The sequence below is a fragment of the Petromyzon marinus genome, chromosome 31 (genome assembly GCF_048934315.1).
Source record: "Petromyzon marinus isolate PM22_M1 ecotype Great Lakes invasive population chromosome 31, UKy_Petmar_22M1.pri1.0, whole genome shotgun sequence".
Taxonomy (NCBI): Eukaryota; Metazoa; Chordata; class Hyperoartia; order Petromyzontiformes; family Petromyzontidae; genus Petromyzon; species Petromyzon marinus.
This window is the reverse complement of record NC_133697.1, coordinates 13,721,031-13,951,533: the sequence shown is the minus strand read 5'-3', so window position 1 is coordinate 13,951,533 and position 230,503 is coordinate 13,721,031. Positions and strand designations below refer to the sequence as shown.

Here is a 230,503-nt window from a genome sequence, read left to right as displayed (position 1 = left end):
CGTGACTCACTCACTCACTCGGTCCCAATCCCATCCAGTGCACGCTGCGTAACTACGCAACAATCGCATCGCTCCTCTCCCCTACACGATTGCCGAATGCTCGCCGACGATCGAGCACACACACACACATCACGGTGACTCCCGTGATAGGTGTGATGTCGCTCCATTGTGGAGGGTCTCGGCACCAGCTGTGTGTGAGGAACCTCCGCATCCTGGGAAGCTCTGTCTAAGTGCAGTCACGGATTGCAGATTAGACATTCCTTTTGTGGGAGAAAACAACAAACTTAGTGGCTTTCCCCGAACTGGGTTGAAACAAATAAATTAAAGGTGTGTGGGGGGTGGAGGGAGTGTGGGGGGGTAAAGGTGCGGCCCCTGAAATTTGTCGCTCGTGACACTGCTGGAGAAAGAGCCTTTGCGAGCCGAACGTCTAGAGAGAGCCCCTCTAGAGGGTATGCTGGCCTACTCTTCCATGCTTGCCAGATGTCTCGGAAGGGATGGAAGTACCCACACTTTACCCCACCACACACGACTTGCCAGTCGACCGCGATGTATTGTTATCCGATCATGATGGGATGAAGGGCTGATAAATTCTACCCCCCCCCCCCGAGCCGGGATTTCAACTGTGAGAGACGGACGCGCCAACTCCACTGCACAGACTCCCCCACTGGATATTAGCGCAACTCGGTGGAGACAATGAGTGAGAGTGATACTAACAGAGTAATGATGATGGATTGGACAATGACTCATTCGTCCCTTTGCACAGCAGTGACGGAATACACTCTACAAAGCATACAAACAGAACTACAGCGTGTAAGGGAAACAAATGAGCTTTAGTCCATCAAGTTATTCATGGGCTCGCCAGATCAATATTATCAACACACGTGTGTTTAAGCGATCGAATTCTTAACTTCTTGCTATCTTCTGGGCGTCATCAGTAGAGTCAAGCTTGTTCAACAAATGTTGCTGGGTTTCCAGATGTCATTGGCCAAGATCACTCCATCGAAGCGATACTGGGCCCTGTTCGACGGAAACCGCAATATCGAATACAAACTCAATATGCGTTCACAATACAGGTTTTTTTGGGGGGTTAGATTGCGTAAATATAAATGTGCCGTTTAACCCGCCACCACCCGACACAGCCAATTTTGTAAGGTTTGTCACGTTACTAATACAGCATACCAGTGAGATGGCGAGCAAATCCATATTTACAATGAATTTGCTCTCCAACACACCGGTGTGCTGTACTCGTAACGAATTGGCATTGCTGTTTACGCGACAAACCTTACTAATTGGATGTCGGGTGGTGGCGGGTTTAATGACTGATTTAAATTTACGCGATCTAACCCCAAAAAAACAACTGTATTATGAATAATAATGGTCGCGAAAGCCGCCTACTGGGACTACCACCACGTGTTAAACTCTATGCGTTCTTGTGGAGCATTCTAGGTAAAATCCAGTGGTAGAAACGTGACGGTGCACGACTCTGCCTTACCGGCAACCCATTCGGAACGGTTCCTACGGCTCGTCCACGATGTTTAAACGGCAGTTCGCCCTGGGGCTGCAGGACGAAGACGATTCATATCGGGAATGCCGTATTTACATTTGGACCACTGGTAAAAAAAAAAATTGCTTTTTTATGAACAGAACTCTGCTTTTGTTTCTCTACGTAAGTAAAACATTTATTTGTGGAGGCATAATGCTCCAAAGCAATGTTTATAAGTTTGAAGTCAGTGCAAAGTAATGATCAACATAATAGCTTGTTTGAGCTCTCTTTGTTTTCAGCGTGTCCATTGAATCTCAAACATCCTAAATATTGATCAGTTTAAAGAGCAAGCCAAATACCCTCCTAGAGTCCGGACTCTACTGGAGTCCCTTCTGTTGGCCGTGGCGGCGTGAGCAAGCAGTTGCAGGCCTGCGCCTTTACCTTTAGGTGATTTATTTTGTTTGTTTTTTGCGGGTCACATCGCGAGTCATGAGCTGTTATTTTTGTTTCGTTGTCAATTGTTCAACTGAAGTTATTATGGGAGGCAATAAAGACATACGCTGCTCATGGCGTACAAATACTGCCCGATCTTTTGGTGAAATGGCTTCCCATAAAAGCTTTACGGAGTTTGTGTTATTGGGAACAAGTGGGTGTGTTGCCCCTTGGATGCCGGCCCGCCAGCATGGCAAGATACAAACTCCCCTTTACCGGGGCTAAATAAAATGTTTGTCGCCTCCAAAGTTACAGCAACACAATTACGGCATGTTTAATCCTCATCCCCCTCTGAGAATAATGTCATAAATAATGTGTATGTAAAATCGGAGCGCTTGCTGGCTTTACGAGTATGGCTCAGTGGTTTGGCCAACGGGTGTACGTAACAATGGGCCGATGCATGACGTGTAAATATTACAATGTAAATGATTTACAGCCCCCCTTTTCAATCTGCTGCTGGAACAAATAAATCCTCTCCAGCCCGTGTCGATAGTGGGGGTTATTTGACCATACTTCACTACGATGGTCAGCGTAGGTTGGCGAATGGGAGTGTTCCAGGGCCCTTTCTGATGCCGCTTGCCGATGGTATTTTGCTTTTCGTGTTTAGTTTGTTCTCTTCCCCCCCCCCGCACCTCCAATTAGCGCGGCTGGCTACGTACGTTGCAAAATAATTCCTACATACATGTTAGCCGTGGTCTGGAATCGAACTCAGGTGGATGGCGTCATTGTGCTTGTCTCGGCCTCGCTGCGCATTGAGTTGCACCGCTATCCGAGTAGATAACCTCGCATTCAGGGTGAACATCCGATTCCAAACGTATTTAATGAATTGAACGAGGTAAAACTGATGGAAAAACACAGCACAAATACAGCATCTGTTAATACTTGGAAATATCAATACAATGAATGAACACTACAGCATCATAACATTGTCTTAGATAACATGAAATTCAACATTCCTGGATGGACCAGGCACCTACATTAGTACTTAACAGCTATACAAGAGAGTAAGCTACTGTGCTAAGGGCACATCGTGTAATCACCATACTGCAGCCCAAATGTACAGCACCACACATAACACTGAACTGTGGATGAGATATTTCGTCATCCTTGCTTTCAAGATCGCAATAAGGTTACATGGGTACGAGTCTGACTCGACTTATACAATTAAAGTAACATTCACAATAAGGCAAGTGGCAGGCTTCGTTGTTAACTAGGCCTCATATTTATAACAATTTAACAGCGTTATAAAGGCATTTACAGCATTATAACGGCCATTATAACATTATAACAGCATTTCCAGTATTATAAGAACATCAACGAACTTAAAGACAATGCTTCTTAAAGTCCCACAATGAACAGATGCACCTGTCTTCACTGGGAGGCTATCTGTGCCACCATTTTGTACTCTGTGTAATGGCTGATACCCTGCCGCATGGCTCAGAGGATGTCAAATCGTAACTCCCTGGTCACGTGAACAAACTCAACATCCAGACAGCAAATTCCTGTGCACACACACACCCCGACACCTGCCGTGAGGCAGAACAGTGCTGCAACACGCTAACCACTGTGCCACCGCTCCACCGCTGTTATGCATGCTCGGCGTGGCAGAATATCGCTGCAGCTACCAAAAACTTCGTTCGGTGTGGTGTCGAGACGTCTGCTCTGTGTCTGTGAGACACAGGGGAGACATCTCCTGAGACACCGCTACAGAGGAGACGTCTCCTCTATGTCTGTCTGTGTGTGTCTCCAATCACCGGTGTGGTGTCGAGACGTCTCCTGAGACACCGCTACAGAGGAGACGTCTCCTCTGTGTCTGTCTGTGTGTGTCTCCAATCACCGGTGTGGTGTCGAGACGTCTCCCCTGTGTCTCACAGACACAGGGGAGACGTCTCCTGAGACACCGCTACAGAGGAGACGTCTCCTCTGTGTCTGTCTGTGTGTGTCTCCAATCACTGGTGTGGTGTCGAGACGTCTCCCCTGTGTCTGTGAGACACAGGGGAGACGTCTCCTGAGACACCGCTACAGAGGAGACGTCTCCTCTGTGTCTGTCTGTGTGTGTCTCCAATCACTGGTGTGGTGTCGAGACGTCTCCCCTGTGTCTGTGAGACACAGGGGAGACATCTCCTGAGACACCGCTACAGAGGAGACGTCTCCTCTATATCTGTCTGTGTTTGTCTCCAATCACTGGTGTGGTGTCGAGACGTCTCCCCTGTGTCTGTGAGACACAGGGGAGACATCTCCTGAGACACCGCTACAGAGGAGACGTCTCCTCTGTGTCTGTCTGTGTGTGTCTCCAATCACTGGTGTGGTGTCGAGACGTCTCCCCTGTGTCTGTGAGACACAGGGGAGACATCTCCTGAGACACCGCTACAGAGGAGACGTCTCCTCTATATCTGTCTGTGTTTGTCTCCAATCACTGGTGTGGTGTCGAGACGTCTCCCCTGTGTCTGTGAGACACAGGGGAGACATCTCCTGAGACACCGCTACAGAGGAGACGTCTCCTCTGTGTCTGTCTGTGTGTGTCTCCAATCACTGGTGTGGTGTCGAGACGTCTCCCCTGTGTCTGTGAGACACAGGGGAGACATCTCCTGAGACACCGCTACAGAGGAGACGTCTCCTCTATATCTGTCTGTGTGTGTCTCCAATCACCGGTGTGGGGTCGAGACGTCTCCCCTGTGTCTGTGAGACACAGGGGAGACATCTCCTGAGACACCGCTACAGAGGAGACATCTCTATATCTGTGTTTGTCTCCAATCACTGGTGTGGTGTCGAGACGTCTCCCCTGTGTCTGTGAGACACAGGGGAGACATCTCCTGAGACACCGCTACAGAGGAGACGTCTCCTCTGTGTCTGTCTGTGTGTGTCTCCAATCACCGGTGTGGTGTCGAGACGTCTCCCCTGTGTCTGTGAGACACAGGGGAGACGTCTCCTGAGACACCGCTACAGAGGAGACGTCTCCTCTGTGTCTGTCTGTGTCTCCAATCACCGGTGTGGTGTCGAGACGTCACCCCTGTGTCTCACAGACACAGGGGAGACATCTCCTGAGACACCGCTACAGAGGAGACGTCTCCTCTATATCTGTGAGACACAGCTACAGAGGAGATGTCTCCTCTGTGTCTGTCTGTGTGTGTGGCCAATCACCGGTGTGGTGTCAAGACGTCACCTCTGTGTCTGTGAGATAGAGACACACAAAGAACATTGCTTCAGCTGGAGTAGAAGATGGAGGAGGTTGGGGTGAGGCAGGCGCCAGTGGTCGGCGCACTGCTCCAAATGAGTACCTGGTGCGGTGTGTAAACATCGCCACTGGGGAGACAAAGGCGGCCGGGCGTGGTGCTGGCCACCCACCCCCTTCGTGTGCCGTGCCGGCCTTCATAGGTGCTTGCTAACAGCACTTGCCCCGAAAGTCTGTTACAGGCTAAATGGGGGATCTTTCTCTTTGTGCGGGGTGTGTGTGTGTGGTTGGTGGTGTGTGTATACGTGTGTGTGTGTACGTGTCTCCGTGTGTCTGTGTGTGGTGTGGGGGGTGGCTGCCCAGACAGACGCGCCAGAGAGAACAAGGACAGTGCGGATAGAGCAAAGCCGATTAGAGAGCCAGAACCACGCAAAGCCCTCCCGCCTGGACCCTCCTCCTCCCCTCCTGTTGCCCCCCTCCTCCTCCTCCTGCTCCCAGCTCCCAGCTTGGCCTCCACTCCCACAAAAACCCACCACCACCTCCCATCTACCTCCTCCCCCCCCACATCTCCTGGACGTCTCGGATAATCCTCCCTCGCAGTTACGGAAAGAAAGAAAAAAACACGGAGTGGGGAGAGAGACCGGGGAGGTGGGGACACCGGCTCGCTTTGAAGATTTCCCATCAATTTTGTTTCTTTTACCCCCCCCCTCCCGCCAACCTCCCCCGTAAAGGCAAAATATGAAGGGGGCCCTCAAACCCCCCCAAAAAAACACTGGGAGGAAGCCCACTTGGAGTGACGTGGCAGAATCAAGTGAAAGGTGATCACTTGACTCAACGTTCGAACAACTTTGGCAATGCAATTGGAGCATTCGATTCGCCTTTGAATTGATTGTTGTTGTGGGCGGGTTGGTCGTTGCTGCGTCTCGAGCCTGCGATTGAATGCCCTCTCTGTATTGAGGTGAAGGCACCACGTTGATTGAGGTTACCTCCTTGACAAGGGATGGGGGGAGACACGGTAATATTACTGTACGGATCTTTAGTTCGCATTGCTATTTAATTGTGGACAACTTTAACGTCAGATCCGTGCTCGGGAGGACAAATTGCGTGCACCACTTTGATATCAGATAGGCTATACCAGTCCTAAACAATGTTATTGTTTATACCACTCTGTACTTGCTGGATGTTGTGGTTCTTCAACCCATGATTGGCCTACACCAGAGGTAGGCTTCTTAATGGCCTTGTCTTACCAGGATGGGTAAAGACGATTCTTTTTTTTGTCATCATTTTGATACTGCCAAAAAAGATCCCGTAGATATACAACTGCTGAAGCCGAGCTATTAATACTTTGATACTTGCATTGCCTTTGTACTGTTCGCCTTTTGGAGTTCCCTGATGTAACGCCGGTGAGACAAGGCCATCAAGAAGGCTGTCACTGGTGCAGGCCAGTTTCGAATCAAATGCATCGTTTATCAGAGCGTGTTTGTTTGCATGTTTTGCCATAAGTATGTGTGGCCAATGCAGACTTGAAGCCTTGCAATAGGTATCTATTTTTTGTGTTTTAATATTCTTAATACCTCCTGTTTTATTGCCAGGACGGGTGAAGCCTATTCCTTCATCACTTTATAACTGGCAAAAAGGTCCTATAGATAATCTCTCCCCCCCCCCACAACCTCCCTTTCTGCTGTGTCCACCCAGCAGCAGCCCTATACACGGCGAGTCAGTCGATCTGCAGGTCGCGTTCCGCGGGGATGAACCGCGGGTGATCCCACTCCTTCCAAGACGTTTGTCCAGCCCCCCCCCCCCAGAACAAGAGGGGGGGGGGCTGCCTTTCTCTAGAGCTCCCTCGAACGGGGACGGCCAATCCGCAAGGCGTCGAGCGCGAGCGAGCAAATAAATTGCAGGGCTGCGCCTTTAGCCCGCGGGTTCTCAACGGTGCACGGCGAACGCGATCCCCTTGGGGGGTGTTTGCTGAGCCTCTGCGGAGGTGCGCGGTTGCCGTAGCCTGGGCGTAAGGGGATGGGGGGTGGCTAAGAGAGCACGGGGACATTGCAACACCTCTCACAGCAAGAGGCTTCGCGAACAATAGTGTATCCATAATAAAGGAGGGGTGGTTTTTGTTGGGGAGTTGTGGTGGTGGTGGGGAGTTGGATCGCGTAAATGTGAATGTGTCGTTATTCTGTGTGACCGCCTGGCGATGCTGGTTGTTGTAATTAGCCCGGCGAAACGGCACGGTACCCGGTGCGCTGAAGCAGTAACTAATTGGCACGTGACAAACCTTACTTAAATTTCGATTTAAAGCTTTCGTGACTGCAGGGATTCATCTTCTTGGTTCTTTCGGTAAAGTCACCACGTAGAATGGAAATAAAATAATTAAAATAAAATTATAAGAATATTATTTTATTTGTGTAAAATAATAAAATATTATTTTATTTGTGTAAAATAATAAAAATATTATTTTATTTGTGTTGTGGCCGGAACGTCGTGAGAATTTTATTACGTTTTATTTTTATTATTTTATTTCCATTCTACGTGACTTTACCGAAACAACCAAGAAGGTAAACCTTACTTAATCGGCTGTGTCGGGTGGTGGGCGAGTTTAACGACACATTTATATCTACGCGATCTAACTGCGAAACCCCCCCCCCCCTATTAAGCTACAGTGCACCTTGTGTTATATAAGAGTTATTAACAAATTAAAGGGTCAGGGTTGCGCAAACGGCCTAGCCACATGAGGTGAAGCCTCTGGAGAAGCTGGTTGTTGATGCATCGGAAACGGATGACAACCACGCATGGCCCAGGCAATGCGTCGGGAGATAAAGGCGCAGCCCTGCAACTGCTTCCCCACGTCACTGTTGGGTGAAGAGTCTCCACTAAGCGGGAGCTACAGTGGAGGGTATCTTTTGTTTGTTTGTAGCCTTCTTCCACACTCACTGGTCACAACATCCCCAGGGTGTACGTGCATCCCAGGTGAAGAAAGAGAACAACACGGGGCCCTATCCGATTCGGGTGACGTCAGGGGGGGGGGGGGGGAGCATCTTTATCTTCGAGAGTAAAGCAGACGGTACGTAATCACGGTTAATACACCCAGAGTAATAACCAGGGCAGCCCGCCCGATTCGAATCGCAACCGCTCGATGCCGAGGCGCGTCACCGAGCCAGCGAATGATGATTCGATGCGTATATATATTTTATTTTCTGCTTGTGTGTTAATCTCTGTTTACCCCGGATATTTTAGAGATGGCAATTCTCCTGCTGTGTATCCTACTGCTGTCCCTCCCGGCGATATCTAGTGCCACACTCAACTCTACAAACAGCTACCCTCGTTACTTTGCGTCCATACTTGTTGCTCGATTTGCCACTACACCTGCTAATGCAACAGCTCATAGACACTTCTACACTCCATCATTGTATCCTTTTAAACCCTATCTTTGTCCCATTACTTCACCAGCACTCCTTCCAAACTTCATTCTGCTCTTAAAAATAACACCATCTGCGAGCTACTGCTATTCGTCCAAGGTTCGCCGCTCTTCATCCTTCCACAGAAAATACTTGTGCAAACTATTAATTCTACTTTTCTTATTTCTGGGTGGTATTGAGCTTCATCCTGGCCCAAATGAAAAGAACTCGTATAATTCTGTAGATTTTTCTGGCAGGAAAGGTGTTGGTGTTCTACATGTCAACATCAGAGGGCTTGTGATCAAATTAAGTCAACTAAAACTAGAAGTGACAAATCTTGACCCGGACATTTTTTGCCTAACAGAAACATTTCTCACTCCTGCCGTCAATGACTTGCAGATTGCGATTGACAACTACAACCTTTTTCGGCTTGACCGAGGATCTAAAGGATGTGGAATTGCCATTTATGTTCGTAATACTATTGCATGTTCACTAGCTCACTTCTTGTTTAAAAAATGTTGCTTTGAAGGCCTGGCTCTCAAAATAACTCTCCCAAATAATCAACAGATATTGGTAGTGTGCTGCTATCGACCGCCTAGTGGGAAGGATGTTGAAGCTGCATCTGCACTGAGAGAGCTTTTTAGGGGCCCCCCTAAAGGTGAAATAGTTTTATTGGGTGATCTAAATTGGAATTGGCTAAATCCGCCAGCCGTGGCCACAAATTTTGCAGATTAATTTAATCTGTTTCAATTAATAAATGTTCCCACAAGACCCAACCTAAAAAATCCGGGACAGTCATCTCTGCTTGATGTCCTATTGACAAATGCCCCTCACAATTCACACTGACTGGTGTTCTGGGTAATAACCTTAGTGATCACTCCTTCATTTTTGGGGTGAGATCATCAGCCAGACCCAAAGCCCCCCCTAAATTGGTTGAGAAGCACTCTATGAGACACTTCAGCACTCAGGCGTTTACTAATGATGTGCTTCACTCGGATATTGACAAGGTCTGTGATATCCCCAACCTGACTACGGCTTGGAAGACCTTCAGGTACACGTTTCTCCAAATTCTTAACAAACATGCTCCGTTGGTTAGATTTAAAACTAAAGGCAACCGCCCACCATGGTTTGATCCTTTGATTACAAAGCTCATGAAAACTAGGGACAAGGCTTGGGCATGTGCTCAGAAAAGTAATTTGGCCAATGACTGGCTAGAATACAGGATTTAAGGAATAGATGCGTCAAAAAAATACGGCATGCAAAAAATGCCTACTTTTCCTCCACTCTCCTGGAATCACATGGAAATGCCAGGATTTTCTGGAAAACAATAAAATGTATCGAAAAGGCATCCAAAACAGACAATCTGCCCGTTGAGCTTAACCGAAATGGGGAATATTTTTCAGATCCCCAAAAAATAGTTGACAATTTTAACCTTCATTTTTCTGAAGCTAGTAATCTTTTTGATAATGTATTGGGAGTCACCCCTGCTCATGCAAATTCCTACACCCCTGTCCAAACATTAAACGAATTTAATTTCCATCCAATCCACGAAAGTAATGTTCTGAAACAACTGTCCTACCTCAAAGGGTCCTCCTCTACCAGAGCAGATAGTATTCCCGTCTTTGCTGTACTAACTGTTGGTCACCTAATATACAAACCTATAGCCCATATTTTCAACCTGTCCATCAAAGAAGCATCAGTTCCTCTAGAATGGAAACATTCCTATGTCCGTCCACTTCACAAAGGGGGCCCTAAAGATGATCCAAATAACTACCGACCTATCTCAATTTTGTCCCCGTTGATGAAAATTTTTGAAAAATTATTGACCTACCAAATTAGCAGTTTCCTGTCCACCAACAATCTACTACATCTAAAACAATCTGGGTTCCTAAAAAAATACAGCACCACATCTGCAGCATTAGACTCTCTGAATCACATTTACAGTAGCCTTGATAATAAGCAGTACTGTGCCTGTCTTTTTCTAGACCTGTCCAAAGCTTTTGATACAGTAGACCACAACACCCTGCTTAGTAAACTAAGTTGCCTCGGTTTTTCCGAAAACGCAGTAAAATGGTTACAAAATTCCCTCTTTTCTCGCACCCAAACTGCATTCACAGATGGTTGGAGGTCAAACAGTGTTAAGATAACAAAAGGGGTTCCACAGGGTTCCATCCTCGGCCTCCTTTTGTTTTCTCTTTATGTCAATGACTTGGGCACTGACCTGGATCACTCCAGGGTAAATCTTTTTGCAGATGATACTGATTACTGCTGGCTGCTCTCCGGATGACGTGATTGCTAAGCTACAGGGTGATTTCAACAAACTACAACATCAGCTAATTGCTCTTAAACTAGTCCTGAATACCTCCAAAACCAAGGTGCTCTGCTTCTCACCAGGACTAAAGCAGGAAGTTATTTTTCCCCAATTACATTTCTTAAATAATTATAAAATAGAGCAAGTCAAGATCTATAAGTATTTTGGGGTCATCCTGGATTCAAAACTGAATTTTGAAGATCACATTGATTATATTGGTAAAAAGACAGAAATTTTAATTGTTTTTCTGTATCGACACAAGCACTGCTTCCCCCCAATGTTCCGTTTGGAATTGATAAAAGCTACCATACTGCCTCTACTTGACTACTGTGACATCGTGTATAAATAAGCCCCAAGTACTGTACTGAAGAATCTTGATTCCATCTATCACTCGGCCTTAAGATTCACATTGAACTGCCCATATAGGACTCACCACTGTGATCTCTACATTGGGTCAAACTTAACATCTCTTAATGTTCGACGGCTTGTGCACCAGATCTTATTTATTCACGATGTAGTTACAAAAAAATCCGCAGACTACCTGCTGGATCTCCTCTCTGTTTCAAAGAACAAATTTGACCTCAGGTCTTCGCTCATTTACTAGCTTCACATTTCCTATTGCCGTACAAAAACGGGAGGAAGGGCCTTTGCTATTGATGCCCCCAGGGTCTGGAATGCTATTGCCAATAAACTGCAACTTGAATCGCTACCAATGAGATATTCTCAAAACTGCTCTAGAGGAGTTGTACACCCGTAGCTGCCACTGCTATTCATTGGCGTAAAATAAAATAAAATGTTTCGCTCCGGATGATGCTGCAAAGTATTATCTGTATTTTGATTTAGCGTGCTGATCTTAAAGGTGCATTGAAAAAAATGATACTCCGACTGATGCTTCTGTTGTTGTGGAGTAACTCATGCAGCCAGCTATGGCTCTAGGATTTGGTGTTACATGTTATTTATGTAGTTTATTGTAAAAATTCGGTCACAGTCCCTGTGATCACTGTTACGTTGCAATTATGGCTTTATTTTTTGGTGATTTCGAAAAGTTTTTTGGTTTGGACATGTTTGTTTTGTTGTAGTACGGAGTTAGACTGATGGCCTTAATCTAAGTTTTCTTGTGGTTGTTGTTGTTTGACTTGCATCCCACTGGGATTTTTTGCACACAGCGTTGGTGTACGGTGCTTTTTTCAGGAATTTTTTGCTGGTTTTTTTCATTGATTTTCTGTTTGCACAGTCACACAGTCACTTTAAGATGTTTTTCTTGTTCGTGTTTTTTTGTTTGTTGTGGTTGCACCCGATTCAAGACCCGAATGGCTCACAGGACTATACCAGAATAAATCAACTGAAACTCTTATTGATTTCACCGTTAATCCTTCAAATTGGACGGGCTACGATGATGCACTGTACAGCTTTCTCTTTAGCATACGGAATTGGTGGGGCTGAATTTAAATTAAAAGTGCAGCCCTTGAAGTCTTTGCTCACGACACTAGAGGGAGCTCGAGAGAGCCCCCTCTAGGCTATACGAATGCAATATGTTGAACTTCTTTCGCACCGTACGTAGTAAACCGTGCTACTCTCCCATGCTGACCAGAAGTCTGTGATTGTGGGTGGGAGTACCCACGCTTTAGCTCACCACAGGCGACTTGCCTGCCCATCGACTGCGGTGAACCGCATTTATACCACTGGGTGGACAGAATCGGTGGGATTTTAAGAGCGCTGGCCCCCATTGCTTTGACTGCCGCGCCCGGAGATCGACCCGACGACCTCTTGGACTGCAAGTCCTGGGGTTGCTGACCATCACACGCCACGACAGCCACCACCCTGGTGGTTCTCATCCCGTAGGTCGCACTCCCCGAAGGCGGGTGGGAAGGGGGTCGTGAAAGAAAACCTCTACATGGGAGGTGCAGGCTACGGCGTTGGACACCGTGCGGGTGAAAAGTGTCGAACGTGGTGGGGGGGTGGCTGTCTGGTTTAAACTCCAGCCCACATACAGCCTCGAGTCGTCGCTGCCCTGGGCTCCGGCACGGCCCCCCGGATTCCTCACCCGGCGCGGTTAACTGCACAAACAGCCTCAATTTTCAGCCTATGAGTAAGCCTTGGGCCTCCCTGTTAATGGCTTTAATCGCCGGGTCCCAAGGGTTTGACGCAGACGAGGGCAGCAGGCACGCGGGGTCACCCAGGTATTTCCAGGCGTCGGGTTTCGCGCCGGACTCGTGGCTCGAAAGGTCGGCCAGCAAAAAAAAAGAAAAACCCAGAGTTTATAGAGATAATCACGTTTTTAATTATTTTCACCCGGTGAGACTGTTGAGATTCATTATCGGGGGTGTGGGAGGGGGGTGTGTCTGTCTTTTTCAACGGAGCCCGAATTAACCACGTCTGTGTAGGAACGTGGTTACTATTATTGTCATTTAGTTGTAGTTAATTTCGCAATTTTGTTCCGGCCTGTGACATCGGCACGCGATGACACACGCTTGTGAATGAAGTCACGTGTTCTACAGTAAGGCTCACTTAACACCAGACAGAGCGCTTTGATCATTTCGCCAAACTAATTGCCAGGTGATTGTTGAAATCAAAACAGACTCCACGGAAACTGGCTCAATGGAAAGCCAAATTAGCCAGCAAACTGAATATGCACGCTCATTTTTACAATCTAAACAGGATAACTGAAGCGTTGAATATATTACTGAAACAGGACGGCGGAAACAATTGTATGGTCTTTTCCTTCTCTAAAAAAAAGGAACATTAACTTCATATTTTTTCCCAACGTGTATCGGAACACTGCTGCCTGCATCAACAGTGAGCTAAACACGTGACCACCTCGTCGCAAAGGACAATACAAAATTAGCTGATAAGTTACAAAAGACGATTTAAAATATATATAATTAATCCCAACTACGGTAGTTGAGTGGGAAGTACAGTATCGTTCCATATGCCTAAACAATAGAGATAGAGAAACAATAGAGAGAGAAACAATAGAGAAACAATAGAGACAGAGAAACAATAGAGGAACAATAGAGACAGATAAACAATAGAGATAATCACTGCAGTAGTTTTCAACCAGTCGGGGTCCGCACGGCCATGGGCAGTGGTCTGATACCACAAGATTCACACATGCCCCTTGAGAATCAGAAAACACCTTTAAAATGTAACTCTATGTACGCGTGTTGAACTTCTTTCGCACCGTACAAAGCCGACCGTGCGAATCGGCGGTACTGCTGAAGGAAAAACTAAACGTAAAAAGCAGCTCTAAAGAAATGAGTTTTATTCACGAGTGTGAGTTGTTGATATTGTTAACTCTGTTTGCTCGCCAACACAGCAGCCAAAGCGTCACAAAACATTCGCAAATACGACGATTTATTTTTCTCTCCACGAAACACCGGATTTAATTTCCTGACCATTGCAACAACTATTTAGATTCGTGAATTTTTTTAAAAAAGCAAGTTAATAACATCGAGGGCTTTAAAAAAAAGTGCTTACAGCGCTTGTAGTGGTAGTTTTAATTTAGAAAACTATGTTATTGGAGCATGGTGGCTCACGGGAACTGGGCCCATGTACGCCGGTGATTTTTGTACCATGTTTGAGAATGTCTACAAAACGCAGTGGCGTTGTTTTCACAAACCCCATGCCTCGATTTCCACCTCGGTACATCTTTCCGAGTTTAACCATTTTAATAGATCGCCGAGTTCATAGCCGATGCGCTAACCAGCAACGCTGCTGCGTCACTGCTGAAAAACAACGGTATGTGTATCGTCCTGCAATTCGCGAAGTTCAAATGTAAAAATATATTCCGGACCTGAGGATGAAAAAATATGGTTTATAAAATTACTGCGAGAGCTTTCTTGTCCACTGTCACGACTTGACCTTCTGTTCTCTGTGCTAATCATAGCCGTTAATGCGCAGAGGATTAACCCGGCTACTGAGATAGGCAGATGGGGTCCTGAAACATCCACATCATTGAAGAGACATATGCCTTGACATTTTAATAGATTGGTTTATAAATGCATTTATTTATTACTGAAATTGTTGCCATATTCTTTGGGTCTTTCGGTAAAGTCACGTAGATAGGTTATTTCTTTGAACCTATCTACGTGACTTTACCGAAAGACCCAAAGAATATGAATTCCTGCAGTCACGAAAGCTTCAAGTCAAGGTTTGAAATTGTTACCATTTACATTTCATATATTAATAAGAATAATAACAATAATGTACGGCCCTTTGTAAATCTACTCGCGGATTTAATGCCTCCCTCTCAACCATGTGGAGGTTGTTTGGACATACCAAATGTTTTATTGCGGGTTGGTGAGGTGGTGGTGGTGGTAGTGGTGGAGGGTCAAGGAGGGCAAAACCAATTCAGATATCCCTGGCTAGCAATTGAATGTTGGTTGCTGGGTACAGAGCGCGTGGTGTAATGTTAACCACTGCGCCACCACTCTCCTCTTCGTCTCCCCATTTGTGTTCGAGGGGCCACACTGTGGCCTGGCAGGTGGTACAGCAACAAAACGTAAATCTCCACCTCTTTCCATCTGAGTGGGATAAAGTGTTTCCCCCCCCCCCGCACGCGTTGGTTACCTTTTTCCAGGTTGCTCCGGTTTCCTCCAATATGTAAACACTCGTTAATTGGCTGACGACAACTTAATATCTGGAGGAGAGGATCGCAGATCTTGGCGAGGTGGGGTGGTGGTGGAAATTTTACACTTGCTCACTGCCTGGCTGAAATTATGATTAAGACAAGACTGGGGGTGTGGGCGGGGTGGGACATTACAACACAATGTCGCGTAACCACGCGGACACCCAGTGCAGTGATTATTGTACCCGGTGTGACCGTCATCTGCTAGAGATGTTCACGTGCTCGACCTTTCCACAAATCCCCTTACACCTCAGTGCCCCCAGTGCTTGGGATATGCGACGTTGGTTCTGTAAAATCCCCAAACTCGTGTGGTTTGTTTTGTTGTTGTTCCTCCTCAGCCGCGGAATATTGCGTGTCCACGTGGGCTGATAGCAAACAAAGACAAAGATCCCCCGTATAGCCTTGATAGAATGTTGGGGCAAGTGCTGTTGGCGAACACCTATAGGAGATGTTAACTACCTCGTCTGGTACGCAGGAGGTCGCGGGTTCGATCCCGACCCTGACGCCTGCTGCTGTATATTTGGAGGTTGCATGTTTCCCCCACGGTCGTGTGGATTTTCCTGCGGGTGGATGTTCCTGCGGGTGGATTTTCCTGCGGGTGGGTCCTCCGCTCTTTCCCTCCACGTGATAAGCCCCACTTCGTCGAGCTATCATTTGTGGACAGGTCGCTGCTGAAAAAGAGCTGTATAGCTCAGTGGGGCTTGCGTGCTAAAATAAAAAAAAACGTTTATAGTTTATTTGTTTTTTAACTGGAAGAAAGCTCCGATAAGCAACTGTGGGGGAACACATCCAAGGCATGGAAGGAAGAGGGAGTAAGATTATACGACTGTGCAGAACACTCCGTGAACTGCGTGCTGCCCTCTCGAGATTCTTCTCTGGGCAAAGAAGCGCACGGACGCAGTCTCTGCCCCCCCGGAGACCGCAGAGTGGGATGATCTACTTGGATCGGACGCCCCCGTCAGAACATGTTCACAATACGCGCACAACCGCACACACACACACAACCCGCAGGCTCAGCAGCTCGATTGGCCGGTCAACTCACGAGGCAGGTGCCGTGAGCGCAGCGGCTGATTCTATCACTATGTAACACAATTTTTGTTGCACAGTGAATTATAATCGCCGCTGTACACCGACCACATTGCCATAGCGCGCGTGGCGGAGTGCTGCTCGCGTGCAGAGGTTTGATCAATGACGCCCCCTGGCGTGAACGCAGCCGGGTCGCACGTTAACAGCGATGCTAAATGCCAACCAATGTCGATGTCTGTGCTTTATAGCGGAGCTGTCAACCCGTACGGTTTACCCCGCATCCTTGTGCAGGGAAATTTAGTTTTCAGGTCCATACGGCGTGCAGCCGTTTTCAATACGGGAACAACAACAAATCCACTTTTTGTGTTTCTCCCTTGTGTTGGGACTTTGTAGGATGAACGTTGAGATGTATAAAGGGCACGGGGTGACCAATAAGGTCTGAATTGGTCTGTAATAAAGTAGGGCACAGATAATGAAGGGGTTGACAGGTTTGTTATCGCCACGAGAGGAGGGCTTTGTGTAGTTTTGCTCTTCCCCCAGAGGTTGGTTGGGTTGCATGGCCAACAGTCGCACGGCAGTGGCTCTTCTGTAATGTATCTACGTATCTACGTATCTGTCTCTCTACGAGTGTCTACGGACCTCTCCGTTTATCTTTGGGTCTCGATGTATAAACTGTGAGTGTGTCGCTGTGCGTTTACTCGATGGTCCATAGTTTGTGTCGCACTATCCCGTGGCTTGTCTTGAAGATGTGTGCATCGGCCCGTTGATGTTCTGATGCGGACGATTGCTCCACCAGTGTCTGCGAGGAGGAGGAACGTCAAACGCAGAAGGCGAGCGAGTGTGTTTGGTATTCATCCCGGACGCACAACCGATGGGGCGAGTCCTTGCCACCGTGTCGAGTTGCAATTCACACAATTGGGATTAATTGGTTAAAGTTCACGATCGTGATACTGATCCCAAGTGTTTACTCTAAGCAACTTGCTTCAAGTGCAAACGCTTAAGCTGAAATTAACCCATTGAACACGTGTGTGTGTGTGTGCAGTGCAGGGGTTCTCAATTGCAGCCCCAAGCAAATTCCCAGTTGGGCCCCTTTAATCAGAAGCTATGCATGAACTGCAGGTAACAGACCTCTATTCTTGCACGTGGAAATGTTCAAATATATTGTTTGTCAGCCCGTATGAGGGAATCATTTCAGCAGCATTGATTCAGTACAAGCTTTCAGCGTATGTCTCATCAGCAGTCAGGCCTGCTTTAAACGTAACAAGTCCAGTTTTCTTGGACCTAATCAATGCTGCGGAGACTATTCCCTCCCACAAGGCCATGAGGCCGACGGGCTGTGTAACACGGGACTTTTATCCTTTGTGGAAAGACAACATATTCGGAGAAATTGATCGTCTATTTTAATTTATATTCTCCACAATGCTACCGAATTACTTTGAGCACCCTGGGGAATATTGTTGCCACGATATTGGCGACGCTACAATAAATCTTATGATACAAGCTCAAAATAAATCGTACCCATATAGGAAAATATCGTTATACAATCTCCCTGCGCGCCAAGATAAAATTGGCCAAGTTTCTTGAATACTCCCTGTCCACCCAGCGGTATGAGTACACCACAGCCGGCAATCGTGTGGTGGGGTAAAGTGTGGGTACTCTCACCTCTCCCAAGACGTCCTGGCCAGCGTGGCAGGGCTGCAGCGGCCAAACACCGCAGAGAGAGGGCGGCTCTATGTGGAGGCCGAGGCGAGATGTTAATGCCCTCGCCTCGTATACAGGTTGTGGGTTCAATCCCAACCCTGACACATGGTGTATATTTGGAATTTGCATGTTCTCCCGGTGGTCACGTGGATTTTTCTTCAGGCCCTCCGGTTTTTCCCCTCCACATTTAGAATCAACATCACGTGTTTTTGAGTAATTTGGCTGCTATAAATTACCACGTGATAAGCCACTTCGTTGAGCTATCATTTGTGATGGCCAGGTCACGTCTGACAAAGAGCTATGTAGCTCAGTGGGCCTCACTTGGTAAAACAAAAGTTTATAAAGTTAGTTTATAGTATATAGGCAAGCAATTGCAGGGCTGCATCTTTACTTTTAAATAACCACAGAGGCGGTGGTGGAGTGGCGGTGGGGGGGTGGAGGTTGCAGCGAGTCGTGAAATGGAAGGAGACCCCCGGGTTCACCGCGTCGTGACACGGAACACTCCTGGCCGACCGTGGCTGCAACGCCGCCTTAACGGAGCCGCTTGCCGATGGAATATTCATCGCCGTGTGGTCCTGGTGGGGGATTCTTGAGGACACGCCGCAGGGGGGGGGGGGGGGGGGTTGTCAGCGCCCCGGCCCAGGTGCCCGGCTAAAGCCCGGATTGACTCCTATCTCGTTCAAAGTCCGTTTAGCCAATCTGCCGTCAAAAGTGATCACCGTATCGCGACAGACGAATGGTGTGGATTTTTCTTTCTGTTTTTAATAGGATGATCATATTTGGGGCGACAGTAATCCACAACAATGTGATAATAATATAATCTATATTTACAGCAAATGATGTGTTTGATAAGACTGCATGAGTTAAAAAGCTGTTTTAACAATATTGATATAAGCGGCATGGGTGTTCTTCTTGCATGTGTCGATGGTCACAAAGCTCATTGAACAATTTGCTCAATCGTCCTACTCTCAAACGAAACTTGATGGACAACGAAGTCTTGTGGGTTATCAAGTGGTTATATATTATTTTATTTGACACCCTCCCCTCCCCCCCCCCTTACTTTAACTAACAATTTGAAGTAAACATTTCCACACAATAAGGGCATTGTGCACCGAGCATTGGTAACGCCGCTCGCTTTTACCAACGCGTCACCAACCAACGAAGCCATGCCGTTACAAACTAATCCCTCTCGGGCGAGGGGGGGGGGAACTAAACAGAATTCCCGCTCGCTTGGAGCGCGACGCTTTAGACGAGGCAACGGAGAGGGGCGGGTGGGGCGGACACGGGAAACGCCGTGGAGAAGCCCCCACACTCCCAGACTTGTAGGGCCACCGACGAGCTGATGGCGGTCAGGTCCCTGTCAGGATTTGCCGCCTTGATTCTCTTGGTATGGCTGAAAGCCCTCCGTCTCCAGCTTCTCCTTGAATTTCAGGTAATCCCTCCTGCGGTCAAAATACTTGGTCTGTGACAGAAGGGAATCGGGGGGGGGCGGGGGGGGCAAGGGAGCGGGAGCAGATGCGTTATTACACAGGTGCACTTTGCCAGGGTTTAATTCTTAGGGGTATTTTTTTTCTCTCTCTCTCTCTCTCTCGTGTTTTTTGTTTTTGGGCCCCGCAGCGAGTTCCCTCGCAGAAATTGTTTTGCCGAGGTTTTTGAAAAGCTCAACAAAGGGTGAACTCGGCATGACTCTGTGACGGGGGGGGGGGGGGGGGGCGGGGGGACGAGATGTCCGGGTGGCACACGGCTCGGGCTCGCGAGCGGCAGCTTCGTGTCGACAAGGACGAGGCCGCAACGTCACCAGAGTGCCTTTGCTTTCGTATCGCCGCCATCCGCAGCGAAGCATCGGAAAAAAACCATCACCGTAAATAACAAAAAAACTATCGACACAAATTATGAATGGACCGTGTCGGTAGTTGTAGGGGGCACTGCTGGGTGTTGGTCGAGTGGTGGTGAGTACCGCCACGGTAAGCGAGTTTTGTAGTGCGGGCGAGCGTTGGCGAGTGTCAATTTGAGTCCTGGGTGTTGAGTGTTGCTGAGTGTGCTCCCACACTCAGCAACACTCGACAGCAATTGGTTGAAATACTGCACCCAAGTGAAAAGCTACTTCGCGATTATACTAACGAATACCCACAGCTGTCGATATCTGCAGTGTACGTCCGACATCACGCAACGGCCTTAATACAATACACGTTCGCCTCTGCCATGCGGAAGATCGCAGTTGGCTCTCGGCTGGATCTGAACAAAGAATTCACTCGTTTGTTTTCCCCAATCAAAACAACGCTCCGCACGGAGTGCGCACGTGCGCTTTGAGCGCCCGCCGCTCACTCCGTGCCTCCTCTTGCGTGCCGTCACAATATTGCCTTTGTTAACTTGCTACATAGGAACAATGAAATTTCGCTTCAAACAAAAAAAAGATCCTGTGCTTCGTCTTGCACAAGGCCTCCGTATGAACTCGGGGGAGTAAACAGGTGTAGCTTTACCGGCGGAGGTGAGACACTGAACCAGCTGGAATGCCAGCGGGCCGAGTTCAAAAGACGTTCGCTAAGGCGGCTGTTGTTGAGTATGGCCTGGGTTAATCCTGGCCCTCGGGCAAACTGCAGAGCGCTACAATTAGTTCACGATAAGAACCCCAAAAAATCATTAGTAACACTACTATAAAGATAAAGGGACATTCCCTGCTATTGCTTGCTCACTGCAACACTGCTGGTGGAAGGTCCGCCACTAGAGGGAGCTCTAAAGCCCCTCTAGTGGGTATTTTGGCCTACTCTTCCACTCTGGCTAGACGTCTTGAAAGAGTTGGGAGTAACCCACGCCATGCGACCTGCCGATGGACTAACTGTGGTGTATTCATTTATCATGCTGGGGTGGACAGAGACGTGGGAATTTAAATACCGGGAAAGTAATGCTACCATAACTACTTAAGAACGACACAGGAACCGTGAAATTACAAAACATCCCAATGTGGGACACTCCTGTAGGGCGGAAATGCTTTCCGGGGCAAGTAAATTACACGATCATTATTTTACGTTTATCGACAAGCTGTGTTTACAATCAACATCAGTTCACATCAGATGTGAAGTGAATTGACCTGATCTGAACTGGATCTATGTCAAGAAGAGTCATGCTCATTGACACAAACAGAAAATATGGAATCCCCCCCTACCCCCCCATTTCAAAAACAAACACGGATTCCTCATTTCGAAAATCCCCATTTAGCCTCCCATAGGTCGACGCAGCCTGAACTGATTTACCAAGTAAAGGTGCGATGAGTAAACATCGCCACTCGGGAGACAAAGGTGGCCGGGCGTGGCGCTGGCCACCCACGCACTTCGTGTGCCCGTGCCGGCCTTAACAGGTGCCACTCCTTGCTAACAGCACTTGCCCCAACAGTCTGTTAAGGCTCCACGGGGGGTGTTCGTCTTTGTGTGTGTGCGCGCGAAGGCAGAGAGCAGCACACACACACACCCACTGCCGAGGGCAGGCCTCCACGAACTCCTTGCGCAGGGCGGCACATTCGGACTCGGGGTTGCGCCCGGCCACTTCGCTCGCGTCCGCGCACTTCCAGAAGGCGTCGCGGCCCGACCAGCAGCGGCGCCGCTCCTCGCCCGACGGGGCCGTCATCCCCGGCTCCCTGCAGCCTGTCCCACGCCTGCAGCACGCAGCGCGCAGAGGCAGGAAGCATTGCTCGCAAGGAAACGGCACACTGACCCAGCACCTCCGATTAGCAAGGTTGGCGCTCCGTTTCTTCTCACACAGCTTAAAGGTCGCGGTCTGAGCTTGGCTGTGTTCGCTCCGGCGCTGTCCTCCAGACAGTCTCGTCCCTTCACCTGATGAAGGCCGCTTGTGTTGTGGCCGAAACGTCGAGAGAATTTTATTGTGTTATTTTATTTTATTAATTTATTATTTTATTCTCATTCTACGTGACTTTAGCGAAAGAACCAAAGAAGGTGCGAAAGAGGTTCAACGTGCATAAAACCGCGAGACGCTGACCAATGGAGATTATAAGCAGAGCACTGACCACAAGAGAACACTACCAGTCAATACAAGACACTGACCCCACAAGGGAACGGCACACTGACCAACACAGTAGAGAGCATTTTTTTCCCCCTCCTGATGACGACCGCTTGCGTTGCGATCGAAACGTCGTAGTTTTTTTGTTATTTTCTTTGAACCTATCTACGTGACTTTACCGAAAGACCCAAATAATATAACAGTGGAGGGCATATGTGCACTGCATCAACTATAACATCACAGCCATTGGATCACTGACCATCAAATGAGCACTAAAATCCAGAGCAAATGCACGAGCACGGGAGTGACCAACATCCACAGCACTGAGTGTATATATAAGCGTCGCGCTGACCACGAGAGAATGGTGTTGACACAGCACGAACGATGTGTACATGGCACCAACCCTAACCTCACAGCAGTGGACAACAAAATGAGCACTGGCAAACATACCGAGAGCAGTGACCATTGACAAGTAACCACAGCATTGGCCATACAAGCAAGTCACTGACCACAAGAGAACGGGATTGGCCAACACAGGACAGACTGGACATATGTGAAAAAGAGCTTTATAGCTCACTGGATTCCTCCAGTATAAATATTCTGATTCTGACAGACTATATCAGCACGGCCTGCGAAATGGCGTGGTTGGCACGGGCCCTGATGCAAGCGAGCTTGATCAGAAAGAGAATGAATGCTTCTCCATTCAGTTCCTGAGGAAGCACACCAGAAAGTGGAGCGAAACGTCGGACATTGCGCGGAACAACACCGCGGGCACGGACCTGAAACCACATCGGCGAGCTCCACATCTCAACCGTCGTGACCTCTGGTTAAGCATACCGCGAATTAGCTTCAGGACTTTATGTGAGGATGTACTTAACAGGTGTGACTAGAAGACCGTGTACTCGTCTCTGATTATACATATGCGCGATACGTTTTGCACATACGGCAATTTCATGCAGATTAGCACCCGCTCTCTAGTCTAGGGGATGTCAACTGCTTCCTGATTATAATTCACCCTGACCTGTCTCTCACCGAGCGGGTGTGTTCACATTGCGCATGGGGACGTGAGGATTAGCTGTGCCCATATTCTAGCAGTCTGCACAGGTGGGTAACACGCATGTCACCGCCGCCCCCCCCCCCACCATTCACCTACTGTGCAAGTGTATTGTTGACTTTAACAGCCCTGATTAAACTGCCACGACCTGCTGAAAACATTAAAATGTTAACGTCCCCAATACACAACGGACCACACTCCCCCCTCTCACCGAGAGCCTCCACGAGTAACACCCCCTCATTAGCATAGTGTTTCAACAGAATCAGATTTCAGCAAACGCATGGATTGTTATACTTTCCAGCATGTGCTTGTCTTTGCAAGTATTTACTGATGACTATGGAAGCAAAATGCACTTGATTGTTTGTTTTCAAATAGTCCTTTTTGGCTCTGGTTTGTCCCATATCTGGCCAGGTGACCGAGTGATAAGCCCATCATCCCACCAGGGTCGATAAATCAGGCACCACTTTGTGGTTGTCCAATGGATAGACCCACCCCCACCATAGGAAAATGTGGAATGACCACCAATGGCTCTGTAGGGCTGTAAGCAGGAGATTAACACCACCACAGTGCCGATTCGAGCAGGATATCACTCTATATCCTTACGTTTTTGGCAACCCATTGATCAATTTAGCTAGATCTCAGGAGGGTAAGTCCCCCCCCCAAAAAAAATGGTGGACATTTCAATGACACAATATAAAAATTCTGCACCATAATTGTCCATTATTAATCCACCGCTGAATGAATGTCTCTCCAAGACATAGCCACCGTGGTTCTGCAATACAACAATCCAGCCTGCACGAGTGTACCTCTGGGAGAGTGATATGGGAGTGTAACCTCACCATGCCCGCTCAATGTGTGTCGAAGATACAGTACTCGTCGGACATGGGGAACACGCAAAACGTACAATTACACAAAATTATCGTTGGCTTCGTTCTGTAGAATACATAAAGCAACACGATATACAAGCGGACAATGTCTCCTTAATGTATGTCTCTCGACGTACAAAATACAATTCGAAGATTTGTTTTGTTACAGAACCACGGCCTTCTGGGGGTGTGTTATTTCAGCAGAATTGATTAAATACAAGCAAACTCACATTCAGGTCACCACAAGCCACTTGCGAGTTTGCAAGACAAAATACTGTATTCCATGTTTAAAGTTTAAAATACGTTTTAGCTTTGGTATGAAAACCCTGAGTATTACTCTACATCTCCTCAACTTCCAATCCCTCTCTCTGTGCCATCATGTCCATGATAGTCGACGGATGTTATTGTTCATCAAGTCATCTGCCATCGTGGGATGACAACAGGATATACTGGACTACCATTGTCATAAACACAATGCCTTGAAATTAAAAAAACATACATTTAAGAGAAAAAAAACCCTTTTCAGAGCCTGTGAAGTGAAGATGGATGATTGTGAAAATAGAATAAGTATTTTAGAATATTATGTCTTGAAGGGGTCTAAACAATGGTGACATTGTGACCACATTTTCATCAAATCGTCGACCAAATGTTCGTCAAATCACGCGGCTGCCTTGGGCTCCGCTTACCCGTTAGAGGTCCTATTCACTTTTAGCTTTTGAAATATAAAGGGCCGCTCTTTGTTTAGCTTTGGTATAGGTTAAGGGTTTGGGCTTAAGATTTAGGGCTTCATGGTTACGGGACAATTGTACCAAATGTTACTACTTCACCCACCATGCATGTGCAGGGCCATTAGTTTAACATGTAGGCTTTCGCGACCAATATAATCCATAATACAGGTTGTTTGGGGAGTAGATCGCGTAAATATAAATGAAAAAAAATGATTCTCCACAAATCTGGCTGTCTGCCCGAAAATGTTAGTTGTAATTACTGGCGAAACGTCGTACTCAGATTGTATATGTTGTGGATTTGCTCTCCAACACACCAGTGTGCTGTACTAGTGACGAATTGGCATGTTCTGTTACGTGACAAAACCTTAATAATTGGCTGTCGGGTGGTGGCGGGTTTAAAGACACATTTATATTTACACGATCTAACCCAAAAACAACCTTTATGAGGGGCCATTAGTCTCGGCGTACTGTAAAAGTTTAATGGAATACAACATTTGGGGTAAAACTCTTAATATAACCATCGCATCCTCCAATCCGCGCAAGTGTGGGAAAATCTCGTTTGTCTAAATTACGTCTGCCGGCTTTATTAATTAAAATCAGCAAATTCTAAAATAGGAAAAGCTGATCCACGGAATAATTGGATTAATCACGGAATCGGCTCGATCCTGCTGCGGATAAGAGGGATAAGATAACGGTGGATAAGAGGGAGTTCTTACTTCACACGGGTCTTATGGGCACCACCGTTTAACATGGGAGGTTTTTTTCCTTTACGAATTCTACTCTACAAAATAACCACTTGTAGAAAAAAGTTTGAACTGTGACGATTTCGTGTGGTGCACAACCTCCCCTTTGTGAATCCACCACCCCACTGCTGGATGAAGGCCTCCCCACTCCTTTCGGTTATGGGGGAGGTGTGACCATACTTCACCCACACTGCTCAGTACGGATTAGTGAAGGGGGGGGGAGGGTGCCCAGAACCACTTATGATATCTTTCACGTCGGTAAAATAGATTTCGACGACCGCTTACATATCCCCTGTCCACCCGCGGCATAGCCACTGGCAAAACCTCTGTAGTAACCACCAAACGCGCATCTCCTTCATGGATGGACAATTAAAGCCAATCCACAGTGGTGAGATTGTGGTCACACGACCCAAACTATCGGACATATCGTAAACCCACAGAGACGCATACAGATACACGGAAATGCATATTCTTGGTTCTTTCGGTAAAGTCACGGAGAAGGGAAACGATTAAACAATAAAAAATATATAAAAAAGTATATAAAACAATAAAATTCTCACGACGTTTCGACTGCAACACAAGCAATCATCATAAGGTGTGAAAACCACGGCAAGAAAATTTTAAAAAAGTGGTGTTTTTTTTAACGTTAGCACCACGGAGAGCGATTTGGCAGTTATTCAGATGGACGAGTTCATCTATGTTCGGGAAAGAGGAGGGGGGTGACGAAAATAATGGATGCGGCTTGAAAGCCACCGTAAGCGTGAACAATCAATTAAGACCCGAAATGGTTTATCAAATCCTTCCAATGATTGCCAAGCCAGAATCAATCTTCTCGGTTGAAATTGTCTCTGTGTTTGTATATGTGGATAGCCTCATGAACGAATCTCTCATGGTAGCCAGATGGCTTGCAGAGAACCTCTGTCTTGGAGAAGTCAATCTCATGTGAGCCTACTGAATTATAACAATGATCTGCCACGGCCGAGGTGTTGGTCCTACCATGTTTTAGGTCTGCTTTGTGTTCACGGATGCGGTCCGAGACATGTCGTTTGGTTTCTCCAATGTAACTACTACCACAGAGGCAAATTAGTTTGTAGACGCCAGGGTACTGTATGTCCGGAATCACATCTTTTACAGACGGAACTAGATCACGGATTTTATGTAATGTGTTCAATCGGACCTGGATCTTGTGTTTATTCAAGATTTTGGAGATTTTTTGTGATCCCCGAAATGTAGGGTAAAGTGATGGTTTTGAATGGCTCCTCAAGAGGGTCCTTCTTCATGGTTGGAGTGATAGCTTTGCGGATTGTGGTTCATCAAGGACTAAACACTGAGGTACCCCCCCTGGTGAGACACTGCTTAAATAGTTTTATTGTTTCCCTTATACGTGATTTTACCGAAAGAACCAAGAATATGAATCTCTGCAGTCACGAAAGCTTTAAATTAAAACAGAAATACACGTTAAAGACGATTGTGGTCATGATATGCAAACTACGGACACACAAATTAAACCCCTGTATAACACGTAGGCTTTCGCGACCGATATTATCCTTAAGGTGTTTTAAGTTAGATCGCGTAAATATAAATGCGTCGTTAAACCCGCCGCTACCCGACACACCGGTATGCTATACTAATAACCAATTGGCATGTTCTGTTCACGTGACAAACCTTACTAAATTGGCTGTGTCGGGTGGTGACGGGTTTAACGACACATTTATATTTACGCGATGTAACCCAAAAAACTTCGATTATGGATAAATCTCACTGAAGTCTGCACTCCTCGAACGCAGGCACAGCGGAACGACGCAAATGTCTGTCTGCTGAAGGACTCTCGTCTCGGCCAGCGTCAGACCTCGACATGATTGGCATCTGCCTCCTGAACATTTATTTTGTGCTACCATCGCACGCAAGAAGAGAAGTTGTATCTGGTGACATGGACGTTCGTGATTTGGTAGCTGAAGGTTTACCCATTTAGCAACAAGTCGCCGGCCTACCACGGGTTCATCCGATAAATGTGCGGTGTGTGGTGAAGGTGGAGCGGTGGCGCAATGGTTAACGCACTGCGTGCCCGCTCCCCCACCCCCCGGCAAACCCGGCCTGGAATATCGGCTCTACTGATACAACACCACCATTGGCGAGGGACATCTAAACTGCTCCTGTGCGCATCCCTTAAATCTGTGAAAAAGAGCGCTGCAGCTCATAGGATTCCTCCAGTATAAATATTCTGATTCATCACCAACCCGCACTCTATGTACCAGCATGGCGAAGTATGGTCACCACCCCCCCCCCCCAGCCTTCCCCAAAATGACCGACAGCGCCGGGTGGCCTTCATCCAGCAGTGGATTTACAACGAGGCTGTCAACCGACCGGTATATGCTCTACTTTGCCTATAGCAGCAGCAGCAGCTGCGGCATTATTACGTTCACAGAAGGCGGATGCCGATGATGTCTCCCGCTGCTGGCCACGGACGAGGCGGGCTTTACGAGAGAGAGACAGAGAGAGACAGAGTGAGAGTGACAAAGTTCGCGATCGTGAGTTTGGTGTCGTGTCTCTGTCCCTGCGAAGCTCCCTCGGCCGCAGGTAGCGAGGACGGAAAGTGACTCGATCGTGACCACGGAATCGCGAGGGGAGTCGCCTTACCAACACAAACCCTTCCCGGCAGCTCGCAGCGTCGCGCCTCAGAAATCCGTCGGGTTGTTGTTGTCGTTGTTTTTTTAAAAAAACGTAGTGAAGTTGAAACTTTTTAAACCGGCGATAATTAAACTGTACAGTGTGTTAGCGTACAGTGCGTTACGCGGCGCACGTGCCGTTGTTGTGACCTTGCCAATCGCGCCGACGGCAGCCGTAAAGCGTGTCCAACACACCGACTCCCGGAGTCGTAAAGTGTCGCGAAACGCCACGTGCGGGGCGTGCGGTGGCAGGCCGAGCACGTTGCTCGTGCGCCCTCTGCCGTGATGAGCCAACTCTGCCGGGCAGAGTTGGCTCATCACCACCACCACCACCAACCACCACGCTCATTCAATTTATTTATCACCACCACCAACCACCACGCTCATTCAATTTATTTATCACCACCACCACTACCACCAACCACCACGCTCATTCAATTTAATTCTCAGGGGGCTGATGTTTGGCGCCAGAGCGACGACTACAATTTCACATTCAGGTTGTCAAGCCCAGACAACCGCGTCCAGGAGCAGCGGGGTGTATAATCGCTGCGATGGCTCGTTCGTGTTTGTGGATCGGGGGCATTGCGTTGCGTCGTTATGCGTTGTTACGGTCTGGTTTTTCATTTTCCGTTTGTGTTTCAGGTATCCGCATCTACCATGGTTTGTGCAGTGAATGCGGTTTAGGGTGGACCATGAGCTTCGTGGAAGAACAAACGCATTGATGTTAAGCTACGAAACTACTTTTACTTTAAAAATACTTTAATTTTACCAGGTAAGGGCCACTTGAGCTACATACACTTTTTTCAGCGAGGGTGGGAGGGCCCATGGGTTACATCATAAGATTATTCCAGGGTAAAGCCCCATTATCTAAGAATCGTGTTTAACAAGTAGGCTTTCACGACCAATAGTATCCATCATAAAGGTGTGTTGTTTGGGTTAGGTCGTCTATATATATGCATGTGTCGTTAAACCCGCCACCACCTGAAACAGCCAAATTAGTAAGGTTCGTCACGTAAATATAAAACGTGCCAATTAGTTACTAGTTCATCTCGCCGGTGTGTTGGAGAGTAACTCTTTGGCAGGTTTTGTTTTACGTGACAACACGTGACAATTAGTTATTACTTAAGCACAGCAGCATTAGTGTCAGAAACGTGTTTGTATGTTGAACTGCACTACTTCAGTGCAGAATTAAGTACAGTACATGTCTTAAAATACTCGGTATACCAAACTTATCTAAAAAAAAATAACTACAGCATTTCCACACTGATCGCTCCAGGGCTTCACGGCCTTGAATGTTAAAAAAGTTAATGACTTGGGAAGAATGTTGGACCGAAAAAATAAACTGCCTGCAGCCATTAATGAATACAATCAAAACATCTCCTGCCTGAAATTTCGAAGAGAGAAAAAATATCAGTCCAATTTCATGTTCAGCTGTCAGAGAAACTTGTATTTTCACTGAGATACCACAGCTCACCCACGGATTTCCAATGAAATCAACTGCGTATCGTTGCTTAAAATGCTTTCCATGCCCTCTGCGTGCGATGTCGGGTTACAGAGCTCAAGCTGTGTGGGCTCATAGTCTAGACTTCTATAAACGTTATACCCACTGTAACGTGTTTAAATTCGCGCTTGCTGTGACAAACAAAAACACCACAAGGTTATTATTACTGGTGTCACGGTGCATCAATTGACATTGAGTCTTAAGTTCACGATACACGCACCGAATCGCGTCTGTAAGAAGCTTATTTCATATTCTTGGTTCTTTCGATAAAGCCACGTAGAAGGGAAACAATAAAATTATCACGACGTTTCGACTGCAACACAAGCAATCATCATCAGGTGTGAAAACCACCGCAAGAAAATTTGAAAAAAGTGGCGGTTATTTTTAACGTTAGTACCACGGAGAGCGATTTGACAGTTTGTTCAGATGGACGAGTCCATCTATGTTCGGAAAAGAGGAGGGGGGAGACGAAAAATAATGGATGCGGTCTGAAAGCCACCTTTAGCGTGATGAATTAAGACACGAAATGGTTTATAAAATCCTTCCAATGATTGCTAAGCCAGAATCAATTTTCTCGGTTGAATTTGTCTCTGTGTTTGTATATGTGGATAGCCTCATGAACGAATCTCTCATGGTAGCCAGATGGCTTGCAAAGAACCTCTGTCTTTGAGAAGTCAATGTCATGTGAGCCTACTGAATTATAACAGTGATCTGCCACGGCAGAGGTGTTGGTCCTACCGTGTTTCAGGTCTGCTTTGTGATCACGAATGCGGTCCGAGGCATGTCGTTTGGTTTCTCCCATGTAACTCCTACCACAGAGGCAACTTAGTTTGTAGACGCCAGGGTACTGTGGTAGTAGTTACATTGGAGAAACCAAACGACATGTCTCGGACCGCATTCGTGAACACAAAGCAGACCTGAAACACGGTAGGACCAACACCTCTGCCGTGGCAGATCACTATTATAATTCAGTAGGCTCACATGACATTGACTTTTCCAAGACAGAGGTTATTTGCAAGCCATCTGGCTACCATGAGAGATTCGTTCATGAGGCTATCCACATATACAAACACAGACAATTTCAACCGAGAAGATGGATTCTGGCTTAGCAATCATTGGAATGATTTGATAAGCCATGTCGTGTCTTAATTGATTGATCACGCTTAAGGTGGCTTTCAGACCGCATCCATTATTTTTCGTCTCCCCCCTCCTCTTTTCCGAACATAGATGGACTCGTCCATCTGAACAAACTGTCAAATCGCTATCCGTGGTGCTAACGTTAAAAATAACCGCCACTTTTTTCAAATTTTCTTTTTGTGGTTTTCACACCTAATGATGATTGCTTGTGTTGCAGTCGAAACGTGAGAATTTTATTGTTTTATATTTTTATTATTTTATTGTTTCCTTTCTACGTGACTTTACCGAAAGAACCAAGAATATGAATACCTGGAGTCACGAAAGCTTGAAATCAAAATTTAAGCTTATTTCAATTCGTGCGATGAATGAGTTCGAGTGATCCCTGCAGCCACCAGTCGCCGCTCCTTCACAATGTAAAGAATAATAATCGATTCTTGTGTCGAATTGCGACGATTATGTTGGGGGTGGGGAGGGGGAGAAGAACGGTGAATCGTGAAACCCGTTGTGCGCTCTCAGAGGTAGCTCTGAGATATCTGCTTCCGTGAAGCAATCTCTAACACACCGGGACTCGAGATACACGTGGTGAAAGATCGAGAAGAATGTAAAAACAATCGCCCTCCAGTAATTATATTCCTGCAACAATACTTAGCCTCTTCGCCACGACCTAATATAAGTGCGAGTTGGAGTTTGACTCGGTTAAACACCGCCTCCCCTTCCTTGCCTTCGAGTCTTACTCACCACAGACAGCAGCAGCAGGTGAAGAAGCGCAGTGAATTGTTAATCGCCAAGTTGGGTTGTTACGCTGGCACACAGTGGCGGTGGCTTCATATACAGACGCAGAGCTGCCGAAGCCTCTGCGTTGTTATTCCACACGCGCACAAATTAACGAGCAATGACACTGAGCTAAGGTGTGGATTTGACCCCTGGCTGGGGTCTTCATTAGCAGTGTGCAGGTGTCGTGGTGGTGGTAATGAATTCCATGAAATTATCCTGCCATTATGACCATGTACGGTATGTCAATATATATTTTCTTGAGCTGCGAAATTGTGTATGTTGAAAGACGCAGCAGCACTTGAATTACGCGAATGTATAAAAACAAAGTCCGTATGTTAAAATGTTAAAATATCACTGCAGTGGGTACAGGAGAACTTCGCGGTGAGAGTGGGGACGAACAGGATTTGCGTGAATTTCTGCCACTCATTTGCGGAAAAAGAATTGTGGATGAGTGCAGATAATGCGATGAATTTGCCACGTGACTCCACTTGTGTGCAAAAAAAAGTCAGACAATAGAAAGCTGGCCTGCAATGTGTGATGAGAAAATCACACGGATAATAACAGGAAGACGAGTGTTGCAGGAAGAAAAGAGTTAAAACCTGTAATACTGCAATGTTAGCGATACATTTAAGTTTACCATGCAAAACCTTACCTGCATTCAGGTTGATTTTCATTGCATAATATGCCTCATCCATGTCTTTGTGAGTGTGTGGGATATTTACTCCTCTAGACACCACCTCCATTCTCTATGTGATCCATCAACCACTGCCGTCCAATTCGTGATGACATATCAACATTCGAGACAGCCAAAGGCATCGTCGCCGGTAAGAAAAAAAATCCAGAGGCCACGATGTCCAATTAACACAGGTCCGTACGTTTAAACATTCATAGATGTATTTAAATGTATTTTAAAGCGAGTAAATTATTTACTTAATAACCCATCCTCGTAGCTTAAATAATGCATATTGCACTAGGAAGTCCGCACATTCCTGAATTAAGTACCCCAGCATTCGCTATTCAACACACGAGTACAGACGACTCTGTAATTATAATGCAGCCTATATCCTCCTGTACAGAGGACAACGCAAGTGATGTGTGAATAGCCTTGTTCATGCAGTACATTTACATAGGACTGCATGGAGTGTAAGTCATATAGCACGGCTTTGCAAATTCATACATCCAATTGCAGTGACATATATAGAAAAAAATACTGATTATACAATCAAATACGTGTAACAATATGAATAATAATGTGAAGGTCTGTCAATCCACTGCTGGGGGTTATTTGACCATACTTCACCACACTCGTCGCCGTGGATTGGTGAATGGGGCGGACTTGAAACTGATGCAGATGTCACTCACCGTGAAATTAAGTTAACTGTGGCCTGGAATGTAAATGGGGGTCACGAGGTTCATAGCGCAGTACACTAACCACTGTGCCACTGCTCCAATACCGTTTTAACCTTGTTTACAGCATTTGTGTATATTAAATATTTATAATGGAGGAATCTGATTAGCTGTAAAGCTCTTTTTCACAGATGTCCAGTAGGAGCGGGTCAAAACGTCACAATAATAAACAATTTTTAAACACGATAGGGGTGTGAAGTATAGGAAATAAGCAAATCACAAAAAATAAATAAAAATAAACTATTTTTTATTTTCCTTGCTAAAGCCCACTGAGCTTTATAGCTCTTTTTCAGAAGCGACCTGGCCACAAATGATAGCTCAACGAAGCGGCTGATTTTGTGTAAATGTATAGCAGCCAAAATAATCTAAACGCGTGATGTTGATTCTCAACGCAGAGGGAAAACCCAGAGGACCCGGAGAAAAATAAAAATCAGCGTGACCACGGGGAGAACGTGCAAACTCTAACTATACAGGCTTGAGGGTCGGTATCGAACCCACGACTTCCTGCATTATAGGCGCAGCCCTGAAATTACTTGCGCACGCCGCTGCTGGCTGAAACGACTGCACCAAGGGGACAACTCAAATCGGCCACCTCGAGAAGATATTTGAGGCTACTCTCTTCCACAATGGCCAGACAATCTTGCGAGAGGAGGGAGCATTGTAACCTCACGTTTAACCCAACTCACGCGACCCTGCCGATCAGCGGGCTGTGGGTGAGGGGCCGTCCATGAATGACGATGTGTGACGAGGGTGGGGGGGGGTGAGAAATGTGACGTCACGTCAAAATGCGCAACTTTAAATGAATATAGAATTGTTATAACAACACTCCTACAACATCAGAGTGCAGCGCCACATTAAATACGCACTATAATGACAATAGTTTAAAGCGATTTGAAACATGTTTTATTTTAAAAATGGAAATATGTTTTTGGGGGAGGGGGGAGGCAGAGCTTTGTGACGCCATATTTGAGGGGGGGGGGGGGTCTGACTTTTTGTGACGCCGTGTGACGAGGGGGGGGGGGGTAAAAAATCGTCCAAAATCGCGTGACGTCATTTATGGACGGCCCCTGAACCCATGTATACCGCTCGGTAGACAAAGGCGATGTTGTAGGGGCGGGCGAGGGGGGGGGTATTGAAAGCATTTGCCAATCGTCTCCAACGAACTGGCGACCTCAGCAATGCAAATCCGGTGAGCAAGCCTTTAACGCACCATCACTATACATCTTTAATTCATACCGCAACTTTAACTCAGGACACACATGGTATCGTGCCTCATATGTACACTGTCCAGGGGAGTGTTCAACAATCCACACGCTGGGCATGTGCGAGCGCTGTTCATATATATATTTTTTTGTAAATGCATGATGGAAAATGCAATATTAATGGCATTGTGTTTTTCCTTTGACAGCATCAATGGAAATCTTTTCGATTGGCCATAATCGTGTCCTGCGGATGCATTCACTGACAGAGAATCACCCCTATCTTTGCGCAGGATCGTCAATGTCAGTTTCCTGAAATTAGGTTGTTGGGTTTTTTTTCAAAAACTGCAATTAGGGCTCCATAATGTTTTTGGCTTTGCAGAAGAATTTTAATAATAAAAAATAGTTCACTTACGTTGAAATTTTCATCAGTTAAAGGAAAGGAGTCGTAACATTTGAAATTACTTTGTGGTACGCCCGTTAAAAAAAGTTATAGAGATACAGCATTTAAAATATGCCTCCATATGCAGCATTCACTGTGCTTATTAAACAGCCTTTGCATAACACATAGCGTGGTGAACAAATGCTCGTTTTTTTTTACCTCCAGATACGCACTCCACTGTGTTGTCAATAACTTGATTGCGTGGTCGCATTCAGACTACAAACAAATGGAATTGTGCTTGTGCGTCTGAGAGTGGCCAGAAGCTCGGATTGACCGTGGCTGATGATGTTGACGATGTGTGCGCGAGGAAAGATCTCACAACATTTTTGGTTGAAATTGCCTAAAGGGGCCGCTTCTGCCTGAACCCGCGGCTGGGACTTCCAAAAGCGTCCTCTCAGTGTGCCTGGCAAGATCACACTGAGTAATCTTCGCCGTGATCTTTCTCCCTAAACATGAAGTAAAGTGCTGCCGTCATCGCTGTTAGTACTACCAATCAGCGACGTCTCGAGAGGGTTACGGAGGCCCGGGGATAATCATAACCGACGCCTTCAAATTAACGCCGAAGTGTTGCATCGTCTGACACCGCGACGTCGAAGCACAGGGGGGGGGGGGGGGGCCCAAAGCACGGGGCCCGGGGCGGTCGCCCAATTCGCCGTGCCCTAGGGAGCGCCTCTGCTACAGGCTGGATAAATCGGGACTTGTATAATTAAGGAATGTATTATTTAAAAGGTAATTACTTGCTTACCTTTTTGCTCTTATTTTCCACTCCTATCCTGTGCTTGTATTGTTCTCTATCGTAACTCGATGACCTGCCCACAATGGACTTTTTTTTTTAAAGAGCTTCATAGCTAATGGGATTCCTCCTGCAGTCGAAATAAAGATTCTGATGCTGACTCTTCTTCACCATCAGTCTCCCTCAACTCCTTCTGCCTTGCACTCCGTGACATCTCTTAAAGCCATTGTAATGACATCATTATTTTGTCTCTTAACACCAAAATCATTGAAGTCTAACCACCCCTTACTTAGCCTCCATATAGCAATGGACTCACTATGGCTGATGATGATTAAATGTTTGACCTGGGGGTTTGTCTACTCCCACAGAGGATAGATTGCCCCCTTCCATGGGCAGTCTGTCTTGCAGATGGTTTGTGGACAGATCCACCCAATGGTAGGGTGGCCTTAAGTCAAAGAAATGGGCATGCAGTTGCTGTTTAGCCATAACATTGTCCAGCTCACTTTTGTGCCGAGATCTGCCATGAGCCCATGATGCTGCATGGATGTTCTAGTGACTCGACAGCCTGTTGATAATTACGAGCCCATAGGCTGCACACACAAAAAACAGCCATCAGCCTCCTCCTACCGTTATCACTGAGCTGATACGAGCCTTCCAACCGCTCAATTGCGAGGAAAGTGCACTACGCCTACAAAAACCAATGACTCGCACAGAACTCCTTGGGCCCCCCTTCATTCCTAGATGTAAGAGCCACTCGGTATTGTAAGGATTATTGGGAACAAAAAAGTTATATTTGGTGATACCGCGTTGGACACGAGCACAAATAACAATAAACGCAGACGGCTTTTCTTAGAGCCTCGGGTGTGGACCAATCAAATTCAAGGACAGTGAATATTATTATCAGAGTTGTCTCTTTTGTTTGCATTTTGACTGCTTGTGTTGTGGTTATTGCAAACATGATGCCTTGAATAAAGGTGTCAGTTTTTGTGCCAGTTAAAAGGGTAAAACCTATTACTATATCTTGTTACTGGCAAAGGAGGTCTCATAATATATTTGTCTTGTTAAGGCAGTGTTATTGATGACACGTGTTGAGTTTTTGTTTTTGTTATTACTCTCGTCTGAGATTATCCAGCCACCTAGCGTGGCACGTGCGGTCTTCCCCGGCCACACAGCACTTGCCCCTACAATCTATGGAGCGCAATGGTGGGGGGAAGGGCGGGGATGGTTGGCTCTTTTATTGTGCGAGTTGCTGTGCGTTTGTAAGTGCACGCGTGGCTGTGTTACATAAGGGTGGAGTGGTAACGTAGCTCTTGGCACACCTCGCTATCGGGGGTTTTATTTCTCGGCAGCGGTTGACATCAGTGGGGCATAGCTGACGCAGTCTTTGGCCTCCGCCTAAATGAAACAAATTATTTCGCGCGTACTGCTGTGTTGACAACGGTGCACAAGCAACAGATAGCAACAACTTCAGCGCATTCGTCAGTAACATTTTGGTCTTAAAAGGGAAACAAGCATACAATCGGTGGCATTTTTGTGCAATGGCCAACGCTGTTCAAACGGTTTCAACAATATTCCCAACTTTGGCATGTTTACCGGGATGGGGCCTTATGACAATATATTTTTAAAAATTTTCCCTGATGACCTTGACTTCCCCGAGGTCGATTCAGCGGCGTGAAGTAAAACATCGGCACTGTCGCAGACAAATTCGTGTAGTAAAACATCGGCACTGTCGGAGACAAATTCGGCCTGGACGTGGCGCTGGCTTCACCACTCCATTGTGCGCCGTGCCGACCTTAATAAGTGCTCGCGAACAGCACTTGGCCAACAGCCCATTTAGGCGATACGGGTGATATTTGCGTGTATCGAATTGGTGAGTGTCTGTGTGTGTGTGCAGACTGGTGATTTGTATTCAGTGTGGCACAGATCAATAACAGATTTAAATCTCTTGAGTACTCACTAAAGCCACTGAGATGGCTTCAATGCAGGATATAGAATAACAAAATATATAGTGCTCTACAGTAACAACAGTATATGTCGGGAAATGGTGGGTGAAGTGGGATACTTAAGGCTTGGATATTTCTCGAGGTCAGCCTAGAACACCAATTATTTTGCAATTGCTCAGAAAACGCAAGAGGAATATTGTGCTACCTTAAGAAAATTGCTAAATAAAATAGGATTAAGTGGGCAAAAAAAACACCCCACTGTTTTCCAAACGGTTGCAATTTCCAATTTTACCCACACAATGTTGGTAATATGGAATACGCCATTGAAGCAACATTTGATACATGTCACTGATGTTTGCAGATTACGCACAACAACACATCACCTTTTATCGAAGTTGTAGAGAGAGGGGAAAGGAAGTGACAACAAATGAAAATTAAACGAATGTTGAAGGCTTAAGGCCGTTCTAGGCTTTGTCTACAAGCGCCGCTAACAAGTGGATTAATCGTCGTCACTGTCCACGCGATCAGCACGTGTGCCGTGCCCCTCCCCTCCCCCTGTGACGTCACAGACAATCCACCCTTCGGGCGCTTCTATTCGTCGAAAACAGGGCGCGGCAGGAGACACGCGTGCCATGAGTGTCTCCGTCTGATTCGCTGTCGTCACCCATTGTTGTTTTTGGACTGGGCTTGTTCGTGCGTTTTTTGTTTATTGTTGCTGTACCCAAGTTGCTATGGTGCGACTAGGTCTCCGTCGAAAATAAGCAATGTATTGCCCAATGGGTTTTACCTGTGCCAAGATAAAATCTAAACCTAAATCCCGTTTTACCCATTGCCATGCCGCCATATTGCAAAAAAACACGACGACAGTTTTGTGTAAGCGTAAGCCCGATTCACCTCCATAGGGCGATGTATTCACTTGTTTGTAAACCCTCGGGGGGAGGGGGGGGGGGATACTTATCAATTGTTCTCGCTATATTTAGGCACAGATAATGTTTCCAGACTCATATTTTAAAGGGTGCCATGGTGGTGAGATGTTAACTACCTCGCCTGCTATACAGGAGGTCGTGGGTTCGATCCTGACCCTGACGCCTGCTGTATATTGGGATTTTGCATTTAGAAACAACGTGCATTTAGATGATTTGGCTGATACACATTTCCACATGATAAGCCACATAATTGGGCTGTCACTTGTGGCCAGGTCGCTTCTGAAAAAGAGCTATGTAGCTTAATGGGCCTTATATGGTAAAATAAAAAAAATTAAAGTTGAATGTTTTTTGTTTAAATTAGAGTCTGCAAATTCAAACACAAACTAGTTTGCCCGTGATGTGTTTCATAAGCAGGGCGCCATGAAGGGACTTTGGGATAGCTCTTTACTTACTGCCTGCAGATGGCTGCATATTGCAGTGGAGAAAGACGCTGGTATCCTGTTTTACCCGCTTGTTGGTAACTTTCACTGTTCTGTATTGTGCACAGATTAATACCGGTGCTCTGCGTTAGAAGATGTAAAAGACCACGCACCGTAGGCACATTCTACACTGCAGCCTACAATAGTCACATAATTTATGTGCAGGCAAACCTCACGTTCAGGTTATTACATCAATTCACATACACATCTGTAACCTTTTTTCCCACTTTACAGTAGTGTGTTATTTGGGTAAAAATATTAAATGTAGATAAATACAGTATTTTTTTCTTTAAAACCCAGGGAATTGTGTCCCCCCCCCTTGGATGTGCAACTTATAATTTTTTGGCAAAAGTCCGTTGCCATTCTGTACTTCTATGCTCCCATATGTACGGAGCTCCCCCCCCCTCGCCTACAAACAACCCACACTGACAAGAGTGGTGAAATATGGTCAAATAAGCCCCCCGCCCCGCCCACCACTACCTGACTTTCATTTGCACGCGGCTGTCACTCATCCACCCAGCAACACTCCGGGGGTGAGTCCCGGCAATAATCCACGCTAGGCCGTGGTGACTGTATGGTCAAACAATCCCCACGAATGACAATGGCGAAGGGATAGAGGCTTTCATCAAAAAGTGGATTGACATCGGGCTGAACATTATTATTATTACAACTGCACAGTACAGATGAAACATGTTTTTTTATATTTATATAAATAGTTGGCACTTGTATCTTAGACGTGTTGATTGAACACAATAATTATACGGCATACGCAGTATTTTTTTGGCTATGTGTAAACATTTTTTTTCAGACGGTGCCTAGTACAGAACTGTAAAATGTACTCGTACACACACAGTACACACATTAATAGTGGTATATATTTTTTAAAATTGCACGTGATGAGTAAATATGTTTATGTCTGTGGCTGACATCATCATCATCTCTCGCTCCTAAATTGACTCTTGTTCTGTTCCATGTGGCGGTGCCAGCTAACACGTGCCCAAACACACACACAGATTGGGGGTCGTGCTACGATCCCCCTTTGGGGGACCCTAAAAATGTTGTTGGGATCTCCCGCTCCACCCTTAGCCGCATTCAATTCATTAAATTCGAGTGAGATGATCCAAGAGATATGGGACAAGAGCTTTAGTGAGGTAAAGGAAGCAGAGACTCATTTGGAGATGCATATCTGTTTTGAAGACAATATAGATCTATACTGCAGACAATATAGATATGGCAAGTTAATTAGATTTTATGTTATTAATTTGCTATGCTAATTAGAATTCGAGCTGATATTTTAATGCACCTCCTAAATATATTATTGTCGATAAATCCGGTGGGGGGGGGGAAGGGGGGCTCCCTTCAGCTACTTGGGGGCCTTAGTATTCCGCTTCGCGTGCTAATACCTAGCGCCACCGCTGCACACACGCACACACACACACGATTCAGATCACACACTCTCACACACACACGATTCGGATCACACACACACCGACACACACAGCACTCGCATAGCGCAGCACATAGCAGAGCAGACAATGAGAGAGGGCCACGCTGCTGATGATGCGCGTAGGAGGAGGGCTTCGGTAAGAGGGAAGCGTTTGTGAGGGCTGCAGCAGCAGCAGCGAGTAGTTTTACGCGCAGACCGAGGCAGAGATGCGCGTGGCGCGTAGGGGCTGTTTACATCTGTTGTTGTTGTGTTGTCGTGTCTGTGCTCTTGGCACTGTGTTGTGTTGTACGTGAGCAGTTGTTGCCGCTGCTGTTGTTGTTGTTGTGGCTACTGCTGCTGCTGTTGCTGCTGTTGTTGCAGTGGCTACTGCTGCTGCGGTTGCTGTTGTTGCAGTGGCTACTGCTGCTGATTTTGCTGCTGCTGTTACTGCTGCTGATGATGATGATGTCTGCGTGTCTGCGTTAGCTCGCCGCCGAGCAGCGCTCATCACTGCAACGCTGCAGGAATGCGCGGAGCTGAATTTTTCATCAAGAGCCCGAGGACAAACGTCCCGTAGCAGACAAGTCTGAGCTCAGGTCGCCTCCACTCTCCTCTATTCCGGAATCCTCATCAGCAGGCATCATCATTTAATCATTGCAGTATATTATCATCATCATCAGAATAACGTCGTCAACAAGCAGCATCATTAAAATCACGATCATCATCATTGCGCAACGTTGTTAATAACCATCGTCATTAGATGTTTTATTGTCATCATCAACAAGCGCCGTCATTGATCACCGCTATCAGCGTCTTAATCATCAAGCAGCGTCGTCATTAACCATCATCAGCTGCATCGTAATAATCATCGTTACAATATCGATTATCATCACGCAACCATTACCACCATCATTGTTAAAATATCCTAATTGACCCAGTCAATAACAGCCATCGTCAGCAGTAGTAGCCATCACAGCGACCACTCTCTGATCTGCAGGGGTATAAATCATCACCACAGTTACGATCATCAGTCGGAGCATCAGCGGTACCACTAACACAAAATCGTCAACACATTCGCCCTTACCACGAATAGCTCGTAGAATCCACCCACAACAGTCTGCAGCTACTAACAGAGCCCAACACAACGGCTGAGCTGGGGCTGCACACAAACAATCATCTTTGGCTGTGCAACGACAAAGAAGCAGCAGCATCTTAAGGAGCAGCAGCAGCATCGGCTCCATCAACAACATCAGCAGCATCAACACCGGCTCCATCAACAACATCAGCAGCATCAACACCGGCTCCATCAACAACATCAGCAGCATCAACACCGGCTCCATCAACAACATCAACAGCATCAACATCGGCTCCATCAACAACATCACAGCATCAACGCCGGCTCCATCAACAACATCACAGCAGCATCAACATCGGCTACATCAACAACATCAACAGCATCGCCACAACCATGATCGAGACCATCACACACAAGTTGCGAGCCTGCTCTCTGAATGAGGTTCGCCCGTTTGTGTTGAAGGTACATTGTAATTGTGAGCGGGGGGGAGGGCAGTAATACGTGCAATGGATTAATACGTAATGTAACGCTGGTTTGATTCAACATATCTCTTCGATTTCACAACATGATATGTGTAATCTTGATTTTGAAGCTTTCGTGACTGCAGGAATAATGACGGACGCTTGTGTTGCGCCCGAAACGTCGTGATTTGTTTTATAGTATACCTACGTGACTTTACCGAAATAACCACAGAGTATGGATATGTGTAATGTTAGAATGTCCAGCCTCTTGGCGTCACGTTGCCCGGATGAAGGCGGCTTCCTTGGGAACGTTTTCGTCGCGGGGAGCGCTTTTAGCCATACTTCACCACGATGGTCACCGCACATGGGTCGGGTGATGCTGTGGGCCTGGTGGCTGAGTCCTTGTCAGGCACCACGTGCCACCCAGATGTGTCTCCACCCAACCACTCAAGAGTGCCAATGTTGTCAAGATTAAAGATCACGTTCGTCGTTCGTGTGCGCGTTTCGGCTTCGTAGGTGAGCGCTCCCTCTGTCGGCGCAGATCGCAGTAACGCAATGTTTACCCCGAATATGCCTGACAATTAATAACGCAATCGTTAGCGCTACACACTTTGCGTGCAGACCGCATTACGTCGTGATAGACGTTTGCAATGCTGTTGTTGGGGCTCATGTGTTTTGTTTTGCCGCTGCTATAATGTAACGTAATAATTGGCATAAATTATGACAGTATTAGTACACCTGTTATCATTTGCAGTTGTGAAACGTTGCGCTGCGTTGAAACGAATGTCCATTTAATCGGCATTACTGCAGTTACCCCCCTTACCATAGCTCCCTATTTTGTTTTAACATTACAGTGCAGTCCTGCGGTGGGTTATATCACTCATCTGTCGCGATCAGTGTTAAAATGCACGACGAAAATTTTTTTTTTGCCATCACCATCCCCCAGCACTGATGTCATCAGCAGAAAAGGAAACATCAGCTGTTTGATCGTAGTTCCAATTTTGATGGTAGTCATGATGTCATTTCGTCAGCTGTGGGAATATCTTACGTAACGTAAGCAATCAAAGTGTGCATATTATCACCGTTAACATTGCATTGCATGTCATCGCCACCGCCAATCATCATCATCATTTAATCACCTCGTAATTATCTGTAATCATCTCATTCACACGGGCACATTTCATAACATTGTCAATGCCACGCAAGCTCAGGGTTTAGGCTGGATTGTTTCCGTTCGGTCACGACGTCTGATTACAATATCTGAGTGTGCGTGTGTGGTTTATTTTTTATTTTTTTGGAGCGATGGCACAAAATGTTTACGATATAGGGCCCTGATGTATAACAATGGCTTACATGTAATTTGGCATTAGGTTATATAGGAACACAATTGTATTTATTGTCGTATGTCTACACAATGGCTGTGATGGTCACATGCTCCGGCAGGGCTGAATGAGAGAGAGAGAGGCTTGTATAACCATTCTGTGAAGTGTTGACGTGGTATTGATATGCAGGCATCTTTTTTTTATTAACATAGATGCCTGCAAAACTATAGGATCTACACCAGTTTCACAGTAAACACAATGCCCCCCCCCTACCCCCGCAGTGCTCTCTCCCACACAAACAAAAAAACATTTCCCCTTTTCTCATTCCAGTCATTGATGCTGTGACATCATCACCTCAGTGCACAGTGAAAGCTGAACCGCAGAGCGCGCGCTCCATATTGATCAGACTCCCTTCCTTCGGGTAACCCGGCCATGGTTGGCGGCTGGGTCTCTCGGAATGTTGCGAGTTCACATCCTGATGGGGGGGCGGGGTGAGGGGGAATGATTCAGACCATCATCCCCTGCAGGGTCCATAAAATATGTGGCACTTTCAGGGTGGGTGGGTGAAGGCAAAAGTGGCTGTCCTGTGGATAGACTTAGCCCCCCTCCCCGTATGAATGTGGAATTTCCACCACTGGCTCAGGGTTATAAACAGGATATGAGCACCGAAGCCTTAATGCTCGTCTGAGCAGGAAATCACTCTTTGGTGAGATACTGTTGTAGCTCCAGTCGTGTGTCGTAGTTAATCGTGTAACATGGTTCATCACGATCAGCCATGATCAACCCACTGCTGCATGAAGGCCAGTGGCTTTGCTGGCCATTTTGTGGGTCCGAAGCAGACCCCCATCCCTTTCCACGAATGACGTTCCTCGTGAGATGACTGAAGCGGTGTCGACAAGAGATAGAAACGTAGCGAGATGAGATTGCAGATCTGCAGATGAGACACAGATGCAGCGAAATGAGAGATTGCGTTGACAAGAGGCAACAATGCCTTTAGATGAGAGACAAGATGGAGATGAGATCGTTTAGGGCTATTTAAGTTAATTGGTTTATTTATGTTTATTATGATTTTAATTGGAGCTGATATTTTGTTCAGCTGTATATTTTTTTTGTTTATGTACCCGGGACCCCTTGATCCCTTTGAGGCTTAGTTTATAATCAGAATATTTATTTATTCTGGAGGAATCCGATGATCTGCAAAGCTTTTTTTCACAGTTGCTTTGCTTATGCCTCACGCCACCCGTTATGAAACCCCTCCCCAAGCCGTCCACCGCCTCTCACGATCCCGCAATGCAACAATCCACCCGGCAGAGGTCACTTAACTCGCTCCATCTCCTCGGTGCACGCCCTCTTGGAAGCGGTCAATCCCCTTGGCTGCCACGACATCATCATTCCTGGGCATGAGCCACCATCCTATTTATTCACGACGTGCACTGTCCAAACCCACACTCATCGTTAATCCTCGAATATTATTTGAAGTGATCACATTTTTTTCGTGACTGTCACTGGGAAATGTCCATTGTTTATTCACCTCGCCCCTCATCTACGGCGTTGACCGCAAACTCCGAGCGTGTGTGCTTTTCTCTCTTAAGACAAGAAGAAGGATACAAAAAACAAATTAGCGTCGCATTTTATTCGTCCAATTAATTATATTTACTTCTTTTTTTGTATACAAGTGACATTCCTCGCTTGTGCAGCATCTCATTCACAGCTTTTTGCTGGCGCCGAGCACACTTGGACATCTGTGAAACAAGAGCTTTATAGCTGACCCCGCTCACACTTGGACGTCTGTGAAACAAGAGCTTCATAGCTCATCGGATTCCTTCTGCAGTTTAAATCATCATTCTGATTCTATTACGGATTGGAATGACCGCGTGTGCGTTGAAGACGTGCGTGGTGGAGCTGTAATGCTGGCACTGTGAACCCTGAGACCCAGTGACCCGAGTTCGATTCCTGGCTGACATAATTAGTGAGTGATATTTGAATCGGTCCTGGGCATCTCCCTGGACCAATCCGCTCTGGCCAACGTGGTGAAAGTATGGTCGAACTATCCCCATGGTCGACAGATCATGGGTGAGGCCTTCATCCAGCAGTGGATTGACAAAGGGCCGTAGGTTAACATTGCTGAAGATGAATGCGTGAAGTCGTCGGTGTCTTGGGAATTCCGCTCGTTTGGGTGCTCTACAAACCTCAGATTGCGTTTAATTCCAAGATGCAGCACACATATTTGCTCCGCGTGCAGTATATTTCAGCTTTAAAGGAGGGGGGAGGGGGTGATAAAAGTGTTTTCCATGACAGTACGGCACGGTGGTCATCACAGATAGCTGCTTTTCCGCGTGACAAGCTGAGGATGACTTGAACGCCGAACGTGAAGCGGTGTATGACCCGCGCGTGCCGGCACGGCTCGATTGTGTCAGAGGGGGGTGCGGCTGGACACCCGTGGATATAAAAGTGATTGTTCTTCAGACGTGATGGTTACATTCCCTCGCCTGACGACAAGGTAGCAGTCTCGCTTTTAAATGTGTGAATTTGCGTTGTGATTTATTTCCAGGGAGCCTCACGGCGAGCCTGTTTAACACTGCACTAGTTTTACCCACTCCCTGCTATTATAGTCATCATTATTAGTACCAGCCGTGGTCAATCCACTGCTGGATGAAGTCCCCTCCAAGCATCTGTCATTTCTCACAATTCCGCGATCCATAATATCGGTTTTTTTTGTTAGATCGCGTAAATATCTGTCGTCAAACCCGCCACCACCCGACACAGCCAATAAGTGAGGTTTGTCACGTACTGTAAACAGAAAACACGCCATTTGGTTACTAGTACAGCACACTGGTGTGTTGGAGAGCAAATACACAATTATAAATGTACAACATTCCGCTCTGTAAATATTTACTCTAGAGCCAGCGTACGAGCCGATTTCGTCGTGCTCTGGGATGCGTCCTTCCTGCTATTACCTGTAGGGATTTACAAATATGTGTGTGCCATCTTCATTCTCAAGAGCAAGCCACTGGGAGGGGACTGGTGGCTGAGGGGGAGGTGATGACCGCATCATAACACTGATCGTTAACAATGCTGAGATCCTGGGTTCAAAACATCTGCATCCACCCTTTGATTAAACGTAATTCTCACGTGTAGCCGCGTTAATGGTCTCAAGCGGAGCGCCGGTGAGTGTCATGATAATGTAAAACAAAAAATAAAATCTACGCCTAATTCCCCCCCCCCCTCGCTCAGCACTGAGGGCCAGAACTTGTCAACATTTCCTGACTGTCGACAAACCCCGTGGGTCGCTTCTTGTCGAGCTTGGGGCAGGAGGGACCCTGCGTTGTCGGGCGATAGAAGGACAGGAGTTGTAGTTTTGATAGAAGGACAGGAGTTGTAGTTTTGAAATTATATCTTTTTGGGGGGGGGGGCGCGGGGGGCATTCCCTGGACACGATGTGATGCTCTTCTCTGCTGGCCGTGAGCGTTCCCGAAGGATGCCGTTTTATGGTCCCTGTCACCACTCCAGTGAATGGGATATACTGTGCTATAATTAGTGGTTAAATGATCTGCGGCTAAATTAATAAAATGCCAAGTTGTGCAGTACATCATCAAGATGTCCCTTGCATAATGGCAATGGCCTGTCAGCAGGTGAATTGGACATTGAGTTTGAATTGAATGAGGGATGATGCCGCTGCTGTTCTTGCCGTGATGCAATGGTTTGCAAACTGGACTTGAAGTCCGGAGGTCGCCGGTTAAATCTCGCGTCGCGGCATCTGTGCATCTGTGAAAGAGAGCTTTGTAGCTCATCGGATTCCTCCATACTCCAGGCTCAAAACTTTGACACGCGTTTCTAAAATCAGTATGCGCCTTTCGTCACCCTGCATTGGAAATGGGTACACAGCGGCCAGTCGATCGGTAGGTCCCGTGTGGTGGGATAAAGTGTGGGGACTCCACCACTCGCCCTCCCCCCCCGTCTTCCAAGACATCTGGTCAGCATGGAACAGGAGGGCGAAATACCCCCTGGAGGTGCTCTCTCTTGGGGCTGCCCCCCCTCCTTCTCTGTCTCTCCTCCCTGCCCCCCCCCCTTCACTCTTGCCTATATAGCCTCGTGTTACGGCAGTCCTGCCCACTTCAGCAGTTGTTTCCTGCTGTGGTTGTCCCACCTGATGACGGACGCTTGTGTTGCGCCCGAAACGTCGTAATTTAATTTATTTTGTTTTATACCCACGTGACTTTACCGAAAGAACCAAAGAGTATGGATCCCTGCAGTCACGAATACTTCAAATCTAGATCAAATCTAGATTTCCCAGAGCTCCCTCTGGTGGATGAACTTCCGCCAGCAGTGGCGTGAGCTGTCCAAAGGAGGTCAGCACCTTTACCGTTTTACCATTTAAATTGCATTGCTTGTTTGGATGTAGGTGTGTGTGTACTCAGTTCCTGTTGTGGCTGTTAGTACACTGCACTACGAACCCAGTGACCTGAATTTGATTCCCTCTCATGGCCAACACCAATATCTGAACCAGTCCTGGGCCTCCCCGAGGTTAACTCAGACTCAAATGAATACTCGGTGCGATGTGTAAGACAAAGGTGGCCGGGCTTGGTGCATGCCACCCACCCCATCTGTCGTGTACCGTGCCGGCCTTCATAGGTGCTTGCTAACAGCACTTGCTCCAACAGTCCGTTAAGGCTATACGGGGGATCTTTGCATTTTGTCAATTCCCGTTCAGGATCAAAGGCCCTTCCAGAGTCTTCGGCTCTTTTGAAATATGGGGACACATTGTAGAAGCATTTCTAGACATGTTTGGGTGATATCTTACATTAAGTGGTTACTTCTAACAAAATAATAAATATTTGAGGCCACTCTTGCCTGGGGCAAATTATGGTTGTGGCTGAAGTTCTTTTTTTTTACATTTAACTTTCGCGCTCGATTTAGCCACTGTTATATTTATTGTGTGTGCTCATGTTTATACATAAATACGCGTACAGCCCAGATTAAAATATTTAGAAATGCTGGTACGGTAGGGGCAAGGGGCACGTTGGCGCACGGATCAATTGTGAAGAGCAAAAATCGCCTCGCGCGACGCGCACACCGCTCGCATTCTCTGACTGGCATGACCCAAATATAATTGGGCGAGCACATTTTTACTTTGTTTGTGGCCATGTGTGTGTGTCTTGAACCTGTAACGGCCCCTGGGCGAACATGGGGAGGGGGCTGAAAAAATGTGATGTTTCTTACACCGTCCCGTGAGCGCTGACCTATTTTCCTAATCTCCGGCAGTCCCACTGGGTTGTTTTTGTTCTAAACGAAGGCACGTATAGCAGCCACCTCTCTTGAACAGTGGCGTGTGTTTCTCATCCGCATGTACCGTTACGTGTGTGTAATGTGTATACACTGTGTTTGTTTACGCTCGTTGCGAGACGACTACGTGAGGCAGCTCGTGAGGAGGATACTCTAAAGATTATTATATCCTGGGACGGTGAGGGATGACGATGGCTTGGGGATTGATCGTGACTGATTGCGATGATGGTGTGGGGCAGGAGTAATGACTGTGTTACTGTACAGGTCGGAGAGCTGGATTCGACAAAAATGTATCAGAATTAGAATCTGTATTGATACTGGAGGAATCCGATGAGCTATAAAGCTCTTTTTCACATATGTCCAGTAAGGGCACGGGGTCAGAGCGTTACAACAACAAACAAAACACAACAGGAGTACAAAGTATAGGAGAGGTAAACAAATGACTTAAAAATAAAAAAATAAACTTTTTTTTGGTATCTTACCAGGTGAGGCCTACTGAGCTATTAGCAACTTTTTCAAAAGCGACCTGGCCACAAATGAAAACTCAACGAAGTGGCTTTATCGTTAGGGAAATAATATAATAATAGAAGCGTCTACGCCTTTGAATACAGGTCCGTACAGAGTGAATTCTGGGAATTCCATGGCAGGATAGCGACCTGGCAAGAGAGCATTGTTGGCGCAATCATGAGTGGACGGAGTGATGGATGTGACGCGTATGCACGATGGGCGGTGGTGGCAGGCGACCACGACAGGAATTGGAGTGGCGTCCAGAGGATGGCGAGAAGATCGAAAGCCACTCGCAGTGGCAGATCCAAGTGGGGAGGGGAGGGGAGGGGGGCAATTGTCCCTCCCCCCCCCCCCCCCCCCCAATTGATTGACATATTTTTTGTTAGATATCTTTCAGCAAATTTTGTTTTAAGACGTTAAGGCTGCCCCTCTATGGCTAGTTTCGATATCCGCTTCTGGCCAGTGGTGGCTGATGGCTCGAGTCTTAAGAGTATTTGGCTGCTACAAATGTCCACGTGATAAACCACTCCGTTGGGCTATCATATGTGGCCAGACAAAGAGCGATGTCGCTCGGTGGGCCTTAACCTGCTAAAATAGTTTAAAGTTCGTAGTTGTCGCTGAGCCAGCGTCGTGTCAGCCGGAGTTGGGTGGGGGGGGAAAGGGGGGTCACTGTTAATTAAATTCAATTAATCAGTAGCCCGGCAGTGTGCTCTAGTTAAATGCACGGATGGTGCAGTGTGGTGTGCGGTAACCCAATGTTATTGTGCTGAACCCCCGCGGGTTACTCGATGCAGAAGTCCGCATTGTCGAAAAACTAAAGACGGCATTGAGGATGATGACTAGCATTGACCCTTCGTCATAGCAAGGCCCATTGCAAGAAACGTCGCATGTTATGTATTATTCCTGTGAAGGCCACAGGGGTATGGACGGATGTCTTAAGTTTGCTCGTTCGTTGCGCTTGAGCGCCACTGCCAAATGCAGTAACACAAACATCATTTGTTGTTTTCTCTATACACCATATGGTCAATGAAACAACAAATTGATCATTTAAGTAATGAAATACTTACTCACCATCACCTTGGGAGGGTCTGCAATTAATGCTGGAGATTTGCTCATCATGCTCTAACACACGGTGAGTATGCCCTGCCTATGACTGAATCACGCTAAGCCGCTCCCTTTGCTGTCTGACCTTAGAAGTGAAGCCGAGTCTGGGTTAGTACGCCAATGGGAAACCACCGAGGATTGCCAGCTGCTGTAGGCACGGGGCAGGAGATGGCAGTACTAAGTATAACTCCTTTGTGTGCATGACTTTTACCGAGTGAAATGAAGTCATGTGACTCCGGTAGTCCGTTTTCTTCCCACATGCTCACGGTTAACGGTACAACATTGGCCAAACATTCCACGACAGGGCCGCCCTGGAGACTCAGCGAGGCTCTCCTGGGTAGATAATTTGCTTTACTGTACTGTATTCTTAAAATACATTTTTTTTTCAGTTTGCACACGTGTCTCAAAATAAATTTTAATTATTGTTTTCTTGAAGATATTTTGATGCCGGTTAAAAAAAATGTTGATACGTGCGTATTTATTGCAGGGTAGAAATCAAAGTTCCTGGAAGAAGAAGAGTAATAATTTTTTTTTAAACCCATTCGTGCGTACATACATGCACCCAAGCATTCAAAACTCTGCATAGACAGTCGTGCCAGCGTTGTTGTTATGCCTCCTAGAGACAGCTAATTCCACTCACCGCTAAACTCCTCACGCAGACTGCTCCACGCCGCTGCTTCATAACCCCCCCCCCCACCGATTTAATGTCATACGGCTCGAAACGACGTGTAGCCTATGTACATATGTTGAACTTCTTTCGCACCGTGCGTAGCCATAATTAATGCAGAACTTTTTTTTTACACCCACTGTTGGATGAAAGCCGGGCGTGGTGCTGGCCATCCACCCCCTCGTGCACCGTACAGGCCCTCATAGGTGCTAGGCTAACAGCACTTGCCCCAACAGTCTGTTTAAGCTACACCGGGGATCTTTGTCTTTGTCACCTGCCACAGGCGACTGAGCTGAGCTGTGAGTTCACGCGCGGCTGCCGGTAGAAGGTTTTTGAAAGCCCGATTCGTCCCTCAGCTCGGAGCAGGACCCCTTCTTCTGTGGAGGCGACAGCTGTTGGTGACGCAGATTTGTGAAACTTCCAAATGTGCTGGAATAAGATGATGTGTACACGCAACGGCAGCAGAGTAAAATGGGTTCGTACATTTTTGTTGTCTGTGGACCAGTTAAGTATAGGTTGTGGGGATTTTTAGTTTTTGAATAACAGCAAAACGCTCTTTGTTAAAAACAAATTTTGATAATTTCCCGATTTAAGTCCCTTCAGAAAGAATGTAGAGAATTAATGAGGCTTTCCTAATTGAATGATTTTTTTACTGTTAATACAAATAACATCAACAATACTAATGAATGTACATCGCTTTTTTTAAACCCACTGTTGAATGAAAGCCTCTCAAAACACTACGTTGGTCATGGGGATTGTTTTTGACCATACTTCACCACACTTGTCAGTGCTTGTTGGTGAAGTGGGTGGTGCACAGGGGAGCGGTGGTGTCGCGGTTAGCGCCACGCTGCGCTACAACCCGGCGATCCGAGTTCGATTCCTGCTCACGGTCAAAACCAGTGACGATTTTCTGAAACGGTCCTGGGCATCCCCTAGCTAGGCTCAGCCTCCGATGAGCACGGTTGGCTGCGTACGGTGGGAAAGAAGTTCAACATACATACAAATGAGTACCTGATGCAGTGTGTAAATATTTCCACTGGGGAGACAAAGGTGGCCGGGCGTGGTTCTGGTCACATCACCCCCTCGTGTGCCGTGCCGGCCTTCGTAGGTGCTCGCTAACAGCACTTGCCCCAACAGTCTGTACGTAAGTATGTTGAACTTCTTTCGCAGCGTACGTAGCCAACCGTGCTAATCGGAGGTTATACGGGGGTGTGGGGGAGGGTCTTTGTCTTTGCAGAGGGCTTAGAACCAGTTCAAGTATCCCTTACGATTGTCACCTGCGGGCGGGTATCAAATTCAGGTCACTGCATTCAGAGTGCATTGTGTTGTGTGAGCCCCTGGGCCAACGCACATCGTCGACGTATTATACGTCGTGGAATCAAATATTTGGCGCAAATTCACACATTTATTCGATTAACTCGTGGGGGGGGGGGGGGTTGTTGTTGTTGTTCGTGCGTTCGTAGTCATTTTGGTTTCATTTCAGGATCATCTCACGTGACGGGATGGTAATCCAGGGTCACCGAGGTCTTGGTAGGGTGCCATTGCCGCAAACGTGATTCACGCGCAGCCCCATTGCGCTCGCAACGGGTAAAACCGCGCGCTCCGTTCCGCAGTGCCGACTCATCAGCCATCATCAGCCATCGCCATCAGCCATCATCAGCCATCGCCATCGGCCATCATCAGCCATCGCCGCCAGCAGACGGTGGCGGTGTAATCCTTACCAGGCACGCGCTCGCGATAAAACAAACGCAGCTTTGCACTCTGAATCGGTGGGAGACTCCTGCGCCAAATCCATCTGCAGCGTTCGTCCGTGCTACAATACTCATCCACCTTCGTCTTGCATTATAATCAGAGTGTGTCCACGCGTGCGCGTCGCACTCGACGGCCAGTGTAGGTGGGTTGTACGCGAGCCTTACGCTCGGAGTTGGGAACCTATCGCTTCCTCGTTTGTATGAAGATGCCATTTCGGCGAGCAGCACGGGAATTGACGCGAAACTTTTGACTGTGCGCTCGGAAATATTTGAAGCGGGTGGCTTGCTCGTTAATATCAGAAACGCAGTGGTGCTAGGTTCGAACTACTTACTGGCTGTATACCCCGACGGTCCCAGATAATACATGTTGGTGGTCTAGTCACCCTATTACTGTTGATTGTTAATGATTCTGTTGCTTGATTTTGTAATTTGCGCTGCGTGCAATCCGGAGGAAATCTTCCAGAGCCGATTTGTGCTGCAGGGAATTATTGTTTGCAGTTTTTTCAATTCGTCATGTGATAGCAGTTTTTGTTTTATTTTTGTTCTGATTTATTTTATTTATATGGCTTTGGTCATTTCGATGACCCCCCCCCCCCCAATTAACTCTTGCAAATGAGGCTCCTATCCCTGGTCACTTGAATTCCCATCTGGTCATAGGAAGTCAACTTGAAACTCGATTAGTGCAGCGAAAATGCTTGTAGCTACGGATAAAGATCGTCTGCAGGCCGGTGCGAAGCGGTAGGCCTCACGTGGCCACCTCCGCTAATTAGCACGGTTGGCTACGTACGGTGCGAAAGAAGATCAAGATGCGTACGTACATACGGGGGCAGTCTTGAAAGGAATGAGCGCGTGACGGCTCACAGCCCGTGGGCCTGAGGGTTCTCCAGCCCTTGCCTCGTACGTTGCCTTGCACGTCCCCTTCTTTCATTGAGGAATCCGTACAATGATGATGATAATCATTATCGATGGATCTGTAAAGCCGAGAGGGTGAGCTGTTCAATTCAGTTCCTGAAGAAGCTCCCGACGTGAGATCATCTCGCCCGAACAGCCCGAAGACGCAGCGGAGAAGCCGTTGCGTCCTTGAGTAGATCGTTCCAGTGTTTGTGTTCACGATAACCGAACATCATTCGAGCACTTATCGTACGATCCGTAGAACTGCATTATCTCCTGCCACGCGCTGTAGAAGAGAGCAATTTTCATTTCTCTCAGCGGTCTGCTCAAACATAGTATGCATGAGCGAAACCAATTTTGATTTAATTTTGAGTGCAGTTATTGGTGGTGGTGGTGGTTGCGGTGTCAAGACCGTTAAAACGCACCGCTCCTGAAACTCGGCTTACATCATCCTGGGAGGTTATGCAAGTTCACTGGCTATTAGGGGACACTCCTGCAATTTATGGTCAAATCTACATTGACCAGCATGGTGAAATATGCTCAAATAACTCCCACGACCTGCTCGGCGTAGAGATAGCCTCATTCAGCAGCGGATTTACAAAAGGGCCGTGCCCATACAAGAGTCGCAATAATCTTACGGGGAGCCCCTCTAAACACTCTTTATATCCTCTAAACACCCTTTATATCCTTTAGAGGGCATTTGGCCTTCTCTTCCATGCTGGCCACACACGTCGGAAGTCACGAGAGTACCCACACTTTACCCCACCACCTACCTATCAACTACCGATGATGAACCCATTTTAGTTTATTATTTATGGATGTGTGGGGTTTTTTTTTTACACACCTGTCAATTGGGACCATTCAATGTCACAGGGTGTTTAACTTCTGCAATATGACAGTTGGCCCGCATTGGCAATGCCCGGCAGCATTACCGAGTGACAGCGGTTAATTCAAGCGTCAAATCTATGCAAATGTTGTCATGCGGCAGGCAGGGGCACTCGCCATCGCGTGAATGCAGCGAACACTCACGGAGTGCAAACAACGGTTTCCACTGAAATATTAACGTTCGCTCGGTGGAAGATAAAAAAAAAACCCACGGCCTTGATTCTCAGAGGGAATGGATCTTGGAGAGAGGTGTCGCATGGCCGGTCGACAGTCTCGGGCCGCCGAGATTTGCCGATTCCGAGAGGTCCCGCTCGCTCGACGTTCCGCTGCAAACGCGGCGCTCATTTCGCGCAATTCCCGTCTCGTGGTAACGATCGTCGCGAATTTTTTTTTCGCAATATATATAAAAAAATGTGGCTTTCGGTTTCATTTCCTTGGCTGACTATTTCCGATGCAAATTAATGAATTTGCGCAAAATCCACCGTACAGTGAATATCTTTTTGAAATATCAACGGCAATTAACGTTCCGAACAGATGGGGATAAACTCGTGCTCTGCTGAACGTTTTTTTTTTCCCGAGTGACTGATGGCGTGGCGGCTAACGCGGCGCCATGCCGTTCGGACGGCATGTGTGCGACGTGAGCGCTTTAGATCGTAACGTTGCAACGATTATAGAGAGACCACGTGGGACACTTATGCGGAGAGAACTGCGGTTGGAAAACTTTTAAAAGTAACCTCCATTACTTGAGTAAACACGACTTCTCTTGTTCACTGAAGCGATGAAGGTCACTACGGCGGCGAGATGTTAACTACCTCGCCTGGTTTACAGGAGGATCGTGGGTTAGATCCCGACCCCGACGCCTGCTGCTGTGTATTTGGAGGTTGCGTGTCTCTCTCTCTCTCATCATCATCACGGTGGCTAGGAGATGTTAACTACTTCGCCAAGTGTACAGGAGGTCGTGGGTTCGATCCTGACCCTGACGCCTGCTGCTGTGTATTTGGAGTTTGCGGTGTTTCTCTCTCTCCCCGCGGTCGCATTGATTTTTCTCCGGGTCCTCCGGTTTCCCCCTTCCATATTTAGAAGCATGCGTATTTGGCTGATATAAGCCACTTCGTTGAGCTATCATTTGTAGCAGGGTCGCTTCTGAAAAAGAGCTATATAGCTCAGTGGACCTTACCTGGTAGAATAAAATAGTAAGCTTAGTTTTTAGTTTAGAAGTACAGCAAAGCACAACAACTAAACAATACAAATGTGAAGTGTAATTACAGAAGCAACGGGATACTGATATCGCGGTAATTTTACCTTCGTGAATTTTTCTTATATTGTGATATTATATATAAAAGAAAATTGTCGCAACTTGGAATCACGACTTGTTTCCTCTTTGCCTCGTTATTATCACCTCGTTTAGATGTTTTTTTTTTCCCCATCACTTTTGTACAGTTTTGTTTACTTGGCCATCATGAAAAATCTACCTATCATGTGTATGAGTTGTACACGATGAATTCTTACATGGGCTATTCGATATTGTGAGCGCAAGAATCAGATTGGTTGATTTTTTGACCTTCGTTAGAGATCATCAGCTCTCTGTACCCAGCTACCAAATGGCAATGAATAACCCCAGAGCCTCTCAGATAACACGACCACAGCTAATCCACAGTGCCCCGAAATGTGCGGCGAGAGAATGTTTAATAACTTTCACTGTGACACCATCGAGATGTCTCATTCAATCCAGCCTCCTTAACGTGACAATAACTCCTTAATCTTCATAAATTATTCGTCGTGCGATGCCTCGGGGGAGTTATTTCTCTTGCTTCATTTGTCTTAATAAAACAACGGGACAGTTCCATGAATGACCCGCAGGACGCCTTCCTTGTTCCGCAACACAAATACATGGGCACTGACTCGACACAATCCCGAATGTTAGAAGCGTTACTTCGTGTCCTGATTGTTCCTCTGTGTTGGCGCTCGAATCCAAGGGTGGGGAAGTTCGAAACGAGGTCCGCGCTAATCGGAGGCGCGCACTGCGAGCATCTTAGCTGTACTAATCGGGTACTGGAGGGCAATGTTATCGACCTCGTAACAACACGGCGTTTTGCTTGGTTGGAGCGTGATCCGTCACTTCGGTCACTTCAGTGCAATGGCCTCTAACAGTTACAGAAGTGACTGGGATCTCTGTGTGTGTGTGTTAATGTGTGGCCTACTGCCAAAGGTACTAGAAAGTCCCATTCGGCCCTCCGTAATGATATGTTTACCCACCCCTGTTCTAAATGCACCTCTTTATACAGCAATTATAAGTTTGACATTTTGCCATACATCCACCTATGCGTGTGTTTCCTTAGCTCTGCGATCGGTTGACGTGAGATCATGTGGATGGGATAATTGTCAACACAACCGTAAACAGTTATGGCCATTCACTGAAAGCGTGGCGGTTATAACTGTGCACAAGAGTGCTTGGGGAAGCATTACATTTGAATGGATTGCTTCGGTCCTCCAGCCAAGATGTCATACGCGTGTTTGGGCAAATCGGAATTGGACCACGAGGTTTGCCAAGAAGAGAGGTAGAGAATCGTAGAGGAGGGCAGGCCACGAGGCGATTGCACGGCAGTAGCGTTATACACGTGTACGCTTCGGAAACCGTTTGTTGTGTTTGCTCGGAAGCGTTGAGAGGCAGCGAAGGCGGCGTCTTTGCTCGTGACAGGGCGGTGGTGACATTTCTCAGGCACGGTTTGGGGTGTAATGAGCACGTTGAGGTAAAGGCGCAGCCCTGCAATTGCTTGCCCACGCCACTGCTGGCGGAAGGGCTTCCGATTCTAGGTGAGGTTTTTTTTAAAAAAAAAAAACTACGTTTGCACCATACGTAAACAACCGTGATGATCGGATGTGCGGAGGAAGAACAACAACAAACAATGTGTCCTCGATAACATACATTGTCGTAATCAATTACACATACGCTGTTCATTATCCGTGCCTTAGTGTTATCTGGGCCATCTGTCCCCCTTGATACCCAAATGTAGATTCTCCTTCACCGCACCCCGCCTAAGCGCTCTCACACCGCTCGGCGGATTGTTACAGGCGACCCCGATTTGTGCAGCGAACACTCAAGACTCCCTGTTTTAGCTTCAGCCAGCCTTGCCGCACGTCATGGAGAGCTCCCTCGTGTTCACGTCGTCACATCTCAGCCTGCTTCACCCTGAACTCTCATGCCAATGTTTTTGGTTCCCCCACCCCCCCCAGGTGACGCGATTGTGCAGCGGAGACTCGGACTCTGAGGAGGAGAACCAGGAACTGGCACAGATCGACCGAGGTGGAGTTAAATGCCTCTTCTCCCGATCGCCACCTCGCATCAGCCGGGGAATTATCATACATAACCACCTGCATATGTTTTGCCGTTATTCACACTTAAGTTGCGCGCTTCCGACCAAAATTTTTTGTTTAACTCTTAATCGAGCTTGTTTTTCATATATTGTTTGCTAATGTGTATCTTTAGCCTAGTTGTCCTTGTTAAGATATTCAGTAATTTCCCGTAGGTCATTTCCATTAGTAAATCGTCGGTGGTTACGACATTCTCCATCTACCTTTGTGATTCTCTCTTTCTTCAATCGATGTTTTTGGAACGCACAACCCTTGTGCTGTAAAATGAACAGAGGAACATATTTGTTGGAGGGACACAATTGGAAAATACAACAGAAGATGAATGATGCAGCGCAGTTTTTAAAGGCTGGCTGGGATACTTTTTATTATTATTAAATAAAGAGGTAAGCGAAAGCATGGTTGGAGTGCTTTTGCAAAATTGAATTTCGTAATAGAAACTCACCAGTGCGCATAAAGAGAACTTATTCTATCCGTGCAGATTAACTGCAATGATATTTGGAGTGGAAACTGCAATTTTCAGCCTTTGTTCCAAAGAAGCGTGGAGAGATGCATGCTGGGAATTAACACTGACACACAGAAAAAGGAGCGTGCGGATCCTGGGGGGGAAATACGAATTAGAAACATCACGTTGACCAGTTTAACACGTACGTTTTCGCGACTAACATCATCCATAATGCAGGTTTTTGGGGCTAGATTGCGTAAATATAAATGTGTCGTCAAACCCTCCACCACCCCACACAACCAATTAGTAATGTTTGTCACATAAACAGAACGTGCCAATTCGTTACTAGTACAGCACACCGGTGTATTGGAGAGCAAAGCCACACCATTTACAATCCGAGTACCACGTTTCGCCAGTAATTAACAACTAGCTTCATCAGGCGACAAAACTGTCTGTCGCCTTATTGGCTGTGTCGGGTGGTGGCGGGTTTAACTACACATTTATATGTTTACGTGATCTAACGCCAAAAAAAACCTGTATTATGGATCACGTTGACCGTTAAGAAAAGAAAGTGGGTTTGCGCATGAGGACGCGTCGCTAGAAGGCACGCGGTGGCCGATTGGAAGAGACTGGTGACGGAACGGCAGGCGACAGAGGACATTGCCAGAGAGGATGACCGCTGTGGATGTGGAGCGATGAAATTAGCCCGGGTGCAAGGAGAGAGATGGATCATATAGCATCGTGTGTGCGGCCTTCCTGCAGCAGTGGATGAATCGTTGGCTGCTGTTGATGACGAGGGTGAATTTAATTTCTACCGCATGGAATGCGATACAACTTTTATTTTTACACACACACACACACACAAATTAGTCATAGGTCAGACACGATGGAAATTATTCTTATAGATCGGCGCTGCACGGGATGCTTTTGAGAAGCAGTGTCAGCTGCTGCGGTCGTTGATTCAATTTCTGAAATGCGCCAGACCCGGTATTAATAATGGAGTATGTATTATGCTCAGGTAGTGGAATTTTAGCACAGATTCTTCAAAAGGTTGCATTCTATTTTGGCATGTTTGTAGAGGCTTGCGGTTTGTAGAGGTTTGATTGCTGTATATCGCTGCTCATCATATCCGTGTGGGTAAGCCATCATCTAAGCAAGTGGATTTGCAAATGAGCTTTATATACGTGTCCAAGATATCTAAATAATTACTGCACCGTGAGCAAGCTTTTACGCTTTCCTTGCGTGGAAGAAAATGTGCGCGATTGATTCGTGAAATTAGTTGGGGAAAAATCGTGCTTACGGACGCATTGCGTGACACTCTCCAACGTGCCTCTATCTCCAGATGTGTTTTAATTTTAGTGCTCTGAAAGCCAATGAGCAGCTCCTAACGTAAAAAAAAAATATTTTGAATATTTGCAAGTAGCCCTTTTACTCAGGTTCGCAGCTCCGAGTTTCGGGCAACCCTTGAAGGTGATCTGCGAAACTGTTTCAGATGCTAGGATTTGTTTTTCTTCACAAAAAAAAGCACGTACGATTTTAATTCCCTTCGCACAGCTCCTTACGACATGAAGAGCACAATAATACCTCGTACCTCGCAACTCCTATTAGCGTGGTTGGCTATGTACGGCGCGAAAGAAGTTCAACGTACATACGCGTGCGGATCACAAATTCACCATATTTATGGCTTTTTAATCAACATTTTGCGGAAGCGTTTAGAGTATTAATTTCGATAGGGAGTGATGCGCGGGTCAAGCGTGGCGGGGTAAAGCGCGGGTACTTCTACCTCCCAGTAGACGCCGTTCAGCCAGCAGTGCAGTGATTGAGACATTGCAGGGCTGCTCCTGTACCTTTTACTTTCTTCACGGAGCCTGTGCTCTGACAGCAACATCTTGGGTGCGTTGACTGGGAGCTTGGCAGCAGACACGACCGGTGGTTAAACCCCGTGCACACAATTCCACTGACCCAGGTTCAAAAATCATTGTCATGCACACGGTTTATATATCTGAGCGCATGGGCCTGCCATGGGCCATCCGGAGGTCTTTTCAGCGCCGCCGGGGAGACACAGATACTGGAGAGACAAAGGTGGCCATTCGTATTTGTACGGGTCGCACTCCTTATTGTAAGTCTGCCAATGTTTGATGTACGCTTGCAAGCAGCACTCCTTTATAGCTGTATGGGGAATGTTTTGTTTTTGAAATGGGAATTCGTACCTCGAGCCTTCTTGGGAGTTTGACGAATTTTTTCAACCCAAAATCGTTGGCGAGCCCATTGCCTGCGATGTGCTTTGAGCGGCAGCGAAGGTTTACGCGCTGTTCGCTTTAGTTTGAATTCGTCCGTCCGGGTTGCATTGCTGCCGATCGCGTTTTGTTTCGTGCTCTGGATGCTTCATTTCCACGCCTCGCTTTCGTTTGTCTCGGCGTGGTGAAGTATGGCCAAATAGCCTGCCCCCCCCCGCCCCCCGCGAACAGCACTGGATTGTGGGAAGTCGACAACCGAGCAGTGGATTGATCATGGGCTGTAGATCTGCTTGCTCGCTCACGCCACGTTTGGCTGGGCGGGGGGGGGGGGAACCCATACGGTTTAAATTGGGATTTTCGCTTCGCCGTTAATAAAGGATGCTAATGAATTAACTAATTAATGTTCCCTTCTGAAGGACAGCGAGTTTGTCTTGCCGGGCTGCCTGACTGAGTTGCTATTTATCGTCTTCACTCAGCCTTGCCTCGCCTATCGTTAATAAATAAACATGCTTTCCATTGTACTGCTCTATTTGTGAATTCACTTAACATATTTTATTCATTTTATTAACGCTTTCTGACTAATCTTGAAAGCTTTCACGCATTATCTCTGTCTGTCCGTCTGTCTATAAGATGAGGTCATAATCAGCCTCGGGAAAAATATTATCCAACATGAACACAACTTCAGTGTAAAGTTGCGTTGCTATTCGGGACTTGTTCTTGAGAAAACCAGCCAAAATCATTAAACTTGGTAGGCATCAAACAGGGCAAAACGAACTTCAGTATTTCCAAATATTCATACACGTTTTGCCCTGACCTCTACCCATCGACTTCTAGAACTAACTATTGTAAAATTTAGAGGGCAAACGCCTTAATGGAAAATGTTACATAATCCATCCGTGTACGTGATTTTTTATCTCTTATTATTTGCAGAGAGAAGGAAATTACGCTGCCTTCCATGCAGACCGACGGGAGCTGATTTGAGCCAAAGGACAACCCATTACAAGGAGGTAGGCCGGCCTTCCTGTCATTCGTCACGTTTAATTGTGCATCACTTGCTACGGCCACGCACTGAATTAAAGTGCTTCTGAGACGCACGTGTAAGGATTTAAACGTTGCCCAGGGTTTAAAAAAAAAAATACAAGCTCAGCGGATGTTTATCCAAACGGCCGTGTGTGCGCGCGCGCGCGTGCGTATTTCGACACTTCACGTGGTAGCCTCACGGTGCACGTAGCCTGGCACAAGCGTCGTGGCGGTTTGTTGTTGCGTGCGTGTTTGTGAAAGCGCAGGGACGTTTTGCAAAGTGTGTCTCAACGATTTTACAGCGCGCGTCTGAAAGCCGTTTTTAAACGGCGTCGGTTGCCACCACGGCACTTTCGATCGCGAGGTCGCCGATGAGACCTCTCCCCGCCGAGCCAGTCGACGCATTGGTCAAGTTTCGGTCGATGTCTTCCCCCTCTGCCCCTTCCCGCCCAGCGGTGTCAATGGGTAGGCCACAGTTAGACGACTCGGAAACAAAAAAACGTAAAACGTAAAAGCTCTCCAGTCGTCGTGTGCCGTGGCTGTCATCGTTCGGGAGAGACCGTGCAGCGTGTGATGACGAAATGCCCCGAACCACAAATACGAAGGAGACATCGCGGCGATACACGACTCCGCGACCGCTCCTTGACGCGGTTATCTGGCTTGACCGTCTGCATGTGGAATTGAAGTCGTTGCATCTACATCATCGGCCCCATGACAAGAAGAAGACGTTAGTCGGTCGCGTGCGGTGGGGTAAAGTGTGGGTACTTCTATCTCTTTCAAGACGCGTGACGCGTATGGAAGAGTAGGCCAAATACCCGCTAGAGTTCCCTCTGGAGGAGGCCGTTCCACCAGCAGTGGCATGAGCGAGTAATTGCAGGGGTGCAAATTTACGTTTTGTAAAATCTAAATGTTAAACAAGACTCATGCAGTGCTTCAATGAGGGTATCATGCCAACAACCTGTTAGAAGGAGGGGGCAATGATTTGACCAGTTGGCCAACGTTTCACATGGGATTATAAGTCCCCGATAAGAACACGGCTTTTTACTTCAGGTTTCATTCTCGCATCGCTTCATCTTTACGGGAATTTCCTTGGCCACTCCGTCCGTCTAGACAGACGGAGCTAATGCCTTGAAGCTTTAAACCTTTCTTTTGAATTCATGAAAACAAAAGACATCATGAAAGAAAACAGCCGGTTGTCTTTGTGGGCTGTGTCCCACCTTGAAGCAAACGAGCTGGGTGTCGACTATAAACGGTCCATCAATCACGAGGGTAAACCTTACGGCCCTGCACGCACTTGTACGTACGCTGAACTTCTTTCGCGTCGTACGTAGCCAACCGTGCTGTTCGGTGGTGCTCGCCCCACTACCAGAGTACGCTCTACGTGAGGAACGGGGCTCTCGAGGGATACTTTCAATCGCATTTCGGCCTACTCTTCCCCGCCAACCAGACGTGCCGGAAGCAAACTATAATCTTTAAAAAAAAAATTACCATTGTAAGGCCCACTTGAGCTATACAGCTCTTTTTCAGAAGCGGCCTGGCCACAATTGATAGTTTTTTACGAAGCGGCTCATCACGTGGAAATTCATAGCAGCCGAATACCCCCAACGCACGATTGTAAATGTGGAAAGAAAAACCGGAGAACCTGGAGAAAAATCCACACGATCACGGAGAGAGAGAGAGAGAGAGGGAGAGACACGCAAACTCCAAATATACAACAGCAGCAGGCATCCGGGTCGGTATCGAACCCACGACCTCCTGTACACCAGGCGAGGTAGTTAACATCACAACAAACCCACCGCCGCCCCCGCAGCTGCTGCAGCCAAGCGCCGAGTGCCAGAACCGGCTGGGGCTGCTGGAGGACCGGGCGGTGCCGGCGGTGCCGGCGGCGTGCGGCTGGCAGGAGAGGAGGGCTCCTCGCTGCTACCACACGTGGCCCCAGGCCGGCGGGCGACCCGGCGGCCGCTGCTCCCTGGTGGCCGCCAGGGCGTGGGCTGGCTGGGACCCGCACCGCGGCGTCCCCGCCGCCTTCCAGCCGCTGCGACAGCAGCACCCTTGTCGCGCGGCGGCGGCGGCGGCGGCTGCGGCGCGGACGTTGGCGACCGCCCCCGACCCACCGCTCGCCGCGTTCCTCCAGCCGGAGGCGCGCGGCGGCAGCGGCGGCAATGCCGGTGGCGGAGACGGTGGTGCGGTGGTCGTGGTGCGCAGACCCCACGCCACGCTGGCCGACCCGGCCCGCAGGCCCAGCCTCAACTTTGAGAAGATGCAGCAGGTGAGCGCATGCTGGCGCGCTGCGCTACCAATCCGGAATCTTTGTGTGTGTGTGTGTGTGCGTGTGTGTTTGTGTGCGCACGCCTTCATATGTGTATGTATGTTGAACTTCTTTCACACCGTACATAGCCAACCTCGCTCATCGGAGGTGCTCGCTAACGCCACTTTCTCCAGCAGCCTTGTACGGCCCTACGGGGGGGGGGGGGTAGTTGTGTATTTGCGTTCAGCGCGGGGTCGTGGGGCGCGATGACCCAGCACTTCATCGGCCGTGCTGTCAAACCCGGGGGTCAATTGCTGGCCCGCGGATAATGTGAATGGCAATGCGGTAACTGAGCTCATCCCTAGAGTGGGATTGGGTGGGTGGGTGGGGGGGGTCCCGCTCGGTCGACACGGCCCTTTAAATGATTCCGTGCTGCTGTGCCATCGGCTTTGGCACTCGCGAGGCAAAGGGCCCCGCTCGCACCTCGCGCACCGTGCCATCCCTAACGGGTGCCCAACGTCGTCATTTGCCGCGGCAATCCACAGCGGTTCATCGGTTAATTCTCTACTTTTTTTGTGCGCACATTTAAATATTTAGCCTCATTGCTTTCGATTCGAATTCCTTATTTCGAATTTAAACGGAACCATCTGGAATTCATAATTAAAAAAAAAAATCTAAACCAGTGGCGCAACAGCTACTGAGCTGCTCTGTGAGGTCGTTCCCAAGCCGTGGCTACTAACATCAGCCACGAATGATAACAGAACCGGTCCTCCCCCACTGCCTCCGCTTTAGCAACACACACTGACCAGCGTGGTGAAGTATGGTAACAAAAAAAAAACAAGACCCCTATGGCTTGGGGAAGTCTTCATCCTCTGATGGATTGAGAATGGCTGGAATTAAAAGTTACTGTGTAGCATACAGCGTGCTATACCAAGAAGACATAACATCCGAATTAGAGGTTTCCCAGCTGTCAGCATGAAACAAATTGGGTAAGGGAAGTTTTTCGTCTCCGCCTCTTAGAGGAGAAGTTTGGTCTCGTTGAGTCGTGGGCTTTGTAAAGTAAAATAAACTCCCAAGGAGCTAAACTTTTCCGGGCTGCCTTTTGACTGAAACCACCGATCCGCACAGTGCAACAACAATCATCTTGCCTCTATTAGTAACCTGCTTCCATTCCTCCCTCAAAACCCATCTCTTCTCCCTCACCCATCCTGCTGCTACTCCCTGCTCTCACCCCCCCAGCTACAACCAGGCCTACCCCAACACAAATCCCTATAACTACCCCAACCCCTATCACTATCCCTGCTCGACTGAGGCTTGCCAGGTGTTGTAGGTTTGGGTCGCGAGGTGCCCAGGAGATAGATGGCCGTGATGAGATGGACGCACCCTCATACGCTGGATTTTCTCTGGAATCTCCGGTTTCCTCCCGTATGCCGAACGCTCGTAAATTATTTAATAGGAAATATCCCAACTCAGTACCCTCCTGAAAGAGTTTTGGCACTCGGCGAGGCTTAATGGAAAATGTCATATTGTTCTTCTTCTTGGTTCTTTCGGTAAAGTCACGTAGAATGGAAATAAAATAATAAAAATAAAACATAATAGAATAAAATTCTCACGACGTTTCGGCCACAACACAAGTAGCCTTCTTCAGGTGAAGGAACAGAACTGTCGGGACGACAGCGCTTCAATGAACACTGCTAAGCTTGGCAGCGTCTTTTAAGCTGTGTGGGAGGAGCAGAGCGCCTTGACAAAGGAGTTTACATATCAACAGTAATAATTTAGCATTGAAGTAGCTGTGTTAATGTGTTGGATTCGCAGGGTGTTAAAGTCAGAAATTAGCATGTATTAACATAAAGTAACTGGGTATACACTACACTATATAGTGAATACCATATAGTAAACTGATAAAAAACTAAAATATAAACTACATCAATGTTATCAATAAACTCAATATACTCTCCAATCAGCTGAGCTACTAACAATAAGTCGTTTTACATTACAATTCTATGTCGAAAAAAATGGCGGTTTCTTTTTTGCTTTTCAACGTTAGCACCACGGATAGCGACGAGCTTTGTTCAGACGGACGAGTCCATCTGTGCTCGGAACGGAGGAGGGGGGAGAAACAACCACGATGCGCTGCTCTGTCCTGTGTTGCGTTACAACTATGCTATAAATTAGACTACTATGCATTACAATGTTATACCTTCCAATCTAAACTACATTGCATAATATCGTATACACAGCCCAATGTAAGCTCTAACATTATGCATTATATTGATATGTCTCCAACTCAACTTTTTTCTACATTACACGACTATACACCATAATACACGCTGCCATAGACAAACCCCACCCTTGAATTATACAATGCGTTACTATACACTACCCTATACTTTAGACTATACAATATTAGACTTGTAATATTACGCTATGTATTAATCTACCAACCCTACTGTATACCACACTGCTGTATATTCACTATACAATTACGATACTATATATTGCCTTATGAATTATGTTAAACATTACACTGTTATACTATTTATTATTATACAACATGCTATAAACAATACCATTGACCGTCGTGTGAAAGGTATTAAGAGGCAGTGCCAGCGAATGGACTGCGGTCTGAAAGTCACCATAAAATACAATCAATCAAGAACCGAAATGGTTTATAACGTCTTTCCAATGGTTACTAAGCCAGAATCCATGTTCTCGGTTGAAATTGTCTCTGTGTTTGTATATGTGGATGGCCTCATGAACGAATCTCTCATGGTAGCCGGATGGCTTGCAGAGAACCTCCGTCATGGAGAAGTCAATGTCATGTGAGCCTACTGAATTATAACAGTGATCTGCCACGGCTGAGGTGTTCGTCCTACCGTGTTTCAGGTCTGCTTTGTGTTCACGAATGTGGTCCGAGATATGTCGTTTGGTTTCTCCAATGTAGCTGCTACCACAGAGGCAATTTAGTTTGTAGATGCCCGGGTACTGTATGTCTGGAACCACATCTTTTACAGACGGAACCAGATCACGGATTTTATGTCATATTGTTGTTACACACGATGCATAATCAGTACCCTCCCCGTCATAGGAATGTGGAATGTCGAGCACTGGCTCAGAGCTGTAAAGGCGACATTGAGCTCTGCCTCAGTAGTCATTTGAGAAGGAAATCGCTCTAACTTGAAGGGAAAACATTATCCTAAAACGCCATAAATAGGGGGCTCGCTAGCTGCATAACTTGGCAGCGTTTCTGGGTAATTTGTGTGAATTGTAGATAACTTACACTGACAGTACCATTACATTTAAGCCATAATAATTTATTAACAATCCTGAACTGCGCTAATTATTCCTCGTCATTTTGTTGTTGTTGCTGCGAACTTTGTTGGGAGACTCTCACGATGCGTCATTTATCCCGCAAGTTTATTCACGAACGTGACTTTTTTTAATTTTCAAGTCGTTTGGTCCTGGCAATTGATGTCAACTCCCACCATGGAGTGATTCACATCCACAGCGATTCGATGGCCTGTCATGATTCCGAGTCGCGACTCTGCTACCTTGCTGCTATTTCATCATGGGACCTCCTTTGCCAGTACCAAAATATGATAATAGGTTTTTCCATTTTTTTCTGGCAACAATACCAGGTGTTAAGATGTTAAAACACCAAACTGAAACCTTTTACAAGGAATCATGTCTACATTAACCACAATGCTTGTGGTCAGAATGGAAACAAAAAAAACATACTCTGATAATATATGTGCATTGTCATTGAAACTGATTGGTCCACACCAGAGACAACACCTGTTTTGCTGCTATTGTTAGTAAGTTTTTTTTGCCGATTCTAACATCCACGATTCAGTGCGTATGTCGTAAGCTGAAGCATCGATATTCAGCTGTAAATCGATGCATCGTCACAAGACGACTATCTGGCCTCCCCCAGCACAAGCCACTTTTCGTCTCTGTAGATGATCTAACGTTAATAAATGTTAACGGGCTGTACGAATAATAAAAAGGCAACGCTCAGCACTGCATGAGATCAATTGAATAATGATTAAGGAGGATCTGCAGCTTTCTTTTTGCCAGCGAGAGACATTGGGTTTGGTATGCAGTTAAATCAGACGTTGCATTGGCGTTTGAATTATTGAGGAAAACGAAATGGGAAAATCCTGAATTACGACGTTGCTTCCTGAAGTGGTAAGCGCGCCTACAAGCTCGTGCCGTACACATTCAGCATCGCACCGCGGCTTCGGTAAATCCCCAGAACTACAGCGCGTTGGGAGCAACGTGCGCCGTACGTCTTTACACAAACGACGGTCATGCTTGGGGGGGGGGGGACACAGTGAGTGAGAGTTTGCGATAGCTATGCCTCTAAGGGGATGCACGCTGGGCACTCTGCGTCCGTGGTGAGTGTCAGATTTAATTATCTGGAATATCGCATTTTCAGACTCTTTAAGGTCAAATTTCCGATTGATTTAGAATTTTGTATTTTCGGATTTTAATTTGCTGAGTTCGAATATTTCGCACTGCTTATGCACCGCATGTCACCATGATGATCAATGGTGGAGCCAGGATTTTCAGGTAGGGGGGGGGGCAACCCCTCCAGCAATGAAAAATGATAGGAGTTGTTAGTAAGTAAGCAATGAAAAATGATAGGAGTTGTTAGCAAGTAAGGACTTGTCCCTTGCTTTTTATTCAACGCGTGTGCGGCGATGGCGCAGCCATCGATCGAGGGTCGAATTCGAACCGCGTTGTGTGATCGGCATCGTGCTCGCTGAAGGTGAATGCCTTCAGGGAAGTCGTGTACTGTATACGCAACTGCGCACAATTCTGAGTCACTTCTAACTACTTTGCCGTTACGTATTGCCAATTATGGACTCAGACTATTGTCCTATCATCTCATAGAGTTCCTGACACGTAATAATATGCTACACAGTGGCAGTGGGGGTCGCAAAATGCCGATTTATTACTAATAAACCCCAATGATCCGATCGAAATTAGGGATTTCTATCGGATTATTGGGGGGGGCACATGCCACTAAAACAGTAATCTTCATCTAAATATGTTGACATTTGATTAATGCAACACAAAAACTGGCGTCACATGACTGCACTCTTGGTGGGATGAGCACGGAAGTGATCTGACTAAAGTGAAGTCATTTCCCACGATGGAACATTTTTGCATAATCAGAAATTTCACAGCCAGGCCCCATCTTCAGATTTTTGGGGATTAATAAACCTGGGAACACATCCCTAGCATGCACCCACACATTATTCTTCATGTTTGGAAAACACAAGAAACTACGGCTGGGTTTGGCTATAGGGGAGACCCGAATAGAATCATGCGCAGGTGTGAGAACACCCAAAGATACAAAGCAATCTTCGTTTTGAGGCTGGAAGTCTGTTTCCCACTTCGTGCAGCAACGCAGCGTGTACATGTAGGTGCAAGTTACGCGAGAGCCGAAGACTTTCACCGCAGACTGGATGGTGAAGTGGCTCAGCTGCATTGTGAGAGTTGGGTGAAGAATATCCACAGAACAAAACAGATTAATCGGAACAAGCGTTGCTTTCGGAAGGCTTTTCTATCGTGAGAGCAATCATGTGACAATGAGAGCAGCCTATCACGAGTCTCTCGTATATCTACAATTATTATTTTCTTCCAAATGATTGGAATCATGAAAAAAATTGGTATTTGAGCTCCAAATTGTACGCCTAAAGATGAAATCAAATGTCTTTCAATGCTTACTTACAAATTGATTTGTATCTCAAATGTGAATGGGGGAAAGTCTGATTTCAGAATGGGTCACAATTCAAGCGAAGAAAAATTCACATTTAAAATTTTGTTGTTGCTTTCTCACTTGTTGTGTATCTCGTTTTGTCTTAACTGTAGCCTCGCTCACTCGATTAGCGCAAAATATATCATTGGCATAAATTGACGCAAATCATTAATAATCAGCTGATAGACACGATGGCTGAATCACATGCGTAGTAGTAGATTTTAATCAACAAATCTTTGCATGCTTGGTACAGTATCTTCACAGATGGTATGTCGTAATCAGCACTAAGTTGAGCCAGAACCGACTCCCTAACGCTCTTCCATAAAATGATGTTGGCATGCCACAGCCAACTTGCTTCATCTTGTCACAATCATATAAAGATGTTCATAGGATTATAGGACTATGGAGTATAATAATATCGGAGTATTAATGGACAGGTTTGCCCTGTATTCTAGTCGTAGTGTCTTTCGCCAATCCTCACTACTCCGTCGCAGCCAGCGCAGCATTCTGTAAAATATCAAGTGAGCATCCAAGCCCTGGCCATAATAAACACAGTTTTGCCGGGACAACTTGACGTGCGCTGTTGGTCTGCCAGCTTGGATCGGACGGAGCTCGAGCCGCGTCATCAGTCACCCGCTCGTCTGCGCTAGAACCGCTCTGTACGGCAAATCTACAGGGGCAGCTGCACACGCTTCGAAAAGAAGAAAAAAACAAAGTCTGCCTGTGGGCACCTGCAGTCCATACCTCCTGTGCATACTATTTATTGAGCGAACGTGTTTGCCTGTGACCTTTACACAGTTAGAGCACCAGATACACAATGTTTTAAAAAAAATAATCTACTTATTTAACGCACGGACTATGTCGATGTTGTATTTGCGAACGGGCGTCAGCCCACGTGGACAGAGAGCCACGTGACAGCCTCCTCCTCCTCCTCCTCCTGCACGTGCAGGGCAACCAGTTGACCCGGCACGGCCCGACGGACTTCACGGCTTGGGGACGATGTCCAAGCCGCGGTCTCTCACCCGGCTCCCCGCATTCAGACAGCGCCGGCCGTCGCGTCGTGGTTACGCCCCGTCGATGTTCGGAAGCGGCACGCGCGCCCCCTGGTCACGCGAATGACGTCTCACCCATTGGCCTTTGGAAGAGCGAAAAGTCGTGGTGCTGCCAAGCCCAGCGTATCTCCCACATCACCCTGCTCACGTCAAATCAAGGCAATCGATGAGCGCGTTTGGTAATTGCGGCCACTCTTATAGCGCGGAGGCTATCGCCGTGTCTCAGAGATGTGTAGGAGTCTGCAGCGGTGTCGTTGTGTCAGAATATGTATTTAGACTGGAGTCGTTTATTAGACAAGATTCTTATGCTCACGATACTCGCGTAGAATCGCGAGCGTGAGAATCGATTTTATATATATTTGATGCACCGTGCACATCTGAGTGCGTCCACTGTCAAGACGCAGCGATGCCGTCGGCTCCCTGGTGCGGTTGCTCGATGGATGTTTGGCATCGCACAACCGCGAGCGGTGGCGGCGATAGCTTAAGAAGGCCGTCATTCAGCAGTGGATGGATCACGACCGTTCACGATGATGATCCCTTTGACGTGACAGGCTCTCGTGACCCCTGCTTGCCAAGAGAGGCCACTGTTGTACATTCACAACATTAAAAAGGATTGGTCCTTGATTCAGATGGCGACCCTGAGTCGTGATGATTCGTCAAATTGCGAGGGGGAAGAATCGTTACCAGCCTAATGATCAATGGCCATGGCAGTAAGCCATCGTATTTTTGTGCTTAGTTGTACTGTATCTATTTGATTTCATCTCCTACCTTTAGGCACGCAGTTTAATGCGGCTGCAATCAGGACCTAACCTTTCAATGTTGTTTTATTCCTTCCTCCTTCCCAATTATATTCGAGCTGTATTATCGGCATCCTGTCAGCGAGAGGAAAGGATTCCGTTGGGAACTCTTGGACGGCGCTAGCATTTGTGTCGCCTTGTGTCAGCTGTCTCAAAAGATACCGTCGCAGAGGAGCTTTTGAAATCCCTGCAGTAGGCCACGTTCTAGGCCTGATTTTCCACACTAGCGGGTGGGAAAAAATGTATAAGCCCACAGCTGTCAACCCGTACGGTTTAACCCGTATTCTTGTACAGGAAAAATGAGTTTTCAAGTCAATACCACGTTACAGGCGTTTCAATCCTGGCAATTTTGTCTCTTTGTGTTACTCCCTTGTGATGGGACATTGTAGGATGGACGTTGAGATTTGTAAGGGCACGGGGTGACCAATAAGGTCTGAATTGGTCTGTAATAAGGTAGGGCACTGATAAGGGGTTGACAGGTTTGTAAGCCCTGTATAACATGTTTATCGCATGGTTATACGGCACTTATTTTTTTGTCACAGAACTCTTCATGGTTGGTTTACTCTTCAACAATAACCTTCAGAACGGGACAAATGAAGGGATCACATGGGTGGCTCTGCGAAATCCGCTTCCGTGGGACCATTCTCAAACACGGAGGCTTGCGCTGCTGCGCGAGAAATCCCATTGCCAACTTGGGTCTCGAGTCACGCTTCTGTTGTAGGCACAATCGCGATAAAAACTGCAAAAATGATCTCGCAGTGTCGCGGCACATTTTCCGGTGATCATCGCCGAAGAATTGCCGGACGGCTGCGGAATGCGCGTACGTACGCTGGACTTATTTCGCACCTTACGTAGCCGACCGCGCTGGTCAGAGGCGCGGGCAAAAGTACAACAAATTAAAACGCAATAAAAAGCAGTTGGCCTGTAGACCGCAGCCAGCTCACCATCTCGGCGGAGAGCATGGCTTAGCCGGCAAGGCAAAGCTCACCCGGCCCTTCACTGCACAGCGTGTGCCCCGCGCGCATTGACCCGCCGATGCCGAACTTGCGTCGGCGGAAGAGGCCGGTGGATCGAGGTGACTGCTGCTGCTGCTGCCCGCGTCTCTTGTCGCTCCGAGCGAGCGTTCAAACGCCCGCTCGCTGCTGCCGGGCTCGCGGAGCCCCGCTCATTAACGCTTGGCGGCAAGAGGGAGACGGCGGCGGCGGCGTCTCGGTTAAAGCCGCGCGCGGAGCTCTCGGTGCGCGGCGCGATTAGCGCCGATTTGCCTCTCGAAGGAGGTGGCTGAAGGTTCCTGCGGCTCATTCCGTGCGCTCGCCTTCTGCCGCGGCTCAGTGGTCGCGGGGAAGGGCTGTTGCTTCTTGCTCTTCGGACGGAAGTCGAAGGCCACGTCTCGGCCTGCAAGGACAACGCGGACACGCGAGGCCTCTCGAGAGGGTTTATTAAGCCTCGGCTCGCTCTTGTCTGTGAGATGCTGCCGCGGTGGCGGGGTGGCGTAGCGGTGAGCACGCACTGGGCGTGCGATGCTAATTTTTATTTGACCAAGTAAGGCCCACCGAGCTACACAGCTCTTTTTCAGAAGGGACCTGGCCACTAATGATAGCACAACGAAGTGACTTAGCGCGTGGAAATTTATAGCAGCCAAATACTCTCTAAATGCGTGATGTTGATTCTAAATGTGGAGGGAAAAACCGGAGGGCCCGGAGAAAAATTCACGCGACCATGGGGAGAGAGACACACAAACTCGAAATATACAGGCGTCAGGGTTGAGATCGAACCCACGAACTCCTGCACACCAGGCGAGGGAGTTAACATCTGACCACCGTGGCGCAATCTGCCGGTTCATTTACCCAGCGCGGCAGTTAAAACGATGGGGAACTCTCTTAAATTCCCCCCCACCCCCGCCTCTGTCCATCAAGCGGTGTATAATTTAGCACACCACAATTTGTCGATTGGCAGGTCGTGTATATGTACGTATGTTGAACTTCTTTCGCACCCTACGTAGCCAACCGTGCAAATCGCAAGTCGCGTGTGGTGGGGTAAAGTGTGGTGGGGTTAAGTGTGGTGGGGTTAAGTGTGGGTATTCTCCCACCTCTTCCAAGACGTCTGGCCAGTGTGGAAGAGGAGGCCAAAACGTCATTCTAAAGGAGCTCCTTGTAGCGTCCTCTAGTGGAAGGGCCCCTTTTGCCAACGGCGGCGTGAGCGAGCAGTTACAGGGCTGCGCCTTTGCCTCCGATGTGCTGACTCAGTGACGCTCGCCCAGAGGACAATTCCCGTCGCGTTCCAGACTCAAGAGTAGAATTTTTCAGTAAGATTGGACCGAAAAAAAGACAAATATATTTTTTATCTGATAGAATCAACTTTTTATTTCCTGCCAGAGGAAGACACAAATCCAAAACAGTGAGCAGCTCTTGCAGCGATGCACCGAGGACGTTCGACTCGGGCTGTTTGACACGAGTCTTACTCTTCGTCCATAAAAAAAAAAAACAAATATCTTAATAGCGACTTACCCAACCAACCAGACGTAGTCATTTCTACACGTAATATGTGCCCGTTATTCGACCCTTTCACTTCTCCGTCTTTTCCTCGATCTTCCGGCGATTGGGATATGCAACGTTGTACAGCGACGCGAAGAAATTGCGCCCGGTGGATAACGGCATTTTCCGCTGATCAATTGTCGATGCAGTTAATAGGAGGTGTGCGTATCAGCACCCCTGGAAAAGTGGAGTGTTGCTGCGTCAGGAGCTTTCAGCCCTGTACGGACGGTAAACAGGAGTCGTTATGCAGATGGAGGCACACTGCAGTCACATATGGCTTTGCCGAAAATATCAGGTTTGGAGGAATTGTGGCATCAGCCATTAATCATTGACTTGCCCATCGACCCAAGGAGTAACTACGTAGCTATGGATTATTCATTGAGTGTTTCTCAAGCCCAGCCACACAGCGCAAAAGGATATCGTGTATCAATGGTCCGCCATCTGATCGTACAACAGGGGACTCACAATGGGTGAAGGGAATGGCGTATTCAGGCAGCAGACACGCGGTTCCACGTCCTTCCTTCCGTTTTGGGAAACGAACCTTCACGCCGGCTCTTGGCGTTGCCTGCTGTTGTTCGTCATTGCTTTGCACTGATATTGTGAGGCGGCTGCGTGGCTCAAGAGATCTCCGTCTCCATCCGATCAGTACGCTGGCAATGCCGAGATCCTGGCTCAGAAACCAATAGTTTCACCAAAGAGTTCTACGGGGTTTGTCGGCTCAATTAAATAAATTGTGTTTTTTGTTACGTCTCAGAGTGACCGTCCCCAGATCTGAGGTTCGCGTAGCACTGTTGTAGCTGGAGGACAGCTGCCACTCTCGCTTATCCAGTGGCATCCTTCGTAAGCGTCCTCCACAGAGGTTGATCCCTGATACCATTGATATCAAATGTCAACAAGTTCACTCAGTCGTCTTGGTGCACATTAGCACATCGCCCCTTTGGGGTATACCGCACCCATTCACTCTCCTACCCAGCCAAACAGGAGTTACTAGGGCATGCGGTGGCTTGCATGATAGAACATTGCCCAGGCGTATCCGATTATCTCTGAGCTCCTTACACAATCCAACCTCGGCAAGCCCAGAATGGATTGTAGGCGGGCCATCCTGAATATTGGAGGCTGGCAGAGAGGTTGTTCCTGTGAAGGAGTTCTTGTTTCACAGACGTACATAGTTTGAGTTTAGTTTGGTACAAACAAAATGAAAACATGATTGCGTGCCGCAAAGTTGCAATTCCCATGCCACACTTCTTCTCTCGCCGTCTCCCGCTTGAAAAAAAATCTTCAGGATCGGAATTTTTACTTGCACTGGAAGAATCCGGTGAACTATGAAGCTCTTTTTCACGGATGTCCGGTGATCTTGAGTATTTAAAATTGACCAACACTTCGGTACACGGGCACAAAAAAAAAGCAGTGCCTCAAGGATCGAACATTGATGTTTGCACCACAGTGGTCAAGACGTTTCCACCTCCTCTCTCGACATGACACGGTGCATCATGTAAAACTAAACTTAAACAAAAACTATTTTACCAGTTAAGGTCCACTGAGCTATATAGCTCTTTTACAGAAGCAACCTATCACAATTGATAGCCCAACCAAGTGGCTCAATACTCTAAACGAACGTTGATTCTTAATGTGGAGGGAAAACCAGAGGACCCGGAGAAAAATCCACGCGACCACGGGGAGCGAGAGAGAGAGAGAGAGAGACACGCAAACTCCAAATATACAGCAGGCGTCTGGCTCGGGATCGAACCCACGACCTCCTGTATACCAGGCGAGGTAGTTAACATCTCCTAGCCACTGCGGCGCCCATCATTCCCGCTCTCCGCGGACCACGGTTCTAGGCCGCGTGGCCCAAGTCCAATCGAGCGCGAGGCCCATCGTCCCTCCTCGCCGGCCCGCGGCTCGTGTGGGGAGGCTTCGGCACTGCACCTGGCGGGCGCTCTCCCTCGGCGCGGCGGGCGGCGGGGGGAGGAAAAAACTCTTCGCGAGAACGACTGCGGCCGCAAACACCAAACCGGGGACCGTATAACGTCACGTTGCCCCGGGTGTAAATATGAGGGCGGTGGATTCGCATTTCAGCACCTGGCAGCAGACGAAGCAACTGGATGGCTAAATAATTGAGGTCTGAATCAACCCCTGCCCCGCCACGTACACACCAGCTACGAACGTCGGAATCGGCAAGCTGTTGCGTGTCGTCGTGTCGTTCTTGCGTGTCGTCATGTCACTGTTTCGTGTCGTTGCGTGTTGTTGTGTCACCGTGTCGTTGTTGCGTGTTGTTGTGTCACCGTTGCGTGTCACCGTGTCGTAGTTGCGTGTCGTCATGTCACTGTTTCGTGTCGTAGTTGCGTGTCACCGTGTCGTCGTTGCGTGTTGTTGTGTCACCGTTGCGTGTCGTCATGTCACTGTTTCGTGTCGTAGTTGCGTGTCATCGTGTCGCCGTGTCGTTGCAGAGCGTTGGTGGAGGACTCAGCTGCCCGCGAGACCCGGCCATGTTCGCGTTCCGCCCGCTCGCCTCTCCGGCCGACGTGTTGGGATGCAGCCCGGCCGTCCCCGGCTCCACCGCGGCACCCGACCCGTGACCCCGTGACCCCGTGACCCCGTGACCCCTGTGTCCCTGGCCCCCTTTGACACCCGCGAGTCTGTCGCGTCTTCGTCGAGGCTTGACCATTCCACAGTTTATTTACGGAGTCGCAGGCGTGGAAGGAAATACAAAAACGCCGTCGCGGTGACGTCGAACTGGCTCGGGCAAATCGCGACGGCGATGTCGGGGGAAAATGCAGGCCGGCTCGATGGAAAAAGTGACGCGAAAGTTCACGGGATCGTGTTAATGTCACGACGCGTTTAAACTTACGGCCTACAGTTATTGCGATGCGGTGGGGGGGGGGGGGGGTGCAACGGGGCAGTTTCGGAGCGAGCGGTTTGCATTCGTGCACGTGGGTAATGAAGAATGTAATGAACCGATTGAATCCGACGACATCTGGGCTATCTGATGAAGCGGTCGGAAATGCGGGCGGCAAAGAAAAAATTGATTCCAGCCGTGGTTGTTTCGGAGGAGGCGGCCGTCGCCTCGTGCAAGAACGGTGCAGCAGAGTTAGCAAGCGATGCCAGGGGGAAATGCGGTGCGATGGAGGACCCGGGTCAAGGCAGCTGGCTATTATCGTGCCAATGCGATGATCTCTGTCACGTGTGATAGCGAGGGTCCGAGGGACGGCATTCCAGGTCATGCGGATGTTGCTGAATGGGTTTACGACGACGTGGACTGTGAACGGCCGTGCATATCGACAGCTCTTGCTCGTTCACTCAGTGTGCAGAGGGGGAAGGTAGCGAAGGTGATGCTTACGTTGCCACGTGTCCTGGTTTTTCCAAGGATCGTTCCTCTTGTTGAGGCAGCTGTTGTCCTGGGAACATCTGTACGTCTTCCCGGGACGTCACTCTACAATACACCACGGCAAAGCAAAGGCGATATATATTCACGCATAGTTCTCCCTTTCTTCCCGTGATATGTCTTGGATATTTTAGCTCCGAGGTGCCAAGTCTAAACATAGCAGACACGAATCGCCGAAGCTAGACTACATTCTTCCTCATGCTGTGTTTTGTAATTTGCTATTTCGGCCATAGCTCACTGCAAACAGTGTGGCTCTGGGAGCCCTTTTGCTTATCGCCAGGCCTCTACAACAGCCAATTACGCACCCGCCAGTACGAATGTATGTGTGTTGAACTTCTTTCACACGTTACGTAGCCAACCGTGCTCACATCGGAGGATGCGGATAAGCCGGAGCCCATCGGCCCACAGAGATCTGCTCCACCCCACGGCGTCCCTCTCGGTGGCCTCTCTCGACGATAACGCCATCGGTCCGCTCGAAAAGGGAACCGTTGTCTTCCTGAGACGCTTGCTGTCACCCCGAAGTGTTTGTCGCATCATCCAAGGGACGTCGTCGTCAACCCCTCGCATGGAAAGTGGTGCGCGAGGCGTTCACGAGTCCCCTGTCGGACTACTCGCTGGGTAAAATAACCACGAGATGATTTCTCCCAGCATGCACTGCTCTCGTGTAAACCGTGGAATGTTCAAAATCAAAGAAAGAGGAAGGGTGGGGGTGAAACATCACTTGGATTTATTTATTTCTCCCCCCCCCCAAACCCCATGAACACATGCAATGGGAATCCTCAGAATCGGCCGCTTGTCTGAGAGACACCCCGTGGCTGTGGGGAACATAGTCCCCTCTGACGGCCACCTCCAGCGGGAGTTTTTATTTTGTTTTGTTTCTCCAAACGAAGACGAAGAAGAAGAAAGTGTTCTGCAGAAAATGCAAAGTTGTCGTACTGTTCAGTGAATGCTGCCTTATCTTGCAAGTGTTTTACACGTGTTTCCTAGGTACGCATGGACGGTTAAGTGTGACGATTCCAATTCGGTTTTTTTTTTTCGCTGAAATAATTTATGTTTATCCTCGAACTGTTACACACCGTGGTGAAATTTTGTTCGTGTTTATTTTTCTCGTCGGTTACGCTTAAGTGCAGTATATTAAAGTGGATAAAACACAATTGCTTTTTTTTATCCTTCTCCATTTTGGCTTCGTAATATTTATGGCCTGGCAATGGAATGCAGTCTTTTCTTTTGTATTTATCAGTCCCCCTGTGTAATGTGAGTGTCCATGGACGGACGCCTTCGCATCAGGGACAGAGCCATTGTGCGTGTCGTGGTGGGTGTGTGGGGGTACGGACACGGCCAGCACGTTCTGTAGGACACTGCCAAGACACATAACATTTCGGACGAAACTCGACCATCGTTTTTTTTAGACCACGCGTCCGTCGCCTTCTCCTCCTCCTCCTCCTTGAGCCAGGCGACGTGAACTCCCATCGCGTCGACGACCGCCCAAGCAGCGGGCAGTAATTAACGGTAGCATTAGCGTATATCGGGTGACTGTACATCGGTAATCTCACCAACAACCAACGGGACCCATTCCCTGGTGGGACTCCTCCATCCAAAGTGTGGCTGCGTCCCTATGCTACACCATGTTCTAGAGGCCGTCGACTCGTGTCCACCTTACAACCTGCACTGCAAAGCCGATTGTTCAACTTGCCTTACGATAGAGCCTTGGTGTGTGCGCAGAAATAGGCGGCATCGTTTGCCACCGATCGCACACATCGGCCCGGCCACGTGGACCGGAGTGTCAACTTCCCCTTGCATCTAAAAGGTGGAGGCATCTCGGGGTGGATCTGCTGAGGTGATCGACCGTTGACAAAGAGTCGTGGGGTCACTGCAAAGCAATGCCGTAATTATAATATATATTGGGGGGGGGGACATAGCTCAAAATATCCCCCCCCGATATATTGCTATAAACAATATTTTTGAAAAATAATAATTGCTATGCTATGTAAATAAAAACAACATTTTGCTAAACCTTGGCCACAATATCTGGACTTGTCGTCATATAACAATGCATAGATTTCTGTTTATATGAGTGTGGTTATGGTTGTACTTTATTAATCCCTAATCTCTGCCATTACAAACAATGAAACAAGAAACGGTAAAGAAGAAAAAACAGAGCAATGTAATACAATGCACTATTAGACATTATTGTAAAACATACATTTAAAAAAAGTCCATCCCATGTGTTAGTGAATTTTTATAATGTTTTAGGCAGTTAATTCGTTTTCAAATTTAGATTTTATTTTCTGGGGGTGGGGGGGGGCCCTAGACGCCCTGGAAGATTTGGTCCCCCCCAATGTTGACTCCATGGCTATGGCCTTGCTGCAAAGGGTCCACTCGGCCCGCGGCACCCACTGCGTCATTTAGTCGAATGAAATGGACAGTCGTCTCGTTAGGCGGTGTATCGGCCGCGCGTGTTTATTCATTTCACACTTGGGTTCACCGCCAGCTACCGGGAGCCGACGTACAATAATGATAATTGTCAGGAAAGTGAAAAATTGCTCGTTAATGTAAAACTCCATAATAGAGGGGTTTTTTTTAGGTTAGATCGCGTAAATATATAAATGTGTCGTTAAACCCGCCACCACCCGACACAGCCAATTAGTAAGGTTTGTCACGTAAACAGAACGTGCCAATTCGTTACTAGTACAGCACACCGGTGTGTTGGAGAGCCAAGCCACAATATTAACAATCTGAGTACGACGTTTCGCCAGTAATTACAACCAGCTTCATCAGGCGACAGCCAGTTGTAAAACTCCCGAACACTCGACTCAAAATTCGAGAAGTTTCTTTGGAACATCGTTTTTTTGTTCAAATATGGCACGACGTTAAAAAAACTAATTAAATACACACACGCGCGAGTGCGAGAATGTTTTTAATTTACCACTCGTAGTGTTTCTTTCCAGAATAAAAAAAAGTTAAACCAGAAACGTACAGTGTTACTGTAATGTCGGTCTTATGCCACGTGCAACATTGTCCAATGTCCATACACGATGTTGAACCGTCACAGGAAATCATATTAACAATTGGCCTTATGACATACTTAGGTTTAAACATTGAGAAAGAGACATTGATACGCGTTACATATATTTGCCTATATATTATACATCGACAAGACTGTACTATGCAGTGTCCGTACAGGGTGGGCAGGGTACCCAAAACTATTAAATCGTTATTAACGTGATCGTTGATGTGTAAGGGTATCGGGATCTCTGAGTCACTCTGTGGTTATCGCTAAATAGCCAACGAGCAACGTCAATTGCCACTTTGCTCACGTGGCAAACTTGGTGTGCCTGGCTGTGGCGGGAGCGTGCGTCGCTCTTAAGTAGATTATACCAGCACTGATTTGACCCAAAATGAAACCGATTTTAGTAGTAATAATAATCATCACAAGGCCTTGTTTCCATTCATACGCTTGATTTGAAACATTGGCAGTTGGCAGCCGTTTTTAGTTTCATGAAGATCACAGCTCCTGTTTGGGTTGTCAGAGCTGCTCTTACTTGCTTGGTTGTTTTATTAAATCGAAACCTCTGTTATAATTTGTGTTTAACAAGGCAGGATTTTGCATATGTACCAGATAGCAATCGATGCTTTCCGATACATCTGTTGTACATGTAATGGAACAAATAAGAATTAGTTTTACCCTTTCTGGCAATAAAACAGGTGTTAAGATGTTCGAACACCAAACAGAAACCTCTTGCAAGGAGTTTAACACGTAGGCTTTCGCGACCAATATTATTCAAAAGCGAGGGCTTTACCATTCTGGCGAATTGCCCGATGATGCTGGATGTAATTACCAGCGAAACGTCGTACTCAAACTGTAAATGCTGTGGATTCACTCTTCAACACACCGGTGGGCTAAAGTAGTGAATTATTTGTATTTTGTCAACGTGACACTTTTTTTTGCTGATTGGCCATGTCGGGTGGTGGAGGGTTACAACACATTTATAAATAACGCGATCTAACCCTCTTGCAAGAAGTCGAGTCGACATTAACCGCACGCACTACTTGTGGTGAACATGCAAACAAACACGCTCTGATAATGTATACATTGTCTTTGAAACTGATTGACCTACACCAGAGACAGCCTCCTTTAGGGCCTAAGTCTCAGGTTTATATTTGGTGTTTGGACATCTTAACACCTGCTGTTTCATTGCCAGAAAGGGTAAAAACCCTATTCTTTTTTCCTACTTTGATGCTGGCAAAAAAGGTCCCATTTTGCATGTAATGGGTTCACACCATCCCTGCGGCTACCAGAGGCGCTACCATTCACAGCAATGTTAACAACAAAATAGTTTTACGATGCAATCGCGAGATCCTGAATGGCAAACAATTCAACGAGCCCGTCGAGGCGGTGTGGAAGATTGGTCCGGCCACAGTGACGCGTGGACAGCTCGCAGTGACGGTCACAACTTTGATACTCACAGCGACTCATCGGTGACTCTGCGGGTTGGGCCGCGTCAATAATTTAGCCAAATTTCGGTGTCGTCAAGACCCTCCGCCACCCTGCACGCGTACGAAGTGTTCACCTCGCCAATTATTTTCGTTCCGGCTCAGCGTTAGGACAAAGACCAATTCTCACACAACCAATGGCCGGATCGTCACGTGGCTTTAAGCAAAAGAGAAAAAAGTTTAATAAACCCATAACAGTAATTATGATTTGTGGGATCAACATGCCTCAACCTGCATGTTAAGTGTAACCACAGTGTATTGATTCCCGAGCTCTGGTAAACTGCTCTGATTAGTCCAAGCACATTCTTGGATGAAGAAACTTGTAGTAATAATAATAAGCATAATATGTGATGGAGTTACTATGAGCCGTTCTTTTATAGACACTGTCTGGCATTAATGTGCAATTTGGAAAACGGACTATGCTTTTCTTGGCTCGCGTAAGAGCCTAAATGGGGCTTAACCATTTATTCCTAAAAGTGTGTGCGTTCATATAGCGCAAGTGTAAAAGCAGCTCGCACAGACAGTGCGTGATGCTTGACACAATAAGCCTGGATTTCAATGTCCACTTCTCTTCCATGGGATCCAGATTGTCTGTGGTTGCAGTTGAGAGCATGCTGACCCGCCCAACACTGGACATCTGTGAAAAAGATCTTCACAGCGCTTCGGATTCCTCCTGCAGCAGGGATCCAATGAGCTATGAAGCTCGCCTGTTATTGAATGTCTGTTCAGGGGGCCCTGAGCAGACATTCTCCTCGAAAGTCTCCTTTCAATCTATGAAGCACTGGTAAGACGACAGAAGAGATGTGGGATGAGAAAGATGTCGAGCAGGGGTCTGAAACCTGCGGCTCTCTAAATGCTACTTCGTGACGTGGTGTAACGCTGGCATGTTACGCATTCACGTGCATTGTGGCTCTTGAAATATTGAATTTTGTACCGAAGTCGAACCAAAAAAAAAACCCGCTGCTCTTCTTGTCATTTTTATTGCCGATCACCCTGATGTAGACAAAAGTAGAGATGTGATGAGACGTGACAAGAGAGACGTTCTTGTCATCATCGATGCTGATCATTTGGAGCAACAGCTGCTGCTGGCCTGGTTGCTTGCCCTGGCTTGGTCTGTGCGGTTCCTCAGCAATTGTGAGAGAGATGCAATTTGCATGGACGATGACGACGCTAAATAAAGATAAACATTCTCATTGTTCAATGCGGACAAGATAGAAAGTGGAGATTAATTGGGAGTGGTGGGGGCGGTTCACGTGAGTTTGCGTGTTCTGTTCATGCCGTTTTAAATTCGAGCTGCTATTTGATGCATCCATATGTTTTGTCATGAGTTAGTTTGATGTCCTTCCCGTGCGCCTCCGATGAGCACGGTTTGCTTACATACGGTGCGAAAGAAGTTCAGCACACACGTGCGTGCATGCATACGTACAAACGTTCTGAATCCGGGCCCCCCTTGAGCTACTTGGGAGGCCCTGAGCTTTTGCTTGGTCGACAGTCCTCATTGATGCGTTGTGCCCGGCGCTCGTGGCCAACATCTGTTCATCGTTTGCTGGGCGTTCGATCTTTTTGTGTTTTTTTTGTTGTTGGGCGACCGGCGTGAAAATGCGGCGACTTTCGCTTCGTGATTTTTTTTTTGGCCGCGATCCGGCGAAGTTCATAGCGCGGTTTGTGCGAGCGCGGAAACTCTCAGGCCTCTCTGATCAACTGCAGACATCACGCTGGCGACTTCCACCGTCCGAATGTTCACATTCACCAATCTCACACACGCACACGCGCGCGCGCGCGTGCGCGTGTGTTTCGGTGCAGTGTTTGTGTGCGTGTTTAAGTGTTGTCCTGACCCCCCCCCCCCCCTGCTCTCCCGCACCCCCGATTAGCACGGTTGGCTCCGTACGGCGCGAAAGAAGTTCAACATACACACATTGGCGTGCCGGTTAACATTGAAATGTTCTCCACTCTGTGTGTATGGCTCATTTGTTTGTAGGTGCGGCGTGCAAGGTGTGCGTTGTCTTTGGCACCGCAGATCCCGTGCGGGTCCCAGCATTGACGCTGGACAGCTTAAACGCTGCTGTCACGAGCGGGTCCACGGTGGGAGGGGGTGGGGAAGAAGAAGAAGACGGTGATGGAGTGGATGGGATTACTGATACAATTCGTAGAATGTTTTATTCATTTACTTATGGGGGCCTCTACGAAGCTTCACATTTTTCTGCTCCACTCCCCCCCCCTGCCTTTGGAAGATTCTAGATCCGCCTCTGGTTCCTGTTCAATTCTCTCTCTCTCTCTCTCAACAGAGAGAGAGACATGTGGGGGGCACCGCTCCATCATAATAAAATAATGTTGGCTGGGGCCCCTCGATTAATTTCCATCCCCCCCCCCATCCCATCACCGTTGCCAAGGGAGAAACTTTGTCCAAGCCTCGGGTCGTACCCGACGTTTTAATATCTTACAAAAGTGCATGATTTTGAAAATGTTTCTTTAGGACATTGCCTCGATCGAAATATATTTTTCATGGATTAAACATGTCGCGAAGATGATGATAGTAATAACAACATTTTGAGGAACAAGGGTGGCGTTAGCTCATCGAGACGCAGACACACACACAACACCGTTGTAAATGAGCCTTGCCCTATAACACTTTTATATATGTACGTAAGAGGTACAGAGGCAATCTTCTGAAAACGTCCGTGGACACGTGTACATTGTAAACCGTCCGAATATCAATGAAAGGGCGATTTACTGTAAACCAATTTTCTGACGCACTAGATTGGTTTAAAGACATCATGTGTGATTGCCAATGTTTGCATGCGATTGGCAGTATACCTTACTCTGATGTAAGTGTAAATATCTGTGTATAAATGCCACGTTTCAAAATTCTATAAGGAGTGCGTTTGCGGTACTTTGCCAAGTGTTTTGGGGGCGTTTTTTTGTGTGGCTTCTCCAGCTCCAAGGTGGCTCCAACCTGGCAGAGGCCTCTCCTCCCCACGGTCCAAACGATGCCCTCAGCTTGGAGGCCGCCTGAAGCCTGGGCTGCCAATTTGCGATGTTCTCATTAGTGGGCGAATGCGTCGCGGGAGACCCGGGGTAAACAACCCATCATCATTTACCCAAACGGTACCCCCTCTCTCGTGTATGAGCCATTAAAAGCAGAAACAAACTTAATGTTTTAATTGGTTTGCAGTCGTGTGGCCTGAGTCGAGGCAACCTCCCACCAGACACGTTCAAAACTTTCACGTGAATTTATATTTACAACATTCCGCTCGTGTCCATTGCAGTGGAAACAGAGATTTCTACCAACTGCTGCTGTCGCGTGGGCTGCCAAGCCCTCTCTGCTGTGCCCAATACTTCTACAAGCTGGTGCCGCCCTAATTTCCACCACTGGGATCGCAGCCGCACTGAATGGATGACGTCGTTGCGGAGAAAACTGCACGCGAGCGTGCGCACATCCACGCATTTTTGAGTCGTCCGTCTCCGTGGCTGATGTGTCAACGAAATCACACCAGGCCACACAGCACCAGTGGACGTGCGACATCAGCGTCCTTCATTGCAAGGCCCCGCGGGCCACTGCGCGATCCCTGGTGGCCTTTAGTGCGGCCCCCGACAGTACACAAAGAGTGAAACCACCCCCCCCCCCATCATCATCATCATCGTGCTGCTGTCAAACCACCAACGGTTTCAAATGTGTGGTGGTCCTCCTCACACTGATGATGTCTTATCGGCGAAAGTGGCCCCCTCTCTGAAAATTTGTGAAGAATACTGATCTATAGTAAATCTTTCAATCTAAAAATCAATATGAATTTATATTATTAGAACGAATTTGGAAGCATTTCCTATTGTGACTCTCCATATTGAGCTGCCTCTGGCTGTTGGCAAAAAAAGGTCCTCATGGGCTGATTTGTGTGCGTCGGAAGCCTGTGAATCCACTAATAATATTCGTTTGGTTATATAAAGTCTCAAAATTCTGTGAAGAGCCCCCTTACACTGATGATGTATTATCGGCGATAGTGTCCCCCCCTCCTCTGAAAATTAGTGAAGAACACTGCACTACAAGAACACCGATAAAACACAAAGCCAACAAATTCTAACAGCGGAAAATCAATGTGAAATGTCCGCCCAGTTTTGCTCCATTGATGAGAAACCCCGGAAGGCATTAGCCCAGCCGTCCTCAAATCAAATTCTAAATTCACATTGGCCACCTTTCCCCCCACTATCAACCAAACCGGGACGCATATCACGGTCAGACAAGGTCTCTCAAAAATGTGCAAGTACGTAAACTGTAATCAAGTTCCAACGCAATTCCACCCGATCTCGACGTAAATAAATTCCTGCCGCCCAAGCCTGGACAGGTGCCAACACTCCATCTGCCATCAAGCACCCTGATGTATATAAATCCTGTGCGATTCTACAGTGGCACCGGCGGCCAATATGGTATTACAACTGTACTCGCGGAATACACCTAAGTGTCAACAGTGAGAGAAAATGTAAGAGATGTCCTGCATCCTAACAATTGCCTCGCCCGTCACCTTTTCATTTTAAGGCTGATGTTTGGACGGACTGTTGGGCTGTCTTGCTAGCAGAGGGCAGTGCACCAGACTCCATTGTTGCACTGCACTATGCTCCAACGTCCATGCTCCCAGATTCCCCCGACCGGCGCTGACCAGCGCGGTGAAGTAAAGTCAAACAGCCCCCACGACCGGCGCGGCGGGCCCTCATCCAGCAGGCCCTCATCCAGCAGTGGATTGCCAAGTGGCTCGTACAGGCACACGCATACGCGTTTGGTGGCCCAGGCGCGAACACGCTCGCTTAGCTCCCAGGTCAAAGGTAAATTGATTTGAGTGCCGAGCTTGGTCCTGTGAATAGGGTTTAAAATATATACGGTACATATACAAAGGTACAAAATCGGGACGTATGATGGGGAATAAGAATATCTGACAATAGCAGAAGAGGGGAGAACCGACGTGTAAATGCGTCGTCTTGCACGGTGTATTCATACGCCGATGACAAAAAGCGGGACATTTAATCTTCTTCCTTCGCCTGGCTGATGTGGATTTAGAGCGACAACGACAATTTCACATTCAGGCGGTCAAGCGCAGACAATCGCGTCAGGAGGAGCGTTGTGTATCCGCTGGTGATGTCTCCTTTCGTATTTGTGGATCGGGGGGGGGGGGGCATTGCGTAGTTTTTCAAACGTTGGGGCATTTAATGGCTCGGCAGGAGTCGCAGATTTCCGAGGACAGCTGCATCACAAGAGGACGACCGTGAGCCAGCCGGGACACGTTGCGGCTGCCCGAGAGCCGTGGAGAGACGCGGGGCCTGCTAAGGCCGTGCTACTCGGGGCGCCGGAGTGACGAAATGTTAACTACCTCGCCTGGTATGCAGGAGGTAGTGGGTAGTGGGTTCGATCCCGACCCTGACGCCTGCTGGATATTTGGAGTTTGCGTCGTCTCTCTCCCTCCGTGGGCATGTGGATTTTTCTCCAGGTCCTCCGGTTTTTCCCTCCACGTGTAGAATCAACATCACGCGTTTAGAGTATTTGGCTGCTACGACGGTAAGCCACCTCGTCGATCTATCATTTGTGATAGCCAGCTCGCTTTCTGCAAACAAAATAGCTATGTAGCTCAAGTGGGCCTTTACCTGGTAAAATTTTTAAAAAATATTTTAAAATAGCTTATACTGTAGTAGGCCAAAATGCGACCGAGAGTGGCCCTCTAGAGCCCCCTCGTCTAGTGGGGGGGGGGGCTCTTGCAGCGAGGTGAGCACCTCCGAAGATCACGGTTGGCTACATACGGCGCGAAAGAAGTTCATAGTTTATCGCACGGGATTTGCTCGGGGCAGTCCGCGTTGCGTGCGGGAGAGTCGCCGGTGCAGATCGACGAATGCGGAGATCCCCGTGGAGAATCCCCGCGTTCGTCTCTCTCAGCTGGCAAGTTTTACCCTTTGACGTCCGAGTCGCCGCGCTGGGCGTCACCGGGGCGATGCCGGAGCGGTGCGAGTGAGTGAAATGTCATTCGATGGCCGCTTTTGGAAAGGAAAAAAAAAGAATAAAAAAGGCTTCCAACGGCGAACCTTGGCTTCAGCGAGTTAGCCTGCCCGGCGAATCTGCCGGACATCAATAATTAAGTTTGTTAATGCCGGCCCTCTTGAGCCTCAATTTTTACAAAAGGTCAAAGGTCGGATCTCATCGGGCACTCAGTGAAGGAAGGGCAGGAGAGGAATGCACAGGCTGCTGCTGCTGCTTTACTCGAACGGCAACAACGCTGCCCTTGTGAAGAGGATTTACACGGCAGGCGTTCTTTGTGGCAATGCCCGTTGTTCATGGCACAGCTGCCGCAAAGAGGGCAGGGGATGTCTCACTACGAAGAAGGGCTATTACCAGAAACGTCACCGATTAAATATGTTTTCCGCTTAAGGGGACGGCATAACTAACGAATGTGTATAAATTTGTGTTCTTTTTGCTCGAACACCACTGCCAATGTAGTTTCACAAAATTGTGCGTAACTTTCACAACCAAAGTTAATAAACGTTGGCCTTTATAAATCTCACTTACATGTCCTTCTCTCGAGAGTGTGTATGTATGTTGGACTTCTTTCGCACCGCACGTAGCCAACCGTGATTATCAGGAGGTGCGGGGGAAGGACAACAAACTAAACACAAAAGGCACTTCGATTGAAATGAGTTTTCAATCTAGATGATGATTTAAAAGAGCATAGCTCCAGTGGCTTGTTAATATCGGAAGTAACAGCGTTCCAGACGGTAATGCATTTTCCCACATTTAAAGTGTAGGCAACATTTACTATAGATATTCACGTATCTGACCTCACAGGTTCGCCTATAGCTCGGTCCCCAGAGAATCAGATATACAACCTGATATCTTAACAATATTACAGCATTCCTACCACAGATATACGCATCGAGCTGCATCTGCTACCACTGCCAATCTTCGTGGCAAAAGCAAATTTGTCTTAGCCACAGATTACAACTGCACATTAAACTCTTCTTGGCCCGGTGCCTCTGGGGCTTGGCTAACAGAAATGCATTGATCATATATTGACAGGGCTTCTCATGATAAGTCATGATCAATGCATTCCTTTCACTCACCTCTCCAGAGGATTCCCCTGCTCAACCAGCCAGGCATCTATTTTTTCTCTCTCATCTAAGCCCTTTGCTGCCATTATTCACTCTTGGAGATTAAAAAAAAAGGTTACATTTAATGCAAATTGTAATTCGGCTGTCACGGCGGGCTCTTTAAAACACTCGCTGATCAAAGAGCTCTCGCCTTCACCTGCCTTTAATTCGGAATCTTGGTGGAGATTTAAATGAGCGAAGGCCCCCCCCTCCAGCCGCCTGGCTTCTTCTCTGCTGTTGTAAAAGGAGTCTGCGTGCAATGAGAATACCAATCTCACGAGTTGCTTTGTACGCAGCGGCGAGATGTTAACTACCTCGCTTGGTATACAGGAGGTCGTGACGCCTGCTGTATATTTGGGGTTTGCGTCTCTCTCCGCCGTGGTTGCGTGGATTTTAGTCCGCGTCCTCCAGTTTTTCCCCCTCCACATTTAGAATCAACGTGCGTTTAGAGTAATTTGGCTGCTATAAATTTCCACACGATAAGCCACCTCGTTGAGCTATCATTTGTGATCGCTAGGTCGATTGTGAAAAAGAGCTATACAGCTCAGTGGGCCTTACCTGGTAAACATTTAATATATAAAACGTGTAGTGTGTGCTGTGCCATGTGCACAGCGAACCGATTTCGATTCTCCGTCCACAGTTCACAGCAGTGGCGTGTGATATCGGAACCGGTCCTCCTCTATGATATCACGCCGTCTACAACCTGCACGGACCAGCGTGGTGAAGTATGGCAAAAAAAACTCAATCCTCATGATGAATATATCGCATGGGGAGGCCTTCATCTATTGGTGGATTGAGAATGGCTGAAAACAACAAACTATGATAAACTTAAATTTCGATTTAAAGCTTTCGTGACTGCAATGATTCATCTTCTTTGGTTCTTTCGGTAAAGTCACGTAGAATGAGAATAAAATAATAAATTGATAAAATAAAATAACACAATAATATTCTCACGACGTTTCGGCCACAACACAAGCGGCCTTCATCAGGTGAAGGGGGGCGAGACTGTCTGGTAGGACAGCGCTGGAGTGAGAGAGCCACGTTCAGATCACGGCTTTTAAGCTGTGTGAGAGGAACAAAGAGCCTTGACACAGGAATTAGCATAAAATTTAGCATTGAAATGGCTGAATGATTAGCTTGTGACTGGTCACAGAAATAGCTATGTTAAAAGTTAAAGCATACACATCCGCAGAGGCACCCATTGTTAAAAGGAATTAGCATAGAATTTAGCATTGAAATAGCTAAGTTAAGGCATACACATCCGCAGAGGCACCCCTTGACAATGGGATTAGCATAGAATTTAGCATTGAAATGGCTGAGTGATTCGCTTGTAACTGCTACAGAAATAGCTACGTTGAAGTCAGAGCATACACATTCACCGAGGCACTTAGTACAAATCAAACAGGAGAATTTAGCATTGAAATAACTAGGCGAATTTAGCATTGAAATAACTGGGTGATTTGCTAGTGACTGGTCACAGAAATGACTACACATCTGAGCTATTCACAGTACTATATAGTGAACCAATAAAAACTAAAATATAAATTACCTTCATGTTATCAATAAACTCTATATTCTCCAATCAGCTAAGCTACCAACCATAAGTCGTTATATATCACAATGCTATATGGCGAAAAAATGGGTGGATTCTTACCCTCAAATTTCCGTACCACGGATAGCTATGGGCCCCGTTCAGACGGACGAGTTCGTCCATGGTCGGAACAGAGGAGGGGGAGAGAGACAGCTGCGAGGCCCTAGTATGCTCCATGATAAACTTATTTAAGACAGAACTAACACATTGCAAAATAGCTTAATTCAAGCAGGCACAATGACAATTGTAAATATTTAATTACAAAATGTGTTTTAGTCTCAGATAAAATTTCTACCGACACTGAATGGTGTGAGAAGATGTCATAAAACGTTGTTTTGACGGTTTTAAAATAATAATGTTCGGTGTTTGGATTGACAATATTGCGAAATAGAAAAAAATTCAAGATATGGTTTCTGATTTACATTTTTAATAAAATGCCGTGTTCTCACGCCCATATAGCAGGGCAACACATGCGGACTGCCTAGGGACACTCCTGAAATGAATGGATTGTACCCATGGAAACCATTCCAATGGGAATGCCGGGGCTTCCACTCTATCAGCCGCAATTGCACAGATGGAACGTGCAAAGGAATTGACAACCCAGCTAAGAATTTAAATTCCAGTTGCATCCCAATATGAGAACCATATGATTATTTCTCAGATTTTTGTTCACTCTCATATGCAAAAAAAACCCCATTGGATTTAAGCGTTTGGGATTTTGTTGAAGGGCAGTGGATGAGCTTACGACAATGGCTGTGAACGGGGTTTGTGGGGCCATCATCCTACGAGGAGGATCTGAAAATCAGAAATGAATACTGGGGAATTTAAAACGACGGAGATGGATTTGGAAATTAAAAAAAACGCTTTACGCCTTTAATACGTTGATAGTCCCGAACACCAGAAGATGCTTAAAAATATTCTGACGCTGGTCAATGCAGTGCCCAGGACCAGTTTGGATATCACTCCGTTGATGTAAGCCTTGGCCTGGAATTAAACTCAAGTCAATTAAACCAAGTTATATACGTTCATAAATAAGTAAACGAATTGCAGAAACTTTCAGCATTTTGCTCGTCTGAAGCCAAAATATGATGAAATGTCCAACAGATTATCCTCTTACTGCGTCTGTTTACTGCTAAGGGCCATTAGCCTGAGACTTGAACTCATTGCATTGGGCATCCTTAGAGCGGCGTTGAGTTTGCTCGGCAGTGCTTTGTTTCACGATGATGATGGTTGATATGGGGGTTGACACAGCCCATGCGGTCCCTTCTGCGTTGAACTGCGGACGGCTTGACAGGCAAACGTACTCACCGAGAGTGTTGACCCAAAAAAACGCCATCCTGTCTGCCTGCCCCCTGCTGCTGGACACAATCGGGAGCCTTGAGTTTAAACGTTGCCGTTTGGAGAGCGCAACACATCGTTTGTGTGTGTGTGTAATTACACGCGCCGCTGCTAGAAAACAAGCCGTCTTGCTGTAAACAATCTGTAGCCGGCTTAATGAGCACTTCCCCTTGACAATGCCCCCCCCAAAAAAACACAAACACGCGCACACGCAAAAAACCTCGCGCAGTCGCCCGCATTAGATTGGGACGTTTGTTTAAAGACGCGGGTAACCTCCGCGGACCTTTTCAGAGAGGTGGCGTGGTTTATTTTTGCGTAGGGAATGTGCCCCGCTGCGTGTGCGTGTCTTCTTCGTCTTTGTGATTGGTGGGGAGCTGTAGTGCAGTGGTTAGCGCACCGCGCTATGAAGCCCGCGGTGCCAGAGTTAGATTCCCGCTCACGGCCAACACCCGGTGACGATTATGTGAACCGGTCTTGGGCCTCCCCGAGATCGACTCGGCCTCCAATGAGTAGCCGGTGCGATGTGTAGCAAATGTCGCCACTGGGGAGACAAAGGCGGCCGGGCGTGGTGCTGGCCACCCACCCCCTCGTGTGCCGCGCAGGCTTTCATAAGTGCTGCTCATGAACAGCACTTGTCCCAACAGTCTGTTAAGGCTACACGGGGATCTTTGTCATTACGGTTCATGCCCATCGCGGGTTGCACTCGGGCTGCTGCGATATCGCGATTCTACGATGTACGATCGCACGATATAAAATCATACGATAATCGTATCGCACGTTTTCGTTTCTTTTTAAAATATCGTGCGACGTCTTCATCGTCGTTGCTAGTTTTTTTTAAAAAATCTCCTCGTAAACGTGTCATTTTGCTGGCCAAATGTTTACGAAAGAACAAACTCAAGTGATTAAAGTCGAAAATAAATGTCCATTAGCCATGGCATGATGCTCGGAGCACACCCACGTCTCAGCGATCACGTGACGTCCTAATTGCCCTCATTCGTTTCAATTATTTATTGCGAAACTCGCAGCGAGTGCCTAATACGCGTTACCTATCTGTAGGCTATAAAGCCGCAATGGTTGGAACACCTATAACGAGCTTGTCGAGTGAACTGCAGCCGAAGCATGTTTAAGTCATTAATCATTGTAGTGGACATACAGCAAAGCACAAAACACAATAATAATCATGTGAAATGCAGTTACAGAGTCAATGATCGTTTAGGTCTTTGAAACTCATATCGCATCATCGCACCCGTGACATATAATATCGCTTGTCTACCGTGATTGTGCCTGTCGCCTCGTCGTCTTGTGTGAATGCGGCCACCACGGCGAGTGGAAACTTCAAATTGTACCTGGGGGGTTGGCCGGGCGGGTCAGAGGTCAGAGCGGTGTGCCGTCACTGCGGAGATTCTATGGGGTTGTTGATCTCTGGATTGGACACTTTTGGCACTCATGACGAGGCACGGCCTATTTTAGATGCCGCACTTGGATTCACAATCGAGGTTTTTTTTCAGGGGGGGGGGGGGGGTTAGATCGCGTGAAAATTCATGTGTCGTTGCACCCGCCGACACAGCCAATTAGTAAGGTCTGTCACGTAGACAGAACATGCCAGTTCGTTACTAATACAGCACGCCGGTGTGTTGGAGAGTAAACCCACAATATTTTCAATTTGAGTACTTCGCTTCGCCAGTAGTTGTCATCAAATGATGCATGTTCTGTTTACTTGACAACCCTTACTAATTGGCTGTGTCGGCGTGTGCAACTACACATTTATATTCACGTGATCTACCCCACCAAAAAGACCTGCATCATGGATGATATTAGTTGTGAAAGCCTACGTGTTAAACACTTTAATTGTTTCCACAATAATAAAACACTCACAATTTCGATTTAAAGCTTTCGTGACTGCAAGGATTCATCTTCTTTGGTTCTTTCGGTAAAGTCACGTAGAATGAGAATAAAATAATAAATTGATAAAATAAAATAACACAATTAAATTCTCACGACGTTTCGGCCACAACACAAGCGGCCTTCATCAGGTGAAGGGACGAGACTGTCTGGAGGACAGCGCTGTCCTCCAGACAGTCGTGAGAATTTTATTGTTATTTTATTTTATCAATTTATTATTTTATTCTCATTCTACGTGACTTTACCGAAAGAACCAAAGAAGAAAAACACTCACACTTTTATTTCAAATTTCCACCGCTTTGCATTCAAACTGCTGTAGTGTCGCTCTTTTCGCGTCATCTACATTTAGATTGATTTATTTTTCCTAACTCCGATCTCAACTTGAGAAAGGGACTTGCGACCCCTCCGTGACATAAGTGCAGAACCAATTGTCATGTGATGGTTGCTTTGTGCAGTGATTGCTGACTTGGCTGAGACCATCAACTCACTACTGTGCTCTTGAGGACCACGTTGTTAATGCCTGGCAGCTGCCGGGATTGGAACCCAGCTCACCCTCTCTCAGTTGTGTGACACTACACCGAGACCATTGTAGCATCTAGGCTCCACCAGTGTACAGTATGTTGAACTTGAACTTCTTTTGCACCGTACGTAGCCAACTGTGTTAAATCGGCAAAGTAAACACGACAATCCCCGGCCACTTCTTTCTGACCCTTGGACTACACCCATTTAAAACCTTTTAAAACAGTCTGCCTCAGCAGCAGACCATGCATTCCCACCTGATGACGGACGCTTGTGTTGCGCCCGAAACGTCGTGATTTATTTCATTTTATAACTACGTGACTTTACCGAAATAACCAAAGAGTATGGATTCCTGCAGTCACGAAAGCTTCAAATCTAGATTTTAAAGCACACGGCTCCCAGTGGCTTCCTGAAGCGTGCTGCGTTGGACCAGAACTTCACCTTTCGCAAAGACCCCGCGCGTTGGCAAGCGGACGACGCGTCTCCGAGTTCACACGAGGGCAGCGATCAAACCTTCCCATCGACGATGGCGCGCGAGTCATTTTCCACGCCGCGCGCGGTGCGATGTGCCAGAAAGCACGTGCGCGTTTATTTGCTCAACAAAAAAAAAACCTGGATTTTATTTCCGTCTCAATCGATGCAATTTATGCAGCTGTTACGTGGCGGAGAATCGATGCGTTTTAATTCATTGCCTCGATCTCAAAGCGAGGCCAAGTTGAACTGAATGCTGGGGTTTGTTTTAATATCTGACGCGAACTAGCGTTGCCGCGACATACGATGTCCCCGCTCATGATTAACTTTCACCAAATTCTTGTTTTCCCACAAAATGTTTGACAAATAACAAAAGTACAGTACCATGAAACTTTTTTCCAGAGTAAGTGACGACATGGTAGTTATATTGTTTAATCACTGCTCATCTGATAGCGAGTGCATTCCAATAATTATGGGTTGTGAAGTCGCAACGATGAGAAGGCTCTTCTCGAGTGACCTGTGGTTGATACAATTTTAAGCGATCAATATTCGTACTGGGGGAGTACCACAAACCCACAAAGCACACACAACACAACCGTGGAACACGAGAACAAAGTCGTGAAATAATAATATTGCGGCGAGCCGAGGTGTTCCCAGTGGTCTCGCCGCTGCACGGTGCAGTGTTACACAACAACATCTTTTAAGTGGAAATGGCTCACAAAAGGGTGACGTGCTACGTTCATTTCCCCGTGGGGACGGGGTTAACGTTTCATAACGCGCGCCTTGCAGCGGGCCTTGCACGCAAGCGGCCGCCTCTGCGTGCGCAGGTGATTCTGCAGCTGCAGGTAATCATCGTTTCTGGAAGAGAAATCCATTCCGTGGCGAAGTGGTGATTTACCGAGAAAGGGAAGCTCTCCTGAGGCCTTACCGTGGCTCAGTATACAAAGCCTGCCAAAACGTATTTCAAGTATAAATCAGACAGCGTGCACAACATATCTGACGTGTATAATAATTCACAGCCCTTGATGTGTATAAATCTGAGCGTAAAGAGTAAACCCCTTTTTTTTACAGCACTCTGTAAGTCCACTTCTGGGTAAGAGGCTCCCCACACCCCTTCGTTCATTGGGGTTATTTGACCATACTTCGCCACGCTGGTCAGTCCGTGTTGGTGAAGGACGGACCCAGGAACCCGTCCAGATATCACTCGTCGCTGGTGTTCGCCATGACGGGGAATTGAACGCAGAATGCCAGCGTTACGCCGCGTGAACTAACCACTGCACCACCACTCCGACGGCGAGTTTTGCCATTGCACACAGAGAGGAATTAAGTAAAGCAACTGTCGAACTGCAGCTCTCCTGCCCACGTCCTTCCGTGTTATCCAGCCTTCGTTTGGGGCCAAGGGTGACCAAGCACACGTGTGGAATGGTGAACACGGAGAGTTGACATTCAGGAGTTGAGGGGTAGCGGGGGGAGGACAAATTGTGCAAGAAATATGCCTTGTCGCGGCTCACTTTCTCTGTACATTGTCTGCTTTTGTGGGTCACAATGAGCGCCTGATTAATGCGCCCTCATTACCAAAGTAAGTTGGGCTCAACCGAGCCGATTTCAACCAGCGTCCTTTAATTGAAAATATTCATCAATTTGATTCGTGCGGGAGCCACCTTGGCCCCCCGCTGTCTAACACCCCTGAAGAGGTCAGAGGTAACCCCCCCCGCCTCGTGTGTGTGTGCCTTGACATCGACGATTAAAAATGTCACCCCCTTTCCCCCCACCGCTGCATTGCAGGCAGCTGCGGTGAGACGACAACGTCCCATCAGGGCCACAGTGAACGCGACGCGTCTTTGCCCACGTGCAACAACACATGGTGGCGGGGCAGCGTTTAGACGGCAAAAAAAAATTCTCTTTTTTTTACCGCTTGTCACGGACGTAAATTATAATAATTATTATTTCGTGAAGTGACGTCGAGATTGAGTGGCTGCTGCTGCTGCACTGGAGATGAGAACTTCACCCACGCTCAATAAGCGATGCGTTCCTCGAAATCTTTAGACAGAGCGGCTGACCTTGTTCGCTCGACGTTCCGTTATTCACGGTAGGAACGAGGCCCCTCGCCGTGCCGTTTATTTTTGTTATTCCGTAGGCGCGCGCGAGCGCTCTCGCGCTCTCGTCCATTTCGCATCGTCGCTCGGCCCCCAACGACGAAAGACGCAACCGGGGCCGTAGCCTTTTAGGGCAATTTTCGAAAAGCCTCGCGGGCGATTTTTCCACGTTTTATGAAACAATAATGAGACGGTTAAGTCAGCCAGCAAGTTGGCGTGATGAATCGGGGGCCTCGTCATGGTCTGCTATCACGCGGCCGTGATTTAGATCACCGCGGGAGGGTTCGGGCTACGGCCCGCTTGCCTGCAGTATCCCGAGTCGTGTAAAGCAACACCGAACAGTGTTCTTGTTCTGCAATTTCAACTGGTCGAGATCAGCGCTGCTCAATCTCAGGAAACCTGACCAATTGAACTTCAGTAATTTGCAACTCGAGGCAATCTCATGGAGATTAATATATATATAATTTGTAGCAAGGAAGACCCGGGAACTATAAAAGAGATTGTTAATATTTAAAAGGGTCATTACTTAAGAACCATTTATTCCGTGATGATACCCCTCGAAACCCTCTAAAGGTCATATCCCCTAAAGGTCAGATCCCATTAAGCTTCAGTGGCAATCCAAAGACAGTGGTGAGTATTCCACACTACTGCGTTTATTTTTCCTGTGCCGGCTTGGAGAGGGCTTCATCCAACAGTTTATAGATCATGGTTGCTCATAACGATGGTGATGACATTGTACTTGGCCATACATTGTACTCGGTGTTGCGTCCAAGAATAATGACCGAGCGATGATGAGTAAAAAACTGGGTGTCCGATGTGGGTGCTGATATTGTTTGGTGGAAACACTTGATGGGTGGTTTTTCCACGAAAATTATCACCCTCCATCTGTGACCTTTCTGGCAGTGCCACCTGGATTAAGTCTGGGCACTCACGAGTCTCTTTTTTGTTCATGTAAACGTGCGTGCGTGCGTGTGTTCATGTGAACGTGCGTGTGTGTGTTCATGTGAACGTGTGTTCATGTGAACGTGCGTGGGTGCGTGTGTTCATGTGAACGTGCATGCGTGTGTTCATGTGAACGTGCGTGCGTGTGTTCATGTGAACGTGCGTGCGTGTGTTCATGTGAACGTGCGTGCGTGTGTTCATGTGAACGTGCGTGCGTTCATGTGAACGTGCGTGCGTGTGTTCATATGAACGTGCGTGCGTGTGTTCATGTGAACATGTGTGCGTGTGTTCATGTGAACGTACGTGGGTGCGTGTGTTCATGTGAACGTGCGTGCGTGTGTTCATGTGAACGCGCGTGCGTGTGTTCATGTGAACGTGCGTGCGTGTGTTCATGTGAACGTGCGTGCGTGCGTGTGTTCATGTGAACGTGCGTGCGTGTGTTCGTGCGTGCGTGCGTTCATGTGAACGTGCGTGCGTGTGTTCATGTGAACGTGCGTGCGTGTGTTCATGTGAACATGTGTGCGTGTGTTCATGTGAACGTACGTGGGCGCGTGTGTTCATGTGAACGTGCGTGCGTGTGTTCATGTGAACGTGCGTGCGTGTGTTCATGTGAACGTGCGTGCGTGTGTTCATGTCAATGTGCGTGCGTGTGTTCGTGCGTGCGTGCGTGTGTTCATGTGAACGTGCGTGCGTGTGTTCGTGCGTGCGTGCGTGTGTTCATGTGAACGTGCGTGCGTGTGTTCATGTGCGTGCGTGTGTTCGTGCGTGCGTGCGTGTGTTCATGTGAACGTGCGTGCGTGCGTGTGTTCGTGCGTGCGTGTGTTCGTCATTCCAACTATGTGGCTCATGGGACTGAGCCGCATAATTACAATTATTTGGCTGCTGCTATAAATTTCCACTTGATAAGCCACTTCGATGAGCTAACATTCGTGGCCAGGCCGCGTCTGAAAAATAAAAACCTAACGGCTCAGTGGGCTTAACCTGCTACTGAGGTGGATCAGACTCGCGGACAATGGGGAGTGCATGGGAGAATCTGCGCTCACCGTGACCCAGATATTGCCGCAATGCGAGTCGGCATGCTGTGTTGGCTGCACACGCAGGCTAGGCATGCGGCCGTAGTATTTGTAACAGCCACGTGGAAACCAACATTTTGCCCTGCACAATTCCCCAACTAACAGTTCCGTGAATGCCAATTTGGGGAGTCATATTGCCAAATATAGATTCGGAAAAATAATTTGAGCACCTGTATGCATGTTGTTGCACTATGTAAGTATAATTGCTGTACGCACGTATCGTATACGGCATGTACTATATGTATGAGGTCAAAGTGCAGTCCTGCAATTGCTTTTGCTTGCATCAACACAGGCGGAAGAGAGTCCAGTGCAGGGTATTTCACCCCCTCGGAAGAGGTGAGAAGTGCCCACAATTTACCCCACCAAACACGAGATGCCAATCGACTATCTGGGGTGGGGGGGGGCGGGTAAGGTCGTAAGGAATTTAACCACTGTGTCAACCGCCCCCCCCCCCCCCCCCGGGAGATCAAATCGAACACCATCGACCTTTAAGTTAAAAGCCCAGTGGAGTGGCCGTGACACCGCAACAGCATCCTGTGTGTACGAGACTCCCTTTGCGCCACGTGTGGCACATCAGGGAGAGTTTGTTTGGTGTTTTAGAAGTTTAGGCGCATCTTACATTTTACGGATTTAAGGAGCGCAAATAATGTTGTTAAAAGGTGAAACAAGGGTAAAGGCGCAGCGCTGCAGTGTCTTGCTCACGAACACTGCTGGCGGAAAGAGCCTTCACTAATTTTTAAGGGCCTAGGTTTTATTTATATTTTAAAAAAGTCATCCCGCAAGCAGCGGAGTGGTAAGGCGGGTGACAATACGGTGGCGCTTGGCTGGCTGGAGCAAGGCTGGCACGGCCCGGTTTTATTCATTCGGGTTTTAATCGGTTTTTATATAAAACCGGAGCACCTGGATCCTGCCCAAATCCGGTTTTATTAAAGTTAAGTCGGGATTTCAGTCGCACGCGCCCATTAGCGGCGTTCGGGCCGGGGCCCGGGCTCAGCCGCCGTGCGCGTGAGCCACGCGGTGCGTTCGGCCCTCGCCCAGACTTTCGTCGTCAGTTCGTCACTCGTCGGAGGCGACTATCCCGCAGCTCCAGAAGATCAGCCATCAAACTGTTCAGCGTGGCCACGTCGACCGCCGCTGCGTCTGAGCGAAACCTCTCGACGATGGGATTTATCCATTCCGAGTTGAGGAACGGCCTGGCGCCCAGCACAGTCGAGAAGCTCGTCCTCATCAAGTCGAACCTCAACGCGTTCTACGACTACCCGACGCCCGACGCCGGCGACAACAACGCCGAGTCCAGCGGCGAGAGCGACGACGAAGACGACGCGGCGGCGGACGACGACGAGGAGGAGGAGGAGCAGGATTGAAGTGTGCACGAGACGCCGATAATAAAACCAGGTTTTAATCGGCAAAATCGGGTTTAATTCCATTAAAACCCATAACCCGATTTGTCGGGCAAAATAATCGGGTTTTGTCCCACCCTTGGGCTGGAGGGCGGTGTCGGTGTGAAACGCCTCTCTGCACACTCTCCGCTTCAGCCTGCGCACCGTGCCGGTGACGTGAGCCTCCCTTTAACGCCAGTGCTTTCCTTTTCTAGATTTCTTTATAACATTAAAAAAATTCTGACCCCAGGTCAGATATAAATCATCCACAGACCCACCACCCCCCCCCCTACCTTGTTCTAAAACGTTACCTTCGCCACTTTACCTGTGGGCCCTTTATTTCTACTTCAGCCGTGATTGCGTGAGATATCACTCCATGTGACAGCTCCATATATATTCCTTGTACAGCGCGCCATTAGCCGCCACAAATGAAGTGACAGAAATGAAAACGTCAGCTTGATGGTGTTTCCGTGTTGTTCGTGTTTTTTTGTCCTCCCAGGACAGCGATGCTTCTCTCAGGGTCAGAGGTCAAATGACAGATCATGGGGTCAGGGTGCACTAAAGGCCATCGCATTACCGCGCTCTGTGGACAACTCCCATCAATAAGGAACCAAATTGTTCTCGGGGGCTATTGTCAAATGTTTATCTTTGATGACAGGGTGGGATGGGGGGGGGGGAATGGCAATCAATAGAAAATGTAACGATACATCTGTGGCTTTGTACGCAATGTGGGCACTGGGAGTGGAACGATTCACAGTTATTATTTGATTCTGGAATGCGTTCTTTTTTTATTTCAAGTGTGAATGATAGCGCCTCTCTAGTGCCTGAAGGGGTAACGTGAACCCATTACATACAACACATACGAATAAAAAAAACACTGATTCTTAACACACGACATTCGATGCATGTATTGTGAGCTTAGGAATTGTTATCAATCAATGAACCAATCAGTGCATGATGATACCACTGGTGTTTATGTATTGTTCATTATATGAAAATTTAGTGTACCTTTATCCCAGTGGTTAGCGCACTGGACTGTGTAAACCCAGCAACGTGCGTTTTGATTCCCGCCCTGGTGAGCGATGCCTGAACCAGTCCTGGGCCCCGTTCGCCATCCCGCACTGGACTGCACTCAAGCGGATCCGTACAGGCTATAGAGGACGCGGACTCCTCGTGCACTGATGAAAAATCAAGGCTCCTCCCGCCTGCAAATGTGGTTACCCGGAACAAACAATGGAACGCATCGTGACGTACTGCCCTGAACACAAGTTAAGAAAGAGGCCCTATGCGAGTACTCCACAATGCTTAGGGCGACGCAAATCAGTGGCTAGCCAACCTCATGCTGAAACGTCTGATTATTGCCCTGACACAGCATCGGCCATACAAAAAAAAGAATACTGACCAGCATCGCGACAGATACAGCCTGCGTGTTGAACTGAACATCCCCTTTCACTGACACGAGGAGGCCTTCATTCAGCAGTGGATTGATGAAGGGGCTAAACATTATTATTGTTTGCTATTTGGAAAATACGGCAATGGCACAAGTTTGTTAAATACTCTCCCCCCCCCAGCTCTGTTCACACGGCAGCATCAACGGGCTACAGCACGGTTAGTCAATTATTAGGCCACATTCAGTGAGGCAAAGTGTGGGTACTCCCACCTATATCCAATACGTCTGCCCAATGTGGAAGAGTAGGCCAAATTACCCACGAGAGAGAAGGCTCTCTAGAGTTTCCTCCAGTGGAAGCCTTCCCACCAGCAGTGGAGTGAGCAAGCAATTGCAGGGCTGACCCTTTACTTTTTAATGGGGGGCGCGGGGAGGGGGGGCTAGAATTTAATAATTAAACAGACCTCCAGCCCACCCGCGACAAAAACCCAACCGGTCTCCCCCAACATCAGTGAACACGGAGACAAAATATCCAACCGAACCAAATGAAACCGCCTCTAAATGTGCTGCTGTTGCCGCCACTGCTGCTGCTGCTAGCACGGAGAGCCGTTTCTCGCCATTGTTGTCGGGTTTGTGGCTGGCAGACGGCCTGACGTCGACGCTGATTGAAGGGGGGAAGGGTGAAAACAATCGCTTTTATGAACGCCAATTAAAGGGCAGAGATGAGGAAGGGGCTGCTGACAGCCCAATCCCCCACGAGGGCCTTGCCAACGAATTCTCCTGCTCGCAAAGCAAATATGAGATTCATCCCGAATGTCCGACTCACGTCACTCACGTGCAATAACAATTTTCGCAATAAGCCTTTTGTAATGTGGTTATTACCTCCGGATTCTTGCATTCGATACAGAAGAATAAGAATAAAGAGAAATAGATTACAGCCCTTTGCCACATCATGGGACCTCTCTTGCCAGTATCAAAATATAAGAATAGGTTTGACCCTTTCTGCCAATAAAACAGCTGTCTATAGTGTGGACCAATCAGTTTCAAAGACGATTTAGTTCATTTAGTTCATTGAGTTCATTTATTTGGTATAGCCCTGTAAGCCATTCGGCTCTTGAATCGGGTGCAACCGCAACAAACAAAAACATGAACAAGAAAACATCTTAAAGTGATTATGTGACTGTGCAAACAGAAAATCCAGGAAAAAAACATCAAAATATTCCTGAAATAGCATCGTACACCAACGCTGTGTGCAAAAATCCCAGTGGGATGCAAGTCAAATAACAACAACCACAAGACAACTAAGATTAAGGCCATCAGTCTAACTCCGTACTACAATAAACAAAAACATGGCCAAAAAAAACGTTTTCGAAATCACCAATATAAAAGCCATAAATGCAATGTAACAGTGATCATAGGGACTGTGGCCGAATTTTTAACAATAAACTATATAAATAAATTATAACACCAAAATCTAGAGTCATATTTTAGGCCACTGAATAGCAGTGGCAGCTAGGGGTGTACAACTCCTCTAGATCAGTTTTGAGTGAAGATCTCATAGGTAGTGATTCAAGTTGCAGTTTATTGGCAATAGCATTCCAAACCCTGGGGGCTTCAATATCAAAGGCCCTTCCTCCAGTTTTTGTACGGCAATAGGGAATATGAATGCTGGTAAATGAGCGAAGACCCGAGGTCAAATTTGTTCTTTGAAACAGAGAGGAGATCCAGTAGGTAGTCTGCGGATTTTTTTGTAAGTACATCGTGAATAAATAAGATCTGGTGCACAAGCCGTCGAACATTAAGAGATGCTATACTACCAGAACATGTTTTTATTGCATGTTCACCACAAGAACTGTGTGTGGTTAATGCAGACTGATTCTTGCAAAAGATTTATGTTTGGTGTTTTAACATCTTAACACAGCTGTTTTATTATAGTCTTGGTTCTTTCGTTAAAGTCACGTAGATAGAAACAAATATATACAGAAATAAAAGATAAAAAAATAAAAATACAGATTACGACGTTTCGATCACAACACAAGCGATCGTCATGATGACAATCGCTTGTGTTGTGATGACGATCGCTTGTGTTGTGATCGAAACATGACCAGCATGGTGTTGTGATCGAAACGTCGTAATTCTTATGTTTTTTTAACTTACATTTTTTATCTATCCACGTCACTTTACCGAAAGAACCAAAAATATGAATTCCTGCAGTCACGAAAGTTTTCAGTTAAAATGTAAACCGGTTTTCTTGCCAGAAAGGGTAAAACATATTCTTCTATCATAGCCCTTTGCTAACTCACTGCTGGATGAAGCCCTCCACCCAACACCATGCTGCTCATGGAGGCTCATTGACCATACTTCACCGTGCTTGTCCGGTGCAGGTTGGTGAACTGGGGCGGAGAGGGGGGTGCCCAGGATTCATGGCAGATGTCGCTCGGTGCTGACGGAAGCCATGGCCAGGAATCAATCTCCAGGTGACCGCCGTCACCCAAAGTGTGTGTGTACATATACTGACTGTGCATTTGTTTGCATTGAATAAAGAACATTGACACACGTACCGTGTGTTAGCAATTTCATATTCATTTTTATTGCGTATCTGCTGTGAAAGTCACGTGTAAAAAAGCATTCGCTAAGTAAACAAAGGGTAATTAATTATGCGGCCCAGCTAACGATTGCTCACGCAACTGCTGGTGGATAGGGCCCCCCTACGAGAGGGGAGATCTAGAGGGTGGTTGGTCTACTCATCCACGTCCATCAAACGTCATGGAAGATGTGGCCGTACCTATACTTAAACGCTACCGCACGGGACCTGCCGATCGACATTTAGCAGTGGATGCTGAGTACAAAGTCACATCACACCTTACATACACATATGGCGGGTGTGTTTGTGTGTGTGTGTAGCTTGCAGCAGGAAACGGTAGTGTAAGCGATTAACGCGCTGCGATACGAACCGGTGATAATTATAATTATCTGAACCGATCTTGGGTTTCCCCTAGGTCGACTCATCTTCAAATGAGTACCTGGTGCGGTGTACAAACATCGCCACGAGGGAGACAAAGGCGGCCGGGCTTTGTGCAGGCCACCCCAGCCACCGCGTGTACCGTGCCGGCCGGCATAGTTGCTCCACGCAAGCAGCACTTATCCCAACAGTCTGTTAAGGCTACACGGGAGATTGCTTTTGTCTGTGTAGCCTGCCGCACACAGAATGGCGTTACTTTCTCACGCGTTATCTGGCACGCTCTCACAATTAGCAGTGGTCCTCCTGGGTGTGTGATTAAAGCGCCTCGCGAGGTGTTAACAATCGAAATGAAACAATGCATACGCGACTACTCGGTCTGGATACAATTTCGTCCTCCCGACAATTCAATGAAATGTTGTGATTAGGTGATGCAATTTTAAGGTGAGAATCAATGTTTGTTTTAACATTGCGATGACTGTGTCGGGCCAATTCAGTTTCAGTTTATTTATTTTGGTATAGCCCTGTGAGCCATTCGGCTCTTGAATCGGGTGCAACCACAACAAACAAAAAAAACAAAAATACGAACAAGAAAAAACATCTTAAAGTGACTATGTGTGACTGTGCAAACAGAAAATCCATGAAAAAACAGCAAAATATTCCTGAAAAAAGCACCGTACACCAACGCTGCGTGCAAAAAATCCCAGTGGGATGCAAGTCAAACAACAACAACCACAAGAAAACTTAGATTAAGGCCATCAGTCTAACTCCGTACTACAACAAAACAAGCATGTCCAAACCAACAAAACAAGCATGTCCAAACCAAAAAAACACTAATGGTTTCATGGCCCAAATACGCCCATTATATACAACGTGTAAAAATCATGGAGAGATCTATGAGAGCCACGTGCTCTCTCAAAGACGGTGTTGTTGTGACTGCTCGTGCACCGCCGCGAACACAGCGGCCTCACCAAGTAATTTCTTTAAGAATAATAATAAAGAATAACAACAACGGAGTGGCAGATGGGGAGTGAAATGCATCCGAGAGGATTATCCACTCTGGAGTTGGATCTCTGGATTCAGCTCACGTGCCAGGTGCCAGGTGGATTGTTACATCGCGGAATTGGGGCGAGATGGCTCTGCATTGGGGGTGACCTCCGTCCAGCAGTGGATTGATCATGGCTGCTGATTAAAAAAATGCAACGTACCGGAAGAAATAGCAACATACGATAGATTAATATATGAATGTGATTTGATGCGCGTAGTCTGAATTGAAGAATTGGTATAAATCTATTCATAAATGCATGCATCATTAGATCCCATGGAGAATATGATTTGTAACTTCTAAACAATATGGAAAATAGATGTTCAACATCTCAACACTGGCAAGGATGGCCCTGACACAGTTTTACTGATATGTGATGTCACCCTTAGCTACTGCTGTGCAAAGTTTCTAGTGTGATCACGCTTATGAGCGGTTGTGTGAAATGGGCTAGAAGAAACATGATAAAATTAGTCAAACCCTCGTTCCCGGCTGATGACTTGAAAGCGCAGACACCTTCTTTAGTTGCAAGCCTCTCGTGGGAGATGGCGTGGATTCTGTAAAACAAAATAACCAGGGTGCTTGACAAAGTAAACAGATTTAGCAATACCGTAATCACAACAGATGCATTTAATTATTAAGTCACCATTTTAAAATAATACGTCCCATGATAATGATATTTTCTGGCACAGAGGTTATTATTGACTTGTGTGTTTAGGATGCACAGTGTGTATGCGTCAGCCTTTGAAGTGGTGGCGTCGTGGTTAGCGCACTGCATTATAAACCCACTGCTCTGGATTTTCCATAGTAATGTTTTTTTTTTGGGAGGGGGGGCGGGGGTTAGTTCGCGTAAACATCGATGTTGTGTCGTTAACCCACCAACACCCGACACAGCCTATTGGTAAGGTTCGTCACGTAAACAACACGTGTTTTCGGGTGGCACCGCCTGTTGTTCGGCGTCATGTCTGACTGTTCACTCCGCGTGCCCGTAATGTTGTCTGTCTGCCACGCAGACAGACAACATTGTTCGGGAACGGGTGCCGAACGCACGTCAAGAGGGAGAGCTGTGGCAGCCAGCAACGCGTGCTAATGGGGCCGTCCATAAATGACGTCACGCAATTTTGGACGATTTTTGACCCCCACCCCCCCACCTCGTCACACGGCGTCACAAAAAGTCAAACCCCCCTCAAATATGACGTCACAAAGCTCTGCCACCCCCCCCAAAAAAAAATGCTTCAAATCGATATAAACTATTGTCATTGTAGTGCGTATTTAATGTGGCGCTGCACTCTGATGTTGTAGGGGAAAACATTTATTAAAAAGTCTATTTAATTAAGTAGAACGTGTTGTCTACATTTATTTAAAGTTGCGCATTTTGATGTGACGTCACATTTCTCAAACATCACCCCCCACCCTCTCTCGTCACGCATCGTCACAAACGTCTGACCTCCCCACCCCCCCGCCCCCTAGGTGCGTGACGTCATGTATGGACGTCCCCCACACCAACGCAGGTGCGCGACTCTTATCGTGCGCCACCGCAGCAGCGGGTCCGCGGATCGATGGCGCGCACGTTGCTGAAGGCCCTCTCGGACGACGAAGAGAGAACGGGGACCGCGACTTGGGGCCGTCGCTCCCCCTGCCGAGCAGATCCGCCACAGAATGCGGCGGTCCCCTGACCGGCAATCAATGCGGTCGGTCACTCAGCTTCAGAAGCCGCTGCCCCCGCTAGCCCAGACCGCTGGCCCTGAAGAGGATTAAAGAGGGGAAAGCTGCTTATCACGAGGGCTTAACGGGGCCATCCCGGTCGCAGCATTCAATGAATTGACTCGTAATTTAATGTCTTTAAAAAAACCCCGCAGCTTTTAAACAAAAAATAAGATATATTTTCGCATCAATTCCCCACGTTTTCTGTCAATTTTGTATATATAGTGTTACGATGATGATACTAATAATGCACAGCCCTTTGTGAATTAACTGCTGGATGTAAGTATCCCCAACGGTGTGGGCGTCACGAGGATTGTCTGACCATACTTCACCACGCCGGTCGGTGCAGATTGGTGAAGGATGCAACTCGGACAAGCTCGGAAATAACTCACCACGATTGATGACCATGGCCGGGTTAGTAGCACAGTGAGCTAACCACCGCACCACCGCTCCACCTTGTCGTCTTTGTGTTAGAACAAATACAAAAAAAACCCCAATAACATTTACAAATAACCATAGGCAGGACGGTTTCAGAATCAATATAGAGACATAAAAGCATGCAACTTAATGCATCGCCATTGACTGAGATAAGCCTCCCTTGACCTTATTCACCCTTTTTCATAGAAGTGATGAAATATATTTGAATGTGCTTACATTTTGTTTTAATGTATTAACTTTCGACTCCCGCCGTATTGTGATTGGCTTTTTAGTTGAATTCTACCCAAGACTACATCTGCGCCTTTCCATGGCCCCAACCGACCCTGCGGGCCCCTTCGCAGTAATGTGACAATAATCCGATAAAATCCACAGTTTAGCAGATGTCATCGTTATTGTCTCCGGGTCGAGATCAACATTACCTCGTTTTAGCAATTCACAGCGCGCCGAGATGTGGATGAACAGATGGACCGATTGATTTATATGTACTGTGACTAAGAACTATCAGTAGATTGCAGTTGATCAAAAGGTGTTCCCAAATGTACGCGTTCATTGACATAACAAGGTCACTTGGAGTGTTCTCGCAGAGCTAAAACTTGATCGCAATGTGCCAAAGGAAAAACACGCCTATTAAGTGCATTTGGCCTGCCACGACATGCAATCAGAAACTTCGACATCAATGAGTAAAATGGAACAGACATGGAAATAAGCGCAAAGAAGTTGCTCATGCTTGAAGTTACGTTGATAGAAAGTGGAGAACGTGGATTTGAGAAGATAGCCAGGTTATTTTAAAATGTCATTGTCAAGAAAAGTGATGGGAATCGTTGAATTGTAGAACCACAAGAGATAGCAGCAGCTTGGAAAGGCCATCATTCAGCAGTGGATTGATCATGGCTGCTGATGACAAATAGTAATCATGTTTGAGTGACGTGTGTTTGTATGTGATGGCAGTGGTGCAAACCTCGCAGATGCAATCGAAGCACTTTGACATCTGTGACCTAACCGTACAGTGTTGCAACTTAATTCTTCAAGGGTTCATGCTTATAGATACCGGGTGACTTAATTCGGGTGTTAATGCTCCGTGCACGTCAAATAAATGAGCCAGGGGTCACCAAATGATGCCGGCGAATGACTGTGGTCCATGGGACAGTATCTCTGCCCTCCAGAGTCTGCTCTGACAGTCTATTTGCTTTTAAATAGTTGAAGGAGAAAACAGGGATGTTACGTTATGATTAGTGTGCTGTGGCTCAATGAGCCAAAGGAATAATAATTTACATTTGTTTGTATGACGCCTTCCGCGCAGTCTCAAATAGCCAACAAAGGTTAATTGCAAAGCAGTGTCTGGCTTCCGTATGGCTTTTTTATTCTTATCCCCACCTAGGCTTTGGACACAATGTTTTGGAGAAATAGAGACGTGGCTTTTATTGCTGAACTCAGGAGAAAATGTTTTTTGTTATTAAGACACGAATCAGGAGGGCCCCGTGAAATGAGTAAGGGCCGTTTTGTTTCATCTAGATTGATAACATAAGATTAATGTAATCCATTAGTTCTTATTAGGCACGGCTGTAGGGGCCCCTTTATGAATGTCCGGTCAATGCCCAATTGCTACACAGACCCAAATCATCACTGAATTCTCGACACGCGGTGATTCAGCGATTCGACAATTCTTAATCTGACAGTCACGTGCTGTTATGTACACCGAATCGTGCATGTTCATGTTTTTAAAAAAAATCTCTAATCGTACACGTTTTGTTTCTCTAAGGCATAATTGTTATAACGAGTGCACATTCAGGCAGTACAAATTATACAGATGGGGCAAACGCTGCAGGACAGAGAGGAGGGAGCTGGTAGGTCAATGGCCAGGGTCAACGGCGGTGTGGTGTATTCCACAAATATGCCCGACTGTGAGGGCGGGCACAAGCCGGCGTGAGTAGGTTAAACGTTGAGTTTTATAAGGGCACCACGGGGTGACCAGCCCCTCCCCATCCAGCCCCACCCTCCCCACCCAGCCCCCCCCTCCCCACCCAGCCCCTCCCCTCCCACCCCCCACTCAGCCCCACCCCTCCCCACCCAGCCCCACCCTAACCACCCAGCCCCTCCCCATCCTCCCCTCCCCACCCAGCCCCTCCCTCCCCACCCAGCCCCTCCCTCCCCACCCTCCCCTCCCCACCCTCCCCTCTCCACCCATCCCCACCCCTCCCATTTTTGGATGCACGACGGACGGACGGACACAATAATCCCCTGTGGGCTGGTGGTGTAACCAGGAGGTTCCTGCCAGTACTACGGCACCAATGAGACGATGTGTGAAGATGAAAGTGGGACAGGAAAGACATGAGATGGAACAGTGCACACAGCACGAAGGGGGGCACAGTCAGGTACAGACGAAAGAGTACATATGAAGCAGTGCTTATTAAACAGTACATGAGACGTAACTGATGAGACACTGTACAGATGATACAGTACAGAGACAGACAGTACAGATAAAACAGTACAGACGAGAAAAAACAGTACAGATAAGACAGTACAGACAGTACAGATACTACAGTGCAGGCAGGACAGACAGTACAGATAATACAGTGCAGGCAGAACAGTACAGATAATACAGTACAGGTAATACAGAACAGTACAGATCACACAGTATAGACGAGACAGTACAGAGACAAAACAGGACAGACTACAGATAATACAGTACAGACGAGACAGTACAGTAGACGAGACAGACAGTACAGACGAGACACAGTACAGATAATACAGTACAGACGAGACAGACAGTACAGATAATACAGTATGGACAAGACAGACAGTAGACGAGACATACAGTATAGATAATATAGTACAGACGAGATATACAGTACATATAATACAGTATATACGAGACGGACAGTACACATAACACAGTATAGATAATACAGTACATACGAGACATACAGTACAGATAATACAGTACAGACGAGAAGACAGTACAGCTTATACAGTACAGACGAGACATACAGTACATATAATACAATACAGATAAGACAGACAGTACAAATACAGTACAGACGAGACAGACAGTACAGATAATACAGTACAGACGAGACAGACAGTACAGACAAGATATACAGTACATATAATATAGTACAGACGAGACAGACAGTACAGATAATACAGTACAGACGAGACGTACAGTATAGATAATACAGCACAGACGAGACATACAGTACAGATAATACAGTACATACGAGAAGACTACAGATAATACAGTACAGATAATACAGTACAGACGACACAGTACAAATGAGACAGTATATGATACATGCAGAACAGACAGTACAGATAATACAGTAGACGAGACAGACAGTATAGTACAGACGAGACAGTACAGGTAATACAGCACAGTACAAATAATACAGTACAGACGAGACTACAAATGAGACAGTACAGATAATACAGTACAGACGAGGCAGTGTATGATACATACAGAACAGACAGCACAGATAATACAGTACAGACGAGATAGACAGTACAGAAGACAGTACAGATAATACAGTACAAACGAGACAGACAGTACAGATAATACAGTACAAACGAGACAGTACAGATAATACAGTACAGACGAGACAGTACAGATAATACAGTACAGACGAGACAGTACAAATGAGACAGTGTATGATACATACAGAATAGACAGTACAGATAATACAGTACAGACGAGACAGACAGTACAGATAATACAGTACAGACGCGACAGACAGTACAGATAACAGTACAGACGCGACAGACAGTACAGATAACACAGTACAAATGAGACAGAGTATGATACATACAGAACAGACAGCACAAATAATACAGTACAGACGAGATAGACAGTACAGATAATACAGTACAGACGAGACAGACAGTACAGATAATACAGTACAGACGAGACAGACAGTACAGATAATACAGTACAGACGAGACAGACAGTACAGATAATACAGTACAGACGAGACAGACGGGACAGTACAGGTAATACAGTACAGACGAGACAGTACAGATAATACAGTACAGACGAGACAGTACAAATAAGACAGTGTATGATACAGAACAGACAGCACAGATAATACAGTACAGACGAGACAGTACAGTACAGATAATACAGTACAGACGAGATAGACAGTACAGACGCGACAGTACAGGTAATACAGTACAGACGAGACAGTACAGATAATACAGTACAGACGAGACAGTACAAATAAGACAGTGTATGATACAGAACAGACAGCACAGATAATACAGTACAGACGAGACAGTACAGATAATACAGTACAGACGAGATAGACAGTACAGACGCGACAGACAGTACAGATAATACAGTACAGACGAGACAGTACAGGTAATACAGTACAGACGAGACAGACAGTACAGATAAAACAGTACAGACGAGACAGACAGCACAGATTATACAGTACAGACGAGACATACAGTACAGACGAGGCAGTACAGATAATACAGTACAGACGAGACAGTACAAATGAGACAGTGTATGATACATACAGAACAGACAGTACAAATTAAACAGAACAGTATATACAATGATACGAGACTGCAGACGAGGCAGTACTAACGGGACTACAAAAATAATTGATTCTCGACATCAAGCATCGACGCTAGAATCGAATTAGCCAATCATCGATTTCAGCATCGATCACGCTTAAATAGATTCGACTCCCTCTAGGATCTCACATTTTTTCGAATCGTCGTTTTCGATTCCCAATGCACTGAACCTCCTCACACGCTCCCACCTCTCTTTATCATCATCACCACCACACTCGTCATCATCATCATCACACTCGTTATCACCACTCGTCATCACCATCATCACACTCGTTATCACCACTCGTCATCATCATCACACTCGTTATCATCATCATAATCACACTCGTTAGCACCACCACACTCGTTATCACCACACTCGTCATCATCATCACACTCATCATCATCACACTCGTCGTCATCATCATCACACTCGTCATCATCATCACACTCGTTATCACCACTCGTCATCATCATCACAGTCATCATCATCATCACACTCGTTATCACCACTCGTTATCATCATCATCATCACACTCGTTATCATCATCACACTCGTTATCACCACTCGTCAACCCACCTCATCATCATCATCACCACACTCGCCCTAATCGCGATGGACAATCGATCTCAGCCTCTAACGCACGACCGTCGTGAGTAACGCAGACGCACAAGCATTCATATACTGTACACCCCTCTTGTTGTAGACTGTTGTTGTGTAGACTGTTGTTACTGTTGTTGTGTAGACTGTTGTTGTGTAGACTGTTGTTGTTGTGTAGACTTGTTGTGTAGACTGTTGTGTGTAGACTGTTGTGTGTAGACTGTTGTTGTTGTGTAGACTTGTTGTGTAGACTTGTTGTATGTAGACTGTTGTGTGTAGACTGTTGTGTGTAGACTGTTGTGTGTAGACTGTTGTTGTTGTGTAGACTGTTGTTGTATAGACGGTTGTTGTTGTGTAGACTGTTGTGTGTAGACTGTTGTTGTGTGTAGACTGTTGTTGTGTGTAGATTGTTGTGTAGACTGTTGTGTGTGTAGACTGTTGTGTGTGTAGACTGTGGTTGTTGTGTAGACTGTGGTTGTTGTGTAGACTGTGGTTGTTGTGTAGACTGTAGTTGTGTGTAGACTGTTGTGTGTGGACTGTTGTGTGTGGACTGTTGGTGTGTGGACTGTTGTGTGTGTAGACTGTTGTGTAGACTTGTGTGTAGACTGTTGTGTGTAGACTGTTGTGTGTAGACTGTTGTTGTGTAGATTGTTGTTGTTGTGTAGACTGTTGTGTGTGTAGACTGTTGTTGTGTAGACTTGTTGTGTGTAGACTTGTTGCTGTGTAGACAGTTGCTGTGTAGACTGTTGTGTGTAGAATGTTGTGTAGACTGTTGTTGTTGTGTAGACTGTTGTTGTGTGTAGACTTGTTGTGTGTAGACTTGTTGCTGTGTAGACTGTTGTGTGTAGAATGTTGTGTAGACTATTGTGTGTGTAGACTTGTTGTGTGTAGACTTGTTGTGTGTAGACTTGTTGTGTGTAGACTTGTTGTGTGTAGACTGTTGCTGTGTAGACTTATTGTGTAGACTGTTGTTGTGTGTATACTGTTGTTGTGTAGACTGTTGTTGTGTGTATGCTGTCTAATTGTAGAGGGACTGTAGATTCGAGTGCTGTGAGCGAGCTTCACCCCTCTTAATTGCCGGCACGGCACACGAAACGGGGTGGTCGCGGCTTTGCTCTGAACCAGCGCCACACCCGGCCGCCTTTGCATCTCCAACGTTGACATTTGAGGCCGAGTCGACCTAGGGGAAGCCCACCGCTACTGTATTTGATATCCGTCACTGCTCTCGGGTTATTGAGTGGGAATCGAACTCGGGGCCTCCGGCAAGTGCGAGAACCACAGCGGCGGCCGACCACGGCGCTTTGTGCCAGGCTAGGTGCAGCTCGAGTCCACGCAGACAACGTGCTACTGTACTTATTGTGCGTACTGTACGCACGGGGAGCTTACTGTACGTACAGTATGCACGCCGCATACTGTACGCACTGCACGTTGGCCTACTGTACACGTGCACGCGTTGTCCGCGTGCGGTCGGGACGTGCACGTGGACATTATGTGACATTCTCCACAACGTGGCGAATGTTTTATTGTTAATAGCATGCCTGTCAAACCCGTACGGTATATTTATATATACCCCGTATTCTTGTACAGGGACACATACAGCCGTTTCATTAAGGGCACAACATGTTTTTGTCTATTTGTTTGTGTTTCTCCCTTGTGATGGGACTTTGTAGGATGAACGTTGAGATTTATAACGGCACTGGGTGATCAATGAGGTCGGAATTGGTCTTTAATAAGGTCGGGCACTGATAAGGGGTTGACAGGTTTGATTATAGACAGAGACCCATAGAGATACATGGAGACCCATAGAGATACATGGAGACCCATAGAGATACATGGAGACCCATAGAGATACATGGAGACCCATAGAGATACATGGAGACCCATATAAATAGATAGAGACCCATAGAGAAAGATAGAGACCCATAGAGATAAATAGATACCCACAGAGACCCATAGAGATACATAGGTATAGCACAGCTGTCAACCCATATGGTTTACTCCATATTATTGTACAGGGAAATTGAGTCTTCAGGTCCATACGGTGTACAGCCGTTTAAATACCGGCAAAAACACGTCTTTGTGTTTCTGCTTTGTGATGGGACTTTGTAGGATGAACGTTGAGATTCATAAGGGCACGGGGTGGGCAATAAGGTCTGAATTCGTGTTTTCGTAAATTTTTTGGTTATAAAATACCCAAATGAAATTACATTTCGTCTGTTCACCAAACTCCATATTCACGTTTTCCCGGAGCAGTAAGAGGATTTTTGGAACACTTTCCCTAAGGCACTGAATATTACAGAAGTGTGAAATCAAGTGCCATGTGCGATGCTCCCCTCCCTTCTCCGGGTGGTCAGTAGCAGCCGACGAGCACGAAGACGCGAACTCGGACGCTGACAGGGGAACCACGGTGCCACATGTGCCAGCGGATCATGAGCAGCTTCGGAAGCGCAGGCAGGATGACGCGGCAGGGCGCGAGGAGGATCAGGAACTGTGGAGTGACCCCCTGGCTGACATGGCCCTCAAGTACGGCTCCAACCTGGCCGTCCGCTCCAGGGAGGCCATGGACAGAGGCGTGAGTTGGCAATGCGCGTCGGAAGGAGCCGTGCGGACTGCGGAAATGTTTTAAAATATTAACAGTACGCAATCAACGAGCAGTTAGCGGAATGGAAAGTTGCGTGTGTACTTGTGTACAAGTACAGGCCTTTGCTCATCGATTGCTGGATGTGTACAGCCCTTTGTCAATCGATTGCTCCTCACACCGTGTGGGTCACGGGAGTTATTCGACCATTCTCCAGCATGCTGGTCGGTGCGGGTTTGTGAAGGAAGGGAGCTTAAATGGTTTTTGCTACACTGCCATCTGCTTCCTAACACATAGCCCAGAAAGTTATTTACAAATCTAGAATAAAATTTTGATTTAAAGCTTTCGTGACTGCAGGGATTCATATTCTTGGTTCTTTCGTAAAGTCACGTAGAAGGGAAACAATAAAATAATAAAAATATTAAACAATAAAATTCTCACGACGTTTCGACTGCAACACAAGCAATCATCATCCGGTGTGATTTTACCGAAAGAACCAAGAAATATAGAATTGGTTATAATTCGTAGCTTTTGGACGATTGATTTAAAACTAATTTCATTGTTTTCCATGTTTTTAAATGATTACCCAGTGGGGGACTATGAAGATGCATTAGGCACAATTGATATTTAATTTAGTTTCACGCTTTTTGAAATATTCTGGTACAAGGTGGAAGGTCCTTAAAAGCGATTGTGAGGATTTGGTTGGAGGTTCATTCCACAAAACGAAACCTCGCAGCCAATTGTCGGCTACGGCCGTGCCATGGACAATCTGGGCGGTGTGAACTGATTTCCCCACACTCTCCTCGCCCACAAACTGAGCCAACTCTTCGAACGCTTAGGCAAACGGAGGCGGCAGGTCTGCACGTGGATTACGATGAAATGTGCTCCCATACCCACTCAAGCATTCCACTGCATAAGCCATGCCCCCAGAGTTTGACTGAGGTGGTTCCGCACGATTGGCGGAACGATTCCACAGTTAAGGCGCAAACCTTTCACCATCGTTGGCTCCACTACGAACCATTCCACAAGTGTAGAAAAGCAGTGGTTTTCAATCCTGGTGAATATAACCAGCATTAAAGATTGGAACGTAGCCCTTCATAAATTTTTTGACATGAATATTATTTGTCGTGTTGTTGTAGTTGCAAATAAATCTGCAATGGTTGTCTCAGGCCTTTCAGAATTTTTTTCACATAACGACATCCCACAAGCTTTTCTTTGCAAGTACACTTGAGTAATTGCAAGGTCACGTCAAGACAACAGCGAACATCTGAAAGGTGCAGCGGTGCGCAGTGCGCACTAAAGGGCTTGCACCCAAACGCAGTCACCTGCCCTCCACTTTAAACTCGACCGATCACATTCTTCGTCTAAAACAGCGCTGCCTTCATTCCACTCTTATCTAAAATTCCTCACTGAAAAAAAAGAAAATGCCTATCGCATCATTTTACAATATGGTGATTTAACCTTGGGTCATTAAAGGTTGAAGGCGGCAGTGGATTGACGAAGGGCTATACATTATTATTTGTTTAATGTTATTATATTAACTGTGATATTGCACATGACTGCCCATGCATTTTTGCCTGTGTGCTTGCGTGTGACGACGACGGTGCCTTCACTTCCTCATCGCAACGTGACGCTTTATTCTTCGTGCAATCAGATGGCAGTCGCACGCTGCCGTTGCAACCATGGAATTGCAGAAAATTAAGAAACTTTTACTTGTTCAACATTTGAATTATATTCGTGTTTTGTATTATTTCTAAATCGTGGTTTAAGACATAGCAGTAATTGAGTTATATGTTCTCAAGAGCCACAGTGCGTGCTTACATCTCTGGTTAGTATGGAGACTTAACACGTTAAATAATTTATTTAGAAACGATTTGTCCTGATGCCCTTTTACCTATATATTTGTCAAATAATCTGCAATAATTGACATACAGTTGAATCTATTAATTGGGTGCAATTGTGAACAATATCCATAATCGGCATAATCATTGGGTTCACTGCAGCTCACAGACTCAGTCTTGTAGCAGTTGAAAGTAGCAGGGTTGAAGGGTTGCTGGCTTTTGACCCCAGACACGCTTGAGCAGTGTGGTGGAGGTATAACGCTATCCATCCCTTGATCTGAAAACAAGAGCCACTCGGTCAAGGGTGGGGTGATCAGCGTTTTTGTTATACCTCCACTACCCCCTTTAAACCAAGTAGTAAAATGTATTATTCTTTGCTTACTAACCAATCATTAACTCGGTATGCTTCTTCCTTGTAAAATGTGTCTCTCTTTTGTTTGTTTTTTGCAGATCAGCAAATATTTTCCCATCGACAAACTAAAATGCTACTTTGCAGTGGACACGGTGTACGTTCAAAATAAGTTAAAGGTTCTTCTGTGTCCCTACACACACAAGGTACATTGTGGTGTCAGTTGTTCAATTCACCGTACTCTGCGCATTCTAAAATGCCGATGTTGAAACAAAGTGATTTTTTTTTTTCTAATTGGGACGGTACAGAACTGTGAAGAGCCATTTGCCAGAAGGTAATTATGAACACGCTGACTTAAAATGGGGAGAGATGTCTTCTGGAAGATTATTCTGAATGGTTGGTGGTGAATCCTATCAAAATGGTGTTGTGTTCTACCACCCTCTGGAAGATGATTCTGAACAAGAATATTAAAACGTGCCTTTGGTAAACGTGTTTTCTGCGAGTTATGAGACGTACCCGCAACTTTTGGTTTAAAATACTGGGGGGGGAAAGGTGAATTTTATAATCTGGAGAATATGGTAATAATCCTGGAGACATTACAAATGTGTGATGTGGACATATTTACCTTGTCAAATTGACCCATTGTTTATTAAACTTAAATTGGGTTTTCTCTGTAATTTGTAATTTCTATCGCCAAAGAATTGTAAAATATGAAAAGAGATTTTATCAATAGGTCATTAACCTTGCAGGTGATATCAGGAAGTATAAACAAGCTGATCACTGTTTAATGAGCGCCTCTTCTATTAAAGTAGGTAGCCAATGATCACTGTTATTACCGTTGATGACATTGGGGGAGGGCTTGTGGATAAGAGAATTGGTGTAAAATTGTGTTTGGCTGTACACGGCACAAGCCTGGAATCAATTGCAGGGAATGGTGGATCTCATAGATTTTGTGAAATGTTCCAAACCTGATGGGCTCTGATAATGGTTAGGATATGACAGGACAGTAAGTGGGTTCGCGGACCCATTTGCGTGGACCTTTGAATGTTATTCCTTGTGGTGTTCTCCATGTGCTCCAGTTTCATGCCAAAACAAACCACAGTAAACAAAGGCACATGTCATATTCTGTTAGCAATTTACTAATATAATCCTGTAAAAAAAATAGGCTGTGGATTTCTGTTGCTTATTAAGATAAAACTGTGATGAGAAACATGCTCACGAAGTTTCCAAGTAGAGTGTCCCATTTGTCGTGATTGAGAGAGAGAGAACGGTCTTTATCTGGAGATTGGTTGCCAATTTATTCCAGGTATGCAAAGCGGGCCTTGAGTTAAAGCGTGTCTGCCAAATCTGGTGTGAACTCTCCAGCACCCTGTGAAGGAAATTAAAGGCTCGTCTTAAGATTGCAAGGGTCTAAATCTAGACTAAATCGACGAGGTAAGCAAAATGTCAATTCTCTGTCGATTGCTTGAAAAACAAAACGTAATGATAATGAACGTCTCTCCGACGAGACAATTGCACCGATAACCTTACAGTAAAGGTCACAGGATAAATATGCCACGTTAATACGCGGCCGCCAACTGTCCCCTTTTTTCCCAGAACGTTCGTTGTATTTTTGGATGAATTCAAAGTGGAGGGGAGGGGAGGGGGGCGGAAGTGGCTGTGAATTTGACAAGGCACAGACTCGCAGAGAATTCTGGCTACATGAGTTGATCGAGCCCCTTGGTGTGGTTGTAAATCACAGTGCTTGGGTTTTCCTTGGTGACGTGGGGGTTTGGTGCCAAAGGTAGCAACATGTGTTCTGTCAATTCAATGTGTTGGCCTTGATCAGAGACTTATAATGTTGCTTTTCTAATTAGTAACAATATGCCATTCAAATAATCATACGTTTATTATTTAGTTAATGCAGCTCAGAGCCTCAGGCACCGATGAGTCTTAGATTTCTGTGGTTCTGTCTGATGCTCCAGTCAGGTAATGAGCTATTAGCTGTGTTAGTGTTTAGAGTTAATGACTTTTCATTACATTTTTCTTACCAACCATAATGATCATTTATTTCAATTCAGTTTTGTCGGGAAATAGAAAAATATGGATATTATAGCACATTTTCTGTAAAAAATCAAATAATTCTGTGCTATTTGAGGTGAAAGTATGCTCGTCCTTCAACATTAATAAGTTGGCAGCTGTGTAGTCAAGTAATTGGTATACAGTAATTACAACAGAGACACGTGGCTTCACATGTATGTTGAACTTCTATTGCATCGTTCATCGCCAACCGTGCTAATCGGAGGTCACTCCTCAATGCAGACCATTCTTTTACAGCCACGTCATCATAACACCAAATGAGAAGTCTGTTCCATCCGCTGTCAAGTTTATCTGCGAACCCTTAGGGATTGGTGAATTACGAGAAGGAATCGCAGATGCTCTGACCCGTAATATTATTCACGGATGAGGGGGACGGAGACACGTGGCTTCACATGTATGTTGATTAATATTGTTTGAGAAGATTTACGCGTTATGATTTTTGGTTGTGCTAGCTCATGTAAATTCAAACACTTGCTCAATCATTGTACATCCAGATCTTTGCATCAGTATACTGTGTACATAATGTGTTGTGTCGTGTTTGTACCCGTGTTCCCGCGTGTGCATGTAGTAAGACCTACCCCTGATTGTTTACATAGAAGCCGTTGTGTGGTGTACCTCTGACAAAGTTAACCGTGAGCACGTTACCTAGGTTTTGCTTGACTGGAGTATTAAAGGATAAATGTTTTGCCTCCTTGTTTGTTTCATGGTGCACAATATTAATTTGCAGTTATTATTCTGAATTGTTTTGGGCGTCTTTGTCACTGGATTTGTTTTACTGTATTTTGACTCGCAGCGTTGTCGTGCAGTGCCAAGACTCGTACGCTTTTGCACGCGTTAGAGATGTCAAGATAATAATGAGGACTTCTTCCAAAATGTTTCCCATTATGGACAATTTTTTTCAACTAATGTCCTATAATTTATTACCTGTAGGCCTGGATGTTGTCCCTAATGTTACCTAATATTACTGCAGTGTAAGAGAATAGCTCAAGGTACATTGCGTCTACACCAACACGCCTGCGGAGTTTGAAACATCTGGACGCGACAATGCCATTTTAAAAAGCTGAAGTTCGTAGGTGAAGATGCCGCGTTGAGTCGCTGAGCTGCCGAGTGGCTTCTCGTTTTTGCAGAACTGGGACCTTCGGTTCCAGAAGGGCGAGCCAGTGGCACCGAAGTTTGACGTGAATGCTCCCGATCTCTACATCCCAAGTAGGTCGTGATTGAATGTTGGTCCTACCTCCTGTCGTCTTATTCTTCTTTTTTTGTTTGGTTGGGGTGGGGTTGATCCACTGGACATCTGTGAAAAAGAGCTTTTATAGCTCATCGGATTCCTCCGGTATAAATAAGTATTCTGATTCTGATGGGCAATGTTTCTATGTTCGCGTGAACGTTGGTAAGTAGGCTGGTGAATATCTGAAATGCTGCTGAGGAATGATCGAGGCAGGCAGCGGTGTTACGAGGTGCTCCATTGTTTGAGACTAGCGACAGTAGTCGCACTATTGGGGCTATTCTTAAGATTACGACTCCATGTAAAGTACGTGATGTGCCTCGATGATGCGCTAATATCTGATAGCCTCTGCCCATTTACCATTGCCCGTTATTTACCCTGGCCACGCTTGCGAAAGAGACTAATCTTTGCCTATTGGAGTGCTCACCTGGCTAAACAATAACTTTAAATTTGAATTCACTGCAATAAAACTGTCCTGCCCCAGTTATTTCATTGCACAGGATTGGGCTGCATTCAGGAACGAACTCATTATCTTAATGGGCTGAAGAGTACCATCTCTAGCACTCTCGTGCCTCGTATCCAAAGCGTTCCAAAGCCTGGCTGGGCTGGCACGGCACTGCGTTCCGTCATTCCCCTGGCTTCATACTGTAGTAGAACCAACAGGGTGTCTGAGACCACACGTGTTAAGAGTGTGCTGGCGTGGCATAACCAGGCCAACACGGGAGTCATGGAATTCGCTGAACCACCTGCCCTCACTTGGATTCTCTGTCCAGCGAAGGTGTGCCCTTTCTGGCTTTCGTCACCATGCTGCGTGTGGGGTAGGGGTGGGTGTATGGCTAAACAGTGTTGAGAGGTACAGAGGAGGACGGGCTGAGGCCCCGTATACATATTGTTCATGTGGAATTCCAGACCGTGTGTTACAGTCTGGGCCAATGGTTGTTTTTTGGAGCAGTGTGGTAAGGGCTCGGCACTCAGTGCAGTGATAGATGAAGTGGTCATGGAAATGCAGACTCAGCTATTTAGTAAACAGATAACATCCGCATTCAGGTTGAGCCTGGGATTGGAATTCAGGATCTCAGCTCTGCAAATAGATGTGTAGTTCACTCCATGACTATATGGCAAATAATTTCAAGGTATGACCCAAATGAAATTCAAAAGTAATTTTCATGGAGGATTGTTTTGGTGCCTACATAGGTGACTGGGAAATCACTCGCAAATATATTTCACACGAAAACCTGTTTTTATGAGTACTTTAAATTTGAATTTTAGAATCTCAGTGGTATTGGCTCAGTGGTCTTACGCACTACAAAAGTATTGGTTCTCTGAGCCACAAATTGACCTCGCTATTCTTTGCTTTAAGTGCTGGTTTTGATATTCTGAACATGTAAACACACTTGTGCTCATGCATAATGATATTTCTGGGTTTAATGAAATGAAACGCACTGCTTCAGCCGTGATTTATTTTGCCGATATGTCCCGTTATTTACCGCAGTACTTTACGTCATATTAATGCAGCCACTGTAATGCACGAGTGCAGCGGCATGTGACCTAATACCGTCATCATGACCACACACCACGAGTGAGATATTGCATCGCTGCTGTGCATTTTGAAGATGAAATACCGTAATATATTCTGTGCAGTGCATTGTTCTTTATTTAACCAGGTGACAGCCAAATGAGAATTCACTGTTTTATTTTGCCGTGGTCACTCCAGTAAATATATTTTATATAGAGACAAGATATTTTTACGCTTTTGCTTTGGGGCCCTCTGCAATCACATTTGGGATTTGGGTATTGATTCCCATGTGTATTGCTCTCCCTTTGCTAATGACACCACAGGGTCATTTTATATCACCTTCAACGGCGTACCAGCTGAGCAGTGAGCATACTGAACTTCCGTGTAGGATGTTGTGATTGTGCCGCTTGGCTCTCGGCATGATGCCCAATGTTTCAGTCCACGTGCTTGTTCGGCAACTGAATTTTGCTATGGAAGCTCCCAGCGGCACGTGGAGCGAAACGTCGGACGTCGTGCCGAACGACACGCGGTAATGACCTGAAAGCACATTGGAGAGTCGGACGTGCTGTTGGGTTATATACCCACCCCCAAGTCTTCGTTGCAGAGAAAATGTTTCGTCTCAATGGGCTGTCACCTGGTTTCAGTAAAGGTCACTGATTGATTTGTAGTATGGAGGCTTGAATAATAGAAGGCCTTGTTCAGTTGCCTTGAGTTAAAAAATACTCCCCCTTTGGCCAAAACTATAGCAAAGCAATAACTGACATGCAGGGGATAAATTACGAATTTGAGTTGTTTACAAAGCATCAATCAGGTAGGACATTAGCTTACAGATGAAATGTTATTTCAAGTGGTTAAATAATAGACTGACGCTTTTTTTTACTTTCACTTTATCAGAAGCAGTTCCACAGCTCTAAGATTTTGATCATTGTACATCAAACACAGCCATGTACCTGATCCCCACCACCTTTCACTGCATTTTGTGGAGTTACACCACGATGTAGGTTTTTGCGGTTGTGCTGTATAGCTCTAACGTGTTTTTAGATTGTACCGCGTGTAGTACAGCCATGATGTCCGACGTTTCACGCAACTTGCTGGGAGCTTCATCATGAACTGAAGCGCCTAGTACGTGGAGCAAGATGTTTGACATGAAACGGAAAAACACGTGGTACAACCCGAAAACACGTCAGAGAGCTATATGGCAGCATTGTGCAGTATTGTAAAATGCGTGCACTGTATGGTAACACTCTTCTTATCTATATACTCTTATTGGTGGTTCCTTGTACAGTATTTGTGGGGATTGGCTGATCCCCAAATCTTTTTCACAATACCTCTGGATCTGCATTCCTCTTATCAGCGAGTGTGGATCAGAGGAAAACGTCATGTGGACAGGTTCAAAAGTCAATCCGATATGCATAGTGAAATGTGGTAATGATGGAGGTGAAGAAAATTATAATAAAGACAGTGATGGATGTGGTTGAATATTGTGGATATGTCCACTGTTTTTGCACCAAATGTGTATAATTACAAAATGGTACAATAGGCCAACGTTAGTCTGATATAGGGTCATCTGTTCGGCACAAATTTTGTCAGTTACATTTTTTGGACATTTAAAAAAAAAAGTGCGTTTTGAAAAACTAAAGACTCAACCGAGATATTGTTTGCCTTTTTATTCTACAAAAGTGTGTCAAAGTCGGTGTGGTCAACTACTTTTTGTCGGCCTGTGTTTTGACCTGACATGATGCATTTGTGACATTTTAAGGTGGATTTAACACACGTTGATAATGTGAATGTTATTTTGAGTGACTTGCACTCGAATGCCACGGGAGCTTTGATGAATCGTGGAAAGGCATTGAATGTATTTATACTGTTATGAATTCTGCAATGGAATGAAGTGGGTCGTTTTTATTATATCTTTTATTGATATTTTAATCTAAGCACATGCCTCACGTTGGAGTACTTTCTCCCCAGGTGCCTATGGCCTTGTCACTGGGCATTCTGATGAAATTGCGTCGCATCTAATAAGCAAGCAGTATGGTGAATGCAGTAGGCATTCTTTAAGAAAAATGTTGGTTTAATATAAAATTGCCTTTATGAGTGGGGAAAAAAAACGTTCGTTCTCAAAGTGTGTTTTTTTTTAGAGTCATCTTCAGATGGCGTGTTATTTCGTTTAGCTCCAGATTTTTTTCCAAGCAAAGCTTAAAAAAGTACAGCTGTACATCAGATGACGGAAATTTCTGTGTTTTGATATTGACCTTTCTTGCAACTGAAACGCCTCAACTGGTCTCCAAAAATGTTATATACATGGCCGTATGCCTTGTGTATACTGCATATGATTAATCAAGTTCAATGAATGTGCCCCTTTGTTCAGAAAATGTACGAGCCTGGTGTGTGTGTGTGTGTTTCACGGTAGTTTCTCAGCCAAGACGACACCTCGAGCGGCAGTGTTGAGCTGTAACGTGTTGAGGAGGCGGGGGAAGCGGTTACCGCTAAAACTGTATTTTGATATACAACTCATTGGTTGTGTACCCGCCAAGCTGATTCTTTATTAATAATGCCTCCTTGACAGCCATGGCCTTTCTGACCTACGTCCTGGAAGCGGGCCTCGTCTACGGGACGCAGGACAGGTACGATCGCAACGCCACCGTCAGCAGTCGCTCCGGTCAAAGAGCAGGGGGGGAATTGGGTTTGGGGGGGGCGGGGGGGGGTGCAGTGTTCGCGTTTTCCCACTCTGCCATCCCTCCTCCTTGCCCCCTACCTCGCCCCAAGTGTTTTATTAATGAGGAAGGTGCAAAAGGGGGTGCGAGGGGAAGGATGGCGCGGGGCGAGGGGGAAACAGATTGCTTGTGTTTTACTTACAGCCCCAAGCGGAATAATCTATCCACAAAAAACGGCTGTTCTTGCAGAAAAAACCAACGATCTGCAGCCACCTCCCCCGCCCCCACCCCCCCCCCCCCCCCAATTTTTTTTAATAAAATCGGAATTCCTGGGCAGGCACCGGCAACGTGATAAGCCCGTCGTGCTCAATTGGCCGCGTACATACGCGTCTCCGCATCGCGTATGCCCTGCTTTGCACATGCGAGAGCTTGCCGGAGGTGTCCGCAATACTTGTCGTCTCTCCTTGCGATTCGTTTTACTTTGTGTGCCAGCCGCCTTGCTTCATGCATTCTTCAGTCCGGCAGCCCCTCCGCGTGGGTCGTCCCTGCTATTTTAAAAGCTCTGTAATATCTAGAGCCTTTGTTATATTGCGAGAATGCTAAGTGCCGGCGTGTACTTATCATGTATCAGAAGTTTCCCCTATTGCCTTCCACCAGTGTAATGCAAGAAAGCGTTGCTTATATCAGAACTGCTTTTTAAGGTGAGCCTATATCCAGCTTCCATTGTATATAGCAGCCTGTACATGCCGTGGTGCAGTGGGTCACGCAGTGTGCTATGAACCCAGCAGCCTGAGTTTGATTCCTGGTCACAGCTGACGTCAGTGGCATGTGACTAACCTGCACTGACCGGCACGGTGAAGTATGTTCAAGCTTCATAACCAACACGGCATGGGAAGGCCCTTCATCTACAAGAATTGATAAAGGGCTATGCATTATGAATGGTATTACAGTGTAGCAGTAAGCTGAATAAACAATTTCCCGTAGCTTAAGAGCCCTGTGAACATTTTGTGTCCTTTTGCGATACAGTGGTAATTGATGACTTTGTTCAGAGCCCACTTAGAAAATTAGCATTTGTTGTTATTTAGCAGCGTCACTTTTTTTTCCCCATCGGTTGAAAAACATTTGAAAATAATAAGCGGGAGACCCTAATTTGAATTAATGGCCTTGCCGCTCTAATTAGTGACAGATTCTCTTGAGCGTGTCTGCAAAGTTGAATAAGGATTGCTCGCACGTTAACCTATCTGCCCGGATGTCCACCGCTGAGTCCACGCGTGCGCGGCGATATTCGACAGAGCTACGTCGTCAGCCGCGGCCTATACGGCTAATGACGGATGGTTTGGAATTCGGTGAATGCTAAAGCCTGTTGGCTACGCCTGCCAAACGCATCGGACACTGGCCAATCGTTTTTGTTTTTTCACACATTTTTAAAAGGGAGTTAGTTTTTCTTTTTTTTTCTTTCTGTGAGTGTTGTTATTGTAATTTGTTTCCGTGAGTTATTATTATTTATGATACTTGTTCACCCAGGAATGCCTCGCTGAGTTTAAAGACTCATTTTCAGAAGGGTTCTGCCAAGTGTTCGCAGTAACTGGCAATGTTTGTGTCTAATCCAAATTAAGTAATTTGAAGGTAAATTTTCAGCGTTGGGTTTTAAGGCTATTGCTTGTTACAATTTGCACGGTTGTGTTTTTTTTCAGCTGTGGGAGGAAACCAGAGATTCCCAGAGGAAACTCGCGTTAAACATACAAACTCCGCGCAGAAAACTAGTGGCGTTGGTTTTCGTTGCCAAACCCAACGATTCGTGTTTGTTTCTGGGTTAGGCCGCGTGGGAGTTTCATGCTATAATTCAGGAATCGAACCCTGCCAACTTATTGCTGCGAGGCACAAGTGTTACCACTGCGCCACCACCCTGCAGCTGCCAACCCTGCCTTGTCAAGACCGTAATGTAAAGAACTGTTTTACGCGAGGCAGTAGCCTCATTTTTCTAAAGTTGGATTGGCACTTCAATTCATATTGCTCAATTTCACGCATTCGTACCTCAGCAGCAATTAGAAATATGTTTTTTTTTTATTTAAAGCTTTTGTGACTGCAGGGATTCATATTCTTGGTTCTTTCTTCTACGTGACTTTACCGAAAGAACCAAAAATAGAAATATTATTGTTATTACAGGCCCACAAATGCTTTTCCACCGCGTGCTCCGCCTGTGAATCTAGGGTACTTTAAAATCCTTACTTTTTGAATATCCGTATTTTATTAATTAAAACTGCTTTGACATTTTCACACTTCCAGTTTTTTTCTATTATTTTTTATTGCAACAATTATCATTCCTACCCAACAACTCTCGCATTTGCTCTCACGGTCTGGCTGGGTTTTAATGATAATTACACCCTTGCATTGCAATGTTTGGCCAATTCCAGCAAAGAGTGGTTTGGTTTGTGGGAGGAAGCCGGCTTGCCTTGATAAAAACTCTAAGACGGACGGGGAGACAGAACTCAAACCTCTGCGGAAAGAGGTTTGGGAGTTTTTTTTCTCTTTTTCCATTTTCTGGCAATCTCACAGCCCCAGCCTATAACACCTGTTACTCTTGGGCAGTCAGTCATGCGACTACTAACCAGGCTTCACTCTGGATCCAATGACCAAGGTCAATGTCACTTTAAGTAAAGCAACTTACATTTTGATTTAAAGCTTTCGTTACTGCAGGGGTTCAAATTCTTGGTTCTTTCGGTAAAGTCACGTAGAAGGGAAACAATAAAATAATTTTAAAAAGGGAAACAATAAAATAACAGTCGAAACGTCGTGATAATTTTATTGTTTTATATTTTTATTATTTTATTGTTTCCCTTCTACGTACGTGACTTTACCGAAAGAACCAAGAATATGTAAGCAACTTCTTTGCTATGTGGGAAACATTGACAAATATCAGCAAAGCTAGTGTTAACTAGAGTTAAATGAACGTGCCAGGCTAAAACAATTAGACATATGAGGGTGGCAATGTCCACTCCTGTTTGTGCCCAGAAGCTGTCGTGAATTTATTACACCTATTAAATATGACCTATAAAAGCAGGAGTCCAAAATGAAGAAGAAGAAGAAGAAACGACAGCTGTCCCCTGGAGCTTTGCAGGATGCCCTTTGTGTCATTCGTGCTGGGCTGACAGCAAGAGGGCAATTATTGTTATTAAATGTACAGCCCTTTGTCAGTCTACTGCTGGATAAAGACATCCCCATGCTGCGTTGGTCATGGGGGTTCGTGTAGGTGGCTAAAGTGGAGGGGAGGGGGGGGGGGCTATAACCGGTTCAGATCATCGCTCGCCGCTGATGTTAGCCGCGGCCAGGTATCAAACCCAAATCGCGGGGTTCGCAGTGCATTGCAATGGATCACTGCGCAACTGCTGCACTCTCAGTGCCATAAATGCCACGAGAAATCCCCCCCCCCTCACTGTGCACTGGGGCTTGCCTGCTTTTGACTTTTTTTTTTACACCAAAGCATTTTCACATCGCCGTGCGGTGGGACTTCCGCAAGGCTTGTTCAGCTGTGGTATGTGCACTATAACTGCCGGCAAGTGTCGCAGAGGTAGATAGCTCAACTTTACGTGTCAAAATATCTGGAAGAAAGCATCCTCATGCTGCAATCCAAGTGTTTTGGTACCTGCCCTGTATACACACACTGTCTTGTTAGTAACGTCTGACTCATTTAGAGTGTATGATTTGTATATTCTGTCTTGGTTAATTTTCCCCCATTTTCCTTAATTAAAATGATGAAAACGATATTGCACAAACATTACATAATCAATGTCCAAAATTGTGATTCGATGCAGTTATCCAGTGTTTTAGAATCGATTTGGAACCCCCTAAATCGACGCACCATTGCACACGCGCGCCACCCTCCTCCGCCGCGCGCTGCAAACGCGTGCAGGTTTTGCCCCGACGTACTTTGGACGCGCACCAACATGGCTTTGACGTGGCTCTTGGTGGAGGTGCTTCTCATCACCCTGGGGCTCTACCTGGCCGCTCTGCGCGTGCCCATGGACATCCCCGAGATCGTGGCATACGCGGGCTACAAGTACGTCGGGTGAGTCGCACCTCTCGGCAGGGTTAACACGCCTCCGTTGCGGTCCCCTTTCCTAACGTTATTGCGATCGCATGCTATCGGTGTCACGTCAAGGAGCGTAAACCAAGGAGCAAGACCACCACACGAAACTCCGGTCATCCTCGCGGCAGCGGTTTTTAACTGGCCATCTAACAAAGACCCGCGCGCTTTCAGATAAGCTTTTGCGGCCGTCTTGAGTGCTCTTCCGATATATATTTGGAAGCCACTGGAGCTATGCCCCTGTAAATCTAGATTGGAAAGCTAATTTCTTTAAAACTGCTTTTTGTGTTTAGTTTGTTGTACTTCCCTTGCATCTCTGATTAGCGCGGTTGGCTACGTACGGTGCGAAAGACGTTCAACATGCATACATGTCTTGAGATGTGTCAACGTGGAACTTTCACAGAGGCGCATATTAACCCCGTTGTAGAGAAGGGCCTGCGGATTGTGATGTATTAAAACTACTTTCTGAGATCCCTTCTTGATGCCTCGAGTGGAGTGAGTGGGGCTCTGCAGTGGTCTCTGCACCCTGCTGTAGAGATGTTCATTATGTGGCAGTCAAACAAGGGGTAGAGGTGGACCCTGTGCGGTGAAAAAATATGTTCCGTAAGGCTCAACAATCGACCCAGGGTATACCACTGTAGCCGTGATAGACATGCTAGCGTGATGAAAAACCATGCTCCTTCCAATCAATTCCAATGTACATAATTTATGAGCAGTGCATACAATTTGGAGAAAGCATCAATTGTGGTTTAGTGATAGCCAACAAAGGATGATTTTAGTGCTCAAGTCATAAAGTTACGGCAAGTTGCATTCAAGTGGCCGAAAACGTATGAGATCTATGTTGAACTTCTTTCGCACTGTACGTAGCCAACCGTGCTAATCGGAGGTGCGGGATGTGTAAGTGTTGTGTCACTGGGCCTGACCAGGAAGCGTGGATGCTTGTCTGAATAGAGCTGTGGAGGAGGGGGCTGCGTGGACTGTCAGGGGAATGCCCTTGTACACATTTGGGTCTTTTTGTATCACAAAAAAGTGCACAAAAATGTAAATTGTGTTCATTTCAGAGAAGCTGATTTAGATCTGAGGTGCCAAGTGCATTCCAGGTTTCCATCCATGCTGAAGGTCCACCCACACTCTCCTCTCAAAGTTATTATAGTGTAGTTTTGGGTACTGTGCTTATCCTGGGAAGCTTGGAGTATTGTGTACATGTGTAAGATTGTGTTTCTATCAGAGGGTTTACAAAACTACAGTCACGGAAGCTTTAAGTCAAGATTTATAGATGTGGTTGTTCACGTAAGAAATGTCAAAACTGGGCTGAAGTCGGTGCACTCCTGATTTGTAAGTATTTTTTATTTATAAAAAAAAAATTGATAAATGTTAGGCTTTTTGTTCATTTCAAAAGTATCAATATTCCTGTCCGAGTGGACCAAATCCTTGCTTAAATCAATTCTGCCCTCCTTCCACTTGCTATAAAACAAAGAGGAAGATAACCTTTTCCATCAAACTTGACGGTGAGCTTTTGCCAGGGGAAGACAAGTTGGAAAAGGGGGGTGGCCTCTTGAGGACCGTTTGATGTTTGGATGAAACGCAGATATCAAGAAGTGCTTATGCAAAACTAGGGAGGGCATTGTGGCGCGCACCGACCCTGGGACATTCCAGCCGAGGAAATCGGCGGTGTGCCGGCTCTCTATGCTCTGACCCCTGGTTCACCCGGCCACTTACACTCTCCAGTAATGCTCGCGTTGAATGCGAATCCTCTCAACGCTCTTTTAAGATTACGCTGTCCGTGTTCATTGAAATGTGAAATGAAAGACACAGTGTGCTTGTCTGCTCGGAATGAGAATATTTATTTATTTTGGAAGGAATCCGATGAGCCGTAAAGCTCTTTTTCACAGATGCTCAAACAAGCGTGGGGCAGCCCTGAGCAGGTGGTGTAGGTTCTACATTGCTCTGGCAGGGGCCAGCTTATTAACATGATATTATGATACACATTTGCATGCACAATATTGCTTTTCACAGGCTAAGAGCACATCACTTTGCTCGAGAAAAATTCGTAACCATCCAGTTACAGTGTCTGTTTGGGAATCAAGCACTCAAACCACATGGCTCCTATTCAACATTTCAAGTTTATTTTGTTTGGCCAGGTAAGAATTCAAGAAACCAGAATAGTCTAATTTAGCGAGATTTACCTGGGCCATTAGTCTTGCCAGTAGGGGGCGGTGATCGTTATGTATTAACCCAATTGAGTAATTTTCGGGTTACCTTCGAATTTGGAAAATTTAGGCCCTGACGCCGGCACACAAACGATCTGCTCTTCCAAGTGAGGCCAGGGGGATCTATACACGTCCACTGCGAAGCTGACGGCATGCCGCGTTCTCGTGGTTATTAACATTTCTACTGTGAACCTCCACAACAAGCGTCCAATGGGCTCCCTCTAGGGGATGCCACCGGCCACACCCTCAATGGTTGTACTTCTTCTTCGGGTGTCCGTCGCGAACGATGATGGCCGCGGCGAACCCCCGCGAGTGACGTTTCCCGCACTGTCGTGGGGATGAGAGGCCCCAGCCCCCTGAGCGGAAGCATCGGCCGCATTGCGGGCAAAGTTGCTGCTCGTCTGCTGGATGGGATGCCCTTCTCTATCAGAACCCCTTGAAGTCGCCGCTTCCTGACAACTTCTTGTACAGGACATTGTCCACCTTTCATTGTGAGGATGAAGGTTGGATTAAGGGAGCTGTCTCTTGGTTCAGTATCTCGCTTAAATATATCTGTTGGTTACTGACAATCATGGACATAACACTGCTGATAATGCATTTCATTGCATTTTTTGTACGTCTTCAGTCCTAGTGTTACACGTGTGTGATGATACTGATGATAGTGCTGTTAATACGTTTGGGTGTCTTGTGTTTAATTGCGTGTCGTGGTGGGTGTATGTTTGTCCCAGGATTGTGCTTAGCGTGCTGGCTGGCCTGCTGTTGGGACGTTGTGGCTACTACGTGGCCCTCTTATGGAATTCCTGTGCATTTATTTTGTTCATGGTAAGTACGCATCCGGTAGCGACCGCATGCAAAGCACAAAGCATATCGTTGTTCACTCTCTTCGGGTGTGTAATTCGTCTGTCGCTGATATCCATAGATGTACGTGGTGCTGCTTGCTAGGTGGCCTGTCACACAGTGCGCCTGCCTGCATTGCTTCAAACGTACGTACAGCAGATGTGGCCACTGAAAATGCTGACGTATTTAGGTTAATACTCAGCCTCAACAGAACATGTTTTTTTTTCAGAATTATAATTCCCAATGTTTGACCTTGACAGCCAGCGCACAGCACAATGGCAATCTCTTGTAGGTCGAGTTACACACTCCGCATGGCGTTTTTAAACATCACACAGTCCTTCCAGAACTTTATAAGTAATGCATTCGATAATGAAATGCTTTCCAGTTGACAGGTAAATGTTTTATCGCCAAAGTGTTCCGTCTGCTATCAAGTGCATTCCAGATGGTTTGGTCTTACGCTCTGATTTGGTCATGTACACGACCTCTGGGTACCTGATCAAATGTCTGACTTGGTGGTAACCTGCTCTCCTCCATCCTGCACGTGCGCCGCAATAATTTTAGCGTCCCACTGCCAGTCACGGTCCACCTTGTGTTTCCCCGTTTCTTTTGCCAATGCCGCGCAGATCCAGACGATGAGGCTGAAGATCCTGCCGGACATGGACGTGGCGGGCAGGGCGCAGAGCGTCTCCGCCGGCCGCCTGCGCATGTACCTCACCGTGGCCATCGCGGCCGTGCAGCCTCTGCTCATGCTCTGGCTGTCCTCCGACCTGGTCTTGTGAGTGTGAAAAGCTTCGATTACCGTGCCACCCAGGGCTCGTTCTTGGCAAGGGAATAAATGTGGTGGGGTGGGTTATTTTTACATATATATTAAGCTCGAATAATGGACGGTATCATTTTTTTAATGTTCCACTCAATTAATCTTTATCACAACGGGACGGAAACGGCACAGGGGGGGCATAAGTGACACTGGTGAGTACGAAAGAAGGGACTGCATTGACGGTTGTGTACTCGGCACGAGCAAATGAAGCCTCGTCGTTTCGCTGCCTTACACCTCTCGTCGTGTATAAACAATGGACCACTGCCACACACGCATCGTTAACACTGCCCAAAGAGGAACAATATAGCACGTCAGGTGATATGAGGAAGGGCCATTGCACGAAATGTCACCTCGTACATCGCCTTTCAAGGCGACAAACGTGTTGAGCTTTTTTGTTGTTTGTGCTTGTGCATCACCGCCAATGCAGTTCGTCACCAAAGAATGTCTTTTATCGCTTGCACGTTAAGTTGTATGCTCAACATTTCTTCAACGGGGCCGACTGATGAGAGCGTGAGAGTCGAAGCCGGCCTTGAGCGTGGCTGCCTAAGCGTCCCCTGTGGCATGACGTTGGTCCTCAAGACCCATCGGTTGATGGACTAGAATGTTAAGTTATTTTTACTCTTGCCTGTTTATTGCTTATTAATTTGTTCATATAGTTTTAATCGGTCACTGTCACTCTCTCGCCGTACTGACGAAAGATGATTGCCTGAAATGCTGGCCTGAACGTATATTTTTCTGCAATACGGCAGTGTTAATGACAAAGCTTTTGAGGTTTATATTTACATATTTGAACAGTTTCTTATATTGTGTATATATTGATTCTCCCTGCATAAGCACAATGTGTGCATTCCACAATGTGTCGCATTGTGGAATTGATGACCTGTCTGTGAGATGTAAACCCTTGGCTAATATTTGCCCATAGGCATAGCTTACGGGAGTACTGGATTTGCACTCTTTATTTTGTCAGCTGTGCTTTGGGCGGTGCGCTCAAATGAAACGGTGTTATTACGTGTTTACACGATGGTCAAGATGACCAAAGTCACAGTCCGTGAGAGCCTCATGGATGGAAGGTGTGGATTTAAAACCTAATTACTGGTCCGCGCTGCAAAATTTACAGAGCGACACACAGAGATTCTAGCTTAAATTGCTGTGTATTGAAACCAGTGGTTCACTCTGAACTTTGGTGACAGTGTCTTGGGAAGCGGAGAGAAGCGTTGGGTAATTTCCCAGTGGACTGATTGCATTGCTAGGTGCGAGACATCAATCAAGCAATGATGTCATTGTCATCACTGATTGGTCTATTCACCAGGCTATGCTTTACTATGCTTTTGTTGTGCTGGTATCATGTAAAACAATTGTACGCTTTGAAACAAAACGCTCTTAGCTCATTCAGGGAGTGACTTCAGAGACCAATTGAAATAATCATCATCACTGTTGTAGGTTTGTAAAGATTGTTACGTGGCGACCAGGTTTAAGATCTCTGTAGTGTCAAGTTTGGCACGACTGTGTAACATTGATATTAGACTTCTGAGCCCCCCTGCCACGTCTGGGTCATGCGTATAAGGTTAAGTCAGTAGTTTTAGCCTACATTCTCTTAAAATATGCATGATTTTTGTATTACTTGTATGTTAGTTATTTATGAAATAGGCTCAAGTGAAATAAGATGTTGTTTACACTTTTTAATCATGAGGTTTAGGGCTTAGAATGGGCCGTTGCGATGGAGCAGCCCCAATTTTCAGGAAGGCAAACTTGTACACTGCTGTGTTGAAACATCCCTACCAAGGGTCAAATGTGCACCGCAGCTATTTGACCTCACTGCTCTTCGTGCCAACGACTCTGTTGGCAGTGGCTTAGAAGCTGGTAGACTGCATATAGTTTACAACTATTCTCATTACTAAACTGCCTTGTAACTAATACACAGTAAACTAACTTTAAATGAAATGCCCATTCTCTGCCCTAGGGGTTATTATGATTATCCTGTATATACATTCAATTTTAAGGGGGTTTTTTTTGTTGACGGATGCAAACTGTATATGTCAATCCGGCTTAACATAGCTTTTATAGCCTTGATGTTGTGAATGAATTGTCAACCGTGTTATGTGTCCCACATGTAGCCAACAGGGAAGTGATTGTAATGTTTTAAGGTGTCATCATGGATTGGATCTATTTTATCCCGTGGTAGAATGAGCAACCATTGCTCATAGATGGCGATAACATCCAGGGGCTCGATAGCATTCGTTTTATAGCCCACACTGTTACTAATGAGCCTCAGTGAAGTCATAGCCCATCATTGTTTTTTATATTTAAACAAATGCTTCTGGGCAGCAACTATCAGGAATACCTGGAGGTTTGTGGATGAAATGTTTTTTTTATTTTCATAATGATGTCATTTACAGAAGCAGCCAGTTGCACCTATTTTAAGAATCATCCAATGGGAGGATGAGGTCAAAGTACACAACACACTTTGGCCAAGTGGATAAGACCCTTTTGGCTAAGAGCCACTTATATTCATCGATTAATTTTAATTACTTAATCCAGTATGATCGGTTTAGGAGCCAATTAACTGAGCCTGCCAACGATGGAAAAAATATTGCCTCTTATTTGGTAATCTTGATGCATGGCGCTTATCGAGGATTTCTTGATAAATAAATGGCACTATTAAACTCGGCATGCCACAGCTAAAGCCAATGGAATTCCAGAACGACGTGCAAATGTGAACTCATGCTCTGTCCGTCCCAGAGGGTGCCCGTGAGCATAAAAATGGAAAGCTTGAATGGTAAAAAATGTTTTTCATAAGTGTGTAGCGTGTTATCGTGGAGGTGATGTTATGTAGTTTTATGCTTCCACTTAGATCAGAACGTCCATGCTATGGAGAGATGTTACAGACGTTGGGTACACTATCGACAGCTAAATCCGCAATTATCCCATTAAGTTCGTGTGTGTATCTTAAAGAGCCTGGATACACACATGCAATGCCTTAAAACCACTATAACAGAACCGCTTGTTTAAACTTGCCTCTGCACACAGACTAAATAACGTGTGCACTGATTCACAGTGACTGAATATTCATAGCAAACCAGCTTTGCTGTGCACTACGCACAGCCATTTGCAATTGTAAACACTCTGTAAATTAATCTGTAAATACATTTTACAATTGCAAGGGGTATTTTATTATTCAAACAGATTGTGTGGAAGTGACAATAGGATGATATGCATTGCACAAGTAGAAACTATCTCCTGTTTACACTGCCAGGGCAAGTGCCATTAAGAAGCGCCTGTTACTACAGCTAACATGATGCACAACCAGGTGCCACGGTGGCGAGATGTTAACTACCTCGCCTGGTATGCAAGAGGTCGTGGATTCGATCCCGACCCAGATACCTGTATATTTGGAGTTTGCGTGTCTCTCCCCGTGGTGACGTGGATTTTTCTCCGGTTCCTCCAGTTTTTTCCTCCCCACATTTAGAAACATCACGCGTTTATAGAGTATTTGGCTGCTATAAGTTTCCACGTGATAATCCATTTCGTTGTGCTGTGATTTGTGGCCAGCTACATACCTCGGTGGGCCTTACGTGGTTAAGTTAAAGCAATAGTTTAGTTTAGGTTTGACCAACGCCAATATTTCCCCCAGCACTGGAGTTGACCGCACCACGCAGCAGGGTACCTGGTTGCAGGCTAATTCAACCAAAGAGAGGCCACAGGCTAAATTCATATACCAACTGCCACCGATGTTGGACATGGTCAGCAGTGAACCTTGGTCACTGTGACTGTGGAGCGGTGTGTGTTAACCGCAATGCCACCGCCTCACTGCGCACGCACAGCTGATTCCGATTATTGCTGCTACGCGTGTCTTGCTCGTGTGCGCCGCTCAGCTGACCCTGTGCGTGCTTTGTGGCCGGAACAAAAAGTGGCGGACTAATTGTACTCCTCTGTGATTGCACTTAAATACAACTCACTATCTGGTGCACGTTGGCACTTATATTCAAAATTGTGCTGGGTTCAACAGCATTGAGCATGTTGTGTCAGCAATGTGGCAGTGGGTGGATGTACGTTGGAATTAAGCATTTCTAAGGTGTCTCCCTTTGTCCCGGCTTATATGTCTTTGTGTGCCCGCTTCTCTCCCCACGCCTTCGCTTGTCTAACGGCGTCCTAGGTAGCCTGTGCATGTCTCCCCATGCCAATGTGTGGCCCCCTTGGCTGACTGCGTATGTCTACCGTGTCCTCAGCCTGACTTCAAGACTCTCTCCCGGCATGCCTTTAGACCCCTCCATGCATCCAAAAGCCTCTCTACCACTGTGGAACAATCCAAGCAACATCATTACAATGATCAGTAGTAGAGGTGATTTTTTTTCATGCAGCTCTTGTTAAATCTTTATATATTCATTCCGTTGTGAGCTATTCAGGATTGTTGACTGTCATTCTGAAAACTACATTTACCACTTTGTATGAAGGCAATTTGTGTAGAGTTACATTATACAGAAGCAGTGACGTACATGTTGACTTGTCTCAAATACCGGCTTTTTCATGTTTGCCTGTGACTTTAATTTTGATATAAGTAGTGCACATTTGTAGAATTAAAACTTGGCACGGAGAGCGACAAGCTTTTAATCGCGACACGAGTTTAAATCCCGATCATGAGTGACAGCCTCACAATCCCTGTGAGGTCATGAAAATGAATAGCACCTTGTTAATGCTAGTTGGTAGGAAGTCAGAAATTGTTAGCCTATGGATGAACTGTTCCACTTTACGCTCGTTGAAATATCCATCACTGGCTGCACACTGTCAACAGAAATGAGCGCTGCTGCCCATCGCAAACACTTTAGCATGGAAACACTTTGGGCCAGATTCCCACCTTGACAAATTGGCTGCAACACTTCATCGATTTGGCCAGCTATTGATACAGAGACCTCGGAACATTTTTACATAAACTGACGGAAATTTACATTTGTCAATAACAGAATCTGGCCCTTGGACTTTGTGCTGTTATATATGACTAAAATTGTGTCTCTATGCACATATATACGACTAAAATTGTGTCTCTATATGCACATATACGGCTAAAATTGTGTCTCTATATGGACATATATACGACTAAAATTGTGTCTCTATATGCACATACTACTAAAATTGGCTCTATATGCACATATATACGACTAAAATTGTCTCTATATGCACATATATACGACTAAAATTGTGTCTCTATATGCACATATACTACTAAAATTGTCTCTATGTGCACATATATACGACTAAAATTGTGTCTCTACATGCACAAATATACTACTAAAATTGTGTCTATATGCACATATGACTAAAATTGCGTCTCTCTATGCACATATATACCACTAAAATTGTGTCTATATGCACATATGACTAAAATTGTGTCTCTCTATGAACATATATACCACTAAAATTGTGTCTCTCTATGCACATATATACCACTAAAATTGCGTCTCTATGCACACATATATACTGCGTCCTCAAAGGCTTGTTGGCACAGACTTTGTGCTCAAACTGCCTCGCCCGTCTGGTAATGTACATCACACATACAACAATACACATTGGTCTTTCATATAATCTAAATACAACCTAATCTCAAGCTTATTTCAAGAGCAGTCGGCATATATGCTTTATAAAGAGAAATAGACAGATGGGCTTTTTAGAACCCTTAAAATAACTGTCATATCTAAACACTTAAATAGGTATTTATAGACAATGTTAATCTTCAATGTTACTTGTTCGTAGGTTATTTGGTAATGTTGGATGAGGATGCCGCTGGTCACGGCACACACGCACAGTATCATGCGAGTCACCTAGACTGATGTGTGTCTGGCAGAAAAATGAGCCGCACTCTCAGTGGTTGGGTGACACAGCACACTGCTCCAGCTTAAAGGTTGAATAATTTATCAGTTAAATGTGGCATGCCGTACGGACAATCACCGGGCGAGGAGGGCTTGTGATGGGCTATGCAGCCTCCGTAATTGTCAATGTGACATTAATGATGAACCACTTTCTACACCATACTGCGTATAGTCTTATCGAGCGGTGCAGATTTTTTTTTTATCTCGCAAACATGATGCACATCGCCATTTTCCATAGCAATAAATAGAGAATGATGCTTAGTTATGGAATGTCCTTTACCCTGGTGAGGGTCAATATTCATTTTAAGTGGGCACTAGACCATAATTACTAAATTATGTGTTATTTCTATTGCTTTAGTTGTAATGTATGCATGTGGACTACAGTCTTGGTTGTGACTGGTACACATTCCTGGCATGGTGAACGGCATTGCACCACCGTTACATCACGTTACATCACGTGGCACGATGCAGTCTATTCCAGGTTGTTGCTGCCATCAACACTGTTGAGGTGGCTGCATGAATCTCAATGCCAGCTCCATGCAGACTGGCTTGGTTAACGGTGCACTGCCCACTAGGTGATCATCTTCGAACTGTTTATTTTTAACGGTGGTCATTATGTTGAGATGTGTTATTAATGTTAAGGTGATCACAGTGGAAATTATGTTTTTATATGCGGTTTTCAATGACGTAATGATTTTGACTTGGGAGTTTTCTGGACACTGTTCTTTAACTGAAATGAAAAAAAGCATTTGTACTTGTTTTGCATGCCGGGTGCACATTTGGTATTCACACCGTTCTCAAAGCATGAAGGCCATCACGGACGTATCAGTGGCTGGTTTAATAAGTTAGATATGCTGCTATCTAGTGAGTATCCGTTTAACACGTAGGCTTTCGCGAAGCTCGTTGTAATTACTGGTGCAACGTCGTACTCGGATTGTAAATGTTGTGGCTTGGCTCTCCAACACACCGGTGTGCTGTACTAGTGACGAATTGGCATGTTCTGTTTATGTGACAACCCTTACTAGTTGGCTGTTTCGGGTGGTGGCGAGTTTTAACGACCCATATATTTACGCTATCTAACCCAAAAAACCTCTTATAGTGAGTGTTCCTTGGATCTTGAGTTAAAGCTTTCGTGACTGCAGGAATTCATATTCTTTGGGTCTTTCGGTAAAGCCACGTAAAGTCACGTAGATAGAAAAAATAATCAAAATAATAACAATATCACGACGTTTCGATCGCAACACGAGCAATCGTTTTCAGGTGAAAAAAGAGGAGGAAATCTGCCGAGGCAGGCTGTTTAGAAAGGTTTAGAGATGGGCGGGGCAGCTAATGTTAATGTAGAAGAGGTCTCCGTAACCTGCAGTAGGTCTACACCAATCACAGAGCTGTTTATAAAGGTTTAGAGATGGGCGGGGCAGCTAATGTTAATGTATGAGAGGTACTACGACGCTGTGGGGGGTGGCCATTGTATTGTGAGAGATTAGCATGTCAATGTAAGACAGCGAAGTGGCCACATGGAGGTGGAAAAGAATGGCAAGCCACCATTTACTAACACAGCTAACGGTGGCTGTGTTAGTGAATGTAACTCAGAGAGTCAAATAACTGCTCGGTAGGATCGGAACATCACAGACAGTTTTGACCGAAACTGTTTAATAATGTCCAACCAATGATTGCTCGGTTTGTACCCATCTTCTCGGTTGAAATTGTGTCTCTCTTTATATATCTGGATTGCTTCATGAACGAATCTTTGTTGATAGCCAGTGGGTTTGCAGAGTACCTTCGTCTTGGCAAAATCAATTTCGTGTGTGCGTTAAAATGATGAACAGCCACGGCTGAGGTATTGGTCCTACCTTATTTCAGATCTGCCTTGTGTTCACGGACCCAGACACAATTTCAACCGAGAAGATGGGTACAAACTGCGCAATCATTGGAAGGACGTTATTAACCAGTTTCAGTCAAAACTGGCTGTGATGTTCCTATCCTACCGAGCTGTTATTTTCGACTCTCTGAGTTACATTCACTAACACATCCACCGTTAGCTGCGTAAGTAAATGGCGGCTTGCCATTCTGTTCCACCTCCATGTGGCCACTGCGCTGTCTTACATTGACATGCTAATCTCTCACAATACAATGGCCACCCCCACACAGCGCCGAAGTACCTCCCCCACATTGGCATTAGCTGCCCCGTCCATCTCTAAACCATTTGTAAACAGCTCTTTGATTGGTGTAGACCTACTGCATGTTACGGAGACCTCTTATATATTAACATTAGCTGCCCCGCCCCCATCTCTAAACCATTTGTAAATAGCTCTTTGATTGGTGTAGATCTACTTCAGGTTACGGAGACCTCCCTCACATTAACATTAGCTGCCCCGCCCATCTCTAAACCTTTTGTAAACAGCTCTTTGATTGGTGTAGACCTACTTTAGGTTACGGAGATCTCCCCCACATTCACATTAGCTGCCCCGCCCATCTCTAAACATTTATAAGCAGCCTGCCTCGGCAGATTTCCCCCTCTTTTTTCACCTGAAGACGATTGCTTGTGTTGCGGTCGAAACGTCATGATATTGTTATTATTGTTATTATTTTTTCTATCTACTTGGCTTTACTGAAAGACCCAAAGAATGTGTCCCTTTCATGTTTATGAAAGGCACTAATATAATAATGGTTGCCAGGAAATTTCAGCAGATTGTGCAAGCATCAACACAAAGAGCAGTTTTTTTTTCTCCACACATTTAACCAATTAGTGTAGTGAATGGCGGGTAACTGCAGGAATCTGTGGAACAAAGTGCGAATGTCAATTTCCGTCAAGACTTAGGGACTGACTTTGATTATCTATGATCGATTGCCAGCTCTTTAGAGGACTAGCAGAAAGCACAGTGCCCAGTCAAAGCCTTCTCTGCTTGCCAAGATGATAATTCCACCTGGGCTCAATCGTGACCCGAGAGAGAATAATATGCCAGGGCCGGATTTCCCATTGGCCTGAGCCGGCTGCTGTCTCATTAAAACCTTGTTCATGGTGTTGGTGGAACACTGGCCCACATATCAAAACGGATGTGTCTCTAAAGCGCCCATCATACGAGCCTGTGAAACAATTTGAATGCAATATGATATATACTGCCATTAATCCACTGCTGGATGAAGACCTCCAAATCTTTCGGTCATGGGGGTGGTTTGGCCATACTTTGCCATGATGGTTGGTGGAGGGAGTGCCCAGGATCAGTTCAGACATCACTCTTAACTGTTGTTGAACAGCAAGTGAACGCGTATCACTGGGATCAGAGTGCATTGCACTAATCGCTGCTTGACTGCTGTCCACGGATCGGTGCATTCATCGACTGGACTGCAAATGTAGCTGGAGCAAGCTAAATGTCCCCATTATTATGGGAGGAGCTCGCTTGCTGCTAAGATTTATCATCAGATGGAAATGATTTAAGGCTGTTTAACAACATTTGAGGCTGTTTCACATTCATGGAGGCCTTACAATTAAAAAAAATGCCAACTATTTACCATTTATGTTTCCAGAAAATGCTCACTGAGTCTCCAATCTTTTTTCAGGATGGTCCTGCACTGGGATGTCTTGACCAGTTCCATGAATTGACACTTGAGTGTTTGAGTGACTTAACACTTCATTATCATCGTTGTTAATTGCTTGACTTAGAGCCGCATTAATGAGCGTTTGGCATATGGGAGGAAATCATTGTACCAGGAGAAGATTCACTTGTACGAGAGAGTAACTCACAATACTGCCGTAACATTCTGGCCACCTTGCAGGCCTCTGTCTACAACATGCCCTGTTTGTCATCCATTCAACTACTAACCAGGTTCAAACCCTGATTCTATGATCTGACGTGATCAGGTGCATTTAGTGTGATGGGTATGGAGGACCGGGAACGTATAACTGTCACATTGCACGATCGAGGCACTACAGAGTGAAAATATAATGAAATTGAGAAGCCAGAAATTAATTACTGTTACTTTCATTATATTGTGCAGTCGTCTATCATTTAATTTTAGTATCTTTCAATGTCACGGCTTTATCCCAAGTCCTTTGTCACACCTATTAGCACAGTCGGCTACGTAGGGTGTGAAAGAAGTTCAACAAACATATCACTGTGTTACTGCAACAACTCGTTATGGGGCGCCATGGTAGCGAAATGTTAACTACCTCGCCTGGTATGCAAGAGGTCGTGGATTCGATCCCGACCCTGACACCTGTATATTTGGAGTTTGCATGTTCTCCCCGTGGCTGCTTGGATTTTCCTTCGGGTCCTCCGGTTTTTCACCTCCACATTTAGCAATACGCATTTAAGAGTATTTGGCTGTTCTACATTTCCACGTGATAAACCACTTCACTGAGCCAGGTTGCTGCTGAAAAATAACTATATCTCGGTAGGCCTTACCCGGTAAAATATAAAATCTTTAAAAATGTCACACTTAACATGTCAAGTCTGGTGGAAAAACACTTACACTTGCACGCCCTCTATTGAGTGTGCAGTGTATTGTGGGTATTCCGCGTGGCGAAAGGGTAATTATAGTTCACCTTTGTGCACAGTGGTACACTGCATGCTAACGGGACCACCAGTCTGAAGCACTGCTGCTATCTGCCGGTCTCATTTGGTACACAATGTTCACATTTCTATGCGAGTGTACTGAGCTTATTATTAGCGCCGAGAGATATATTTGGTCACACCCCACCTAGTCATTGTATTACACCAATTCTGCATTTTTCAAGTGTGCCATTAGGTTAATTTGCTGATTATCAGCCAAAGGATGCATGAATGCGCATGTGGGATTAGTTGTATTTGGGGTGAACATTTTAGTGGGCTTAATAATAAATAATGACGTGTATGTTGCGGTGCCCTTTACAATATTTCTCAACTGCAGTATGTTTGACCATCTGACAATTGAGCTGAGTATGCTTTTTTGGTCGTACTAAAAACGCAGCGGTTGGAGAGCTATACAGCACAACCGTCAACACCTACACAACATTATAACTGACATTTGAGCTGTCCTTTTCTATTATTCTTAACATTTGAACATGTTATTAATGAGCATGGAAGTACTACTGTCACATGGTTATCGACACCAATAATCAAAAAGATCATAGATGTTTACTACATTATCTGGTTGCCTATTGAGACAATTGCAGTGTCCCTTATCTTAAAACCTTGTCTCTTTTAATGCCGTTGCTTATTGTACGCAAGGTAAAAAAAAAAGGTGGACGAGATAGTGACCATAATTGTAACTCCAAGTAATCAGTATTCACAGTGTCGTATTGATTTTATCAACAAAATCAGTCAGTTTTGACAGTCATTGCTTGAAGCAATCTATCGAAATTGATCTGGCGCAATGTTTAATCTAAGTATCTTTCAATGTCACGGCTTTATCCTAAGTATCTATGCAACCTTCCAAAAGACAAATTGCTTTAAAAGTAATTGTAATGGCAAATGGACTGTCGGTATTTATAAAGAAATGTGTCGTGCTACCCAGTTCGTTACACTTAATGGTTGAGGAATTTACGTTTGTAGGTTCTTATTATAGCCTATATTTTACTTGACAGTCAATACTCGTCCTTCATATACTAGGTGATCGATACTTTATTGAATTGTTGCTAGATGTGGAGAGCCAGATTGGGTTTTGCTTCGATGGCCCAGAATTGCTCACTGAACTAAATGCCCACAGTTCTGCAACTTCAGCAGCCTTGTATGTGGCATTCATCTCTATAATTGCATTTTGTTGCTCATAGCTCTAAAGTAATGATTTCTTGAAAGAGCCACCACTGTATTGCACAAGTATATCGTTACCTAACATCAATCAAAAGTCAATAGCTTTTGATTTAAACATCACCACGAGGAAAGAGAATGACTTATTATATTTCCTTGAAAAGTATAAGGCATTTGCCTGCCTGATAGCCTCGTGGTCAAAGAAGTAGCCACTGAGCCAGTGTATCCAGAGGTGACAGGTCAATCTTTTGAAGTCCAAAAAAATATACGCAGTGTGCCAATATAAAATTTGTACAGAACCATTAACAACAACAAATTGGATCCAGCATTTTTGGAGTCGAGAGGTGGCGTATCACATTTGTCAAACTTTCCGAGCTGCAAGGTGCCCAGTAGACGATAGTGCAGCAAGTTTAATTAATCCATCTGTGCAAAACTTTGAGTTCATTTTGAGACAACTCTGTAACTCTCTGTGGCTAGCGGAGTTCATTGTGGACTTTAGCCGCATTGATAAGTCAAGTTCATTGTAACAATGAATGACTCCGTGTGCAGTCGCCTTTGTGAATTTCCATGTGATGATGAGCGATTCAACTTGGGGAGGTGTCCTGGTCAAATTTTATATCCAACATTAGCGTTTTAATACAACCCCGAGCTGGTGTTCTTGAAATACATGACAATCCTTATAATCTCCTTACAGATGGCCTCACAATGAACTTAATCATTTACTTGCTTCATCTGCCTAATCTGGCTACAGTCAGCAATGCCCTACTGCTTGGACAATTATCTTTTGTGAGTTACCAGGGTTTTTTCACAGTTTACCCCTCAATTCTTATATGATAATATAAACATAGGCCTGTTCCACTGCATACAATAAAATATAATTTTAGCCCATCACCATCTGGGCATAAAGTGCTGAAACAGACCCTTGTCTATGGTGTTATATCGACAGTCGAACAAACAATTGCGTACATATTTTGGACAATTTTTATATCGGCAAGTGTTAATCCAGATACCAATATGATATTTTAACTTATTTTATATGGTGGCTCCTTGCCTTTGGTGTGGACTATATTTGGGGTTGTTACTGTGTGATGTGCAATGCAAAGTCAAAACTTCAACCAAGATCTGCAATTGTATAAATGTGGTGTTTACCGATATATGTTGTTTCTGTTTTCACTCTGGTTATATGTGAAACTACTGTTAAGTACTGTATTGATATGAGCCAGTCATATTTAATGTAAAATATTTTGTGGAATAAGGACTAATATATACAGCAATGCCAATGTTTAAAATCTATTTCTTAAGGTATATTTTTAGTGTGTTTTGAACTGTTAATTTTATAAATGTATAATGCCCTGCTCTGTACTATTTTGTACATTAACACTGCTTTGGCTGTGCTTGTTACATGTGTAATATTTGACTGTTACATTTTTATGTGTTTAAGAGATTGAGCTGTTTTTAATTTTAAATGACTTGTTACACAATAAAATGAACAAATGAAATAACATAATGATGACTGCTGCATTTTTAAGATTGTGACTTCTTCGAAGCCCATGACGTTAGTCTGCTGATTACACAGCAATCGGTAATTAATTACACCACAATCATTGTCCCCTCCTGGCAGAATACAGGATTTTGAGAACCCCTTATTAGGGGGTATGGTATATGCAGTGTTTTTTTTTTTTATGTGGCGTCGAAGTGACATCAGTGGCGAGTGTTACCTGCCCATCACCAACCTGTACTGACCATCGTGATGAGGTATGGTCATAAAGCACCCATGACCACCCATGGAGAGAGGCCTTTATCCATTGGTGGATTGAGAATGGCATTTAATGTGCTGTGTTATTTGCACCGGGATTCACGTGATCCCTGCAGCCACAAGATGCCGCTACATTCAGCACAAAATGCATTTTAAAACATCAACACGTTTTGGGGTTTATCCGCGATGGAATAGTCGTGCTATGGAATAATCATGGCTGATAATTGTGTTTAATATAACATGGCCACGTGATTCTCTGCAGCCACAAGAGGCCACTACATTTACCACAATGTATAATTTTTTTGTCAATTCATGGATACAGGAAGTGGGGGTTCGATCCTGACACATGTACATTTTGAGTTTGCATGTTTTCTCTCCCCGTGGTCGTGTGGATTTTTCTCCGGGTCCCACAATTTTTGCCTCCATATTTAGAATCGACGTGCATATAGCGTAATTGGCTGATAAAAATGTCCACATCAGCCATGCTTCGTTGAGCTATCATTTGGCCAGATGGCTTCTGAAAAAGAGCTATATAGCTCAGTGGGTCTTACCTGGTAAAATAAAAGTTGTTTGGTAGTTTAACATCCCTGGGTTTAATCTTCCACAAAGCTCATGGTCCACCCTAAACCGCATCCGCACAAACCATGGCAGATGCGGATACCTGATGCACAAATGGAAAAGACAACGCTCCAGTGTTGCGACTGTGGCCATCCAGAACAGACATAACGACGCAATTCCCCGATCCACAAATATGAAGGAGACATCAGCGATACACTTCGCTGCTCCTGACACTTTTCTCTGGGCTTGACCAACTGAATGTGAAATTGTCGTTGCTCTGCATCTCCATCGGCTAAATACAAAAGAAGTAGTTTAAGCTTAAGTAATAATCCATAATGGGTTTTTTTGGGGGGTTAGATCGCATAAAAATATAAATGTGTCGTTAAACCCGCCACCACCTGACAGCGAATTAGTAAGATTGGCTTACAGGAGGATGTATCCACAAATCTGGCTGTCGCCTGATGATGCTAGTTGTAATTACCGACGAAACGTCGTACTCGGATTGTAAATGTCGTGGCCTTGCCCTCTAACACACTAGTAACGAATTGGCACGTTCTGTTTACGTGACAAACCTTACCAATTGGCTGTGTCGGGTGGTGGCCGGTTTTACGACATTTACGCGATCTAACCCCTCCAAAAAAAACCTCTTACGGATATCGGACGCGACAGCCTACTATATAATGTTGGCCACCAGAGGTCGCCACGGTCACTACACAGCACCGGAATAATAAATTAAATATATATGTTCAGGAATGGGGAATCGCCGATGGGGAGGCGGGGCAGTTGCGTGACGTGGAGCGGCCACGTGCGCGTGGCGCTGACGTGGCCATTGTTTGGCACGCGCGCACGCACGTGACTCGTGCCTCCGGGTGACCGCGCGCGCGCGCAGCATCGCCGTGCCGACTGACGGCAGCGCAGGGGCGGAACGTCGGAATTTCTCTTTCACCACCTCTGCTGTGGATCAGAATTTCTATAATGCACTGGAGGAGAAATTCCGAAGAGCCTTATAAGCTCTTTTTGTTGTTGTTGCGCAGATGTCCGGTAAGGGGCCGTCCATAAATGACGTCACGTACCTAGGGGAAGGGGGGGGTCAGACATTTGTGACGATGCGTGACGAGAGGGGGGGGAGGTTTGAGAAATGTGACGTCACATAAAAATGCGCAACTTTAAATAAATATAGACAACACGTTCTACTTAATTAAATAGACACATTGAATACGCACTACAATGACAATAGTTTAAAGCGATTTGAAAAATGTTTTATTTGTTTGGGGGGGGGGTCAGAGTTTTGTGACGTCATATTTGAGGGGGGGTCTGACTTTGTGACGCCGTGTGACGATGGGGAGGGGGGGTCAAAAATCGCGTGACGTCATTTATGGACGGCCCCGAATCTCGGAACGTTACAACAACAAATAATACAAAAAGCACGATAGGAGCGCGGAGTTATAGGAAAGGTAAGCACATTTAAAAAAAAACACATACGTGCATCTATGGGGCACGCACACAGATGATGCCACCCGGATCCCCTTAATCAAATACATCCGTCCACCAGACTCCCACTGTTTTTTTAGGGTTCCAGAACGTTACCGTCAATTCGCCAACAGATTATAATAAAACATTAGATTTCCTACACAGTACTTAAGATTATAAGTCGCCCTGGAAAGTAAGACGCACCCCACATTTGTGTCCGGTGTCAAAAGACAAACATCTGGTCACACACCCACCGGGTAGACATTAGCCATTGACACGTGGAAATCCAATTGAAATACTTTTCAAAGAAAGTGTTGTGTTCCCACTGCGGGGTTTGTTTGACCATACTTCACCACCCAGGTCAGTGCGGGTTGAAATAAATCCAGAGATCATTTACGTGGGAGCATATAAGACCGGTACAACAATGGATGTTTCTACACTGCCCTCTTGGGGGCATTGTATGTTACAGTATTCGATGAATATTGGTTTCCACATCATGTTCACGGCAAATACTGCCTCTTGGCTACCAGGATCATCAGGCGCTACCGCACGTCCCTGGTTTCAATATAGCATTATCATAAGCCATGATCGATCTACTGCTGGTTTAAGGCCTTCCCATGCATTTACATATTGTGTATGCTGCATACCGTATGCACATCGAGCAATGCGTGTTTAGTATATGCAATGCGGTCGTAAATCAAATATGCTGGGATTTCAAACACTGCTCCGCAAACTTGTGTGCAGACGACTCGTCACTTCGCCACGGCCTTAATTGGACTGTGGTTGTGAGCAGACTGTGCACTTTGTTTTGGGGGTGTTAATAAGTGCCACTGCTTAAAACACGACACTTTCAAAAAATAATTTCAACTTCCCCGACGTATTGTAATGTTCCACGTACTTTTTTGGGGTATTTTGATCAATACTGCACACACACACTTGTCCTCACTGCAATATTACAACAAAATAACATTTCATGCCACCCGTCAAGGCTGTGGCAGTCTGGCACGAACCGACAAAACGGGTTTTAGTTTTAGGTATCCTTTAACCCCCCCTCCCCAACATCCACCACCAACCATTACCCTCACCTCCCCCTCCTACCTCCATCACCTCCCTTCATCACTTTCTCCTCCTCCTCCTCCCACCTCCTCTATCACCTTCTCTCCTCCTTCACCTCTTCCCAACCCCTCCATCACCTCCCCCTCCTCCCAACCCCTCCATCACCTCCCCTGCTCCCTCCATCACCTCCTCCTCTCACCCCTCTATCACCCCCCCTCCCTCCATCACCTCCCTCCATCACCCCCCTCCATCACCCCCCTCCATCACCCCCTCCTCCCCCCACCCCCTCCACGTCCACGCTCTCCATCCCACATCCGGGTAACGCTACTGCTGCTTCTCTTGCACGCGGGAGCGGCAGTCTTGAGACACGCATACACGTGTGTACGTGTGTGTACGTGTGTTTGTGTGTGTACGTGTGTGTGTGTGACCGGGCTAGTTGGGGGTGGCGTGTGGAAGAGTTGCTGGTAGAGGGTGACTTTTAAAGGGCTGTGTATTTTTAAAACGCATTCTTTTTATTATAATTCTTGCGCTCTCTCTCTCTCTTCTAAAACACAAAAGTCCACGGCTGGGGCAGCGCAAGCAGAAGGATCACGGCATGGTGGCCCTCTCGCCTCTCTGGATCGCTTTCGCGTTAGCGGCGGCAGTGTGCGGAGGAGGGACACGGGGAGGTGACGACGAGGAGGAGGAGGAGGAGAAGCGACTGTTGTCCGACATCAAGGTGTGCGGCGATGAAGACTGCAGCAGTAAGTCGCAAAGGTGTCGCCTTCGTAGTCCGGAACGAACTTTTCGTTCAAGCAGCGCTTTTTGGAGCGTTCAGCCTGCAGCAGCGATCTCTGTTCGCGCTCGTCGATGGCACGGCACTGCGATGCCGACGACAATCCGCGGGGGCTCGAGAGAGTGATGTACATCACGAGACGAGACAAACGTGGAGAACTCACAAACGTAGACCCACAAGTATACGTGGAGACCCACACAGGTAGGAGACCCACAGAGTGGTTCACACAGTACTGAGAGGGTGAGATTGTGCTCACGCGCAACCACGCTTCGTCAAAGTTAAAAACCCCTTAACTGTGGTCAGCGATCCTTCAAACGAACATGATTAACATGTAGCCCCCCTCCCCTGGACGTATTTTGCCGTCACTCCGAATAGAAGTCTTAGACAATGTATACATTCGGTACACACACACGGCGACTTTCACTTGGTAGTGGCTTTCACCTGACAGCTCTCTGTCCATACCACTTACCCACCCACCCCCCCCGCATTGAATAACAATTCACACTCTCAGGGCGTGGTGATACAATTAGTTTATACTTAGTCGCAACAGTATAATAGTCACAGGAGGCTTTGATCTTAGGAGCAGTGATAATGCGAATCGTGTTACTGGTGTTTGTTTAATGGTGAATCTGCCGCACCGGGCCGGGAGGGGATATACAAACCTGTCAACCCCTTATCAGTGCCTAACTTATTACAGATCAATTAAGACCTTATTGGTCAGCCCGTGTCATTATAAATGTCAACGTTTATCCTACAAAGACTCATCACAAAGCAGAAACACAAAACAATAAAACGAAACAAATGGGTTTACAGGTATGATAGTGTAGTGTATAGTAGTGTAGTTTATAGTGTATAATCGTGTAATATAAGGGTTTAGTGGTGTATAGTGTAGTGTATACTAGTGTATAGTGTAGGTGGTGTATAATAGTGTTTAGTAGTGTAGTGTATACTAGTGTATAATGTGTCGTGTATAATAGTGTATAGTAGTGTAGTATATAATCGTTTATAGTAGTGTAGGGTATAGTAAGGGTTTAGTAGTGTATAGTATAGTGTATAGTAGTGTAGGGTATAGTAAGGGTTTAGTAGTGTATAGTGTAGTGTATAGTAGTGTAGGGTATAGGAGTGTAGTGTATAGTGTATAATAGTGCATAGTAGTGTAGTTTATAGTAGTGTATATTCGAGTGTATAGTAGTGTAGGGTATAGTAGGTGTTTAGTAGTGTATAGTGCAGTATATAGTGTGTAGTGTACAGTGTGTAGTGTATATTGTAATGTATAGTGTAGTGTATAGTAGTGTATCGTAGTGTATAGTGTAGTGTATCGTAGTGTAGTGTATAGTGTAGTGTATCGTAGTGTAGTGTATAGTGTAGTGTATCTTAGTGTAGTGTATAGTGTAGTGTATCTTAGTGTAGTGTATCGTAGTGTAGTGTATCGTAGTGTAATGTATAGTGTAGTGTATCGTAGTGTAGTGTATCTTAGTGTAGTGTATAGTGTAGTGTATCGTAGTTTTAGTGTATAGTGTAGTGTATAGTGTAGTGCGTAGTGTATAGTGTAGTGTATCGTAGTGTAGTGTATAGTGTAGTGTATCGTAGTGTAGTGTATCGTAGTGTAGTGTATCGTAGTGTAGTGTATCGTAGTTTTAGTGTATAGTGTAGTGTATAGTAATGTAGTGTAGTGTATCGTAGTGTAGTGTATCGTAGTGTAGTGTGTAGTGTATAGTATAGTGTATCGTAGTGTAGTGTATAGTGTAGTGTATCGTAGTGTCGATGTAATCGCCAGTTTCGCCTTAATGAGTGGTGGGTTGATTGAGTGCCACCGACTTTCGTTATCACGATGGCTTTATGGTTGTGTATCGGCGTGTAATATCTCTCTATCTCACGGAGTAGCTTATGTAACAAGTATGTCGTGTGAGGCCAAGGCCAATTAAGGTCGTTTTAATAAAGGAACAACCCAATGGGTAGGGGGGGTACAGCTCTGTGAAGTTACGTTTTGGTGTGGATATGCCTGTAGATAGCTGCTAACGTTTAAAAGTCTTACACGTTCTCGTGTGCGTGTGTGTATATATCACGCGAACTAACGTGTAAATAACACGACACGTAGGCGGCACGCCGCAGTCGCCCACCGTGCTAATCTGTGATTGTGTTTAACTTTATTTACACATGGACTGTGTACGTCTCGCCGCATACAGTCGTAGCTAGAGACACACACACACATACACACACGCGTACAGGAGCGTCAGATCTTTGTGCCACGACAACACTTTCACATTTACAAATGCGGCGCGTTTAATAGATAGTACGGCCGATTTAATGTCAACGTTTACCAATCCGAGTGCTTCTTCCCTGAGCACCCCCCTCCTAAGTCGATGTAATAAGGCAAGTGCTGCGTAATTGTTTTAGTTTTCCCGATGAGCCGTTTGCAAGCCCGTCAACCGAATACGATTTAGACGAAATGTCCTTGGAATACGTAAAAGGAATCGTAACGCTAATTTCGGCACTTTTAAAGTTTATAAAAAAAAGTTTGATGTTAGACTGTACAAACTGTACACAAAACGCACTGTATACACAATGTACTGTATGCACAGTGTACAGTGAATACAGTGCGCTGTGGGTACAGTGCTGTACACGTTCGTGTTGAGTTTTGTAATGGAGGCTGCCGGTCTGTGCCACCCTCCTCTGTGTTCAGTCTTTGTGTCAACGCATTGCTGAAGGAACACCCCTCCACGTCTTACTGGCATGGGGGAGCTTGGGGGGGGGGGTGTTTGACCATACTTCACCACGCGTGTCAGTCAGTGTTGGTTGGTGAAAGGGCGAGAGGCGGTGGGGGGGACCCGGTTCAGTTATCACTCCACGCTGATGTTAGCCGTGGCAGGGAATCGAACTCAGGTGCGCCGGCTTCATAGCGCGCGTGTGTGCGCTAACGCGTGCGCCACCGCTCCTCCGTACTAGTTACACGTCGGCGATGCAACGTGGTCATCGCACCGCGCGCTCTCTCTCGCCCTCTTCCTGACAAAGATCCCCCGTGTGGCCTGCAACAACAGACTGTTGGGGCAAGTGCTGTTAGCGTGTAGCGCCTTATGAAGAAGGCCGGCACGGGAACACATGGGGGGGGGGGGGGGGGGTGGCCAGCACCACGCCCCGGCCACCTTTGTTTCACCAGTACCGCTCCCCACACACGCACACGCGTGTACGCGCTTGTTGCCCTGGAATGCCCAGGCTTTACTTATAGAACAACACGACTTAACAACAATTCACGCTCACTGCAAGGCATCGATCTGCATGAACCACACGCGCGCATTGTCCTTGAAACTGAACTCCAGTGCACGAGAGACAGCCGTCTTGTGTGGCCTCGTCTCAACAGTGTTAGACCAGAGAATGCCAAAAGGCGAACTGTACAAAGGCAATGCAAATATCAGAGCATTACTAGCTAGGGTTGAGCAGTTGTAGATATAGACTCCCATGGTGAACTGGACTCCCGTGGTGAACTGGACTCCAATGGTGAACTGGACTACCATGGTGAACTTGACTCCCGTGGTGAACTTGACACCAATAGTGAACTGGACTCCCGTGGTGAACTGGACTCCCATGGTGAACTTGACTCCCATGGTGAACTGGACTCCCATGGTGAACTGGACTCCCATGGTAAACTGGACACCCGTGGTGAACTGGACACCCGTGGTGAACTGGACTCCAATGGTCAGGAGTCAGTAAACAAAATAATTCGGTAAAAAAATATTTCAAGAGCCGCAATGCACTGTGATGGTGAATACGAGACGGTGTGGTCCTTAAATAATGCCACGAAGCAGCACTCCTTAAAAAGCCACCGCATGCGGAGCCGGAGGCACAGGTTGCTGACCCCCGTAGCCCTATACAGATTGTTAGTTAGATTTAACACCTGATTTGGGTTTCGAACTGGGAACCTTCCGATTGTGAATCATAAAGCATCGTCAAAATGTTATATTTATTTCCTTTTGCCGTCGTTCAACTGCCAGGTGAATGGTTTCCCCACGCCATGTCAGCCGCGAGGGTTATTTGGTCATACTTCCCCATTCTGGTGAGTGTGCGGGTTTAGTGAAGGGGGCCACCCAAGGCGGGGACAAACATCGCTTTCCACGAATGTTGGCCATGGTCGGGAACCGAACTTGGGTAGCCAGATTTAGAGGGCCACTGTGCCACCACTCACACATACACTGCTAAATTCTACGATAGAAATTTAATGGAAAAGTCACATTTTCATCTTCTTAGATGTGATTTCGAATATAACAAACCGTGGCTATGGTGGTTCAATATTATATGTTAATCTGGTTTACTTTGAATCCTCTTCAGTACTGGAAGAGGAATAACCCCACCAACAGTTGTATATTGCGTCGCATCATCTCACAGGTTGTGCATGCACATTAGAGGGTGGAAGGAATGGGCACAGTGATTCCGTGAAACACCATTGCATTTACAAAATAACTTTTCCAAATTTGCCCAAGGAGGACATTTACTTGGCATATTTATTGTTTTCAGGTAATAGAAGGTCAAATGCATTTGTGGACCTGTGCCTATTGTTCCATCTGTGACTAACCATTCTTAAGTATAACCACCACAGCCACCATTAAAAAATTACCAAACATTACCAATGAACGAATGCATTAAGGTCTCTTCATACTGACTCCACCAAAATATATCCGTTTTTATCTTCTTAATATGTCGTGAATGTAATACCGGTACTTTGAGTTAAGTCTGTTTCTTCATGCTTAATAATCTCTTCAAACATTGCAACCAGGTTGGACGACTAAAAATGACTGTGCCAGAGGTGGCCGGGTGACCCAGCAGATCTGAGCACTGAGCTGGCACGCCGGAGAGCCTGGATTTTAATCCGCGCAGTCACACGCGATTAAACCGCGTTCTCAAGCCTCCGGAGTTAATGGTCTCCGCCCAGTCAACATGATGTATTACATTTGGGTGTTTTAATATAGCGATATTTCAGGCGTGAGTACGAGAAGTGTCAACTGTACTGCCATGCGATGAACATCCCTGCATTAGGATATCTGGAAAAGTATAGGTTCCCTTAGTGCAGGTAATTAGCTCACGTTTGAAGGTAGTGCTGTGATCACTCCTTCCATGGACTGTTCTGTAACACAGAGTTAATGTGCTGGTCTTCCAGAGTTCTGTTGTTCTTTCACGTGATGATAACACAATTGTAAAAAAAAAGCATTGGAATAAAATATTAGGTAGAAAAATGGATGCGTGTTGACCCACAAAGCTGTCACTCGCCATATGTACTTGCAGTTAGAATATGCCAGGGAATATCTATTGGTAGGCACACAGCTGCCAGGTAGTCCCATTTGCGAACACAAAGCAATGCACTGCTCTGTGGGAGTCCATCAATATTGTTGCCTTTATCTCATTGCATGCTGCTGATAACACAATGTTAATCCAATCGTGTAAGAAACTGTTTTGTTATCGTTACCATAAGACTTTAATGCCTCATCCTGTGATGCCACACGCAATACACACACGAAAACAATACACAAAGAGAAAACAAACTATTGTAGAGCTCTTGCTCTACTGCCTTGCTACTTTTCAGACAATGGATCCAGCCATGTACTCCATGAATTATCCACCAACTCTGCTGCCAAGTCACTGGATTGCAGGCTTGTGCCACTTGCAGTTGGCAGATTGAAGATGTAATATGCAAAAGCAAGTCACGGTTAGGGATACACGAGGTGCTATGAGCTGTCTCTGCACTTAATTTGCTATAATTCAAGGAGACAATGGAAGTAGACGTTGGGCCCTTGGCCGTGTAGCTCAGAGGAGCTTTGCCTCTAGATATTTTGAAATCCTTTCATCGCATTCTGAATGTATTTGTCGTCTAATTGTACAAGCATCCCAAAATGCTGTCAAGCTAAGGCAGGGCGAATTTCAAAGTAGGCTTTGTTTTTAACTGTCACCTATAAAACTGAGCATGCATTTTAACCAAGGTGGCGATGCAATTCACGTGACTCGAAACCATCTCCGAATGTTCCAGTAGCAACTTCAGTCGCAATGCATGCGCGCACACACACACACACCTTGACTGCCATGTTTCTTCACTCATTGTTCAAACCCTAGGAATACTGAACATTTCCACTGAATATTGTCAATGCAAAATTTGATTTAGCTGATCTTGGGTTGCCCATGGTGCGGTTTTAAAAGCACTTGTGAAAGTGATTTTGTTTATGTTTTTCAATCATTCTGCATCTTATGCTTATGTTCTAGTATGTACAGTGTAAGCTTACAGCACTTGCCCCAATAGTCTGTCAACGGTTATACGGGGGATCTTTTTCTTTGACAGTGTAAGCTGTGTGCGTCGACTTGTAAAGTATAGGATCATGTGTTCCTAATCACCAGGTTGTTTCTTCCTTTCAGTAAAACCTTTTGTATAGACCCATTTAAGTAGATATAAAACAAATCTTTTACAATTTGGTTCTGGTGAAGTGATTTTCTGTGAGGCACAGGTAGACTTTATTTTGCTGTTTGGTGTCATGTTTACAGTGGGAGTGGGGCTGGTAGTAATGGATTCCATCAGGATACAGACAGTGGGTACAAAAGTCAATTAAAAGAAGTGTCCCTTCTCAAACAAGCGCTGTCTGACGCTCGTCTCCCTTGGTGGGCCTGTGCTCGTGATGGAAATTCCATATTTCTATGGTGGGGGCCAGTGTATATACCTACAGCAACGGCTGTTGATTTCCCACTAAATTGTTTTCTCTACTCCATAATGATGGGCTGAGTAGGTTCTATCCTGGGCTACTTACCCATCTCAATGTATCTCCTATCACTTGGCAAAATCATCGCCCGCTTCAAGATTGACGGTAATTTCTGTGCTGATGACACCCAGATCTTAAGTGCCATCGACTCCACAATCCAAACTTCACTGTCCGGTCTGAGATCCCACATTGATGTGGTCTCATCTTGCATTATTGTTTGTAACTTTTGGATAAATAATGACAATACTTAAGGCCTCCTCATCGCTAGATATATAGTAAACTCCCATTTGAGCGTGCGCCCCCTAAACTCTGTTGACGTTACACTTGCAAAGAGCGTGAAACATCGGGAGTCCATTGATCCTGAGCTTTCATTCTCTATCCACATATGGCAACTCGACATGACCTAATATCTCCGGCTACGCAACATCTCCCGCGTCCACTGCTTCCTCTCCCCAGCTCCAACCAAGACTCTCGCCCAACCCTTATCACATCTCAGATGGCGACTGTAAAGCTGTCCTCGGTTGCCTCCCCAAATCCGCCACTCCAAATCTGCAGATGATAAAAAAAGCGTCTGTAACACTCGCCAACCGTGCCTGTAAATGTGACCATATCAGCACAATACTCCGATCCCTCCACTGGCTCCCAATCCAATCTCAAAACAATTTCAATATCTCACTATTCATAAGATCCTCCAAGGACTCACCCCTGCCTGCCTTTACCCTCTCATCTAACCCTACTCCCCTGCAAAGACAAAAATCCCCCGTGTAGCGAAGTGCTGTTAGTGAGCACCTATGAAGGCCGGCACGGTACACGAGGGGGTGGGTGGCCAACACCACGCCCGACCGCCTTTGTCTCCCCAGTGGCGATGTTTTTACACACCGCACCAGGTACTCATTTGAGTTTGAGTCGATCTAGGAGAGGCCCAGGACGGGTTCAGATTATTAATCGTCACTGGTGTTGGCCGTGAGCGGGAATCGAACTTGGCACACACTCCATCCAGCAACCAAGGGTTTGTCGGCGCCACCTTCAATTTCCGCTCAGCGGGAGGTCGCTCCTTCTCTTCTTGCTGCTTCCAAGGTCTGGCATTTCCTGCCCTCGGCCACCCGTGCTGTTTACACCATGCCCCGGTTGAATTACCTACTTTTTGCTATTTTAAATAATATTATTTCCTTTTTCGCCTGTGATGCGTGTCAAACTTTTTATGCACCGTCTTGGTATGCGGTTGCATTTGGATGCGATGTAAAATCCAAACTTTAATGTACAGTCAACCTCTTGCTGGAATTTTAGCTCGCAACCTTCTGATTTTGAGTTAAACGCTCTACCACAGTACACACGCAAGCCCCAACTATAAACCAGAACGTCTGCATGCATGTGTTTAATGCAGTACATTATAGGATGCACACGTTTGATGATGCCACATTGGTAGTCGGCTTACTGGGCAAATCACTCGGTATGCATCATCCATATCTCGTCGTATCGGAAGACAAGCATGGCTCAGCCTGGTTTGTGCTTGGATGCGTTACCAGCAGGGATGGCCAGGTGTTATAGGCTCCTGTGGGGCTTCCTTGTCACTCGCGGGCAATGCCACAAAATCCATTATTGTATTGTACGATTCTACCACTGCTATGCTCTCTGCCTTAATCAACCTTTACTGACCGGTGTGATGAAGTGCGGTCACATATAATTTCCTCAACCCGCACACGGCGTAGCAAGGCCCTCATCCAGCAGTGGATTTGCCAAGAGGGCTGTACATGTGTACGTTAGTAGTACAGTACCGTGCAGTGACCTGTTTTTGTGGGGAATGCTCGAGTGGACTATTATTTTTGTTAATAACCGCATCGGTATATTTTTCAAGTGTCACCGTCGTAGGTGTGGTTCTACCAGGCGTGTGACATCACCTGCAGCGTGGCGGTGGGACTGACACGTTGGCACCTGGGAGAACAGCGCACTCCTCAGTGCTGCGTGGCGTTTGAGTGACGGCTGGATGCACAGGGTGGAGTGGGTGATGTGGAAGTGGTTGACAAATGTGGACATTGCAGCGAAATCTACCTGTGTGCCTGCCTCGTTACGGCAACTGGAATACGAATGACTGACACTGGTCTCTTGTGGGTGATCGAGCGAACAGAAACCCATATAAATTTCTGTATCGAAAACCTAGTTGAGATATTTTTTAACAAGGCTGGTGGCAAGTAATGTTTAAAATAGTCCTGGGTGTCACCTTCACCAACCTGCACCGACCACCGTGGTGAAGTATGGTTTAGCAACCCCATATGACTGACTGTATGGGGAGACCTTCATCCAGAAGTGGCTTGACAAAGGGCTGTAATTCATTATGGTTTTTACGTGAACATTAAAGTGAGAATGAATTTGGCATATCAGCCTTATGTGTTTAAGTTGCGCGTTTGCTCAGAGTCGCATAAAGTTTCCAACTTGAGAGATTATCAACGTACTTTGAGTGCTACTTTGTGGAATGATGACTGTGGTTGTCCATTTGGGAGGACTTGACCTTGCCACAGAAACGTTGAATTTTTACCACTTCCACTTTAGGCGATGAGCAATGCCCTGCACTCATTTAAGTAACGTCGATACCACGATTGAGGGCGTTGTTCTGTCATGAGTCTGAAAGTTTAACGTCTGTCAATTGTATAAAAAGTCTGAGTCAGCATACGCCTCTGTTAGGCGGTACAATATACTTGTAGTATTTCCATGGAGGCTGCATGTCACCTTCAATTAAATTAACTGAATAAAAACTCAACCTTTAGCATGCGCCTCCAGTGCTATATTTTTGTACATGTACACTGCCTTTTTTGTTCTTTGATCCACAGTTAATTAACTTGTTTGTTTATGCCTGAGGGAGTGTGGGAATACGATTACTTAATACTGAATTTCAAATAAAACTATAAAATGGGACCTTTTTTTGTGAGTATCAAAGTATGAAAAAATAAGATTAGGTTTTCCCCTAGATATATAAGTGCCCTGTTATTACATTGTCGTTGTCCTGTTCGTCTTTTGGCACTCTCTGGTATGACACTGGTGACACTAGGCCCTAAGGAAGCCTGTCCCTGGTGTCGGACAATCAGTTTCAAAGACAATGCCATATATTATATCAGAGCATGTTTTTTGTTTGCATGTTCACCACAAGTACGTGTGGTTAATGCACATGTGATTCCTTGAAAAATATTCGATTTGGTGTTTTAACATCTTAACACCAAAATTTTGATGTAAAGCTTTCGTGACTGCAGTAATTCATATTCTTAGCTCTTTCGGTAAAGTCACGTTGAAGGGAAACAATAAAATAATAAAATATATATAAAACAATAAAAATTCTCACGACGTTTCGACCATAACACAAACGGTCGTCATCAGGTGTGTCGGTTTGCATTAATTTATTTATTTTAAAAACGGTGTATTTATAAAAACCGTCAGCGCCACGCGCAGCGATTTGGCAGTTTATTTAGAAGGACTAGTCCATCTATGTTCTGAAATGGAAAGAGGAGGGGGGAGACGAAAAATTAATGTATGCTGTCTGAAAGCCACTGTAAGCATGAACAATCAATTAAGACCTGAAATGGTTTATCAAATCTTTCCAATGATTGCTAAGCCAGAATCCATTTTCTCGGTTGAAATTGTCTCTGTGCTTGTATATGTGGATAGCCTCATGAACGAATCTATCATGGTAGCCAGATGGCTTACAAAGAACCTCTGTCTTGGAAAAGTCAATGTCATGTGAGCCTACTGAATTATAACAATGATCTGCCACGGCCGAGGTGTTGGTCCTACCGTGTTTAAGGTCTGCTTTGTGTTCACGAATGCGGTCCGAGACATGGCGTTTGGTTTCTCCAATGTAACTACTACCACAGAGGCAACTTAGTTTGTAGACACCAGGGTACTGTATGTCCGGAATCACATCTTTTACAGACGGAACCAGATCACGAATTTTATGTAATGTGTTGAAACGGACCTGGATCTTGTGTTTATTCAAGATTTTGGAGATCTTTTTTGTGATCCCCGCAATGTAGGGTAAAGTGATGGTTTTGAAAGGCTCCTCAAGAGGGTCCTTCTTCATGGTTTGAGTGATAGCTTTGCGGATTTGATAGTCGGAGTAACCATTAGCCTTAAGAGCTTGGTGTACGTGCTTGAGTTCACTGCCTATGTGTTCCTGGTCGGATATGCATTGGGCTCTATGGTACACAGAAGAATTATCTCATCAAGACTCTGTACCATAGAGCCCAATGCATATCCGACCAGGAAAACATAGGCAGTGAACTCAAGCACGTACACCAAGCTCTTAAGGCTAATGGTTACTCCGACTATACAATCCGCAAAGCTATCACTCAAACCATGAAGAAGAACCCTCTTGAGGAGCCTTTCAAAACCATCACTTTACCCTACATTGCGGGGATCACAAAAAAGATCTCCAAAATCTTGAATAAACACAAGATCCAGGTCCGTTTCAACACTACATAAAATCCGTGATCTGGTTCCGTCTGTAAAAGATGTGATTCCGGACATACAGTACCCTGGTGTCTACAAACTAATTTGCCTCTGTGGTAGTAGTTACATTGGAGAAACCAAACGCCATGTCTCGGACCGCATTCGTGAACACAAAGCAGACCTTAAACACGGTAGGACCAACACCTCGGCCGTGGCACATCATTGTTATAATTCAGTAGGCTCACATGACATTGACTTTTCCAAGACAGAGGTTCTTTGTAAGCCATCTGGCTACCATGAGAGATTCGTTCATGAGGCTATCCACATATACAAGCACAGAGACAATTTCAACCGAGAAGATGGATTCTGGCTTAGCAATCATTGGAAAGATTTGATAAACCATTTCAGGTCTTAATTGATTGTTCATGCTTACAGTGGCTTTCAGACAGCATACATTAATTTTTCGTCTCCCCCCTCCTCTTTCCATTTCAGAACATAGATGGACTAGTCCTTCTAAATAAACTGCCAAATCGCTGCGCGTGGCGCTGACGTTTTTTAATAATTAAATAAGTACACCGTTTTTTAATAAATTAATGCAAACCGACACACCTGATGATGACCGTTTGTGTTATGGTCGAAACGTCGTGAGAATTTTTATTGTTATATATTTTATTATTTTATTGTTTCCCTTCAACGTGACTTTACCGAAAGAGCTAAGAATATCTTAACACCTGTTTTAATGCCAGAAAGGGGAAATCCTATTGTTTTTTTAAAACTATAAAAGCTAAAACTTTTTCTTTTATATAGCTCTTTGTCAGAAACGGCCTGGTGACAAATAACAGCTCAACGGAGTGGCCATATACTCAACGCGTGATGTTGATGCTAAATGTGAAGGGAAAAACCGGAGGACCCGGAGAAAAATCCACACAACCACGGGGAGAACATTCAAAATATACAGGTGTCAAGGTCAGGATTGAAGCCACGACCACCTGCAAACCAGGCAAGGTAGTTAACATCTTGCCACTGTGGCGAGATGTTAACTGTTGACAATTCCAGTCACCGATTCTCTCATGTTTATTTAGTGGACATTCTATGGAACATTGAGAGTGCAGTATTTGCCTCTGTATTATTGCGATATCAATGTCTGTCTAATTATACACCCGACAAGTACAAAGATCCCCCGAATAGCCTTGACAGACTGTAGGGGGGCACGTGTGCTGTTAGCGAGCACCGGCAAGGGCACACGAGGGGGTGGGTGGCTTGAACATGCGTGTCTTCAGTTAATTCCCAACCATTGTGTACAAAATTGATTTTCACACACAATACATCACGTATATATACTCTTAATACGGTGGTGCAGAGGGTGGCGCAGTGCACTATGAACCTAACAACCAGGTGTTGATTATTCCTGGCCACGGCTATAACACCTGTGGCATGAGATATCTCAACCTGTCCTGGCACGCTGCCACCCCTTCTGCTACCTGCCCTGACCAGAGAGGTGATGTATGGCCAAACAAACTTTAATGGCCAGAATGTACGGGAATGCCATCATCCAGCAGTGAAATGATAAAATGCTCTAAGTTTTCCTCGAATACGGCGCTACTGAACAAGTTGCGCTGTCGGTGTGAGCGTGTTGGCAGCAATGGCTGTAGCTCTTTCACTTGACTACTGGCTAGAAATGAAAGTGCCTTTTACCACCTCTCTGAATGGAGCAGCTCTCAAACTGTACTTCCATCTCGGCAGCGAGCGTTCCGACCAATGCTCGATCGCCCGTTTTTAGTTTCGGCAGATATCACTTTTCCTGCATGCCCACACGGGATGGGGGTGGGTGGGGGGGGAAGAGGCCTCTTATCGGTTCCTTCCCAGCGTTGAAATATAAAGGACGAACGGCAGCGGCTGTCGCGGCCGCGTCGAGCACACCGCGACGAGACGCCGGAGGCACTCAACTTGGAGCCCTCTGCTCCTGCGCAGCTCGTTACGAGTGGCTTTTTTAAAATGATAACTTTTCATTATTCCGCTGTGTAACCCCAGGGAAAGCCTCGCCCGGGAGTGTAGTCGTGGCATCTCGCCATACGTGTGGCGATGACCCTCGTCGTGTAATGGTGCATCCACGTGGATTGCCGCCTGGGCAGTGGTGCCGTGAGAACAATCCAGCCGCCTTTGGATTGTGTGGTAACCATTCCACCGCGGCAGCAATAATTTGAGCAGACGGAAATTGGACTAGTGGATTGTTTTTTTTTTGGTATGCCGCAATTTCTCCTATATGCACAAACTGGTGCTGTTCTTATCGTGCCCTTGATGTGCAGTCTTATTTTTTTGTTGCCAACATCAATAACGGCCGCTTTCACACATCCAGTGTGTGCTTTTCCAAAGTGCAGCTGCTGATTGTGTTTATTGACGCACTTTATACTGTACAAATATTGCCTTATCTCACTCAAGCGGATATGCCAATGGCTGGATAGATAGGAAGGTTGAAGCGGTACACTTGAAGTACACACATTCCTTCCTTTGTGTGCACAGCTGTCCACTATTAGTCATTGTTACACTAACCCTATGGCGACATCACACATAATGCACCCAATCTCATGCATCTGAAGCTAAGCATGTTTGTGCCTGGTTAGTGATTGGGTGAGCTACCGTCATGCATTCATCATCATTACGATCCATGGGCAGGTAACCCGTAGTTGATGTCCCACTGCACGTTTTGTCATTTGTTTCCTCTTTCCTCTGTCTTGTGCCAATACGCCCAAGTAGTGCGCCGCATATTTCCGTCACCAATCTCTTGCGATGTCGTCGTCGAGAAGCCACCCTCAGTTCGGTCTTCCTCTCTTTCCGGTGCGTTCCATTTTCCGAACAGCAACGCTTGGAAAAAAAACGTCCTGTTGTGTTTTCCATCGCACATACGTGTCCATATAGTGCCAGTTTCCTTCTCATCGCTGCCTGCATCATCAGGTTGTCTTCCTCTGTGTGCAACCTTTTTCTAGCCCCAAAGAGTGACGTTGGTCACTCTGTGGGTCCAGTTTAGATGCACCGTCATGCATTACTGGTTTGTTATAGGCTGTGCGGTTACGAGGTGGGCAGCAGAGGGAATCGATTTCGCCCCCATGAGAAACTCTTTGCAACTTGCAGCTGCCCTCGAAATTATTTAATTAGCGCCCAAATAGCATTACGTTTCGAGCCACACGAGATCACGCGATGCATCATGATGTCACTGTCGACTAGCGCGAGGACAAATGCTCTTGGTGAAGTCGTGGAGTGTCGAGGTGGCTCAGCGGGTTGAGTGAGGTCACAAGTTAAAATCCTGGTTGGGGGGTTTGGCTCAAACCATCATCTCTCTGGGGTCGATAACATAGATATCTTAGATTTGGCCCCGCCATAGGAACGAGGAATTTCCACTGCTGGCTCAGGTTTGGTCAACAATAGATCCAGCACTGCCTCAATGCTCATTTCAGCAGGAAATCGCTTGTTATCTGAAATTTTGTTTGGATATATCTAGCACTGGGCTGCTCCTGTTACTCGATCTGTCTTGGAGTGTTCCCCATGCCTGTGCCCATGCTCGTACCCTCCCTGTGGCCTCCCCGTGGCTGCAGTGTGGCTCTACAAGGTGGAGGCAGTGCGTGACTACGACGCACCCGACTGCCACTTTGTGAGCTTCCGCACGGGGGACGTGCTGTACGTCTACCACATGCTGGCCGGCCGGAGGGACGACCTGTGGGCCGGATCGGTACGCCAACACGTGCATGCACGCACACACACAGCAACGCGCGTGCACGCGCGCTCCAACACGTACGCAATTTAACACTTGCTAACAGACACTCCAACACGTACGCACACGCCAACACGTGCTGACGCATAGATGCACCAACATGTGCGCGCACACCAGCACACACACACCAATACACATGTCAACACACGCACCAATACATACACAAGCCAACAAATGCTAACACACACGCCAACCCATACACACACACACATGCCAACACACACAAGCCAACAAAAACGAGCCAGCAGGCACTTCCTACACATCTGGTGATGATTAGTAGAAATGCATCTTCTGTGTATATAAATGGAGACCTTAATCTTTACAGTGAGGGAAAAAAGTATTTGATCCCCTGCTGATTTTGTACGTTTGCCCACTGACAAAGAAATGATCAGTTTATCATTTTAATGGTAGGATTATTTGAACAGTGAGAGACAGAATAACAACAACAAAAAATCCAGAAAACGCATGTCAAAAGTGTTATAAATTGATTTACATTTTAATGAGGGAAATAAGTATTTGACCCTTCTGCAAAACATGACTTAGTACTTGGTGGCAAAACCCTTGTTGGCAATCACAGAGGTCAGACGTTTCTTGTAGTTGGCCACCAGGTTTGCACACATCTCAGGAGGGATTTTGTCCCACTCCTCTTTGCAGATCTTCTCCAAGTCATTAAGGTTTCGAGGCTGACGTTTGGCAACTCGAACCTTCAGCTCCCTCCACAGATTTTCTATGGGATTAAGGTCTGGAGACTGGCTAGGCCACTCCAGGACCTTTAATGTGCTTCTTCTTGAGCCACTCCTTTGTTGCCTTGGCCGTGTGTTTTGGGTCTTTGTCATGCTGGAATACCCATCCACGACCCATTTTCAATGCCCTGGCTGAGGGAAGGAGGTTCTCATCCAAGATTTGACGGTACATGGCCCCGTCCATCTTCCCTTTGATGCGGTGAAGTTGTCCTGTCCCCTTAGCAGAAAAACACCCCCAAAGCATAATGTTTCCACCTCCATGTTTGACGGTGGGGATGGTGTTCTTGGGGTCATAAGCAGCATTCCTCCTCCAAACACGGCGAGTTGAGTTGATGCCAAAGAGCTCCATTTTGGTCTCATCTGACCACAACACTTTCACCCAGTTGTCCTCTGAATCACTCAAATGTTCATTTGCAAACTTCAGACGGGCATGTATATGTGCTTTATTGAGCAGGGGGACCTTGCGGGCGCTGCAGGATTTCAGTCCTTCACAGCGTAGTGTGTTACCAATTGTTTTCTTGGTGACTATGGTCCCAGCTGCCTTGAGATCATTGACAAGATCCTCCCGTGTAGTTCTGGGCTGATTCCTCACCGTTCTCATGATCATTGCAACTCCACGAGGTGAGACCTTGCATGGAGCCTCAGGCCGAGGGAGAGTGACAATTCTTTTGTGTTTCTTCCATTTGCGAATAATCGCAGCAACTGTTGTCACATTCTTACCAAGCTGCTTGGCAATGGTCTTGTAGCCCATTCCAGCCTTGTGTAGGTCTACAATCTTGTCCCTGACATCCTTGGAGAGCTCTTTGGTCTTGGCCATGGTGGAGAGTTTGGAATCTGATTGCTTCTGTGGACAGGTGTCTTTTATACAGGTAACAAGCTGAGATTAGGAGCACTCCCTTTAAGAGTGTGCTCCTAATCTCAGCTCATTACCTGTATAAAAGACACCTGGGAGCCAGAAATTTTTCTGATTGAGAGGGGGTCAAATACTTATTTCCCTCGTTAAAATGCAAATCAATTTATAACATTTTTGACATGCGTTTTTCTGAATTTTCTTGTTTTTCTTCTGTCTCTCACTGTTCAAATAAACCTACCATTAAAATTATAGACTGATCATTTCTTTGTCAGTGGGCAAACGTACAAAATCAGCAGGGGATCAAATAGTTTTTTCCCTCACTGTATGTCCCAAAAGCCTCGGGTACTTCTCAACAAGGTAGAAAGCTAAATTGTGGTACTTGGGTAGCTTTTAGGATACAAACAACAAGGCGAATCTAAAAATCCGAGATTTTTTTATTTTGAGGCCCCCAAATTTCGATTTTAAGTGCCCCATAAACATTTTGTGCGTGTCATTCAGAAACCCTTCAAAATATGAGATTGTGGGTTTTCGTGTGATAGAGCGTTAAACAGCAATTAAAATGAAATCGAGAATAACTTTTGTCATTTATTGTTTTTCTTAATATATGTATGATTCAAGCAGGTTTGAACGAAAAAAATACACATTTTATCGTGTAAAAATCTGAATATTTCAAAAACGGTTAAAGATAGGAGAGCTTCTCCTCATAGAGTATTAAGTTAATAAATGTTTGTTCTTTCTAGTGAAAAAATAACGGAATCTTTAAATTGAGCATTTTCTGACCGATGCGTCTTTAAAGTCGAATTGAAACGTCAACAATTTTAGTTTTTTCACGGAAATGTTTTTTGTTTGGAGTAGTTGTTAGTGGTCTGATCGTAGATAAATATTGAAAAAAATCACATCAAGGTTAATTATTATATTTACTGAAAACTTTTGCCTGGTGAAGACAGGCGTTATTAAAAATATAAAATATTTGCATACCCTGGACACTTGTGAACAATATGTTCCACCCTAAGATGTTTTATTTATTTGTTTTATGCTCGATAGTTTTACAACAAAATTCGTGTAATTTTCCCTCCACCACCCGACACAGATGGCCACGTTTACAAACATCTGTACATGCTAACGCTTTGGTCAAATTCTGACCCAAAAATGTCTCCTCGTTGGTGGCTTTTAGACTATTCACGACTAAATTCAGCATCGTCATTTGACGACGTTTCGCCCAAAATACAAATATTAAAAAAAATCTGGACCGTGTGCGAGATTGCCTTGCGCTGGAGTTTAGAAAGCTGCGGTACCGGCGATCCAATCCGTGTTGTCTCAGGCACTCGTGGTGGCATCCATTGTCCCTTTGTGTTTTGCCCATCGCTACGCTTTTTTGTGTTTTCCAGGCCGGGTTGCAGTTTGGATATTTTCCTAAAGACGCCGTGAAGGTGATTTTTAAAGAGCCATCGGCCAAAGACATTAAGAAACCCACCAAGGTAAAAGAAAATGTTTTACTTAAAACGGTTATAATGGTGTGAGTGTGTGTGTGTACGTGTTCCTTACCCACCTGTGGAAACTACCAAAGACCTTCTGTTCAAAGACTTAGGAACGTCCTGTTGTGAATTTTGTATCATTTTCCAACATGAAGTACCATTGCATATGGTAGAAAACGTGGATACATAATTCTTGAACTCTAACACAAATATTCCACTAAGAAATCTTATTTGCTGTACTGCTACCTCCTAATATGACGGTACAAGGCGCAATCATCATGCCCATTGTCTCTATCCGTCGATCATGTACCTCTGTGTAATAAGTAATTGACTGAGAAATTCAAATACATCCTTACACTTTGTCTGTTATTGCATAGTCAGTAGCTTGCAAACTAGATGTGTGATTTGTTGGTACCATCTGCAGTGGTAAAATAAGGGTTTTTTTTGGATGTATAAAACCATGGGGTGGACGATTGGAGTTGTAGGCGAGTGATGGTGCAGTGGTTAGAACATTGCGCTATGAACCCGATGAGTTAGATTCCCAGCCATGAGTAACTTCAGTGGTGAGTAATATCAGTGGTGAGTAATATCAGAATCCATTCTGGTACCTCCCCCTCATCAGTCCTTCCTAACGAGCTTGGTGAGGTATGTCCCTCACTAACCAGGTGGTGAAGTATGGTCAAACAACCCTCATGACCGACATGATGTGGGGAGGGGAAGACCTTTAGCAATGGTTTAACAAAGGGATTACGTTATTAATTAATTATTAACAATTATTAATGTATTGGTACTATAAAGACATTACTGCTGCCTACGTTTTGCAATGATTCATGGACTAATGCTGACTTTGGATTTTTTTAAAAAGTGATTTGTAGTACATTAATTAAAGTTATCCGTTGCAGTTTACAGATTTCATGTGCCTACCATCCAGTCATCAGAACGCAAAAACATCTGATGATGAAAGTCATGGAAACGATGATCTCCACATGGGAGATGTGGAGCCCACTTTACCTCAAGTTAAAGCTAGCGGTTCAGAAAACCAAATGCCTAGAGTACCAAATGAAGAAGAAAATATTTCAAAGCAACACCAGGTTAACGGAGATACAAGGACTGAAAAAGATAGCGACATGAAGTCCCCTGAAGGAGATGCAAGAGTGGTAACACCACAGGGACAGCCATCTCACGTTCACGGTGATGGAAAACCCTTACCAGTGTTAGCCTCTCATCCCAAGGCCAGTGAAGACAAATCCCGTAATGATTCTGAAATTGCTAGCGATCCTGAAGTTGACGCAGCTTTGTTTCCAGCAGAACATTCTGAAATCGGACAAGGAACCTTAAATGTGGAATCCCCAAGGGAAGCCTCATCTGTATCAAACGCATATGCAATTAAAAAGGATGTAAATGCACTTGCATTGAAAGAAGATAACTTGTTTAGCATCGAGAGTAACGAAGATGAAATTACGCCTGAAGACAATGCCTCAAGCGACCTGCCAGAGCTGCAGATCCTATTAACGGAACAAGTCTCGGAGGTCCGATTCGTTGAACAGCTCCCGACCGAGTTGGTGAAACATGACAAACGTGTGACAAATGAGCGAGAAGTGACAGAGCAGGTCACACACGCATTGAAAGAAGGGGAAGAATATAAAGACTTAGCCACATCGGATGGACATATATTGACTGGGGAGGTGAAACGGAGCAGAGCAAAATTAAAAGATTCGCCAGCAGTGTCTGACTTGACAATGACACACGGCCATGATACATTTTCTCAAGAAGACATATTTCTTGCTAAATTCAACATTGCAAATGCCGAGGAACAAACTTTAAAAACGGATCCTGTTACGAAAGAAATTAAAGAGAGAAAAGATGAAAATGTTGATTCCCCCAACATAATTGTTGGAACGGCAGTCACAGAAGGGCAGGATTCTGGTGGCAATGACAGAGACCAAGTCTCAACAGAAGCATCATCAGATGCTGGGGACATCGAAGGTAATGACCTCAGGAGGCCTAAACCTGCTCGTAACGATGAGGCTGCAGAAATGTTCACTAAAACTCAGGGTGACGGAATTGCCAGGGAAGATAATAAAAGACCTCTCCAAAATGAAATCCCACTTCCTTTACCTTCAACGGACATTGGAAAAGGCACATTGGAATCCGAAGAAGATGATTTGGTTCACATGGAGACTTTTGAGGATGAGAATACATTTGTAGAAAATGCTGATAATGACCTTCCAGAGGTGCAGATCCGTCTAACAGAGCAAATCTCCGAAGCTAAGCCCAGCAAACTGGTCGACACTGAATTGATAGACATCATCGAAGATCAGTTAGGAAGTGTCAATGTCACTGCACAGGTTACAGACTTGTTAGCTGATGGTGAGAATTACGTGAAGCCTGTAAAGTGGGACAAACACATATTTGGCAGTGATGTGCAACAAAAAGCTTCCAAGTTCAAATCCTCACCAGATGATTCGGAAGACTCGGACGCAGAAGCAAAGTCGCATTTGGTAGTGGCAGGCAAAGATGATGCAACTTCCAGTGAAGCAGCTTACCTTGTCAAATTTAAAATATCTGGAAATGTTCTCAACCCTGATCTGACCAAAGACTTAGATTCTGTAAATCGAAACAGTGATGGTGCCGAGGACATTTTAAAATTGCCTTTGAAAGAAATGCCAGGTGATAGCCACCGTAAATCATCTGATTTCAACTGGGAAAAGGACATAGGTGACAATGAGTTTGCAGTCGAGGTTCACGATGTTCCAGCACTTTTGAATATAAGCCCCGAATTGGAAACAAATGTTGTTGCCGAGGCCTCATCAATAAACACTCAGCACTTTGATGTGGAAAAAGCAACACAGCTGAAGGACAGTGGATCTGAAATCAATGACAAGCCTCCTGCAGGAGTAAAATACGAACCTGTAAACGACAAGTCCGAGGTGATCTTGGAGAACAAGGATGTGGCTGAGAAGGTGATGAATAAAGATCGAATGAAGGATGGCACCCTTGAATTTGACAGTAATGTGGAGACCAAGAAGGCTCTTGGAAAGCGGAGTGTGGAACCAGCAGCTGAAGAGCTAACGGTGCTAACAGCCGCCAGTAACTCGGCAAAGGACAAAGAGGGAGGGTCACAGGTCACGTCCCAAGTGGACAGAACAGAACCACAATTGCAAGCCTCCTCACAAGATGTTGAGAAAGTGAACCTGAATGTGGATGTTAACTTGGAACATCTGGTGGAATATCCGGTGACCAATATATCAGAGGCGGCCATTGAGGAGACCGGCAAGTTGCCAGAGATGCAGGAAAAGCTAATGCAGCCAAAAGAACTAGTGCGAGATGTGGCCGCGGAGGGCGAGCAAGAGGACCGTGTCGATGATTCTCAAGCAGGGAATGCGTCTCTGCCTATGGAAGCCAAAGCACCATCACAAAGGAAGGATGGAGATCTCAAACTGGAAGGAGAGGCCAGCGATGCAAATAAGTTGTCGATAGAGACTCCTATGCCAAGGGAGTCGGGAACGAAGGAGATAGTTGATCGACATGATGAGCAGGGAACGGATCTTCATGCAGGAGTGAAAAGTGATGAAGACGCTTCTGATCGTAAGGTGGACGCCATGGTTGTAGATGACAAGAAAGCCGTAGGCATTCCGACGACTTTAGATTTAAATAGAATTGATGCTACCTCAGAGAAGATGAAACAGAATACAACTTTGGAAAATAACTTGGAGATGGATAAGAATATTGGAAATGCTACATTAAACGCGGATAAGGGTCTGGGTGTAGGTGACAAGAAAGATAAAGAATCTCTGGTACCTATAGATGTAAATAAACTGGATGCTACCTCAGAGAAAGTGGCGCAGAGAACAACTTTGGAAAATAACTTGGAGGTGGATGAGAATATTGGAAACATTACATTAAATGTGACCAAAAGCCTGGCTGGAGATGTTAGAGATGTAGTCGGGGACACCTTTGAGGAAAACAAAATTGGAGATGATGTGCATTTAGAGAAGCTTAACAAAGGTGAGGTGGATTCTTTGGTGGAAGCCACCATTGGAAATGGTAAAGAAATTGGGTCTTTTAAGGAGATCAATCCTCTGTTCAAAGAAAGCGGTGATGATGTTAAACCATTAGAAGAAGATGAGCCACTCCAGGGCTCAATGAGGGAAGCAACTGAAACCTTCACACCTCTGAACAGGCAGCATGCAAAAGTGGAGAGCAAATTGGCTGAGGGAAATAAAGTTCCCACGGGAGATCTAACGACCAAAGAGGATGTGAACAAAAAGGAAATCACTGAACAAGTAAATGAGAAACTGCGTGCAGAACGCTTGGCGATCGAGGACGCAGTCACCAGCGTAAATTTCGAGATCAGCAAAGCGTTGGCCGACAGTAATGTACAGCTGAAGACTACCCTTGACAAGAAGTATATGGAGATGAAAGAATCTAGAGCTGCGATGGATTCAAAGATGAAGAGCCCAAATGAAGAATTAACCGAGTCCAAAGGAGAAATGGAAAAGCGTGACGATTTAAGAGGTGTGTCGATGGAGAGGAGTCTGAAAGTGGAGAAAAAATATTACTCAAATTTAGTCAAGGTCAATTCAATCGAAGAAAAACTGAATATGATGGATGCTGAAAGTAAAACACCAGCAGGCTCTCTGGAGCCTGTGAAAGAAACGGTTGATACAAATGGAGCACAGGAAGAAAACAATGGGAAGAAAGGGCAAGCATTGAATGAGGCAGAGATAATGTCAACCAAACAAGCGAAGATCGTAGACAAAGAGGTGTCAAATGATGATGCTTACCAGAGTTTGATCCATACAGATCCTTTGCATAAAGAGCTTCGGGAAAAAGTGTCTGAGGTTTCCAAAGAGCCGGTCAAGGAAGATGTGGACCCCAAGGGAATAGTCGCGAAGAGAAATGAAGCCGCCAATGAACAACACTTTGATGTAAAGGACATGGACAGGGCTGGTGCGGGCTTAATTTATTCTCAGGATGAGGAGCAGTTACTGATAAAGGAAACAAAATCTCAGCAAATTTTCGAGCTGAAAAAGGCATTGACTGAGGAAAATAATGGACTCGCGAAAGTGTTGGGTGAGGAAGATTCAGAAATAATAGACGCAGACTCCAAAATAAACTTGGAGTTCAAGAAGGGTCTCGTTGGTAACAATGGTGCAATTGCTGAAGCCTCACACGGTCACCATACACTTATGAACCCAGAAGTGAAGATTGTGGAAGATGTAAAATTAAATGAAGATTTGAAAGAGGCAGCTCTTGGATCGGAAGAATTGTTGAAAATAAATGAGACTGCACATTTGTTGAAAGATGTCGGTAAAAATGATGACCTAGGTAAAGATAACATTGGAAAGAGCAACGCTTCTTTGACAGAGGAAGATGCAAAGACCGTGGTAGACACGGAGAAAGAGGGACCGAAGGGGAGTGGAATGCTTGAGCGAGAGAAACAAAATAAGTATGTGGAGGATGAAAATGAGATAAGTGAAGCTGAAGGGAAGTTAATCTTAGCAATGAATAAGGAGATTCCAGGGGAAGATGAGAAGCTAAATGAAGCGCTCAATTCCGAATATCTGGAGATACGTGACGCGAAAGCCGAGGTGAATGTCAATAAAAAACGTTTGGAACTCGACGAACGGGAGGGAAAAGATGCGAATGTGGAACCTGAGAAGAACGAAAATTCATATGTGGCTAAACCCACTGCCGCAGATGAGAAGAATGGAATGCTTGAGCGGGAGAAACTAAGCAACTATGCAGAGGGTGAAAATGAGATCAGTGAAGCAAAAGAGAAGTTAATTTTAGCAATAAATAAGGGAATTGCAGGGGAAGATGAGAGGCTACATGATGCGCTAAATTCTGAATATTTCGAGATGCGTGGCACTAAAGCTGAGATGGATTTAAATGTCAACAAGAAACGCTTGGAACTCAATGACCAGGAGGGAAAAGATGCGAATGTGGAACCTGAGGAGGCAAATTCAGACGCAGCTAAACCAACTGCCACAGAAGAGCAGAGTGGAATGCTTGAGCTACAGAAAGTAAAGAACTTTGCAGAAGGTGAAAATGAGATAAGTGAAGCTAAAGGGAAGTTAATCTTAGCAATAAACAAGGGAATTGCAGGCGACGACGAGAGGCTACATATTGCACTCAATTCTGAATATCTGGAGATGCGTGATGCTAAAGCCGAGATGGATTTAAATTTCAACAAGAAACGCTGGGAACTCGACGACCAGGAGGAAAAAGATGTGAATATGGAACCTGAGGAGGAGGAAAATTTAGGCATGGCTAAACCCACTGCCGCAGATGAGCAGAGTGGAATGCTTGAACGGGAGAAACGAAGCAACTATGCGGAGGGTGAAAATGAGATCAGTGAAGCAAAAGACAAGTTAATTTTAGAAATGAATAAGGGGATTTCAGGGGAAGATGAGATGCTACATGATGCGCTCAATTCTGAATATTTGGAGAAGCGTGACCCTAAAGCCGAGATGGATTTAAATGTCAACAAGAAACGCTTGGAACTCAACGTCCAGGAGGAAAAAGATGCGAATATGGAGCCTGAGGAGAACGAAAATTCATATGTGGCTAAATCCACTGCCGCAGATGAGAAGAATGGAATGCTTGAGCGGGAGAAACTAAGCAACTATGCGGAGGGTGAAAATGAGATCAGTGAAGCAAAAGAGAAGTTAATTGTAGCAATAAACAAGGGAATTGCAGGGGAAGATGAGAGGCTACATGATGCGCTAAATTCTGAATATCTGGAGATGCGTGACACTAAAGCCGAGATGGATTTAAATGTCAACAAGAAACGCTTGGAACTCAATGACCAGGAGGGAAAAGATGCGAATGTGGAACCTGAGAAGGAGGAAAATTCAGACGCGGCTAAACTCACTGCCACAGAAGAGCAGAGTGGAAAGCTTGAGCGACTGAAATTAAACAACTTTGCAGAAGGTGAAAATGAGATAAGTGAAGCTAAAGGGAAGTTAATTTTAGCAATAAACAAGGGAATTGCAGGCGAAGACGAGAGGCTACATATTGCACTCAATTCTGAATATCTGGAGATGCGTGACGCTAAAGCCGAGATGGATTTAAATGTCAACAAGAAACGCGGGGTACTCGACGACCAGGAGGAAAAAGATCTTAATGTGGAACCTGCGGAGGAGGAAAATTTAGGCATGGCTAAACCCACTGCCGCAGATGAGCAGAGTGGAATGCTTGAACGGGAGAAACTAAGCAACTATGCGGAAGGTGAAAATGAGATCAGTGAAGCCAAAGAGAAGTTAATTTTAGCAATAAATAAGGGAATTGCAGGGGAAGATGAGAGCCTACATGATGCGCTAAATTCTGAATATCTGGAGATGCGTGACACTAAAGCTGAGATGGATTTAAATGTCAACAAGAAACGCTTGGAACTCAACGACCAGGAGGGAAAAGATGCGAATGTGGAACCTGAGAAGGAGGCAAATTCAGAAGTAGCTAAACTCACTGCCACAGAAGAGCAGAGTGGAATGCTTGAGCTACAGAAAGTAAAGAACTTTGCAGAAGGTGAAAATGAGATAAGTGAAGCTAAAGGGAAGTTAATCTTAGCAATAAACAAGGGAATTGCAGGCGAAGACGAGAGGCTACATATTGCACTCAATTCTGAATATCTCGAGATGCGTGACGCTAAAGCCGAGATGGATTTAAATGTCAACAAGAAACACTTTGAACTCAATGACCAGGGGGAAAAAGATGTGAATATGGAACCTGAGGAGGAGGAAAATACAGATGCGGCTAAACTCACTGCCACAGAAGAGCAGAGTGGAATGCTTGAGCTACAGAAATTAAAGAACTTTGCAGAAGGTGAAAATGAGATAAGTGAAGCAAAAGACAAGTTAATTTTTGCAATAAATAAGGCAATTGCAGGTGAAGACGAGAGGCTACATAATGCGCTCAATTCTGAATATCTCGAGATGCGTGACGCTAAAGCTGAGATGGATTTAAATGTCAACATGAAACGCTTGGAACTCAACGACCAGGAGGAAAAAGATCTTAATGTGGAACTTGAGAAGGAGGAAAATTCAGACGTGACTAAACCCACTGCTACAGAAGACCAGAGTGGAATGCTTGAGCGACAGAAAGTAAATAAGTATGCGGAGGGTGAAAATGAGATAAGTGAAGCTAAAGGGAAGTTAATTTTAGCAATAAACAAGGGAATTGCAGGGGAAGATGAGAAGCTACATGATGCGCTCGATTCTGAATATATTGGAATACGTGAGGCTAAAGTTCAGATGGATTTAAATGTCGTCAAGAAACCCTTGGAACTTAACGACCATGGGGAAAAAGATGTTGCACTGGAGTTGGAAGAAATTTTGGACAGAACTAAGCCCTCTGCCACAGAGAAAGTTACCGAAGGAAATTACAGTCATAAATATGATGTAGCAGGCACACTGCAAAAGAAGGATGTAGCTCAAGATATTGAGATTCGGGAAGCCGCAGCCAGGGTGCGTTTAACAATGAAGAGAGCCTTGGCTGTTGATGGTGAAGTGTCACCTGCTGACTTTAAAGGTGATGTAGCCATACAAAAAGAAACGTCTCAGCTAGATTCTGAGCTGAAAAACGCCTGGTACCAGGTGGATGACGACTTGAAGGATGAAGAGGATTTCGATGATGGTGATGCAAATGATGAAGCTGAGCAGACCGTTGTGACAAAGGAACGTATTAAGGTGAGGCTGTCTCAAAGCAAGCACGGGGCAGGTATAAAGGAGACACAGCTGGAGAAAAACGCCGATCACGAAGAGGATCTTTCGGGAAAAGAGGGGATGTCGGAAAAAGACGTGCCTACAAAGCAGTCTACTTTAGATGTTAAAATAAGAGAAGACTTGAAAATAGAACAATTTGCAAACAAGGCAGATTTAGAGATGCTCGCCGAGCAGGGAAATGAAAATGTGGTAAAAAGTGACGATCTCGCTCATGATGAGGAAGGTAATGAGGAGCCTCAGGAGGAGCAGGTGGATAAAGAGGAAGTGGACAAACTCGAGGAGAAAGATCTAAAAGGACGAGTAGAGTTGAACGATGATGAAGATTTTGAGGATAATTTTGAACTAGAGGAAGAAGAGATGGATCCTGAACCGGCTGATGAAGAATTATATTATTTGGATGATGAGGAACAGGAGGATCAAAAGCCTGTGGAAGAGGAGGAAGATGAGGATAAACTAGAGGCCCCTGAAGATGAGGAAGTTGAAGCAGATGTATCTTCCTCGGTTAACGTGGCAGAGGATCATAAACAAATCGGTAATGCAAGTAATGACGATGGTGACGTTGAAAGCGATGACCCACTAAATGATTTCGATGAAGAACTTGATGATGACGATGAGAGTGATGGTCATCGTGTAGATGATAACATGACAAATGAAATGGATGACCTATCGGAGACTGAACTCCTTGAAGATGAAAATGCCCTTGCATCTGAAGTAGGTGATGAAATTTACCTCGAAACTGATCAATCCAGAAGTGATCAGAATATCTCACAAATTACAACAGCAGAAGATGAACTATACCCAGATGTTCTGGAACAGATGGATCTGGGAAATGAACAAAACTTGTCTGCAGAAGATAATATTATGAAGGAAGAAATTGAAACCCTGCTAGACGTAGATGATGCCCATGCCGACGAGAAGAGGAGAGTGCCCACGGGTAACTCCGACTCGGAAAACGATGGGTCTGAAGGTCCGTCCCGAAAACCAGATGACGGCCCGCCCGAGTTTGAGCAGACAGTGGTGGAGGATTACTTGAGCGAGGAGCGCCAGTCTCGCTTGCGCCGGATTCTCACGGAGACAAAGCTGAGCTTGCTGGAGGACCGGCTGCGTGCGTTCGAACGGGAACTCGCCGACAGCAAGATTAGGGCAGAGGGCACAATGGAGGACGTCGAGAAGAGCCTGGACTCTGTGATGGACAGGCACGAGGGCAGGGTCCTGCAGTGGCTCCAGGAGGTACTGGAAGATGTCGGCAAGCAGCATGAGGAGGCCGAGGAGGGACAGGACCTGGAGGAGGAGGAGGAGGAGGCGTACGAGGAGCGGGTGGAGGTTTTCAATGACGTGCAGGATGTCGTCTTCGCCATGAGGAAGCGTTTCTCCATGAGCATGGAGAGTGTACCCATAGCTCCGGGGGCAAAGGTCAAGGTTAAAGTGGTTCAAGGTGAGATGACGCAGCACACATGAGAGTTGCTGACCTCTAATCTCAGTTCCCCATAACATCTTTTCTGTTCTATTCAATCAAAACAATTGTCTACTCTCACATCTTCCCATCAGTCTTGGCACAGTGGGAGCTCCCTCATCCCTGAATAATCTAGGGTCACATTCCCATTTTGACAAAACGGCCAAGACGTTTGGAAAGTTTGTCAATTGGGAACATGCGCGGATGTTTCCATCGGTGTATTTCCATAAAAACATCCTAGAAAAAGGATCAATCATCAAGATTAAAATCTGGCCTGGTATTTGGTAAATGCTGTAATGCAGGAATATATATGGATATTCATTAGCTTGAACCCATTGCATTATTATGAACATTTAATGTGTTTCGCTATACCTTTGCACACTGAATCCAAATTAAACTATACTCTTAGTATTTTTCGTGTCAGTTGTGTTCATTGATGCAATACTTAAAGTATGCATTCAAAATAATTTCCAATGGAGGTGGATGGCTCGGAGGTTGGTGCCGAGCCTCTACCGCTCAGTGCCGGATTAAAATCTTGGCATTCATCGGTGATTAAACTGAGTTCTTAAGTGTCCGTGAGTTGGAAACTTCGGATGCAAGCAGAGCCGGCCCTACTCCCAAGGGAGCTGCAGCTGCCACCGTTTTGATGAAGCGAATCTGCACTGTTATTGCCATAGAGTTTGAGGTAAGGCTGTGGTGTTCTTGCAGAGTATTTTTTTTAAGCGATCGGACATTTTCTTTGCTGCAGACAAATTTTCCTGGCTCCCGTCGGACAAAAACGGCACGTTGCCGGATCTCATCCTGCGAATGGATTCTGCCTTCCTCTACGTCAGGGCCTGTGTTCTTCCGTCACTGGGATCGCTGCTTGGAATGGTGAGCTTGACAACCCTGATCACCTTGTTTTTTATAACGACAGCCCTCGACACGCTCCTCACAGATCCATCGGTGGCCGTTCAGTGACCTCACCCCATAAACCTAAATCCAAACACGCAACGGAGCCCAGGCAGTCATTGCATTGCATTGCACAGCAGCTCTGTACGTCATATGCAGTGTCTGTCATCATCAGTGCCCCGCAGGTTTATGGGGTCAGTCTCTGAATACGATCTGGTAAATAATGTTGAGCGAGCTATTAGCCCTGTTTTTCCTGAGCCACCGTAAAGGTCACTTCCCCACAAGCAATGGTATAACTTAAATTATAATCAAACTGACCATGGCAGCTGCAGTCACCTTTTCCACAGATGTAAATTGATAGAATTGCACAAATGTGTGACTGTGATTGCACCGGAGTAGACAGTGGAACGCATTGTGAGTCTCTGGATCACTGCGTGGGGCAGTTTAAAAACTGGTCATGATAAAAAATATTTTGTAAAACTGTATTTCTCATCATACGTTGTGGTGTAAGTTCCTTGAGCTAAGGTGCTCTATAAATATAAAATAAGAATAAGATAGCAAGTGCAGTCATTTTAACATTATGAGCAAGTGCAGTCTCCGACTCTTTTATCCACTCTCCCTCTGGCGCCATTTCCCGGAACGTTACCTGTAACGTGTTTTTCATTTTAAGGCCACGACGTGATTAACGAATCACATTGAGGCCTTACTGGCAACGCAGCAACATCAAGGCAGCAGCAACGTAGACTCAAATGTAAATGTCTATGGGTCTGTGCAAACTCGCGTCTGACGCGCGCGTTCTCCGAGGGCATGAGGGGTATTCCACCCGTCCAACATTTCACATGGACAGTTGCTCCTCAATGAATATCCATACGGAAGAATAGGGAGAGGAACCCTGGGCCCAGCTATCACCCAGTGGTCTTGCCGTGAATTGTGAGCAACTCCCTCATGCTGCGTTCTCCGCAGGTGGCTTCTCAGCTACCGGCCGAGTGGCGACCCGGACCCAGCTACCACGGCGTGCCCTGGGACGTCGTGGCCACAGGACTGTGCCTGGGCATTGCCTTTTCACTCGCCTTTCTCTGGAGGCTCATCTGCGTGGTGGGTTCCAGACGTGGTGCGAAAGCAGCACGTTGTAGGACGTAGCCCTCTCTGCTCTTCCATCCTGGCCGACACAACTTCAATTGGAAGTTGTGGTGCAAAGTAGGCTAGTTTACAGAGAAAGGCATGCGGTTGTTTTTGGTTTTTGAATACCCGACAGGAGTGGTTCTTAACCTGGGGTACACGTGCACCCCCTGGGGGTGGGAGATGCCCTTTGTGGGGGTGCGAGACATGGCAGATTTTTTTCGAAGATGAATCATCGAAACACAAATTAAGCGCGGGCACATGAGTACAACTACTTTCATGAAAGCTTTGTATTTATTAAAATTATTTTAAAAATTACGATTGAGAACCAAAGGGATGGAAGGCTGCAGTAAGGGTTAAGAACCACTGATCTACAGGCTTGGGTGCTTACTGTGTACAAGGCACAATGAGCGGGTTGTTGATTTTGAAAACAAACATTTCACAAGACGCTTGGAGGCAATTTCATTGTGAACGGTGATATACACTGTGCTACTCCCTGCACCACAGATTAGCACGGTTGGCTATGAAAGAAGTTCACCATACATATACGCGTACACGAGAAACTCGATCAAAAACTACATTCCCTCTTAATTCTCAGAATGGAAAGAAGTGTGACCTTATTATTTATTGCTTTGAATATGCCCAGTTTGAAATGCCATTTGGCTACCATGCCCAATATCAGTTTGCCCTGAGAGGCACATTGTGTCTGTGATGATCTTGGTTGATGCAGCGTAGCTCGTAAGTGACATTCGTGAAATTAGCGGCATACGGAGTAATCGTAAAAGCACGTGTGCACATTCACACATCCATAATCGTTGAGCTGTGAACGTCTCCTGTAGATTTCCTTCACAGCAGTCTCGTTCCATGTCGGTAAATCACTGCCAAAGGTCCGCGTGGCTTCACAAAGCCCGCCCTGGAACCCTCCAGCCCAGGGGTCGGGAACCTTTTTGACTAAGAGAGCCATGAAAGCAAAAAATTTGGAAATTTATTTCAGTGAGAGCCATATAATATATTTTAAAAGTGAATTCAACTAAATGTCAGTATAATAAGCCTCTGAATTTATTCTTTTAAATAATGTTGTTATAACACTCACCATTAATGCGACTTCTGGTGCTGCATGGATTTGCTGATGTCTTTGTAGTCGGGTTGGTACTTGGTGAGGTTAAGCTTCATGCAAGCGTTGAGGCTTTCATCCGTTAAACGTGATCGTAGGTTGGACTTGATGTTTTTAAGATGTGAGAATGACTGCTCACATGCATACGTAGATCCAAACATGGTCAATACAGCAATACTCACACGCTGCAGTGTGTGGTATGTGACAGGAAGCGCGTTCCAAGTTTTGAGAATCAGCTGGTCTTCGGGTTGGAGTTTTTTCATTTCTGTCCACATGTGCTTGCTCGCCAACTCCGCTTTCTGTCGTGTGATTCTTTCCAAATCTTCATTCAGTGACTTGAACTTATTCACCCACATGTCTGAGGCCTTCAGGTCAGCCACTTCTGCTTCAAAATCTCTGACGGAGACACCAGGGATGTAATTCAGGTCGGCTGTGTTCAGTGAACACTCGTTTGGATGGGTGATGAACTTAAAAAGACGAGTGTGCTCACGAAATTCTCCAAAGCGTGCTTTGAAGGACTGTAGGAGACTGGATGTGCAGCCAGCTAGCTGGTGGAGATCAAGGTTTTGAATGGGCTCACTTGCTGTGCATGCATCTTTAAATTGGCTCAGTTTTTCAAAATGTAGTAAACGACCTGTTTCAAGATCCGTGATGAAAAGCTCCAGCTTGTTTTCAAAAGCAAATACAGCTTGTTGAAGGGATAACACTGTATTTCCAATGCCTTGCATTTTCACGTTGAGCTGGTTCAGATGTTCAGTCAGATCTACGAGATAGTAAAACTTGAGGAGCCACTCGGTGTCGGCTAGCTCAGGATGCCCGACGCCTTTCATTTCAAGGAAAGTCCGGATTTCGTTCAGGCAAGCCGCAAAACGGCTAAGCACCTTCCCTCTTGACAACCAACGCACATTGCTGTGCAAAAGCAGACCAGGATAGTTATTTACAACTTCATCCAGCAGTGTTTTAAACTGGCGATCATTTAAGGCTCGGGCAACAATAAAGTTGATCACACGAATGACCAGCGACATCACTTCGCCAAACTGCCTGTCACACATCTGAGCACAAAGTGCCTCCTGGTGTATAATGCAATGGAAACTTAGGATGGGTCTATTTTCATGTTCACGGAGAAGCGCCACAAATCCTTTGTTTTTCCCCACCATACACGGAGCACCATCAGTACACACTGAGAGAAGTTTATCCATAGGTAGACTTTTTTCTTGAGCAAACTCCATGAAAGACTTGAATAAATCCTCACCCCTTGTGGACCCTTTTAATGGCAGAACAGCAAGACTTTCTTCGCGCAGTGTGTCACCAACAGCATATCTTGCAATCACGCTGAACTGCGACAAATGGCTCACGTCTGTTGACTCATCCAAAGCCAGAGAAAAGAACGGCGCTGCATTTATGTCCTTCACTTGCGTTTCCTCCACTTTGTTTGCCATCACGATGGTACGATCATGAACAGTTCTTGCCGACAGAGGCATGTCTTGTATCCGTTTGATTATCTTGTCTTTGTTCGGAAGATCATCAAAAAGTTCATTGGCTACATCCAGCATGAACGTTTTAGCATACTCGCCATCTGTGAATGGTTTTCCGTTCCTCACTATTGCTAAAGAACCAGCAAAGCTAGTCACCTTGCCGGGTCCATACGCGGAGTTGCTGCTGGCTAGCTTGCACCCTGCTCAGAAGCTCTTGGCACGCTTTCTTTCTGCTGTCTCCCGCAGGGTATTTTGATGCAAAGGTAGCGTGGCGCGTGTCGAAGTGCCGCTTTACATTCGACCGTTTCAACGATGTAATTTTGTCATTGCAAATTAGACACACCGCAGAACCCGCTCTCTCCACAAAGGCGAATTCTTCGGTCCATTCGTCCTGAAATGTACGATACTCGTCTTTTTTTCTTTTCGCCATCTTCTTCGTCGAAGGGTTAGCTTTGAGCTAATGACCGAGCAGACGCAATCTCAGACTGATTCAAAAGGGGGCGTTTACCTGTTTTACCCAGCAACGGCAAACGTAGGCCAGTATCATCCAATTAAAATAATGGACAATTGCTCCTGCAGCCCTGAACAGGACATGCGCAGTGAAAAATCGATGGATGGATTAAAACAAGTGAGAATATTTTGTTTTATCTGCGAGCCATATGCAATCATCAAAAGAGCCACATCTGGCTCGCGAGCCATAGGTTCCCGACCCCTGCTCCAGCCCCTTGATGTCCTACCGTTCGCCTCGTTACGGCTGCTTTGACGTCTCCAAGCGTCTTCACGAAGGGTTCCCTTTCACAGTCGTGCGTCGTGTTCTGCTGTAACGCGGCGGGGGTTTCAGGAGAGAAATATTCCCGGATTTTTATGTGGCGCGTTGCGTTTTCGCCTGTGCAAGTGGCACGGTGCCAAACCCTTGCTGGCACGTCCCGCTTGCACCGATTCCCTGCTCGACCCCCTTGACTGCACGCACACAGACACGGCGAGCGAGTGAGAATGTTCTTTAGGCAGTTTAAACTCAAAGAGCGCATTTCCTTGCCATGGTCCCTTCTGTTGTAATAAAATAATTCTGCAATCGCTTTCCAACTGGACCTCGTTGAATATGAATCGCATGTAGTTCGGAAACAGTGATTTGACTCGTTGGATTTTTGTTAATTGGCACAAATAGCTGTCAGTAACACGAGAGTGAGTTTACAAACGGTGACGAGCATTACTAATGCGTAGGTTTTTCCGTTTGTGCTGTATATGTATGTCTGTTGAACTTCTTTTGCACTGTACGTAGCCAACCGTGCTAATCATTTAGTAAAAATAGGACGTTTAGTAGTACTTTTCCAAACTGAAAAATTGTTGGAACAAGTCCTCATCATTATCTTGACATCTCTAACGCGTTTAAAAGCGTACAACTCCTGGCCACAACTTGACAAGGTGCGGGGGAAGGACAACAAACCAAATGCAAAAAAAAAATTCTAAAGAAATTAGGTATCTACATTTAAAAGTGCACAGCTCCAGTAGTGGTGTGTAGCTGTGCGCCTTCGGGTGTCACCGCGCGTTGTTCGGCCATGATGTCTCACATTTCACTCAACTTGATGATGACGGCAGCTTCTTCACTCCCTGAAAATCCATGAAAGAATTCTCGTACGCAATTTTATTGTTTGACAAGTCAGTCCCTGAAGGAGCTCGCAGCACGCGGAGAGAAACGTCGGACAGCGTGCCGAAGCGCACGCGGTACAACCCGAAAATACTTCGGAGCGCCAGTGACAGTTGTTGCATGTTTATTGCCCGTTCTGAACTAACGTTGACTTTCTTTCGATCTTGACAGTTTCAAAACAGAAGATATCTACGTAAGTATTGCTTCTCCAAAATTGTAAAAAATTATAATTTTGCTCGTTTGTAATTCATTGATTAAGTAAGTTCACCCCACCTTCTGGATTCGAGCGCGGAATCTCGTCGCCCCGGCATGCATTGGGCGTCCGTCGCCGCCTGAGCCACACAGCTGCCTCTGCAACAATTCGGTTTTGAGGTGCAGGTCAAATTACGAGACGCGTTTCGTCGCGTTATGTTTTTCTCACCCTCGTTTCGCGTTCGTTCGGCGGACCCCCCCCCCCCCCCCCCCAATGTTTTCTGGTCGGGGTTGCCGTAGGGAGGGAGGCCCGACACATTCAGACGGTCAAGAAGGTTCTGGAGGAGAAACACGAGCTGGCAGAGCAACTCGCAAATGCGAGGAAAGAGGTGAGGGGTGGGGTTTACGGTGCTGTGGCGTAGCTATCCAGTGAGCAGCAGGCCAGTGTAAATGCATCGTGTGGAGGCCCAGGGGCTGGAGGGGCCCCAGCACTGGGATACCGGGAGGGGTGGGGGGGGGGGGGAGAAATTGGACAGGGGAGGGGGGACCCCATTTCACGCAATGTCTGCAAACCAAATAGAGTTGACCGAGTGGTGTTTGTGTGTACATGTATGACACCCGGGTCTGTACCGTGACATCCTGGCAGCGAGCCTTTGACACTTCACATGCCCTCAAAGCGCACCTTTGCTACCACAAGTGCCGTGGTGACGTTACTACCGCTCGGTCGTGAATGGCTGGATGTCGTTGTGCGGGGGGGAAGGAGAGGGCTTGGTCTAGTGGTTCAGGCACTGTCAGAAAATCCTGGTGACCTGCATTCAATTCCCGGCCACGCACACCATCGGTGACATCTGAACTCATCCCAGGCAACTCCAAGGATGATTCGGCTATAATTAAATACCTGGTGCGGTGTCTATTAAGCCCTATCCCATGCCGAGACGTCTGCAAGTTGCAGGGTGCGGGATTCCGTTCACCGCTGAATCTCGGAATGTGCGAGCGATTAACCTACATTTTATTTAGAGAGGCGTAGCGCCGTTGTTTTTGAAGACATTGCTCTCGCCGCAGAGAACTGTAGCGACACGACCGCACTCTACGATAGCTGGCGCCAAACTTCGCCACACGCCCTCCCGCATGGCCTTGTGGGAGCCTCGGTACATCTTCCGACCTGAAGACGTACCGATAAAGATATTTTATTTTAGTTTTTTTTTCTTATTACGTCATCAGAATAGCAAGGGGGGTACTCAGCACTGGGAAGACAAAGGCAGCGGGGAGTGGTGCCGGCCACACCGTCCACCTTCGTGTGCTGTCCCAACCTTATCCAGTCATGTCCTATGAAGAAGGGCCACTGCCCGAGATGTTGTCCATTATATAATTATGCTTTTAAGAGCACAGTGTTATTGATGGATGCGATGTTTCTTTAATCATTTATCAAGCAAGGCGCTCGCTGACGGCACTGGGCTCCAATGGTCTGTGAGTCTTAACGAGAGATCTTCATCTTTGTCTGAAAGATCCATGGGAAAGCGAGCTCGCTGCAGGGCATGCTGGAGGGGTCGAAAAGCAGCAAGCAGGCCATCGCCAAGCTGCAGGTGAGCGGTCTCGGTGGACATCGCTCGGGCCGTGGTAAAGGCGCAGCCCTGCAATCGCTTACTCGTGCCATGAGCTGAGCCTGAGCCAGGCCTTGGCCGAGCCGCTCGCGCGTCTTTGAAAGCAACCGAGCGGGTTGAAGCCAGAGCCAGGTCCCGATTAAGAAAATGCGGCCCTGAGGGTTGGGAAGCGGTCGACGTTGCACTGTGCGCGCCGTGCTCGCTGTGTGCGCACTGTGGGTCGTGCTATTGGTCTGCTGTGTGCTGTGCGCACTGTGGCGCGTGCTAGCGGTGTGCTGTGTGTAACGTGCTCGCTGTGTGTGTTGTCTGCCATGTGTACCGTGCGCCGTGCTTGCTGTGTGCTGTGCGCACTGTGGCGCGTGCTAGCGGTGTGCTGTGTGTAACGTGCTCGCTGTGTGTGTTGTGTGCCATGTGTACCGTGCGCCGTGCTTGCTGTGTGCTGTGCGCACTGTGGGTCGTGCTAGCTGTGTACTGCGCGCTGTGCATGTGTCGTACTTGCGGGTGTGTGTGCGCTGTTCTCTTGACGTGGTGCCGCCGACGGCTGTGCTCAAGACGGAGCACAGGGAGCTGCAGGAGAGCATCTGCGAGCGACGCAGCGAAATGGAGGCGATCCGACACAGCCTCCAGTCAATGCAGCAGCAGTGGGAGCAGCAGAATTCTTTGGTACGGCATTGCAGTGCGGTACACTGCGACGCGGTACATTGCGATGCAGCGTGCCGCAAATGCTAGAATGTGGTATTCTACAAAGCAGCACGATACGATGCAGTACACCAGGATGCAGTACACCAGGATGTAGTACACCAGGATGCAGTATGCTGCCATGTATTACAATACAATTGAGTGCTACAACGCGATACGCAGCAACGCGGCACACTACAACCCATTGACGAGCGCGGTGTTGACGTGACAGAAACTGCGGCTGCAGCGCAGCACGGAGGGCGTGGAGCAGACACTCGGCTCGCTGAAAGCAGATCTCGAAGCGGTGAGTTTGGTGTTTGTGCAACGCGCGCGTTGGGATCGCCGCAACACCGAGGCGTTACAAACGGGCTGGCACAGCGGTGGCACAGTGGTTAGGGCTTCACGTTGCCCCACGAGCCAGGTGACTCGAGTTGGAGAGCCGACGACGACGACGACTAGGATGTTGGATCCCTGGCCATGGCTCTAACATCGCTGGTGGGTGATGTCATAGGCGGGGCCGTGCATGCCGTCGCTGGCCTTCAGCAGCGGAGGCACCACACAGACACCGCGCAGCAGCCTCCTCGTGGCCAACTCGGTGTGGGGAAAGTGACTGGAATCCATACTCCTTGGTTCTTTCGGTAAAGTCACGTGGGTATAAAATAAAGTAAATTAAATCACGGCGTTTCGATTGCAACACGAGCACTCGTCATCAGGTGGGAAAACCACAGCAAAAAAAAAAACCCACAGCAATATATTTTCGTGCTTTGATTTTCCCACCTGATGATGAGTGCTTGTGTTGCAATCGAAACGTCGTGATTTAATTTATTTTATTTTCTACCCACGTGACTTTACCGAAAGAACCAAAGAGTATGGATCCCTGCAGTCACGAAAACTTCAAATCTAGATTTTGCTGGAATATTTACAGCAGAGCTCTTTAACTTGGTGCTCAGTGTTCTAAGTTGTGTCGTCTGTGTTTGTAAGATGATTTTCTGTTACCTTTCCAAGTACGTCCTTCCAAATTGTTGTAGATTAATATTTATGACCTTGTCTCAACAGTGTTTGACCAAAAAATGCCAAAAGGAGGGTTATAACTGCTCAACCAGAGCTATTAATGCGTTTATAGTTGCGTTGTCTTTTTAATATTCACCTTGTGGCATTCTCTGTTCTAATACTGGTGAGACAAGGCCACAAAGAAGGCTGTCTCTGGTGTAGGCCAATCAGTTTCAAGGACAATGCAATCTTTATCAAAGCATGTCTGCATGTTTTACCACAATCATGTGTGGTTCGTGCAGACTTGAGGCCTTGTGATAATTAGTGTCTATTTGGTGTTTGTACTTGGGGAGTGGTAGTGTAGCGGTAAGCGCACTGCTCTACGAACCCGGCAACCCGAAATCAATTCCCGCTCATGGCCGACACCAGTGACGATTATCTGAACCCATTCTAGGCATCCTCCCCTAGGTCGACTCAGCCTCAAATGAGTCCCCGGTGCAGTGTATAAACATCGCCACTGGGGAGACAAAGGCGGTCGGGCCTGGTGCTGGCCACCCACCCCCTCGTGTACCTTGCCGGAATTCATAGGTGCTTGCGAACAGCACTTGCCCCAACAGTCTGTTTAGGCTATAGGGGGGATCTTTGGCTTTATCTTTTTTTCCAACCGTAAAGGCTAAAGCCTGTTACGTTTTTTTTCATCCTCTTGATACCGGCAAAAAGGATCCCGTGGATAAGCGGCATCTTGTTGTTGTTGTTGTTGTCCCCATTGCAGGTCCTGTCTCGGGTTGGAACCGCCAACAGCAACAACGACAAGATGGAGGCCAAGCTGGTCAAAATGGAGAAGGAGAACGAGCAGCTGCAACGCAGCAACCGGCGGGTGGGCTGATCCGCAAGGCCGTTAGCTCGTTTCCCACTCGTCTCCCAAACCCCAGCGGCTACAGGCAGTAGCACAGTGTTTTCGCAGCGCGCACGTGGACGCTTAAACACAACCCTTCGGGACAGGCTTCTGGCAAATGGTGCAATTTGTGAGCGTATAGTTTCTCTCAAGGTGCCCGGTGTCTGTTACGGGTGAGGAGAGCACGCTTTGCGAGCGCTTGTATGTTTGGTAATCGTGAAATGATTCGATTTAGCGCGGTTGGCCACGTATGGTGCAAAAGAAGTTCAACGTTCACCCAACGTGTCGATCCTTACACGCATCGAGTCGCATGTATGAAATTAACGTTTTCTTTCAACGTAAGCAAATTACGTGCCGATGCAAGCTTCGGAGAAGCAGAGCGAATAATGCATGACCGACGAGGGTAGGGCCAATAAAATATAACGGCGAAGGACAAGAGTAAAAACGTGATTGAAAGGTAGTAATAGGTTCCCGATTTGGAATTGTGACCTCGGACTGACGAGAGCCCGTTTCGTGGACGTCTTGACCGTTGAATGTGCAGCTTGAGGAGGAGGTGGAGCTCTGCGACACGTCGGTTGGGGAGCTGACGGAGACCTTGCGCGCGGAGAGGCAGACGCAGAAGAGTCTGGAGGAGGCCGTGGCCTTCAAGCAGAATGAGGTGGAGGTGAGGAGACCTGGCAGCTCAACAAATGCGAGCAGTCATAATGAGAGGTTTTCTTTTGGGTTCGATCGCGTGAATGTAAACGTGTCCGTTAACACGCCACCGTTACCGCCCCGACACAACCAATCAGTAAGGTTTGTCACGCAAACGAAACTTGCCAATTCGTTACTGCTTCAGCACACCGGTGTGTTTGGAGAGTTAATCCACGACATTTACAATTTTAACTTTTGTTCTGTTTGCTTTGTCGTTGGCCATGTATCTGATCAGTATGTTGTAACTGGCAATATTATGCTGATCAAAACTTTCCTCGTTAAGGATGACAATTTACAGTAATGTATAATAATTAATAATTACAGTAATAATTAAACAATATATTGACTTCGACTAAGTAATATTTTCAAAAGAATCTAACTTTTGTGGAAGATCTAGCTAAGTTATCCACATTTTAATATAATTAATGGGTTTGGTGGGTCCATGGACACAGGTAATCTGAATCGATGGCTTGCTCTGTAAATGCTCATTGATTGATATAAACGGCTCATCCTCCCAACCTAATTAGATTCCTAGGCACTCACCCAAGATAAGTGCACGTTTATCTTGTCGAGCAAATTAATTGTTTCAGTCCAGTTGCCAATGACTGCACAAAAAGTCAATAAAATTAGTCCCACTTGGTGGATAGTCAAGGGTGACTGTACTATGGAAATGAACTGGTTTCTGCCATAGAAATGTGGAATTTAAATCCCTGGCACAAGGTTACCAATAAAGCACCAGCCAGGGAAGGACTTTTAGTATCGTGGCAGATGTGCAGTGAACTACTTTGGACAGACACGTTAGGAGGGCCATCTCAAGTTTGTTAAGAGAGGGGCCTTATTTAAAGGGTTCAAGAATTAGTTGCTGGCTCCTCATTCTTCCTGGGCCGGAGGGTCACCGTGAGGCTCTGGTGTCGTGAGAGTTGAGGGTCATTTTCACCTCCCCACAAAGAGTTGACGAACTGTCACAATTTAGGTTGGCAATTCGATGTAAAAGCGAGTTCATTGTCCCCTCGTTTGTATTACTTTTCCGTTTTCCCCCAATTTATTGGACTAATTGCTGCACTCTTGTTTAATCCGATGCATATCATCTGTACGTACGTACGTTCAACTTAATTCTGCACCGTACGTAGCCAACCATGTTAATTGGAGGTGGGGGGGAAGGACAACAAGCTAAACACAAAAAATCATCGGCGTAAGGCTCGGTTTGAATTCATGAATTAGTCAGCCAACCCATGGCACGTGGGCCTGACCCATGACCTCCTCGGAGTGCACCTGTCCTGGCACAGGCGCCGTGGTGACGTCACCGCCACTTAGTCGTCACGAACGACGGCTGTTGTTGTTGTTCTAATCATGATGACGAGCGTATTGTTTTTGTCGCAGGCCATGACCGCGTGCCTAAACCAGCTCAAGGACCTCGGAGTGGACTCGGAAAGTCTGGATGGTACGAGTGACCTTCACGTTCAATTTACTTAAGAGAACGGATTTGGTTGTGTGTCCCCTCGTCCTCCCCTCCCCGTATTAAGCTTTCACGCTCTCGCCCGCGGTTCCCACTTACGTGGGGCGGTGAGCCCGAATGTCCCCCCCCCCCGCCCCTCTCTCGTTAAGCCCCTGGCACGCCGGTCTCTGATTTTTGCTTGCGCGGAGGAGAGTTTCTCTAACCCCGCCCCGGTTGTATTGTGATCGGTGCTTTGTAATGGGCTCGCGTGTCAACGATTCCCAATAAAAGAAACAAATAAGGAAACAAAGTTTGAAAAAACCAAACACCGCCCATGCACACAGCACCGTATGTGTGTCGATATTTCACACCGTTCGTAGCTAACGTGCCAACATAAGGTGCGGGGGAGGGACAACAAATCAAACGCAAACAGCAGTATTTTCTTTGGATGAGTTTTTCAGTCTTGATTTAGAAAGCAACCTGGGCCTGGCACCACCTGTAAAGTGGACTGGAGTGCAATTTGATTTCCGCTCGAGAATTTCTGCAGGCAAAAAATATTCTAGCGCAAGTATGGTCATGGCACTGTGCATGGCTGATTGTGTGATCATTATGAATCGTTAAGTGACGTATTAATAGGTGTGACGATAAATAATTGAACAGTAATACTTAATTTAACACTTTCTCAAGTTCTCTGAAAGTACATTGATGGTCTTTTCAAGACTATCAGTAATTGCAATAAAAATGTATCTCTTAAACTTCAGACGAGCTCAGCTCTGTAAACGAGTCGTTACAGAGCACGAAGCAGTGCCAGGGTGGTTAGGAGATACCTGTAATTCCGTGACCGAAGCCAGAACAATCTAGCGATACGCACTATCTGCTTTTCATTATTTTATATTCTCAAGGGTAAAGTTTCCAGGCAGCCTATAACTGTCTGTCACGCCATTACAAGAACCGTCACCGTACGTTCGGCGTTCGTTGAATGTTTTTGATGAACGTTCACAATTAACTCGTGTTCCATTTTGTCACTGCAGAATCTGAAAAACGGAAGCAGAAACAGAAACTTCAAGAACTCATGGATGTCTCCAAGGTGAGTGATTACATGTGCCCACGTGTTCACGTACTACAATATTCATGGATCCAAATCCCATGATTTTACCAGCGCTCGAAGCCGGTTCTGAAGTAGAGCGCCTTTTCATGAGCCCGGCTGCTTGAACCCTTATTTCATTCCGATGATGTACGTACGTACGTGTACGTCATTGGTTGAACGATGCAAACGCGTCGTTGCGCGTTGAAATCCGAGACGGTAATGAGGTCGCGCTTGCCCAGGTGAACGTGATGCTCAGGGTGGTTGAGGAGGAGATCGAGGAGTACGGATCCCTTCTCCGGGACGAGGTGGCCGCCACGCACAAGCTGGAAGGTGAGCGAGCGCACGGCGGCACGATGAGAACGCGCAATGTCCCGTGTTCAAAGCGGGTACCTACTTCCTACTTTATCGACCCCAGAAGCATGATGGCCTGAGTCAACCGCCCCCCTTCCCCCCCAAACATAATTTGAACTCGCGGCCTTCCGGTTGCAAGCCGCTCAATGTCCCGCCGAGCTACCTTACCAGATTGCTTAGCCATTGAGAATTATTTTCATGGTTTAAACACGCTCATCCTCTACGAATGTGCAAGCTGCCAGAGCAGTCGCTGGCATTTTACATTACCCAGAGAACACAAAGGCGTTTGTTATTTAACACGTGGGCTTTCACGACCAATATCATCCATAATATCTTCTGTGCAAGTTCTGTGCAAAACCATTTACTACTACTGGTGAAGACTAATTAGATAATCTATGGGAATTGAGAGAAATAAAAATAATTATAACCGTTTGGATAGCTACAGGCTTAGTTCCGCTTGGAAGTGAATCATCAAATAATACATTGTTTAAATTCATGCCTCTACAGGTCACCATACGGCAATGGGGGTTACCTTCTGTGTAGACAATAACAGGTGCTGCTATTTGAGTTGCAAGTAAACGACAGGGAGAACAATATGTATGGATAATGTACGTTTATTAATTACCATATGAATAACCCAATCGGAAATGGATACCCATTGTAATGTATATGAATTCTATAATCCCCTCCCCCCCCCCTTCACACGTAAAGGGCTCACAAGTCACGTCATCACATCCTATCCCTCTATTCAAGGAACGAAACAGGAGGATTTCTCCACAGATCTGGCTGTCCGCCTGATAATGCTAGTTGTATTACTGGCGAAACGTCTTACTCCGATTGGAAATGTTGTGGATTTGCTCTCCAACACACCGGTGTGCTGTACGTGTAACAAATTGGCATGTTCCTTTTACGTGACAAACCTTACTAATTGGCTGTGTCGGGTGGTGGCAGGTTTAACGACACATTTATATTTACCCGATATAACCCACAACATCTATACAGTAAAACCTTGGATCGCGAGTAACTTGGTCTGCGAGTGTTTTGCAAGACGAGCAAAATTTTTAAATAAATATTAATTTGATAAACGAGCGAGGTCTTGCAATACGAGCAGTACGTATACACGCTTTGTCTGCCGAGTGTCACGTGATCACAACTGATATACGAGTGCTTTGATATACGATTGCTTTGGATTACAAACACGTTTCCGGAACGCATTATGCTCGCAATCCAAGGTTTTACTGTTTTATGGATTCATTGTTATCGTCTGCCGTGTTATCTTCACGCACTGGATTGCTGCCAACTTCCAACAATCCGGTTGTATTGCTGCGCCCATTGCATTTATCCAGAAGAGGGCAGTAGAGTGTACCCTAGCAACATGGCCCACTCTGCAGAAGAGGGCAGTAGAGTCTACCCTAGCAACATGGCCCACTCTGCAGAAGAGGGCAGTAGAGTAAACCCTAGCAACATGGCCCACTCTGCAGAAGAGGGCAGTAGAGTCTACCCTAGCAACATGGCTCACTCTGCAGAAGAGGGCAGTAGAGCAAACTCTAGCAACATGGCCCACTCTGCAGAAGAGGGCAGTAGAGTGTACCCTAGCAACATGGCCCACTCTGCAGAAGAGGGCAGTAGAGTCTACCCTAGCAACATGGCCCACTCTGCAGAAGAGGGCAGTAGAGTCTGCCCTACCAACACGCTCCACTCCGCAGAGCTGCTGGGGAGCTGTGCTGCACAACAGCTCAATGTTGCGTGATGTTTTCTGTCTCCTTGTGGATAATCTCAAGAATGAGTTTGCTTGCGTGTACGAAATGCAGCCTGGTGTCGTTTGCTCAGATATTCTTTCTCCGTGAGCTTCCGTGCTGCGCCTCATCTCTCCTCACACCCGCTCTCCTTGTACCTTGCTCCAACGCATCCTCGCTTCATCTCACCCTCGGTCTCCCTCTCACCCTCAGTCTCCCTCTCCTTCTCCTACACTGCGCTTTGTGGCATCTCCACAGCTCTTCTCATCCGTGGGTCTCCGTGTGAGTCTGTAAGTCTCTAATCTCCACAGCTCTTCTCATCCGTGGGTCTCCGTGTGAGTCTGTAAGTCTCTAATCTCCACAGCTCTTCTCATCCGTGGGTCTCCGTGTGAGTCTGTAAGTCTCTAATCTCCACAAACTCTTCTCATCCGTGGGTCTCTGTGTGAGTCCGAGTCTCTAATCTCCACAGCTCTTCTCATCCGTGGGTCTCCATGTAAGTCTGTGAGTCTGTAATCTCCACAGCTCTTCTCATCCGTGGGTCTCCGTGTGAGTCTGTGAGTCTCTAATCTCCACAAACTTTTCTCAGCCACGGGTCTCCACAGCCCTTCTCATTGCATCTTCTTGGTCTCTTCTCAACACGTGCCCAAAGCAAAATGAAGTGAACCGTATCAAATAAGCGATTGATCGCAGCGCTCATTCGCCACCACAGCCGGTGGTGAGAATTCCACGTTCCCATTAATGATACGGTTTGCGATTTGTCAATCGTTGGGTTTGTTATTTATTTGCGCAGGCGACTCATTCTCGTCTTTGTTGAAATGCCAGGGACGTTGGAGGCTTACGAGAACAAGAACGCGAGCCTGGCGGCGGAGAAGGGCAATCTGTGCGAGGAGCTCGCGCGCTGCAAGCAGAAGCTGAACATGGTGAAGCAGATGTACGAGGAGAAGGAGGTGAAGCTTCAGAGGTAACGGGGCCCTGGCCACACGCAACCCTCTTCGTGTTCGATTTTCGGTTTTCCACTTTAAACACCTCCCATTTAGCACGGTTGTCTACGTATTGGTGTGATTGAAGTTCAACCCACTCACGTGTACAGCCTGTTCTTCTATAACGCCGTGTGGTTTTCATAACGCGAATTGGATATATGACGCGATTAATGTATTAGGAAACACGTTTTTCATAACGAGGATGCGAATTGGATAGAACGCGATTGAGTGAACGGAACTACGTCGCGCGAGTAGGAATAGCGGTCGTACGGCTGCCTCGATGTAGCATCACGCAAGGCGGGGGATACTGCTGGATGCTGCTTCTGGATGCTCCCCACATGCCTCGGTCTTTGTACAGCCTGCGTACGCATCTCACGTGTTATTGCAGACCGTGCTTTTTATTCCCTATGTATTATTTCTTAAAACGCAGTGTTCTTCCAGAACGCAGCTACATCTGCGTGTTAAAGGAGAATGGACTGTACTTACGTTCTGTGGTCCCACCATCACCCCCCACCTCCACCGTCCCCGCGACGAGCAGGAAGCTCACCCTGGAGGAGACCCACCGCGAACAGAACAAGGGCAAGCTGTCGGCTGTGGACGAGCGTGTCCTCAAGGCCATAGAGGACGCCAGCATCCACCGGTACGGCAGCGGCTTGCGTGGTCCACGCGGAGACGCTCAGTGGGACCTGCGACTACCCCCCCCCCCCGCCCCCGACCTTTAAGAGACCAAAGCCTACTGATTTCACCGGGACCGGTTCTCATTTCACAAAGGCTGCCCCCTCCCCCATGTCCTGAATGGAAGCGTTTGTGAAAACTTAGACTTTCGTCTCTCGGGTTTTAAAGTGTCGTGACTTGGCGCTTGACTTGTCAAGTGGGCAAAGGGCCGGGGCTACGTTAGTCGTCGGTGGAGGCAACCTGAGAAGCGGGCGTAGCTGGCACAAGAGTAGGCAGGGCCTGCAAACAGGAGGGAGGGGCCAATGTCAGGCCGCTCGGTGTGAGGGGGGCTGGCGGTTGTGGGGGCGTGGCTATGTAAAAGTGGGTGGAGCTCTAGGCAGGGGCTGCCCGCTCGCATGTGTCCCGAGTGAGCTTTCTGGAAATGTTGTTGATTTGACACCAGTGCCTGGTGCTTGTGGATAGTCGCCCTTGCTAAAACACCGCACGTAAATGTCTGCCAGTGGTCGGGCTGCGTTTGTTGGCTGTTAAGACAACATTTTTTTATGTTGTTTCAATCAATCGATTGGTCCGATTAAAAGAAAAAGTATACAATTTGCCTATCACTGATACCAGCATGTATCACTACACCAAATGGTTCACTGAAATTGTGACTAAAGCATAATTTTAGCAGTTTCATTATTTCCTCTCAATATTAGTGGTTGCTTTGGCACGTAACGGTGGCGCAGTGGTGAACACACTGCACCGTGCACCTGGCAACCTGAGTAACATCTGTGTCGAGTGATATCACAACCTGTCCTGGGCTCCCCCCCCCCTCCTTCACCACCTCCACTGACCTGCATGGTGAAGTATGGTCAAACAAAAACAAACCCCCGTGACCAACACCGCATGGGGAGCACTTGATGCAGCAGTGGCTAGCCAAGAGCTGTACATTACGTTATTATATATAGTGTACGTAATTAGTTCGCTGGGCCCCTGCAGCAGCAAGAGGTGGCACTATGCACCAAAGTGTAAAGATAAAAAAAATAAAACGCTTTTGAATTATTACCCCCAAATCCTGATAATTAATTGAATGGAAAGGGTGGCAATGCATCGGAGGCCTTCACGTAACTGTAATCTATTTTTAGAATGTGATGAACGGGCACCGTGGAGGTGACTGGAAGTAGAGGAGACTTTTAATGCCCGTTATCAGAGCACTGAGCCAGCACTGCTGAGATCCGGGGCTTAAATCCCAGCAGTCATCCAACACTTAAAGCAGGTCCTCGGGCGTATCCCCTTAATGATGTCAGCTCAGTCACAAATGTGCCACGACTTGATTTATTTTGTCTGTTTTTACCTTTATTCAGCCAAGACCACGTTTTCTATGTGTGTGTGTATCTATGTGTGTGTGTGTATATCTATGTGTGTGTGTGTATCTATGTGTGTGTGTGTCTATGGGACTTTTTTTTGCAAGATCATTCTTGCCAGTATCAAAGTATAAGAATAGGTTTTACCCTTTCTGGCAATATAACAGGTGTTCAGATGTTCAAACACCAAACAGAAACCTCTTGCAATAAATCATGTCTGCATCAACCACACTTACTTGTGGTGAACATCTAAACAAAAACATGCTCTGGTAATAAATGCATTGTATTTTTTAAAGCTTGATTGGTCTACACCAGAGACAGCCTTCTTCATCGCCTTGTCTCACCACCAGTGTCAGGCCAGAGAATGCAAAAAGGCGACCAGTACAAAGGCAATGCAAGTATCAAAGCATTTATAGATTGGGTTGAGCAGTTGTATGTATGTTGAATCCGTTATGTCCTGTTAATCCATACAATACAGACAAGTACGAACCGTATCGGCAAGACAACACGGCGTGTAAAATTACCTCCGATTTCGCTCGTTTTTTTAAGGCGTAAAGTTGAAGACCTGCGCGAGGAGCTTAACAAAACGGAGAAGAATTACAAAGATCAGGTAAGGATCGTGTGACGGCTTTGCCACGTGGCTTGAGCTCGATCTGGTATTCCCTTTGATCGCCGTGTGAGCTGTCTCGTGCTCGCACGGCTTTTCATGTTGCCTTCCTCTCGCTGCAGATTTCGACGAACGAGAAGAAGGTTCACGAAAATTGGGTAAGAAGTCTGCGCGCTTGGCGTGTCCGTGTGTTTTTTTTTAGTTGGTAATGCAGAGTGGCAGCTTGGTGGTCTGGAGGCACCGTGCGTGACCTTTTTTATTCCAGAAGTTTCTTTTGTTTCGGTCCGCGGAATTTTCTCGTGCCAATCACCGGCAAAGTAATGAATGCAATAAAACTATCGCGGCGCAGAAGACGCTCGGCGCCGAGAGACGCGCGCGTAAAACCTTGCGGCGGCAGTTCCGCGAGCGGGAGCGTCTGGAGATGGTGCCAAGCTGCGTGTAAGAACGATCGTCCGCGGTGTGTTCAACTTTGCATGCCAACGTTACGTTTCGCCCAACAACACGCAGAGGGACGACGGAACAAAAAAGTGACAAACAATGTGCACGAGAGAGCGCAGACGTGACAAAATCGCATCGCTTCATGGATCGAATCGTGGGGAGCGAATTTTACCTACTTCCCCCCCCCCCCTCCACACTGTGCACGAAGAAACTCCGTGCTGCGTTGTTCCAGAGACATTGGGCCCAGCAGTGGGATGCGGTGCCAGACTTGTCGAAATGCGCAGGGGGTTGTGCAATCTGACGCACGCAGGGCCGGAGGGGGCCACAAGTGTTGCCGGCCCACGAAGAGTGGGGGGCGGGCGGGGTGGATATTGTACAGGGGCCCTACTTCATTGCTTGCACCGGGGCCCACGCACCGGTCGGGGATGGTTTATTCTCATCGGAGTTTGCGGGCTGAGGGTACCCAGTCACTAGGCTAGGAGGGCCCAGTCACTAGGCTAGGAGGGCCCAGTCACTAGGCTTGGAGGGCCCAGTCACTAGGCTTGGAGGGCCCAGTCACTAGGCTAGGAGGGCCCAGTCACTAGGCTTGGAGGGCCCAGTCACTAGGCTTGGAGGGCCCAGTCACTAGGCTAGGAGGGCCCAGTCACTAGGCTTGGAGAGCCCAGTCACTAGGCTTGGAGGGCCCAGTCACTAGGCTAGGAGGGCCCAGTCACTAGGCTTGGAGGGCCCAGTCACTAGGCTAGGAGGGCCCAGTCACTAGGCTTGGAGGGCCCAGTCACTAGGCTAGGAGGGCCCAGTCACTAGGCTAGGAGGGCCCAGTCACTAGGCTTGGAGGGCCCAGTCACTAGGCTAGGAGGGCCCAGTCACTAGGCTAGGAGGGCCCAGTCACTAGGCTTGGAGGGCCCAGTCACTAGGCTAGGAGGGCCCAGTCACTAGGCTAGGAGGGCCCAGTCACTAGGCTTGGAGGGCCCAGTCACTAGGCTTGGAGGGCCCAGTCACTAGGCTAGGAGGGCCCAGTCACTAGGCTAGGAGGGCCCAGTCACTAGGCTAGGAGGGCCCAGTCACTCGGCTTGGAGGGCCCAGTCACTAGGCTTGGAGGGCCCAGTCACTAGGCTAGGAGGGCCCAGTCACTAGGCTAGGAGGGCCCAGTCACTAGGCTTGGAGGGCCCAGTCACTAGGCTAGGAGGGCCCAGTCACTAGGCTAGGGGAGCCCAGTCACTAGGCTAGGAGGGCCCAGTCACTAGGCTAGGAGGGCCCAGTCACTAGGCTAGGAGGGCCCAGTCACTAGGCTAGGAGGGCCCAGTCACTAGGCTAGGAGGGCCCAGTCACTAGGCTAGGGGAGCCCAGTCACTAGGCTTGGAGGGCCCAGTCACTAGGCTAGGAGGGCCCAGTCACTAGGCTAGGATGGCCCAGTCACTAGGCTTGGAGGGCCCAGTCACTAGGCTAGGAGGGCCCAGTCACTAGGCTAGGGGAGCCCAGTCACTAGGCTAGGAAGGCCCAGTCACTAGGCTATGAGGGCCCAGTCACTAGGATAGGAGGGCCCAGTCACTAGGCTAGGAGGGCCCAGTCACCGTGCTACGAAGAGTGACGGTGGGGGGGACATCAGACAGGCATCCCTTTTTCATATCCTTGAACCAGGGCCAATGCCAACCACCCTACGCCACGGAGTAGAAGTATGGTGTCATCCTTTGGGAGTCGCGCCCACACGTGATGTGAGGCTCTGCTGGATGTGGCAGCTGTGGACGTTTGTAACCACAGTCGCGTGGTTGTGGTTACAATTTGTTGATGAAAAATATTTAAAAGTAGCTCGCTTTCAATGCGACTTAATCCCCTGGGATTTAAACTTTTAAATTGGTTTATGTTTTTTATTGAAGAGCGCCACATCGGGTCTGCACTGGTGTGGCACGTGCCATCGGTAATAAAAAAAAAGCAAATTTACACACGAGAAGTATTTTAACACCATTGTAATTAACATGACCACTTTCTATAATTAAAATGGACTGTACTTCATGGGACCTCCTTTGCCAGTACCAAAATATGGTAATAGGTTTTTCCCCTTTTATCTGGCAACAGAACAGGTGTTAAGATGTTAAAACACCAAACTGAAACCTTTTAGAAGGAATCATGTCTACATTAACCACAATGCTTGTGGTCAGAATGCAGACAAGAAACATACTCTGATCATATATGCATTGTACTTGAAACTGATTGGGCCACACGTCTCAAACGGTGTTAGACCAGAGGACGCCAAAAGGCGTACAGCACAAAGACAATGCCACTATCAGAGTAATGAGAGCTTGGGGTGAGCATCTACATCATGGGACCTCATTTTTTTTGTTTGCATTCTGACCACAAACATTGTGGCTAATGTAGGCATTGTAAAAGGTTTCAGTTTGTTGTTTTAACGTCTTAACACCTGTTTTGTTGCCAGATAAAAGGGGAAAAACCTATGATCATATTTTGGTACTTTCTCAGAGCTGTGCTTACTGCTCAAGTAAAGGGGATTAGTATTACTACAGAGCGATTACCTTTTATTCATGACCACATTAGAATCCGTCATTACGGTTATCACCACACTTGTTTAGCCAGGAAAGGACTTGCATAGTTCTCAACACTCAGGACGATGCTGCCACGTTTTTCGTGACGTAGGGGATCTGGTTGCTGCTGCTGTGTAATCCCTGTTGAGTAAATTGCAGCTGTGTTTTTTCGGCATTGGGGCTCACGTCATGTTCAGCTTTGAGCACAGTTGGCTGCGTACGGTGTGAAAGAAAGTTAAACGTTCATACATACATACACCAAAAAACGCACGGTCAACCGAAGGGGGGTTGGGGGGGGGGCGCCCTCGTCAAGAAGAGTAAAGCACATTCGTTAAGGCGGCATTAGTTGTTGATGATGATTATGACGATCATTGCGAACCAACAACCCCCCTTCGCTTCTACAGCATGGCCATTGCAGTCCCTGAAGTTTAAATTGAGATTAAAAGCAAATAACATTTCGCGCGGTGCTTGTGCAATGCAAGCAATACATTAGCATTGCAAATGGCTCGTGATAATTACCGCCAGTTGACTTCTAATTAGAGACAATTCATTAGTTCCTAATGGACGGTAACGAATCTGCAAATTGTCTAATCAAACTTTTTGGAGTTTATAGTAATAGGTTTTACCCTTTTAACTGGCACAAAAACTGACACCTTTATTCAAGGCATCATGTTTGCAATAACCACAACACAAGCAGTCAAAATGCAAACAAAAGAGACAACTCTGATAATAATATGCAGTGTCCTTGAATTTGATTGGTCCACACCCGAGACAGCTTTTCTTAGAGCCTAGTATCCACTGGTGTTGGACCAAAGACGCCAAAAGGCGTACAACTAAAAAACAGCGCACTATCAGAGTACTGAGGGCTCGGGGTGAGCACTTACATTATGAGACCTCCTTTGCCAGTAACAAGATATAGTAATAGGTTTTACCCTTTTAAATGGAGTTTGTATATTTGGAGTGTGCGTGTGTCTCTCTCTCTCCCCGTGGTCACGTGGATTTTTCTCCGGTCCTCCGATTTTTTTCCTCCACATTTAGAATCAGCATCACGCGTTTTAGAGTTTTTGGCTGCTACACATCACCATGTGATGCTACACATCACATGGTGATGCCACTTGGTTGAGCTATCATTTGTGGCCCTGGGTCGCTTCTGAAAAGGAGCTACGTAGCTCAATGGGCCGTAGCTGGTAAAATAAAAATAAAATAGTTTTTATTTTACTTTGCGTCCCCGTTAGTTTGGGGACAGGGGAGTTGTTAGTTCCTCTCTCTCACGTTTGAGGGCAGTTGGCATGGCAGATACCCGATGGGCGTCCTACAAATGTTCATTGGGAAGCTTTTTAATGTGTGTGTGTCCCATAGTCTCTCCGTATTGCTGGAAACTGGCAGAGATTGGTGACGGCCGGGAAGTATACCCACTGTGAAAAGAGTTTATTTTTTCCACAGTGGCCTTTTTACCCAGCTGAGGCGAGGTTAGTGGGTGGGCCACACTTTCCCATGCGCTCTGGCTGAGAGGTTGATTGATTTTTTTTTCTTTTAGACCGGGACGATCGATGATTGATGTTCGGTCACCCCGCTGAGAGCATTTGTCGTGATTTTCTCGCTTAACAGAGTGGGCCGCGCGAACGCTGCTGTCTTCCACTCCATTGATTGATTGATTGACTGCTGTGAGCCACCGAGGTACTTCAAGACTACGCTCTTAAACAGACAGACTGTCACGTTGAATTGTGATCATTCATTGGCGGCGTGTCGCAAAGTCTGTGACCGAATCGCCCTGAACGTGCCTAATCTCGTCAGACTGTGGGTTGGTCACGTCGGGGGATGTTTGCCAATTGGAGTCTCGAATACATTTGTGGGGAGCTTTGTGTGTTAACCATCTCTGTGTGTGTGTGTGGGTTATCTCCAGGTTTCTCTGCAATTTCTCTCACACGGCGCCTCACACTGACCCACAGTTATTTGACCAAACTTCCCAATACAGGGCCCCTCCTGGGTGTAAAAATCATGGAGGACTTGATTAGAATCTGAATCTTTATCTGGACTCCCGGAGGAATCCGATGAGCTTTGAAGCTCTTTTTCACAGATGCCCAGTATGGGCGGGTCAGCAAGTTACTAAGTCTACTGAGAAGAGTTGCTCAGAACTTTTAAACTCTTCAACTATTTTTATTTCACCAGGTAAGGCCCACTGAGCTATATAGCTCTTTTTCAGAAGCGACCTAACCACAAATGATAGCTCAACTAAATGGCTTCTCGTCATGTGGAAATTTATAGCAGCCGCATACTCCAAATGTGCGTTGATTCTAAATGTGGAGGGAAAAACCGGAGTACCCGGAGAAAAATCCACACGACCACAGGGAGAGAGAGAGAGAGAGATAAGCAAACTCCCGGCGTCTGGGTCGGGATCGAACCCACATACTCCCAGCATGCCAGGCTAGGGAGTTAACATCTCGGCACCAGAGAGAGCCGGAGCTGTCCGACGCTGGGTCCGTTCCGCGTGCACGTGCAGCACGAGGTCCGACGCTTCGTAGCGCATGAGCGCTGGGGGGGCGGAAGGGGGGGGGGGTGGGTTGGAGCTTCGTCGCAAAGCAAGTTGTTTTGGCCAAATGCAAGACGGGTTTTTAATTTTCATTGGCGTCACGAGGAGACGCAACCGTGGTTTGTCCGTGTGTGTGCACGCGTGCTGCTCGTCACATTTCAGCCTCGTATTTTATGCACGCGAAAAAAAAACCTACGGCGGCGCACTGTGTAGCGTGTAACGGAACTTAGAGGGCGTTTGTCGTCTGACCGCTGCGGTCACCGCGGGATGGATCCGTGTCACGGCCGTGCCCGCGTGCGCATAACAAAGACCGCACGTTCAGAAAACATATTAAAGAGGATAACAAAACCACGAATTCCCCAAGCTTCTGAGACAGCCATCGTCACTTCGATGGGCAGCCTCTAGTAGTAGTAGAATGCAAACCATAAAAAAAACATTTTTTAAGAATATCAAAGAATTCATCTTCTTTGGTTCTTTCGGTAAAGTCACGTAGAATGAGAATAAAATAATAAAATAACACAATAAAATTCTCACGACGTTGGTTGTTGGGGAATTACCCGTAGTTTCTTGATTTATCTTTAATCCTGAAAAAGTAATTGCATTTTAAATGCGTGCTTCAAACACTTTGAACATTCTCTACACTTCGCTCACTTTGATCCACGGGGACGCGGATATACATATATAAATATATAATCCCTCATATTCTTTGGGTCTTTTGGTAAAGTCACGTAGATAGGTTCAAATGAATAAAAAATAAATAATAAACTACACACGCGGTCGTCAGGCGGGTGACGACCGCTTGTGTAGTTTTTCATTTTATTTTTATTAATTTAAACCTCTCTACGTGAAATTTTGATTTAAAGCTTTCGTGACTGGAGTAATTCATATTCTTAGCTCTTTCGGTAAAGTCACGTTGAAGGGAAACAATAAAATAATAAAATATATATAAAACAATAAAAATTCTCACGACGTTTCGACCATAACACACACGGTCGTCATCAGGTGTGATGTTATGGTCGAAACGTCGTGAGAATTTTATATTGTTTTTATATATTTTATTGTTTCTCTTCAACGTGACTCTCTACGTGACTTTAACGAAAGACCCAAAGAATATGAATTCCTGCAGTCACAAAAGCTTGAAGTCAAAATATAATCCCTCATTCATGATTGCTGTTTTTGAGCGATCCCCGCTGTGTTCCTGCATTGGCTGTCGTGTATCACGGTACTCACTCAGAAGTACTCAGAGGTACTCACTCAGAGGTTCTCACTCAGAGGTTCTCACTCAGAGGTACTCACTCAGAGGTTCTCACTCAGAGGTTCTCACTCAGAGGTTCTCACTCAGAGGTTCTCACTCAGAGGTTCTCACTCAGAGGTACTCACTCAGAGGTTCTCACTCAGAGGTACTCACTCAGAGGTTCTCACTCAGAGGTTCTCACTCAGAGGTACTCACTCAGAGGTACTCACTCAGAGGTACTCAGGTTCTCACTCAGAGGTTCTCACTCAGAGGTACTCACTCAGAGGTTCTCACTCAGAGGTACTCACTCAGAGGTTCTCACTCAGAGGTACTCACTCAGAGGTTCTCACTCAGAGGTACTCAGAGGTTCTCACTCAGAGGTACTCACTCAGAGGTTCTCACTCAGAGGTTCTCACTCAGAGGTACTCACTCAGAGGTACTCAGGTTCTCACTCAGAGGTTCTCACTCAGAGGTACTCACTCAGAGGTTCTCACTCAGAGGTACTCACTCAGAGGTTCTCACTCAGAGGTACTCACTCAGAGGTTCTCACTCAGAGGTACTCAGGTTCTCACTCAGAGGTTCTCACTCAGAGGTACTCACTCAGAGGTTCTCACTCAGAGGTACTCACTCAGAGGTTCTCACTCAGAGGTACTCACTCAGAGGTTCTCACTCAGAGGTACTCAGAGGTTCTCACTCAGAGGTTCTCACTCAGAGGTTCTCACTCAGAGGTACTCACTCAGAGGTTCTCACTCAGAGGTTCTCACTCAGAGGTACTCACTCAGAGGTACTCACTCATAGGTACTCAGGTTCTCACTCAGAGGTTCTCACTCAGAGGTACTCACTCAGAGGTTCTCACTCAGAGGTACTCACTCAGAGGTTCTCACTCAGAGGTACTCACTCAGAGGTTCTCACTCAGAGGTACTCAGAGGTTCTCACTCAGAGGTTCTCACTCAGAGGTTCTCACTCAGAGGTACTCACTCAGAGGTTACTCAGAGGTACTCACTCAGAGGTACTCGCTTCCTCGGGGCCAAGCGACCCAGTTCTGTCATTCTAAAACTTTGTTGTGTTTCAGCTTAAAGCTCGCACGGCTGAGAGGGAGATGGTGGCTTCCAAGAAGGAAGTTGCCACCCTGAAGGAGAGGTGAGTTTCTTTAAAATGGCATGGACCAAATTCTCGTACGACAGTATTGAACATAACTACAATCATCATCACCATCAGTGCCACTACCCATGGCATGTTTCCTGCGCTGGATGAGCAACTCCAGGCCACCACCATACAGTACTGTAGATGTGACGGTGCACGGGACTTACAGCGCTGTCCGTTTCTTGTTTGCTTGACTATTTGTGCCAACTATTCAAATAAGATTTTTTCTTTTTGTTAAATACAGTCCAGACCTAGAAGTTACAATACAAGAAGGCACAAATGAGACTTCGTTGAGATGGTCGGCACACGTTAAGGCTTGCAACCGCCACTCCACGGACGGGGTGGTGGGACGGAGGAATTAGCGGTATTCTGCACGGCGGTGTTGCGGAGTTTTAAAAAAAACAGTGTGTGTGTAAAGGTACGGTGCGATGTTTGTCGTTGCTAAAATGTTAGGCGTGCAGCGATGCATCTACTCTGACTGTGTATGTGTGTGTCTCTGACTGTTTGTGTCGCTTGACTCCACGTACATTTTTTGTCTGACCTAGGATGTCGGATATTGAACTCAAGCTTGCCCTGCTGCATAGGCCACCGACCTACCAGATGGACTTTCAGAGAGGGCTGCCCCTTCAGCCTCTGGTGGTACCGACACACAGAGGTGCTCACTCGCTTACTCATCGCTGCAATATCTGGTGGTACTGACACACAGAGATACTAACTCGCTTACTCATCGCTTTGGGTTTAATCCAAAAATCGGGGGATTCATCCCCAGTCCTGGCAGTGCTGCGACCGAGCACTTTTTATGACGCAGATTGTGGCGGTGACACCACCACAACGCCCATCCGTGTCCAACCCAGCAGCATTAATTGGGGTGACACGGGACAGCCGACAGGCAGGTTGTGTGCGGTCAGATGAAGTTCAGTAGGAACCCTCTTGCAAGACACCATGGCCTGTGTGGAAGAGCAGACGAAATTAGAAGGGGGCTCTCGAGAGCTACTCCCAGTGGACGCCCTTCCCGCCGAAGTGGCGCGAGCGAGGCCGCCGAGCCACGTTTCGGCCCTCACGCCCCCACCGCCCCCCCCCCCCCCCCCCCTCGGCAGGAGCGTCGTTGCGCGACGGCTCGTCGTTTACGTCGTCGCCGGTGAGCGGCCCGCCGTCGCCTCCCATGCTGACGGACGAGCCGCGGCGAGGGCCGACGCGGGCCCCGGGGCAGCCCCGCCGCACCCCACGAGCGGCCGGTACACCACCGCCTCCCTCCGAGCCCAAGCCCTCTTGCTCTGTGGCCTTCCGTTGAATTTTTACTCCGCTCCTCTGTTGCCTTTGCTGTCATTGCCTTTACACCAGAAGGTGGTCATTTACTTCCATAATTTTTTCAAGATTTCCCCTCCCCCCCCCGCCCGCCCCACCCCGTTTCAACATTACAATCTTTAGCAGCCGCCATCCACTGCTTTTTCTCCCCCTCTAAATACGCCGTGATTTGGGTGGCAAGGAGCAACGTGACTCGTCGTGTTTATGACCAATCGCGCGAGCAAGAAGTACCTTTGGAAGACAGAGCTGAAACGTGTGGGGTTTTTTTTGTCTTACAAATATGTGAAGCCACGAACAAAAATAGGAATGTTTTCCTGCACTTATGCGAGGGTGCTCCCACTTTTGATTGCGCAATACGTCGGTCGTGGAACAAACAAAAAGCTGTTTTTTTAAAAAAATTCACACAAATACAAGGATTGTCCCAGTCACTGTTAGCCACAGTTTAGTAGATATAGCGGCTTATAGAATGTATTTGGTTATTGAATCACGCTCATACATTACTTATGATCTTCTTGATTTTTCAGCATTTGCTCTTTGTTCTCGGTGGACAGGGGCGAATATTTTATTTATACCAGATGTGTACATTGAAGCAAAAGGGTGGTTATCAGTTACATGTCAAATGAATGAAGGAATTAATGATAGAACTGCCTCTCATCACAAACATTAAATAATTTAGCGTTGCCACCAACCAGCAAGGTTGTCGCCATCGACCATTTTCTATCAACTTCTGCATGAAGACTTCTTGTAGATTCCCTGACAGTCGTTCCCTCTGGCCCGCTGACGATGCGGTTCCGCTGGCTTGTGTAGCCTGGTTGTGTCGCTCCATCTCCCCTTTGATCACCCCCTTGTTGTCTGGCTGCCATTCTGGGTTTTCTTCATCATTAGCAGTCATGATCAATCCACTGCTGGTCGAATGCCTCCCCAAGCCATCACCATCCCTCTCACGGTCCTGCAATGCAACGATCCACCCGGCAGCTGCTGTGCACGCGAGGCGGATTCATCGCTCCGTCTCCGTGGCGTTCGTCCTGTTGGTCACGTTCCCTCGTCCGGCTGCTGCCACTCCACCGTTACCCTCGCCCACCGGACACCCTCCCACCCCGTGACGTGTCCCCTGCTTACCCTTCCCGACAATGACAGCCCGAGTGTCTTTCACCTGCGTTCGTTCTCCAATCCCACGCGTTCCTTTTGCCCTCTCTCCTCGTCTAATTTCCCACGAGGGCATTTCTCTCACGCTGCTACTGTTGTGCACCACTCTCCGCTTGTTCCGTCTCGTTTGCATTTTTGTTTATTGGATGCCGCTAACACCGGTTCGGTTTCAACGGCGAACATTTGTTTAATTCGGTGGGGGGTGGGGGGAACTTAATTCGCTGTTCTTGTTCCGTTTTTTCATCCCATAATTCCCCCCTCCAACCTGGAGCAGATAACGGGCCTTCGTCACCCCTGGACAGCACCGACGGCCTTCACGTGAGCGAATTTCTGCGCGGCGGCGAATCGCTAACCCGAGGCCTCGTTCGGCTCGTCCGCGCGACGGCCACATTTCAGTTCCATTGTGTTTTTATTTGGGAAATTACGAACCGCCGTTACCGCTTACAGCCCGTTACCAATTTGCCACGTTCAGTTGAGCCTTTTGCTGTGTACTTGCCAAGGCATTTCTTGCGAGCGATCGCTTGGGTTTGTAATTGGGTGGCTTCACTGTCACGGTTCACGGTGGTGACACGAGCCGAGGATCAATTATTTGTCTACGTTTTTACCGTTTAATTTGTGTTTTATTTTTTGCCCATCCCCCCCCCATCCCCCCATCTCATTTATACATTTTGGTTTGGATCATGAGTGGAGAATTAATATAATTAGTAATTTATCAATTCTCGTATGGATGTGAGCATAACAATAAAGATTTTATTGCTTTAATCTGTACATTTTTATATGCGCAGTAATAGCTACCATATATGCTGCCAGATAAACATAATGGCCTCCTCACACAAAGACGTATTCCAAGCATCCTTGTTGAAGGCATGTTTTTAAAAAAACAACGTGCTTTTGTTTACTTTGATTTAACTTAACACAAGGAAAAATAATCTGTGGCACTGACCTTATCAAATGTTTTTGCTACTGCCACACCTAATCGCAACGCGTAATGCTGGAAGCTGTCCATTCAACACCAATTCAGCCCATCGTCCATCTGGGTCGATAAAGCATGTACCTCTTCGTGGGGAAACCAACAGCGGTGTTCCGTTAGAAATGTCCACTGTTGCTCTCGGAATATGTAATTATCAACTCCGATGAGCACCGTGCCACGCTCATTTTGAGCAGGGAAAATGCTCCGATTTTTTTACTCCATATTGCCCGCGCTGCGAGAACGTCACAAACACCAAATGTACTAATTTAGTATGATGATTATTACGGTCACGGATATCCTGGCCTGTTACCGAAAGTACGTTCCCTCACGGACGCTTCTTCGACGCAGAATCCCATTCCGGCCGGGAGACCGCCGGAGCTGCGAGCTCCGCACGGCCACGCCGCCCCGCCGCCGGGGCCCCACGAGCCGGCGTACCCCCGGCACTCTCCCCCTCGGGGGCAGCACATCCCGCCGGCCCAGGCGGGGCCGCGCGGCGGTCCGCAGACGTCGCCGCTCTCCGCCCAGGGCACCCCGCCACCGTCGACTCGGGCGGCGTACGGTTTTCCGCAGCAGCAGCGGCCGGCGGGCCCGACCGCGGCCGCTTCGGCGTCGCAGAACGGAGCGTTGAGAGGGCCGCCCGGGCCTGGTCTACCGCCGCCGGCGGCGCCGTACGGACCGCCTCTGTCTCCTGCGCCGAGCGGCGGTCCCCCTCCGATGCAGAGGCAGTTTTACCCTCCACCACCGCAAGGGGCCCCCGGGGCTCCGGCTCAAGGGCAGTTGGCGCCGCCGGAACCCCTCGTGCCGTACGACTCGCAGCCGTCCCAAGGGCGCCGCAATCCACCGCCGCCGTGGCAAGGAGCCCCCGGTCAACATCCACCCCAGGGTTCTGCTGGGCAACGTCCTCCTCCTCAGGGACCTCCTGGGCAGCCCCCAATGCTGGGACCTCCTGGGCAACATCCCTCTCAGGGTCATCCGGGACATCCTCCACCCCAAGGAGCTCGGGGCCAACCTCCGTCCCAAGGGCATCCTGGGCACCGTCCTCCACAAGGACCTCCTGGGCAACCTCCTCACCTTTATGCCGAATCACAACTTCAGCATTCTCAAGCACCGCAGAGCCCGCCCCTGTCCCAAGCACCCCGCATGCCACCTCCGTCCCAGGGGCCGTTTGCACCACCACCGTGGCAAGGAATCCGCGGGCCTCATCCTCCTCCCTCCGCGCAAGGCTTCCACGGACGCCCGTCGTTGCAGGAGCTCCGTCCACAGCACCGTCTGCCACCACCGCCCGCCTCCAGTGGAGGTCAGTGCATGGGTGAGAGTTGTATTTGCTGACCGCAGCGGCGATGTGAGGGGAGGCCACGCGACGGCAAGGTCGTCACCGGTGATGGTGATCGTAGTGTCCCGCCTGCGTTGGATAGGTACGGCGAGAAACTGAAAGCAAATTCCAAAAAGTGTAAATCTAGCTCCAGAGAAAATTCCGTTTGAAAAGAATGCGTCAGTGCAATTTTATAATGCATATTAAATCGTAAAACCTGAAATGGAACCATAAATAAGCATTGAAACATTTAATTAGAGAACTAAAAGTTTAAAGGTAAAGTCCTGCAATTGATTTCTGACGTCACTAGCTTGCGGAAGGACCTCCACTCGAGGGTGTTTTGGCCTACTCTTCCAATTGGCCAGATGTTGGGCATGGCTCTGGTGGCTGCTTAATGTCAGAAGGAAGAGAGGAGGCCGGCATCGTGGGCTGATTCCGCGGCGCTGTTTCAGCTGCCGCGCCGGGAGATTGAACCGAGCCGGCAGCCCTCCAGTTCGCAAGTCCCCAGCGTGCAAAGCGCAACACCGCGGCAGCGTCGTTGGAAAAAAAAGAGAGATCTATGCCATGGTTATTACTGTGCGTTGAACACACCACGTACGTAGTCAACCATGTTAGGTGCGGGGGAAGGATAGTGATTAATGCAGAGTTGGCTCTGCCATGCAGTGGGCTCACTCTAAAGTCCACCAAGTTGAGCTGTCCGACCAATTTGCCCCTAGCCAAGCGTTCATTTTTGGTCTCTTGTTCGACTTTCCAGGGCTTGGTATTGCCAAAAGCTGACTGGAAAATAGACATCACAGAACCCATGATGTTATACATGAGAGTCGGTATAAGTGTGATCGCATGGAATAACATTGACAAATGTGAAGCTCTATGTAAGTATACATTTACACTAAACGTTGTGAAGTGTTCCCTGTTTAATTACGTCTCTAGGGTTTCCATGTTTGGGTTCTTAATCTTCACATTCTTCGACCTGGATCTGTTTAAATAAATTATGAACACCAGCGTGTTCTCATTTTGTCACGTTGTAAAATGATATTGAAATATATTTTGGAGAATAAAATATAATTTACATCATAATACGCCAATGTGAAAGATATATTTTTTTTGCTTTAGTGCATCATGGGAATGATACCCACAAAGACAAAGACCTCGCCCCCGTATATCCTACATAAGCTGTTGGGGCAAGTGCTGTCGGCGAGCACCTATGACAACTGGCACAGCACATATCGGTGTGGTGTGGCCGTCACCACGCCCAGCCGCCTTTGTCTCCCGTACGTAGCCACCCGTGCTAATCTGTGGTGCTGCTGTGTTGGCAAAGTGTGGCAATCAGACTCGGGTCGCGCAGCACGGTAACTGCTGCACCACCGCTCCCCAACAGAACAGCACCACGACAAAGACACCCTTTCTGATCAAGCTGCAAACTCGAGAAGAGGGAGAGTACAGCCGATGTTTGTTGATGCGCTCTGGCTGGACTCTACAGCTTGGACAAGTAATTCACAAACCTCTCACTCCCCCTTTGCCCTTGTGTGTTACTCTCTTGCAGTTCGGAGTTCGGCGCCAAATTCCAGAGACAAATGAAGCTCAGAAGGAAACCCCCGCCCAGCCCCGGTGACCCTAGCCGCTGGAACTTGAGCTATTGACACTCGAGTCTGAGCCTTCCCTTGCAGGGCAACCCGAGGGACATTGCTGCAGCCAGTTCTGCCCTCACCCGTGTGGTTTTTGAAGGTCCTCTGCCTCGGATGATCAGCATCGTGGTAAGAGCTGAGAGATGGGAGTCCCCCAATGCCAGTGCTGAAAATGCTCGCAGACTAACAATGGGCCAAAGTTCAACAAACCACACCGCCCAGGCAATGCTGGGGTCCTTGCCTCAAAATGTAACGAAGTTCGTATGTCACACCCTTGCCAATATCTATACTTTGTAGACTTTGGATGTGATGCCAATTTTTTTTTTAATTCATAACAAAAAAATCCCAAAATCAGGCCGAGATATGACATTTTGGATGATCCTAAAAACTGGTCGATCAGGAAGTATGACATCACAGGACATGACCTCGCTTATATTACATCACTTCCATGCTTTTCCCACCAAAAGTGGTGTAACATGACATCGGGTTTCCTCACTTTTGTTCGCGCGAAGAAAACGTGAAATGATGACGTAATATAAGCGGTCCGAAAAATGCGTATAAAGATCCAAAATTGTCCTTAAACCACGTCATCCCCCGACTGGCAGACTGAATGCCCACTTGCTGCAGGCCGTTGCTGCGTGTACAGCCTTACGCCACCCAGGGACAGCTGCCAGTGGGGAGGTCTCCTTGGCCAGACTGTATTTGGGGCATTGCAATGGTTGAGTTGAGCCTTGGTAAGGAATGCAATCACCCTGGACACGCAAATTTTTATCCTTGCCGCGTGTTTGCTCTGTTACAGTTTTTCTCATTTTACGAGTCGGTTACTTTTTACACAAATTGTATTGGTGTTTACTTTTTGTAGTTTACTTTTAGGTGTTTTTTGTTGTTATTTACTTTGAGGTGTTTTTTTAAAAGTATATAACGAAAGGGCCATACTATGAATTCGGAACGCACGCAAATATTTGGTTCTCATCTAAATGGTTTTTATTTTTGCTTCAAGGCCTTATTTCTTAGTGGCTACCATGTAAAGTGTCATTACTATACTAGGATTATATAGATCAAGGAATTTTCACTTGCAGGATTAAACAGAATACGTAACTATACAGTATACACGAACACATAATTGCCATTAATATTGCTAACCTATTTTAATAATAATACTACACTACAAAGGCTCGTATTATTTTAATAAAGTGACACTACAAGGGTCATGTCAAGATAATGCGTGAGGCTTAGGTTTTATATTTTTTCCCCAATTCCTTTTGCACGAACCGCTTCAGTTCGCGGTACAAAACCGTTTACGTTCGAAACCCTCGCGGCAGTCGGCGCAGCAATGACGGCGACGACGACGTTTGTCAGGGACATCACAGAGCCACTTCTGAAATCCCATCAATTGGCTCTCTAACCCGCGCGAGGTTGGCGCTGGATAACAAAAAAAACGCACTCCCGAGAAAATTCGCCCATCGTGCGGATATTAGCCAATCAAACAACAGGGCGATGGGGGGGGGTGTCACGTGACGCCGTACCAACCGATGGGATTGGATCGATTTCCAACTGCCACGCCAAACTTCTTCCCGACACGGGCACGTCTCTTTGATCGGCGATTTCCGTCCGATTTTGGTCTATTGCAGCGTGGCCATCGCACCACCGCGCCACCAACACTACGGTGAATTAATGGAACAGGCGAATTTAATACGAAGGGTCATCGTGTTATTTAATTTTTTCCGCCTTCGATGACGGAGATGAGACGGTTGTCTCTCGCTACCCTTGAACCTTGTTTTTTTTTAAATCTCCCCATGGGTTCTTCCTTGGGTGGACATGAGCAGTGCCAGCCCAGCCATCTGACCTGCTGTTAACCCCTTGAGGCACCCAGCCACCTGAATCTCGCCTTTAGTGTGAAGCCCCAACCCCCCACTTCTGAAAAGTGAACACGTGCAATTGAGATCGAGGTCATTAATTTTTAAACATGAGTGGCATTTCGTTTGTACTTTGCGTGCCGATGCTCTATTTCAGACTCTAAACCTTTTTGACGTATGCGCGTGTGTGCGGTGTCGCACGCACGCACGTATAATGTCATAATGTACGGCCCTTTATCAATCCACTGCTGGATGAAGCCCTCCCCATGCAATGGCGGCCGTGTGGGTTGAAGGGGATGAGACCCAGGGCTGGTCTCAGATGTCACTCGGCACCGAAGTTGCCCGTAGCCGAGAAGTGACTCCGTGTCTTCGGCTTCATAGCGCGGGCTGTGCTCACCGTGACGCACACCAATGCCGTCCACTCCCTGCATCACGTCACGTCAGTATGCATACAGTGTGCCATTGATGACTCGAGTTAATGTTCTCTTAGCGAATCTGACCTTTCTGGGGGTCATCTGTCCCCAGGTAATGGTTTTTGTGGTGACAATCGTAACTTATTCAATGTGGATAATACTTCACATTTGTCTTAATAATCATTATCTCTTTTAATGAACTAAGTGTAAGGAACATATCTGCAGGGAACTATTACACTTGTACCTGCTGATGGTGTTAGCCATGATATGGATCTAAACTCAGGTGGCTGGGTTCATAGCATCACCTTTCACCCCTGTGCAATGTATTACTGGTTGTAGATTTAATGAAGATCCACGCTCTTGAACATACATTACATTTTTTTTAACCCGGTTCATGGCTAAGCAATTAAAGAAAATAGTTTTGTGAGCATAATTTTATGAACATGCACAGTTAATCTATGATCAGATCGAGCAAGAATAATTGCATAGAAATGTTTATACACACTCAGATAAATTTGTTTTTGAGGCAAATATTAATGTGCATATTTAATCATGTCCTTACCGAATAAGAAATTCACTGGGGTTTTTTTTACCAATTAAAATGAAAATCCCCAAGGGCGTGTGTGAATTTGGTGAGCAATGTGTAGCAGCGGTGCTACTTGTGGCTCGGCAATACACAGACGCAGTACAGAATGATGAGGACAAATCTCATGTTGACACAGTGTACAGCATTACTGCAGTGCTAGAGGGGAAGGGAGAGACGCTCAAAGACAAAGATCCCCCGTACAGCCTTAACACACTTGGGGCAAGTGTTGTTAGCGAGTAGCAGCTGTGAAGGCCGTTACAGTACGCACGGGGGTCGGTGGCTCATCAACCACGCCCGGCCGCCTTTGTCTCCCCAGTAGCGATGTTTTTAGACACCGCACCAGGTACTCGTTTGAGGCTGAGTCGACCTAGGGAACGCCCAGTACCGGTCCGGATAATCGCCACTGGTGTTAGCCGTGAGCGGGAATCGAACTCGGGTGGATGGGTTTGTAGCGCAGCGCGCTAACCGCTACCCTGTAGGATGGGAGACGCACACCCACCCTCGCGTAGATCGCGGTTTATGGCTATAAAGGCAAAGGTATCGGTGGAGCCCTGCGATTGTTGGCTCACGCCGCTACGAGTGGTAGGGCCTCTTGACTCTTGGGAGCTCGAGAGAGAGAGAGAGAGCCCATCCCCTCGAGTGTATTTGGCCTAATCTTGCTCGCTGGGCAGATGTCTTTGACGAGGTGGGAGCAGGCGCAATTCACTCCCACCTCACACGACCTGCCGATTTACTAATTTCAGAAAAAATAAATTATTTTTATTTTACCAGGTAAGACCCCCACTGAGCTCAATAGCTCTTTTTCAGAAGCGACCTGGCCACAAATGATAGCTCAGCAAAAGTGGCTTATCACGTGGAAACTTATAGCAGCCAGATACTCTCTGAACGTGTGGCGTTGATTCTAAATGTGGAGGGAAAAACCGGATGCCCCGGAGAAAAATCCACTCGACCACGGGGAGAGAGATCACGCAAACTCCAAATATACAACAGGCGTCGGGGTCGGGATCGAACCCACAACCTCCTGTATACCGGCGAGGTAGTTAACATCTCGCCGCTGTGCATACCTTTATAGGAAAACTCGTATTACAAAGGGAAAATGTTATACGTACGGCTTTATGTGGTTGAAGGAGGTGTGTGGCCTCTTCAATGTACGTTGTGGCGATACAGCAACAACTGTTGAGTGGTTTTGCTGCGACTCGGGGTGATCGGTGCTGTGGAGCAGACGATTTGTCCGCTCTTAAGACGCCCACGTGTTCGTTGAGCGGCGCGGCCATGCGGGATGGAGCTGAATTATTGAAGCAAGTTTCAAGAGCTTTTTATTGCAGAGAGGGGAAGAACTAAGAAGTAGCTTTTGAGTCTCTTGCTGTTGCTGCACAGGTCATCACAGTCGTGTATATTTTTAATATAAAAACACTAAAGTATCATTTGTCAATATTGCCACTTTTTTGAGCGTGACAATAAACTCCTAAGTTGTCGGATTGTCGTACTTTTATTTCTTCTTCTTCGTCCAGCTGCCCAGTACAACATTCGAGACGGCAGGGCCTTTTAAGTCTCAATTCCACATACAATACTACAAACTCCCAACAATGATGTTTCGAATTGAATTCTACTGATGGTCAACTCTGTGGCCTCATTTCACACCTCTGTGTGTCATATAAAAACAGTGTCAGGGGAATGTTGAGTCAAGCAAAGACAGTGTAGCGCAGCAAATCCATTGTTGTACTGCACTTCGGTGCCCCCCAATGTGTTATGTATGTTCCCCGACTTCATCAGATCCGCACTGACCAGCGTGGTGAAGTATGACCAAACAATTCCCCAGGACCTGCACGACGTATGGATGCGTTGAGATCATTGACAAGACCCTCCCGTGTAATTCTGAGGCTGATTCCTCACCGTTCTCATGATCATTGCAACTCCAGGAGGTGAGATCTTGCATGGAGCCCCAGGCCGAGGGAGGTTGACAGTTCTTTTGTGTTTCTTTCATTTGCGAATAATCGCACCAACTGTTGTCACCTTCTCACCAGGCTGCTTGGCAATGGTCTTGTAACCCATTCCAGCCTTGTGTAGGTATAAAATCTTGTCCCTGACATCCTTGGAGAGCTCTTTGGTCTTGGCCATGGTGGAAAGTTTGGAATCTGATTGATTGATTGCTTCTGTGGACAGGTGTCTTTTATACAGGTAACAAGCTGAGATTAGGAGCACTCCCTTTAAGAGTGTGCTTCTAATCTCAGCTCGTTACCTGTATAAAAGACACCTGGAAGCCAGAAATCTTTCTGATTGAGAGGGGGTCAAATACTTATTTCCCTCATTAAAATGCAAATCAATTTATAACATTTTTGACATGCGTTTTTCTGGATTTTTTGTTGTTATTCTGTCGCTCACTGTTCAAATAAACCTACCATTAAAAGTATAGACTGATCATTTCTTTGTCAGTGGGCAAACGTACAAAATCAGCAGGGGATCAAATACTTTTTTCCCTCACTGTACATTTTTAAAACCTGCATCGTAAATTAATTGTATTTTTCCATGTGCTATACAGCCCAGATAATACGACAAGTCGCTAACCTTAAACACCCAGTCGTTCAGAAAAGTTTAAGGCAGTATGGTACTATAGTAATAGAGCAAGTGCAACATCACTGGACTGGAATTGAGAGCTTGAAAGCATTTAGCGCGGGGCCCTTGAAAGTGCGGGGCCCTAAATATATGTAGCTACTTGTGCTACTACGATAATCCGGCACTGACCGGAGCACGTGGGAGTGCTTTTTGGCAGCATTGCACGATTCCCGGGTCACGTGCGCGAGGGAAGACAAAAAGGATGCCAGCGGATGGATAACATCATGGCATGGACGAGGCTCACGCCGGAAAAGACAGCGAGGATAGCAGAAGACTGAAGTCAGTGGCGAAGGATTGCCCGTGGTGCGGCCTCACCCTCGGATCGAGGATGGCGGAAGACAACAAAAAATAACATTCACTCTAAATGGCATGATTAGGATGGAATTGGTGATAGATGCAAAATATATCGGCATCGCTGCATGCCGTGAACGCCCGTGTGTACAATGTGTGTGACTGATTTGCTTAAAAAGTAGGCGACCATGTGGCTTACCCTGCTCTCAATTAATTTCTGCCTTCTCAAGGCCGAAATTGAACTTTGACGCTCGCACAAAATGAAAAACCGTAACGTGCTTCTTCGACTGTGGTAAAAAAAAACTATGCCACTGACAAATTACGGTGATCACAAAATTGTGTCCAAGTCTCATTCATCACATCTGATGGGAAATGTCAGAGGCATTGATTTCGCCTGAAATCAAATTATGCCTCTGCTCTCGTAAAAAAAAGTTTCAATTCAGAGGTGCCCCTTTGTTGTAGACTGGGCAAGGATATGCCATTATTTTAAATACCCCCGTGTGTACAGTACAGCCCTTTGTCAATCCACTACTGGATGAAGGCCTCCCTCACACGTGCGAAGTACAGCATACGCTTCGGGTGATTGGAACAACATTTTTTGTTTGAAATACAATGAGTGAAGTCAAGGAACGTTTAATTGAAGCTGTATTTAGTAACCAGAAAGAGAATGTTTATCGTGGGGTAACCAAATGAGCTATGAAGCTCTTTTTGCCACGGTCATGGGAGTTGTTCGAACATACTTCACCTCTGATTAACACGATAGGCTACGTACGGTGCCAAAGAAGTTCTACATACATCTACACATGCACGCTGGTCAATGCGGGTTGGTGGTGTGGGCAGGACCAGTTCATATACTCTCGCTATCAGCCCCGGAATTAGGAAGCAATTGCAGGGCTGCACCTTTACCTATTGTGTTTTTTTGGGGTGTGGAGGAGACGATTACACGGCTTGGTGCAGTCCCTTTCGCCGTTTGATGCAGAGGTTCTCGGTTCAAACCCGGCAGGCCGCCCTGGTCAATGCTGCGGGTCCAATATTGAGCAGTTACAAGCTAATCACTCAGCTATTTCAATGCTAAATTCTATGCTAATTCCATTGTCAAGGGGTGCCTCTGCGGATGTGTATGCTTTAACTTAGCTATTTCAATGCTAAATTCTATGCTAATTCCATTGTCAAGGGGTGCCTCTGCGGATGTGTATGCTTTAACTTTTAACATAACTATTTCTGTGACCAGTCACAAGCTAATCATTAAGCCATTTCAATGCTAAATTATATGCTAATTCCTTTGTCAAGGCGCTTTGTTCCTCTCACACAGCTTAAAGGCCGTGATCTGAACGTGGCTCTTTCACTCCAGCGCTGTCCTACCAGACAGTCTCGTCCCTTCACCTGATGAAGGCCGCTTGTGTTGTGGCCGAAACGTCGTGAGAATATTATTGTGTTATTTTATTTTATCAATTTATTATTTTATTCTCATTCTACGTGACTTTACCGAAAGAACCAAAGAAGATGAATCATTGCAGTCACGAAAGCTTTAAATCGAAATTTATGGTTGTTGTTGTTATCATTATGGTTATTGGACGTCAAAGATGCCGTGACGACATTCGCAGGAGTCGGCCACACTCTTTGCCGGCGTCATGGTCCAACTTTGCCAAATTGGAAACAAATTTTTCCGAAGACAAAACTCTCGATTTTGATGACACACAGCAACAGCGCCCCCCCCCCCCTCCTGCGAAACTACCGCAGACCGCGTCTGTGAAACACAGCGCCCTTCGTGACAGCCTTGAGCAGCTATTCCAGATGAGCCAAGTTTATTATTTGTATTGTTTGAAAAAATAGAATAGCTTTTTACCCTTTCTGGCAACAAAACAGGTATTTTTAGCTCTTTCGGTAAAGTCACGTTGAAGGGAAACAATAAAATAATAAAATATATAAAACAATAAAAAAAAATCTCACAACGTTTCGAAACGTCGTGAGAATTTTTTCGAAACGTCGTGAGATTTTTTTTATTGTTTTATATATATTTTATTATTTTATTGTTTCCCTTCAACGTGACTTTACCGAAAGAGCTAAGAATATGAATTACTGCAGTCACGAAAGCTTTAAATCAAAACAAAACAGGTGTCAAGATGTTCAAACGCCAAAAAATAGAAACCTTTTTTTATTATTTCGACGAAGTGCACTTTTTTGTATTTTGATTTTAGCTCAGAGGCTGGAGTACCCCACGGGTAGGCCTAAAACACCAGTGGCTTTGGAACGTCTCGTCAACTTGACCAGCTTCAACATCGATGTTTGGGCATCGTCGTGTGAAGCTTTCTTTGTTCTGGCGATGCTGGCACGAGACGCGTCCGGTTTGCCACCGATGAAATTCGAGGAATTGAATCACTGCCGTGTTTTGCAGCTGGTGAAAAACAAGGCAATAATCGATCTTGTTCGATCGGCGGCGTTCAAGGCTTTAATAAGAATAATAATTATGCTAAATTTGGCACGCGCACAATTTCGACTCGCTCGAAGGCAGTGACCCAGAGGCGCGGGAGCCCAGCTCAAGAGATCCGCTCGGTTAAAAGTAAAAAGAAGATGTTGCATTTGAGAAGGCGCTTGAAGGGGTGGGCGAAGAGTCGAGGGGGGGTGGTGGTGGCGCGTTCCAGGTGGTGGCAGGGTCAGCAAGGGAGGAAACGACGCGTGGCGATCGTGGTCCTGACTCTCGGGGGGGGGGGGTGTCGCGAGAGAGTTCCTCCTGGGTAGCGATGCGGGAGAGTTTTGGTGGCGATTTGGGAGCGGGGGGCGCCACGAGGTCGGAGAGGCAACGGAGGGCGGCCGATCCTGCAGGCAGTGGAACCAGAGGCGGAAGATTTTGAAGGTGTCCGCGCGTCCTCTCAACAACAACAACCACCATTCGCCACTAAGTGGCGGTGACGTCACCACGACGCCTGTGCCAGGCCATGTGCACCTTGAGGCCACGTGAAGTGTCGAACGCCCGCTGGCAGGAGGTCACGGGGCAGACCCAGGTGCCACGGGTCGACTGACTGAGATGACTGGCTGATGCACCACCTGTGGCCCCTACTGTGCCAACCTGCTGTGCTTTAGCCACCCAGCGCTCCGCTCGTTGTTGTGAGCATCGATCCTCCGCCCTCCATTGTAGTTGGAGGGCGACTGCCTCCAACTCCCCCGTAGCGTCCTTCACGAGCCTCCTCCACAGAGGCCGATCTTGACACCGCTGGTACCAGTCATCGGCAGGTCCACTCAGCTCCACGTCCTCCTGTACCACATCACTCCATCTCTTCTCTAGCCCGTGCCGTGCCTGTTTAGCCCCCTCGATCCGGCCGAACAAAAGCTGTTTTAGCATGCGGTGGCTGGGCATGCAGGATACATGACCCAGCCAACGCAGCCTTGCCTGCCAGAGGAGCTCACCGATAGGACCGTGCCCAGATCTTTCAAGGATTTGTGAGCTCCTCACACAATCCAGCCTGCTTAAACCCAGGATGGATCGTAGGCAGGCCAACCTAAATGTTTCTAACCGGCGAAGATGTTCCATTAGGGGGGTCCACGTTTCGCAAGCGTAGAGATGGGAGGGAATGACCGTGGCCGAGAAGACCTGAAGCTTAGTGCGGAGCGACAGACCAGGTAGCTTCCACACAGCGTTACGAAACCGATGAAAAGATATTGCCGCTCGACTGATTCGGAGTGAGACCTGCTGTTAAACTGGAGCCGGTCATAAGCACACTGCCCAGGTATGGGAAACTCTCCAGTCTCTCCACAACTGCCCCATCACCGATTGGGAGTTGTGGGGGTGGAGTGTCTGATGGTACAAAATACCCAGGCAGGTGCTTAGTTTTGGTAGGGCTGATGGTAAGGCCCCATCTCTTAGTGGCACGCTCCAGTCTCAGCAGCAGCATCTCCAACTCCTCCTTTGAATGAACAGCTATTACCAAATCATCGGCATACATAACGTGGTTGAGCAATAGGGAGCCATCCCTTGACCGCACCCGGGCATTGATCAGCCTCCCATTATATCTGTACCATATGAAGATTCCCCCAGTACAGCTATTGAAGGCTTCACGAACTACGTGGTCAAAATAGATGTTAAATAATGTGGGAGCCAGAGGACATCCCTGTCGCACCCCAAGGTCTACAGGGAATGGCTCTGACTCCCGGCCATGTAGTTTTACCCGGGCCCGCTCACCATCATGAAGGTCCTTAATGATCGTGAGCAGAGGGTCAAAAGCACGAAGAACAACCCAGAGCCCAGGCCTACTGATGGTATCATAGGCCTTGACCAGGTCAATAAAGCAAAGATGTAGGTCTTGCTGGAATTCCCTCTACCTCTGCTGTAGCAGACGGACAGAAAATATGGCATCTGTGCAGGACCGCCCTTTCTTGAAACCGCCTTGGGGCTCCGCAAGCCTCTCCTCAGCGTGCCTGGCAAGGCGATGTTGAATAATCCTTGCCAGGACCTTTCCCGGCACACTGAGGAGTGAGATGCCCCTGTAGTTGTTACAGTCTGTGCGGTCCCCCTTCTTAAAGAGGGGGACCACTAGGGCATCCTTCCAATCCTGCGGAACCCGTCCAGTGGTCCAGACTGTTGTTATGATGTCATATAGGGCAGTCTGTGCACAAACGCCACCCTCCCTCAGCATTTCGCTTGGGAGATCATCTCTGCCCGCTGCCTTTCCTGGTCTCAGACTCCGGATCGCCTTCAGTACTTCCTCAACAGATGGCACCTCAGCCAACTTTCATCAGATAACTTTCATCAGATAACTGAGACCAGGCCACTTTAGGTTGGAATGGGGTCCTGGGTGTACACCCACCACCGGAGCGGAAGAATGGCAGGCGCATCTTACAGATGACAAGTCGATGGTCAGAGGGCAGATCAGCTTCACGGTAAGTCCTGGTGTCAAGGACATGGGCTCGCATCCGCTGGTCCATCTCTATGTAGTCCAGCAGATGTTCTTGCTTGGACCCGGCATGCATCCATGATGTTGTGTGGATGCGCCGATGCCGGAACAGCGTGTTGGTAATTACAAGCCCATGGGCTGCACAAAAATCTAGCAGCCTCCTACCGTTGTTATTGAGCTGATCTGGCCCATGCCCTCCAATCACTCCAGACCAGGTGCCAGCATCATGACCCACTCGGGCATTGAAGTCACCCAACAAGATGACTCTATCCCGAGGGGCCATTTTAGCCAGCACCTGTGACAGGAGGTCATAGAAGGCATCCGACTCATCTGCTTTGCCTGCATCCCTCCACGGATGTTCGTCTTCGGTGGGGGCATAAGTAACCACGACCACCACTCCTCGCCTCCGATTGATGAGAAGGTGAGCCCAAAGTAGCCTGGGGCTTACAGCTTCCCACACCTCACCGCCATGCTCCCATGCCCCCTTCATTCTTTTGTTCATAAGAAGAGCCACACCCTGTTGTTTGACAGTCTGCTGCCCCGAGTAGAGGACTGTCCACCCCTCATGATGGCAGGAGCCAGAACCGGTCCACCGGATCTCCTGAATGCCACAAACATCCAGGCGGTACCGGTCCAGCTCCTAATAGAGGAGTGGCAGCCTCTCCTCCGCAGTGAGCATTCTAACATTCCACGTGGCCACACGTAGTGGCTTTTCGTTGTTTCTGGAGAAGCCCCGAGGGTAGATATTCAATCTTCTGGCTCCGCCAATTGGGGTTTGGTCAGGAGACGTCATAGACGCCTGTCCCCCCGGGGCCTCCGGCACAAGCTTATTAGTTAGATATTTTATACGTGGTTTAGTGGCAATTAATTGAAGGTGGAGGGGTTACCAGCCCCTCGCACCCGTCCAGAGCCCCCGTTTAGCCACTGTGGTGGTCACAGACGCCATGAGGGGAGGAGCCAATCGGAATTGGACCTCCCCCCACAGCACTGTCCACGAAAGAGTTGCCCGTCCGGCACCGCGAGGAGGTAGGGGGTTGTTTTGCCGGCCTCTCGGGCAGGTGAACACACACATTAGGACGGTGTCCACGATACTCTGCAATAGTCACGCTGTTGCGTGAACTTCGTCGTAAGTAAAGTTTTTTTTTTATGAAATAAAGCGAGGCAATAATAATTTGAATCGACATGAAGAGTTCGGAGCATAGGCAGCGCGCGCTTTATTGCATCGTTACGTCGACAAACGCGCTCCACCGCACGTTGCCGTGCGGTGGAGCGTTCAATAGCGGTGATGCTAATAACTATAGTAGCTCAGTGGGCCTTACCTGGTAAAATTAAGGAACAAAAAATAGTTTATAGCGTTCAGAGTGAAAGAGCGCGAGAGCGGGAAAGGTCAAGACTAGCGGCGGAGAGAGACGGACAGATATCGGAGAGGCTTCACGGAGATGACAGCAAAAAGTACGGGGCTGGTGAGTTTTTTTTGTGGCGATACGGAAAATCCACCTGTATCCTTAGACAAAGAACACGTTCCGCTCTTTGAAATATAAACCACGGGATTCCCAGTTTCTTTTGTAAAGTTCAACGCACGTGCGAACGGGCAGAGAGAAATTAAATGTGATGATGAAAGCCGTAAGCGAACGCAAACAGAGAGATATGCTCCGTGTGTGTGTGTGTACATCCGCACCCACAGCCCCGCTCATGTTTTAATCATACACGATAAATCGAGGCAAAATATATTATTTAAAATTCGCGATCAAAGCAAACGCGGGACGTGTGTCATTCTGGCAAACCGTAATTGTTTTTTAGTCAAATACGGCAGCGAGACAGAAAGGTTGTGATAAGAACCCAGACACTTCTTCACATCTTCGGACTTAACCATCTTTGTTCTGAAACATTTTCATATTTTAGCGAATGCGATATTCACCGCATTGGATCAGAATAAATGCTTTTAAGTACGTTTCAAAAGTAGCAATTGCAAGCTTTGCAATAATGAGTATTGCCACTTAACAGGGTAAGTTAAACGAAGTGTGTGCCGAGCAATCGCCCCATACATTCCGGTCTTGGCAAAATAAACTTCGAGACTTGTTGGAATTCCTGCTCTTCTTGGAATTCCTGCCCTTGCTGGAATTCCTGCTCTTCCTCTTGGGGCAATTTTCCGTGCAGTTTTCTCCCATTTTTAAGAGTCGCAGTAAAAGTCCAAGTCCTGTTTGGGAACAAGAAAGATGCGCGTCACAAGAGCGCTGCGAGTGGCACTCGGCTTGGCCTCTGTGCGCTCTCACCTGGCTAAAGAAACGACAACGTGAAACTTGAGTCCACTCAACCATCCATCATGCCACTCAACCACTCGCTCACTCACTTCATCACCCACCCACTCACTCCTGCAAATGAGACTATCCTGGTCTCTGGAGTTATCACCGGGTTAAAAAAAAAAACTTACGTTTAAACTTAACCTCTGAAATCCCAGCTGCTCGCTACAAGATGGTCTACGCGATAACTTTTGGAATGCCGTATAACTCACAGGGCCCACCATCGTAAACCTCCACACGTTTACAAACCTTCTGTGTTCCAACACAAAGTAGATTGTCGCAAGATGCGCTGCGTGACGTCGAGGGTACCGATTCATTTGAATCTTATTTCGTACGCACGGCTGATGATGTCGACGATGTAGAGCAACACGGCTACAGTTTCACATTCAGGTGGTAATGCCCAGACAACCGCGTCAGGGGCAGCCTATGATTTGTTTGAATGGGACCCGCAAAGCGTGTAACGGATGCCTCCAATCGGAGGTGATCGTTGAAATGTAGGGGCCCTTTCTCGATCCACTGCCGGATGGAGCAAGGCCACAGTCATGCGGGGGCGTTTGACCGCAATTCCACGCTTGTCAGCGTTGGTTGGTGAAGGAGGGTGAGAGGGGGCTTTAAACGGTCCAGATGATGCCACAACTGTCAACCCGTACGGTTTGCCCCGTATTCTTGTACAGGGAATTTGAGTTTACAGGTCCATGCGGCGTACAGCCGTTTCAACACGGGCAATTTTTGTTGTCTATTTATTTGTGTTTCTCCCTTGCGGTGGGACTTTGTAGGATGAACGTTGAGATTTATAACGGCACGGGGTGACAAATAAGGTCTGAATTGGTCTGTAATAAGGTCGGGCACTGGTCAGGGGTTGACAGCTGTGTGATGTTACTGATGTTAACCACGGGCCTAATACCGAGCGCAGCTCCGCTGGGTTCACAGAGCCGAGCGAAGGTGAAAAGCGTCTCGCGTTGGTGAATCCGTACGATGGAGGGCGTGGCCGAGGTACGGGATTTGAATTTGGGGGCCCTCTTGGTCCGACCCGGCTGGCTCGGCTGGGAGGTTACGTGGCGTGGCGAATTGTCCGCGACTCACGTTGGTCGGCAGCTTTATCTTGGCCGGCGCGAACTTGTGCACCTCGTTGATCATGCTCTTCGGGAAGTAGCCCAGGAGCCCCATCTGAGCCACGTCCTGGGCGTTGTACACCTGCGTGGCACGGCGGCAAACGAGACCAGCGCACACGCTCCGTCGATCCCGAAACCCCCCCAGCCCAGCGCCTCGACTCCACTTTTTGTGGCTTGGGGTAAGAACCCCACCACAACCACCACCGCCCCCTCGATTAAAATCTCGGAACGTGTCGCCCCGCGGATAAATGCGAGATGGCAACGAGGTTACGATTACGCCCTTCGCTCCGGTGCTGTGATGACACTGCCAGTCTCGAACATCGACAAGCAAGACACGAGGATGCTAGTTGTGATTGCCGGGCGAAACGTCGCGGGACTCGAGTTGTGAATGTTGCGGGGTTTCACTCCGCCCAACGCACAACCCGCTGTGCTGAACCGCTAACTGAACCGGTAACTCATCGGCAAGTGTTTTTTTTTTGCGTGGAAAACCTTTGCTGATTGGCTGTGTCGGGTGGTTGACGGCCTTTCACGACGCATTCATATTTACGCGACCTAACCCAATTTTGTTGTTGTAATTCTGGATAATGTTGGCCGCGAAAGCCTACGACTACTCCGCGTCAAACTCCTCAATGAGAATGTGCGCGCTTGCTGATATCTTCGTGATGACCCGAACCACACCCCCCGCCCCCTATAATGGATCGACCGTGAGTGGCGATTTAAAAACATCGAAGTGAGCTGCGTGCGGGCAGAGGAGGGCCCGAGGCCACGGGAGATTGCTGGGGTCGCTCACGCTGCCCAGCCAGTACTCCTCGCCGTCGTTGGGCTTGAGTTTGGAGTAGATGAAGATGCTTTGGCCGCTCTTGAAGCTGATGAACCTGCAGTCGGGAGCCGAGTAGTCTCCAGTGGCTTCGCCCATAGAGATGACGTCTGTGGGGGGGGGGGGGGGCAGCAGAAATACGACGATAGCAGCAGCAGCAGGATCAGGAGCGGTAAGTGAGCGGCCGTTGATGCGTCGTGACTGAATCGGGGCTCCGGCTATCCTGAAGGATCACGCGCACGTGTTGCATGCCTGCGCGTCGGTGTCTCGCGAACTCAGGGGCTTACTATCTCACTCGGTGTTCACCGCAATGCTGCTAGGGCTGGCCTGGGCTGAGAATTATCAACGATAAGACAACTATCACGAGAGTACAAGGCTCGCCTGTCCGTGTTCATCCTTTATTTTTTATCAACGTCCGCGATGACGCACATCTTTACCCGCACCTCCGATGAGCACGGTTGGGTATGCATGGTGCGAAAGAGGTTCAACATACACACAGACATCCTCGACTCTCGACTGTCAACCCTTCTCGAGCAATGTCGCGTCCTGCCCAGGCCTACTCTAAACTAAAAACATATTTTTTATTTTATTTTACCAGGTAAGGCCCACTGAGCTACGTAGTTATTTATTAGAAGCGATCTGGCCACAAATGATAGCTCAACGAAGTGGGCTTATCATCACGTGGGCAATTATAGCAGCCAAAAAACTCTGAACGCGTGATGTTGATTCTAAATGTGGAGTGAAAACCCGGAGAACCTGGAGGAAGATCCACGCGACTACGGAGAGAGAGAGAGAGACACGCAAACTCCAAATATACAGCAGCAGGCGTCAGGGTCGAGATCGAACCCACGACCTCCTGAATACCAGGCGAGGTCGTTAACATCTCCAAGCCACCGCGTTCTAAGTGATGCAGCTGACCCGTGTGTGTTGTCTGCTCCACGTGCTCCTCTTGCCGTCTCTCAGTGTAACTCCAAGCGCGCGTGTCGCCATGGCCCTTGTGCGTGCCACGCCCTTTACGTTACCCGGGGCTCAACGGGAGCGGCATTCGCTCGCAACTCTCCCACTGACAGGCGAATTGGAGAGTCGTTGGCTGTTTACGCGCTCGTGACTTACGTACGGAACTTTAATCGGTCGCAGTAAATATATATATAATTTGCATCACCCACTGGTTTAGAGTCACGGAAAAGTATTATCAATTGATGCAATCGTGTTAGCGGTCTGTTAATTGCGCAACTGCATGTGAGGTTCCTCATGAGGATTAATGCTTCATGACTTTCATATTGGTGGCGTCAACAAGGGGTTTGGTAATCGGCGTCGTCTCTCCATTGTGTTTCTCACGATAGCAGCAACAGCCGCAACAACAACAACTACTGCTGCTGCCACGTAGCCACTCACCCCACGTCTACAGCTCCCTTCCCGTACGGCCTCGCGTTCCCAGACACACTCCCAGACACTCTCCCAGATACTCCCAGACACTCTCCCAGACACTCTCCCAGACACACTCCCAGACACTATCCCAGACACTCCCAGACACTCTCCCAGACACTCTCCCAGATACTCCCAGACACTCTCCCAGACACTCTCCCAGACACTCCCAGATACTCCCAGACACTCTCCCAGACACTCTCCCAGATACTCCCAGACACTCTCCCAGACACTCTCCCAGACACTCCCAGACACTCTCCCAGACACTATCCCAGACACTCCCAGACACTCCCAGATACTCCCAGACACTCTCCCAGACACTCCCAGACACTCTCCCAGACACTCCCAGACACTATCCCAGACACTCTCCCAGACACTATCCCACGCCATCCAAAACCTCCGCGGCCAGACTCCTCACCGGCGCCGCGCACGTGACCCAGGGCAGCCCCAAGCGCTCCGATCGCTCTGCTTGGCTCTCGATCCCAACCCGCCCCCGGCAATCAACGTGCGACTGCTCTGCCGCCACCCCGCCGTGGACTCACCCCTGCTCGCCTGAGCGTGCAGGAGTTGCCTGAGTTCGATCCCGACCCCGACGCCTGTTGTATATTTGGAGTTTGCGTGTTCCCTCTCTCTTCCCCTCGCGGTCGCGTGGATTTTTCTCCGGGTCCTCCGATGTTTTTTTACCTCCACGTTTCGAATCAACGCGCGCTTGGAGCAGTGGTTCTTAGCCTGGGGTGCAAGCACCTCCCTGGGGATGCGAGGTGCCCTTTGTGGGGGCGCGAGACACGGCCAGATTTATTTTAGAAGGTAATGCATCGATAACACACATTAAGCACGGCCACATAAGTACAACTACTTTGTTTTATCAACCTATGTATTTATTAACATAAACTTTTTTTTTACGATTGAGAACCTAAGGGGTGCGAGGCTGCAGTCAAGGTGAAGAGCCGCTGGTTGAAAGTGTTTGCCTGCTGCTCTCCATGTACACGTGACAAGCCACTTCGTTGCGTTATCATTTGTGGCCAGGTCGTTTCTGAAAAAAGAGCTCAGTTGGCCTTATCTGGTAAAATAAAAAAATAGTTAACAGTAAAGTTACCTCTCTATCACCCCCGTCTCAATAGCTCTCCACTCTCCCGCACGTATTTGTCTCTCCTGCAACGGAGGCTTTCTGATGAAGCCCACAGACAACCTTTGTTCAGTGGGAGCTCGCTCCTTCTCTTCTGCTGCCCCCACAGTCTGGAATTGTCTCTTCCCAGAGTCCTCCGTGCTGTTGACTTCCTGCCCCCTGTTCAAGTCCAAGCTCCAAGATCTTTTTTTTTCTTGACTCTGCCTGTAACTGACTGGCCTCTTTGTCTCTAGAAAATAGATATTCAACACTGTCCTCTACACTGTCTTGAGATCCGCTTGCATTTAGTTGTTATTTATAGATGCTATATTAATCCAAATTGTATCGTAGCATCGCTGTCGTTATCAAGAAAACTGTTTTGACTCAAAACTTGAGTCGGCTGGGCGGTGCTCAACCGCATTGGTGACCCAGAGTGTCCTACAGAGACTGGGCCCTATCATGGGAATATGGAATTTCCACTAATGGCTTAAAACCACGAACAGGAGTTGAACGCGCGTCCAGTCATCATCATTTGAGCAGAGAGAGATACATTTGGAGCACAGCAAACGCTCTTATCAATCAAGCCAAACATATTAACGAAATCATCACCACCACCACCCATCATCATCATATAAACTCTCTTTCCTACTCACAGGTACATTCCTTGTCGGCACAGAACTTGGTTTTGGAGAGATGGTCCATGAAGCCGGCGGCGCAGGGGCGGCCGAGGAACGCGACACTCAGGCACAGCGCCATGCCCAGCAGCAGCGTCTTCGTTCGTGGCTGTGCCATGTTGCTACAGCAGTTCTTCGCTCTGTGCCCCTGGCTGACCTGGCGGGCCGCGACTGCCTGCAACCAAGCGCTCACTCTCGGGAATAATCCCTCTCCCCCCCCTCTCTCTCTCCTCGCTCGCGTTCACACAGCGATCTTCCCCCACCCCACCCCCCTCTCGTTCCACAGAGCCCACCGCTTTCACCGCTGCCCCCCTCCTCGCCAGCCCCACCACCGCCAACAAAGACAAAGATCCCCCCGTGTAGCCTCAACAGACCTGTTGAGGGGGGGGCAAGTGCTGCGAGCGAGTAGCACCTTATGAAGGAGCACGGGTTGCCTTTGTCTCCCCACTGGCGATGT

The 230,503-nt window shown here is 46.7% G+C and overlaps 5 protein-coding genes across 17 annotated transcripts; 3 read left to right on the top strand and 2 right to left on the bottom strand.

Annotated features, from left to right (window-relative positions):
- Window positions 1-18,949: 18,949 nt before the first annotated feature.
- COA6 (cytochrome c oxidase assembly factor 6) lies at window positions 18,950-28,500 on the bottom strand. Of its 2 annotated transcripts, none has more exons than XM_032964126.2 (3): window positions 28,247-28,500; window positions 21,673-21,856; window positions 18,950-19,669 (listed from the first exon to the last, which is right to left on the bottom strand). In XM_032964126.2, exons 2-3 carry the CDS (start codon window positions 21,826-21,828, stop codon window positions 19,568-19,570), a joined length of 258 nt encoding a protein of 85 aa, XP_032820017.1. In that variant the 5' UTR covers window positions 21,829-21,856; window positions 28,247-28,500; the 3' UTR covers window positions 18,950-19,567. The 2 variants fall into 2 exon arrangements, with proteins under 2 accessions (XP_032820017.1, XP_075927243.1); XM_076071128.1 differs by lacking the exon at window positions 28,247-28,500 and adding an exon at window positions 28,027-28,143.
- Window positions 28,501-28,608: 108 nt separating this feature from the next.
- On the top strand, window positions 28,609-84,681 carry LOC116947880 (uncharacterized). Of its 5 annotated transcripts, XM_076071125.1 has the most exons (8): window positions 28,612-28,772; window positions 28,918-29,047; window positions 32,394-32,511; window positions 40,729-41,779; window positions 57,423-57,492; window positions 61,170-61,246; window positions 63,070-63,528; window positions 76,105-84,681. In XM_076071125.1, the coding sequence occupies exons 4-8, from the start codon at window positions 41,711-41,713 to the stop codon at window positions 76,231-76,233; spliced, it is 804 nt and encodes a 267-aa protein (XP_075927240.1). In that variant the 5' UTR covers window positions 28,612-28,772; window positions 28,918-29,047; window positions 32,394-32,511; window positions 40,729-41,710; the 3' UTR covers window positions 76,234-84,681. The 5 variants fall into 5 exon arrangements, with proteins under 5 accessions (XP_075927239.1, XP_075927240.1, XP_075927241.1 ...); XM_076071124.1 differs by having other exon boundaries at window positions 28,609-29,047; XM_076071126.1 differs by lacking the exons at window positions 28,612-28,772; window positions 28,918-29,047 and having other exon boundaries at window positions 32,228-32,511.
- Window positions 84,682-112,531: 27,850 nt separating this feature from the next.
- LOC116947879 (protein YIF1B-like) lies at window positions 112,532-145,926 on the top strand. 5 transcript variants are annotated; one of them, XM_076071121.1, is made up of 9 exons: window positions 112,532-112,694; window positions 115,000-115,214; window positions 117,512-117,616; window positions 120,617-120,695; window positions 124,797-124,854; window positions 128,795-128,950; window positions 131,907-132,000; window positions 132,098-132,161; window positions 132,639-145,926. In XM_076071121.1, exons 1-9 carry the CDS (start codon window positions 112,658-112,660, stop codon window positions 132,848-132,850), a joined length of 1,020 nt encoding a protein of 339 aa, XP_075927236.1. In that variant the 5' UTR covers window positions 112,532-112,657; the 3' UTR covers window positions 132,851-145,926. The 5 variants fall into 5 exon arrangements, with proteins under 5 accessions (XP_075927236.1, XP_075927238.1, XP_032820014.2 ...); XM_076071123.1 differs by having other exon boundaries at window positions 114,997-115,214; window positions 128,795-128,941; XM_032964123.2 differs by having other exon boundaries at window positions 114,997-115,214.
- A 3,624-nt stretch (window positions 145,927-149,550) lies between these two features.
- LOC116947878 (uncharacterized) lies at window positions 149,551-216,298 on the top strand. 4 transcript variants are annotated; one of them, XM_032964118.2, is made up of 27 exons: window positions 149,551-149,577; window positions 149,818-150,002; window positions 164,790-164,923; window positions 167,950-168,039; window positions 168,939-178,200; window positions 178,967-179,091; window positions 180,073-180,204; window positions 184,634-184,655; window positions 184,955-185,043; window positions 186,160-186,237; window positions 186,808-186,918; window positions 187,166-187,237; window positions 188,696-188,800; window positions 189,360-189,482; window positions 190,892-190,952; window positions 191,978-192,033; window positions 192,273-192,363; window positions 194,943-195,081; window positions 195,639-195,740; window positions 197,668-197,728; window positions 197,848-197,883; window positions 205,537-205,604; window positions 206,153-206,262; window positions 206,705-206,842; window positions 208,333-208,376; window positions 209,377-210,337; window positions 211,884-216,298. In XM_032964118.2, the coding sequence occupies exons 2-27, from the start codon at window positions 149,855-149,857 to the stop codon at window positions 211,916-211,918; spliced, it is 12,393 nt and encodes a 4,130-aa protein (XP_032820009.2). In that variant the 5' UTR covers window positions 149,551-149,577; window positions 149,818-149,854; the 3' UTR covers window positions 211,919-216,298. The 4 variants fall into 4 exon arrangements, with proteins under 4 accessions (XP_032820009.2, XP_075927234.1, XP_075927235.1 ...); XM_076071118.1 differs by lacking the exon at window positions 149,551-149,577 and adding an exon at window positions 149,622-149,636; XM_076071119.1 differs by lacking the exon at window positions 149,551-149,577 and having other exon boundaries at window positions 149,589-150,002; window positions 209,377-210,325.
- An 8,083-nt stretch (window positions 216,299-224,381) lies between these two features.
- On the bottom strand, window positions 224,382-230,241 carry LOC116947877 (otoraplin-like). Its single transcript, XM_032964117.2, has 4 exons — window positions 230,026-230,241; window positions 226,816-226,952; window positions 225,997-226,107; window positions 224,382-224,810 (listed from the first exon to the last, which is right to left on the bottom strand). The coding sequence occupies exons 1-4, from the start codon at window positions 230,162-230,164 to the stop codon at window positions 224,784-224,786; spliced, it is 414 nt and encodes a 137-aa protein (XP_032820008.1). The 5' UTR covers window positions 230,165-230,241; the 3' UTR covers window positions 224,382-224,783.
- Window positions 230,242-230,503: the final 262 nt, after the last annotated feature.

Coding starts and splice junctions, on each gene's coding strand:
- LOC116947880 (XM_076071124.1), top strand. CDS start 41,711: ATGATCGAGACCATCACACACAAGTTGCGAGCCTGCTCTCTGAATGAG. Junction 41,780..57,422: donor TTCGCCCGTTTGTGTTGAAG/GTACATTGTAAT, acceptor CACCCCCCCCAG/GTGACGCGATTGTGCAGCGG. Junction 61,247..63,069: donor GGACAACCCATTACAAGGAG/GTAGGCCGGCCT, acceptor CCGCCCCCGCAG/CTGCTGCAGCCAAGCGCCGA.
- LOC116947878 (XM_032964118.2), top strand. CDS start 149,855: ATGGTGGCCCTCTCGCCTCTCTGGATCGCTTTCGCGTTAGCGGCGGCA. Junction 184,656..184,954: donor TCAAAACAGAAGATATCTAC/GTAAGTATTGCT, acceptor GGGTTGCCGTAG/GGAGGGAGGCCCGACACATT. Junction 195,741..197,667: donor GAGGACGCCAGCATCCACCG/GTACGGCAGCGG, acceptor CGTTTTTTTAAG/GCGTAAAGTTGAAGACCTGC.
- LOC116947879 (XM_032964123.2), top strand. CDS start 112,658: ATGGACAATCGATCTCAGCCTCTAACGCACGACCGTC. Junction 120,696..124,796: donor TCCCGATCTCTACATCCCAA/GTAGGTCGTGAT, acceptor CCTCCTTGACAG/CCATGGCCTTTCTGACCTAC. Junction 132,001..132,097: donor GTGCATTTATTTTGTTCATG/GTAAGTACGCAT, acceptor TGATATCCATAG/ATGTACGTGGTGCTGCTTGC.
- COA6 (XM_032964126.2), bottom strand. CDS start 21,828: ATGACGGCCCCGTCGGGCGAGGAGCGGCGCCGCTGCTGGTCGGGCCGC. Junction 19,670..21,672: donor AGGCCTGCCCTCGGCAGTGG/GTGTGTGTGTGT, acceptor CTTCTGTCACAG/ACCAAGTATTTTGACCGCAG.
- LOC116947877 (XM_032964117.2), bottom strand. CDS start 230,164: ATGGCACAGCCACGAACGAAGACGCTGCTGCTGGGCATGGCGCTGTGC. Junction 226,953..230,025: donor TGCCGACAAGGAATGTACCT/GTGAGTAGGAAA, acceptor CCCCCCCCACAG/ACGTCATCTCTATGGGCGAA. Junction 224,811..225,996: donor AGATAAAGCTGCCGACCAAC/GTGAGTCGCGGA, acceptor GTTCCCAAACAG/GACTTGGACTTTTACTGCGA.